Source organism: Pelodiscus sinensis, chromosome 2 (assembly GCF_049634645.1).
Source record: "Pelodiscus sinensis isolate JC-2024 chromosome 2, ASM4963464v1, whole genome shotgun sequence".
Lineage (NCBI taxonomy): Eukaryota > Metazoa > Chordata > Testudines > Trionychidae > Pelodiscus > Pelodiscus sinensis.
Genome location: NC_134712.1, coordinates 58,471,677 through 58,702,863, shown reverse-complemented (window position 1 = coordinate 58,702,863; position 231,187 = coordinate 58,471,677). Strand labels below are relative to the sequence as shown.

The 231,187-nt window shown below is 50.1% G+C and overlaps 3 protein-coding genes, 1 long non-coding RNA gene and 45 other non-coding genes across 52 annotated transcripts; 45 read left to right on the top strand and 4 right to left on the bottom strand.

Annotated features, from left to right (window-relative positions):
- Positions 1-8,936: 8,936 nt before the first annotated feature.
- DNAJC5B (DnaJ heat shock protein family (Hsp40) member C5 beta) lies at positions 8,937-59,405 on the top strand. 2 transcript variants are annotated; one of them, XM_025186891.2, is made up of 7 exons: positions 8,937-9,115; positions 9,822-9,949; positions 13,254-13,381; positions 42,330-42,543; positions 47,422-47,596; positions 56,788-56,893; positions 59,268-59,405. In XM_025186891.2, exons 3-6 carry the CDS (start codon positions 13,275-13,277, stop codon positions 56,880-56,882), a joined length of 591 nt encoding a protein of 196 aa, XP_025042676.1. In that variant the 5' UTR covers positions 8,937-9,115; positions 9,822-9,949; positions 13,254-13,274; the 3' UTR covers positions 56,883-56,893; positions 59,268-59,405. The 2 variants fall into 2 exon arrangements, with proteins under 2 accessions (XP_025042676.1, XP_025042679.1); XM_025186894.2 differs by lacking the exons at positions 8,937-9,115; positions 9,822-9,949 and adding an exon at positions 12,637-12,773.
- On the bottom strand, positions 12,767-61,849 carry LOC112546484 (uncharacterized). Its single transcript, XR_003090185.2, has 4 exons — positions 61,154-61,849; positions 56,155-56,257; positions 55,244-55,298; positions 12,767-13,337 (listed from the first exon to the last, which is right to left on the bottom strand). It is a non-coding gene; the product is annotated as an uncharacterized LOC112546484 (long non-coding RNA).
- TRNAY-GUA (transfer RNA tyrosine (anticodon GUA)) lies at positions 61,232-61,317 on the bottom strand. Its single transcript is given in 2 exon segments — positions 61,232-61,267; positions 61,281-61,317. It is a non-coding gene; the product is annotated as a tRNA-Tyr (tRNA).
- On the top strand, positions 61,777-61,849 carry TRNAR-ACG (transfer RNA arginine (anticodon ACG)). Its single transcript has one exon. It is a non-coding gene; the product is annotated as a tRNA-Arg (tRNA).
- Positions 61,850-65,613: 3,764 nt separating this feature from the next.
- TRNAR-ACG (transfer RNA arginine (anticodon ACG)) lies at positions 65,614-65,686 on the bottom strand. The gene has a single exon. It is a non-coding gene; the product is annotated as a tRNA-Arg (tRNA).
- Positions 65,687-66,851: 1,165 nt separating this feature from the next.
- Positions 66,852-66,941, top strand: TRNAY-GUA (transfer RNA tyrosine (anticodon GUA)). Its single transcript is given in 2 exon segments — positions 66,852-66,888; positions 66,906-66,941. It is a non-coding gene; the product is annotated as a tRNA-Tyr (tRNA).
- Positions 66,942-81,713: 14,772 nt separating this feature from the next.
- Positions 81,714-81,802, top strand: TRNAY-GUA (transfer RNA tyrosine (anticodon GUA)). Its single transcript is given in 2 exon segments — positions 81,714-81,750; positions 81,767-81,802. It is a non-coding gene; the product is annotated as a tRNA-Tyr (tRNA).
- Positions 81,803-83,658: 1,856 nt separating this feature from the next.
- TRNAY-GUA (transfer RNA tyrosine (anticodon GUA)) lies at positions 83,659-83,747 on the top strand. The gene is given in 2 exon segments: positions 83,659-83,695; positions 83,712-83,747. It is a non-coding gene; the product is annotated as a tRNA-Tyr (tRNA).
- Positions 83,748-85,603: 1,856 nt separating this feature from the next.
- On the top strand, positions 85,604-85,692 carry TRNAY-GUA (transfer RNA tyrosine (anticodon GUA)). The gene is given in 2 exon segments: positions 85,604-85,640; positions 85,657-85,692. It is a non-coding gene; the product is annotated as a tRNA-Tyr (tRNA).
- Positions 85,693-87,540: 1,848 nt separating this feature from the next.
- Positions 87,541-87,629, top strand: TRNAY-GUA (transfer RNA tyrosine (anticodon GUA)). The gene is given in 2 exon segments: positions 87,541-87,577; positions 87,594-87,629. It is a non-coding gene; the product is annotated as a tRNA-Tyr (tRNA).
- A 1,827-nt stretch (positions 87,630-89,456) lies between these two features.
- Positions 89,457-89,545, top strand: TRNAY-GUA (transfer RNA tyrosine (anticodon GUA)). The gene is given in 2 exon segments: positions 89,457-89,493; positions 89,510-89,545. It is a non-coding gene; the product is annotated as a tRNA-Tyr (tRNA).
- A 1,857-nt stretch (positions 89,546-91,402) lies between these two features.
- On the top strand, positions 91,403-91,491 carry TRNAY-GUA (transfer RNA tyrosine (anticodon GUA)). Its single transcript is given in 2 exon segments — positions 91,403-91,439; positions 91,456-91,491. It is a non-coding gene; the product is annotated as a tRNA-Tyr (tRNA).
- Positions 91,492-93,348: 1,857 nt separating this feature from the next.
- On the top strand, positions 93,349-93,437 carry TRNAY-GUA (transfer RNA tyrosine (anticodon GUA)). Its single transcript is given in 2 exon segments — positions 93,349-93,385; positions 93,402-93,437. It is a non-coding gene; the product is annotated as a tRNA-Tyr (tRNA).
- A 1,848-nt stretch (positions 93,438-95,285) lies between these two features.
- On the top strand, positions 95,286-95,374 carry TRNAY-GUA (transfer RNA tyrosine (anticodon GUA)). Its single transcript is given in 2 exon segments — positions 95,286-95,322; positions 95,339-95,374. It is a non-coding gene; the product is annotated as a tRNA-Tyr (tRNA).
- Positions 95,375-97,201: 1,827 nt separating this feature from the next.
- On the top strand, positions 97,202-97,290 carry TRNAY-GUA (transfer RNA tyrosine (anticodon GUA)). Its single transcript is given in 2 exon segments — positions 97,202-97,238; positions 97,255-97,290. It is a non-coding gene; the product is annotated as a tRNA-Tyr (tRNA).
- Positions 97,291-99,147: 1,857 nt separating this feature from the next.
- On the top strand, positions 99,148-99,236 carry TRNAY-GUA (transfer RNA tyrosine (anticodon GUA)). Its single transcript is given in 2 exon segments — positions 99,148-99,184; positions 99,201-99,236. It is a non-coding gene; the product is annotated as a tRNA-Tyr (tRNA).
- A 1,857-nt stretch (positions 99,237-101,093) lies between these two features.
- TRNAY-GUA (transfer RNA tyrosine (anticodon GUA)) lies at positions 101,094-101,182 on the top strand. The gene is given in 2 exon segments: positions 101,094-101,130; positions 101,147-101,182. It is a non-coding gene; the product is annotated as a tRNA-Tyr (tRNA).
- A 1,857-nt stretch (positions 101,183-103,039) lies between these two features.
- TRNAY-GUA (transfer RNA tyrosine (anticodon GUA)) lies at positions 103,040-103,128 on the top strand. The gene is given in 2 exon segments: positions 103,040-103,076; positions 103,093-103,128. It is a non-coding gene; the product is annotated as a tRNA-Tyr (tRNA).
- A 1,857-nt stretch (positions 103,129-104,985) lies between these two features.
- On the top strand, positions 104,986-105,074 carry TRNAY-GUA (transfer RNA tyrosine (anticodon GUA)). Its single transcript is given in 2 exon segments — positions 104,986-105,022; positions 105,039-105,074. It is a non-coding gene; the product is annotated as a tRNA-Tyr (tRNA).
- A 1,849-nt stretch (positions 105,075-106,923) lies between these two features.
- Positions 106,924-107,012, top strand: TRNAY-GUA (transfer RNA tyrosine (anticodon GUA)). The gene is given in 2 exon segments: positions 106,924-106,960; positions 106,977-107,012. It is a non-coding gene; the product is annotated as a tRNA-Tyr (tRNA).
- A 1,857-nt stretch (positions 107,013-108,869) lies between these two features.
- TRNAY-GUA (transfer RNA tyrosine (anticodon GUA)) lies at positions 108,870-108,958 on the top strand. The gene is given in 2 exon segments: positions 108,870-108,906; positions 108,923-108,958. It is a non-coding gene; the product is annotated as a tRNA-Tyr (tRNA).
- A 1,857-nt stretch (positions 108,959-110,815) lies between these two features.
- On the top strand, positions 110,816-110,904 carry TRNAY-GUA (transfer RNA tyrosine (anticodon GUA)). Its single transcript is given in 2 exon segments — positions 110,816-110,852; positions 110,869-110,904. It is a non-coding gene; the product is annotated as a tRNA-Tyr (tRNA).
- Positions 110,905-112,744: 1,840 nt separating this feature from the next.
- Positions 112,745-112,833, top strand: TRNAY-GUA (transfer RNA tyrosine (anticodon GUA)). Its single transcript is given in 2 exon segments — positions 112,745-112,781; positions 112,798-112,833. It is a non-coding gene; the product is annotated as a tRNA-Tyr (tRNA).
- Positions 112,834-114,690: 1,857 nt separating this feature from the next.
- TRNAY-GUA (transfer RNA tyrosine (anticodon GUA)) lies at positions 114,691-114,779 on the top strand. Its single transcript is given in 2 exon segments — positions 114,691-114,727; positions 114,744-114,779. It is a non-coding gene; the product is annotated as a tRNA-Tyr (tRNA).
- Positions 114,780-116,628: 1,849 nt separating this feature from the next.
- On the top strand, positions 116,629-116,717 carry TRNAY-GUA (transfer RNA tyrosine (anticodon GUA)). Its single transcript is given in 2 exon segments — positions 116,629-116,665; positions 116,682-116,717. It is a non-coding gene; the product is annotated as a tRNA-Tyr (tRNA).
- Positions 116,718-118,574: 1,857 nt separating this feature from the next.
- TRNAY-GUA (transfer RNA tyrosine (anticodon GUA)) lies at positions 118,575-118,663 on the top strand. Its single transcript is given in 2 exon segments — positions 118,575-118,611; positions 118,628-118,663. It is a non-coding gene; the product is annotated as a tRNA-Tyr (tRNA).
- A 1,849-nt stretch (positions 118,664-120,512) lies between these two features.
- On the top strand, positions 120,513-120,601 carry TRNAY-GUA (transfer RNA tyrosine (anticodon GUA)). The gene is given in 2 exon segments: positions 120,513-120,549; positions 120,566-120,601. It is a non-coding gene; the product is annotated as a tRNA-Tyr (tRNA).
- A 1,857-nt stretch (positions 120,602-122,458) lies between these two features.
- Positions 122,459-122,547, top strand: TRNAY-GUA (transfer RNA tyrosine (anticodon GUA)). The gene is given in 2 exon segments: positions 122,459-122,495; positions 122,512-122,547. It is a non-coding gene; the product is annotated as a tRNA-Tyr (tRNA).
- Positions 122,548-124,404: 1,857 nt separating this feature from the next.
- Positions 124,405-124,493, top strand: TRNAY-GUA (transfer RNA tyrosine (anticodon GUA)). The gene is given in 2 exon segments: positions 124,405-124,441; positions 124,458-124,493. It is a non-coding gene; the product is annotated as a tRNA-Tyr (tRNA).
- Positions 124,494-126,350: 1,857 nt separating this feature from the next.
- On the top strand, positions 126,351-126,439 carry TRNAY-GUA (transfer RNA tyrosine (anticodon GUA)). The gene is given in 2 exon segments: positions 126,351-126,387; positions 126,404-126,439. It is a non-coding gene; the product is annotated as a tRNA-Tyr (tRNA).
- Positions 126,440-128,296: 1,857 nt separating this feature from the next.
- TRNAY-GUA (transfer RNA tyrosine (anticodon GUA)) lies at positions 128,297-128,385 on the top strand. The gene is given in 2 exon segments: positions 128,297-128,333; positions 128,350-128,385. It is a non-coding gene; the product is annotated as a tRNA-Tyr (tRNA).
- A 1,857-nt stretch (positions 128,386-130,242) lies between these two features.
- On the top strand, positions 130,243-130,331 carry TRNAY-GUA (transfer RNA tyrosine (anticodon GUA)). Its single transcript is given in 2 exon segments — positions 130,243-130,279; positions 130,296-130,331. It is a non-coding gene; the product is annotated as a tRNA-Tyr (tRNA).
- Positions 130,332-132,182: 1,851 nt separating this feature from the next.
- Positions 132,183-132,271, top strand: TRNAY-GUA (transfer RNA tyrosine (anticodon GUA)). Its single transcript is given in 2 exon segments — positions 132,183-132,219; positions 132,236-132,271. It is a non-coding gene; the product is annotated as a tRNA-Tyr (tRNA).
- Positions 132,272-134,128: 1,857 nt separating this feature from the next.
- Positions 134,129-134,217, top strand: TRNAY-GUA (transfer RNA tyrosine (anticodon GUA)). The gene is given in 2 exon segments: positions 134,129-134,165; positions 134,182-134,217. It is a non-coding gene; the product is annotated as a tRNA-Tyr (tRNA).
- Positions 134,218-136,074: 1,857 nt separating this feature from the next.
- TRNAY-GUA (transfer RNA tyrosine (anticodon GUA)) lies at positions 136,075-136,163 on the top strand. Its single transcript is given in 2 exon segments — positions 136,075-136,111; positions 136,128-136,163. It is a non-coding gene; the product is annotated as a tRNA-Tyr (tRNA).
- Positions 136,164-138,020: 1,857 nt separating this feature from the next.
- Positions 138,021-138,109, top strand: TRNAY-GUA (transfer RNA tyrosine (anticodon GUA)). Its single transcript is given in 2 exon segments — positions 138,021-138,057; positions 138,074-138,109. It is a non-coding gene; the product is annotated as a tRNA-Tyr (tRNA).
- A 1,849-nt stretch (positions 138,110-139,958) lies between these two features.
- Positions 139,959-140,047, top strand: TRNAY-GUA (transfer RNA tyrosine (anticodon GUA)). The gene is given in 2 exon segments: positions 139,959-139,995; positions 140,012-140,047. It is a non-coding gene; the product is annotated as a tRNA-Tyr (tRNA).
- Positions 140,048-141,896: 1,849 nt separating this feature from the next.
- Positions 141,897-141,985, top strand: TRNAY-GUA (transfer RNA tyrosine (anticodon GUA)). Its single transcript is given in 2 exon segments — positions 141,897-141,933; positions 141,950-141,985. It is a non-coding gene; the product is annotated as a tRNA-Tyr (tRNA).
- Positions 141,986-143,842: 1,857 nt separating this feature from the next.
- Positions 143,843-143,931, top strand: TRNAY-GUA (transfer RNA tyrosine (anticodon GUA)). The gene is given in 2 exon segments: positions 143,843-143,879; positions 143,896-143,931. It is a non-coding gene; the product is annotated as a tRNA-Tyr (tRNA).
- A 1,849-nt stretch (positions 143,932-145,780) lies between these two features.
- On the top strand, positions 145,781-145,869 carry TRNAY-GUA (transfer RNA tyrosine (anticodon GUA)). Its single transcript is given in 2 exon segments — positions 145,781-145,817; positions 145,834-145,869. It is a non-coding gene; the product is annotated as a tRNA-Tyr (tRNA).
- Positions 145,870-147,718: 1,849 nt separating this feature from the next.
- Positions 147,719-147,807, top strand: TRNAY-GUA (transfer RNA tyrosine (anticodon GUA)). Its single transcript is given in 2 exon segments — positions 147,719-147,755; positions 147,772-147,807. It is a non-coding gene; the product is annotated as a tRNA-Tyr (tRNA).
- Positions 147,808-149,656: 1,849 nt separating this feature from the next.
- On the top strand, positions 149,657-149,745 carry TRNAY-GUA (transfer RNA tyrosine (anticodon GUA)). The gene is given in 2 exon segments: positions 149,657-149,693; positions 149,710-149,745. It is a non-coding gene; the product is annotated as a tRNA-Tyr (tRNA).
- Positions 149,746-151,594: 1,849 nt separating this feature from the next.
- On the top strand, positions 151,595-151,683 carry TRNAY-GUA (transfer RNA tyrosine (anticodon GUA)). The gene is given in 2 exon segments: positions 151,595-151,631; positions 151,648-151,683. It is a non-coding gene; the product is annotated as a tRNA-Tyr (tRNA).
- Positions 151,684-153,532: 1,849 nt separating this feature from the next.
- TRNAY-GUA (transfer RNA tyrosine (anticodon GUA)) lies at positions 153,533-153,621 on the top strand. The gene is given in 2 exon segments: positions 153,533-153,569; positions 153,586-153,621. It is a non-coding gene; the product is annotated as a tRNA-Tyr (tRNA).
- A 1,857-nt stretch (positions 153,622-155,478) lies between these two features.
- TRNAY-GUA (transfer RNA tyrosine (anticodon GUA)) lies at positions 155,479-155,567 on the top strand. Its single transcript is given in 2 exon segments — positions 155,479-155,515; positions 155,532-155,567. It is a non-coding gene; the product is annotated as a tRNA-Tyr (tRNA).
- Positions 155,568-157,424: 1,857 nt separating this feature from the next.
- Positions 157,425-157,513, top strand: TRNAY-GUA (transfer RNA tyrosine (anticodon GUA)). Its single transcript is given in 2 exon segments — positions 157,425-157,461; positions 157,478-157,513. It is a non-coding gene; the product is annotated as a tRNA-Tyr (tRNA).
- Positions 157,514-159,371: 1,858 nt separating this feature from the next.
- TRNAY-GUA (transfer RNA tyrosine (anticodon GUA)) lies at positions 159,372-159,460 on the top strand. The gene is given in 2 exon segments: positions 159,372-159,408; positions 159,425-159,460. It is a non-coding gene; the product is annotated as a tRNA-Tyr (tRNA).
- Positions 159,461-164,275: 4,815 nt separating this feature from the next.
- Positions 164,276-220,029, top strand: TRIM55 (tripartite motif containing 55). Of its 3 annotated transcripts, XM_006131462.4 has the most exons (11): positions 164,276-164,654; positions 165,885-166,057; positions 170,843-171,008; positions 174,163-174,258; positions 182,849-183,082; positions 184,380-184,402; positions 184,508-184,632; positions 190,982-191,184; positions 193,309-193,596; positions 195,894-195,984; positions 219,703-220,029. In XM_006131462.4, the coding sequence occupies exons 1-11, from the start codon at positions 164,487-164,489 to the stop codon at positions 219,711-219,713; spliced, it is 1,578 nt and encodes a 525-aa protein (XP_006131524.1). In that variant the 5' UTR covers positions 164,276-164,486; the 3' UTR covers positions 219,714-220,029. The 3 variants fall into 3 exon arrangements, with proteins under 3 accessions (XP_006131524.1, XP_006131523.1, XP_006131525.1); XM_006131461.4 differs by lacking the exon at positions 195,894-195,984 and having other exon boundaries at positions 164,282-164,654; XM_006131463.4 differs by lacking the exons at positions 193,309-193,596; positions 195,894-195,984 and having other exon boundaries at positions 164,288-164,654.
- Positions 220,030-223,265: 3,236 nt separating this feature from the next.
- CRH (corticotropin releasing hormone) lies at positions 223,266-225,791 on the bottom strand. Its single transcript, XM_006131466.4, has 3 exons — positions 225,395-225,791; positions 223,668-224,217; positions 223,266-223,468 (listed from the first exon to the last, which is right to left on the bottom strand). Exon 2 carries the CDS (start codon positions 224,200-224,202, stop codon positions 223,699-223,701), a length of 504 nt encoding a protein of 167 aa, XP_006131528.2. The 5' UTR covers positions 224,203-224,217; positions 225,395-225,791; the 3' UTR covers positions 223,266-223,468; positions 223,668-223,698.
- Between the last annotated feature and the right edge of the window lie 5,396 nt (positions 225,792-231,187).

The following is a 231,187-nucleotide window of genomic DNA, read 5'->3' as shown; positions in this document are numbered from 1 at the left end:
GACGTCCCTCCTGCGGGCCAGAACAAAAGGGCGACATAGCCCTGGGGGGAGACCCCTTCCTCCCCAGGGCGGGTAAAAGGGGTATCCTCAGTGTGCCTCCCAACACTCCCACTCTGCATCACCCAGTGAATGCCATTAATGGATTATTATGATCCCCAAGATTGGCATGTGCCTTGTGGTCAGAAGAAAGGTTGCTGGTCTGGTGCCTACTGGCCTTCCTGGTGCTTTCCATTACATATAGGTTTTACAGTTTGGTTCAAAGGCTCATAGCACCCCCTCTATAAAAGGCTCTTAGACCCCCCACTACTGGTCCAGCACCCCTGCCACCAGATCTGCAGGTATGTCCACAGATCAGCCACAGGCTGACACAGGCTGCGTCTAGACTGGCAAATTTTTCCGCAAAAGCAGCTGCTTTTGTGGAAAAACTTGCCAGCTGTCTACACTGGACGCTTGAATTTCCGCAAGAACACTGACTTCCTACTGTCTGAAATCAGTGCTTCTTGCAGAAATGCTATGCTGCTCCCATTTGGGCAAAAGCTTTTGTGCAAAAGGGCCAGTGTAGACAGCTCAGATTTGTTTTGTGCAAAAAAGCCCCGATCGCGAAAATGGTGATCGGGGCTTTTTTGCACAAAAGCGCGTCTAGATTGGCAAGGACAATTTTCCGCAAAAAGTGCTTTTGCGGAAAAGCGTCCATGTCAATCTAGACGCTCTTTTCCGCAAATGCTTTTAATGGAAAACTTTTCCGTTAAAAGCATTTGCGGAAAATCATGCCAGTCTAGACGTAGCCTAGCTGTTTTTCTTCCCATGATGTTTCAAGAGATTCAAGGATGGTGATGCTAAACAGTTGGATCTTATTGGATGGAAAGTCGACATATCCTTATCCCTGCAGATGTGAATAACTCACTTACCAACAGACCTTAGCTGTGAATTAAGGAAAATACATTTGGATGGACAGTATGTACAAGTTTGCAGATCAGCTACCTGAGGCTTCACAGAAGGAGTTTCAGGGTTTTCTCAAGGAAAGCTGCTTGGTGGCCAAAATATCCTTGTAATCAATCCTTCACACTGTGGACATTTTGGCCAGGGTGATGGCCTCTGCAATCACCACGAGGAAGAGTTTTAGTTTAAAATTTTTATCTCTGGATTCTGTTCTAAGAAGATTGTGGAGAGCTAACAGTATCCCTTCAGAGGCTCCATCTTAAGCCCATCTGTTCAAGCTAACCCAGAAAATCAGAGACCACTTACAGATGTAACTTGAAACTGACAGCTCTTTATTTACTGGAGGTGGGAGGGAGGGGAAGATTAAGGATACTGGACAATAATTATCTTATCACCCCCACACTGTCACACCAGGGATACAGAAAGAATGATGGGTTGTTCTCTAGCTTTTCTGGGCACTGCAGATGAGACCAGGATTGCTGATGGATCAGGATCACTAGAGCTGAGGAGGATAAGGATCCACTCACATGAGTATCCTAACTACCTCCAACCTTAATCCTTTTGTGATGCCCTGCCTGAAAGTTAGTCCTACCTACTTTGGGTAAATGAGTGTGGTTATGCTTCACTTACAATAAAATCCCCAGCCTGTTAGAGCTAACCTGTCATGAAGGGCAATGACTGGTGTCCAGGCTTCTTCTCAGAGTTGCTGTTCTTAGCACACTGTAAGACAAAAAGCTCCTCCTGCTGTTTTCTGATGCCCTTTATTGCCATCTGTTGCCTAGTAACTAGCTGAGATTTCTCCAGCTTCTGTTTTTACTTCTCTTTTCTTTTTCTCCCACAGTGAAAAAGTCACCCAATACGGAGCTACCTTGTCCTCTAACACAACCAAAAATAATGACTAAATAAAATAACATTTTAAAACTGTAAACAATAGCATTATTTGGCTCAGCAGAATTCACACTGGCTGCTAAATTCCAGCATTGTGCCTGACATTCCACCAGCTATCAAGGGCTTCTGTTTTGATGGAACAACCCTGTTAACAGACAAGACCAATTATATGCTTCACTCCTTCAAGGATTTTAGGACTACCCTGAGATCCTCGGAGGGGTATACGGTATATCCTGCAGATGCAGATGCACCATTACAATGCTTAATAACAGTTTCATCACCAGCATACTTTTGTCCAGCCCTCTCCCCCACACAGTTCAAAGAACTAAATGGGTATGATTACGTGCCTCTTTCTAATGTTAATGGAGGTGGAGTTGTTTCTTCTACCCTGCTTCCTAAGATTTGAAATCACTGAGGGTATGTCTACACTACCCTCCTAGTTCGAACTAGGAGGGTAATGTAGGCATACCGCACTTGCAAATGAAGCCCGGGATTTGAATTTCCCGGGCTTCATTTGCATAAGCGGGGAGCCGCCATTTTTAAATCCCCGCTGCTTCGAACCCCGTGCAGCGCGGCTACACGGGGCTCGAACTAGGTAGTTCGGACTAGGTTCCTATTCCGAACTACCGTTACTCCTCGTGAAATGAGGTGTACCGGTAGTTCGGAATAGGCACTCACATACAGTGAGCCCACTGACACCTGGGCAAAGGCCTCCCTGATAATAGGCAGAGGCTGCAGGGACACCTTGCTGGGTCCCCATGATCCCTTACGCTTCTGACACAACTCACAGCTTCAGCAATATTCCCGCACTGACCTGAACATGCGAGGCCAGAAGTTCTGCTCCAGCCTGTCACAAGTCTTGCTTATGCCCAGATGCCCTGAAAATGGACTGTCATGGGCCAACTTCAACAATTCCTCACTATATGCCTCAGGCACCACCAGCTGCCTGTGAGTCACTGCCTAGGAGCCCTGCGAGTCACTGCCTAGGTGGCGGGGGGGAAGGGGCTCCCTGTATAACAGCCTCTCTTGTATGAGAAACTTGCCTCTCTCTTCACTAGCGGGGTCCTGATTCCATGTGTCATCCCTGGTTCTCTCCAGGGATGCATCACTCTGCTGTGCCTTAATGAACTCCTGCTGTGTGCCCCTCGGCTCCAGTGCTATGTCCGACTCTTCGGACAACCGCTCTCCATCTCCCGCCGGGGACACACTCTGGGCCCGTTCGCCTTCCCCCCTGCTGCTACTCGCTGGGGTGTCTGCCTCACCCCCATATTCCTTCCATGATCTGGTCACCACATTAACCTGGCTAGGCACGGCCACTATGTTGTTCCCCACCAAGACATCAGTGGGAATCAAGTCCCGGACAGCCACCAAGACCTGCCCCCTAAAGCCTCCCCACTCAAGATGGACTTTAGCCATGGGCAGGCGCACTGAGTACTCAGACAATGCCATTATTGTCACACATTCCCTGGACAACATGTCTTCCGGTTTCACCAGGTGACCCTTAACTATCATGATATCGGAGCCAGTGTCTCGCCAGCCCCTACATTCGACCCCATTGACTTTTGCCTCCCTCATAAACTTTTTGCTGCCCTTCCACACCTCAGTCTGACATACCGGGTGAGCTCACTGCCTTCCCTCATCCCACCACAGGTAAATGGGTTAACGTTAGCCACTGCAGTGCTCGCATCTGAACTCAGGGTGGCATCAGAGGCCTCGCTGTGGTCTGTGTGACCTGCTTGTGTGCACACTGAGACAGAGTTGGTGCTTATGGAGCGACCAGGAGCTGCTGGCCTCGGGCTGCTCTTTAGGTCTGGACAGTCATGCCTCATATGGCTGGGTCTGCCACAGTGGTAGCATTTGCCCTGCTCATCCTTGGGGTGAACACTCCTGCCCTCAGGGCGTCTCTGGGCTCCCTTGTTAGATTCAGGGCTGAATCTGCTCCTGAATGCCTCCCTCCGTCTGTATTGTGGGGAAAGGTGCTGAGTCTTCCCCAGGGGTCTGTGCCCGTCCCGCACCCTTTTTTGGGTATTGAGCGCTGCCAACTCCATAGCCTGTAGGACCGACTCGGGCTCCCGATCACACACAGCTGCCCTGACCTGGTCAGGCACAATATTCAGAAACTGCTCCAAGATGATCAAATCCAGTAATTTCTCATAACTCCCATTTGCTTTTGCCCCCATGACCCACTTTTTATCAAAGCCCATCACCTTGTGAGCAAATTCCACATATGTACAATCAATCACTGGACATTTTAAAGCTTCTAAATTTCACTCAGTGAGATTCAGGGGTAACCGTGAACCATTTCAGTGCATAGTCTTTAAACTGTCCATAGTCTAAAGCTTTCTCCTCCCCCAGGTCATTAAACACCTCCCTGGCCTTGCCAGTCAGTCTTGTCATCAGGACAGGCATGTGCTAGTCATCTGGGATCCGGTTCACATGGCAAATACGTTCAAAGGTGGCCAAAAACTCCTCAATATCCTCATTATCATTGTAGATGAGACAGATCCTTTCCCAACTTTTGTTGGCAGGTGGGGGTGGGCTCTCTGGTTGCGGTATCTTTTGTTGCTCTTCCTGTATTCAGAGTTGGAGTCGCTTGGAACTCTCTTCTGCTGATGTCTCATTCTCCTTTTGACGTATCTCGGCCAGGGCCCTCTCATGTTCCAGCTCCATTTTCTTCAATGCCTGCTGCTTTCTAATTTCTTCTGCAACAGCATCTGTGGCATCGGGTGGGAGCTGCTCTCTTGTCCGCTGATCCTTCTGCAGTAGCAAAGATGTCAGCTGCTGCTTAGTAGCTTTCTTCCTAAAGTCAATGCCTCTCTCTGAGCACAAATCCTTCAGAGCCTCTCTGTTCAGACTTTCATACTGTTGCTGACTCATTGCAGCTGCTCTTTAACTAACCAAACTTTCAACACCAAAAATCAAATTTAGCCGCTATGGTGGTCTGGTGCTGAAAGGAGCATAAATGGAAGAGACCACACACACCTAGCAGATCCTTAAATCCTTTCTGTGGCACAAAACTCTGAGATGATGGAATATTCTGCTTGGGTGGGAAAAAACAGTTCTGGCTGGTGAGAGTCAGCACAGCTCAAAGCCCTCTACTGCTGACAGGCATTTTGACCAAAATGGAGTCCTTAGGTCAAAAGTTCACTGCCTCCATTTTAATGGTTTTACATGAACTCCTTTAGTCCCAAAATATCCCCTCCTTGATCGATGGTATTGTGGACTACTGGACACATTAACCATCACACTACACATTTAATTACCTAACAATTATACAAATTAGTAATCAAGCCTTTACAGCAAAGTATTCAAGGCCAAAATTTTAAAAGAAACATACCTTTCATTGGACCTCTTAAACTTACACAGATATAAAGTTAAACCAATTACATAAACAACCAATACAAATTGTATAATCAAAATCACAATGGGATGGAGTAATATGAATCATATGGCATGTCATTCCACTAGGAGTAACGGTAGTTCGAATTAGGATCTTTAATTCGAACTACCTACTCTGTGCCACATGTAGCCACGGGCATGGAGTTCGGACTAAGGGGGATTTAAAAATGGTGGCGCCCTGGAACATGCAAATGAAGCCCAGGATATTGAAATCCCGGGCTTCATTTGCAACTCTGCTTTCAGATACCCTCTGACAGGTATCTGAAAACTTCTTGTTTAAATGTCTAAGTGCTTTCATTTCCAGGGGAAATAAATATTGTATAGAATATATGCCAAGCAGTCCAATAGTTTTTGAAGTAAAATGTATATGGATTATCTAGGAAGATGCACTGTGAATAAATTTGTCATGATTTACTCAAAAAGTCAAACACATAGCAGGTCGTTCATGCAAAGTTCACATTTCTTCATTTTACCAAATTTTATACAATTTATTTGTTCTGAGAGATTATTCAAAACTTGCTGCTCATGCAAATTGAAACATTCTGCATGGATAGTAGCACAAGTACGTCACAATATGTTCAGAGGAGTCAAAGGCCTGAATGGTCCTTTATCCATAATTACTGCTTTTGCATGGATATGATTGCAGATGGGTTATCAGACAGAATGCCCTCTTGCTAATGACATACAACACAGCAGTTATATATAGCTGCTTTAAAATTAGCCATTCATTAAATTGTGGAATTGTTTTTGAAGACATAATATAGTAAGTAACTATTCTTTATATAAAAAAAGGTTTGGTAATAAAAGCCTCATTTCTAGTATAATTACAGAATTTGCCAAGATGACATGGGGGCTAAAGAAGCTCCGAGATAAATGCCTTAAGATAATTCCACATTTTCTGAGGATTTTTAGATAATCTCCTAAATAACTTGCAATATAATTTAGTAAGGGCACAAACACTCAAATAAATTTTAGGCAGAACTCATCTGAAGAGAGGAAATTAAAAAGGGGGGAGCAGCGAGTCATAGCTACTATGAACTTCCTTGCTTTGCAAACCCATTATTGTCTGTAAAGCCAAACATTGTTTCCAGGCCATGGTCAGGGTTTAGTGGGCTTCAGACAAAAGTCAGATCCTCGTTCAATTTTTTCGTCAGTCTCTGCCATTTGCCATCTTCTCCTTACTTATTTTTAACAAAATTGTTTAATAAAAATTGCCAAATTGAGGTTTTTAATGCTTGTAATATTTCTATAACCATCATAATAAATTTTAATCATTTTCTTTTATGTTCAAATATATCTTCCAGAAGATCCAAGGCAAAGTAACCAAAGTAGGGATAACAATGAGGGCAAATGAGTTACTGAGGCTATGCCTAGACTGCAGGATTCTTTTGGAAGAACTTTTTTTGGAAGAGATCTTCTGAAAAAACTTCTTCTGAAAGAGAGCATCCACACACAAAAGTGCATCAAAAAAGCAATCTGCTTTTCTGAAAGATAGCGTCCTCACTGAATGGATGCTAGCTCACATTTCAGCTGTGATTACTATGGATGGAATGGCACAGGACACCTGTGCTTTTTTCTCTTTCTTCTTCTTTCAAAAGAGCTCCCTCTTCCCCATCCACCCATGCCTTTTTGTGAAAGTGCTCTTTCACAAAAAGGCTTCTTCCTCATAGAAAGAGGGTTACCAACGCCAGAAAAACCCCTCTGTTCTTTCGATTTACTTTCAGAAGAACGTGATTGCAGTGTAGACGCAACTCAGGTTTTGTTGGAAAAATGGCAGTTTTTCTGACAAAACTCTGTAATGTAGACATACCCTGAGTTGGGATGAGGTGGCAGACCAGACCAGTAGGAAGCTGTAAAAGTGTGCCATCCATTTTAACTTACAATCTAGAAATTAATACACAGGATCAGTGTATATTCCACTCCCCGCATTTTCACTCTGCTAGCAGTCAACCTTGTCATCACTTAGGATATGTCTACACTACCCTCCTAGTTCGAACTAGGAGGGTAGTGTAGACATACCCTCACTTAGCCACTCAACCTTTTCCACAGAAACCATTGTTTATCAGCTTCAAAAATACACCTACAATCACCCACTCACTTTCCCAGTTCTGCCCCTTTCCAATCCCCCCCATGCAGATAATTTCCCTGCATACATACTACCATTATCACCTCTTATCTCACTCTTCAGATTCCTATCTCTATAACACCAATGATATCACCTCTCCTTTTATCTTAGGACTGGGGAGAAGAAACTAGGGGTAGGAAGGTCTGGGATTGTTTATCAAACATTCTGAGAAAACTGATGTAAAGGCTGTCCTTTCTTCTATCCTTGCCATGGAGGAGAAAGCCAACCGGTTCGACCAGGCAGTGAGCATGCAATACATGATTCCAGTGTCTTTGTGTGTGTGCCTATCTCTCTTACTAGGTCCAGGCTCAGACTAGGGATGTAAAATCCCCTTTAATTAATTAACCAGTTAAATGTTAAGTTTAATCAGTTAACTGATTAAACAGAGGTTGCTATGGGCGCTCCAAGCTGCTTCTGGCTCCATGCTAGGTTGCCAGCTCCCAGCTCACACAGATTGGGAGTCAGCAGCCTCAAGCGAGGCCAAAAGTGGCAACCACCACCCTTTCCAGCTGCCACGTCCAGCCATGTGCAAGGCCGCTGACTCCTGCCCCACATGGGTTGGAGCTGGCAGCTCCGCGTGGCTGAAGCTGCCCTCCGCCAGCGGCAGGCCACAGTTTGAGAACTGCTCCTGCATAACGGTTAACTGTTACCCAGTAAGGGTGATATTTACCAGGTAATTGGTTACCTGTTCACACACCTAGCTTACACCCTATTAGTCTGTTGCAAACCAAGGAAAATGTAGGGAAAATGGAAGGTACAGGCAGATCAGGATTCAGCTTAATTCACTGTGATTCAGCTTGTGTGCTACTATACTGGTCAGGCACTAGCCACAGCCCGTTTGGGCCACATTTCCAACCTGTCAGAAAGTAATATGCAAATGAGTCTCCTGTTATGTTTAATTTGGAATACAAGCAAGATCGTAGACTAAATGTCTTACACTTCAAAGTGGTGTGTGTTATCAGGAACTAAAGAGCTTTGATAGATTATGAAATGCTGAGTAATCCAAAGATTGAGACAGTGATTGGGATAAACAACATTTCCAATGGGAAAACCCTAGACTTGTATAAGGGCTAGGTTTTTTCTGAAAGGTCCATCACAAAACAAAATAAAAAGCACCAAAGAGGACACTTAAAAATTATTAAAGTTTACAAAAGTAGTTGTGAACACTAGAGGGAGCTGTAATCACACAGAATAATGTGTCTACCTTTTATCCCAGGATAGTGATAATATTTTTCTTGATAACAGACTCACAGGATATCAAAGATTTCTGGCAAAAATTATTTATATAATGAGGCATGTTATTCTGACAGGAGCAGTGATAACCATTTTGTTAAATTTTCTTTCTTTCATGCTTTCTAAAATATATTCGGTCTATAATAATTGCCTTTAAACAAAATCATTTGAAACTTGAGAACAAGCACACTGAATGGACAAGTTACTTTCATGTGTATATGCAAAATAACAGGAATGGCACCATATACCATAGTTGAGGTTTTTAGAAAAAATCATTCCAACCCTATTTTCAGTCTTCCATATCTATCTGAAACTTTAATCTTTCAGGTTGAAATTTTCGAAGTTCATCCAAGGACAAATTTCAGTGGACTGTTTGAAGAAAAATAATACTGCTGAGTGCAAGAGGAATATAAAATTATTGTAACTGTCTTTTGAACAGTTCTCGCCATTTTGTTTCCTTTTAAAAAAGAAACATACGTTCTAATAATTACAGTCAAGATGGAAGACATCACCACTATGCCAACAGATATGGTATATCTTTATTGTAAATTATTATATTTTATTTTTGAAAACTATATAGACTATAGCTTTATTCCTTAAGTTGGACGCAGGTAGATAAATAGATCTTTGTCTGCATTGACTTTACTGGCCTATGACCTCAGTGGGGTCCATGAATTTGATTGCAGAACTATAACCTACATTTCATATAGTTCAGTCTAAATGACCTATATGAGGGGTGTTCAAAGATGTGCTCCTCTGGGAATTTTTTTTTTTTTTTTTGTACCTGACATTTGGTGCAATCTGCTCCATTCCTAAGACAAATTAATAGCTCTTCAGACTTTTTTGATGTTTGCCAGAGATACCTTTTATCCTGGAGCTCAAGAGGTGAGCCCCAATGAAGGCAGTGGAGATACCCCAAACTTCCTTTCTGCTTGATGGTGGAATTTTAATGAGGAGCGCCCCATGTAATACCTCACGAGTACTGTGTTGTTTTGGAAGTGAACAGGTGTTGAAATTATATAACCTTGAAGTCTTAAAGTGAGGGGGTCAGTGTTGTTAGACAACTTGCAACCACTGATGGGAGGAAATCCAACAAACTCAGTATATCTGTTAGAGCTTGACAGCAGAACAAGGGATGAAGCATAATCAAACATGAATATAGTATATTTTTGGTATCATAGGCTGTCATGTAATAGCAACCTTTATGTTCATGAATTTTTTATTCATTCTTTTATAGGTCTTCCAAAGAGAGAACCAATTGGATACCAGACTAACAAAAAATAGTAACCAAACTCCAATGACCTGTTTAACCCTGAATGTGAAGGATGAAAAGCAGCAGCCTTCTTGTATGGGACAGTGCTTCAGGTATGGAAACACTTTCTTCTGTTGCTTTCTTTCCTTTTGAGTTAATAGATCACTAACAAAAATTATCAAGACACTGAGTAATCATGTTGTAAGTTCACACAAAAGACTTTGTAACAGCAATTTTAGAAACATATGTTATTAGAACCACAATACCTTATTTTTCTCATAAATAGCATAAATCTAAATGAGCTGAAAATATAGTAAATTAAGTCATGCTATTTTAAATGGGAATGAGATGTAATTGTTTAACAATATCTCACTTGTCTTTTTAAAATATTTGTCAGTTTTAATGGAAATAAACAATATTCTCATTTCTTTATTCCACTAACACAAAATATTACATTAGGATCATATTACATTAGAATCCATGCAGTATAGGATCTGGAACTGAAACAGGTACTGTACCTATCTTTATTGTTGTTAATAAAGAAACTTTAACTTGCTTTAGAAAACTGGGATTGACAGATTTTATCTGAATCTTTTTTTTTTCATATTTTTATAGAACAACTAAAAATGAGTAATCCAAACTCTCTCTGATTACAATGGAAGGATGATCAGGATGACTTTGTTAGTGTCTTGAAGTTTGCATGGCAGATTAAGTTCCTGAAAATTTTAGTGATTCAGTAACAAAATATTAAAAAGTGCTTTGTGAGAAAGTACAAATTAGGCTAGTTTGCTGTCCTTTAAAGTAAGATTAATCTTAATTTACCTTTTTGGGTTTTGCCTTTGCTGTGATGCAACACATTTTTAAATTGTGTTGTAGTTCAGTAACTTTATATTGTTGCCTAATTTTATCTGGTTGTGAGAGGTTTGGTAATGTTTTTGGGACAGATATTTCTTCCATTGACTCAAACATTAGCAGGATAGGTTCCAATGCTAATGTCATGTTAAACATGTTATAATCATGTCATTCTTATCATAATGCAGCTGGTCAATTAATATTTAAGGCCTGAATATTTAAAGGCCATTTCTAAATGGTCATTTATTTATTATGTTCTGTTATTTAATAGGTAGTTTTGCACTATGACATTTATTTTAGCTGGATATACGAACTTCAGTAATTCACAGTATCCTTCTACTTTGCATTTATTTATTTGAATAAGAATTCACAAAAAAGAAATCCTCAATGTAAATAAGGTTTCCTTAAGGAAATAGATTTTGCCAAAGTTACATAGGAAGTTCACTTTTTTATGTAATTTTGTGTAATCTTTTGACCAGCAGTTTTGTTTAGTTTTGTTTTTAATAGCATGCTTGCTCCTGTTTTGCAACTGAATACAGATAAGGAAGTTGAATTTGTTACAAAGCTGTATCTGAACCAAAATGTGTCTATAAATAATATATGAATAAAGGCAGGATAATGTTTCCAGCTCAGCAGTGAGAAGAGAGAAATGGCAGAGTAGTAGTTTTGAAATGCTAGTTAATCTTTCAGTTCTCAGAAATGTCTGTCTCCAAAACAAGCCTGCAACTCACTGTAGATTTTTCCTTTGGTTATATTCGGTTATGATCAGAGCTTTGTTGTGGTTGTTCAGTTGTCAAAAAAGTAGATGTTTCCCTCAACCCCAAATCCAAGTGTAGGTGCTAACAGAATACAGTATAAAGAAATTCTGCAGGGATCAAAAATGCTCCTCCTCATATGCTGCAAAGTGGTAGCCGAGCCACTCTGTGGATGGTAGTTCTGCTGCTAATTCCACCTGCAGGAGGCATGAGGTAATGGCTGATTGATATGCATAGGAGTAGATCCACTGACGAATCTACATTTAACCTTCATTCTTGCCATGCAGTAAGGAGGCCAATGGCAAATTTGTCACAGACTTCTTAGGAATTTTGCTGGAATGATTGCACTGTAGGACACAACCATGACCTCTGAACATGAGACCCAACTTCACTTCAACTTTTCCCACACATAAGATTATTATGGAAGGTCAATTCTATAATAGTACATTGGGCTCAATCCTTGGCCTCTAATCTAGTCACTTTGTGCTGCTCAGAAAGGAAAAAATGATCAGAAATCTGCTCTAAAAGGGTGACTGGGGTGAGATAAAGCTGACATCCTACTGAAATAAGCCAATGGTCTTAGTGAGAGGCAGAAGTGAAAGTAAGGCGGTGTGCCCCTAAACGCTGCTCTAGTAAGAGCTGGTTGGGGTCCATTGAAGAAGGAGGTGGGGCTCCAAGTCAGGCTCCTGTGGAGGTCAACTGCAGGCTGCTGCACTAAGCAGTAGCTAGGTAAAAGGGTCTGACTCAGAGTGCACCAGTCCCAAACCACCCTAGGGCATCTTTTAGAGAAGGCAGGGGGGTGAAGCCTCCCCTCTCTCCGCATTCCTACTGCCACGACTTATTGCCTGCTGTTCCCTTTCAGTCACTGTAAAGGAGCAAGAGGACAGCACACAGTGTCCCTGAATTCCTCTCCCTCCTGTCAGGGAGGGGGCAGAAGAGTGAGTGACCCATGCTGTGAGCTTTCCTCTTGCTCCCTGACAGTAATGGAAGGGAAGTGCAAACAACAAGCAGCGTCAGTAGGAATTGGGGGTGGTTCAGCCTTCTTGCCCTTCCTAAAGGGCCCCTTTGTCCCTCCCCTGTACTCCACCACACACCCCAACCTTCTGCCCAAAGGCCCTCCCAATCCCTTGTCTTGATTCCTGCATCCCCCCCTCACTCCAAAGCTCTCCCCTAGTCCCTCCTCACACCCTCAATCCTGACTCCTGTACTACCCCCAGCATCCTGCCCTGAGCTCTTCCTCACATCCCCAGCCCTGACTCTTGCATTCCCCATATCCCCACTCCCTGCCCTGAGCCCGCTGCACTCCACCCCACACTTAAATTTCTTACAGGTACTGTCATATTGCACCTCCCTAATCCTCTGCCCTGAGCCATCTGTTAGAAATTTAATTCATTTTTACCCTTGGTGAGAGGTTGAATTTTGTTTGTAGTACTTGAAAGTGAAGGAGAAAACCAAAATTATCAATTATGCTGACATGGCCTTTTATTATTTTCAGGCCTGATTCTGCATTCATTGAAGTTTAATGGGAAATTTGCTATTAATTTCACTGAGAGCAGGATCTAACCTTTTATTTGGGACCTTTGGCTCCTAATCCAAGCACTTTTTTTCTTTTGAAAATCATTGTAAAATAATGTATTTGGGGCAAGAAAGGGTCTGTGGCTTCTTTGGAAGGGTTTATGCTTTTACAGATTTACTTACTTATAAAATAGTTTAGAAAGTAACTTTACAAATGAAAACTTATTAAAATTAACAGTAAGAAATATGATCCCTACATATGCAATCCCAGTTGTTCTTTTTTCCTCCTCGGTAGACTTGGTAATGCACAGATAAGATGGCTGAACAAAGGCAACGGACTTTATCCACATCAGGAGAAGCATTATATGGAATTCTGGCTCTGGAGAAGGGGGCAACACATGAAGAAATTAAGAAATCTTACAGGTATTTAAGAAAAGTCTAGAACACAGGCAACATTTTTTATGTCATAGCAACATAGATTTTATTGTACTGAGATATTCTATGTACTGTCTAATCAACAGCTTCTACAGAGATCAGCTGTTTGAGGAAGCATAAATCAGGAGTAACTTCATTGAAGTCCATTATTACATGTTTGAATTTAACAATGATTTGAGATCATCAAATAACAGGCTCAAATGTAATTATTTCATCAAAGATAATACAGTACTTATAAAATACAGAAAGAATAGATATATTACTAACTATGTTGTAAGGTAAACAGCTTTTCTCTGTCTCTCTCTTCTCTGGTGGGATGCTAGGAACGTAGTCTGTAATTCCCAAATTAACTTCCAAACCCTCTATGCTTTTATAGGGTGTGAGACAAAATCCATTTTAGAGGGGAAATACTTTCCCATAATTAATTTTACCATTATTCTGTTTTCCTAATTAATAATGTAATCTCATTTATGGTTCACCGTTTTAGCTGACTGATGAGCAAAATGAAATCTCTAATCTGGTCATAAGTACTAACTGCTCTGGCAATTGGTTATTCTTAAAAAGGTAAACATTTCCTTCAAAGAGGTAATTATTTCATCCATTATAGATCCAATCTGTAGTAAGAATTATTCCTAATCAATCACCCAGTTTTGTTTATAGCACTTTTGTACAGACATTTTTCATTAGTTTGAGTGGTCTCTTCCCTGAATACTAGGTCTACATTAAAATCAGGTAAACAACCGGGTTAAAAGATTACACACATTCCATTATGTCTACACAGCAACATTATTTCAAAATAACTAGAATTATTTCATAATGACTTAGTCCACATCTACACAGCAACATTATTTTGAAATAATGTCAAAATACTGTCAATCTGGGGGACTTCTTACTCCGACTCCTGTAACTCTCATTTTACAAGGAGTAAGAGAAGTCAGAGGAAGAGTGCTCTATTTCAAAATAAGTGCCGTGTAGATCCCAATTTCGAAATAAGCTATTTTGAAATAAGCTATGCAATTGTTGTAACTCAATTTTCATAGCTTATTTTGAGTTAAGTCCTGCTATGTAGATGCACCCTTACTGAGTAGTCCTGTGGCACCTTAGAGTGCATCTACACAGTGGGGCTTAACTCGAAATAAGTTACGTAAATTGAGCTACGTCAATTGTGTAACTTATTTAGAAATAGCTTATTTTGAAATTGGGATCATCTACACAGCACTTAGTTTGAAATGGAGCACTCTTCCTTCGACTTCCCTTACTCATACAATGAAGGTTACAGAAGTCGGAGTAAGAAGACCTCCAGCTTGACAGTATTCGACATTATTTCAAAATAATGTTTCTGTGTAGATGTACCCGTAGAGACTAACAAAAACCGATTTCATCAGGTGATGAGCTGAAGTAGAAATAACAGAAACCAAGTTATTTATAACAAGAAAAAAAGTTACCTGTCAAATGTAGGACCAGTGCTAATGAGGTTAATTAAGTGGGCTGTCACCCATTAGATTTAATTGAAAGACACTGAACTTTTTAGTTTAAATAGATGTAGGACTGTAAACATGTCAATATACAATATAAAAAGTATTCTGGTTAGCACATAAAAGAATTACAAAAGCTTATCATATAAAAATAATCAAAAGTTAATATTAAGTATAACCATAGAGTTACATAGTGTAAATTAGAGTATAAAAGAGAGAATAAAATCAGACTCTCTGACATCAATAACTTTCTGTATGGCCTAAATGTTCAAAAATAGTCTTTTATTGAACCAGCTTCTGTGGGTGAGAGACAAGCATTTGAGCTATACAGAGGTCTTCCTGAAGTCTGGGAAAGGTACTTAGAATCATAGCTAAATACAAGATCAAACAGAAAGTATATGTACTAATTACTTATTCTTAAACTAACAGACCATTCAAGGTGAAGTGGCCTGTTAATGTTGCTACAAGTATAGGACAAAAACTGGGGTTAGTAGGTTAAAGGTTCTTGTAATAAGTCATAAATAAGACTGTGGTCTTAATAAATGCAGTGGATTCAGCTGGGAACCCATACTGGCAAGGTGCTTCCTGGACTCGTCTGCCAAGAGGGGATTGCCACCTCCAGAGCTTGTGCCAGGTCTGTTGAGGCTGTCCCCTGAAAAACTTTTGGTGAAATGGTACTGCTCCCAACCACTCCAGAGGCATACAGAGCCAAATGAGACCTGTTTAGTCTCCTGGTAGTGGCATCACCAGCAGAAGGTCTGTAGCTGGTATTGATGCTCACAGCTCATATTTCAACACATCAGGATTCTGCACTACTGCAGTTTCCAGGTACTGCCATCCTTGGATCTGGGTTATCTTTCCCGAGTCCCAACTGAATTTGCCTCTCCATTGTCAAAAGTATCTGGCTCTTCTTCAGACTTGGAGGTGAGGCCACTTGTATCCCATTCAGAACACAGAGCACCCTACCTCTCATCAAAGGCTTTGGCAGCACAGGCCTTCTTCTAAGGGTCAGTGGGTTTCTGGCCCATACCAGTGGCATTCTGGATATGGATTCTCATGGATTCTCCCTCCTGCCAGCTACGACCTCCCTTCCACCATCCTGCTTGCTGTCATGGGGTATGTCTACACTAGCCCCCTAGTTTGAACTAGGGTGGCTAGTGTAGGCATTCGAACTTGCAAAAGAATCCCGGGATTTAAATATCCCGGGCTTCATTTGCATGTTCCCGGGCGGGCACCATTTTTAAATCCCCTTAGTTCGAACACGCGGCAGTCAGAAATTAATCCAAACTAAGTTCTTAGTTTGGATTAACTGTTACTCCTCCTGCAATGAGGTGTAACAGTTAATCCAAACTAAGGACTTAGTTCGGATTAACTTCTGACTGCCGTGTGTAGCCGCGGGTAGTCAGTTCAAACTAAGGGGATTTAAAAATGGCGCCCGCCCGGGAACATGCAAATGAAGTCCAAGATATTTAAATCCCGGCCTTCATTTGCAAGTTCGAATGCTTACATTAGCCACCCTAGTTCAAACTAGGGGGATAGTGTAGACATACCCATGGAGAGCACACTGGTATCAAGTGCATCATTCTCTGATACCGAGATCAAACAGTCGGAAGTCACTTGGGCAACTTTCCCAACACAAGTTGTACACCAGCTATCACTTCAGCTGCCTGTTGTGTCCTTGTCCTTGTCACCAGATGAAGCTATTGACCTGTCAAGTGACTCACCACTGTTAGAGGACCATAGGCTCCTGATGCTCTTTTGAGAAGGGTGGCCTCTGTACTTAACATTCAGGCAGAAGAGATGTATGAAAGCTCTCACAAGTAGCTGGACATTCTGATATCAGCAACCCCTGGCCAGGTTATTCAAATTAATCAAGCCATCATAGAGTCAGTCAAGGATCTTGCCCCCTCCTTGCCCCTGAGAGTAAAATGATCTGAGAGGAGGTACTTTGTCTTCTGAACAATTTTAATCTTATCGTCCAACCTCCCACCCCATCCCAAGTTCTCTTATAGTGGCAGCTGCCACTGAATGGGAAACATGTGGGCAAAAAGCATCAACACTGAAGGCAAAGACTCAAAGAATCTGGATCTGTTTGGTTGTAGACTTTATTCCTCAAGGAGTGTTTACCTCAGAATTGCAAACCAACAGACATTCCTGAATCACTATGATTTCACTCATTGGGAAAACCTGATAAAATTTAAGGAAAGTTACCAGACTGTAGACAGGAGTTTGCAGTAATTGCTGAAGAACATATGGTCATAAGCTGGTCACCAGGATTGTTCTCCAAAATGGTATAGGTAGTGCAGACAGGGCTGCTTGAATCATGGCATCAGCTATTCCTATGAGAAGGTATTCATGGTTGGACTGGACTACCATTAAAAGTCCAACAAACTCTCCAGGACCTCCCTTTTTAAGGTCCCTTGCTTCTTTTTGGTAAAAAAACGGATGGCAGGCTTAGCCTTAGGAATTCCAGGGTGACACTGACAATTCTTGGAATGTATACCTTGGGCACAAAAAGAAAGTGGTTTCATCCACAGCAGCTATACAGTCACCAAGTCAATGCTCCCTGATGTCAAGATTGGACAAGAAAAAAGGACAAAGATTATGACAGGCACCTTCCATTGCCCTTTTCTTCAGTATCTGTGGGCTCATTCTGTCCAGTTATCTCATACATACAGACATTGAACGGGATTGGTCAAAGGCAATGTGCTAATTCCTGTAATTCCATCAGTTCCCCAGTTTGATTTCCAATCACTTGTCCCACTTCCTAGGTGTTTGGGTCTACATAGTATCAGGGAAAAGGTCTTAAGCATGGTGGAATTGGAATATGACATCTAGTTCCTTGTCAGGGGCCACACTCACAAGATTGCCCTTCAGTGGGAGATCTATCCTCTTCTTCAGGAAGAAGTTCTGTGATATCTCAGGGGAAAGGTTTCTATTTCTGCTATTTCCTCGTTTCTGAGGCAGAAAAGGGCCTCAGGCCTATTTTAGATGTAAGCAAGTTGAACAAATTGCCAAAGAAAATAAAATTCAGCATGATTACCCTAGCTTCAATTTATTCTTTCCCTGGAACAGAAGAACTAGCATGCTCCCCTCAATTTAAAAGACACTTATTTCCATGTCACAATACACCACCACAATTGGAGTTTTCCCAGGTTTGAATGGTAGCCACTATCAGTTCACCATGTTTCTGTTTGGTCTGCCAGCTGCTCCTTGGCTGTTCACAAAGTGCATGGTAGTGGTGGCAGCACATCTACAAAAATTAGGTGTTCATGTATTCCTGCACCTGGACAACCTTGGGATCACAAGTCAGACTAAGGCTCCAGTCCTATCCAGCATATCCACTGTCCTGTCCACAGAACAGGCTGAGGCTCCTAGGTTATTGGGACAAATTACTCCTGAACCAGCATTAAGACAACAGAATACAGACAATAGAGTTCACTGGGGCTGTCTCAGACTCCTCAAAGCTCAAGGTTTTCCTACTGCAATCTAGGCTCAAAACATTATGGGACCTACGTCTGCAGCCAAAAGCATACCCCCTGACTACGGCATACAGTTGCATCAGTCTCCTGAGCCACAGGACAGCTATGTAGTTCAGCATGCAGACTGTATCTCAAAGCTGCAGGTATGGCTAGCATAAGCGTGTGCCCCGAGTCATTGCCATATGAAGGAAGAATGTATTAATTCTAACAGACAATTTGAGAACCAAGTTTTACAATGAGGGGCAGGGTCAACTTAGCTGAGCCAGGAGGCAATTTGCCTCTGGGACTTTCTTACAAACAATTCAATTAATTTCAAGGCTGCTAACCTTCCAGAGAAACTGAACCCTTCTCTGATGGTTGAGTGACCCAGACAAGGCCAGGTCCATCTTTCAGCTCTGGAGAACTCCCCAATGGATCTGTCTGCAACCAGAACAAGTGAAAAAGCCATCAGTTCTGTTCCTGGGAGGAGATCCACTCAGACAGATTCTTTTCACATATGAATATATGAACAGCCATACTGGGTCAGATCAAAGGTCCATTTACAGCCCAGTGTCCTGTCTTCTGACAGGGGACAATGCCAGATACCCCAGAGGGAATGAACAGAATAGGTAAGTGATTAAGTGATCCATCGAGTGAACCATCCCCTCTGACCCATTCCCAGCTTCTGGCAAATATCCTGCCTGTGCCTGTGATTATGTTTTCCAATGTCCATTACTTTGCATTTATCAGCATTGAATTTCATCTACCATTTTGTTGTCCTGTCACCCAGTTTTATGATTTCCTTCTGTAGCTCTTCACAGTCTGCTTCAGACTTAAATATCTTGAATAGTTTTGTATCAGCTGCAGATTTTGCCACCTCACTGTTTACCCCTTTTTCCAGACCATTTATTAATATGATGAATAAGACTGGTTCCAGTAGGAACCCCGGGGGACACCTCTCTCCATTCTGTCAACTAATCATTTATTCCTACCTTTTATTTCCTATCTTCTAACCAGTTACCAGTCCATGAACAGACCTTCCCTCTTATCCCATCACAACTTAGTTTGCTTAGAATCTTTGGTAAAGGACCTTATCAAAAACTTTCTGAAAATCTAAATACACTGTATCCACTGGATCCTTCTTGTCCACATGCTTGTTGACCCTCTCAGAGAATTCTAGTAGTTTGGTAATATATGATTTCCTTTTACAAAAGCCACATTGACTCTCCCCCAACAAACTATGTTCATCTATGTGTCTGACATTTTTATTGTTTACTATAGTTTCAACCAGCTTGCTTAGTACTGAAATCAGGCTTACTGTTCTGTAATTGTTGGGAACACCTCTGGAGCTCTTTTAAAAAACTGGCATCATATTATCTATCCTCTAATCCAAGGGACAGCAACCTTTATGAAGTGGCGTGCCAAGATTTAACTTATTCACTTCTATTTTGGATCTGCATGCCACTGATACTTTTTAAAGTCAATAATAGACTTACTTACATTTTAGCAGCTTCATTAATCTTTCTCGGTAGCCTCAAGTGTATGCCACATTCTCCTTCATCACTTTCATGCCCCCACATCCCTGTAGGGGAGTCTGTAGCAGGGGGAAGGAGGCGTTAACCCCTTTTCTCCTGGGAGCTGCATGCCCTTACTGGGCAGAGGCAGCCCCACGGATGTTGAGCCCGTGCAGGGTCATGCCACCCGCTCCGTTTTCCTGGTCCCTCCACCATGCTGTGTGACAACCATGAGGCTCAAGATCCAGTGCCGGCTCCACACTGTGTACAGGAGGGGTGGCTGCGCTCAAGCCACAGACCGCCTGGGAAGTGACCATGTGCCACACAAAATCATCTTGTGTGCCACTTATGGCACGCATGCTGTATGTTGCCAACCCCTGCCCTAGTCATTTGGTACAGAAGCTAATTTAAATGATAGGTTACAAACTGTAATTAGTAGTTCTGCAGTTTCACATTTGAGTTCCATCAGCGCTCTGGTATGAATATTGTCTGGTCCTGGTGACTGATTGCTATTTACTCCTACCTATTACTCCTATCCTGGAAGAATTTTCTCCTATTTACTTGCCTTCTGACTCCTTTGCATTCCAGGATAAAAAAGAGACCATGGTCACCACTTCCTTATAGCACCAGCATGGCCTCCTCAATTTACAGGGAAGAACTGAAGCTTCAGCTCATTCCCAAGTTCAATTCTCACACCTCTGGATTAAACAAAGATACTGGATGGTTAGGTCATTACCTACCTATCAAACAATGGTTCTTTGTCTTTGAAGAATCTCATGATACCATCTATGTTTCATCAGTCTTTAAGACTACGTCTACACAACAAGTTTTCTTGGCAAAAAATATGCTAATAAGGGACTCATTTGCATGAGTCGTGATCTTATTTGCATATTTTCTGCCGAACTGTTTTTGTGCTAGGGTTTTTGCACAAAAACAAGCAGTGTGGACATTTTCTTTTTGCGTAAAACCCCCTTTTCCCTCAAGATTGGTACCCTAGTGAAAAAAGGGATCGGCAGAAAATATGTAAATGAGATTGCAACTCATGCAAATGAGTCCCTCGTTAGCATATATTTTGCCAAGAAAACTCATACTGTAGATGTAGCCTAAGTGCTTCCTGACTCTTTGTTGTTTGCTAATTAATGGTTCTTATCTGCCCCCTTTGACTATCTAGTTTTTAGGTGTTTATAGACTCGACTTTCCCTTGATATATTTTTTACCAACTGCCTTTTCTTGTTCCCCACCCCCTCAATTTTCCCTTCTTCCACCCTCTCCTGTCTCCCCTATTTATTTTGGTCCTAGACATCCAACACTCCGGTCATCTGGAGAAGTGGGCTGTGCCCACAAAAGCTCATGATACTATCTATATGTTTTGTTAGTCTATAACCGTGGTCACCAATCGGTCGATCGTGATCGACTGGTCAATTGTGAGGCCTTGACCAGTCGATCACGAGGTGTTTGGGTCCCCCATTTTCCCCACACCCCTGAGAAGCCCCACTACCTATCTCCAGTTACAATGGAGGTAGTTCTGGCTGCCTGTGGGGTGGACGGAAGTCCTGCAGCTTCACGCGACTTCTGGGGGTTCTGGAAGTATGCTGGCTGCTCCCCTCCCTCAGGGCTGTGGCATGTCAGGTGCGCTTTGGGAAGGGACATCGGCCCTGGAGGAGGAGCATGGGGTTTTCCCTACGCCACGCGAGGAGGGGTTGGCCCCGGGGGAGATGCTCGTGGGGGTTTCCCTACTCTGCGGGAGGGGGGAGTAGGGCCCGGAGGAGGCATGCGCTGGTTTCCCTTGGGGGGGGGGGGCAGAATCCTGGGAGGAGGCGGGTGCAGGGGACTCTCTGCCCCCACTGGCACCCTGTTTCCTGCCCTCCCCGCACCATGTTCCCTCTCTCCTGCCCCCTGTTCCTTCACCCCACTCCCCAGCCACAGAACTCTGTCCCCACTCCTGTCCCCAGCCACAGAACTCTGTCCCCACTGGCACCCTGTCCCCTGCCGAAGCACCCACTAGCACCCTTCCCCAGTACAATGTCCCCTGCTCCCACCAACACTGTTGGGGCCACATTAGTGAAGCTTGGGGCAGGGTGTTGGAGGAGGGTTTTTTTGCATCTCACTTGTGTGGCCCCAACTGACTTCTCTGTGGGTCAGTGACCCCTGACTCAAAACAGGTTCCCTGCCCTTCTCAGAAATAAAGACAATGCAGAAACTTTTTGTGTTTGACATAGTATTTTATTTAAAAATGAAGCCTGGCCAACAAACCCCCAAGTGGGGCCTAGCCCCAATCTGGCCACAGCATCATAACACTTCCGCATGCTCCTTTCCCCCAGACCCTACATCTGAGCCTATCATACACTGGAACCCCCTGCCCTGAGCCCCTCAAATACACCACCCCAAATTCCTGAACCCTCATATCCAGAAGTCTGTGGCTTGCTTAGTACCCTAATCCTACATCTGACCCCAACACTGCCTGGCCAGGAGCCCCCTCCCCGAGCCAGCATTCCCTTATCCACCTCCCCCTGCATCTCTCATCCCTTCCCACACCCAAATCCCTCATTCCCACCCCAGAGCCTACACATCCTGTTTCAACCCAGCGAGGGTACGTCTAGACTGCAGGTGTTTTTCAGGATTCCAGAGATATTCCAGAAAAACACTTCTGCATCCAGGGATGTGTTTGTTCTTCCGCTTCTGTTAGTGGAAGAGCAAATATGATCTTTCTGTCACCCCTATATTCCTCTTTCCACGAGGAATAAGGGGGCTTCCAAAAGAAGGGGTTTTCTGACATTTGGTCCAGTCTAGACAGGCCAAATGTTGGAAAAACCTCTTCCGACAGAAGAATTAGGAAAAAAAGCAGCACTATAAGGGTTGGGTCTAGCAAGTGATGGAGAGGAGGAGAATAGAGGGTGGGGCTTCAAGGAAGGGGCGGGGCGGTAGATCTTGGCTTGTTCTGTCATTTAAAAAGTGATCTTGGGTGTAAAAAGGTTGGAGACCACTGCTCTATAAAGTGCTACCAGACTATTTACTGTTTTTTCAGTTCCTCAGTATTGGTACAGGAGCCTATTAACCATGTCAATCAAGCCTCAACTGTCTCTCCCATTGGATCCAGACACAATTTTCCAGGACCATGGGCACCAGCTTCATCCCAATTCCAAGCCCTTCATCTGATAGCATGGATGATTCATGATTGACACCCTGTGAATGGTCGTGTTTGAAGGTTGTTTGGAAAGTGCTTTTGAATAGCAGAAATCCTTCCATTAGGATCATTTAAGGTTTGATCCTAGGCAAGTCATGCCTGACCAACCTGATTGCCTTCTATGACAAGGTAACTGGATTTGTGGATATGGGGAAGGCAATGAACATGATATATCTTGTCTTTAGCAAAGTTTTTGATATGGTCTCCCATAGTATTCTTGCCAGCAAGTTAAGGAATCTGCTGGCAATACTCCTCCTAATGCGCCCTAATATGCCAGCAAGTTAAGGAAGTATGGATTGGATAAATGGACTGTAAGGTGGCTAGAAAGCTGGCTAGTTTATTGGGTCTCAGTGGAACAATCAATGGCTTGATGTCTGGTTGGCAGTCAGTGTCAAGAGAAGTGCCCCAGGTGTTGGTTCCGGGGCCAGTTTTGTTCAACATTTTTATTCATGACCTGGATGAGGGGATGGATTGCACCCTCAGCAAGTGAACAGATGGGAGGGGTATTGAAGGGTAGGTATAGGGTCCATAGTGAAGTCTGATGAGATTGAACAAGGAAAAGTGCAGAGTCTTGCACTTGGGACGGAAGAATCCCAAGCATTGTTACAGGATGGGGACCGACTGGCTAAGCAGCAGTTCTGCAGAAAAGGACCAAGTGTTTACAGTGGATGAGAAGCTGGATATATTAGTCAACAGTGTGTCCTTGTAGCCAAGAAAGCTAATGACATATTAGGTTGCATTAGGAGGAGCATTGCCAGCAGATCTAGAGAAGTGATTATTCTCCTTTATTTGGAACTGGTGAGGCCACAATTGCATCCAATTCTGGTCCCCCCATTACAGAAAGGATTTAGACACATTTGTTCAGTACCATGGGGTATGTCTACACTACAGCGCTAATTCGAACTAACTTAGTTCGAATTAGTTAATTCGAACTAAGCTAATTCGAACTAGCGCATCTAGAACTAAAAACTAGTTCTAATTAGCGTTTTGCTAATTCGAACTAGCGCGTCCACACTGATTGGATGCAGAGGCGCATTTAAGGGCGGCTGAAACCGGTTCCGGCAGGGCATCAGGTCAGTAGTTGCTTTGTATGGCTGCTGTCTGAGGCTATCTGAGGCTTGTGCTTAAAGGGACCCCCCTGGACAGCCGGTTCTCAGTTTTTCCACTTGCTTGCCTACCTCGCTGAGGGACAGCAAAGCGTTTTTCTCTGTGCCCGTCTGTGTCGGTGCTTCCCTTCGGGGACGCCGCCGCAGGTGGCAACATGGAGCCAGAGCTCACCCTGCACTTTCTGGTGCAGTTTATGGACTTGTTGCTGCAAGCCTGCCAGCAATGGCTGGAGGCTGCCTGGTTCCACCTGGTGCACGTCAGCCCCCTGCCTCTCCGCCTGGCCACCCTGGTCTGGACACCAGCAGCGACTGGTGGGACCGCATCGTCCTGGAGCGCTGGGGAGACCAACAGTGGACCCAGAACTTCAGGATGAAGAGGGACACCTTCCTGGAGCTCTGCGAGTGGCTCGCCCCTGCTCTGCGCAGAAGGGACACTCGCATGAGGCCCGCCATCCCCCTCCAGAAGCGTGTGGCCATCGCCCTCTGGAAGCTCTCCACGCTGGACAGCTATCGATCCGTTGGGAACCAGTTCAGCGTCGGGAACCAGTCCACTGTCGGAGCAGTGCTCATGCAGGTACGGCACTCGCCGGCCACTGGGCCGGAGGCGAGGGGGGCTGCAAGGAGGGGATGGGCCGCCCCAGGGAAAACAGGGATTCGGGGGGGGGAGGAGGCAAAAGTGCCCCGCACCGGAGGTGCCGGTCTCTCCCGGCCATACTACACGCCGCCTGGGGGGGTTGCTCCCGGGAGTGGGGCACGGGGCACTGCCAGGGCACGAGCACTCCCAGCCACCCGGGCACCCCACTGATTCGCGCTTTGCTGTGTCTCTCCGCAGGTGGTCAAGGCCATCAACCGGGTGCTGCTCCGCAGAGTGGTCTGCCTCGCCGACCCGGGGGTTCAGCGCCCTTGGTTTCCCCAACTGCAGGGGGGCCATCGACGGGACGCACATACCCATCCGTGCCCCGGAACACCAGGCCTCCCGGTACGTGAACCGCAAGGGGTACTTCTCCGTCCTCCTGCAGGCCGTGTGTGACCACCGGGGACAGTTCACGGACATTAATGTGGGCTGGTCCGGCAAGGCACACGACGCCAGGGTGTACCGCAACTCCTCCGTGTGCCAGAGGCTGCACGCCGGGACCTTCTTCCCCGACTGCCACATCAGGGTTGGGGACGTGGACATGCTCGTCTGCCTGTTAGGGGATGCGGCCTACCCCCTACAGCCCTTGCTCATGAAGCCCTACATGGGGCACCTCAACCCCTCCCGCCAGACCTTCAATGCGAGGCTGACCAGGGCCCGCATCATCATTGAGGGGGCCTTCGGGTGACTGAAAGCCCGATTTAGGTGCCTCCTCACCTGCCTTGACCTTGCCGAGCACAACATCCCTCCCGTGGTGGCAGCATGTTCTGTGCTGCACAATTTGTGCGAGAGGAAGGGGGAGGCTTTCCTGCCAGCCTGGATGGCTGAGGCTGACTGCATGGCTGGCCAGTATGCTCAGCCCCGCACCGCCGCCATCCGGGAAGCCCAGCGAGGGGCCGTCCGGATCCGGGAAGCCCTGCGGGAGAGCTTCCAGGTGGAGGAGGAGGACTGAACTCTCCCTGCATGCCTCACTTGGGCCTTCTTCCACCCTCCCCACCTTCCCCTTTCCCCTCCCTAAGGGTATGTCTACACTACCCCGCTAGTTTGAACTAGCGGGGGTAATGTAGTCATCCGCAGTTGCAAATGAAGCCCGGGATGTACAGCTACTTCGGATTAGAAGCCTAATCCGAACTAGCTAGTCCGTGCCGCGTGTAGCCGCGCGGCACGGGGTCCGAACTAGCCGGCATTTAAAAATGGCGCCGGCCGGCTTCATGCAAATGAAGTCTGGGAAATTCAAATCCCAGGCTTCATTTGCAACTGCGGATGACTACATTACCCCCGCTAGTTTGAACTAGCGGGGTAGTGTAGACATACCCTAACCTCCCTTCCTAATGTCAAATAAAGACACTTGTTTTGGCAAAAAAACCCTCTCTTTATTTTACATAACTGGGGTGGCGGAGGGAGGAGTGAGGGTGGGAGAGGGGAGGGGAAACCTGGGAGGAGGGATCTGGAAGGGGGTGGAAGGAGAGGAAGGGAAGGGAAGGGAAAGCTCAGGCTTGGGGGTCTGGCTGGCTCTCCCGTCTCGCAACACTTTGGGTGCGGGGACCTTGGGGGGAGCGGCTGTGGAGGGTGGGGCAGGAGGGATGGGGGGTGCGGAGAAAGTGGGAGAGGGAGCAGGGGCAGCAGAGGGAGCAGGGGCAGCAGGGGTGGGAGGAGGAGTGAGAGCTGCGGCAGCCGCAGGAGCTGGAGCAGGAGGAGGCAGGAACCGGTCCACCAGGGTCTGGAGGTGGCCTCTGAGGCCACGGCCCTGCTCCTCCAGCGCATCCACATTCCGCTGATGCAGCTGAAGGTCCTCTCGGACCCAGTGCTCATGGTTGCGGAGCAGCTGCTCCATGAACCGGAGGTGCCGCCGCTGGTACTCCTCCTGGTTTCTGGCACGCCAGCTGGCCCGGGCGCGGGTGGCTGTTGCAGGCAGGGTGGTGCGCCCTGCAGTCCTAGGTGCTGCGGCTGTGGTGAAACAAGAGCAGCGGTCAGTTCTCCCTGGGGACAAGGTGGGTGAAACCCAGTCCCCCTCTGCAAGGCCAAGGCCCCTGCATGACACCCAGCTGCTGCTCCACGGTGGGCAAGGCCCAGGCGCATGGTCCCTGGGCTCCCTCTCCCACCCCATCCCCCCGTACACATAAGGGGAGCATGATGGTACTCACAGGTGGAGACCTCCCCGGCCTCGGACGACACAGGAGATGTTGTCTGTGGGGTTCCTTGGGGATCCTGGGTCCTGGGCAGGCTCCTGGCTCACGGCGTCCTCCGTCTCTTCCTCCTCGGTGTCCAGGACCGGTCCCTCTGCCCCGGGGTCAATGACCACCCGGGGGCATGGACGGCGTGAGCCCCCAGGATGCGGTCCAGGGCCTGAAAGTGGGGGCAGGCCTCCGGGTCGGCCCCTAGCAGGCAGGCCCAGAAGTAGGACTGCCGCAGGTCCTTTATTTTGCAGTGGACCTGCTCCTGGATCCGCTGGTGGCCTCTGGCGGCCAGGCTGTCAGCCATGCAGCCGTAGACAGCCGCGTTCCTGTGGCTAGTGCGGAGATCGTGGACATTGGAGGCTTCCCCCCAAACCTTGATGAGGTCCACGATCTCCACACTAGACCAAGCGGGTGCCCGCCTCTTGCGGCCCCAGGCAGGCTCCTGGGAGCCACCAGGCTCGTCCCAGGAAGAGCCCTTAATTCGAACTAGCTAATTTGAACTAGGCGTTAGTCGTCGTAGAATGAGGTTTACCTAGTTCGAATTAAGCGCTCCGCTAGTTCGAATTAAGTTCGAACTAACGGAGCGCTAGTATAGCGCCTATCAAAGTTAATTCAAACTAACATCTGTTAGTTCGAATTAACTTTGTAGTGTAGACATACCCTTATTGTCTCACTCAACCTCATGAATTTGTGTAGCTTTTTCCGAAAAAAGGCTATAGTGTAGACTTAGCCTGACTTCTTTGGGGCCAGGATTTCACTCAGGGTGTGTCTAAACTACATGGCTCCATCGATGGAGCCATGTAGATTAGGCTGATCGGCAAAGGGAAATAAAGCTGCGATTTAAATAATCGCAGCTTCATTTAAATTTAAATAGCTGCCACGCTGAGCCGACAAACAGCTGATCAGTTATGCCTCATAGGATGAGGTTTACCGGGGAGGTCGATAAAGGGCTTTCATGTCGTCAGGGGAGCGTCCAGACTGCCCGATCTGCTTACAAACAGCTGATCGGTAGAGCGGGGCAGCCATTTAAATTTAAATGAAGCCGCGATTATTTAAATCGCGGCTTCATTTCCCTTTGCCAAACAAACAAATCTACATGGCTCCATTGGAGCCATGTAGTTTAGACATACCCCCAGAGTCCCTACATGGATGACTCTGGCCTTGACAAATCTGAGATCTGTGTGGTTTAGAGAGCCAAAAACTGTGTTAATTCCAAAGGTGAAGGAAAATCTTTCCCTCTTTCCCGCCAACGTACAAAGCTAAATAAACTTCTTGGGTAGGAACTCCTGTCTCCTAAGCTGTTGGGGGCTTTCTTGTTTTTGTTTTTGTTTTAAAGCAAGGAATGATTCACATATGATAGATAAGGATATTGGTTTAATTACAGGCTCCAGACCATAATACATAATACGTAATGAATATCTGTGAAACTAGAAAAAACTAGGGGGAAATTGCATGGCAGTTACCCATCTGGTGTGCAAAAATCAAAACCCTTCTGCAAGTCCCTTCTACTGACATCTATCAAAACTATAATTACAATGCCATTTGCAATTTATGTTCAATTGTATGAATGAAATATAATTTGGTGTAATTGTTTCATTATCTGGGATTTGTTTTAGTAACAGAAAAATACAATATCTTCTGGCATAGGCTGTATAAAATTCATTTAAACACAAAATCTAAAGCATTTTCACACAACAATCAGTATGTTACACATAGTTTTTATTAATATTCCCTACATTTTTTCTCTGCTGATTAGGGTAATAGAATGTTGCAGAAGGCATTCAGATCCAGCTATCTGACACATTTGTATTCTATTAGTTATTCAAAAATTCAGTCTGAAAGCTCACAGAAAATACCATTCTTGTACTCAGGGATGTGGAATAAAGCCATCACAGCATTCTTAAATTAAAAACCCGAGAAATGTAATGAAACTGCAAGGCGCTTTACTCACAGTTTCAGACCACTTCACTACAGTTTGTGTAAGTATTGTCACTGTATGTCAGATGCCTCATAAAAACAAATTGTTTCATAAACACTTTACACCTTCTTTGTGCTTTGAAAAGAGGAAACTGGCTCATGCTACTATGACTCAGATACCACAATAATGCAAATTTTGGTTTCATAAGAACCATTAAAATTGTATTGTATTAGAGTTATAGCTTTGTCATTGTACATGAGGGGGAAAGTCAAGAATGAAGAAAACTCATCTCAGGCTGTTCTGGGTCAATAAACCTGTGATGAGTTTTAATTTAATATTAAGAAATAATAAGCCATATTCATTGAGAATAGTATGTATAATGTCAGTGATAGCATATCATCACTCATATAGTACAGGATGGACTTCCCTGGTCCAGCACCTGACCGGTCCCAAATCAGGGAATTTGCAGGACTAGGGAAGGTCCCCTGCCATAGCCCCATAGCCCTTGACCCTCAGCGCTGACAGCTCTGGGAGGCCCCCCACGACCCGAAGTCCTGGCTGGCCCTGCTGTCCTGCCCTGGCTGGAGGTTGCCCATGGACCCCAGCAGCTCACACTATCGTGGACTGCCACAGGCTCCAGCCCCAGCCCCACCCTGTGTTACTGTGGGTCCGACCCCGGCCCCACTGCCATGGGCTACTAGGGGCTTCTGCCGGCTCTACCCTGGTCCTGCTGCTGTGGGCTGGTGGGAGCTGGCTCTGGTCCTGGTCCCGCTGCCACAGCCGCAGGCTCCCAGGAACTGTCAAAGGTTCTGGCCCCAGCCCTGGGCTGACACAGACTGCTGGGAACTGCCACCAACTCTAGCCTCGCACTACCGCAAGCTGTCAACTGCCTGGTCCTGCGCTGTGGGTGCAGCCCCAGACCCAATCTCAGTGCTGCAGGGGGCTGCTGATGGCTCCGGCCCCACTACTGTGGGCTGTTCAGGGTTCCCACCAGCCCCATCCCCATCCTGCTGCTTCAACCCAGTTCCACTTTTGGATAGCCCTCCTGCCACTAGGCCACCAGACTCTCTGATCCAGGAACATTCATGGTCATGCCGGACCATGGATATTGCCGGACCAGAGATTGCCAGTTTGGGGAGGTGCAACCTGTACAACTTTTACTGAACAACAATGTGCATGACAATATCTTGTTTTGGTTTTACAATTACTTTTTAAGGCATTTGACTTAATGCTGCATGACATTCTCAGTAAAAATTTAGCCCTAAAAGTATCAATGAAACAATCAGTATCAATATCAATAAATGGATTAAGAGCAGCTTAACTGACAAATTTCAAAACATAGTTATAAATAGGAAAGCATTTCTGCAGGGATCAGTTCTAAATCTGATCAGTGATCTGGAAATCAAACATTTTATTTTTCTAGTAAAATGTGCAGATGACACAAAGTTTGGCAAAGTGGTAAATAATGTTGAGGATAGGGCAGTCATCTGGACCCATTCAAACAAAATGTGTTTTAATATTACAGAGTACATGGTCATACCAATAGGAACAAAGAAGACAGGCCCTACCTACATGCTGGAAAGCAGTGACTCTGAAAAGAATTATAAAGTCAGAGTGGACAAACAACTCTATATTGTTCTATGATGCTGTGCTAAAAAGAGCTAATGGGTTCCTTGGATGTACTGTATAAACAAGGGAATAGTGAGTAGGAGCAGGAAGTTGATTTTATTCCTGAGAATAGCTCTAGTATTAGAATACTGAATCCACATGTGGCTTCCATATTTTCAAAAGGGTTTTGAAAAATTGGAGAGGATGCAGAAAACAGCCACAAACATTATCTGAAGGATGGAGAAAATGTCTTTAAGTGAAAGACTTTTAAAGAGCTCAATCTGGTTAGCTTTTCAAAAGAAGACTTGAAAGGTTACTTGATTCCATTTTATAAGTACCTTCATCAGGAAAAAATACCAGATACTAAAGGGCTCTTTAATTTTGTGGAGAAAGGCATAAAATATATCAATGACTGGAAGCTGAAGAAGACAAATTGATATTAAAATTAAGGAACAAAGTTTAATAGGGAAGGTGACTAATCATTGGAATAAACTATCAAGGGGAATGTTGGATTCTCCATACCTTGATGTCTACAACTCAGAATTGGCTGTTTTTTTCTGGTAGTTATGCTTTAGCCAGACACAAATTATTGGTCTCTATTCAGGGATAAATGGGGTAAATATAATGGCCTGTAATATACAGGAGTTCAGACTAGCTGATCAAGTGGTCCTTTCTGGCATTAAAATGTATGAATCTGTTACGTTTTAATTTAAACAAGAAAGAGTGTTAAATGCTCAGTGTTAAAAAAACTGTTACTGAAATATGACTATGCCAACCATAAAAACAGTCAAACTTTGTTACAGCATTACTCAGGGTATAGGACTCAGGATGGGAGTGTTGTAAGAAAAAAGTCAGACATCTGTTGGTAAATTGTAGAGTCAACTGGTCAACCACATTTTGTCTCATTGTAAAATATATTCAAGAGACAAGAGAACCAGTGTCAGCAAGGTTTATTAATATGGTACTGGGGGAAGGTTCTATATAATACCAATCTCTGAAGAGTAGTCCTGAACAGTAATATTACATTTGCCTGATGCAGAAAGTGTGCTCCCTGAGTCACACATTTCAGCTGGTATTATTTATTTGATTTCAGAAATTACATGTTTCTTTGTACATCACTAAATGACAACCCATCAGTTTGTTCCAGTTCCCTAACTTGTCATTCTTTTCCTTTCATATCTTTGCTTTCAATACTAGCATTTGAGAGATTGATCCAAGAAGATATTTCCCTTGCTTGTACTAAGACATAGAACAAATGTATCTTGATTTTGACAGGTTTCCTATCTGCCAAGTGCTTACTACAGCAAATGCAAGGAGTTGTGGAATACTCAGCATAAGTGAACAAGATTATAGCATAGGCCAGTTTAGACCATATCACAGTTACAATTTTTGTACTTAATGTTTTCGGTGCTTGATGCATATACACACATTATATAATAGATAATCCATATTATTTATATAACATATATATACTAGCCAGTGTATATGAGTTAACACATCATACGTGTAGACAGCTACTTTTAGTCACTCACATATGACAATATGGCTAAATTTGAAGAACAAGTTAAGAAATATATCCCCTTGCATCATTGAGTCTCATTTTTGCATCTCCTTATGCCAAGTATCCAATCACTGGTCTATCATGTGATATTTAACACTTGCATGTACTCTTGCTCCTCAGACAGGTGAAAATTTTTGGAAAGATCTGCAAGCAAAAAACTTGAAGTGAGGTCCCTGTGTAATTTCTCACCATCCCATGATACAGGCAGTACCCGGGTTACGTACAAGATAGGGACTATAGGTTTGTTCTTAAGTTGAATTTGTATGTAACTCGGAACTGGTACATATTGTAGGGGAAACTCTAGCCAAACATTTCTCCAGAGCTCAGTTTTATTCTCCCACACCTCACTTCCCTCAGTCCTTTATTCTAAAGCTGAGGTGTCTGCTGAGAAAAGCCGCTCCGCGTCTCCCTAGTCTGCTGGGGGAGGGGGCGCTAGCTTCGTGTCTCCCTGGTCTGCTGGGGGGAAGCAGCTAGTGCGGGGTTGCCTCACCCCGTTTTGTAAGTAGGGATCCGATGTAAGTCGGATCCATGTAACCCGGGGACTGCCTGTACTCTATTTGTTTCCACTATTCTTCCAGGATGTCTACACCATAGGCATATTTGCAGATTCCACTCAAACCCCACTGCCAGTACATGCACCTGCACACCAATCCAACATCCTCACTGTTAGCAGTAACACACAACCCTACACCTTTAGCATCTATACCAGCTTCTATATGTAAATGTCCACCATAGAGTTAGCTGCACTTCCTTTATTTTAAAAAATTAGAGCCCAATCCTGCAATTAACTCCATCTGAGCAGACACTTGTATGCATGCAGAATCAATTGCTAGATCAGTGTTTAGATGTGGTAGCCTTCAGCTGGAGAAATAAAGATGCCACTTTGCATGAATGAAGTCTCTACCCCGTTTTTTATTCTTCCAAAATATTCACTGGGGGAGGGAGAATGCCCACAGCTTCCAAAGAAATAAAGCTATACCTTTGATGTTCTCTGGGCAAGCAGATCCATAAGGTCAAATTCAGTGCTGATTTATAACCCATGTATTCCCATTTAAGTTATAACGGTTTATGTGATTAATGTAATTTATCATATATATTTGACATAATACATTTTGGCTCCAGAGGACATCAAATGACTTGTATATCAAACCTCATGTTGTTGTTGCTTTTACATTTAACTTTCTGGAAAGGAAACATTCTTTAGTCCCAGAAGGGGAGAGTTGTCATGGAAGAATGCAAAGTGAGGTGGATTTTATTTTTAACTGAACATAAATAAGGATGGTAAAACTGACAGTGGTGCTTTACCCATCTTTATTAGTAATTACAGGAAAACAGAGACTGCTTCTGAATAAAGTGGAAATGTCAGAGGGATTCACATTTAATAGAATAGTTGTAAATACTTGCAAGATAAAATGATGAGTCAGGCTCTTAGATTTGTTTTAATTAAACTTTTATCTTATGCTAATTTGTTTCATGAGTCCAAAAACCTGCTGTTGAACTAGTCTTCAATGCAGTGTAAAAAACCAGCAATACCTGATTATAAGTTTCTTGCCATTATTAATTAAGTTGATACTCACCATAATGACACCGCCTAGGGGAAAATTTAGTTTTAATAAACATGACATAGGTACCGCACGGTGATTTTCTATGCAATTTAGCATCAGCTAATTTACCAAGGAAATAAAAATTTAGCAAGATTTCTAATTAAGAAGAACTTGTTTGTATTTCTGGGGTTGAAGGTAGACCATAAACAACTATTTTTTAAACAATTCATGGGCTCGTTCCTTTAAAACAAACATTGAGGCTTGGCTTCCACAGTGGCAATGAAATGACTTTGTGTTTACCTTATCTTCCAGGGTGTTTTCTTTTTAATTATGAAGAAATATTGGTGAAAGGAGCCAGATTGATAGCCCTGCATATTGAGATCTCCTCATTATTTATGGGACAGATGCAGCACAGACATTGGCTGGCAAAGCTTCTTCAGGCGGTCCTGCCAATATCATTCTATACTGACCTACAGTTAGGGATGAGAAGATAGATTCATCCCGGTGCCTACTCATACTCCTGAGCTATGCTACACTGCAGGCTTCTTGTGCAAGAAGCCTTTTGAGCAAGAGTTTTTGCACAAAAACTTCTTGCGCAAGAGCATGTCCACACCTCAAAGCACATCGCAAAAATGATATGCTTTTGCACAAGAGAGTGTCCACACTGCATGGACACTCTTGCACAAGAAAGCTCTGATGGTCATTCCCAGAATGGCTATCAGAGCACCTGTGCTTTTTCCTGTAGGGGTCTCTTGTGCAAGAAACCCCTCTGGAGCGTCCACACTTGCCTTTTTGCACAATAGGGGCTCGTCTACACTGGCCCCTTTTCCGGAAGGGGCATGTAAATTTCACCTATCGTAGTAGGGAAATCCGCGGGGGATTTAAATATCCCCCGCGGCATTTAAATAAAAATGTCCGCCGCTTTTTTCCGGCTTTTAAAAAAGCCGGAAAAGAGCGTCTACACTGGCCCCGATCCTCCGGAAAAAGCGCCCTTTTCCGGAGGCTCTTATTCCTACTTCGAAGTGAGTGTCCCCTGAATTGAGTGAAGTTTGCAAATATCCATTTTCAAAGCTATACAAAAATGTTGAGCAAAAGCAAATAGTTCCTCTAAGCTAGAATTGAAACAGCAACCAGGATTGCTCTCAAAAGTAAATCTGTAGTCTATTGCACAACCAGCTAAAATACTGGATAAAGATGGCCAACTTAGTCTGAAAGGGTACACTACAAAGTTACTACACTACACTACAAAGTATCTACACTACAAAGTTAGTTCGAACTAACGGACGTTAGTTCGAACTAACTTTAATAGGCGCTACACTAGCGCTCCGCTAGTTCGAATTTAATTTGAACTAGCGGAGCGCTTAGTTCGAACTAGGTAAACCTCATTTTACGAGGATTAAGCCTAGTTCGAACTAGCTAGTTCGAAATAAGGGCTGTGTAGACCCTTAATTCGAACTAGTGGGAGGCTAGCCCTCCCCAGGTTTCCCTGGTGGCCACTCTGGCCAACACCAGGGAAACTCTATGTCCCCCTCCCGGCCCTGGACCCCTTAAAGGGGCACGGGCTGGCTACGGTGCCAGCAGGGTCTGCTAGTTTTTAGTTCTAGATGCGTTAGTTCGAATTAGCGCTGTAGTGTAGACATACCCAAAGTGATTTGTTCTGAATCATAGGTAAGAACTGCAATACTGGGTCAGATCAAAGATCCATCGAGCCCAGTAGCCTGTCTTCTGAAAGTGGCCAATGCCAGGCACTCCAGAGGGAATGAACAGAACAGATAATCCTCAAGTGATCCATCCCCTGTCCCCCATTCCCAGTTTCTGACAAACCGAGGCTAACGACACCATCCCTTCCCATCCTGGCTGATAGCCATTGAGCCCTGGTTGAAATAACAAGCGGAACATCCACACTACCAAGCCCATTTTTTTAAAATAATGGGCTGGTTATTTAGAAATAATGACTCCTACTTTTCATGAGGAATAATGCTTATTTTGAAATAGTTATTCAGAAACAGTGTAGTATGGATGCTCCACTGCTGCTATTTTGAAATAACTACTCCCTAGAGTCATTCAAAGTTATTACTCCCCAGTGCTTCCTGGGGTTCCAAGGTAATGCATCCACGTTAAGGGAGTCTGCCTCAGATTAATTTCAGGGCTTCCCTGTAATGTGGACACACTATTTCAAAATAGTTATTTCGGGAGTTATTTCAAAATAAGTTATTTTGAAATAATTTCCTACTGTAGATATGCCCTGAGAGACCTATCTTTCATAAATGTATCTAGCTCTGTTTTGCATCCTGTTATAATCTTGAACGTCACAACATCCTCTGGCAAGGAATTCCACAGATTGGCTGTGTGTTGTGTGAAGAAGTACTTTCTTTTGTTTGTTTTAAACCTACTGCCTATTAATTTCATTTAGTAACCCTTAGTTCTTGTGTTATGGGAAAGAGTAAATAACTTTTCTTTATTCACTTTTTCCACACTAGTTATGATTTTGTAGACCTCTGTCATATTCTCCCCTTAGTCATCTCTTTTCTAAGCTAAAAAGTCTCAGTCTTATTAATCTCTCCTCATATGAAAGCCATTATATACCCCTAATCATTTTTATGCCTTTTTCTGAACTTTTTTCCAACGCTAAAACATATTTTTTGAGATGAGGCAATCACATCTGCACACGGTATTCAAGATGTGGGCGTACCATGGTTTTATATAGAGGAAATAAGATATTCTCTGTCTTATTCTTTATCCCGTTCTTAATGATTCCTAACATTCTATTTGCGTTTTTGACTGTTGCTTCACACTGAGTGGATGTTTTCAGAGAGGTATCCGCAATGACTCCAAGATCTCTCTCTTGAGTGGTAACAACTAATTTAGTCCCCATGGAAGGCAGAGGAGATGGTGAAAGAAAAATCCTTCATCCCTCTGAAGTCAGACAAAAATGTATCCAAATAAGAAATTTTTTCGGAAGATCTCTTCCGGAAAACCTTCTTCTGAAAGAAGGCTGAAGTCTAGACATAGCCTGAGAAAGGAGTGCTGCTTGCATTCTAATAATGGCTATGTCTAGACTGCAGGCCTTTTTCAGAAGAACCTTTTTTCAGAAGAATTCTTCCGAAAAAACTTCTTCCAAAAGAGAGTGTCCACACACAAAAGTGCATCGAAAAAGTGATCTGCTTTTTCGAAAGATAGCATCCTCACTGAATGGACGCTAGCTCACATTTAAGATGTGATTACTATGGACAGAGTGGCCACCAGGGCACCTGTGCTTTTTCCTCTTTCCTCTTCTTTCGAAATAATTCCCTCTTCCCCATCCACACACGCCTTTTTCCGAAAGAGCTCTTTCAAAAAAAGGCTTCTTCCTTATACAAAGAGGATTACCAATGCTGGAAAATCCCCTCTGTTCTTTTTATTTACTTTTGGAAGAATGTGATTGCACTGTGAATGTAACTCAGGATTTTTTCAGAAAAAAGTCCGTTTTTTCTGACAAAACTCTATAGTGTAGACATACCCAAAGAGAGATTTCTCCTTCGGTGGTTAGAGTGACCAGATATCTTGATATTAGGGGCTTTGTCTTATATACACAATTATACCCCCTCCAAAAAAGTGTTTCAATTTTTCACACTTGCTATCTGGTCACTAGGTTCAGTGAGCTTTCTAAGTTCATAGGATACCATGAGAGCATATTTTATGGCTCTCTACACCAGCCTTGCTGAGCTTGGTTTGCAGATTAGAACCATGTAATTTAACAAGACATAAATCACTTTTATTGCCACAAGAGGGCACCTCCTGTCATTTAATAATTAAAGTCTTGTCCCTCAAAAGGGAGTAAGTCTTCCAAAATACAAAGCAGATATAACATGAGCAAACCAAAAATACTGTGTCTGAACCCTCTCCCTCCTACTTGAGTCATGAATGGGACCCAGTTATCTAGCCAACAGACTTATAATTTTGATACTACTATGGTGTGTCTTGGGTAGGGCTGGACATGAGCTCTGCAGCACTATGATCTAGGTGTGGGGAGAGTTCACTTCTTTCCCCACCAATTTCCTAAAATCTCTGCTGCATCTCAGAAACTGCTGTACCATACATATATAACCAGCTCATAATAACTTTTAGAAATGCAGCTCTAGAAAGTCACAGTTTCAGGGTTGACTGCTCCTTCGACAGCCCCCGGGCTCCAAATCTTCTTTAAGGGTACCCACTTCAAGGTTTCTGGCTCCCTAGCAATCACATATCTCCTGTGGAGACTAATGTCTCCCTCCCTCCAAGCAAAGGGTTTAGGTTTTCAGTCCCTCTGCAACTCACCATAACATCATTTCCCCAACAAATCTGTCCGCCAGCTGTGATTAAACTTTCTCCAGGGACTACACCAGTACATACCAGTTACCAGCCAGCCTTCACAAAGCAAAATACATTTATTGTTAGGGCAAAGGCTATAACCCTTCTGCCAGGTGAAGCCAGCAGCAACCAGGGTCAGGTTCAATATCTAGGGATTCCTTTTCAACAGTAGTTCATAGAACCATCTTGAGGCCCCACCTAGCAAAGTGGGAAGTTTCCTCACCACCCCTGTGCACCTTTGAGATGCAATACTTCCCCACTCATAAGCACAGAGTCTGAGCGAAGCTTTTAATAAAAAGAGGAAAGGAACCTGACATTAATTTGGGAAAACACTGCAAACATAAACCATACACTTAAACCAGAACCATGATTTTTTCCCCTCAAGTTCTTAAGTCCAGCAACCTAAAGTCCCCTCCATGTGCTTAATCCTTCTGTGCACCCCACTCACAGTTCCTGCCCTTGGTCAATGCAGACCCAGAGTTTGGAAGAGCATACAGAGTTCACTTCCCAAACGGGGGCATAAAGAGGCATCTTATTCGCTCCTTTGGCCACCTCTCCATCACTGTCCTGCTGCCTGCCAGTCACCATCTGCTGCCATCCACCTCTCAGCTAGAGCCTCTGCACATCAGTCTCACAGTAATTTTCAGCTCTTTGCAGGCTGGACAGAAACATTGCTCCATCTCAAGTGATTTTAACTCTTAGCAGGCAGAGCAGAAACACAGCTTTACCACAATTAAAATAAGAAAGAGTCTCCTTGTTCCTTGCATTGAGGCTACTCTGGCCATTCCGCCTGCCTAGCACTGGGCTGGCAGCTTGGCAAAGTAGAACATTCTGTCCAGTGTTTGGATCGGGCCAGGGGGTGCAACCCAAGGAGGCTGGGAATGCACTGCCTGGCTCTCCATTGCTCCGAGGCTGGGGCCATGCTGCCCCGCTCACTCTCTGGAGAGGAGGCTTGGGCAGTGCCACCCACCTGGCCAGCTTTCCTGGACCACACTGCCTAGCTAGCTTGCTGTCTGGGGGCAGGAGAGGGGGCTAGGGGCTCTAGTGGACACAGTATGTGTGAGAAGGGTAGCTGAATGTGCTGGGCAGGGGCCAGTAGCCACAGTGAGGGCTGGGCTCCAGTGGGCACAGAAAGGGCAGGGCTTTGGGTGGAAAGGGCAGGGCTGGGGGTTAGCCTCCCAAAGCAGGGATTCACACAGTATCCATGAATATTGCATAAAGAAGATAGGTAGCTACTCAGCAATTGGCTCACACAGTTGGGCAGAGTAGAAAGTTGTAAAAGTACTTCCTGTAAAAAGCCTTATATTGGTGATTAGATTCTAGCTCAAAGGAAAATTGAGGATTTTTTGCATTCAGATCCTAGTAACAGATACAATAACAGGAACAATGTAAGAACCTGAACAGAATTGTTAGAAACATAGAAAATTACATGTGCATGCATTTTCCATTGAGAGACCTTCGAAGGTACTAGCTAGTCCTACCGTGAAACAGAAGGAAAAATTAGGACTAAAACTGCCTTCATTATTCTAATAAAGTTCCTTCTTCCGTATTAGAGGATGGACATTCTTTCTGTAATTCAGCCTGAAATAATGAGTAGATGACAAAGCTGTAAAAAAAAGCCCACATCCCATCTATGTTACCATTGTAGTCAATGGAATTTCTCCTCACAGGTGTAAAGGAAATCAGAATCTGACCCACTATGTGCACATTGAGAAAGATGTAGAACACACCAGTTACCCTATTACCACATCAATCACTCACTAGCCAGATTAGTGTTTGCAATATTATAAATATACCATCAGCTACACAGTAACATGGGGAACATCTACACAGCAGGGCTAAAGCCAAAATAAGCTACACAACTTGAGCTACATCAGTTGTGTAGCTTAAGTCGAAATACCTTATTTCGGCTTTTTACGATGTCTACACAGTAGGAAGTCCAAGTTAGAGCAGTCTTCCTCTGACTTCCCTTACTCCTTGTAAAATGAGGGTTACAGGAGTCAGAGTAAGAAGTCCTCCAGCTTGACATTATGTCGAAATAAGTGCTCGTAGTGTAGACACGGACTAGGTGATTTCACAATAACATCAGTTATTCTGAAATAACACTGCTGTGTAGATGTATCCATGGTGTCCAGTACTTGCACTTATCTAATTTCATTTGGTATTGACATCAGCGACTTTAGATGTACACTTTAGATCCGTGGTCCCCAACACGGTGCCCGCGGGGGCATTTCCATGCGCCCGCCAGGTGCTCGGGGCTGGCCTGGCACTGGGCGCATGGCGGGGGGAGCGCCGGCCCCGGGTGCATGGCGCTGGTGGAGGGAGCGCCGGCCCCGGGCGCGCGGTGCTGGCGGGGGGAGCGCCGGCCCCGGGCGCGCGGCGCTGGGCGGGGGGAGCGCCGGCCCCGGGCATGCAGCTATGGGGGGGGGCCGCCCCCAGGCATGCGGCTATGGGGGGGGCCGCCCCCGGGGCGCAAGTGTCCCCGCCCCCTGGCGCCCGGCGGGCGAACGGCCACGCCCCCTGGCGCCTGGTGGGCGAATGGCCACGCCCCCTGGCGCCCGACAACCTCCAAAGTTTGGGGACCACTGCTTTAGATGTACACTCATTTCCCATGAGACCATAGTAATAGTATTACATCTATTTCAAGGGAATAGGAAAATTTAACACTGTAAAAGTGTATATAAAGAAAAATAGCTGAAGCATAGAACCATCAACTACTTGACAGCAGTTCTGTAAATGGGTCAAAAAGAGAGTGTTTTTATTCAAAGCATTAAATAAGATCAATCCACTTTTATGACCACTCCCCTGCTAGTCCGTTGTTTTAAAAACAGGAGGCCCAATTCACAATTGCTGTACATTTTGTGTAGTCATTTACATCAGAGCAAAATGAATGTAAAACGCTACCAGATCCAAACAGTATACCCAATTTGCACTGATGTAAAATATTGTATATGGTGTAGGCAATGGTGAATCAGATTTAAAGATTGATTTTGCCTGGCGATTGGCAAGGGACATTTGAAACTGAATCTGTTCTAAACCAGTATAGTTTCCCCACTCTGTACTTCAGAAAGATGCTTGCATTCTATTGGCGCTCCCAATATATTTTACTTTACTATTGTTTGGATTTTTGAAAGCCTAGCTGTTTTATAATGCCTTAAGGTATCTATTGATCCATGCCATCATCCAAAGATGTATAAGATTTCCCTTCCTTCAAGGATGATAATTTTGACCGAATAAACAAGTTGATACATTTGCTTTAAAACTGACTTCTTAAAATCATTTTTAGAAAGAATAACAATCTGTGTTATAAGGTGTATCAATGTTCTGCTGAGAGGGTTTTGTAAATGACAAGCTATCAATTTCTATACATATTACATATAATAAAAGCTTTGAGTCAACCTTAACTATAGCAATGCCATGTTAGGGGTAGACTTCTTGTTTTTCTCACATTAGAGCCATACTAAGGGCCTCACAAAACTTCCTCTGCCTTCAGTGGAAGCACAACTGTTCTTTTAATCCCAGTAAAAATTATGCCCTTTTTCCTCAGATGGAAAGTCAGAGGCTATGTCTACACTGCAGGCTTCTTGCACAAGAACTTTTTGCACAAGAGTTCTTGCGCAAGAGCACATTCACACTGCCATGTGCTTTAGTGCAAGAGATGTGCTTTTGCACAAGAGCATCCACGGAAGTGTGGACACTCTCTTGCACAAGAAAGCTCTGATGGCCATTTTAGCCATAGGGATTTCTTGCGTAAGAAACACCTTTTCTCATCCACACTAGCCTTTTTGCTCAAGAGCTCTTGCACAAAAAGGCTTATTCCTCGTGGGAAGAGGAATAACACTTGTGCAAAAAGCCCTGTCTTTTGACAATCTACTGTAAACTTTCTAGCGCAAGAACGGGCTTATAGTGTGGACGCGCCGCAAGTTTTTGCGCAAGAACAATTGTTCTTGCGCAAGAAGCCTGCAGTGTAGACATAGCCAGAGAGTCTGAGAGGTAAGAAGTCCTTATCATTTTGAAGTGTAAGGAGTGTTTTAAGGGTGACATCCTGGTCCTATTTAATACATTGTACAAGTGTTATAAATGTCAATACAGCTATGTGAATTAGCTCTACTGAGGACAGGATGTTTATTTAGTTTTTATCCCTATTTAAGAGAATATTTGTCTTTTTTTTTTCAAAAACTCTCCTATTCACTTTGCTGCTCTCTTTCAGATTTGTCTTAGCAACCCTCCTCTTTCTGTCATTTTTGCACCATTAAACATTATCAATTGCTACAAAGTCTCAACTGGCATCCTCTCAGTTAGCAAAGCTGTAACTAAAAAGACTCAGGCCTGAGTTCTGCTCAGAACAAACATGAATCAACTAAAATAGTCTGTAAACATTTATAGAAAAAACACTGTTTTCCTTCTCTTTCTTTCATGCTTAAGAAAATTGGCTCTGAAATATCATCCAGACAAGAATCCTGACAATCCAGAGGCTGTTGAAAAATTTAAAGAAATCAACAATGCTCATGCGATACTGACTGACCTGTCCAAGAGAAACATATACGATAAGTATGGATCATTAGGGCTTTATGTGGCAGAACAGTTTGGAGAAGAAAATGTTAATGCATACTTCATGCTTTCAAGCTGGTGGGCAAAGGTGAGTGAGTAATATAAAATGCTTTATTCTCTTATTTAAAAATCTACTGAGCAAGCTAGGAAATCATGCAGTCTTCTAATGTAGTCTGGCCCTGGTCCTGCAAAGTGTTCTATGTGAGTGGGCCTTTAAACTCATGTGGAGTCCATGGAGCTCTGCACAGAAATAGGGGTCCCCTAGTTCAGAGTAAGTTTGAAGATTAGGGCCTTAAGTCACAGCAGATTCATTAAACAATGGCATGTCTTGAATGATTAGAAACTGGCAAAAACATAATTAAGTACCTCTCTTGAAAAGTGCTAATGAAGGATTTTTCTTTTTCCTTTAATTTACTAAATAATTAAATACACTGCATGTCTTGTAACACTTAGAGACATTAATTATATTTGAAACTGGAGCTCCAGGTTAATGTTGATTTTCTTTTCAGTAATGACTAAATAAAAATGACTCATTGCTCAAAAATGAGAAGTCCTACTTGTGTGACAACCAGCTAATAAGTTACCGTACAAATTTAGCCATGTTCTTTGCTATATATAGCACACAGCATACGTAAGCAATAATAATACATAACACAGTGTGCAATTATGGTGTCATATACGTGCGCCTTGGGTACATTGTGAGGGGGAAGGAGGAAGGAAGTGGAAGAAGAGGCGAGAACTGTGGAGTGGAGGAAGAGAGCAGTCTGAGGAGAAGAGCATGATACCTCAAATCAACAAATTGAATGAGGAAAATCTCATGGTGGGGGTTCTGATGACATAAGAGCTCAGTTCATTTGGCTTATTATGTAATAGTAATCCTTTGATATTTAGGTATATATTGCAAATCCTAGCATTTTAATCCATGTAGCAGTGAATGTAGTAAGCCTAGGGCATCACAAATGTGAAAAATCCCACACTTTAAATGTTATTCTTACTGCTATTTCCAGCAACAAAATGTTGAGGCAGCAAAAAGTCCATTGGAATAAATAGAAAAATAATCTTTGTGTGAACTAAATACACTGTGCAGAGAGGAGAAATGATTGCTTTGATTTAGGAAACATGGGAAACAGTATCCTGTCTCCACCAGTGGCCAGGGCAGGCCAGCTTTATGTGTCTGGGAAAACATCCTTTATAGATTACTTCAGGTGAGAATAGAAGCAGCTCAAATACAAATTAATGGACCCTCATTTTCAAAACTGGGAGCTACATTATATTGGCAAAATTTGTATCTACACCAGCAAATACTGAAGATAGGCCTGGTCCACATCTCCACTTTGAATGCCCGAGACATTACAGCTGGCCCCTGTATCTCTGGCAGCAAATTTACACTGGCTGTGGTTGTTGACTCCTGCAGCATCATGGACTCTTCATTACTGATTGCTTCTACTACTGCTACCTGCTGTGTCCATCTTTTCTCTCAGTTATCTTCTCCTCAGCCTTCTTGCCCCCATCTCTGAGCACAGGAAGTCACTAGCTAAGAAGGGAGAGAACAGATACTGAAAGATTCTCTAGCAGCAGCATCAGATGAGCCATTCCCTGGACTCCGATTATGTGACTATGGATGTGGAATAGATGTGGATATAAGAATAGGAACAGAAACAACAGCAGCAGCAGCCTTGATCATCACCCAGAAAAGCAGAGGAAAGTGTAGAGAGCAGCCCAAGTCCTAGAGGGTGTATGGGAGTAAGGAGAGCAATTGGTGGGTTTGAGTTGATTTGATTGGTGGGTGCTGTGTTCTGGAGGTATGGAAGGATTTGTAATGGAGCCTGTGTAAATTCCTTACATTGCATATTGAAGAATCTCCTACGAAAAAAATAAAAAATCTGAGGCACTTATGTACAAGACCTCCCAGATCGTCACATCTCCATCGCCACTAAACAAAACAAAGTTTTCCAATTTTCAGAGTATAAACAAAGAGGTCAACAAAGAATCCTCTCTGGTTGAATCTAGCCATCTACCTACATGCCTATCCACACTTTTCCTCTTCCACCTCTTTTACCAATAAGCTCTGGGCTTAGTGATTGCATTTGCCTTATGGCCTTATGCTGCCATTCCACACTGTGGCGTCTGAGTCCCAGTGGCATACTCCTATAAAGCCAACAGGAAAACACTGCAGTGGGCTGCAGTTCTTGCTGGTTACACTCCTCCTTCACTTCTCAGTATGCTGATAGGCAGTATATCCTGTCACACTCACACACTCAGAAGACAAAACAACAATGAGTCTGATGGCACTAAGTGGTGATCCAAGCCACTAAAAGTAAGGAAATAAAAATTAAAAGTGAAGCACAAAGCAAATAGGACTGTTAAATTAAGCCAGATTTCTCTAGAGGCTTAACCAAGCTGAGACAGTGGGTTCATTTACACAGAAAAAAGCTTTAACTAAAATGTCACAGATTCTTTTCCCCCCTTAAGGGCTTGTCTGTGCACAGTGATTGTGAATATGTCTATACACAGGTTGAACCTCTCTAGTGCGGCACCCTTGGGACCTGACTGGTGAGGAACCAGAGAATTTGCCAAACCACAGTTGGTCAATATTGTTTAGCAATGCTACCAACACTTCCGCTGCTTATTGGACTGTTAGATATTTAGGGGTGAAATAGAGCTAAATAACAGCACAGAACATTGAGAGACAGGACTGGTGGCAGTAAACAAACTTTATGGGACCATGGAAAGTATGGGCATACCCATGATAAGTGGACATCTGGCTAACTAAAATCATGCTGGACCATAAATGTAGCTGGACCAGTAATGTCGACTAGAGAGGTTCAAACTGTACCACTTCAGCTATATCAGGTTGAAATCAGTATAGTTAAACTTGTACAATTCCCTAGTGCAGACACAATTATACTAGTATAAAGGTGCTAATACCGGCATATCTTATTCCCATAAATGTAGGGAAATAATCTAAACCATTTTAAGGAATCTTTATATGGTATAATTGCATTTACATGGGGGAGGTTGTATACCTATTTATCTATTTTAGTGAAAAGTCACATCCTAACCCAAATAGTTAAACCAGTACAAAATCTAGGTCTACTGTAAGAGAAGAGGAAGCATTTTGAAATAATTTCAGCTCAACATAACTTCAGCCAGGCTTTTGAAAACAGCTGGAGGTATTTGTGTGCTTACCCAGGTACAGGTTAAACCTCTCTGGTCTGGGACTCTGGTCCAGTAACATCCATGGTCCAGCTGGACCACGGATGTTGCTGGATCAGAAAGCCACTGGACCTGAGAGCCCTCGTTTAGGGCACTGGAGTCCTGGTGCCCTAGGACACCCTCAGGGCTGTGGAGTGCTGGTGGCCCACAGCTAGCTATGGAGCTCCACTGGGCCCACACCATCAGAGCCCCAGAGCAGTAGAGCCCTGAAGCAGCAGAGCCCCGGAGCAGTGGAGCCTCAGAGCAATGGAGCCCTGGCGGCCCTGGGACAGTGGAGCCTCCACAGCCCAGAGCAGCTGAGCCTGGCAGCCTTGAGGCAGTGGAGCTTCAGCAGCCCTGGGACTGGTTGAGGAGCTGGGAGCCCAGTGGCCCTGGAGCAGGGGAGCCTGGCAATTTGCTGACAGATCTCAGGAGAGCCCAGAGTTTATCAGCAAAGGGGCCGACCTCCCTTGGTCCAGCAAATTCCCTTCTTCGGGACTCGTCAGGTCCCAAGGGTGCCTGCCCAGGAAGGTCCAGCCTGTATTACCATTAGCCTTGAGTCATTACAGGTCCCAGTCCTGCAGTGGGTTTGGTGTGATGATGATAGAGGGGAGATTGTTTTATTATTAATTAATTACTATTATCAGGCAATTTATTCTATTGTGAATACATTAAATGATTGGTGAGAGCACTTTTTCTGAGTTAAGGTGCATGTGTTAAATCATTCTCGACAGTGGCTTTTAACTATAAGAGCTAAATTGAGCCTTTTTGATGGAAGCAAATTTGTGTCTTAAAACCTTAGGATTTGCAGAGACCAAGGAGGCCTGATTCTCCTCTACGTACACCTATGTGACTTCATTTTATCCCAGCGTGTGTGAGAGAAAAATTAAATGTTTCCTCTTTGCCACTCCAGCCTTTGGACGCCTTATTTTATTTCTTTTTTTTTTTCTTATATGCTTGCTATTATCATCAGTCTAGTAGTGAATACGAATTTGCATGGAGACCAACTGTAATGTGTCATTTTTAAGGGTGGTGGGGTGGGAGTTTTGCGACATGAATGAAATTTCTGGAAAGCCTCACTCAGCACTCACAGCTAGAGCCAGATTTGCAAGAGCCCAGTATACTGGGGGTATGTTGGATGCTGAACCTTTGAAAATCTGACTACAAATGTCACAATGACAGATGGGTGGTGAGTGCTCTGGAAATCTGGCCCATATTTGGGGTTTTGAATGGTAGCTAAACTCTTAACAATCTGGTTGCAGCACTTGTAAATCTGGCCTGAGCATTTTTTAAAATCTGACATTATGGCTACGTCTAGACTGCAAGCCTTTTTCGAAAGAGGCTTTTTCGAAAGATACTTTCAAAAAAGCCTCTTTCAAAAAAGTGTGTCTAGACTACACCCAGTACTTTTGAAAAAGCAAGCTGCTTTTTCGAAAGAGAGCACCCAGGCAGTCTGGATGCTCTATTTCAAAAAAGCACAGTTTGTATTACATAGTGCCTTTTTTTCGAAAGAGCACTTTCGAAGAAAGGCGTTATTCCTCATAAAATGAGGTGTTCCGTGTCAAAAAAACTGCTGTGTTCGTTTGATTTACTTTCGAAAGAACGCAGCAGCAGTCTAGACACAGGGGAAGTTTTTTCGAAAAAAGGCCACTTTAAAAAAAAAAAAACCCTGTAGTCTAGACACACTCTATATGCCTTATGTCTGTTACAAACTGCCACTGATTAAAGGAAGTCCATGTGGTAATAGGGGTTTCCTCCCTGTTTAATCCAGGCCCTGTTTGCCGTTTGTGGCCTCTTGACAGGCTGCTACTTTTGCTGCTGCTTGTGCTGCTGTTTCAATTGCTGTTGTGGGCAGTGTAAACCCAAACCACCAGGGGGAGAAGAGCATGAGTTCTGTATGTCTCCTGAGGATTTGGAGGAGCAGATTAAGACAGACATGGAACAAGGTACTGATTATAGAAACTTACTATATAGTGCAAATATACAAAACCATTAAAAAAAACTATCAGGTCCTTTGCTGGTATATTATGTCAATGGAGATATGCTGATTTTTTACAGGAGCAGAGAATATAGCCCTACAAATATTTATTTATTTATTTATTTATTTATTTATTTATAGTGTGTGTCTTTCTGTCTGCGAATCTGTTTGTGCAAGTGCTTCCTAAATGGTAAGATCTAGGGCCACCAAATTTGGCATGCAGCTTCCTTTTACCCTAACTTAAAAGCAAAGTCAGGGTTTGGTTGTGCCAGGAGAACTGGAAGCTCTAGGAAAAGGACAGTTTTCCGTAACATGCAAAGGGAGGGGCTGCTGTTCAGAGGGACATGATACGAGAGTGGCCATTGGGGGCAGAGAGCCCACAGGGGAGAGCTATCCTGCAGAGTGTCCGCTGGCAAGCAGCCATAAAACCAAGGGAATAGCCAGGAGGGCTGGAACTCTGCCATCTTGCCTGCCAGCACACTAAGGGTGTGTCTAGACTACATGCCTCCTTCGACGGAGGCATGTAGATTAGCCAGATCGGAAGAGGGAAATGAAGCCGCGATTAAAATAATCGCGGCTTCATTTAAATTTAAATGGCTGCCCCGATCTGCCGATCAGCTGTTTGTCGGCAGATTGGGGGAGTCTGGACGCGATGCCCCGACAAAGAAGCCTTTCTTCATCGACACAGGTAAGCCTGGTTTCACGAGGCTTACCTGTGTCGATGAAGAAAGGCTTCTTTGTCGGGGCATCGCGTCCAGACTCCCCCGATCTGCCGACAAACAGCTGATCGGCAGATCGGGGCAGCCATTTAAATTTAAATGAAGCCGCGATTATTTTAATCGCGGCTTCATTTCCCTCTTCCGATCTGGCTAATCTACATGCCTCCGTCGAAGGAGGCATGTAGTCTAGACACACCCTAAGTAGGTCCCCTGTCCCAAGTCCTTTCCCCCTATCCCGGTGCTTGGCTGCAAGCACTGGAGAGTGGAAAGAAAAGGCTCTAGGCAGCTGAGGAGGGAGGGGCGAACTGGAGGGAGAAAAAAGTCTCCCCCTCCCCCCCCCCGATGTTCAGGGGGATGGGTCGAGTCGGGGAAGTCCTCTGGAGGCTTAGGGGGTGGGGAAAGAAAACACTCCTAGTGGCTGGGGTTGCTGGGGGAAGAGACGAAGCCCATGCGGGATGGGATCCACCCACCCTGAGCCCCTCCTCATCCCGCAAACCTCACTCTTGCAGCCCCCTGTCTCCAACCTCCTACATTCCCCCCCTTCCCCAAAGCCCTGTCCTAAATCCAGCACTCTGCCTCCCCATGCCCACTGCCCTGACGGACCCAGGAAGCACCGGGTAAGTCTGCTAGTCTTCTATATGGCAACTAAATCAGAAGCAAGTACAATAAACCTCAGAGTTATGCATGCGTAAGTTATGAACTGATTGGTCAACCACATACATCATTTGGAACAAGAAGTATGCAATCAAGCAGCTGCAGAGACAAAAGCAAAACAAATACAGTACAATACTGCGTAAAATGGGTGAAGTCATATCTTTTACTGGACCAGCTTCTGTTAGAGCAGCAAACTCCTGAGCTTCCATAGCACATTGTGCGTACCTTTTTCTGACAAAAACGTGTAGTCTAGCCGTATCCTGTGTGCCATGCCTGATCTGCTGCCTTCACTGAATGCCAGTGGTAATCTTTATTTATGCAAACAGTCCCAATGACTCCAATCAGCCTACTTGAGAAAGGGCTGCAAGATAAGGCTTATTCTTTTAAAGTGCTTTGGATCGTTTCTGATACGGGATATAAAAGTATTTTTTATTATATCTAGAACCAGCATGTCAAAGAGTACTCTTATCCCTGTAGTACCCCACCCTAACCAGCTGTGTTCTGCAGTAGCTCTGCCTTCATTTCTTCCTTTAAAAAATCCCTACTGGCCAGATAATCAAAAAATCCAATTTCTGGGGTCTTCTTATGTACAGCACAGTCTTTCCAAAGAAAACTCAAACTTTAAAAATCCCAGATTGGGGCCCATCCCCTTCCCAAAGAGGGGCTTTCTGTGCTTTAACTATTTATTTCTTTTGCTCCATCATGCTGATGCCTGACTTTACTGAGATACCCATTGCCCATTTATTCAGAATGTTCACCAATTTGACAGTTTTAGAAATGAATAAAGCTTAGATTTGGAATTTATGAGTCCAGGTTTCAAAAGGGGGGCCTGAAATAAACTAGAAGTGTTTAGGTCTCATTTCTTTTGTCACTTTTGTTACATTTTTTTCATAAATCAAAAGCATCTCTATAATTTGAGTGAGAACTGTATTTTATTTTATATTAAACAAAGCAACAACAACAACAAAAAATCAAGAACAAAAGCAAGGTCTGAACGTGACAGGACAACAAATGCATTTCCTCTGCATCTGAACACAAAATAGCAGCTTCCTCTTCCTTTAAATTTGCACTTCAAAGAAAACAAGTGATAACAGACACAAGCTGCACACGCAATAAGTTTATGGGTGCTGGCTGAAAAGATGTAACTGAGTGAAAATGGCATAGGTTGGTCCTAGCTTTGGCTCTTAAGCAGCAAGTAATTCAAACTTGATTGTCCTAGATAGGCAGGTTCAGACTTTTCTGCATGCCCATAATTTCCTTTATGTAAGATTTCTTCTAGACAAAGGCTCCACCAAGAAATTCAGAAAACAACAGTAAGGCTGCAGCAAGCTGCTTTGGAAGAGAAATTCACATTTTGAGCCAAATTCCTTATAGGTTTTCTGCACATTGTGGGTATGTCTACACTACCCCGCTAGTTCGAACTAGCGGGATAATGTAGGCATACCGCACTTGCAAATGAAGCCCGGGATTTGAATTTCCCGGGCTTCATTTGCATAAGCGGGGCGCCGCCATTTTTAAATCCCCGCTCGTTCGAACCCCTTGCCGCGTGGCTACACGTGGCACGAACTAGGTAGTTCGAACTAGGCTTCCTAGTTCAAACTATCGTTACTCCTCGTGGAATGAGCGGGGATTTAAAAATGGCGTTGAAGCCAAGGGGGTGAAGCTCTGCAGCGTCCCGCGGGCTCGTCCGGCCCTGGGGTTCCAGCAACCGTCGGGGTTCCAGACGGTCCACCGGTTCGGGCCAGTCCTCTGGGTCCACGGGGAGTTCTGCTGGCCGGCTTGGCCAGCCCTCTGTAGCCCTGGCAGGGAAGCCTCGGCTGGCCTTCGGGGAGCCAGCTGAGGGAGGCCTAAGCCGGGTCTCAGCCTCCCCAGGCAGGAGCTCTGGACAGGCCTCCGTCTCCTTCAGAGGCTCGGCCCCGACTGAGCTCCCCGGCGGCCTTCTTATACTCCTAGCCCCACCCTTTGGCTTCCAATCAGGTGAGGGGGCGGGGCTAGGTTGGGCCCAAAATGGCTCCCAGAGGGGTTCCTCCGCCTCCGGCTCAGTGGGTGGCCATTCCACCCCACTACACGAAGTCATTTATTTTCCAAAGAGATCAAGATGCAAAAAAGTATACCATTTGTCGTTTACTTCATAATATCCTGTGCATGTTATCAGCCAGATTATCACCACATTCAGCAATTCCTATCGGTCTCAATGGGTGCGTCTACACTGCACCATTTTTCTGGAATAATGGCCATTATTCCAGAAAAACAATACTAGTGCCCACACTGCAATTGTGGTATTTCGACAGAAAGTTGAAATAGTGGAGGGCTTTCTCCAACAGTGGTAAGCCTTCTTCCATGAAGAATAAGCCTTTTTCCGAAAAAGCTTTTTCAGAAAAATGTGTGTGTGGACACTCTATTTTGAAATAAGCTTTTCCGGAAGATCTCTTCTGGAAAAGCTTATTCCGAAAGAAGCTTGGGAGCAGCTAGGAGTCCTGAGTTGAACAGTGTGAGACCTGGAATTTGTGTATCGCAAGTAATTCCATGCTTTTGAAAACTATTTCTGTTCCAAAAATATCGAATTTTAAAATCCCCCACATTTAGTTATGATAAAATAAAAATGATTTGTTTGTTTGTTAGGAACAACTATTTCACCAGGAGGGTGGTGAAGCACTGGAATGGGTTGCCTAGGGAGGTGGTGGAATCTCTGTCCCTAGATGTTTTTAAGTCCCAGCTTGACAAAGCCCTGGCAGGGATGATTTAGTTGGGGTTGGCCCTGCTCCTGAGGTCTCTTCCAACCCTATGATTCTATGATGGAAAAACATCCATTTGGAAAATTTTCAAACAGCTCTATTGCTGAGCTACTTTGAACACCTGGCCTATTCATAGCTTTAGCAACTAAAAAACTAAAGAAGCTCATCCGTGAATAAGGTTTGCAGGACCTGTCCTGTATTCTTATTATGGTCAAGATTTATTTCTGCTACCAGAAGTTCTAATAACTAGGGTTACATCTATACAGAAGTGTTATTTTGGAATAAATTATGTTACAATAAAACTCCAATTGTTTGGCATCCAGTGGTCCGGCACTCCCAATAGTCCAGCATCAACTGGAACCCGGAAGTGCTCCAGCCAGCTGGACAATTGGAGCTGCTCCGCGCCGCTTCCCCAAGTCCGCCACTGCAACTGCTGAAACTGACGAGCGGTGGACTTGGGGAAGCTGCGGAGCAGAGCAGCTGGGGTGTTGCTGGGTGCCGAGCAGGGGGGTGAGGGGTGGTTCTGCGGGACCAACCCGGCAGCACCCCAGCTGCTCTGCTCTGCAGCTTCCCCAAGTCTGCTGCTCATCAGTTTCAGCAGCGGCAGCGGCGGACTTGGGGAAGCGGCGGACTTGGGGAAGCGGCGGAGCAGAGCAGCTGGGGTGCTGCCGGGTTGGTCCCGCAGCGCCGCCCTCATCCCCCTGCTCAGCACCCAGCAGCACCCCAGCTGCTCTGCTCCACGCCGCTTTCCCAAGTCCGCCGCTGAAGCTGCTGAAACTGACAAGCGGCAGACTTGGGGAAGCTGTGGAGCAGAGCAGCTGGGGTGCTCCCGGTTGGTCCTGCAGCACCGCCCCTCACCCCACTGCTCAGTGATAACTACTGCAGTCTGGGGGGTGGGGAGCCCGCTCCTCTTCCCTCCCAGAAACTCTCGGCAGCGGCGGCGTGGGGTTTCCCCCACCTTCCTGCAAAACAGCAAAGGGTTCCCCCCTCACCATGCCGTTCCCCACCCACCCCCCGGACGCAGCGCGGATCCCAGCAGAACTGTCACAGCTCCCCCGCCGGATTACCTCCTGATACTCCGGCATATCCAATAATCCGGCACCACCTAGGTCCCAAAGGTGCCGGATTATCGGAAGTCTACTGTATTTTGAAATAACATGGTGCATGTCTACACAGCAAGCTCTCATTTCAAAATAATGTCGAGCTGGAAGATTTCTTACTCCTGTAACCTTCATTTCATGAGGAATAAGGGAAGTCTAAAGAAGTGTGTTCTTCCTTCAGCTTCCTGCTGTCTAGACAGCGCCAAAAGCCGAATTAAGCTATTTCGACACTGATGTAGCATAAGTTGTATATCTTAATTCAACTTTTGCCCTGCAGTGTAGACATATACTAGGAGACTCAATCCTGCTTCCCCTAAAATCAATGATAGTTTTGCTATTGATATCAATGGGAAAAAGATGGGGACCTAGATTATTATGACATTAGACCAGTTTCTAAATGAATTTTTTTATGTAACCATTAGCCCTAAAACCAACATTTGTTGAGTCAGAATCTGACATGAAATAAAGTGTGTATTGTAATGCATGCAATAACCACAATGTTTCAAATGCCTTGAGAACATGCACAGCAGAAGAGAAGGAAGTAATTATTTCCAAACAGCTGGGATCTATTCTCCTTCTTTGGAGTCCAGTCACTCAATGTTCTTACTCACTTAACCTGTTTAATTTAATTCTGCTCCCACCGAAGACAGTGACAAACCTACCACGGACTCTAGTGTGGCTGAATGAGACACTATTTGAGTTTAGACTGATCATTTGAGTAAGGTGTCGGGCACTTGGTACGTCATATTGTAGTGATATTCTCTAACAGTTTGTCTATGGGTTTTTTTCCTCTTTGGTTCTCATCATAAGAACAAAATTATACATTTCCAAACAATGTTCAATTTTACAGCAAATGACATCAGAAAAAAAGGGAAAAAAGAACTGGAATGAGCTGAACTACTTTCCAGATTCATAAGCAATAAGTATTTAGCACATCATTGTCTCCTCCGCACTCCATATGATATCAACGTAGGCGAAGAGTGAACATGAGCTATCTATAGAAAATAATTTCAGCTGTGAATTCTGCTGTACCTCCATTCTGCAGCTCTCTGTTAAAAGATTATATTTGTATAGCTTATTATGCCTTGGGTACCCACTCTGATGAACCCCATAATAAATCCTAGAAGTGTGTAGACATCGAAGTATTTGATGAGCTGCCAGCCTTGGGAAGTGTTTGCATTTCTAAGAGACCCCCCCTCTCTTTTACTCATTAAGTTCTAGCCTTGAAGTGTTCTGTTTCTGGTTGCAAATGACTGCCCATAAAATTAAAAACTCTCTCTCACACAAAACCCTACAAACATACATGAAAATCCAGAAAATATTTAGATTTTTTTTAAAAGGCCTTAAAAATGAATTTGAAGTCCCAATCTAATCCGAACCAGAGTCTTGTTTTAACAAGTAATTCCTTGTAAACTTTGTATAAGTGCAAAAAATGGAAAACTGTGCCTGTCTTTGACCTTGTGTCGAAATATGGAATTTTCCTTACAGAGAAGCTGTTTGCAGTCTAATCACTCTTGCCTTTCACCTTGACAAAATCAAACTTGTTCCATTACCACTGAGGTGATGCCATCTGGCATGCAATTAGATGCCTGCTCTTGGCCAAGTTATTCCTGTATGTTATGGTCTGTGCCCATAATTCATCCCATTTTACTGCCCAGAAAAAAAATCACAATAGTATTCAAAACTTGGTTTTATTTACAAGTTTGAAACCTGTAATCAAGGTTTGAACAAAGACCCGACCTGCATGTGCCACTCCATTCCACACCCTAATGACATAAAAAGCTAAGCACCGGGTTCTTTTAGCCCACTCCATTAGCCTCATTTACACAGACGTTCAAATTCACAATATTTTTCCCCTATTTTTTCCTTCTCTTTCCTTCCCCATCCCCTCTCTTTCTCTGCTATTTATTTGTACCCTGGACCCCTTACTCCACTCATCTGAAGAAGTGAGTTGTGCCCACGAAAGCTCATGATACCAATTACATTTTTTGTTAGTCTCTAAGGGTATGTCTACACACTTGCACCCTATTTCCAAACTAGGGATGCAAATGTAGGCATTCGAAATAGTCAGTGAAGCAGGGATTTAAATATCCTGTGCTTCCTTAGCAGGATCTCTCCGGCGCATTACTCCAATCAACAGCTGTTTTGAAAGTGAAAGTGTACGCCAGGATGTGTTAGTTCGAACCAAGCCCCTTGGTTCGAACTAATATTACTCCTCATTTTTTGACTATTTTGAATGCCTACATTTGCATCCCTAGTTTAAACTAGGGTGCAAGTGTAGACATACCCTAAGATGCTGCAGAGCTAACTATTCATGTTTTTTAAAGTTTTTTCAATTACAGACTGACATGGCTACCCTTCTGAGACTTTTAAAGTTACTCCCAATTGCAAAAGGCCAGTCACTTACTCCAAGTCAGTTGCACTGGAGATCTTGCACTGAAGATGATGTTTGTAGCCAGTCCCTGTAATAAATTAACTAAATATTTATTGACTAAGAAAAAGAAATGAGAATTATTTACAAGGTTAAATCTGGTAAATACACATGCACACGCGAGTTACAGTCTTAGGTTCCAGAAAATAATAGAAGCAGCCTTAATATGCAAGCTCCATACATTGTTTAAGGATAACCCAGACTAAGCAGCTAGAATCTCTTATTTTATACTTTGAAATGTTGCCCTCCCAAAGTCCAAAGAGCATAGAGATAAAAATTTCTAACAAGAAGAAATTGAATCTCTCTCTCCCCAGAGTTCAAGTTGATGATTATAAGTTCTGAGGATGTTAAGGACTAGTCGACTATTCAATAAGCAAATGCTTATAGGATAGTCAGTCAACTAGTCGATCCACCCATAGATCCCCTCCACCTTGCTGCCTTTATCAGGTAGAGGTGGTGTTTCAACACCCAAGGCGGTGTTTCAAAGGGGCAGCTGCTGCATAGCTGATCCGCAGCTCAGCTGTGTGGCGGCTGCCCCTTTGAAATGCTGCCTCAGCATTTCAAAGGGGCAGCACCATGGAGCCCGGGGTCAGCTGGGGAGTCGATAATGAGTTGGCCACATGAGTGGCCCTCCTTCATCTCAATGGGCTGCAAGATTGTTCTAACCAAGATGGTCTCTTATGATAGGGTAGTTTTACTAACTGCCCCTTGCTCACATAGAATTTGCAGGGTGTGCCTGTTGAATCATAGCAGTGCTTTGATTGGATGCGGAGTGCATGGCTCTTATAGTTCTTGTGGTGTGTAATCAGCACACACTTCACGTGTCCTTGCTTTACATGCGTGTTACTTTAGTAATATCAGTAGGAAAAAAAAAAAACCATGCGTACTTCTTACTCTGACTCCTGCTCTCTTCTTTGCATTTTAATCCTCATTTTTTTTCTTTCTTTACCATTGTCTTCATATTCTTGAGATCTAATTCAAGGCCCAGACCTGCAAACATCACCAGGGTAGCATTTACTAAATAGTCAGCCTAAAGAACTCACGGTAGTAATCATTGCATCCTATTACAGAGGCAGGCACTTAAATTGTAAATGTTAGGGGCAGCACTCATGTCTTTAATTTTTGAAAAGTACTGGTTAAAATGATGGTTTATTATTATTATTAATAATAATAAATAATTAATAGGCAAACTGAAAAAAGATTATGTGACACGCTGGTTTATGTAACAACATAACTTCCTATGTGACCATACAGGCAAAAGTGTATGTTGGCTTAGTGTATTATATTAAGGATAAACATAGACTCACTGTGTATACAACCATTTACAGCTCTAACTTTCAGCCCTTACTCATCCAGGATTAGACCCTAAAGAGTTGCTGATGAAAGCTTGCTTGAAAGATCATTCAATAGTATTTTAGATCTTACTATTTTTGCTAAGTCACGCCATCAAGAAAAGCAACTTGACTTTTGTATCAAATCAACTCTGCTTGAAGGGTGTTTTCCCCCCCTCTTTGATTTAGATGGAGAAACTCCAATCATACTTCAGCCGACAAATGCAAATGAGAAAACTCAACTAATCGGAGATGGGCATCGCAGCTATCACACAGACTCATAAAGCAAGAGCAAGTACGGTCTGATTGCAGTATGTTCTCTAAGTAGGAATGTCACAAAGAGCGTTCAGAAAAAATAATTGGAAAGCACTGTAATTTTTTCCCCGTATTGGTATTTGATTTTTAAGTTAGACAAAGGAAGTTTGAAAGTAATTTCCTCTGGATGCAGACTCTTTAACTCATGGGGCCTTCAAAATGAACAGGCCCAGTCTCTGTGTTCTTCGCTGAGTGCAGACAAAGCCTAAGATACTTAGTATTCTAGTTTACTTCTATAAGGCCCTATGTTGCCTGCACATAGGCAGCACATAATTACTTCTCTTACGCTATTGGGTCAAGTTCTATCCCCAGGTGTGCACATTCAACTGCAACTGATTTTTAGTGGGAGATGTATGTGCATATGGATAGAGCGCAGCCCACTGTATCTATATATGTTCACACACCAGTGTGTGCACGCATATGCACACATATATCTTTAGGTGTTATGTTCTACTCCTTTACACTGGTTTTATGCTGGTATAACACCAATAAAGCCAATATAAACCCACTGTTGGGGAATGAAGAGTCTGGTTCTATAAGGATATATATTACACATGCTACATAAATTATTTCCTAAATACACTTTTTCAAATTTAATTCAAGAATTTACTGTGAAAGGTGAAAATGCTAGTGACTGTTTCCTGTCTAGAATTAAATGTGAAAATGAACCTAGTTAAAAGTCAAGGTAAAAATTACACGTGGTATATAAAAATCATCTTAGAGGTCCTGCTTCTATGGAAATCAATGAGAATTTTACCACTGATTACTCTGTTAACAGCAAATCAGACCCAAAGGTAATAAACAAGGACTAAAGCCCAGTTTGGGTACGTGTACACTTCACACTTATTTCGAAACAAGCTATTCTGGAATACTTGTTCTGAAATAGCTTATTTCGAAACAGCACATCTATACTGCAGGGAAGCCTCAAAATTAGGCTAAGGCAGGCTTCCCTAATGTAGACATGCTATCTCAATTTAGAGCCCCAGGAGGGACTGGGGAGGAATAACTTAGAATGGCCCTGGTGAAGGGCTATTTTGTAATACCAATAGTGGAGCATCTACACATGCCTTATTTCGAAATAGCTATTTCAGAATAGGTCTTATTCCTCGTAGAATGAAGTTTACAGATTTCAGAATAAGCTGTCTGTTATTTTGAAATTATTTCAAAATAATAGAATGGCTGTGTAGGCGCTTGCATTGTTATTTTGAAATAATGCTAGTTATCTTGAAATAACTGTGCAGTATAGACGCACCCTTTGGGAGTTAGGCTCCTAATATGGAAGATCTAGGCCAATGCACCTGATCCAAAGTCCACTGAAATCAGTGAAAGATTCCCAATGACTTCAATGGGTTTTAGCTCTTGGCTTAAATCCTGTAATGTTTAGTTAATTCTTAATGGGAAAAGGATGCCTGAGAAAGTATTTAGGCCCCAATCATGCACTGTGATCAACACAGACAACTGCTGCAAATGCAGGAAGCCCTACTGTCCTCATTGGGACTCTGTCTACAAGGATCACTATGCATATTTACATAATCAGAAGAGAAAAAAAAACCCACCCCAGTAACCATAAATATGGTCAATGGGATTTATCTCTGAAAGAATGAGGCTTTGCTAAAAGGACACTATGGCTATGTCTACATAACTGGGTTATTTTGAAATAAGTTATTTCGAAATAATAACTCCCAAAATAACTATTTTGGGATAAGTTTATTTCTCTTGAGTACATCTACACATCACCCTACACTTGAAATAAGATATGCAATTTGCACTATGCAAATTGCACATCTTATTTCGATTGTATTTCAAAATAGCTTATTTCGAAATATGGCATGTCTACACAGTGCCAAATTTTGAAATAACGCACTATTTTAAGACATCTCTTATCCCTCATGGAACGAGCGTAACAGGGATGCTGGAATAGTCTACCCGTTATTTTGAAAAATATTTTGAAATAATGGGTGCGTTTAAAAGACATGGGGAAGCTATTTTGGGATACCGCCAGTGTCCCAAAATCGCCCTGCTGTCTAGACGTACCCCTTCACAAGCAGGAGTTATTATTTTGAAATAACAAGCGCATTTATTTCAAAATAACGGGTTTGGTAGTGTGGACACTCGCCTTGTTATTTTGAAATAAGGGGAGTTACTTAAAAATAACACCCCAATGTAGACATGCCCTATTAGACTGATAAAAACAATGGTCAGCCATTGCCGAGGCAGATTTTCAGAGGTGTTGAGCATTTGCAGATCCTGTGAAGTCAGAAAGTCTGTTTATCTGAGAACATAATAAAAACTGAATTAAGATTTCCTGATTTGGTCCATAAATATGATTTTTTTTTCTTTTGTTTGCTTTCTAGAAGGTGCACTAAGGTGGAAACAATGATGCCTATATGATTTGCTTCCATGTCAAGTCCAGTTGAATTACAATTAATTTTTGAAAGCATGCAGTTGCAAATATTTTTCTTTATGGTGTTGCATTTATTTGTATGAAAAATACTATGTATTTGAAATCTACCTTTGCTGTCAAACACTTGGAATAATAAAGACTCCTTATGTGTAAGAATTATAGCACTACCTTTATGTTTCTACCCTAAGAAAACATTGTTCTAAGTAACAGCCAAAATAACCAAGAAGATCTTGATCCACCCGAAATGTCTATGGTAGCTTTCCAAGCGGGCAAGTTCTAGAAGAACTTTGTTTTCCTTAGGGGAATGTCTATACTGCGGTGCTACTTTGGGATACTTCTGGTATCCTGAAATAGCTATTCCGCATCTTGACTGTAAATGATATTTTAAAATAACGGGTGCAAATGATATTTTGAAATAACAGGCACACTATTCCGATGTCCCTGTAAACCTCGTGCCATGTAGATTAAGGGACGTTTGGCGGTTTATTTTGAAATTTGGCACTGTGTTTTCTCATGAGCTATTATGCCTGGTCTACACCTAAAACTTTGGTGAACCTGGCTATGTTGCTCAGGGATGTGAAAAACATACATCCTTGGGAGACAGTTAGGAACATCTAAGCCCCAGTGTAGCTACATCTAGATTGATGGAAGAATCCTAGCTACTGCCTCTTGACGGGATGAATTTACTACAGTGACAGAAAATCCTTTCTGTTGCTGCAGCAAGTGTAGTTGCAACACTGTAGCTATGCCACTTTACTTAGTTCAGATTACAATATACTCTTTCACTTTGGAAGATGAACCAGAAACTCAGTTCACAAGCTCCTCAGAACAAGACTGACAGCCACTGAACATCTTAAAGGAATGAACCAAAGAAATGGTTATCTGCAGAACTCTTAGTTTTTATGGTTAGGCATAACAAAAGGAGACTCCATCAGTATTAACAGAGAGAAGAAAACAGGGTGCATTATTATTTGTATTATGATAGCACAGTGTTGCATACCCAGACCATGTCCTGAAGAAAGCCTCAACCCTGCAAGCTATTTTGTGTAGTCAGACTGCTGCCTCTGCTGAAAGCTGTTACCTGACATATTAATTAACATATGTTGGCTAACTCCATGTTCAGAGACTAGTGCTGGTTACATTAGACTGTTAACATATTAGGGTAAAGTAATACTTTTGTTAACAACTTCTGAATCCTAATCTAGATACAAAAAAGTTTCCATCTAAGTATAGGAATTTGCCTGAAGCAATTTGCCTCATCGAGGATTATGATAACATTGCACAAAAACACTATGCCTTTTTTTCTTATCAACAAATTATTATATTTTACTTTTCACATAGAGAATTAAGCACAAAATCAATTTTTTCATCACCCCCACCACCATTTCTTTTTTGAAGTAAATCCTATTGAAAGCAGAGTGGGACCCAAACAACTCACAGAATCCAAACTTCTGCACATCTTACAAAAGTCTGTATTGGGACTCAAGTATCAGAGGGGTAGCTGTGTTAGTCTGAATCTGCAAAAGCGACGAGGAGTCCTGTGGCACTTATTTATTCCTGCCTCTGGAAATTTCCACTACATGCATCTGACGAAGTGGGTCTTTGCCCACGAAAGCTTATGCTCCTACACTTCAGTTAGTCTATAAGGTGCCACAGGACTCCTCGTTGCTTTTGTATTGGGACTGAAGTTTGCAGTGGAAGGCCATTTGTAATTACAACAAATGAAAAACTCTCTCATTTTGATAAAATACTTTAAATTATTATCTATTTCCTATAACTTTGCACAAGCATTAGATATTTCATATTGTGGTACATGCAGTGCTCATTCCAACTTACTTGAGCCAGTGTTGTAAGACCACCATCGTAAATAAATCAATGTCCAAATAAAAATTGACAGGAAAGAAAAAGAGCGTCTCCTTCGAGCCGGAATCGAACCAGCGACCTAAGGATTCCCGCAGTTCCTCTACAGTCCTCCGCTCTACCAGCTGAGCTATCGAAGGGACCTTATGCTGCAGCTCCCCAGTAACATATTAGAATTGAGAGAGTTCCCGGATATTAGCGCATGCGCACATTCTTTTTGCCCGTGCTATGTTGCGCATGCGCCTGGTAGCCGCGGACACTGGCCGATGCGCCTGCTGAGTCTATCTGGGCCCCACCACAGAGCTGTTACCGCCCTGCTCTGCCGGCTCGGGACTCCCGCCCCGCGGCCCCGTGCTGGGCGGGCGAGGCAGTCAGTCCAGTGCTGCGGAGCTGACCCCGTGGGGCGGGGAGGCCGTTGCTTGGTTCTGTAGGGGGTAGAGGCCAGAGGATGCTGCGGGGGGGGGAATCCCGCGAATCCCGCCTCTCCCTTGTGCGTCCCGAGCCTGGCCCCGCAGCGCGTGCGAGACTCTTTCTTGTTCTGCGCGAGCACGCGGGGGGGGGAATCTGTGCCTGTTTCTTCATAGTTTGCTATTAGTTGGGGGCCAGTGGCGCAATGGATAACGCGTCTGACTACGGATCAGAAGATTGTAGGTTCGACTCCTGCCTGGCTCGAACGTGTACGCTTTTGTTTGCTTTGGTTTAAAAGAGCTAATCTGCCCTACACATGAAGGCATACTTATAGCCAGACATACGTAATGCCTCAACAGAGCAGCTGTCACCGTTCTGCCTGCATGCCCCAACACTGCTGACAATTTAACACTGGCCTAATCTAGAAGATGGAATTATAAGAAAACTAAATTATGCAAATATTTTAACCCCATTTATAGTTAACCTTCTCAAACAATTACAAAAGTGCATTCTTTCAAACAGTTAAATTCAGGGATCCCATAATAAGCTGTAAAAGGTTAAAAATGTTAAAACCATATGAAATCCACCAAAAACAATCAGCTGCCTCTATGTGATTTATTTCTGTGAAATGTAAGAGAAAACTGGGCTTCTTTTAAGTAGTAGTTAAATATTAACAGAGAAACTCAGCCTAACAGGATGAAAATTCAGAAGATGTATTGTTAAAAATAGAAGTCTCCATTTTCAAGGAGCAATGACATATTAAAGTTCATTCATTTACAAGAGGTGAGTTCAGGATTTCATTCTTTTTCAGCTAATTATGATATTTTTTTTAGGCCAGAGCCTCAGCCAAATACATTTAGTATAGATCCATTAATTGAATGACCTTTGATCTGACCTGTCATCTTCGATTAAACTATATCCTGAAATAATTAGATCTGGGAACCTAGAAACTGACATTCATGTGATAAATTATTTTCCATGAAGATGATTTGTTATTCGTTAGAAATACCAGAATATAATATTGTGAAGTTACTGGATTGTAAAGGGAGAAGCCAGATCATTGTTGCACCCATGGGGGGAGGGGGCAGTGCCCCGAAAGTCTGTACAAAGCGAGCCATGTGAGGTGTCACATGAAAGCTTATGTTCTACTGATTCTGTATATGCTATTCATGTACTTGTATAATATCTGCATGTGGAGTTATAATTATGTACTCTATGTTGATGCTGGAAGGTCCTCTGTCTGAGGCAGAACAATGGGCAAAGAATGCTTAGCCAATGGCTATGCTAATTAGCAGGGAGACAATGAAGCTCTAGGTGCCAATACGCACCTCAGGAATGTGACTGATACCTGCAAACCAGCCAGGACCGAAGAGCTGCCAGCATGGGACACTGGGTTAGGTTGTTGTACCATGTGACCTTCTCTGGCCAGGAAGATGCCAGGGGAGGTATATAAGTGCCATGTGGCACCCTCCATCTTGTCTTCAGTTTTGCTCCGAATCCCAGATGCAGCCTTGCAGGGAACGACGAGTTGGAAAGAACTGTGGACCCGTCCTGACATAGGATTTACACTAGAGACTTTTAAGCCAGCAGTTATAACATCTCTGCTATGAGCCTGCATCCAGAACTGGGTGATTCGATGCCTGTAACATATTATACTTTAACAACCTTACTCTCATGCTTTTCTTTCTTGTAGTAATAAACCTTTAAATTTTAGATTCTAAAGGATTGGCTCAGTATGGTCTTGTGGGTAAGATCCAGAGTGTAAATTGACCTGGGAACTGTGGCTGGTTTCTTGGGACTGGAAAAACCCGTTCGGAGTAGGTGAGATTGGGTTCTATAACCCTTCCCCTGTTTGCAGGCTCGGGGCTGATTGAGACCTGCACACAGGAAGAGCTGGGGTATCTGAGGGTTTTTGCTTGTGAGGCTTCTGGCTGGCCAGGCTGGCAGCTGAAGTGCTCTGTGTGACTGGTTTGTGGCCTATTTGGGAAAGGCCTCCAGTCAGGGGTTGTAAGGAGCCCCGAGTGAGCAATTCGCCCTATGCGGACGCCCTTAGCTGTGCCCAGACCCAGCCCGGTCCGTCACAAATATATATTTACTAACCTGCAATTTGGATTTTCACTTCTAGACCTCCCCATTTATTATCTGTTCTTTGTTTTATGTTATGAAAACTACTGTAAGAGGTCTAGTTTATATACATTTATTTTGCAAATTATAAGTAAGGCTAAGATTTTGTCATAGTTATTTTTAGTAAAAGTCAGCGCTAGGTTATGGATTTCCGTGAATATTTTTTATTGTCTAGTGCCTCTGACCTGTCCCTGACTTTTATGCAAAATAACCATCACAAAATGCAGAGGGAGAAGCATTGCTAGGGCTCCCCAGCTCTGGGATACCCTATCACCAGAGAGCTGTAGGCACACTCATTGCCCATGGTGGCGGAGAACTCCAGGGTCCCCTCTGCCAACAGTGGCTGAGAGCTATGGGACCCCACTGCGGCCTGTTGAGAGCCCCAAAGCTGGAGGAGAAAATGTCAGAGTTTCCTGTAACTCATGGATTCCATGACCTGTGGCAAAATCTTAGCCACATTTATAAGATATGTTTAAGGCAGGGATGGGCAATAACTTTAGATGGGGCCACTTCACAAATTTTTGAAGTAGCCCCAGGCCACCCAGATGGGGCAGGACCTCAGGTGGAGGGTGCGGGACCAAGACACTTCCCGTGCTCCCCTGTCCACAGACCCTGATTTTAGCCTGGGACCAGGGGAGTGTGTGAAGTCTTTGCCCACCCCCCAGAGAACTGCAAGCCACACACCCCTTGAGGGTGGGAGAAAACCAATCAGGGCCTTGCAGCGCAGGCGCGTTCGAAGTCTTTGCCCTCTGCCCCCACCTTGCAAGGGGAGCACAGCTCCTAGACTGAACAGCCAGCTCTTCTGAACAGCTGGCAATTCACTCTAAGCGCTGAGTGCCCCTTGCAGGGCGGGAGGCGACTTTGCTCGCCCCCAGGCCAATCAGGGGCTCCAGGCATGGGAGTCTCTCACCCCTTGCCCCTACCCTGCAAGGGGTACGTGGCACCTAGAGTGAACCGCTAGCTGTTCTGAACAAACAAGAGTTCACTCTAGGCACCCGGCACCCCTTGCGGGGTGGGAAGAGACTTTGTTTGCTTCCCCCGTCCCCAGGTCTTGATTGGGCTGGGAGCAGGAGAGCAGCAAGGCCTGAGGGCTGGATCAACCAGCTTGGCAGGACAGATTCAGCCTGCGGAGGCTCTCTTGCCCACCCCTGGTTTAAGGTATATGTGATATTTTAAGTAAGTTTACAAAAGAATGATTTTTGTTCAAGACACTAACATAATTTAAATGATAAGAAATACTCAAAATACCACATATTTGTAGATTTAATAAATTTTTCCATACATTTTTACAATGAACAAGCCCCATTATTACTGATAAATGTTGCAGTTAAAGCTAGCACTCTACCATCTTTACATCAAGAATCAAGTCTTTTGTTTCTTCTACAAGTTTAATAAATTTCCTTTACAGAATTCTCACTCCAGAGTAAGCCTTGCTGAGATGGAAGAGAAGTCCACTTCATAGTTTGAAATGGCAGGCTTGCTATAGATTTGTGATTTACTGCATGTGCACACAATACCCATACATTCAGTTTATAATTTCTTAAATATTTTTTTTTATCAAATGTGCATGCTTTATTCACTCGGAACTTATTCTGCTTATATTTGAATATGCAATATGAAAATGTAACTGGCAAGTGCAAAAATACCAAATTTAAGTTAAAAAATGTGGGGGTTTTACAACAGGGCAATTAAAAGCAGAAAATATTTTACAGAAACAGAAACTTCAGGTCAAACGCCAAGTTCAGATTTTTTAAGATTTTTATGGAAAGAAAATGGTAAAATACAATAAAAGTCAATTTTGCAAATTTAGCTATATCAGCATTTTCTCCAAAGCAAACTAATCAATGAATGAAATCTATGGACAAAAATAAATCAGAAGATTTTATTTAATAGAAAAGAACTCTCGAGCCAGGCAGGAGTCGAACCTACAATCTTCTGATCCGTAGTCAGACGCGTTATCCATTGCGCCACTGGCCCTAGACATAGCTCCTCTTTTTTGAATAGTAGGACATACAGTATAGTACCGCCTCAAATTATTCTTAATGTGATTTTGAGTAACAATATACAGAGGCCTAATCTACATTACAAACTTACATCGGTATTACTAGATCACTCCTGAGCAAATACAGTTATACCAGCCTAATTCCCAGCATAAACAGTGTTATGTCAATAGGCGAAGGCCTCCTGACAACATGCTAATGCTGAGGTGGATTATGTTACTTTATTCGGATCTTCACCGATGCATCCAACATTTTAACTTTAAATCTTTCTTGAGGGTGGGTAATGTAGCAGGAAGAAAGCAGGTTGAGAGAGAGGGAACCAGGAAGAGTTGGAAGTTATTTAGATAGTTCCAAAAGTTGTTTAAAAGCAAATATCAATGAGATCAGTTCTTTGTCCCAAAAGAGCTTGCAATCTAAACAGCTGATTGTACAGAAGGATTTGCAAAAGCAAACACTAGGGCTAAGTTAAACTACTAATTTAATTATACCGGTACCCCTAACGTGATCTGATCCCATGTGAGCACAGTTATTTGCTTTATCCAGGTATGGCTAATCCCATATGAAAAGGGGACTGACTATACCAAGCATAAACTTTTAGATCACTACTATACTGGGGCTGGTACTCAAGCAGCTAGTCGCCTCAACTAAAGCCCTGTGCAGGCCAGCCTTTACTCCCACCCAGCACTCTAGGGAATCCCGGAGGATCCCCCGGCGCGGGAGCGCGGGCTCTTCCCTCGAAGGCAGGGAAAAGCAAATGCTAAAACCTCGGCGTGCACGTGAGGAGTTGCGTCCATGACTTTAAACACGCCCAAACTAGCTCGGCAAACCTTTGTCTGCTCCGTGAGGGCAGGTGAACACCTGGCCCTGCAAACCTCCTGCCACGGGGGAGAAAAACAGAGCGGGGCTGTAGCGCGACAGGCAGCGCAAAGGAGTCCGCGGTGCAGAGGCTGGGTCTCTCTCCTTGAGGGCTCGCTAGCTCAACGCTGTATTCAGCGACACTCAGACCACGCGCCCAGCAGCCTCCCTCGTAAGCACCGGCTGCATCTGCTAAATCCCGAATGCAACATTCGTTTCTAGTGCGCATGCTCAGCCTCGTTCGTCTATGACTCTTGTGCATGTCCGGGAACGCTTCGTAGCATGTCCCTTCGATAGCTCAGCTGGTAGAGCGGAGGACTGTAGAGGAATTGCCTGCGGGAATCCTTAGGTCGCTGGTTCGATTCCGGCTCGAAGGAGACTCTATTTTTCCTCCCCTCTTCATATTTTGAATGTAGTTGTTTCAGAGGTTTAGTTACCCGTGGAGAGGGCGAAGGGTGGGAACAGCCCCGTGGGGTCTCGGCGCCTCGCGTGCGTTGAGAAACCAAGTTACACCTGTGCTTGGCCACAGCGACCAGCGGGCCCTGAGCCACGAACCATGTTGTTTTATGGAGCCACTTCCCTGAGCAGGCTGCAGCCTTTTGGGTGACCAATACTAACAGGTTTGAGCGTGTGGGTGTTTGCTGGTTGTTACTGTGATTTTAGTTTTGTTACAAAGCAGTAGGCAGCGCTAGAAATATACATCCTGCATAACCAAAATAGTATGTGACCTAGAAATCTAGCTAGAGTTACATCATCTTGCCTGGCTGTATCCTGCACTATAGTAAAGAAACCCCCCTCCATTGTCATTTATAATTTGTCCACTTCAAATTATACCCCCAAAATCATTGATTTGTTACCCTTTTCAATTCCCAAATAGGGTAATAACGTATCAGATGTCACCCAGCTAACAATAAGTGATTGCATGATGCTGCACAGCTTTTGTACCAGCACAATGATTTTCGCTAGTTTATGTTTACTGAAATAGTTATACTGTATAACCGCTAGTGTGGACACACATACAGCAATATAAAGGTGCCTTATACCAGTAAAACTTTCTCCTCTTGCCATACAGGAATAAACTCTACTGATATAAGCACCTTTATACTACGTTCACAACTTTTATATGTAGAACTATTTTTAATATGCTAGTTCACTCAGAACTAGCATGTCTATCTATGCTCAGGAAGTAAATTACACCAGCAGTAAATTTCCACCTAAACCAAAATGGAACCAGACTGCTGGCACTTAACATTTAAAAGGTTGTAGAGAAGTTTTTAAACTAAAGCTATGTCTACACTTGAGACCTTTCCCTGGATACCTCTGGTATCCTGGAACAGCTATGCCGCATCCAAGGAACGCATCTGCTTTTTCGGAAAAGTTTCCAAAAAAGTAGACACGTTCTTTTGGCATCCCTGTATTCCTCATTGTATTAGGAAGAAGGGATGTTCTGAAAGGGTACGTCTAGACTACATGCCTCTGTTGCTAGAGGCATGTAGATTATGCTACCAGACATACTAAAATGAAGCGGCGATTTAAATAATCGCTGCTTCATTTAAATTTACATGGCTGTTGCGCTGAACCGACAAACAGCTGATCAGCTGTTTGTCGGCTCAGCGCGATAGTCTGGACGCGCGGGTGTTGACATCAAAGGTATTTGTCGACCACCCAGGTAAACCTCATCCCAGATAAAAACTGAATAATAGTGGGGGATTTAAACTATCCCCATATTGACTAGGTACATGTCACCTCAGGATGGGATGCAGAGATAAAATGTCTCGATACCTTAAATGACTGCTTCTTGGAGCAGCTGGTTCTGGAACCCACAGGGGGAGAGGCAATTCTTAATTTAGTCCTAACTGGACCGCAGGATCTGGTCCAAGAAGTAAATATAACTGGACTGCTTGGAAATTGTGACCATAATGTAATAACATTTAACATCCCTATGGTGGGAAAAACACCTCAGCAGCCCAACACTGTGGCATTTAATTTTAGAAAGGGGAACTACACGAAAATGAGGAAAATAAACAGAAATTAAAAGGTACAGTGACAAAAGTAAAAATCTCTGCAAGCTGCATGGAAACTTTTCAAAGACACCATAATAGACCCTACTTAAATGTATACCCCAAATTAGCCAGGATGGGCAGGAATGGTGTCCCTAGCCTCAGTTTGTTTGGAAATGGATAACAGGGGAGTGATCATGTGATGTTTCCCTGTTGTAGTCCCTCCTTCTGGGGCATCTGGTATTAACCACTGTTGGCAGACAGGATACTGGGCCAGATGGACCTTTGGTCTGACCCAGTAAAGCCGTTCTTATGTAGTTCAAGAAAAGGCATATTCTCATTCCCTGTGATGAGAAGGATTCCAATCTGATTTTACTATTGACTGAAGCCCCAGGAAACCCCTAATGGCAGGTGGGAGGGAAAAATAGTTAAACTACCAACATGATTCACCTGGTTTCATTCTCAAGAAAGCCCAAGTTGTGAAAACGTGTGTACAGAGGATATTTCATCCTGAAATATGTGCAGAAGCCTGTGCCAAACCTGCTCACAGTTTCAAATATAAGGAGCCCTTATGGGTTAAGCATTAGCACAACACTCAGAAAATCTATGTTCAGTTCTGCCACGGAATTCTTGTATGACCACAGGGAAGACATTAAATCTCTAAGAACATAAGAATGGCCAAACTGGGTCAGACGAAAGGTCCATCCAGCCCAGTACCCTGTGTCACGTTATTGGATTTTGAGGGGAGCAGCCGGGTCACTGCTGTACTCATGGGGGGGTGTTCGCCCCAAAAGTCGGTACAAAGGGGGCTATGTGAGGTGTCAAATGGAAGCTTACTTTCTTCTGATTCCATATATACTATTATGTGGTTGTGTGGTGTCTGTGTGTGTGGTTGAACTGTGGGTAGAGCGGTTCAGCCTATGGACATGCTAATGAGCAAAGCTCTGGAACAATAGCCCTCTATAGGCCAAGGACACACCTCAAGAATGGTGACTCATACTTAGGGGCTACCAGCAGGAGACACAGGGATAGACCACGGGCCAGGTGACCTGCTGCAGCCAAGAAGAGAACAGGAAGGAAGTATAAATATAAATTCCCAGATGCGGCCTTGCAGGGAATCACGAGCTGGGAAGAACTGTGGACCCATCCTGCCATAGGATGTGCAACAAGGACTTTTAAGCCAGCAGCTATAACATCTCTGCTAGAGCCTGCATCAAGAACTGGGAGATTCTATGCATGTAATGTATGATACTTTAACAACCTTACTCTCATGCTTTTCTTTCTTGTAGTAATAAACCTTTAGATTGTAGATTCTAAAGGATTGGCTCAGCGTGGTTTGTGGGTAAGATCCAGAGAGTAAATTGGCCTGGGATCTGTGGCTGGTTTCTTGGAACCGGACAGAACTTGTTTGGGGTAGGTAGGATTGGGTTCTAAGACCCCCCACCTGTGTATGAGGCCCAGGGCCATCTGGGGCACGGATATTGCTGGGGTGTCGGAGGGGTTTTGTTTGTGAGGCTTCAGGCAGGCAGCTGAAGCGCTCTGTGGGACTGGTTTGTGGCCTATTTGGGAAGGTCTCCAGTCTGGGGCTGTAAGGAGCCCTGAAATTGAGCAATTCGCCCGGAGCAGATGCCCTCAGCTGTGCCCAGACCCGGCCCGGTCCGTCATACCATACATTTATAGACTGAAGTCCGGAGCTATCTCAGGTCTGTCTACATGTGCTACAATCACAGCTCACAGTTGCTGTCCAGACATACAGCTGTGGGGATAAATTCTTAGAATGATCGGACGTCCTGTTTAAAAGGGACAATTCCATATTTAAGTCCTCCAGCAGGTATTCTGACTTTTTCTTAAAACTGGGCAAATTGTCCCGTATTATCAGTCTCCTTTCTTCCACCAGTGTCAGTGGGTTCTACTGCTGGCTGGAAGTCCCCTTGGTGAGTGAGGTGGGTCCAATGGCTGATAATGGGAGTGGGTGTGTAAGCTGATGGTAAAGGAAAGATGCAGCATGTGGTGCTGGCCTCTCTTACTGCATGCCAGCTTCCAGCCAGCAGGGCTCCTGTTTCTGTCTGGCACAGACTGTGTTCTGCAGTGACTGGTGAGTGCAGGCAGGCTCCTGTTCTTCCGGTCCTACCCCCCCGGCCGCCCTCTGCCTCTGATAAGCTATGTCTACGCTACAGAGTTTTTTTGAAAAACGACTATTTTTCCGAAAAAACTTGAATTACATCCACGCTGCAGTCATGTTCTTTTGAAAGAAAATCAAAAGAAAGAGGGTTTTTTCCGACATCAGTAAACCTCTTTCTATGAAAAAGAAGCTTTTTTCCGAAAGAGCTCTTTCAGAAAAAGGCGTGTATGGATGAGGAAGAGGGAATTATTTTGAAAGAAGAGGAAAAAGCACAAGTGCCCTGGTGGCCACTCTGTCCATAGTAACCACAGCTTAAATGCGAGAAAGCGTCCATTCAGTGTGGATGCTATCTTTTGAAAAAGCAAATCGCTTTTTTGATGTGCTTTGGCAGTGTGGACGCTTTCTTTCAGAAGTAGTTTTTTTGGAAGATCTCTTCCAGAAAAGGTTTGTTACCCTAGAAAAGGGGGCTATATTATAGTTTGGTTCAGTGGGTTCCATTTTGAAAGAGACAGTTCCTTTTCTCCACATGATGGAGGTTTTCCCGCTCAAACTGTTAATTTGCACACGGTACTACCTTGTGCACCCCTCTCAAACAGGCTGTGCACCCGTTACTATCTGGTGCACTCAGCACCAAAACCGCTGCACACAGCCCCTAGGAAGCTGCACTCAACACCTAGGTTTATTAGCATACTTTTCCCGCCTTTGGGCCAATAAAAGCCCTGAGGTATCAAGCGCTCGGGTCCTTGGATATTCCCCAGCCTTGGATCTATTCATTTGTTGCTCCTCTGTATTGTTTGCCTGAAGCTTGGATACCATCTATGTAATCAGAGGCCTGGACTTTTGAACTGTGCTACCCTTGTGTGGTAAATACCCACAAGGTTTTCCTGTTTGCTTTGGTCACTGGAACCGGGACTCTCTTTTCCTATCATCTTCATTGGATTACCCGCCTACTGGATCAGACGGTGTTGTCAAAGGACGGATCAGACTGTGTCCAGAGGGGATCCCTTTCCAGATCGAGGATCCATATCGGGGTCGTCTCTTCACAGAGGACTCACTACCGTGGGATCTCCCTGCTTGTCCTCCCCAGAGGCTTACAAATAGCCTGAGGGTTGAAGGTTGCAGGCATCGATCGCCTCAGGCTTTGTATATACCTTATGTATCTAGGGAACTGTTCTATCTCCTTTCTTCGGGTTAGGGAGGGTTTGTTTGTTGAAACTTGCTGTTAACTGTATGTCTGTTCCACTATTCTACTCAAATACATGGTTTGGCCCTAAATTGTGTATGCCTGATTTGTGGCTAGAGATCCACTGGTGATTAGATACGGCTCTCAGGTCGAATCTTTCTTCTGTATAGGGACTCCTTCTCCCCGTTTTATATCCACACCATTGGCCGCTTTTATTCTAAATTGCTTGTCCACGTCCCTAGGGCAACAGGTTCTTCTGACAGAAGCCTGCAATCTAGATGTAACCATAGAGGCAGAATCGGGAGTGGGGGAGGGGAGAGCAACTAGTTTAGGGACTAGTTGCTTACATCCCTACTCCAGTGGAGTGCATGCTCCCTCTCATTGCTCTGTGAAGAACCTGCCCTTGGTCAGAGTACTCATCTCACCAACAGCTTGGCTGGCAGGCTCCTTCCTTCCCCCACTGCACCAGCTGAGCTAGCTCCCCTGGACATCCCAAGACCCTCTGACCCAATACATTGGACAGGAGGAGTTGAGCCCTTCATATGCCAAAGGCTTGACAAAACATGGGGAAGCCTCTCAGCTCATAGCTAAGCTCTGGAGTGGTGGCAAGGGGGAGAGTCATTTCCAGCCTGTTTCTGCCCCAAACTTGTTGGCTCCAGGCTCAGCACTCTCTTCCCCTCTCCCTCCCATCCTCAGTCCCACCCCTAGGAGGATGACCTGGGTCAGGTCATCACACACCTCACCCTCTCTGGCAGCTAGAAGCAGCTCCGTCCCTTCCATCCTGTGAAATGTGGAAAGGCTGCTGGCGGCTACACGCGGCATGGAGTCTGAACTAGTGGACATTTAAAAATGGCGGCGACGGCAAGATGCAAATGAAGCCCGGGAAATTCAAATCCCGGGCTTCATTTGCAACTCCGGTTGCCTACATTACCACCCTAGTTCGAACTAGGGTGGTAGTGTAGACATACCCCTAGAGATCTCCAATGATGGAGTCTACAACATCCCTAGACAATTTATTGCATTGTTTACCTACCCTGACATCTCGTAATATCCAACCTAAACATCCTTTTCTGCAATTTAAACCCATTGCTTCTTGTCCTACCTTTACACTACGTCTACACTGGCCAGTCTTGTGCAAGAACATATGCAAATGAGGTGTGGCGATGAATATTGCCACGCATCATTTGGATATGTTCTTGCGCAAGACTGGCCAGTGTAGACGTAGCTTTAAGGTATGTCTACACAGTAGCATGTACCTTAAAATAAGCTAATAATTTGATCTACGCAAATTGTGTCACTTATTTCGAAATAGCTTATTTTGAAATTTGGCACTGTCTACACAGTGCTAATTTTGAAATAAATCGCTAGTCCTGTGTCTTCCTTAATCCTTGTGCAATGAGGTTTACAGGAAGCCAGAATAAGAAGCCCATTATTTCAAAAGTATTTAAAAATAACGGACATGCTGTTAAGATGTGCAGAATGCTATTTTGGGACAATGGACAATATCCCGAAATTTCACCGCTGTGTAGCCAGCCCCTTAGGCTATGTCTATACTACAAGTTTTTTTGGCAGAAAATATGCTAATGAGGGACTCATTAGCAGGAGTTGTGACATCATTAGCATATTTTCTGCCGCTTCTTTTTGTGCAAGGGGTTTTTGCGCAAAAAGAAGCAGTATGGACGTTTTCTTTTTGCGCAAAAACCCCGTTTTGCGCAAGATCCTTATGCCTGCTACTTGCTGTTATTATGACCCCTCTCAGTCTCCTTTTTTCTAGGCTAAACAAACCCAGTTCTTTCAATCTTCTCTCATAGTTCATGTTTTCTAGATCTTTAATCAATTTTGTTGCTCTTCTCTGGACCGTCTCTAATTTATCCACTTTTTTCCTGAAATGTGGCATCCAGAATGGGATCAGTATTCCAGATGAGGCCTAATCCATGCAGAGTAGAATAGAAAAATTACTTCCTGTGTTACTATATCCCAGAAAGATGTTTGCTTTTTTTGTAACAATATCACACTGTTGACTCATACTTGGCTTGTAGTCCTCTATGATTCCTAGATCCCTTCCTATTGTACTCCTTCCTAGGCAGGCTGCCTATGTAAAATGAAGTTGAGATCTTCTGCAAAAACTTCTTGCATAAAGGTGTGTCCACACCTCAAAAGTGCATTACAAAAGCGATGTGCTTTTGCTCAAGAGAGCATCCACACTGCATGGACACTCGTGTGCAAGAAAGCTGTGATTGCCGTTAACAGAATGGCCATCAGAGAACCTGTGCTTTTTCTGATAGGCTCTTTTTGTGCAAGAGCTGTAATGCAAAAAGGAGTTATTCCTCATGGGGAGAGGAATAACTCTACCGGCAAAAGCCCTCTGTCCTGTCGATTTACTGGGGGGGGAGGGAGGAGGGGATTTGCACAAAAACATGCTTGAGGTGTGGTCGCTCCACCAGTTTTTGCAAAAAAAGGCTGTTTTTGTGGAAAAACCTTGTAGTGTAGACATAGCCTATAAAGATGAAATTTCTGGAGATTTGTGGAGTTATGGTAAGGTAGGGTGAAATTGGCTCAAGTGACCAAGGGATCCCTTAGTATATAAATAATAACAGGATTGATGCCTGCATTCTCTAAGATGTAGGTTGACTTTTTCCTCTCTGCTCTTTTTTGTCTTCTGCCGTCTATCTTTTCAGTTGCTGGTTTGACTTGAAAGAAATTTTTGCCTTCACTGCACACTCTTCTCTCAAAATTAGATTGTGACCATTACCATATTTTACTCATTTCATGGGCCAGTGGCCATTGGAAGTGGACTTGATTTACAACATGATTTACAACTACTTTAATCTGCCACACCTGTTTCTGAGTACCTCAGACACATTTTATAGGCAAAGTTCCTTCTTCTTTGCTCTCTCACACCCTAGTACAAGCAGTATCAATATTAAGGCTTAGAAGCTCCATTCATCATCTTCTACATCTTGGGGCACATGTGAGAGAAAATAGACTGGCCGTACTAATTACTGTGAGGGTATATCTACACAGCAGCATTATTCCACAATAACGTAGTCCGCTTCTACACACAAACAGTTTGAAATGTCCAGCCGGAGGACTTCTTACTCCATCTCCTGTAACCCTCATTTTACTAAGGGTAAGGAATGTCAGAGGAAGAGCGCTCTTTTCAGCCAAAAGCCGAAATAAGCTACTTTGTAGTTCAAGTTGCGTAGCTTATTTCAGATATAGCCCTGCCGTGTAGACATACCCTAACAGACTTCATGCAGACTTCAGTCTCTAGCTCCTCTCCATTGTTGGCTTAGATAAAAGCTGTTAGTTTATTTTTGTTTTTCTCACACTTCTTTTATTTGTTTATTTTTCCTGAGTGGGCAGTAGAGGTGCAGGGTAGTGAGGTTTTCCTGCTTGAGAAGAAGAGGAACGTGCGGGGAACAAAACACCTGCTCCTGTGTGCTATTATAAAAATTGTGCAATATGTGTGTTTTCAAGCATGTTTCAAACATTAGATTCCATTTTGTCTACTTTTCACCAGTGAGCTCTGTTAATCAAGTACTGACAGGAAGCAATTCCATTTCCCTCAGTCTTAGGCTTTTGTCCATAACATTGGTAGAGTGCGCATTTATTTTTACAACAGACATCACTCAATGTACGTAAAACCGTTCTGACTGAGAATTGTTACAAGCCCCAGCTCAAGGATTTTCCTGTAATGAGCTACTGGACTATCCCATACGTAACCCAGCCTTGTTCTGTGCAATGAATACACAGGAAGGCAGGCAGCTTGTCCAATTTAATTTGGAATTTTTTCTCTTTTTCTCATTTAACTGAGGCACTAAGTATAGTCAAGGCTGAGACCAGCTTTCTATTTAAAGTACATGTCTCCTAAGTCCTGCAAAAATGACACGCTTACTAGATTTCTGTGACATTTTTTGTGTTTCAGGGGGTGCCTGGCTTTGTTAATGATCCAAATTTTGGGGCTTTGACCAAGGGGTCCTTGTTAAACATTACCCCACTCCAGAAAACCTTTTCTACAACCTGAAAGATTTTAGCTGTCACAACCAGGACCCAGACAGTCAGTTCTAAGGCTACGTCTACACTGCCATGCTATTTCGTTATACCCAGATATCCTGAAATAGCTATTCCATGTCTTTTGAGTGCACCTGTTATTACAAAATATAATGGGCTCGCTCTTCCAATGTCCCTGTAAACTTCATTCCACGAGAAGTAATAGTTTCAGAATAGAGATTTATTTCGAAATAAGTGCTTTGTAGACAGTGCAAATTTCGATATAAGCTATTCCAAAGTTCAAATGAAATAAGGTATGCAATTTGTGTAGTTCAAATTGCATAGATTATTTCAAGCTAAGGGTGCAGTGTAGATGCACCCTAAGGGCTAAAACAGAAGTCAAGCCTATTGGGTGGGATAGAAAACTTGCCTAGTAGATAGAGAAGGATACTGAACAATAAGCCAGAGCTGAAGTCAGGAAAATGGAGTTAAAAGCATGCATAGTAGAAGGGAGAGCAAAACTGGAAAGGAGTCACCTATAACTGTAGCTACAAACATGTATATTGAGCTGAGCTGTTGACTATGGATATGTCCACACAGCAAAGTTATTTCAAAATAACAGTTGTTATTTCAAAATAACTTCGCTAGCGTCTACACAGACAATAATAATTTTGAAATAGCGGAGGGCTTATTTTGAAATATGTAAACCTCATTCTATGAGGAGTAGCACCTATTCTGAAATAGCTATTTTGGAATAGGCACTGTGTAGACAGGGAAGAGGGGCTATTTCAAAATAGGGGGCCTCCAGTCCTTCCCAGGGTGCCCTGCTGGCCACTCTGGCACACACCAGGAAAACTCTTTTCCTCCTCCCCCGCCCCCTGGAGCTCTTAAAGGTCTAGAGTCTGCCCACAGCCTTTGTAGCTAGCACCAGGCCTGAACCACTCTGCTGCTGCCCATGACCCAGTGGTCCCCAAATGAGCCAGCCAGCCAGTACCAGCCAGCCCTCCACCGCTCCCTGGGAGCAGTGCTCCAGCTCCCAAGAGCCTGCCAGGGGCGGGAAGAGACAGGCGCCTTTCTGGTCTTGTGCAGAGGCCATGGACCTTATTGAAGTTTGGGGGGATGCCACCAACCTCCAAGATCTCTGCTCTATATGCAGGAATGCAGCAGTCTATGGCCAGCATGGCTGACAGAGGTCACATCTGAACCCAGGATCAGGTGTGGATGAAGATTAAAGAACTGTGGCAGGCCTATGTTAGAGCCAAAGAGGGCAGCTCCCGACCCGGGGCAGAGTCAGACAGCTGCCCCTACTTTGAGGCCTTGAACCGCATCCTGGGGGGCAGGACAGTCCGTTCCCCCCAGGTGGTCATCACCTCTGGGGCAGAGCTGGCTGATGTCCTCGCTGGGGGCCCTGATGACAGCATGGAGAAGGAGGGGAAGGGCCAAAAGCCAGAGGAGGCCAGTGTCACCATCCAGCTGAGCCAGGACCTCCGAGCCATCCCTGCGGACCTGTCCCAGGCATCATCCGAGGCTGGGGATAGAACATCATGTGAGTGCCAGCACTGTCCCCTTATGCAGGAGGGTAGGTGGGTAGGGGAGACCGGGGACTGCATGCCTGGGCCTTGCTGGCCACGTATCATGTAGCACATGCCGTGCCACTCCTGGGCACATGGCCCCAGCTGGCTGCCACACAGGGGCCTTGTCCTGCTGGCCACAAGGGTGTGGGGAGAGACATGACATTCTCCTGACCCCAGGGTGGGACATGGCAGAACACCCTTCCTCCCCAAGCCCCCCAACACCCACACTGATATACAGAATGGGCATGAGTGCACTCTCGGGGCAGCTCCCACTCCCGGGGATAGCAAGGCTCCCTGGACATCTTGAACACCCTCTGCACCCTCGACCAGTGAGTGGAGGAAGACCTGCAGTTCCGGCGGGAGAGCTAGCAGGAGCAGCTTGCCCAGGGCCATGCCATCTGTGCCCATCTCTGAAGACCCTGGTGCAGGGCATGCTGCCTCCTCCCACTCCAGCCTCTGTTGCCTCCTCAGCAATTGCTCCTTCTCCCGCTCCCTCTCCCCCTCCTGCTTCTCCCTCCACATACCCCCAGGCACACTGAAGCCCCTGCACCCATGGTGCTGGGAGTCAGTGGCCCTGATGCCACTCCGACCTTGAACCCTGAGCCTCTCTTCTCCCTTCCTCCCCCTTCCAGCTCCCTCCTCCCCTCTCCCATCCCCTCTCTTCCCCTCTCCTGCCTTCTTTTCCTAGTCTCACTCAAGTTTCATTCCGCCCCCCCCCCCAGTTTTGTTGAATAAACAGAGTTTGGTTTAATCAACACACATGTCTTTATTTTCTATCAGGAAGGGGGGTTAGGGAGGGGTAAGTGGAGGGGACGTGAGGGAGGAATGAGGCACAAGCCCCCAGTGGGGCGGACCAGGGACCACTGTTAGTGCTCCTCCAGGTAGAAGCTCTCCCTGAGGGCCTCCTGGATGCGGACAGACCCCCGATAGGCCTCCCAGATGGCAGCTGTGCAGGGCTGCGTGTACAAGCTGGCCAAGCACTCCACCTCCGCCACCCAGCCTGGCAGGAAGGCCTCCCCCTTCCGGTCATACACATTGTACAGCACACAGCATGCTTCCACCACGTGCAAATATTCTGCTGTGCGAGGTCCAGGTGAGTGAGGAGGCACCTAAACTGTGCCTTCAGCTGCCCAAAGGCACCCTCAACCATGATCCGGGCCCTCTTGAGCCTGGCATTGAAAGCCTGTTGGGAAGGGTTGAGGTGTCCCATGTAGAGCTTCATGAGCTAGGGCTATAGGGGATAGGCCACATCCCCCCTCAGGCAGACTGGCATGTCCACATCCCCGACACTGAAGTGGCTGTCAGGAAAGAAGATCCCAGTGTTCAGCCTCTGGCACACGGAGGAGTTGCAGTACATGCATGTGTCGTGTGCTTTGCCTGACCAGCCAACATTAATGGCAAGAAAGTGGCCCTGGTGGTCAGTCATGGCCTTCGAGATGACCAAGAAGTATCCCTTCTGGTTTATAAACATGGAGGCCTGATTGTCTGAGGCATGGATCGGGATGTGTATCCCATTGATGGTCCCCCCGCAGTTGGGGAAGCCCAGGGTGCAAAACCCCTCGATGACTGCATCAACATCGGCGAGACGGATAACTCTGCGGAGCAGGACTCTGTTGATGGCCCTGACTACCTGAAGAGGGACACACAAAACCGACAGTCACTAGGGTGCTAGGGAGTCTGAGAGTGCCCTCCTCCTCCCCACTGCCTTGCTCCCCCATGCCTCAGGAGCAACCCCTCCTGCAATCCTGACCACCGCAGGCAGTCCTTAGTGCGGGCAGGACAGAACAAGCCTTCCCAGGGAGGGGACTTGCACTACGTCCACGCACACCCCTTTCCCTAGGGCAGCCTATTCACTCCTGCCATCCCCGGAACAGTTGCCGGAGATTGTCATAACTGCATGAGCACAGCAGCGATGGTGGGTCTCCCCATGCTGAAAAGGTTCCTCACGGATCGGTAGCTGTTTGGCATAGAGAGCTTCCAGAGGGCAATGGCAATGCGCTTGTGGACAGGAATGACAGGCCTCATGTGCATGTCCTGTCCCCTCAAAGCCCGGGCAAGCCACTCACAGAGCTCCAGAAAGGTGTCCTTCTTCATACTAAAGTTCTGGATCCATTGTTGATCTCCCCAGCACTCCAGAACTCTGTGGTTCCACCAGTCAGTGCAGGTGTCCAGACACCAGATGCGGTGGGGCATGCCAGTGTCCAGATGTTACAGCTGCTCCATCACATACCTCAGGAGGGTTTGGAAGCTGGCCTGGGGATTGGATTGCTGCAGAGTCTGTGAGGCAGCCTGCAGAAAGTGCTACCAGACTTGCAGCAACATATCCAAGAGCTGCAGAGTGCCCAGAGGAAGCTCCGGCTCCATGTGGGAGAGTGCTGTGCTGTCCTGAATGAGGGCAACCAGAGCATTCAGAGAAAAAATGCTTCACTGTCCCTCAGCGAGGTAAGCAAGCAAGCAGGAAAACCTGAGAACCGGCTGTCCAGCGGCGTCCCTTTAAGCACAAGCCTCAGCTAGTCTCAGGCAGCAGCCACACAAGATAACTACTGACCTGAGAGGCTGCCAGAACCAGTTCCGAGTGGCCTTAAATGGGATTAATCATCTAATCAGTGTGGATGCACTATTTCTAAATAGCAAAACACTATTTCGAAATGCATTTCATATGTAGACAAAAATATCTTATTTAGAAATATCTTATGATATTTCAAAATATCTTATTTAGAAATATCTTATGATATTTCAAAATATCTTTTGAAATATCTTATTTCGAAATAACACAGTACTGTAGTCATAGCCTATATGTACTTGAAGGGGTGGGGGATTACTTCAAAGTGAAGAGTGCCGGCTTTGCAAGAGAAAAGAAGAAGGATACATCCTCCAAGCTGCAACATTTACCTTCCAGCCTCTATCATCATCCATTTTTTCATCGACAGAAAGCAGCATTCCTGGTTTGGGATGAAAGCGTGACAGAAAGAATGTGATGTCTTAGAGGAAGGCGAAGGGAAAAAGACTGGTTCCCTTTGTCTTCCTTCTTCGCACCCTCTTAACACACCTGTGACGGACTGGGCCGTGTCTGGGCACTGCTGAGGGCATCCGCTCAGGGAGAATTGCTCAAATCCGGGGCTCCTTACAGTCCCCGGACTGGTGACCTTCCCAAACCAGCCACAACCCAGTCCCACAGAGCGCTTCAGCAGCCTGCCTGAAGCCTCATAAGCAAAACCCCTCCGACACCCCAGCAATATCTGTGCCCCAGATGGCTCCGGGCCTCATACACAGGTGGGGGGGTCCTAGCACCCAATCCCACCTACCCCGAACAAGTTCTGTCTGGTCCCAAGAAACCAGCCACAGATCCCTGGTCAATTTACCCTTTGGACCTTACCCACAAATCACGCTAGGCCAATCCTTTAGCATCTAACAACTAAAGGTTTATTACCACGAGAAAGAAAAGCATGAGAGTAAGGTTGTTAAAGGAATAGTACATTACATGCATTGAATCTTCCAGTTCTCGATGCAGGCTCTAGCAGAGATGTTACAGCTGCTGGCTAAAAGTCTTTGTGGCGCATCCTAGGATCAGGATGGGTCCACAGTTCTTCCGGGCTCTTCGATCCCTGCACTGCTGCCTCTGGGATGAAGTGCTGAGCTGAAGACCAAAATGGAGTCCCTCACATGGCCTCTTTATACTTCCTTCCTGGCCTCTTCTTAGCTGCAGCCAGTCACCTGGCCGTCAGCCTCTCTCTGCTGACAGCTCTTAGGTCTCCGCCCTCATGCTTTAGGTGTGTCCTTGGCCCATCGAGTGCCATTGTCCCACAGGGCTTCGCTAATTAGCATATCCATAGGCCAGGCGCAGCCCAATGCTCAACCACATTCAGAGAAATATTCAGCTTCCACACAGATTAAAGATTCCTACCTACACACACAGACATTATAAACTCACATAAATAGCGTACACAGTATCAGCAGACAGTGAGCTTCTACCCAACACCCAACATGGCCCCCATTTTATACCATTTTCTGGGGCTAACACACCCACCTATGGGTGCAGCAGTGATCTGGCTGCTCCCCTCAAAATTTAGTAATGTGACAACAACCATTTCTACAGGAGGGACAGAAGTGCGCTGCGGGATGTGGAGACAAGCCGGGGTTCTTTGCGAGTGAGCGGGAGGCTGAGGCTCGAAGCTTTGGGGGGAGCACCGGCAAGCCTGTACTTGGCAGTTAGTGCCAGTGACGCATCTGCCTCCCCGATCCCTTGAGTCACTCAGGCGGCCCATCCTGCCTGCTTTCCTTCAATAGCTCAGCTGGTAGAGCAGAGGACTGTAGGCTTCCTTTCCTGGCTATCCTTAGGTCGCTGGTTCAACTCCGGCTCGAAGGAGCGGGCTTTTGTTGCCTTCCTTCCATGCTCTTCTTTACAGCTCCCACTCTGGCCACGGCCGGGTTTTACTCCATTCGTGCCTCCGCGGCCGTGAAAGCACCACTTGCCGCCGCTTTCACCTACCACGCCGGCTTACTTTCTCGCCAGAGTTCCTTTTTCTTCATCCTCCCGCCCACGCTGCGCAGGCACCTAGCTATGGGTCTCAGGCTCCACGGGCAGCATTTAGCACCCTGGCGGCGGGGCGCCTTCGCCGTAAAATAGCCTGTCCGTGGCGAAGTCGCCAAGCTGTCTTTGGGGCTTTTCGCCATGGGGCAGACGTGCCGGGGAGGACGTAGTTTCCGGTGGCAAAGGAGGAGGGCGAGGTAGAGGGGAGAAGAAAAGGCCCTGCGGTCGCTGAGAGTCCCTTGTCCCTTGGGGTGAACCTACTGCGTGCGCCGCTGGCGGCGGGCTGTTCCGCTCCAGGTTGGAGCAGCGGGTGGCTTTCCCTCTCTCGGTCCGTCCTCCCTCCCTCGGAGCTGGGTCAGTGGAGTAGCAGGAGGGAGCGGGGCCATTCCTTTCGCTTTTGGGGCTTTTGTCCATCACGTTTGTGGAGCTGGCCTTTCTTTAGGCGAGCGTGATCGCACAGGGCGTGTAAAAGCCTTCAGGCGGAGGAGAGCCAGAAGCCCGACCTGGCGGAATTCCTGAAAAGGAGCTGCCGGGCCCTCGGTAGAGTCCGCGAAACTTCGGAGTCGTCGTCCCGTGCGCCGAATTGGCGGGCAGGGAGGCGGCTCGTCCCCTTCGCTTTGCCGCTTTCGCTCTTTCTCTGGTCATGGGCTGAGGCGTGAGGCATGCGCGGGCGATCAGGGCAGAGGCGTGCGTGAGTTTGTGTGCTGGTCTCTGGAAAGGCGTATTTTGTTTAAAGTCTACAGAGAGTGGAGTTGCGTAGTTTCCTGTGTCCCGCTTCCTTGCGGAGTGGAGGTCCTTCGCGAGGTGCTGTGGCAGCGTAAGGGTAATTTTTTTTAGTGGAGTCAAGAACGCCCCGGAGGGTTTTCGCGGTGTGTTGGGATGAGGGGGCGTGGGAGAGGGCCCCTCCGGGCACGGGGGATTAGCTCAAAGGGTAGAGCGCTCGCTTCGCATGCGAGAGGCAGCGGGATCGACGCCCGCATCCTCCAAGCGGCCCTGGCTCGCCCGCGCCCCGTCCGTTTGCGCCCGGGCAGAAAGGAGCGCTCGCGGCTTCGGGGGGAGCCTTTTGTCCCGAGGGAGCGAAAGCTGCAGCTTCCCGCGCAGGAATTCTTAACTTTGCGAGGCTCTTGGCGTGTGTTCTTCCTGAGGTGGACGGGGGAGGCCGAGTCAGGCGGAATGTGTCAGTCCTAGAGGAAGGCGAAGGGAAATGGACTGCGCAAAGGTCATGGCTGAAAAGGCCCCTTTCTAGCCAGGCAGGAGGCTCCGGCGTGGGGCGTTGTTTTCCGTTGCCCCTTCGTCCGTATCGTGGGTGGGAATCGGGGCCGGGCTGCCAGCGGTGCGCTGCGGGGTATGGAGACGAGCCGGGCTCCCTTGCAGGTGAGCGGGAGGCTGAGGCTCCCAGCTAGCAGGCAGGGGTAACGTCGTGGGCCCGGCGTTGCGTTCTTCCCTTGCGGCGTTGTCCGCGTGCGGTGGCTGTTGGGGAGGCTTGGAGGGGCACGCGCGTGTGGGCTTCCCGTAGGCTCTTTGAAGGGTGGGTAAAGGAGGGAGCTTGGCCAGCAAGCCGGGCAGCTGCGTGCGTCTTCCTGCTGTGAGGGGGCGGGGCACCGGCAAGCCTGTACTTAGCAGTTAGTGCCAGTGGCGCGTCTGCCTCCCCGATCCCTTGAGTCACTCGGGCGGCCCATCCCCCCTGCTTTCCTTCGATAGCTCAGCTGGTAGAGCGGAGGACTGTAGGCTTCCTTTCCTGGCTATCCTTAGGTCGCTGGTTCAACTCCGGCTCGAAGGAGCGGGCTTTTGTTGCCTTCCTTCCATGCTCTTCTTTACAGCTCCCACTCTGGCCACGGCCGGGTTTTACTCCATTCGTGCCTCCGCGGCCGTGAAAGCACCACTTGCCGCCGCTTTCACCTACCACGCCGGCTTACTTTCTCGCCAGAGTTCCTTTTTCTTCATCCTCCCGCCCACGCTGCGCAGGCACCTAGCTATGGGTCTCAGGCTCCACGGGCAGCATTTAGCACCCTGGCGGCGGGGCGCCTTCGCCGTAAAATAGCCTGTCCGTGGCGAAGTCGCCAAGCTGTCTTTGGGGCTTTTCGCCATGGGGCAGACGTGCCGGGGAGGACGTAGTTTCCGGTGGCAAAGGAGGAGGGCGAGGTAGAGGGGAGAAGAAAAGGCCCTGCGGTCGCTGAGAGTCCCTTGTCCCTTGGGGTGAACCTACTGCGTGCGCCGCTGGCGGCGGGCTGTTCCGCTCCAGGTTGGAGCAGCGGGTGGCTTTCCCTCTCTCGGTCCGTCCTCCCTCCCTCGGAGCTGGGTCAGTGGAGTAGCAGGAGGGAGCGGGGCCATTCCTTTCGCTTTTGGGGCTTTTGTCCATCACGTTTGTGGAGCTGGCCTTTCTTTAGGCGAGCGTGATCGCACAGGGCGTGTAAAAGCCTTCAGGCGGAGGAGAGCCAGAAGCCCGACCTGACGGAATTCCTGAAAAGGAGCTGCCGGGCCCTCGGTAGAGTCCGCGAAACTTCGGAGTCGTCGTCCCGTGCGCCGAATTGGCGGGCAGGGAGGCGGCTCGTCCCCTTCGCTTTGCCGCTTTCGCTCTTTCTCTGGTCATGGGCTGAGGCGTGAGGCATGCGCGGGCGATCAGGGCAGAGGCGTGCGTGAGTTTGTGTCCTGGTCTCTGGAAAGGCGTATTTTGTTTAAAGTCTACAGAGAGTGGAGTTGCGTAGTTTCCTGTGTCCCGCTTCCTTGCGGAGTGGAGGTCCTTCGCGAGGTGCTGTGGCAGCGTAAGGGTAATTTTTTTTAGTGGAGTCAAGAACGCCCCGGAGGGTTTTCGCGGTGTGTTGGGATGAGGGGGCGTGGGAGAGGGCCCCTCCGGGCACGGGGGATTAGCTCAAAGGGTAGAGCGCTCGCTTCGCATGCGAGAGGCAGCGGGATCGACGCCCGCATCCTCCAAGCGGCCCTGGCTCGCCCGCGCCCCGTCCGTTTGCGCCCGGGCAGAAAGGAGCGCTCGCGGCTTCGGGGGGAGCCTTTTGTCCCGAGGGAGCGAAAGCTGCAGCTTCCCGCGCAGGAATTCTTAACTTTGCGAGGCTCTTGGCGTGTGTTCTTCCTGAGGTGGACGGGGGAGGCCGAGTCAGGCGGAATGTGTCAGTCCTAGAGGAAGGCGAAGGGAAATGGACTGCGCAAAGGTCATGGCTGAAAAGGCCCCTTTCTAGCCAGGCAGGAGGCTCCGGCGTGGGGCGTTGTTTTCCGTTGCCCCTTCGTCCGTATCGTGGGTGGGAATCGGGGCCGGGCTGCCAGCGGTGCGCTGCGGGGTGTGGAGACGAGCCGGGCTCCCTTGCGGGTGAGCGGGAGGCTGAGGCTCCCGGCTAGCAGGCAGGGGTAACGTCGTGGGCCCGGCGTTGCGTTCTTCCCTTGCGGCGTTGTCCGCGTGCGGTGGCTGTTGGGGAGGCTTGGAGGGGCACGCGCGTGCGGGCTTCCCGTAGGCTCTTTGAAGGGTGGGTAGAGGAGGGAGCTTGGCCAGCAAGCCGGGCAGCTGCGTGCGTCTTCCTGCTGTGAGGGGGCGGGGCACCGGCAAGCCTGTACTTAGCAGTTAGTGCCAGTGGCGCGTCTGCCTCCCCGATCCCTTGAGTCACTCGGGCGGCCCGTCCCGCCTGCTTTCCTTCGATAGCTCAGCTGGTAGAGCGGAGGACTGTAGGCTTCCTTTCCTGGCTATCCTTAGGTCGCTGGTTCAACTCCGGCTCGAAGGAGCGGGCTTTTGTTGCCTTCCTTCCGTGCTCTTCTTTACAGCTCCCACTCTGGCCACGGCCGGGTTTTACTCCATTCGTGCCTCCGCGGCCGTGAAAGCACCACTTGCCGCCGCTTTCACCTACCACGCCGGCTTACTTTCTCGCCAGAGTTCCTTTTTCTTCATCCTCCCGCCCACGCTGCGCAGGCACCTAGCTATGGGTCTCAGGCTCCACGGGCAGCATTTAGCACCCTGGCGGCGGGGCGCCTTCGCCGTAAAATAGCCTGTCCGTGGCGAAGTCGCCAAGCTGTCTTTGGGGCTTTTCGCCATGGGGCAGACGTGCCGGGGAGGACGTAGTTTCCGGTGGCAAAGGAGGAGGGCGAGGTAGAGGGGAGAAGAAAAGGCCCTGCGGTCGCTGAGAGTCCCTTGTCCCTTGGGGTGAACCTACTGCGTGCGCCGCTGGCGGCGGGCTGTTCCGCTCCAGGTTGGAGCAGCGGGTGGCTTTCCCTCTCTCGGTCCGTCCTCCCTCCCTCGGAGCTGGGTCAGTGGAGTAGCAGGAGGGAGCGGGGCCATTCCTTTCGCTTTTGGGGCTTTTGTCCATCACGTTTGTGGAGCTGGCCTTTCTTTAGGCGAGCGTGATCGCACAGGGCGTGTAAAAGCCTTCAGGCGGAGGAGAGCCAGAAGCCCGACCTGGCGGAATTCCTGAAAAGGAGCTGCCGGGCCCTCGGTAGAGTCCGCGAAACTTCGGAGTCGTCGTCCCGTGCGCCGAATTGGCGGGCAGGGAGGCGGCTCGTCCCCTTCGCTTTGCCGCTTTCGCTCTTTCTCTGGTCATGGGCTGAGGCGTGAGGCATGCGCGGGCGATCAGGGCAGAGGCGTGCGTGAGTTTGTGTGCTGGTCTCTGGAAAGGCGTATTTTGTTTAAAGTCTACAGAGAGTGGAGTTGCGTAGTTTCCTGTGTCCCGCTTCCTTGCGGAGTGGAGGTCCTTCGCGAGGTGCTGTGGCAGCGTAAGGGTAATTTTTTTTTAGTGGAGTCAAGAACGCCCCGGAGGGTTTTCGCGGTGTGTTGGGATGAGGGGGCGTGGGAGAGGGCCCCTCCGGGCACGGGGGATTAGCTCAAAGGGTAGAGCGCTCGCTTCGCATGCGAGAGGCAGCGGGATCGACGCCCGCATCCTCCAAGCGGCCCTGGCTCGCCCGCGCCCCGTCCGTTTGCGCCCGGGCAGAAAGGAGCGCTCGCGGCTTCGGGGGGAGCCTTTTGTCCCGAGGGAGCGAAAGCTGCAGCTTCCCGCGCAGGAATTCTTAACTTTGCGAGGCTCTTGGCGTGTGTTCTTCCTGAGGTGGACGGGGGAGGCCGAGTCAGGCGGAATGTGTCAGTCCTAGAGGAAGGCGAAGGGAAATGGACTGCGCAAAGGTCATGGCTGAAAAGGCCCCTTTCTAGCCAGGCAGGAGGCTCCGGCGTGGGGCGTTGTTTTCCGTTGCCCCTTCGTCCGTATCGTGGGTGGGAATCGGGGCCGGGCTGCCAGCGGTGCGCTGCGGGGTGTGGAGACGAGCCGGGCTCCCTTGCGGGTGAGCGGGAGGCTGAGGCTCCCGGCTAGCAGGCAGGGGTAACGTCGTGGGCCCGGCGTTGCGTTCTTCCCTTGCGGCGTGCGGTGGCTGTTGGGGAAGCTTGGAGGGGCACGCGCGTGCGGGCTTCCCGTAGGCTCTTTGAAGGGTGGGTAGAGGAGGGAGCTTGGCCAGCAAGCCGGGCAGCTGCGTGCGTCTTCCTGCTGTGAGGGGGCGGGGCACCGGCAAGCCTGTACTTAGCAGTTAGTGCCAGTGGCGCGTCTGCCTCCCCGATCCCTTGAGTCACTCGGGCGGCCAGTCCCGCCTGCTTTCCTTCGATAGCTCAGCTGGTAGAGCGGAGGACTGTAGGCTTCCTTTCCTGGCTATCCTTAGGTCGCTGGTTCAACTCCGGCTCGAAGGAGTGGGCTTTTGTTGCCTTCCTTCCGTGCTCTTCTTTACAGCTCCCACTCTGGCCACGGCCGGGTTTTACTCCATTCGTGCCTCCGCGGCCGTGAAAGCACCACTTGCCGCCGCTTTCACCTACCACGCCGGCTTACTTTCTCGCCAGAGTTCCTTTTTCTTCATCCTCCCGCCCACGCTGCGCAGGCACCTAGCTATGGGTCTCAGGCTCCACGGGCAGCATTTAGCACCCTGGCGGCGGGGCGCCTTCGCCGTAAAATAGCCTGTCCGTGGCGAAGTCGCCAAGCTGTCTTTGGGGCTTTTCGCCATGGGGCAGACGTGCCGGGGAGGACGTAGTTTCCGGTGGCAAAGGAGGAGGGCGAGGTAGAGGGGAGAAGAAAAGGCCCTGCGGTCGCTGAGAGTCCCTTGTCCCTTGGGGTGAACCTACTGCGTGCGCCGCTGGCGGCGGGCTGTTCCGCTCCAGGTTGGAGCAGCGGGTGGCTTTCCCTCTCTCGGTCCGTCCTCCCTCCCTCGGAGCTGGGTCAGTGGAGTAGCAGGAGGGAGCGGGGCCATTCCTTTCGCTTTTGGGGCTTTTGTCCATCACGTTTGTGGAGCTGGCCTTTCTTTAGGCGAGCGTGATCGCACAGGGCGTGTAAAAGCCTTCAGGCGGAGGAGAGCCAGAAGCCCGACCTGGCGGAATTCCTGAAAAGGAGCTGCCGGGCCCTCGGTAGAGTCCGCGAAACTTCGGAGTCGTCGTCCCGTGCGCCGAATTGGCGGGCAGGGAGGCGGCTCGTCCCCTTCGCTTTGCCGCTTTCGCTCTTTCTCTGGTCATGGGCTGAGGCGTGAGGCATGCGCGGGCGATCAGGGCAGAGGCGTGCGTGAGTTTGTGTGCTGGTCTCTGGAAAGGCGTATTTTGTTTAAAGTCTACAGAGAGTGGAGTTGCGTAGTTTCCTGTGTCCCGCTTCCTTGCGGAGTGGAGGTCCTTCGCGAGGTGCTGTGGCAGCGTAAGGGTAATTTTTTTTTAGTGGAGTCAAGAACGCCCCGGAGGGTTTTCGCGGTGTGTTGGGATGAGGGGGCGTGGGAGAGGGCCCCTCCGGGCACGGGGGATTAGCTCAAAGGGTAGAGCGCTCGCTTCGCATGCGAGAGGCAGCGGGATCGACGCCCGCATCCTCCAAGCGGCCCTGGCTCGCCTGGGCAGAAAGGAGCGCTCGCGGCTTCGGGGGGAGCCTTTTGTCCCGAGGGAGCGAAAGCTGCAGCTTCCCGCGCAGGAATTCTTAACTTTGCGAGGCTCTTGGCGTGTGTTCTTCCTGAGGTGGACGGGGGAGGCCGAGTCAGGCGGAATGTGTCAGTCCTAGAGGAAGGCGAAGGGAAATGGACTGCGCAAAGGTCATGGCTGAAAAGGCCCCTTTCTAGCCAGGCAGGAGGCTCCGGCGTGGGGCGTTGTTTTCCGTTGCCCCTTCGTCCGTATCGTGGGTGGGAATCGGGGCCGGGCTGCCAGCGGTGCGCTGCGGGGTGTGGAGACGAGCCGGGCTCCCTTGCGGGTGAGCGGGAGGCTGAGGCTCCCGGCTAGCAGGCAGGGGTAACGTCGTGGGCCCGGCGTTGCGTTCTTCCCTTGCGGCGTGCGGTGGCTGTTGGGGAGGCTTGGAGGGGCACGCGCGTGCGGGCTTCCCGTAGGCTCTTTGAAGGGTGGGTAGAGGAGGGAGCTTGGCCAGCAAGCCGGGCAGCTGCGTGCGTCTTCCTGCTGTGAGGGGGCGGGGCACCGGCAAGCCTGTACTTAGCAGTTAGTGCCAGTGGCGCGTCTGCCTCCCCGATCCCTTGAGTCACTCGGGCGGCCCGTCCCGCCTGCTTTCCTTCGATAGCTCAGCTGGTAGAGCGGAGGACTGTAGGCTTCCTTTCCTGGCTATCCTTAGGTCGCTGGTTCAACTCCGGCTCGAAGGAGTGGGCTTTTGTTGCCTTCCTTCCGTGCTCTTCTTTACAGCTCCCACTCTGGCCACGGCCGGGTTTTACTCCATTCGTGCCTCCGCGGCCGTGAAAGCACCACTTGCCGCCGCTTTCACCTACCACGCCGGCTTACTTTCTCGCCAGAGTTCCTTTTTCTTCATCCTCCCGCCCACGCTGCGCAGGCACCTAGCTATGGGTCTCAGGCTCCACGGGCAGCATTTAGCACCCTGGCGGCGGGGCGCCTTCGCCGTAAAATAGCCTGTCCGTGGCGAAGTCGCCAAGCTGTCTTTGGGGCTTTTCGCCATGGGGCAGACGTGCCGGGGAGGACGTAGTTTCCGGTGGCAAAGGAGGAGGGCGAGGTAGAGGGGAGAAGAAAAGGCCCTGCGGTCGCTGAGAGTCCCTTGTCCCTTGGGGTGAACCTACTGCGTGCGCCGCTGGCGGCGGGCTGTTCCGCTCCAGGTTGGAGCAGCGGGTGGCTTTCCCTCTCTCGGTCCGTCCTCCCTCCCTCGGAGCTGGGTCAGTGGAGTAGCAGGAGGGAGCGGGGCCATTCCTTTCGCTTTTGGGGCTTTTGTCCATCACGTTTGTGGAGCTGGCCTTTCTTTAGGCGAGCGTGATCGCACAGGGCGTGTAAAAGCCTTCAGGCGGAGGAGAGCCAGAAGCCCGACCTGGCGGAATTCCTGAAAAGGAGCTGCCGGGCCCTCGGTAGAGTCCGCGAAACTTCGGAGTCGTCGTCCCGTGCGCCGAATTGGCGGGCAGGGAGGCGGCTCGTCCCCTTCGCTTTGCCGCTTTCGCTCTTTCTCTGGTCATGGGCTGAGGCGTGAGGCATGCGCGGGCGATCAGGGCAGAGGCGTGCGTGAGTTTGTGTGCTGGTCTCTGGAAAGGCGTATTTTGTTTAAAGTCTACAGAGAGTGGAGTTGCGTAGTTTCCTGTGTCCCGCTTCCTTGCGGAGTGGAGGTCCTTCGCGAGGTGCTGTGGCAGCGTAAGGGTAATTTTTTTTTAGTGGAGTCAAGAACGCCCCGGAGGGTTTTCGCGGTGTGTTGGGATGAGGGGGCGTGGGAGAGGGCCCCTCCGGGCACGGGGGATTAGCTCAAAGGGTAGAGCGCTCGCTTCGCATGCGAGAGGCAGCGGGATCGACGCCCGCATCCTCCAAGCGGCCCTGGCTCGCCCGCGCCCGGTCCGTTTGCGCCCGGGCAGAAAGGAGCGCTCGCGGCTTCGGGGGGAGCCTTTTGTCCCGAGGGAGCGAAAGCTGCAGCTTCCCGCGCAGGAATTCTTAACTTTGCGAGGCTCTTGGCGTGTGTTCTTCCTGAGGTGGACGGGGGAGGCCGAGTCAGGCGGAATGTGTCAGTCCTAGAGGAAGGCGAAGGGAAATGGACTGCGCAAAGGTCATGGCTGAAAAGGCCCCTTTCTAGCCAGGCAGGAGGCTCCGGCGTGGGGCGTTGTTTTCCGTTGCCCCTTCGTCCGTATCGTGGGTGGGAATCGGGGCCGGGCTGCCAGCGGTGCGCTGCGGGGTGTGGAGACGAGCCGGGCTCCCTTGCGGGTGAGCGGGAGGCTGAGGCTCCCGGCTAGCAGGCAGGGGTAACGTCGTGGGCCCGGCGTTGCGTTCTTCCCTTGCGGCGTTGTCCGCGTGCGGTGGCTGTTGGGGAGGCTTGGAGGGGCACGCGCGTGCGGGCTTCCCGTAGGCTCTTTGAAGGGTGGGTAGAGGAGGGAGCTTGGCCAGCAAGCCGGGCAGCTGCGTGCGTCTTCCTGCTGTGAGGGGGCGGGGCACCGGCAAGCCTGTACTTAGCAGTTAGTGCCAGTGGCGCGTCTGCCTCCCCGATCCCTTGAGTCACTCGGGCGGCCCGTCCCGCCTGCTTTCCTTCGATAGCTCAGCTGGTAGAGCGGAGGACTGTAGGCTTCCTTTCCTGGCTATCCTTAGGTCGCTGGTTCAACTCCGGCTCGAAGGAGCGGGCTTTTGTTGCCTTCCTTCCGTGCTCTTCTTTACAGCTCCCACTCTGGCCACGGCCGGGTTTTACTCCATTCGTGCCTCCGCGGCCGTGAAAGCACCACTTGCCGCCGCTTTCACCTACCACGCCGGCTTACTTTCTCGCCAGAGTTCCTTTTTCTTCATCCTCCCGCCCACGCTGCGCAGGCACCTAGCTATGGGTCTCAGGCTCCACGGGCAGCATTTAGCACCCTGGCGGCGGGGCGCCTTCGCCGTAAAATAGCCTGTCCGTGGCGAAGTCGCCAAGCTGTCTTTGGGGCTTTTCGCCATGGGGCAGACGTGCCGGGGAGGACGTAGTTTCCGGTGGCAAAGGAGGAGGGCGAGGTAGAGGGGAGAAGAAAAGGCCCTGCGGTCGCTGAGAGTCCCTTGTCCCTTGGGGTGAACCTACTGCGTGCGCCGCTGGCGGCGGGCTATTCCGCTCCAGGTTGGAGCAGCGGGTGGCTTTCCCTCTCTCGGTCCGTCCTCCCTCCCTCGGAGCTGGGTCAGTGGAGTAGCAGGAGGGAGCGGGGCCATTCCTTTCGCTTTTGGGGCTTTTGTCCATCACGTTTGTGGAGCTGGCCTTTCTTTAGGCGAGCGTGATCGCACAGGGCGTGTAAAAGGCTTCAGGCGGAGGAGAGCCAGATGCCCGACCTGGCGGAATTCCTGAAAAGGAGCTGCCGGGCCCTCGGTAGAGTCCGCGAAACTTCGGAGTCGTCGTCCCGTGCGCCGAATTGGCGGGCAGGGAGGCGGCTCGTCCCCTTCGCTTTGCCGCTTTCGCTCTTTCTCTGGTCATGGGCTGAGGCGTGAGGCATGCGCGGGCGATCAGGGCAGAGGCGTGCGTGAGTTTGTGTGCTGGTCTCTGGAAAGGCGTATTTTGTTTAAAGTCTACAGAGAGTGGAGTTGCGTAGTTTCCTGTGTCCCGCTTCCTTGCGGAGTGGAGGTCCTTCGCGAGGTGCTGTGGCAGCGTAAGGGTAATTTTTTTTTAGTGGAGTCAAGAACGCCCCGGAGGGTTTTCGCGGTGTGTTGGGATGAGGGGGCGTGGGAGAGGGCCCCTCCGGGCACGGGGGATTAGCTCAAAGGGTAGAGCGCTCGCTTCGCATGCGAGAGGCAGCGGGATCGACGCCCGCATCCTCCAAGCTGCCCTGGCTTGCCCGCGCCCCGTCCGTTTGCGCCCGGGCAGAAAGGAGCGCTTGCGGCTTCGGGGGGAGCCTTTTGTCCCGAGGGAGCGAAAGCTGCAGCTTCCCGCGCAGGAATTCTTAACTTTGCGAGGCTCTTGGCGTGTGTTCTTCCTGAGGTGGACGGGGGAGGCCGAGTCAGGCGGAATGTGTCAGTCCTAGAGGAAGGCGAAGGGAAATGGACTGCGCAAAGGTCATGGCTGAAAAGGCCCCTTTCTAGCCAGGCAGGAGGCTCCGGCGTGGGGCGTTGTTTTCCGTTGCCCCTTCGTCCGTATCGTGGGTGGGAATCGGGGCCGGGCTGCCAGCGGTGCGCTGCGGGGTGTGGAGACGAGCCGGGCTCCCTTGCGGGTGAGCGGGAGGCTGAGGCTCCCGGCTAGCAGGCAGGGGTAACGTCGTGGGCCCGGCGTTGCGTTCTTCCCTTGCGGCGTTGTCCGCGTGCGGTGGCTGTTGGGGAGGCTTGGAGGGGCACGCGCGTGCGGGCTTCCCGTAGGCTCTTTGAAGGGTGGGTAGAGGAGGGAGCTTGGCCAGCAAGCCGGGCAGCTGCGTGCGTCTTCCTGCTGTGAGGGGGCGGGGCACCGGCAAGCCTGTACTTAGCAGTTAGTGCCAGTGGCGCGTCTGCCTCCCCGATCCCTTGAGTCACTCGGGCGGCCCGTCCCGCCTGCTTTCCTTCGATAGCTCAGCTGGTAGAGCGGAGGACTGTAGGCTTCCTTTCCTGGCTATCCTTAGGTCGCTGGTTCAACTCCGGCTCGAAGGAGCGGGCTTTTGTTGCCTTCCTTCCGTGCTCTTCTTTACAGCTCCCACTCTGGCCACGGCCGGGTTTTACTCCATTCGTGCCTCCGCGGCCGTGAAAGCACCACTTGCCGCCGCTTTCACCTACCACGCCGGCTTACTTTCTCGCCAGAGTTCCTTTTTCTTCATCCTCCCGCCCACGCTGCGCAGGCACCTAGCTATGGGTCTCAGGCTCCACGGGCAGCATTTAGCACCCTGGCGGCGGGGCGCCTTCGCCGTAAAATAGCCTGTCCGTGGCGAAGTCGCCAAGCTGTCTTTGGGGCTTTTCGCCATGGGGCAGACGTGCCGGGGAGGACGTAGTTTCCGGTGGCAAAGGAGGAGGGCGAGGTAGAGGGGAGAAGAAAAGGCCCTGCGGTCGCTGAGAGTCCCTTGTCCCTTGGGGTGAACCTACTGCGTGCGCCGCTGGCGGCGGGCTGTTCCGCTCCAGGTTGGAGCAGCGGGTGGCTTTCCCTCTCTCGGTCCGTCCTCCCTCCCTCGGAGCTGGGTCAGTGGAGTAGCAGGAGGGAGCGGGGCCATTCCTTTCGCTTTTGGGGCTTTTGTCCATCACGTTTGTGGAGCTGGCCTTTCTTTAGGCGAGCGTGATCGCACAGGGCGTGTAAAAGGCTTCAGGCGGAGGAGAGCCAGAAGCCCGACCTGGCGGAATTCCTGAAAAGGAGCTGCCGGGCCCTCGGTAGAGTCCGCGAAACTTCGGAGTCGTCGTCCCGTGCGCCGAATTGGCGGGCAGGGAGGCGGCTCGTCCCCTTCGCTTTGCCGCTTTCGCTCTTTCTCTGGTCATGGGCTGAGGCGTGAGGCATGCGCGGGCGATCAGGGCAGAGGCGTGCGTGAGTTTGTGTGCTGGTCTCTGGAAAGGCGTATTTTGTTTAAAGTCTACAGAGAGTGGAGTTGCGTAGTTTCCTGTGTCCCGCTTCCTTGCGGAGTGGAGGTCCTTCGCGAGGTGCTGTGGCAGCGTAAGGGTAATTTTTTTTTAGTGGAGTCAAGAACGCCCCGGAGGGTTTTCGCGGTGTGTTGGGATGAGGGGGCGTGGGAGAGGGCCCCTCCGGGCACGGGGGATTAGCTCAAAGGGTAGAGCGCTCGCTTCGCATGCGAGAGGCAGCGGGATCGACGCCCGCATCCTCCAAGCGGCCCTGGCTCGCCCGCGCCCCGTCCGTTTGCGCCCGGGCAGAAAGGAGCGCTCGCGGCTTCGGGGGGAGCCTTTTGTCCCGAGGGAGCGAAAGCTGCAGCTTCCCGCGCAGGAATTCTTAACTTTGCGAGGCTCTTGGCGTGTGTTCTTCCTGAGGTGGACGGGGGAGGCCGAGTCAGGCGGAATGTGTCAGTCCTAGAGGAAGGCGAAGGGAAATGGACTGCGCAAAGGTCATGGCTGAAAAGGCCCCTTTCTAGCCAGGCAGGAGGCTCCGGCGTGGGGCGTTGTTTTCCGTTGCCCCTTCGTCCGTATCGTGGGTGGGAATCGGGGCCGGGCTGCCAGCGGTGCGCTGCGGGGTGTGGAGACGAGCCGGGCTCCCTTGCGGGTGAGCGGGAGGCTGAGGCTCCCGGCTAGCAGGCAGGGGTAACGTCGTGGGCCCGGCGTTGCGTTCTTCCCTTGCGGCGTGCGGTGGCTGTTGGGGAAGCTTGGAGGGGCACGCGCGTGCGGGCTTCCCGTAGGCTCTTTGAAGGGTGGGTAGAGGACGGAGCTTGGCCAGCAAGCCGGGCAGCTGCGTGCGTCTTCCTGCTGTGAGGGGGCGGGGCACCGGCAAGCCTGTACTTAGCAGTTAGTGCCAGTGGCGCGTCTGCCTCCCCGATCCCTTGAGTCACTCGGGCGGCCAGTCCCGCCTGCTTTCCTTCGATAGCTCAGCTGGTAGAGCGGAGGACTGTAGGCTTCCTTTCCTGGCTATCCTTAGGTCGCTGGTTCAACTCCGGCTCGAAGGAGTGGGCTTTTGTTGCCTTCCTTCCGTGCTCTTCTTTACAGCTCCCACTCTGGCCACGGCCGGGTTTTACTCCATTCGTGCCTCCGCGGCCGTGAAAGCACCACTTGCCGCCGCTTTCACCTACCACGCCGGCTTACTTTCTCGCCAGAGTTCCTTTTTCTTCATCCTCCCGCCCACGCTGCGCAGGCACCTAGCTATGGGTCTCAGGCTCCACGGGCAGCATTTAGCACCCTGGCGGCGGGGCGCCTTCGCCGTAAAATAGCCTGTCCGTGGCGAAGTCGCCAAGCTGTCTTTGGGGCTTTTCGCCATGGGGCAGACGTGCCGGGGAGGACGTAGTTTCCGGTGGCAAAGGAGGAGGGCGAGGTAGAGGGGAGAAGAAAAGGCCCTGCGGTCGCTGAGAGTCCCTTGTCCCTTGGGGTGAACCTACTGCGTGCGCCGCTGGCGGCGGGCTGTTCCGCTCCAGGTTGGAGCAGCGGGTGGCTTTCCCTCTCTCGGTCCGTCCTCCCTCCCTCGGAGCTGGGTCAGTGGAGTAGCAGGAGGGAGCGGGGCCATTCCTTTCGCTTTTGGGGCTTTTGTCCATCACGTTTGTGGAGCTGGCCTTTCTTTAGGCGAGCGTGATCGCACAGGGCGTGTAAAAGCCTTCAGGCGGAGGAGAGCCAGAAGCCCGACCTGGCGGAATTCCTGAAAAGGAGCTGCCGGGCCCTCGGTAGAGTCCGCGAAACTTCGGAGTCGTCGTCCCGTGCGCCGAATTGGCGGGCAGGGAGGCGGCTCGTCCCCTTCGCTTTGCCGCTTTCGCTCTTTCTCTGGTCATGGGCTGAGGCGTGAGGCATGCGCGGGCGATCAGGGCAGAGGCGTGCGTGAGTTTGTGTGCTGGTCTCTGGAAAGGCGTATTTTGTTTAAAGTCTACAGAGAGTGGAGTTGCGTAGTTTCCTGTGTCCCGCTTCCTTGCGGAGTGGAGGTCCTTCGCGAGGTGCTGTGGCAGCGTAAGGGTAATTTTTTTTTAGTGGAGTCAAGAACGCCCCGGAGGGTTTTCGCGGTGTGTTGGGATGAGGGGGCGTGGGAGAGGGCCCCTCCGGGCACGGGGGATTAGCTCAAAGGGTAGAGCGCTCGCTTCGCATGCGAGAGGCAGCGGGATCGACGCCCGCATCCTCCAAGCGGCCCTGGCTCGCCTGGGCAGAAAGGAGCGCTCGCGGCTTCGGGGGGAGCCTTTTGTCCCGAGGGAGCGAAAGCTGCAGCTTCCCGCGCAGGAATTCTTAACTTTGCGAGGCTCTTGGCGTGTGTTCTTCCTGAGGTGGACGGGGGAGGCCGAGTCAGGCGGAATGTGTCAGTCCTAGAGGAAGGCGAAGGGAAATGGACTGCGCAAAGGTCATGGCTGAAAAGGCCCCTTTCTAGCCAGGCAGGAGGCTCCGGCGTGGGGCGTTGTTTTCCGTTGCCCCTTCGTCCGTATCGTGGGTGGGAATCGGGGCCGGGCTGCCAGCGGTGCGCTGCGGGGTGTGGAGACGAGCCGGGCTCCCTTGCGGGTGAGCGGGAGGCTGAGGCTCCCGGCTAGCAGGCAGGGGTAACGTCGTGGGCCCGGCGTTGCGTTCTTCCCTTGCGGCGTGCGGTGGCTGTTGGGGAGGCTTGGAGGGGCACGCGCGTGCGGGCTTCCCGTAGGCTCTTTGAAGGGTGGGTAGAGGAGGGAGCTTGGCCAGCAAGCCGGGCAGCTGCGTGCGTCTTCCTGCTGTGAGGGGGCGGGGCACCGGCAAGCCTGTACTTAGCAGTTAGTGCCAGTGGCGCGTCTGCCTCCCCGATCCCTTGAGTCACTCGGGCGGCCCGTCCCGCCTGCTTTCCTTCGATAGCTCAGCTGGTAGAGCGGAGGACTGTAGGCTTCCTTTCCTGGCTATCCTTAGGTCGCTGGTTCAACTCCGGCTCGAAGGAGTGGGCTTTTGTTGCCTTCCTTCCGTGCTCTTCTTTACAGCTCCCACTCTGGCCACGGCCGGGTTTTACTCCATTCGTGCCTCCGCGGCCGTGAAAGCACCACTTGCCGCCGCTTTCACCTACCACGCCGGCTTACTTTCTCGCCAGAGTTCCTTTTTCTTCATCCTCCCGCCCACGCTGCGCAGGCACCTAGCTATGGGTCTCAGGCTCCACGGGCAGCATTTAGCACCCTGGCGGCGGGGCGCCTTCGCCGTAAAATAGCCTGTCCGTGGCGAAGTCGCCAAGCTGTCTTTGGGGCTTTTCGCCATGGGGCAGACGTGCCGGGGAGGACGTAGTTTCCGGTGGCAAAGGAGGAGGGCGAGGTAGAGGGGAGAAGAAAAGGCCCTGCGGTCGCTGAGAGTCCCTTGTCCCTTGGGGTGAACCTACTGCGTGCGCCGCTGGCGGCGGGCTGTTCCGCTCCAGGTTGGAGCAGCGGGTGGCTTTCCCTCTCTCGGTCCGTCCTCCCTCCCTCGGAGCTGGGTCAGTGGAGTAGCAGGAGGGAGCGGGGCCATTCCTTTCGCTTTTGGGGCTTTTGTCCATCACGTTTGTGGAGCTGGCCTTTCTTTAGGCGAGCGTGATCGCACAGGGCGTGTAAAAGCCTTCAGGCGGAGGAGAGCCAGAAGCCCGACCTGGCGGAATTCCTGAAAAGGAGCTGCCGGGCCCTCGGTAGAGTCCGCGAAACTTCGGAGTCGTCGTCCCGTGCGCCGAATTGGCGGGCAGGGAGGCGGCTCGTCCCCTTCGCTTTGCCGCTTTCGCTCTTTCTCTGGTCATGGGCTGAGGCGTGAGGCATGCGCGGGCGATCAGGGCAGAGGCGTGCGTGAGTTTGTGTGCTGGTCTCTGGAAAGGCGTATTTTGTTTAAAGTCTACAGAGAGTGGAGTTGCGTAGTTTCCTGTGTCCCGCTTCCTTGCGGAGTGGAGGTCCTTCGCCAGGTGCTGTGGCAGCGTAAGGGTAATTTTTTTTTAGTGGAGTCAAGAACGCCCCGGAGGGTTTTCGCGGTGTGTTGGGATGAGGGGGCGTGGGAGAGGGCCCCTCCGGGCACGGGGGATTAGCTCAAAGGGTAGAGCGCTCGCTTCGCATGCGAGAGGCAGCGGGATCGACGCCCGCATCCTCCAAGCGGCCCTGGCTCGCCCGCGCCCCGTCCGTTTGCGCCCGGGCAGAAAGGAGCGCTCGCGGCTTCGGGGGGAGCCTTTTGTCCCGAGGGAGCGAAAGCTGCAGCTTCCCGCGCAGGAATTCTTAACTTTGCGAGGCTCTTGGCGTGTGTTCTTCCTGAGGTGGACGGGGGAGGCCGAGTCAGGCGGAATGTGTCAGTCCTAGAGGAAGGCGAAGGGAAATGGACTGCGCAAAGGTCATGGCTGAAAAGGCCCCTTTCTAGCCAGGCAGGAGGCTCCGGCGTGGGGCGTTGTTTTCCGTTGCCCCTTCGTCCGTATTGTGGGTGGGAATCGGGGCCGGGCTGCCAGCGGTGCGCTGCGGGGTGTGGAGACGAGCCGGGCTCCCTTGCGGGTGAGCGGGAGGCTGAGGCTCCCGGCTAGCAGGCAGGGGTAACGTCGTGGGCCCGGCGTTGCGTTCTTCCCTTGCGGCGTTGTCCGCGTGCGGTGGCTGTTGGGGAGGCTTGGAGGGGCACGCGCGTGCGGGCTTCCCGTAGGCTCTTTGAAGGGTGGGTAGAGGAGGGAGCTTGGCCAGCAAGCCGGGCAGCTGCGTGCGTCTTCCTGCTGTGAGGGGGCGGGGCACCGGCAAGCCTGTACTTAGCAGTTAGTGCCAGTGGCGCGTCTGCCTCCCCGATCCCTTGAGTCACTCGGGCGGCCCGTCCCGCCTGCTTTCCTTCGATAGCTCAGCTGGTAGAGCGGAGGACTGTAGGCTTCCTTTCCTGGCTATCCTTAGGTCGCTGGTTCAACTCCGGCTCGAAGGAGCGGGCTTTTGTTGCCTTCCTTCCGTGCTCTTCTTTACAGCTCCCACTCTGGCCACGGCCGGGTTTTACTCCATTCGTGCCTCCGCGGCCGTGAAAGCACCACTTGCCGCCGCTTTCACCTACCACGCCGGCTTACTTTCTCGCCAGAGTTCCTTTTTCTTCATCCTCCCGCCCACGCTGCGCAGGCACCTAGCTATGGGTCTCAGGCTCCACGGGCAGCATTTAGCACCCTGGCGGCGGGGCGCCTTCGCCGTAAAATAGCCTGTCCGTGGCGAAGTCGCCAAGCTGTCTTTGGGGCTTTTCGCCATGGGGCAGACGTGCCGGGGAGGACGTAGTTTCCGGTGGCAAAGGAGGAGGGCGAGGTAGAGGGGAGAAGAAAAGGCCCTGCGGTCGCTGAGAGTCCCTTGTCCCTTGGGGTGAACCTACTGCGTGCGCCGCTGGCGGCGGGCTATTCCGCTCCAGGTTGGAGCAGCGGGTGGCTTTCCCTCTCTCGGTCCGTCCTCCCTCCCTCGGAGCTGGGTCAGTGGAGTAGCAGGAGGGAGCGGGGCCATTCCTTTCGCTTTTGGGGCTTTTGTCCATCACGTTTGTGGAGCTGGCCTTTCTTTAGGCGAGCGTGATCGCACAGGGCGTGTAAAAGGCTTCAGGCGGAGGAGAGCCAGATGCCCGACCTGGCGGAATTCCTGAAAAGGAGCTGCCGGGCCCTCGGTAGAGTCCGCGAAACTTCGGAGTCGTCGTCCCGTGCGCCGAATTGGCGGGCAGGGAGGCGGCTCGTCCCCTTCGCTTTGCCGCTTTCGCTCTTTCTCTGGTCATGGGCTGAGGCGTGAGGCATGCGCGGGCGATCAGGGCAGAGGCGTGCGTGAGTTTGTGTGCTGGTCTCTGGAAAGGCGTATTTTGTTTAAAGTCTACAGAGAGTGGAGTTGCGTAGTTTCCTGTGTCCCGCTTCCTTGCGGAGTGGAGGTCCTTCGCGAGGTGCTGTGGCAGCGTAAGGGTAATTTTTTTTTAGTGGAGTCAAGAACGCCCCGGAGGGTTTTCGCGGTGTGTTGGGATGAGGGGGCGTGGGAGAGGGCCCCTCCGGGCACGGGGGATTAGCTCAAAGGGTAGAGCGCTCGCTTCGCATGCGAGAGGCAGCGGGATCGACGCCCGCATCCTCCAAGCTGCCCTGGCTTGCCCGCGCCCCGTCCGTTTGCGCCCGGGCAGAAAGGAGCGCTTGCGGCTTCGGGGGGAGCCTTTTGTCCCGAGGGAGCGAAAGCTGCAGCTTCCCGCGCAGGAATTCTTAACTTTGCGAGGCTCTTGGCGTGTGTTCTTCCTGAGGTGGACGGGGGAGGCCGAGTCAGGCGGAATGTGTCAGTCCTAGAGGAAGGCGAAGGGAAATGGACTGCGCAAAGGTCATGGCTGAAAAGGCCCCTTTCTAGCCAGGCAGGAGGCTCCGGCGTGGGGCGTTGTTTTCCGTTGCCCCTTCGTCCGTATCGTGGGTGGGAATCGGGGCCGGGCTGCCAGCGGTGCGCTGCGGGGTGTGGAGACGAGCCGGGCTCCCTTGCGGGTGAGCGGGAGGCTGAGGCTCCCGGCTAGCAGGCAGGGGTAACGTCGTGGGCCCGGCGTTGCGTTCTTCCCTTGCGGCGTTGTCCGCGTGCGGTGGCTGTTGGGGAGGCTTGGAGGGGCACGCGCGTGCGGGCTTCCCGTAGGCTCTTTGAAGGGTGGGTAGAGGAGGGAGCTTGGCCAGCAAGCCGGGCAGCTGCGTGCGTCTTCCTGCTGTGAGGGGGCGGGGCACCGGCAAGCCTGTACTTAGCAGTTAGTGCCAGTGGCGCGTCTGCCTCCCCGATCCCTTGAGTCACTCGGGCGGCCCGTCCCGCCTGCTTTCCTTCGATAGCTCAGCTGGTAGAGCGGAGGACTGTAGGCTTCCTTTCCTGGCTATCCTTAGGTCGCTGGTTCAACTCCGGCTCGAAGGAGCGGGCTTTTGTTGCCTTCCTTCCGTGCTCTTCTTTACAGCTCCCACTCTGGCCACGGCCGGGTTTTACTCCATTCGTGCCTCCGCGGCCGTGAAAGCACCACTTGCCGCCGCTTTCACCTACCACGCCGGCTTACTTTCTCGCCAGAGTTCCTTTTTCTTCATCCTCCCGCCCACGCTGCGCAGGCACCTAGCTATGGGTCTCAGGCTCCACGGGCAGCATTTAGCACCCTGGCGGCGGGGCGCCTTCGCCGTAAAATAGCCTGTCCGTGGCGAAGTCGCCAAGCTGTCTTTGGGGCTTTTCGCCATGGGGCAGACGTGCCGGGGAGGACGTAGTTTCCGGTGGCAAAGGAGGAGGGCGAGGTAGAGGGGAGAAGAAAAGGCCCTGCGGTCGCTGAGAGTCCCTTGTCCCTTGGGGTGAACCTACTGCGTGCGCCGCTGGCGGCGGGCTGTTCCGCTCCAGGTTGGAGCAGCGGGTGGCTTTCCCTCTCTCGGTCCGTCCTCCCTCCCTCGGAGCTGGGTCAGTGGAGTAGCAGGAGGGAGCGGGGCCATTCCTTTCGCTTTTGGGGCTTTTGTCCATCACGTTTGTGGAGCTGGCCTTTCTTTAGGCGAGCGTGATCGCACAGGGCGTGTAAAAGGCTTCAGGCGGAGGAGAGCCAGAAGCCCGACCTGGCGGAATTCCTGAAAAGGAGCTGCCGGGCCCTCGGTAGAGTCCGCGAAACTTCGGAGTCGTCGTCCCGTGCGCCGAATTGGCGGGCAGGGAGGCGGCTCGTCCCCTTCGCTTTGCCGCTTTCGCTCTTTCTCTGGTCATGGGCTGAGGCGTGAGGCATGCGCGGGCGATCAGGGCAGAGGCGTGCGTGAGTTTGTGTGCTGGTCTCTGGAAAGGCGTATTTTGTTTAAAGTCTACAGAGAGTGGAGTTGCGTAGTTTCCTGTGTCCCGCTTCCTTGCGGAGTGGAGGTCCTTCGCGAGGTGCTGTGGCAGCGTAAGGGTAATTTTTTTTTAGTGGAGTCAAGAACGCCCCGGAGGGTTTTCGCGGTGTGTTGGGATGAGGGGGCGTGGGAGAGGGCCCCTCCGGGCACGGGGGATTAGCTCAAAGGGTAGAGCGCTCGCTTCGCATGCGAGAGGCAGCGGGATCGACGCCCGCATCCTCCAAGCGGCCCTGGCTCGCCCGCGCCCCGTCCGTTTGCGCCCGGGCAGAAAGGAGCGCTCGCGGCTTCGGGGGGAGCCTTTTGTCCCGAGGGAGCGAAAGCTGCAGCTTCCCGCGCAGGAATTCTTAACTTTGCGAGGCTCTTGGCGTGTGTTCTTCCTGAGGTGGACGGGGGAGGCCGAGTCAGGCGGAATGTGTCAGTCCTAGAGGAAGGCGAAGGGAAATGGACTGCGCAAAGGTCATGGCTGAAAAGGCCCCTTTCTAGCCAGGCAGGAGGCTCCGGCGTGGGGCGTTGTTTTCCGTTGCCCCTTCGTCCGTATCGTGGGTGGGAATCGGGGCCGGGCTGCCAGCGGTGCGCTGCGGGGTGTGGAGACGAGCCGGGCTCCCTTGCGGGTGAGCGGGAGGCTGAGGCTCCCGGCTAGCAGGCAGGGGTAACGTCGTGGGCCCGGCGTTGCGTTCTTCCCTTGCGGCGTTGTCCGCGTGCGGTGGCTGTTGGGGAGGCTTGGAGGGGCACGCGCGTGCGGGCTTCCCGTAGGCTCTTTGAATGGTGGGTAGAGGAGGGAGCTTGGCCAGCAAGCCGGGCAGCTGCGTGCGTCTTCCTGCTGTGAGGGGGCGGGGCACCGGCAAGCCTGTACTTAGCAGTTAGTGCCAGTGGCGCGTCTGCCTCCCCGATCCCTTGAGTCACTCGGGCGGCCCATCCCGCCTGCTTTCCTTCGATAGCTCAGCTGGTAGAGCGGAGGACTGTAGGCTTCCTTTCCTGGCTATCCTTAGGTCGCTGGTTCAACTCCGGCTCGAAGGAGCGGGCTTTTGTTGCCTTCCTTCCGTGCTCTTCTTTACAGCTCCCACTCTGGCCACGGCCGGGTTTTACTCCATTCGTGCCTCCGCGGCCGTGAAAGCACCACTTGCCGCCGCTTTCACCTACCACGCCGGCTTACTTTCTCGCCAGAGTTCCTTTTTCTTCATCCTCCCGCCCACGCTGCGCAGGCACCTAGCTATGGGTCTCAGGCTCCACGGGCAGCATTTAGCACCCTGGCGGCGGGGCGCCTTCGCCGTAAAATAGCCTGTCCGTGGCGAAGTCGCCAAGCTGTCTTTGGGGCTTTTCGCCATGGGGCAGACGTGCCGGGGAGGACGTAGTTTCCGGTGGCAAAGGAGGAGGGCGAGGTAGAGGGGAGAAGAAAAGGCCCTGCGGTCGCTGAGAGTCCCTTGTCCCTTGGGGTGAACCTACTGCGTGCGCCGCTGGCGGCGGGCTATTCCGCTCCAGGTTGGAGCAGCGGGTGGCTTTCCCTCTCTCGGTCCGTCCTCCCTCCCTCGGAGCTGGGTCAGTGGAGTAGCAGGAGGGAGCGGGGCCATTCCTTTCGCTTTTGGGGCTTTTGTCCATCACGTTTGTGGAGCTGGCCTTTCTTTAGGCGAGCGTGATCGCACAGGGCGTGTAAAAGGCTTCAGGCGGAGGAGAGCCAGAAGCCCGACCTGGCGGAATTCCTGAAAAGGAGCTGCCGGGCCCTCGGTAGAGTCCGCGAAACTTCGGAGTCGTCGTCCCGTGCGCCGAATTGGCGGGCAGGGAGGCGGCTCGTCCCCTTCGCTTTGCCGCTTTCGCTCTTTCTCTGGTCATGGGCTGAGGCGTGAGGCATGCGCGGGCGATCAGGGCAGAGGCGTGCGTGAGTTTGTGTGCTGGTCTCTGGAAAGGCGTATTTTGTTTAAAGTCTACAGAGAGTGGAGTTGCGTAGTTTCCTGTGTCCCGCTTCCTTGCGGAGTGGAGGTCCTTCGCGAGGTGCTGTGGCAGCGTAAGGGTAATTTTTTTTTAGTGGAGTCAAGAACGCCCCGGAGGGTTTTCGCGGTGTGTTGGGATGAGGGGGCGTGGGAGAGGGCCCCTCCGGGCACGGGGGATTAGCTCAAAGGGTAGAGCGCTCGCTTCGCATGCGAGAGGCAGCGGGATCGACGCCCGCATCCTCCAAGCGGCCCTGGCTCGCCCGCGCCCCGTCCGTTTGCGCCCGGGCAGAAAGGAGCGCTCGCGGCTTCGGGGGGAGCCTTTTGTCCCGAGGGAGCGAAAGCTGCAGCTTCCCGCGCAGGAATTCTTAACTTTGCGAGGCTCTTGGCGTGTGTTCTTCCTGAGGTGGACGGGGGAGGCCGAGTCAGGCGGAATGTGTCAGTCCTAGAGGAAGGCGAAGGGAAATGGACTGCGCAAAGGTCATGGCTGAAAAGGCCCCTTTCTAGCCAGGCAGGAGGCTCCGGCGTGGGGCGTTGTTTTCCGTTGCCCCTTCGTCCGTATCGTGGGTGGGAATCGGGGCCGGGCTGCCAGCGGTGCGCTGCGGGGTGTGGAGACGAGCCGGGCTCCCTTGCGGGTGAGCGGGAGGCTGAGGCTCCCGGCTAGCAGGCAGGGGTAACGTCGTGGGCCCGGCGTTGCGTTCTTCCCTTGCGGCGTTGTCCGCGTGCGGTGGCTGTTGGGGAGGCTTGGAGGGGCACGCGCGTGCGGGCTTCCCGTAGGCTCTTTGAAGGGTGGGTAGAGGAGGGAGCTTGGCCAGCAAGCCGGGCAGCTGCGTGCGTCTTCCTGCTGTGAGGGGGCGGGGCACCGGCAAGCCTGTACTTAGCAGTTAGTGCCAGTGGCGCGTCTGCCTCCCCGATCCCTTGAGTCACTCGGGCGGCCCGTCCCGCCTGCTTTCCTTCGATAGCTCAGCTGGTAGAGCGGAGGACTGTAGGCTTCCTTTCCTGGCTATCCTTAGGTCGCTGGTTCAACTCCGGCTCGAAGGAGCGGGCTTTTGTTGCCTTCCTTCCGTGCTCTTCTTTACAGCTCCCACTCTGGCCACGGCCGGGTTTTACTCCATTCGTGCCTCCGCGGCCGTGAAAGCACCACTTGCCGCCGCTTTCACCTACCACGCCGGCTTACTTTCTCGCCAGAGTTCCTTTTTCTTCATCCTCCCGCCCACGCTGCGCAGGCACCTAGCTATGGGTCTCAGGCTCCACGGGCAGCATTTAGCACCCTGGCGGCGGGGCGCCTTCGCCGTAAAATAGCCTGTCCGTGGCGAAGTCGCCAAGCTGTCTTTGGGGCTTTTCGCCATGGGGCAGACGTGCCGGGGAGGACGTAGTTTCCGGTGGCAAAGGAGGAGGGCGAGGTAGAGGGGAGAAGAAAAGGCCCTGCGGTCGCTGAGAGTCCCTTGTCCCTTGGGGTGAACCTACTGCGTGCGCCGCTGGCGGCGGGCTGTTCCGCTCCAGGTTGGAGCAGCGGGTGGCTTTCCCTCTCTCGGTCCGTCCTCCCTCCCTCGGAGCTGGGTCAGTGGAGTAGCAGGAGGGAGCGGGGCCATTCCTTTCGCTTTTGGGGCTTTTGTCCATCACGTTTGTGGAGCTGGCCTTTCTTTAGGCGAGCGTGATCGCACAGGGCGTGTAAAAGCCTTCAGGCGGAGGAGAGCCAGAAGCCCGACCTGGCGGAATTCCTGAAAAGGAGCTGCCGGGCCCTCGGTAGAGTCCGCGAAACTTCGGAGTCGTCGTCCCGTGCGCCGAATTGGCGGGCAGGGAGGCGGCTCGTCCCCTTCGCTTTGCCGCTTTCGCTCTTTCTCTGGTCATGGGCTGAGGCGTGAGGCATGCGCGGGCGATCAGGGCAGAGGCGTGCGTGAGTTTGTGTGCTGGTCTCTGGAAAGGCGTATTTTGTTTAAAGTCTACAGAGAGTGGAGTTGCGTAGTTTCCTGTGTCCCGCTTCCTTGCGGAGTGGAGGTCCTTCGCGAGGTGCTGTGGCAGCGTAAGGGTAATTTTTTTTTAGTGGAGTCAAGAACGCCCCGGAGGGTTTTCGCGGTGTGTTGGGATGAGGGGGCGTGGGAGAGGGCCCCTCCGGGCACGGGGGATTAGCTCAAAGGGTAGAGCGCTCGCTTCGCATGCGAGAGGCAGCGGGATCGACGCCCGCATCCTCCAAGCGGCCCTGGCTCGCCCGCGCCCCGTCCGTTTGCGCCTGGGCAGAAAGGAGCGCTCGGGGGGAGCCTTTTGTCCCGAGGGAGCGAAAGCTGCAGCTTCCCGCGCAGGAATTCTTAACTTTGCGAGGCTCTTGGCGTGTGTTCTTCCTGAGGTGGACGGGGGAGGCCGAGTCAGGCGGAATGTGTCAGTCCTAGAGGAAGGCGAAGGGAAATGGACTGCGCAAAGGTCATGGCTGAAAAGGCCCCTTTCTAGCCAGGCAGGAGGCTCCGGCGTGGGGCGTTGTTTTCCGTTGCCCCTTCGTCCGTATCGTGGGTGGGAATCGGGGCCGGGCTGCCAGCGGTGCGCTGCGGGGTGTGGAGACGAGCCGGGCTCCCTTGCGGGTGAGCGGGAGGCTGAGGCTCCCGGCTAGCAGGCAGGGGTAACGTCGTGGGCCCGGCGTTGCGTTCTTCCCTTGCGGCGTTGTCCGCGTGCGGTGGCTGTTGGGGAGGCTTGGAGGGGCACGCGCGTGCGGGCTTCCCGTAGGCTCTTTGAAGGGTGGGTAGAGGAGGGAGCTTGGCCAGCAAGCCGGGCAGCTGCGTGCGTCTTCCTGCTGTGAGGGGGCGGGGCACCGGCAAGCCTGTACTTAGCAGTTAGTGCCAGTGGCGCGTCTGCCTCCCCGATCCCTTGAGTCACTCGGGCGGCCCGTCCTGCCTGCTTTCCTTCGATAGCTCAGCTGGTAGAGCGGAGGACTGTAGGCTTCCTTTCCTGGCTATCCTTAGGTCGCTGGTTCAACTCCGGCTCGAAGGAGCGGGCTTTTGTTGCCTTCCTTCCGTGCTCTTCTTTACAGCTCCCACTCTGGCCACGGCCGGGTTTTACTCCATTCGTGCCTCCGCGGCCGTGAAAGCACCACTTGCCGCCGCTTTCACCTACCACGCCGGCTTACTTTCTCGCCAGAGTTCCTTTTTCTTCATCCTCCCGCCCACGCTGCGCAGGCACCTAGCTATGGGTCTCAGGCTCCACGGGCAGCATTTAGCACCCTGGCGGCGGGGCGCCTTCGCCGTAAAATAGCCTGTCCGTGGCGAAGTCGCCAAGCTGTCTTTGGGGCTTTTCGCCATGGGGCAGACGTGCCGGGGAGGACGTAGTTTCCGGTGGCAAAGGAGGAGGGCGAGGTAGAGGGGAGAAGAAAAGGCCCTGCGGTCGCTGAGAGTCCCTTGTCCCTTGGGGTGAACCTACTGCGTGCGCCGCTGGCGGCGGGCTGTTCCGCTCCAGGTTGGAGCAGCGGGTGGCTTTCCCTCTCTCGGTCCGTCCTCCCTCCCTCGGAGCTGGGTCAGTGGAGTAGCAGGAGGGAGCGGGGCCATTCCTTTCGCTTTTGGGGCTTTTGTCCATCACGTTTGTGGAGCTGGCCTTTCTTTAGGCGAGCGTGATCGCACAGGGCGTGTAAAAGCCTTCAGGCGGAGGAGAGCCAGAAGCCCGACCTGGCGGAATTCCTGAAAAGGAGCTGCCGGGCCCTCGGTAGAGTCCGCGAAACTTCGGAGTCGTCGTCCCGTGCGCCGAATTGGCGGGCAGGGAGGCGGCTCGTCCCCTTCGCTTTGCCGCTTTCGCTCTTTCTCTGGTCATGGGCTGAGGCGTGAGGCATGCGCGGGCGATCAGGGCAGAGGCGTGCGTGAGTTTGTGTGCTGGTCTCTGGAAAGGCGTATTTTGTTTAAAGTCTACAGAGAGTGGAGTTGCGTAGTTTCCTGTGTCCCGCTTCCTTGCGGAGTGGAGGTCCTTCGCGAGGTGCTGTGGCAGCGTAAGGGTAATTTTTTTTTAGTGGAGTCAAGAACGCCCCGGAGGGTTTTCGTGGTGTGTTGGGATGAGGGGGCGTGGGAGAGGGCCCCTCCGGGCACGGGGGATTAGCTCAAAGGGTAGAGCGCTCGCTTCGCATGCGAGAGGCAGCGGGATCGACGCCCGCATCCTCCAAGCGGCCCTGGCTCGCCCGCGCCCCGTCCGTTTGCGCCCGGGCAGAAAGGAGCGCTCGCGGCTTCGGGGGGAGCCTTTTGTCCCGAGGGAGCGAAAGCTGCAGCTTCCCGCGCAGGAATTCTTAACTTTGCGAGGCTCTTGGCGTGTGTTCTTCCTGAGGTGGACGGGGGAGGCCGAGTCAGGCGGAATGTGTCAGTCCTAGAGGAAGGCGAAGGGAAATGGACTGCGCAAAGGTCATGGCTGAAAAGGCCCCTTTCTAGCCAGGCAGGAGGCTCCGGCGTGGGGCGTTGTTTTCCGTTGCCCCTTCGTCCGTATCGTGGGTGGGAATCGGGGCCGGGCTGCCAGCGGTGCGCTGCGGGGTGTGGAGACGAGCCGGGCTCCCTTGCGGGTGAGCGGGAGGCTGAGGCTCCCGGCTAGCAGGCAGGGGTAACGTCGTGGGCCCGGCGTTGCGTTCTTCCCTTGCGGCGTTGTCCGCGTGCGGTGGCTGTTGGGGAGGCTTGGAGGGGCACGCGCGTGCGGGCTTCCCGTAGGCTCTTTGAAGGGTGGGTAGAGGAGGGAGCTTGGCCAGCAAGCCGGGCAGCTGCGTGCGTCTTCCTGCTGTGAGGGGGCGGGGCACCGGCAAGCCTGTACTTAGCAGTTAGTGCCAGTGGCGCGTCTGCCTCCCCGATCCCTTGAGTCACTCGGGCGGCCCGTCCCGCCTGCTTTCCTTCGATAGCTCAGCTGGTAGAGCGGAGGACTGTAGGCTTCCTTTCCTGGCTATCCTTAGGTCGCTGGTTCAACTCCGGCTCGAAGGAGCGGGCTTTTGTTGCCTTCCTTCCGTGCTCTTCTTTACAGCTCCCACTCTGGCCACGGCCGGGTTTTACTCCATTCGTGCCTCCGCGGCCGTGAAAGCACCACTTGCCGCCGCTTTCACCTACCACGCCGGCTTACTTTCTCGCCAGAGTTCCTTTTTCTTCATCCTCCCGCCCACGCTGCGCAGGCACCTAGCTATGGGTCTCAGGCTCCACGGGCAGCATTTAGCACCCTGGCGGCGGGGCGCCTTCGCCGTAAAATAGCCTGTCCGTGGCGAAGTCGCCAAGCTGTCTTTGGGGCTTTTCGCCATGGGGCAGACGTGCCGGGGAGGACGTAGTTTCCGGTGGCAAAGGAGGAGGGCGAGGTAGAGGGGAGAAGAAAAGGCCCTGCGGTCGCTGAGAGTCCCTTGTCCCTTGGGGTGAACCTACTGCGTGCGCCGCTGGCGGCGGGCTGTTCCGCTCCAGGTTGGAGCAGCGGGTGGCTTTCCCTCTCTCGGTCCGTCCTCCCTCCCTCGGAGCTGGGTCAGTGGAGTAGCAGGAGGGAGCGGGGCCATTCCTTTCGCTTTTGGGGCTTTTGTCCATCACGTTTGTGGAGCTGGCCTTTCTTTAGGCGAGCGTGATCGCACAGGGCGTGTAAAAGCCTTCAGGCGGAGGAGAGCCAGAAGCCCGACCTGGCGGAATTCCTGAAAAGGAGCTGCCGGGCCCTCGGTAGAGTCCGCGAAACTTCGGAGTCGTCGTCCCGTGCGCCGAATTGGCGGGCAGGGAGGCGGCTCGTCCCCTTCGCTTTGCCGCTTTCGCTCTTTCTCTGGTCATGGGCTGAGGCGTGAGGCATGCGCGGGCGATCAGGGCAGAGGCGTGCGTGAGTTTGTGTGCTGGTCTCTGGAAAGGCGTATTTTGTTTAAAGTCTACAGAGAGTGGAGTTGCGTAGTTTCCTGTGTCCCGCTTCCTTGCGGAGTGGAGGTCCTTCGCGAGGTGCTGTGGCAGCGTAAGGGTAATTTTTTTTTAGTGGAGTCAAGAACGCCCCGGAGGGTTTTCGCGGTGTGTTGGGATGAGGGGGCGTGGGAGAGGGCCCCTCCGGGCACGGGGGATTAGCTCAAAGGGTAGAGCGCTCGCTTCGCATGCGAGAGGCAGCGGGATCGACGCCCGCATCCTCCAAGCGGCCCTGGCTCGCCCGCGCCCCGTCCGTTTGCGCCCGGGCAGAAAGGAGCGCTCGCGGCTTCGGGGGGAGCCTTTTGTCCCGAGGGAGCGAAAGCTGCAGCTTCCCGCGCAGGAATTCTTAACTTTGCGAGGCTCTTGGCGTGTGTTCTTCCTGAGGTGGACGGGGGAGGCCGAGTCAGGCGGAATGTGTCAGTCCTAGAGGAAGGCGAAGGGAAATGGACTGCGCAAAGGTCATGGCTGAAAAGGCCCCTTTCTAGCCAGGCAGGAGGCTCCGGCGTGGGGCGTTGTTTTCCGTTGCCCCTTCGTCCGTATCGTGGGTGGGAATCGGGGCCGGGCTGCCAGCGGTGCGCTGCGGGGTGTGGAGACGAGCCGGGCTCCCTTGCGGGTGAGCGGGAGGCTGAGGCTCCCGGCTAGCAGGCAGGGGTAACGTCGTGGGCCCGGCGTTGCGTTCTTCCCTTGCGGCGTTGTCCGCGTGCGGTGGCTGTTGGGGAGGCTTGGAGGGGCACGCGCGTGCGGGCTTCCCGTAGGCTCTTTGAAGGGTGGGTAGAGGAGGGAGCTTGGCCAGCAAGCCGGGCAGCTGCGTGCGTCTTCCTGCTGTGAGGGGGCGGGGCACCGGCAAGCCTGTACTTAGCAGTTAGTGCCAGTGGCGCGTCTGCCTCCCCGATCCCTTGAGTCACTCGGGCGGCCCGTCCCGCCTGCTTTCCTTCGATAGCTCAGCTGGTAGAGCGGAGGACTGTAGGCTTCCTTTCCTGGCTATCCTTAGGTCGCTGGTTCAACTCCGGCTCGAAGGAGCGGGCTTTTGTTGCCTTCCTTCCGTGCTCTTCTTTACAGCTCCCACTCTGGCCACGGCCGGGTTTTACTCCATTCGTGCCTCCGCGGCCGTGAAAGCACCACTTGCCGCCGCTTTCACCTACCACGCCGGCTTACTTTCTCGCCAGAGTTCCTTTTTCTTCATCCTCCCGCCCACGCTGCGCAGGCACCTAGCTATGGGTCTCAGGCTCCACGGGCAGCATTTAGCACCCTGGCGGCGGGGCGCCTTCGCCGTAAAATAGCCTGTCCGTGGCGAAGTCGCCAAGCTGTCTTTGGGGCTTTTCGCCATGGGGCAGACGTGCCGGGGAGGACGTAGTTTCCGGTGGCAAAGGAGGAGGGCGAGGTAGAGGGGAGAAGAAAAGGCCCTGCGGTCGCTGAGAGTCCCTTGTCCCTTGGGGTGAACCTACTGCGTGCGCCGCTGGCGGCGGGCTGTTCCGCTCCAGGTTGGAGCAGCGGGTGGCTTTCCCTCTCTCGGTCCGTCCTCCCTCCCTCGGAGCTGGGTCAGTGGAGTAGCAGGAGGGAGCGGGGCCATTCCTTTCGCTTTTGGGGCTTTTGTCCATCACGTTTGTGGAGCTGGCCTTTCTTTAGGCGAGCGTGATCGCACAGGGCGTGTAAAAGCCTTCAGGCGGAGGAGAGCCAGAAGCCCGACCTGGCGGAATTCCTGAAAAGGAGCTGCCGGGCCCTCGGTAGAGTCCGCGAAACTTCGGAGTCGTCGTCCCGTGCGCCGAATTGGCGGGCAGGGAGGCGGCTCGTCCCCTTCGCTTTGCCGCTTTCGCTCTTTCTCTGGTCATGGGCTGAGGCGTGAGGCATGCGCGGGCGATCAGGGCAGAGGCGTGCGTGAGTTTGTGTGCTGGTCTCTGGAAAGGCGTATTTTGTTTAAAGTCTACAGAGAGTGGAGTTGCGTAGTTTCCTGTGTCCCGCTTCCTTGCGGAGTGGAGGTCCTTCGCGAGGTGCTGTGGCAGCGTAAGGGTAATTTTTTTTTAGTGGAGTCAAGAACGCCCCGGAGGGTTTTCGCGGTGTGTTGGGATGAGGGGGCGTGGGAGAGGGCCCCTCCGGGCACGGGGGATTAGCTCAAAGGGTAGAGCGCTCGCTTCGCATGCGAGAGGCAGCGGGATCGACGCCCGCATCCTCCAAGCGGCCCTGGCTCGCCCGCGCCCCGTCCGTTTGCGCCTGGGCAGAAAGGAGCGCTCGGGGGGAGCCTTTTGTCCCGAGGGAGCGAAAGCTGCAGCTTCCCGCGCAGGAATTCTTAACTTTGCGAGGCTCTTGGCGTGTGTTCTTCCTGAGGTGGACGGGGGAGGCCGAGTCAGGCGGAATGTGTCAGTCCTAGAGGAAGGCGAAGGGAAATGGACTGCGCAAAGGTCATGGCTGAAAAGGCCCCTTTCTAGCCAGGCAGGAGGCTCCGGCGTGGGGCGTTGTTTTCCGTTGCCCCTTCGTCCGTATCGTGGGTGGGAATCGGGGCCGGGCTGCCAGCGGTGCGCTGCGGGGTGTGGAGACGAGCCGGGCTCCCTTGCGGGTGAGCGGGAGGCTGAGGCTCCCGGCTAGCAGGCAGGGGTAACGTCGTGGGCCCGGCGTTGCGTTCTTCCCTTGCGGCGTGCGGTGGCTGTTGGGGAGGCTTGGAGGGGCACGCGCGTGCGGGCTTCCCGTAGGCTCTTTGAAGGGTGGGTAGAGGAGGGAGCTTGGCCAGCAAGCCGGGCAGCTGCGTGCGTCTTCCTGCTGTGAGGGGGCGGGGCACCGGCAAGCCTGTACTTAGCAGTTAGTGCCAGTGGCGCGTCTGCCTCCCCGATCCCTTGAGTCACTCGGGCGGCCCGTCCTGCCTGCTTTCCTTCGATAGCTCAGCTGGTAGAGCGGAGGACTGTAGGCTTCCTTTCCTGGCTATCCTTAGGTCGCTGGTTCAACTCCGGCTCGAAGGAGCGGGCTTTTGTTGCCTTCCTTCCGTGCTCTTCTTTACAGCTCCCACTCTGGCCACGGCCGGGTTTTACTCCATTCGTGCCTCCGCGGCCGTGAAAGCACCACTTGCCGCCGCTTTCACCTACCACGCCGGCTTACTTTCTCGCCAGAGTTCCTTTTTCTTCATCCTCCCGCCCACGCTGCGCAGGCACCTAGCTATGGGTCTCAGGCTCCACGGGCAGCATTTAGCACCCTGGCGGCGGGGCGCCTTCGCCGTAAAATAGCCTGTCCGTGGCGAAGTCGCCAAGCTGTCTTTGGGGCTTTTCGCCATGGGGCAGACGTGCCGGGGAGGACGTAGTTTCCGGTGGCAAAGGAGGAGGGCGAGGTAGAGGGGAGAAGAAAAGGCCCTGCGGTCGCTGAGAGTCCCTTGTCCCTTGGGGTGAACCTACTGCGTGCGCCGCTGGCGGCGGGCTGTTCCGCTCCAGGTTGGAGCAGCGGGTGGCTTTCCCTCTCTCGGTCCGTCCTCCCTCCCTCGGAGCTGGGTCAGTGGAGTAGCAGGAGGGAGCGGGGCCATTCCTTTCGCTTTTGGGGCTTTTGTCCATCACGTTTGTGGAGCTGGCCTTTCTTTAGGCGAGCGTGATCGCACAGGGCGTGTAAAAGCCTTCAGGCGGAGGAGAGCCAGAAGCCCGACCTGGCAGAATTCCTGAAAAGGAGCTGCCGGGCCCTCGGTAGAGTCCGCGAAACTTCGGAGTCGTCGTCCCGTGCGCCGAATTGGCGGGCAGGGAGGCGGCTCGTCCCCTTCGCTTTGCCGCTTTCGCTCTTTCTCTGGTCATGGGCTGAGGCGTGAGGCATGCGCGGGCGATCAGGGCAGAGGCGTGCGTGAGTTTGTGTGCTGGTCTCTGGAAAGGCGTATTTTGTTTAAAGTCTACAGAGAGTGGAGTTGCGTAGTTTCCTGTGTCCCGCTTCCTTGCGGAGTGGAGGTCCTTCGCGAGGTGCTGTGGCAGCGTAAGGGTAATTTTTTTTTAGTGGAGTCAAGAACGCCCCGGAGGGTTTTCGCGGTGTGTTGGGATGAGGGGGCGTGGGAGAGGGCCCCTCCGGGCACGGGGGATTAGCTCAAAGGGTAGAGCGCTCGCTTCGCATGCGAGAGGCAGCGGGATCGACGCCCGCATCCTCCAAGCGGCCCTGGCTCGCCCGCGCCCCGTCCGTTTGCGCCCGGGCAGAAAGGAGCGCTCGCGGCTTCGGGGGGAGCCTTTTGTCCCGAGGGAGCGAAAGCTGCAGCTTCCCGCGCAGGAATTCTTAACTTTGCGAGGCTCTTGGCGTGTGTTCTTCCTGAGGTGGACGGGGGAGGCCGAGTCAGGCGGAATGTGTCAGTCCTAGAGGAAGGCGAAGGGAAATGGACTGCGCAAAGGTCATGGCTGAAAAGGCCCCTTTCTAGCCAGGCAGGAGGCTCCGGCGTGGGGCGTTGTTTTCCGTTGCCCCTTCGTCCGTATTGTGGGTGGGAATCGGGGCCGGGCTGCCAGCGGTGCGCTGCGGGGTGTGGAGACGAGCCGGGCTCCCTTGCGGGTGAGCGGGAGGCTGAGGCTCCCGGCTAGCAGGCAGGGGTAACGTCGTGGGCCCGGCGTTGCGTTCTTCCCTTGCGGCGTTGTCCGCGTGCGGTGGCTGTTGGGGAGGCTTGGAGGGGCACGCGCGTGCGGGCTTCCCGTAGGCTCTTTGAAGGGTGGGTAGAGGAGGGAGCTTGGCCAGCAAGCCGGGCAGCTGCGTGCGTCTTCCTGCTGTGAGGGGGCGGGGCACCGGCAAGCCTGTACTTAGCAGTTAGTGCCAGTGGCGCGTCTGCCTCCCCGATCCCTTGAGTCACTCGGGCGGCCCGTCCCGCCTGCTTTCCTTCGATAGCTCAGCTGGTAGAGCGGAGGACTGTAGGCTTCCTTTCCTGGCTATCCTTAGGTCGCTGGTTCAACTCCGGCTCGAAGGAGCGGGCTTTTGTTGCCTTCCTTCCGTGCTCTTCTTTACAGCTCCCACTCTGGCCACGGCCGGGTTTTACTCCATTCGTGCCTCTGCGGCCGTGAAAGCACCACTTGCCGCCGCTTTCACCTACCACGCCGGCTTACTTTCTCGCCAGAGTTCCTTTTTCTTCATCCTCCCGCCCACGCTGCGCAGGCACCTAGCTATGGGTCTCAGGCTCCACGGGCAGCATTTAGCACCCTGGCGGCGGGGCGCCTTCGCCGTAAAATAGCCTGTCCGTGGCGAAGTCGCCAAGCTGTCTTTGGGGCTTTTCGCCATGGGGCAGACGTGCTGGGGAGGACGTAGTTTCCGGTGGCAAAGGAGGAGGGCGAGGTAGAGGGGAGAAGAAAAGGCCCTGCGGTCGCTGAGAGTCCCTTGTCCCTTGGGGTGAACCTACTGCGTGCGCCGCTGGCGGCGGGCTGTTCCGCTCCAGGTTGGAGCAGCGGGTGGCTTTCCCTCTCTCGGTCCGTCCTCCCTCCCTCGGAGCTGGGTCAGTGGAGTAGCAGGAGGGAGCGGGGCCATTCCTTTCGCTTTTGGGGCTTTTGTCCATCACGTTTGTGGAGCTGGCCTTTCTTTAGGCGAGCGTGATCGCACAGGGCGTGTAAAAGCCTTCAGGCGGAGGAGAGCCAGAAGCCCGACCTGGCGGAATTCCTGAAAAGGAGCTGCCGGGCCCTCGGTAGAGTCCGCGAAACTTCGGAGTCGTCGTCCCGTGCGCCGAATTGGCGGGCAGGGAGGCGGCTCGTCCCCTTCGCTTTGCCGCTTTCGCTCTTTCTCTGGTCATGGGCTGAGGCGTGAGGCATGCGCGGGCGATCAGGGCAGAGGCGTGCGTGAGTTTGTGTGCTGGTCTCTGGAAAGGCGTATTTTGTTTAAAGTCTACAGAGAGTGGAGTTGCGTAGTTTCCTGTGTCCCGCTTCCTTGCGGAGTGGAGGTCCTTCGCGAGGTGCTGTGGCAGCGTAAGGGTAATTTTTTTTTAGTGGAGTCAAGAACGCCCCGGAGGGTTTTCGCGGTGTGTTGGGATGAGGGGGCGTGGGAGAGGGCCCCTCCGGGCACGGGGGATTAGCTCAAAGGGTAGAGCGCTCGCTTCGCATGCGAGAGGCAGCGGGATCGACGCCCGCATCCTCCAAGCGGCCCTGGCTCGCCCGCACCCCGTCCGTTTGCGCCCGGGCAGAAAGGAGCGCTCGGGGGGAGCCTTTTGTCCCGAGGGAGCGAAAGCTGCAGCTTCCCGCGCAGGAATTCTTAACTTTGCGAGGCTCTTGGCGTGTGTTCTTCCTGAGGTGGACGGGGGAGGCCGAGTCAGGCGGAATGTGTCAGTCCTAGAGGAAGGCGAAGGGAAATGGACTGCGCAAAGGTCATGGCTGAAAAGGCCCCTTTCTAGCCAGGCAGGAGGCTCCGGCGTGGGGCGTTGTTTTCCGTTGCCCCTTCGTCCGTATCGTGGGTGGGAATCGGGGCCGGGCTGCCAGCGGTGCGCTGCGGGGTGTGGAGACGAGCCGGGCTCCCTTGCGGGTGAGCGGGAGGCTGAGGCTCCCGGCTAGCAGGCAGGGGTAACGTCGTGGGCCCGGCGTTGCGTTCTTCCCTTGCGGCGTTGTCCGCGTGCGGTGGCTGTTGGGGAGGCTTGGAGGGGCACGCGCGTGCGGGCTTCCCGTAGGCTCTTTGAAGGGTGGGTAGAGGAGGGAGCTTGGCCAGCAAGCCGGGCAGCTGCGTGCGTCTTCCTGCTGTGAGGGGGCGGGGCACCGGCAAGCCTGTACTTAGCAGTTAGTGCCAGTGGCGCGTCTGCCTCCCCGATCCCTTGAGTCACTCGGGCGGCCCGTCCCGCCTGCTTTCCTTCGATAGCTCAGCTGGTAGAGCGGAGGACTGTAGGCTTCCTTTCCTGGCTATCCTTAGGTCGCTGGTTCAACTCCGGCTCGAAGGAGCGGGCTTTTGTTGCCTTCCTTCCGTGCTCTTCTTTACAGCTCCCACTCTGGCCACGGCCGGGTTTTACTCCATTCGTGCCTCCGCGGCCGTGAAAGCACCACTTGCCGCCGCTTTCACCTACCACGCCGGCTTACTTTCTCGCCAGAGTTCCTTTTTCTTCATCCTCCCGCCCACGCTGCGCAGGCACCTAGCTATGGGTCTCAGGCTCCACGGGCAGCATTTAGCACCCTGGCGGCGGGGCGCCTTCGCCGTAAAATAGCCTGTCCGTGGCGAAGTCGCCAAGCTGTCTTTGGGGCTTTTCGCCATGGGGCAGACGTGCCGGGGAGGACGTAGTTTCCGGTGGCAAAGGAGGAGGGCGAGGTAGAGGGGAGAAGAAAAGGCCCTGCGGTCGCTGAGAGTCCCTTGTCCCTTGGGGTGAACCTACTGCGTGCGCCGCTGGCGGCGGGCTGTTCCGCTCCAGGTTGGAGCAGCGGGTGGCTTTCCCTCTCTCGGTCCGTCCTCCCTCCCTCGGAGCTGGGTCAGTGGAGTAGCAGGAGGGAGCGGGGCCATTCCTTTCGCTTTTGGGGCTTTTGTCCATCACGTTTGTGGAGCTGGCCTTTCTTTAGGCGAGCGTGATCGCACAGGGCGTGTAAAAGCCTTCAGGCGGAGGAGAGCCAGAAGCCCGACCTGGCGGAATTCCTGAAAAGGAGCTGCCGGGCCCTCGGTAGAGTCCGCGAAACTTCGGAGTCGTCGTCCCGTGCGCCGAATTGGCGGGCAGGGAGGCGGCTCGTCCCCTTCGCTTTGCCGCTTTCGCTCTTTCTCTGGTCATGGGCTGAGGCGTGAGGCATGCGCGGGCGATCAGGGCAGAGGCGTGCGTGAGTTTGTGTGCTGGTCTCTGGAAAGGCGTATTTTGTTTAAAGTCTACAGAGAGTGGAGTTGCGTAGTTTCCTGTGTCCCGCTTCCTTGCGGAGTGGAGGTCCTTCGCGAGGTGCTGTGGCAGCGTAAGGGTAATTTTTTTTTAGTGGAGTCAAGAACGCCCCGGAGGGTTTTCGCGGTGTGTTGGGATGAGGGGGCGTGGGAGAGGGCCCCTCCGGGCACGGGGGATTAGCTCAAAGGGTAGAGCGCTCGCTTTGCATGCGAGAGGCAGCGGGATCGACGCCCGCATCCTCCAAGCGGCCCTGGCTCGCCCGCGCCCCGTCCGTTTGCGCCCGGGGAGAAAGGAGCGCTCGCGGCTTCGGGGGGAGCCTTTTGTCCCGAGGGAGCGAAAGCTGCAGCTTCCCGCGCAGGAATTCTTAACTTTGCGAGGCTCTTGGCGTGTGTTCTTCCTGAGGTGGACGGGGGAGGCCGAGTCAGGCGGAATGTGTCAGTCCTAGAGGAAGGCGAAGGGAAATGGACTGCGCAAAGGTCATGGCTGAAAAGGCCCCTTTCTAGCCAGGCAGGAGGCTCCGGCGTGGGGCGTTGTTTTCCGTTGCCCCTTCGTCCGTATCGTGGGTGGGAATCGGGGCCGGGCTGCCAGCGGTGCGCTGCGGGGTGTGGAGACGAGCCGGGCTCCCTTGCGGGTGAGCGGGAGGCTGAGGCTCCCGGCTAGCAGGCAGGGGTAACGTCGTGGGCCCGGCGTTGCGTTCTTCCCTTGCGGCGTTGTCCGCGTGCGGTGGCTGTTGGGGAGGCTTGGAGGGGCACGCGCGTGCGGGCTTCCCGTAGGCTCTTTGAAGGGTGGGTAGAGGAGGGAGCTTGGCCAGCAAGCCGGGCAGCTGCGTGCGTCTTCCTGCTGTGAGGGGGCGGGGCACCGGCAAGCCTGTACTTAGCAGTTAGTGCCAGTGGCGCGTCTGCCTCCCCGATCCCTTGAGTCACTCGGGCGGCCCGTCCCGCCTGCTTTCCTTCGATAGCTCAGCTGGTAGAGCGGAGGACTGTAGGCTTCCTTTCCTGGCTATCCTTAGGTCGCTGGTTCAACTCCGGCTCGAAGGAGCGGGCTTTTGTTGCCTTCCTTCCGTGCTCTTCTTTACAGCTCCCACTCTGGCCACGGCCGGGTTTTACTCCATTCGTGCCTCCGCGGCCGTGAAAGCACCACTTGCCGCCGCTTTCACCTACCACGCCGGCTTACTTTCTCGCCAGAGTTCCTTTTTCTTCATCCTCCCGCCCACGCTGCGCAGGCACCTAGCTATGGGTCTCAGGCTCCACGGGCAGCATTTAGCACCCTGGCGGCGGGGCGCCTTCGCCGTAAAATAGCCTGTCCGTGGCGAAGTCGCCAAGCTGTCTTTGGGGCTTTTCGCCATGGGGCAGACGTGCCGGGGAGGACGTAGTTTCCGGTGGCAAAGGAGGAGGGCGAGGTAGAGGGGAGAAGAAAAGGCCCTGCGGTCGCTGAGAGTCCCTTGTCCCTTGGGGTGAACCTACTGCGTGCGCCGCTGGCGGCGGGCTGTTCCGCTCCAGGTTGGAGCAGCGGGTGGCTTTCCCTCTCTCGGTCCGTCCTCCCTCCCTCGGAGCTGGGTCAGTGGAGTAGCAGGAGGGAGCGGGGCCATTCCTTTCGCTTTTGGGGCTTTTGTCCATCACGTTTGTGGAGCTGGCCTTTCTTTAGGCGAGCGTGATCGCACAGGGCGTGTAAAAGCCTTCAGGCGGAGGAGAGCCAGAAGCCCGACCTGGCGGAATTCCTGAAAAGGAGCTGCCGGGCCCTCGGTAGAGTCCGCGAAACTTCGGAGTCGTCGTCCCGTGCGCCGAATTGGCGGGCAGGGAGGCGGCTCGTCCCCTTCGCTTTGCCGCTTTCGCTCTTTCTCTGGTCATGGGCTGAGGCGTGAGGCATGCGCGGGCGATCAGGGCAGAGGCGTGCGTGAGTTTGTGTGCTGGTCTCTGGAAAGGCGTATTTTGTTTAAAGTCTACAGAGAGTGGAGTTGCGTAGTTTCCTGTGTCCCGCTTCCTTGCGGAGTGGAGGTCCTTCGCGAGGTGCTGTGGCAGCGTAAGGGTAATTTTTTTTTAGTGGAGTCAAGAACGCCCCGGAGGGTTTTCGCGGTGTGTTGGGATGAGGGGGCGTGGGAGAGGGCCCCTCCGGGCACGGGGGATTAGCTCAAAGGGTAGAGCGCTCGCTTCGCATGCGAGAGGCAGCGGGATCGACGCCCGCATCCTCCAAGCGGCCCTGGCTCGCCCGCGCCCCGTCCGTTTGCGCCCGGGCAGAAAGGAGCGCTCGGGGGGAGCCTTTTGTCCCGAGGGAGCGAAAGCTGCAGCTTCCCGCGCAGGAATTCTTAACTTTGCGAGGCTCTTGGCGTGTGTTCTTCCTGAGGTGGACGGGGGAGGCCGAGTCAGGCGGAATGTGTCAGTCCTAGAGGAAGGCGAAGGGAAATGGACTGCGCAAAGGTCATGGCTGAAAAGGCCCCTTTCTAGCCAGGCAGGAGGCTCCGGCGTGGGGCGTTGTTTTCCGTTGCCCCTTCGTCCGTATCGTGGGTGGGAATCGGGGCCGGGCTGCCAGCGGTGCGCTGCGGGGTGTGGAGACGAGCCGGGCTCCCTTGCGGGTGAGCGGGAGGCTGAGGCTCCCGGCTAGCAGGCAGGGGTAACGTCGTGGGCCCGGCGTTGCGTTCTTCCCTTGCGGCGTTGTCCGCGTGCGGTGGCTGTTGGGGAGGCTTGGAGGGGCACGCGCGTGCGGGCTTCCCGTAGGCTCTTTGAAGGGTGGGTAGAGGAGGGAGCTTGGCCAGCAAGCCGGGCAGCTGCGTGCGTCTTCCTGCTGTGAGGGGGCGGGGCACCGGCAAGCCTGTACTTAGCAGTTAGTGCCAGTGGCGCGTCTGCCTCCCCGATCCCTTGAGTCACTCGGGCGGCCCGTCCCACCTGCTTTCCTTCGATAGCTCAGCTGGTAGAGCGGAGGACTGTAGGCTTCCTTTCCTGGCTATCCTTAGGTCGCTGGTTCAACTCCGGCTCGAAGGAGCGGGCTTTTGTTGCCTTCCTTCCGTGCTCTTCTTTACAGCTCCCACTCTGGCCACGGCCGGGTTTTACTCCATTCGTGCCTCCGCGGCCGTGAAAGCACCACTTGCCGCCGCTTTCACCTACCACGCCGGCTTACTTTCTCGCCAGAGTTCCTTTTTCTTCATCCTCCCGCCCACGCTGCGCAGGCACCTAGCTATGGGTCTCAGGCTCCACGGGCAGCATTTAGCACCCTGGCGGCGGGGCGCCTTCGCCGTAAAATAGCCTGTCCGTGGCGAAGTCGCCAAGCTGTCTTTGGGGCTTTTCGCCATGGGGCAGACGTGCCGGGGAGGACGTAGTTTCCGGTGGCAAAGGAGGAGGGCGAGGTAGAGGGGAGAAGAAAAGGCCCTGCGGTCGCTGAGAGTCCCTTGTCCCTTGGGGTGAACCTACTGCGTGCGCCGCTGGCGGCGGGCTGTTCCGCTCCAGGTTGGAGCAGCGGGTGGCTTTCCCTCTCTCGGTCCGTCCTCCCTCCCTCGGAGCTGGGTCAGTGGAGTAGCAGGAGGGAGCGGGGCCATTCCTTTCGCTTTTGGGGCTTTTGTCCATCACGTTTGTGGAGCTGGCCTTTCTTTAGGCGAGCGTGATCGCACAGGGCGTGTAAAAGCCTTCAGGCGGAGGAGAGCCAGAAGCCCGACCTGGCGGAATTCCTGAAAAGGAGCTGCCGGGCCCTCGGTAGAGTCCGCGAAACTTCGGAGTCGTCGTCCCGTGCGCCGAATTGGCGGGCAGGGAGGCGGCTCGTCCCCTTCGCTTTGCCGCTTTCGCTCTTTCTCTGGTCATGGGCTGAGGCGTGAGGCATGCGCGGGCGATCAGGGCAGAGGCGTGCGTGAGTTTGTGTGCTGGTCTCTGGAAAGGAGTATTTTGTTTAAAGTCTACAGAGAGTGGAGTTGCGTAGTTTCCTGTGTCCCGCTTCCTTGCGGAGTGGAGGTCCTTCGCGAGGTGCTGTGGCAGCGTAAGGGTAATTTTTTTTTAGTGGAGTCAAGAACGCCCCGGAGGGTTTTCGCGGTGTGTTGGGATGAGGGGGCGTGGGAGAGGGCCCCTCCGGGCACGGGGGATTAGCTCAAAGGGTAGAGCGCTCGCTTCGCATGCGAGAGGCAGCGGGATCGACGCCCGCATCCTCCAAGCGGCCCTGGCTCGCCCGCGCCCCGTCCGTTTGCGCCCGGGCAGAAAGGAGCGCTCGCGGCTTCGGGGGGAGCCTTTTGTCCCGAGGGAGCGAAAGCTGCAGCTTCCCGCGCAGGAATTCTTAACTTTGCGAGGCTCTTGGCGTGTGTTCTTCCTGAGGTGGACGGGGGAGGCCGAGTCAGGCGGAATGTGTCAGTCCTAGAGGAAGGCGAAGGGAAATGGACTGCGCAAAGGTCGTGGCTGAAAAGGCCCCTTTCTAGCCAGGCAGGAGGCTCCGGCGTGGGGCGTTGTTTTCCGTTGCCCCTTCGTCCGTATCGTGGGTGGGAATCGGGGCCGGGCTGCCAGCGGTGCGCTGCGGGGTGTGGAGACGAGCCGGGCTCCCTTGCGGGTGAGCGGGAGGCTGAGGCTCCCGGCTAGCAGGCAGGGGTAACGTCGTGGGCCCGGCGTTGCGTTCTTCCCTTGCGGCGTTGTCCGCGTGCGGTGGCTGTTGGGGAGGCTTGGAGGGGCACGCGCGTGCGGGCTTCCCGTAGGCTCTTTGAAGGGTGGGTAGAGGAGGGAGCTTGGCCAGCAAGCCGGGCAGCTGCGTGCGTCTTCCTGCTGTGAGGGGGCGGGGCACCGGCAAGCCTGTACTTAGCAGTTAGTGCCAGTGGCGCGTCTGCCTCCCCGATCCCTTGAGTCACTCGGGCGGCCCGTCCCGCCTGCTTTCCTTCGATAGCTCAGCTGGTAGAGCGGAGGACTGTAGGCTTCCTTTCCTGGCTATCCTTAGGTCGCTGGTTCAACTCCGGCTCGAAGGAGCGGGCTTTTGTTGCCTTCCTTCCGTGCTCTTCTTTACAGCTCCCACTCTGGCCACGGCCGGGTTTTACTCCATTCGTGCCTCCGCGGCCGTGAAAGCACCACTTGCCGCCGCTTTCACCTACCACGCCGGCTTACTTTCTCGCCAGAGTTCCTTTTTCTTCATCCTCCCGCCCACGCTGCGCAGGCACCTAGCTATGGGTCTCAGGCTCCACGGGCAGCATTTAGCACCCTGGCGGCGGGGCGCCTTCGCCGTAAAATAGCCTGTCCGTGGCGAAGTCGCCAAGCTGTCTTTGGGGCTTTTCGCCATGGGGCAGACGTGCCGGGGAGGACGTAGTTTCCGGTGGCAAAGGAGGAGGGCGAGGTAGAGGGGAGAAGAAAAGGCCCTGCGGTCGCTGAGAGTCCCTTGTCCCTTGGGGTGAACCTACTGCGTGCGCCGCTGGCGGCGGGCTGTTCCGCTCCAGGTTGGAGCAGCGGGTGGCTTTCCCTCTCTCGGTCCGTCCTCCCTCCCTCGGAGCTGGGTCAGTGGAGTAGCAGGAGGGAGCGGGGCCATTCCTTTCGCTTTTGGGGCTTTTGTCCATCACGTTTGTGGAGCTGGCCTTTCTTTAGGCGAGCGTGATCGCACAGGGCGTGTAAAAGCCTTCAGGCGGAGGAGAGCCAGAAGCCCGACCTGGCGGAATTCCTGAAAAGGAGCTGCCGGGCCCTCGGTAGAGTCCGCGAAACTTCGGAGTCGTCGTCCCGTGCGCCGAATTGGCGGGCAGGGAGGCGGCTCGTCCCCTTCGCTTTGCCGCTTTCGCTCTTTCTCTGGTCATGGGCTGAGGCGTGAGGCATGCGCGGGCGATCAGGGCAGAGGCGTGCGTGAGTTTGTGTGCTGGTCTCTGGAAAGGCGTATTTTGTTTAAAGTCTACAGAGAGTGGAGTTGCGTAGTTTCCTGTGTCCCGCTTCCTTGCGGAGTGGAGGTCCTTCGCAAGGTGCTGTGGCAGCGTAAGGGTAATTTTTTTTTAGTGGAGTCAAGAACGCCCCGGAGGGTTTTCGCGGTGTGTTGGGATGAGGGGGCGTGGGAGAGGGCCCCTCCGGGCACGGGGGATTAGCTCAAAGGGTAGAGCGCTCGCTTCGCATGCGAGAGGCAGCGGGATCGACGCCCGCATCCTCCAAGCGGCCCTGGCTCGCCCGCGCCCCGTCCGTTTGCGCCGGGGCAGAAAGGAGCGCTCGCAGCTTCGGGGGGAGCCTTTTGTCCCGAGGGAGCGAAAGCTGCAGCTTCCCGCGCAGGAATTCTTAACTTTGCGAGGCTCTTGGCGTGTGTTCTTCCTGAGGTGGACGGGGGAGGCCGAGTCAGGCGGAATGTGTCAGTCCTAGAGGAAGGCGAAGGGAAATGGACTGCGCAAAGGTCATGGCTGAAAAGGCCCCTTTCTAGCCAGGCAGGAGGCTCCGGCGTGGGGCGTTGTTTTCCGTTGCCCCTTCGTCCGTATCGTGGGTGGGAATCGGGGCCGGGCTGCCAGCGGTGCGCTGCGGGGTGTGGAGACGAGCCGGGCTCCCTTGCGGGTGAGCGGGAGGCTGAGGCTCCCGGCTAGCAGGCAGGGGTAACGTCGTGGGCCCGGCGTTGCGTTCTTCCCTTGCGGCGTTGTCCGCGTGCGGTGGCTGTTGGGGAGGCTTGGAGGGGCACGCGCGTGCGGGCTTCCCGTAGGCTCTTTGAAGGGTGGGTAGAGGAGGGAGCTTGGCCAGCAAGCCGGGCAGCTGCGTGCGTCTTCCTGCTGTGAGGGGGCGGGGCACCGGCAAGCCTGTACTTAGCAGTTAGTGCCAGTGGCGCGTCTGCCTCCCCGATCCCTTGAGTCACTCGGGCGGCCCGTCCCGCCTGCTTTCCTTCGATAGCTCAGCTGGTAGAGCGGAGGACTGTAGGCTTCCTTTCCTGGCTATCCTTAGGTCGCTGGTTCAACTCCGGCTCGAAGGAGCGGGCTTTTGTTGCCTTCCTTCCGTGCTCTTCTTTACAGCTCCCACTCTGGCCACGGCCGGGTTTTACTCCATTCGTGCCTCCGCGGCCGTGAAAGCACCACTTGCCGCCGCTTTCACCTACCACGCCGGCTTACTTTCTCGCCAGAGTTCCTTTTTCTTCATCCTCCCGCCCACGCTGCGCAGGCACCTAGCTATGGGTCTCAGGCTCCACGGGCAGCATTTAGCACCCTGGCGGCGGGGCGCCTTCGCCGTAAAATAGCCTGTCCGTGGCGAAGTCGCCAAGCTGTCTTTGGGGCTTTTCGCCATGGGGCAGACGTGCCGGGGAGGACGTAGTTTCCGGTGGCAAAGGAGGAGGGCGAGGTAGAGGGGAGAAGAAAAGGCCCTGCGGTCGCTGAGAGTCCCTTGTCCCTTGGGGTGAACCTACTGCGTGCGCCGCTGGCGGCGGGCTGTTCCGCTCCAGGTTGGAGCAGCGGGTGGCTTTCCCTCTCTCGGTCCGTCCTCCCTCCCTCGGAGCTGGGTCAGTGGAGTAGCAGGAGGGAGCGGGGCCATTCCTTTCGCTTTTGGGGCTTTTGTCCATCACGTTTGTGGAGCTGGCCTTTCTTTAGGCGAGCGTGATCGCACAGGGCGTGTAAAAGCCTTCAGGCGGAGGAGAGCCAGAAGCCCGACCTGGCGGAATTCCTGAAAAGGAGCTGCCGGGCCCTCGGTAGAGTCCGCGAAACTTCGGAGTCGTCGTCCCGTGCGCCGAATTGGCGGGCAGGGAGGCGGCTCGTCCCCTTCGCTTTGCCGCTTTCGCTCTTTCTCTGGTCATGGGCTGAGGCGTGAGGCATGCGCGGGCGATCAGGGCAGAGGCGTGCGTGAGTTTGTGTGCTGGTCTCTGGAAAGGCGTATTTTGTTTAAAGTCTACAGAGAGTGGAGTTGCGTAGTTTCCTGTGTCCCGCTTCCTTGCGGAGTGGAGGTCCTTCGCGAGGTGCTGTGGCAGCGTAAGGGTAATTTTTTTTTAGTGGAGTCAAGAACGCCCCGGAGGGTTTTCGCGGTGTGTTGGGATGAGGGGGCGTGGGAGAGGGCCCCTCCGGGCACGGGGGATTAGCTCAAAGGGTAGAGCGCTCGCTTCGCATGCGAGAGGCAGCGGGATCGACGCCCGCATCCTCCAAGCGGCCCTGGCTCGCCCGCGCCCCGTCCGTTTGCGCCCGGGCAGAAAGGAGCGCTCGCGGCTTCGGGGGGAGCCTTTTGTCCCGAGGGAGCGAAAGCTGCAGCTTCCCGCGCAGGAATTCTTAACTTTGCGAGGCTCTTGGCGTGTGTTCTTCCTGAGGTGGACGGGGGAGGCCGAGTCAGGCGGAATGTGTCAGTCCTAGAGGAAGGCGAAGGGAAATGGACTGCGCAAAGGTCATGGCTGAAAAGGCCCCTTTCTAGCCAGGCAGGAGGCTCCGGCGTGGGGCGTTGTTTTCCGTTGCCCCTTCGTCCGTATCGTGGGTGGGAATCGGGGCCGGGCTGCCAGCGGTGCGCTGCGGGGTGTGGAGACGAGCCGGGCTCCCTTGCGGGTGAGCGGGAGGCTGAGGCTCCCGGCTAGCAGGCAGGGGTAACGTCGTGGGCCCGGCGTTGCGTTCTTCCCTTGCGGCGTTGTCCGCGTGCGGTGGCTGTTGGGGAGGCTTGGAGGGGCACGCGCGTGCGGGCTTCCCGTAGGCTCTTTGAAGGGTGGGTAGAGGAGGGAGCTTGGCCAGCAAGCCGGGCAGCTGCGTGCGTCTTCCTGCTGTGAGGGGGCGGGGCACCGGCAAGCCTGTACTTAGCAGTTAGTGCCAGTGGCGCGTCTGCCTCCCCGATCCCTTGAGTCACTCGGGCGGCCCGTCCCGCCTGCTTTCCTTCGATAGCTCAGCTGGTAGAGCGGAGGACTGTAGGCTTCCTTTCCTGGCTATCCTTAGGTCGCTGGTTCAACTCCGGCTCGAAGGAGCGGGCTTTTGTTGCCTTCCTTCCGTGCTCTTCTTTACAGCTCCCACTCTGGCCACGGCCGGGTTTTACTCCATTCGTGCCTCCGCGGCCGTGAAAGCACCACTTGCCGCCGCTTTCACCTACCACGCCGGCTTACTTTCTCGCCAGAGTTCCTTTTTCTTCATCCTCCCGCCCACGCTGCGCAGGCACCTAGCTATGGGTCTCAGGCTCCACGGGCAGCATTTAGCACCCTGGCGGCGGGGCGCCTTCGCCGTAAAATAGCCTGTCCGTGGCGAAGTCGCCAAGCTGTCTTTGGGGCTTTTCGCCATGGGGCAGACGTGCCGGGGAGGACGTAGTTTCCGGTGGCAAAGGAGGAGGGCGAGGTAGAGGGGAGAAGAAAAGGCCCTGCGGTCGCTGAGAGTCCCTTGTCCCTTGGGGTGAACCTACTGCGTGCGCCGCTGGCGGCGGGCTATTCCGCTCCAGGTTGGAGCAGCGGGTGGCTTTCCCTCTCTCGGTCCGTCCTCCCTCCCTCGGAGCTGGGTCAGTGGAGTAGCAGGAGGGAGCGGGGCCATTCCTTTCGCTTTTGGGGCTTTTGTCCATCACGTTTGTGGAGCTGGCCTTTCTTTAGGCGAGCGTGATCGCACAGGGCGTGTAAAAGCCTTCAGGCGGAGGAGAGCCAGAAGCCCGACCTGGCGGAATTCCTGAAAAGGAGCTGCCGGGCCCTCGGTAGAGTCCGCGAAACTTCGGAGTCGTCGTCCCGTGCGCCGAATTGGCGGGCAGGGAGGCGGCTCGTCCCCTTCGCTTTGCCGCTTTCGCTCTTTCTCTGGTCATGGGCTGAGGCGTGAGGCATGCGCGGGCGATCAGGGCAGAGGCGTGCGTGAGTTTGTGTGCTGGTCTCTGGAAAGGCGTATTTTGTTTAAAGTCTACAGAGAGTGGAGTTGCGTAGTTTCCTGTGTCCCGCTTCCTTGCGGAGTGGAGGTCCTTCGCGAGGTGCTGTGGCAGTGTAAGGGTAATTTTTTTTTAGTGGAGTCAAGAACGCCCCGGAGGGTTTTCGCGGTGTGTTGGGATGAGGGGGCGTGGGAGAGGGCCCCTCCGGGCACGGGGGATTAGCTCAAAGGGTAGAGCGCTCGCTTCGCATGCGAGAGGCAGCGGGATCGACGCCCGCATCCTCCAAGCGGCCCTGGCTCGCCCGCGCCCCGTCCGTTTGCGCCGGGGCAGAAAGGAGCGCTCGCAGCTTCGGGGGGAGCCTTTTGTCCCGAGGGAGCGAAAGCTGCAGCTTCCCGCGCAGGAATTCTTAACTTTGCGAGGCTCTTGGCGTGTGTTCTTCCTGAGGTGGACGGGGGAGGCCGAGTCAGGCGGAATGTGTCAGTCCTAGAGGAAGGCGAAGGGAAATGGACTGCGCAAAGGTCATGGCTGAAAAGGCCCCTTTCTAGCCAGGCAGGAGGCTCCGGCGTGGGGCGTTGTTTTCCGTTGCCCCTTCGTCCGTATCGTGGGTGGGAATCGGGGCCGGGCTGCCAGCGGTGCGCTGCGGGGTGTGGAGACGAGCCGGGCTCCCTTGCGGGTGAGCGGGAGGCTGAGGCTCCCGGCTAGCAGGCAGGGGTAACGTCGTGGGCCCGGCGTTGCGTTCTTCCCTTGCGGCGTTGTCCGCGTGCGGTGGCTGTTGGGGAGGCTTGGAGGGGCACGCGCGTGCGGGCTTCCCGTAGGCTCTTTGAAGGGTGGGTAGAGGAGGGAGCTTGGCCAGCAAGCCGGGCAGCTGCGTGCGTCTTCCTGCTGTGAGGGGGCGGGGCACCGGCAAGCCTGTACTTAGCAGTTAGTGCCAGTGGCGCGTCTGCCTCCCCGATCCCTTGAGTCACTCGGGCGGCCCGTCCCGCCTGCTTTCCTTCGATAGCTCAGCTGGTAGAGCGGAGGACTGTAGGCTTCCTTTCCTGGCTATCCTTAGGTCGCTGGTTCAACTCCGGCTCGAAGGAGCGGGCTTTTGTTGCCTTCCTTCCGTGCTCTTCTTTACAGCTCCCACTCTGGCCACGGCCGGGTTTTACTCCATTCGTGCCTCCGCGGCCGTGAAAGCACCACTTGCCGCCGCTTTCACCTACCACGCCGGCTTACTTTCTCGCCAGAGTTCCTTTTTCTTCATCCTCCCGCCCACGCTGCGCAGGCACCTAGGTATGGGTCTCAGGCTCCACGGGCAGCATTTAGCACCCTGGCGGCGGGGCGCCTTCGCCGTAAAATAGCCTGTCCGTGGCGAAGTCGCCAAGCTGTCTTTGGGGCTTTTCGCCATGGGGCAGACGTGCCGGGGAGGACGTAGTTTCCGGTGGCAAAGGAGGAGGGCGAGGTAGAGGGGAGAAGAAAAGGCCCTGCGGTCGCTGAGAGTCCCTTGTCCCTTGGGGTGAACCTACTGCGTGCGCCGCTGGTGGCGGGCTGTTCCGCTCCAGGTTGGAGCAGCGGGTGGCTTTCCCTCTCTCGGTCCGTCCTCCCTCCCTCGGAGCTGGGTCAGTGGAGTAGCAGGAGGTAGCGGGGCCATTCCTTTCGCTTTTGGGGCTTTTGTCCATCACGTTTGTGGAGCTGGCCTTTCTTTAGGCGAGCGTGATCGCACAGGGCGTGTAAAAGCCTTCAGGCGGAGGAGAGCCAGAAGCCCGACCTGGCGGAATTCCTGAAAAGGAGCTGCCGGGCCCTCGGTAGAGTCCGCGAAACTTCGGAGTCGTCGTCCCGTGCGCCGAATTGGCGGGCAGGGAGGCGGCTCGTCCCCTTCGCTTTGCCGCTTTCGCTCTTTCTCTGGTCATGGGCTGAGGCGTGAGGCATGCGCGGGCGATCAGGGCAGAGGCGTGCGTGAGTTTGTGTGCTGGTCTCTGGAAAGGCGTATTTTGTTTAAAGTCTACAGAGAGTGGAGTTGCGTAGTTTCCTGTGTCCCGCTTCCTTGCGGAGTGGAGGTCCTTCGCGAGGTGCTGTGGCAGCGTAAGGGTAATTTTTTTTTAGTGGAGTCAAGAACGCCCCGGAGGGTTTTCGCGGTGTGTTGGGATGAGGGGGCGTGGGAGAGGGCCCCTCCGGGCACGGGGGATTAGCTCAAAGGGTAGAGCGCTCGCTTCGCATGCGAGAGGCAGCGGGATCGACGCCCGCATCCTCCAAGCGGCCCTGGCTCGCCCGCGCCCCGTCCGTTTGCGCCCGGGCAGAAAGGAGCGCTCGCGGCTTCGGGGGGAGCCTTTTGTCCCGAGGGAGCGAAAGCTGCAGCTTCCCGCGCAGGAATTCTTAACTTTGCGAGGCTCTTGGCGTGTGTTCTTCCTGAGGTGGATGGGGGAGGCCGAGTCAGGCGGAATGTGTCAGTCCTAGAGGAAGGCGAAGGGAAATGGACTGCGCAAAGGTCATGGCTGAAAAGGCCCCTTTCTAGCCAGGCAGGAGGCTCCGGCGTGGGGCGTTGTTTTCCGTTGCCCCTTCGTCCGTATCGTGGGTGGGAATCGGGGCCGGGCTGCCAGCGGTGCGCTGCAGGGTGTGGAGACGAGCCGGGCTCCCTTGCGGGTGAGCGGGAGGCTGAGGCTCCCGGCTAGCAGGCAGGGGTAACGTCGTGGGCCCGGCGTTGCGTTCTTCCCTTGCGGCGTTGTCCGCATGCGGTGGCTGTTGGGGAGGCTTGGAGGGGCACGCGCGTGCGGGCTTCCCGTAGGCTCTTTGAAGGGTGGGTAGAGGAGGGAGCTTGGCCAGCAAGCCGGGCAGCTGCGTGCGTCTTCCTGCTGTGAGGGGGCGGGGCACCGGCAAGCCTGTACTTAGCAGTTAGTGCCAGTGGCGCGTCTGCCTCCCCGATCCCTTGAGTCACTCGGGCGGCCCGTCCTGCCTGCTTTCCTTCGATAGCTCAGCTGGTAGAGCGGAGGACTGTAGGCTTCCTTTCCTGGCTATCCTTAGGTCGCTGGTTCAACTCCGGCTCGAAGGAGCGGGCTTTTGTTGCCTTCCTTCCGTGCTCTTCTTTACAGCTCCCACTCTGGCCACGGCCGGGTTTTACTCCATTCGTGCCTCCGCGGCCGTGAAAGCACCACTTGCCGCCGCTTTCACCTACCACGCCGGCTTACTTTCTCGCCAGAGTTCCTTTTTCTTCATCCTCCCGCCCACGCTGCGCAGGCACCTAGCTATGGGTCTCAGGCTCCACGGGCAGCATTTAGCACCCTGGCGGCGGGGCGCCTTCGCCGTAAAATAGCCTGTCCGTGGCGAAGTCGCCAAGCTGTCTTTGGGGCTTTTCGCCATGGGGCAGACGTGCCGGGGAGGACGTAGTTTCCGGTGGCAAAGGAGGAGGGCGAGGTAGAGGGGAGAAGAAAAGGCCCTGCGGTCGCTGAGAGTCCCTTGTCCCTTGGGGTGAACCTACTGCGTGCGCCGCTGGCGGCGGGCTGTTCCGCTCCAGGTTGGAGCAGCGGGTGGCTTTCCCTCTCTCGGTCCGTCCTCCCTCCCTCGGAGCTGGGTCAGTGGAGTAGCAGGAGGGAGCGGGGCCATTCCTTTCGCTTTTGGGGCTTTTGTCCATCACGTTTGTGGAGCTGGCCTTTCTTTAGGCGAGCGTGATCGCACAGGGCGTGTAAAAGCCTTCAGGCGGAGGAGAGCCAGAAGCCCGACCTGGCGGAATTCCTGAAAAGGAGCTGCCGGGCCCTCGGTAGAGTCCGCGAAACTTCGGAGTCGTCGTCCCGTGCGCCGAATTGGCGGGCAGGGAGGCGGCTCGTCCCCTTCGCTTTGCCGCTTTCGCTCTTTCTCTGGTCATGGGCTGAGGCGTGAGGCATGCGCGGGCGATCAGGGCAGAGGCGTGCGTGAGTTTGTGTGCTGGTCTCTGGAAAGGCGTATTTTGTTTAAAGTCTACAGAGAGTGGAGTTGCGTAGTTTCCTGTGTCCCGCTTCCTTGCGGAGTGGAGGTCCTTCGCGAGGTGCTGTGGCAGCGTAAGGGTAATTTTTTTTTAGTGGAGTCAAGAACGCCCCGGAGGGTTTTCGCGGTGTGTTGGGATGAGGGGGCGTGGGAGAGGGCCCCTCCGGGCACGGGGGATTAGCTCAAAGGGTAGAGCGCTCGCTTCGCATGCGAGAGGCAGCGGGATCGACGCCCGCATCCTCCAAGCGGCCCTGGCTCGCCCGCGCCCCGTCCGTTTGCGCCCGGGCAGAAAGGAGCGGCTTCGGGGGGAGCCTTTTGTCCCGAGGGAGCGAAAGCTGCAGCTTCCCGCGCAGGAATTCTTAACTTTGCGAGGCTCTTGGCGTGTGTTCTTCCTGAGGTGGACGGGGGAGGCCGAGTCAGGCGGAATGTGTCAGTCCTAGAGGAAGGCGAAGGGAAATGGACTGCGCAAAGGTCATGGCTGAAAAGGCCCCTTTCTAGCCAGGCAGGAGGCTCCGGCGTGGGGCGTTGTTTTCCGTTGCCCCTTCGTCCGTATCGTGGGTGGGAATCGGGGCCGGGCTGCCAGCGGTGCGCTGCGGGGTGTGGAGACGAGCCGGGCTCCCTTGCGGGTGAGCGGGAGGCTGAGGCTCCCGGCTAGCAGGCAGGGGTAACGTCGTGGGCCCGGCGTTGCGTTCTTCCCTTGCGGCGTTGTCCGCGTGCGGTGGCTGTTGGGGAGGCTTGGAGGGGCACGCGCGTGCGGGCTTCCCGTAGGCTCTTTGAAGGGTGGGTAGAGGAGGGAGCTTGGCCAGCAAGCCGGGCAGCTGCGTGCGTCTTCCTGCTGTGAGGGGGCGGGGCACCGGCAAGCCTGTACTTAGCAGTTAGTGCCAGTGGCGCGTCTGCCTCCCCGATCCCTTGAGTCACTCGGGCGGCCCGTCCCGCCTGCTTTCCTTCGATAGCTCAGCTGGTAGAGCGGAGGACTGTAGGCTTCCTTTCCTGGCTATCCTTAGGTCGCTGGTTCAACTCCGGCTCGAAGGAGCGGGCTTTTGTTGCCTTCCTTCCGTGCTCTTCTTTACAGCTCCCACTCTGGCCACGGCCGGGTTTTACTCCATTCGTGCCTCCGCGGCCGTGAAAGCACCACTTGCCGCCGCTTTCACCTACCACGCCGGCTTACTTTCTCGCCAGAGTTCCTTTTTCTTCATCCTCCCGCCCACGCTGCGCAGGCACCTAGCTATGGGTCTCAGGCTCCACGGGCAGCATTTAGCACCCTGGCGGCGGGGCGCCTTCGCCGTAAAATAGCCTGTCCGTGGCGAAGTCGCCAAGCTGTCTTTGGGGCTTTTCGCCATGGGGCAGACGTGCCGGGGAGGACGTAGTTTCCGGTGGCAAAGGAGGAGGGCGAGGTAGAGGGGAGAAGAAAAGGCCCTGCGGTCGCTGAGAGTCCCTTGTCCCTTGGGGTGAACCTACTGCGTGCGCCGCTGGCGGCGGGCTGTTCCGCTCCAGGTTGGAGCAGCGGGTGGCTTTCCCTCTCTCGGTCCGTCCTCCCTCCCTCGGAGCTGGGTCAGTGGAGTAGCAGGAGGGAGCGGGGCCATTCCTTTCGCTTTTGGGGCTTTTGTCCATCACGTTTGTGGAGCTGGCCTTTCTTTAGGCGAGCGTGATCGCACAGGGCGTGTAAAAGCCTTCAGGCGGAGGAGAGCCAGAAGCCCGACCTGGCGGAATTCCTGAAAAGGAGCTGCCGGGCCCTCGGTAGAGTCCGCGAAACTTCGGAGTCGTCGTCCCGTGCGCCGAATTGGCGGGCAGGGAGGCGGCTCGTCCCCTTCGCTTTGCCGCTTTCGCTCTTTCTCTGGTCATGGGCTGAGGCGTGAGGCATGCGCGGGCGATCAGGGCAGAGGCGTGCGTGAGTTTGTGTGCTGGTCTCTGGAAAGGCGTATTTTGTTTAAAGTCTACAGAGAGTGGAGTTGCGTAGTTTCCTGTGTCCCGCTTCCTTGCGGAGTGGAGGTCCTTCGCGAGGTGCTGTGGCAGCGTAAGGGTAATTTTTTTTTAGTGGAGTCAAGAACGCCCCGGAGGGTTTTCGCGGTGTGTTGGGATGAGGGGGCGTGGGAGAGGGCCCCTCCGGGCACGGGGGATTAGCTCAAAGGGTAGAGCGCTCGCTTCGCATGCGAGAGGCAGCGGGATCGACGCCCGCATCCTCCAAGCGGCCCTGGCTCGCCCGCGCCCCGTCCGTTTGCGCCCGGGCAGAAAGGAGCGCTCGCGGCTTCGGGGGGAGCCTTTTGTCCCGAGGGAGCGAAAGCTGCAGCTTCCCGCGCAGGAATTCTTAACTTTGCGAGGCTCTTGGCGTGTGTTCTTCCTGAGGTGGACGGGGGAGGCCGAGTCAGGCGGAATGTGTCAGTCCTAGAGGAAGGCGAAGGGAAATGGACTGCGCAAAGGTCATGGCTGAAAAGGCCCCTTTCTAGCCAGGCAGGAGGCTCCGGCGTGGGGCGTTGTTTTCCGTTGCCCCTTCGTCCGTATCGTGGGTGGGAATCGGGGCCGGGCTGCCAGCGGTGCGCTGCGGGGTGTGGAGACGAGCCGGGCTCCCTTGCGGGTGAGCGGGAGGCTGAGGCTCCCGGCTAGCAGGCAGGGGTAACGTCGTGGGCCCGGCGTTGCGTTCTTCCCTTGCGGCGTTGTCCGCGTGCGGTGGCTGTTGGGGAGGCTTGGAGGGGCACGCGCGTGCGGGCTTCCCGTAGGCTCTTTGAAGGGTGGGTAGAGGAGGGAGCTTGGCCAGCAAGCCGGGCAGCTGCGTGCGTCTTCCTGCTGTGAGGGGGCGGGGCACCGGCAAGCCTGTACTTAGCAGTTAGTGCCAGTGGCGCGTCTGCCTCCCCGATCCCTTGAGTCACTCGGGCGGCCCGTCCCGCCTGCTTTCCTTCGATAGCTCAGCTGGTAGAGCGGAGGACTGTAGGCTTCCTTTCCTGGCTATCCTTAGGTCGCTGGTTCAACTCCGGCTCGAAGGAGCGGGCTTTTGTTGCCTTCCTTCCGTGCTCTTCTTTACAGCTCCCACTCTGGCCACGGCCGGGTTTTACTCCATTCGTGCCTCCGCGGCCGTGAAAGCACCACTTGCCGCCGCTTTCACCTACCACGCCGGCTTACTTTCTCGCCAGAGTTCCTTTTTCTTCATCCTCCCGCCCACGCTGCGCAGGCACCTAGCTATGGGTCTCAGGCTCCACGGGCAGCATTTAGCACCCTGGCGGCGGGGCGCCTTCGCCGTAAAATAGCCTGTCCGTGGCGAAGTCGCCAAGCTGTCTTTGGGGCTTTTCGCCATGGGGCAGACGTGCCGGGGAGGACGTAGTTTCCGGTGGCAAAGGAGGAGGGCGAGGTAGAGGGGAGAAGAAAAGGCCCTGCGGTCGCTGAGAGTCCCTTGTCCCTTGGGGTGAACCTACTGCGTGCGCCGCTGGCGGCGGGCTGTTCCGCTCCAGGTTGGAGCAGCGGGTGGCTTTCCCTCTCTCGGTCCGTCCTCCCTCCCTCGGAGCTGGGTCAGTGGAGTAGCAGGAGGGAGCGGGGCCATTCCTTTCGCTTTTGGGGCTTTTGTCCATCACGTTTGTGGAGCTGGCCTTTCTTTAGGCGAGCGTGATCGCACAGGGCGTGTAAAAGCCTTCAGGCGGAGGAGAGCCAGAAGCCCGACCTGGCGGAATTCCTGAAAAGGAGCTGCCGGGCCCTCGGTAGAGTCCGCGAAACTTCGGAGTCGTCGTCCCGTGCGCCGAATTGGCGGGCAGGGAGGCGGCTCGTCCCCTTCGCTTTGCCGCTTTCGCTCTTTCTCTGGTCATGGGCTGAGGCGTGAGGCATGCGCGGGCGATCAGGGCAGAGGCGTGCGTGAGTTTGTGTGCTGGTCTCTGGAAAGGCGTATTTTGTTTAAAGTCTACAGAGAGTGGAGTTGCGTAGTTTCCTGTGTCCCGCTTCCTTGCGGAGTGGAGGTCCTTCGCGAGGTGCTGTGGCAGCGTAAGGGTAATTTTTTTTTAGTGGAGTCAAGAACGCCCCGGAGGGTTTTCGCGGTGTGTTGGGATGAGGGGGCGTGGGAGAGGGCCCCTCCGGGCACGGGGGATTAGCTCAAAGGGTAGAGCGCTCGCTTCGCATGCGAGAAGCAGCGGGATCGACTCCCGCATCCTCCAAGCGGCCCTGGCTCGCCCGCGCCCCGTCCGTTTGCGCCCGGGCAGAAAGGAGCGCTCGCGGCTTCGGGGGGAGCCTTTTGTCCCGAGGGAGCGAAAGCTGCAGCTTCCCGCGCAGGAATTCTTAACTTTGCGAGGCTCTTGGCGTGTGTTCTTCCTGAGGTGGACGGGGGAGGCCGAGTCAGGCGGAATGTGTCAGTCCTAGAGGAAGGCGAAGGGAAATGGACTGCGCAAAGGTCATGGCTGAAAAGGCCCCTTTCTAGCCAGGCAGGAGGCTCCGGCGTGGGGCGTTGTTTTCCGTTGCCCCTTCGTCCGTATCGTGGGTGGGAATCGGGGCCGGGCTGCCAGCGGTGCGCTGCGGGGTGTGGAGACGAGCCGGGCTCCCTTGCGGGTGAGCGGGAGGCTGAGGCTCCCGGCTAGCAGGCAGGGGTAACGTCGTGGGCCCGGCGTTGCGTTCTTCCCTTGCGGCGTTGTCCGCGTGCGGTGGCTGTTGGGGAGGCTTGGAGGGGCACGCGCGTGCGGGCTTCCCGTAGGCTCTTTGAAGGGTGGGTAGAGGAGGGAGCTTGGCCAGCAAGCCGGGCAGCTGCGTGCGTCTTCCTGCTGTGAGGGGGCGGGGCACCGGCAAGCCTGTACTTAGCAGTTAGTGCCAGTGGCGCGTCTGCCTCCCCGATCCCTTGAGTCACTCGGGCGGCCCGTCCCGCCTGCTTTCCTTCGATAGCTCAGCTGGTAGAGCGGAGGACTGTAGGCTTCCTTTCCTGGCTATCCTTAGGTCGCTGGTTCAACTCCGGCTCGAAGGAGCGGGCTTTTGTTGCCTTCCTTCCGTGCTCTTCTTTACAGCTCCCACTCTGGCCACGGCCGGGTTTTACTCCATTCGTGCCTCCGCGGCCGTGAAAGCACCACTTGCCGCCGCTTTCACCTACCACGCCGGCTTACTTTCTCGCCAGAGTTCCTTTTTCTTCATCCTCCCGCCCACGCTGCGCAGGCACCTAGCTATGGGTCTCAGGCTCCACGGGCAGCATTTAGCACCCTGGCGGCGGGGCGCCTTCGCCGTAAAATAGCCTGTCCGTGGCGAAGTCGCCAAGCTGTCTTTGGGGCTTTTCGCCATGGGGCAGACGTGCCGGGGAGGACGTAGTTTCCGGTGGCAAAGGAGGAGGGCGAGGTAGAGGGGAGAAGAAAAGGCCCTGCGGTCGCTGAGAGTCCCTTGTCCCTTGGGGTGAACCTACTGCGTGCGCCGCTGGCGGCGGGCTGTTCCGCTCCAGGTTGGAGCAGCGGGTGGCTTTCCCTCTCTCGGTCCGTCCTCCCTCCCTCGGAGCTGGGTCAGTGGAGTAGCAGGAGGGAGCGGGGCCATTCCTTTCGCTTTTGGGGCTTTTGTCCATCACGTTTGTGGAGCTGGCCTTTCTTTAGGCGAGCGTGATCGCACAGGGCGTGTAAAAGCCTTCAGGCGGAGGAGAGCCAGAAGCCCGACCTGGCGGAATTCCTGAAAAGGAGCTGCCGGGCCCTCGGTAGAGTCCGCGAAACTTCGGAGTCGTCGTCCCGTGCGCCGAATTGGCGGGCAGGGAGGCGGCTCGTCCCCTTCGCTTTGCCGCTTTCGCTCTTTCTCTGGTCATGGGCTGAGGCGTGAGGCATGCGCGGGCGATCAGGGCAGAGGCGTGCGTGAGTTTGTGTGCTGGTCTCTGGAAAGGCGTATTTTGTTTAAAGTCTACAGAGAGTGGAGTTGCGTAGTTTCCTGTGTCCCGCTTCCTTGCGGAGTGGAGGTCCTTCGCGAGGTGCTGTGGCAGCGTAAGGGTAATTTTTTTTTAGTGGAGTCAAGAACGCCCCGGAGGGTTTTCGCGGTGTGTTGGGATGAGGGGGCGTGGGAGAGGGCCCCTCCGGGCACGGGGGATTAGCTCAAAGGGTAGAGCGCTCGCTTCGCATGCGAGAGGCAGCGGGATCGACGCCCGCATCCTCCAAGCGGCCCTGGCTCGCCCGCGCCCCGTCCGTTTGCGCCCGGGCAGAAAGGAGCGCTTGCGGCTTCGGGGGGAGCCTTTTGTCCCGAGGGAGCGAAAGCTGCAGCTTCCCGCGCAGGAATTCTTAACTTTGCGAGGCTCTTGGCGTGTGTTCTTCCTGAGGTGGACGGGGGAGGCCGAGTCAGGCGGAATGTGTCAGTCCTAGAGGAAGGCGAAGGGAAATGGACTGCGCAAAGGTCATGGCTGAAAAGGCCCCTTTCTAGCCAGGCAGGAGGCTCCGGCGTGGGGCGTTGTTTTCCGTTGCCCCTTCGTCCGTATCGTGGGTGGGAATCGGGGCCGGGCTGCCAGCGGTGCGCTGCGGGGTGTGGAGACGAGCCGGGCTCCCTTGCGGGTGAGCGGGAGGCTGAGGCTCCCGGCTAGCAGGCAGGGGTAACGTCGTGGGCCCGGCGTTGCGTTCTTCCCTTGCGGCGTTGTCCGCGTGCGGTGGCTGTTGGGGAGGCTTGGAGGGGCACGCGCGTGCGGGCTTCCCGTAGGCTCTTTGAAGGGTGGGTAGAGGAGGGAGCTTGGCCAGCAAGCCGGGCAGCTGCGTGCGTCTTCCTGCTGTGAGGGGGCGGGGCACCGGCAAGCCTGTACTTAGCAGTTAGTGCCAGTGGCGCGTCTGCCTCCCCGATCCCTTGAGTCACTCGGGCGGCCCGTCCCGCCTGCTTTCCTTCGATAGCTCAGCTGGTAGAGCGGAGGACTGTAGGCTTCCTTTCCTGGCTATCCTTAGGTCGCTGGTTCAACTCCGGCTCGAAGGAGCGGGCTTTTGTTGCCTTCCTTCCGTGCTCTTCTTTACAGCTCCCACTCTGGCCACGGCCGGGTTTTACTCCATTCGTGCCTCCGCGGCCGTGAAAGCACCACTTGCCGCCGCTTTCACCTACCACGCCGGCTTACTTTCTCGCCAGAGTTCCTTTTTCTTCATCCTCCCGCCCACGCTGCGCAGGCACCTAGCTATGGGTCTCAGGCTCCACGGGCAGCATTTAGCACCCTGGCGGCGGGGCGCCTTCGCCGTAAAATAGCCTGTCCGTGGCGAAGTCGCCAAGCTGTCTTTGGGGCTTTTCGCCATGGGGCAGACGTGCCGGGGAGGACGTAGTTTCCGGTGGCAAAGGAGGAGGGCGAGGTAGAGGGGAGAAGAAAAGGCCCTGCGGTCGCTGAGAGTCCCTTGTCCCTTGGGGTGAACCTACTGCGTGCGCCGCTGGCGGCGGGCTGTTCCGCTCCAGGTTGGAGCAGCGGGTGGCTTTCCCTCTCTCGGTCCGTCCTCCCTCCCTCGGAGCTGGGTCAGTGGAGTAGCAGGAGGGAGCGGGGCCATTCCTTTCGCTTTTGGGGCTTTTGTCCATCACGTTTGTGGAGCTGGCCTTTCTTTAGGCGAGCGTGATCGCACAGGGCGTGTAAAAGCCTTCAGGCGGAGGAGAGCCAGAAGCCCGACCTGGCGGAATTCCTGAAAAGGAGCTGCCGGGCCCTCGGTAGAGTCCGCGAAACTTCGGAGTCGTCGTCCCGTGCGCCGAATTGGCGGGCAGGGAGGCGGCTCGTCCCCTTCGCTTTGCCGCTTTCGCTCTTTCTCTGGTCATGGGCTGAGGCGTGAGGCATGCGCGGGCGATCAGGGCAGAGGCGTGCGTGAGTTTGTGTGCTGGTCTCTGGAAAGGCGTATTTTGTTTAAAGTCTACAGAGAGTGGAGTTGCGTAGTTTCCTGTGTCCCGCTTCCTTGCGGAGTGGAGGTCCTTCGCGAGGTGCTGTGGCAGCGTAAGGGTAATTTTTTTTTAGTGGAGTCAAGAACGCCCCGGAGGGTTTTCGCGGTGTGTTGGGATGAGGGGGCGTGGGAGAGGGCCCCTCCGGGCACGGGGGATTAGCTCAAAGGGTAGAGCGCTCGCTTCGCATGCGAGAGGCAGCGGGATCGACGCCCGCATCCTCCAAGCGGCCCTGGCTCGCCCGCGCCCCGTCCGTTTGCGCCCGGGCAGAAAGGAGCGCTCGGGGGGAGCCTTTTGTCCCGAGGGAGCGAAAGCTGCAGCTTCCCGCGCAGGAATTCTTAACTTTGCGAGGCTCTTGGCGTGTGTTCTTCCTGAGGTGGACGGGGGAGGCCGAGTCAGGCGGAATGTGTCAGTCCTAGAGGAAGGCGAAGGGAAATGGACTGCGCAAAGGTCATGGCTGAAAAGGCCCCTTTCTAGCCAGGCAGGAGGCTCCGGCGTGGGGCGTTGTTTTCCGTTGCCCCTTCGTCCGTATCGTGGGTGGGAATCGGGGCCGGGCTGCCAGCGGTGCGCTGCGGGGTGTGGAGACGAGCCGGGCTCCCTTGCGGGTGAGCGGGAGGCTGAGGCTCCCGGCTAGCAGGCAGGGGTAACGTCGTGGGCCCGGCGTTGCGTTCTTCCCTTGCGGCGTTGTCCGCGTGCGGTGGCTGTTGGGGAGGCTTGGAGGGGCACGCGCGTGCGGGCTTCCCGTAGGCTCTTTGAAGGGTGGGTAGAGGAGGGAGCTTGGCCAGCAAGCCGGGCAGCTGCGTGCGTCTTCCTGCTGTGAGGGGGCGGGGCACCGGCAAGCCTGTACTTAGCAGTTAGTGCCAGTGGCGCGTCTGCCTCCCCGATCCCTTGAGTCACTCGGGCGGCCCGTCCCGCCTGCTTTCCTTCGATAGCTCAGCTGGTAGAGCGGAGGACTGTAGGCTTCCTTTCCTGGCTATCCTTAGGTCGCTGGTTCAACTCCGGCTCGAAGGAGCGGGCTTTTGTTGCCTTCCTTCCGTGCTCTTCTTTACAGCTCCCACTCTGGCCACGGCCGGGTTTTACTCCATTCGTGCCTCCGCGGCCGTGAAAGCACCACTTGCCGCCGCTTTCACCTACCACGCCGGCTTACTTTCTCGCCAGAGTTCCTTTTTCTTCATCCTCCCGCCCACGCTGCGCAGGCACCTAGCTATGGGTCTCAGGCTCCACGGGCAGCATTTAGCACCCTGGCGGCGGGGCGCCTTCGCCGTAAAATAGCCTGTCCGTGGCGAAGTCGCCAAGCTGTCTTTGGGGCTTTTCGCCATGGGGCAGACGTGCCGGGGAGGACGTAGTTTCCGGTGGCAAAGGAGGAGGGCGAGGTAGAGGGGAGAAGAAAAGGCCCTGCGGTCGCTGAGAGTCCCTTGTCCCTTGGGGTGAACCTACTGCGTGCGCCGCTGGCGGCGGGCTGTTCCGCTCCAGGTTGGAGCAGCGGGTGGCTTTCCCTCTCTCGGTCCGTCCTCCCTCCCTCGGAGCTGGGTCAGTGGAGTAGCAGGAGGGAGCGGGGCCATTCCTTTCGCTTTTGGGGCTTTTGTCCATCACGTTTGTGGAGCTGGCCTTTCTTTAGGCGAGCGTGATCGCACAGGGCGTGTAAAAGCCTTCAGGCGGAGGAGAGCCAGAAGCCCGACCTGGCGGAATTCCTGAAAAGGAGCTGCCGGGCCCTCGGTAGAGTCCGCGAAACTTCGGAGTCGTCGTCCCGTGCGCCGAATTGGCGGGCAGGGAGGCGGCTCGTCCCCTTCGCTTTGCCGCTTTCGCTCTTTCTCTGGTCATGGGCTGAGGCGTGAGGCATGCGCGGGCGATCAGGGCAGAGGCGTGCGTGAGTTTGTGTGCTGGTCTCTGGAAAGGCGTATTTTGTTTAAAGTCTACAGAGAGTGGAGTTGCGTAGTTTCCTGTGTCCCGCTTCCTTGCGGAGTGGAGGTCCTTCGCGAGGTGCTGTGGCAGCGTAAGGGTAATTTTTTTTTAGTGGAGTCAAGAACGCCCCGGAGGGTTTTCGCGGTGTGTTGGGATGAGGGGGCGTGGGAGAGGGCCCCTCCGGGCACGGGGGATTAGCTCAAAGGGTAGAGCGCTCGCTTCGCATGCGAGAGGCAGCGGGATCGACGCCCGCATCCTCCAAGCGGCCCTGGCTCGCCCGCGCCCCGTCCGTTTGCGCCCGGGCAGAAAGGAGCGCTCGGGGGGAGCCTTTTGTCCCGAGGGAGCGAAAGCTGCAGCTTCCCGCGCAGGAATTCTTAACTTTGCGAGGCTCTTGGCGTGTGTTCTTCCTGAGGTGGACGGGGGAGGCCGAGTCAGGCGGAATGTGTCAGTCCTAGAGGAAGGCGAAGGGAAATGGACTGCGCAAAGGTCATGGCTGAAAAGGCCCCTTTCTAGCCAGGCAGGAGGCTCCGGCGTGGGGCGTTGTTTTCCGTTGCCCCTTCGTCCGTATCGTGGGTGGGAATCGGGGCCGGGCTGCCAGCGGTGCGCTGCGGGGTGTGGAGACGAGCCGGGCTCCCTTGCGGGTGAGCGGGAGGCTGAGGCTCCCGGCTAGCAGGCAGGGGTAACGTCGTGGGCCCGGCGTTGCGTTCTTCCCTTGCGGCGTTGTCCGCGTGCGGTGGCTGTTGGGGAGGCTTGGAGGGGCACGCGCGTGCGGGCTTCCCGTAGGCTCTTTGAAGGGTGGGTAGAGGAGGGAGCTTGGCCAGCAAGCCGGGCAGCTGCGTGCGTCTTCCTGCTGTGAGGGGGCGGGGCACCGGCAAGCCTGTACTTAGCAGTTAGTGCCAGTGGCGCGTCTGCCTCCCCGATCCCTTGAGTCACTCGGGCGGCCCGTCCCGCCTGCTTTCCTTCGATAGCTCAGCTGGTAGAGCGGAGGACTGTAGGCTTCCTTTCCTGGCTATCCTTAGGTCGCTGGTTCAACTCCGGCTCGAAGGAGCGGGCTTTTGTTGCCTTCCTTCCGTGCTCTTCTTTACAGCTCCCACTCTGGCCACGGCCGGGTTTTACTCCATTCGTGCCTCCGCGGCCGTGAAAGCACCACTTGCCGCCGCTTTCACCTACCACGCCGGCTTACTTTCTCGCCAGAGTTCCTTTTTCTTCATCCTCCCGCCCACGCTGCGCAGGCACCTAGCTATGGGTCTCAGGCTCCACGGGCAGCATTTAGCACCCTGGCGGCGGGGCGCCTTCGCCGTAAAATAGCCTGTCCGTGGCGAAGTCGCCAAGCTGTCTTTGGGGCTTTTCGCCATGGGGCAGACGTGCCGGGGAGGACGTAGTTTCCGGTGGCAAAGGAGGAGGGCGAGGTAGAGGGGAGAAGAAAAGGCCCTGCGGTCGCTGAGAGTCCCTTGTCCCTTGGGGTGAACCTACTGCGTGCGCCGCTGGCGGCGGGCTGTTCCGCTCCAGGTTGGAGCAGCGGGTGGCTTTCCCTCTCTCGGTCCGTCCTCCCTCCCTCGGAGCTGGGTCAGTGGAGTAGCAGGAGGGAGCGGGGCCATTCCTTTCGCTTTTGGGGCTTTTGTCCATCACGTTTGTGGAGCTGGCCTTTCTTTAGGCGAGCGTGATCGCACAGGGCGTGTAAAAGCCTTCAGGCGGAGGAGAGCCAGAAGCCCGACCTGGCGGAATTCCTGAAAAGGAGCTGCCGGGCCCTCGGTAGAGTCCGCGAAACTTCGGAGTCGTCGTCCCGTGCGCCGAATTGGCGGGCAGGGAGGCGGCTCGTCCCCTTCGCTTTGCCGCTTTCGCTCTTTCTCTGGTCATGGGCTGAGGCGTGAGGCATGCGCGGGCGATCAGGGCAGAGGCGTGCGTGAGTTTGTGTGCTGGTCTCTGGAAAGGCGTATTTTGTTTAAAGTCTACAGAGAGTGGAGTTGCGTAGTTTCCTGTGTCCCGCTTCCTTGCGGAGTGGAGGTCCTTCGCCAGGTGCTGTGGCAGCGTAAGGGTAATTTTTTTTTAGTGGAGTCAAGAACGCCCCGGAGGGTTTTCGCGGTGTGTTGGGATGAGGGGGCGTGGGAGAGGGCCCCTCCGGGCACGGGGGATTAGCTCAAAGGGTAGAGCGCTCGCTTCGCATGCGAGAGGCAGCGGGATCGACGCCCGCATCCTCCAAGCGGCCCTGGCTCGCCCGCGCCCCGTCCGTTTGCGCCCGGGCAGAAAGGAGCGCTTGCGGCTTCGGGGGGAGCCTTTTGTCCCGAGGGAGCGAAAGCTGCAGCTTCCCGCGCAGGAATTCTTAACTTTGCGAGGCTCTTGGCGTGTGTTCTTCCTGAGGTGGACGGGGGAGGCCGAGTCAGGCGGAATGTGTCAGTCCTAGAGGAAGGCGAAGGGAAATGGACTGCGCAAAGGTCATGGCTGAAAAGGCCCCTTTCTAGCCAGGCAGGAGGCTCCGGCGTGGGGCGTTGTTTTCCGTTGCCCCTTCGTCCGTATCGTGGGTGGGAATCGGGGCCGGGCTGCCAGCGGTGCGCTGCGGGGTGTGGAGACGAGCCGGGCTCCCTTGCGGGTGAGCGGGAGGCTGAGGCTCCCGGCTAGCAGGCAGGGGTAACGTCGTGGGCCCGGCGTTGCGTTCTTCCCTTGCGGCGTTGTCCGCGTGCGGTGGCTGTTGGGGAGGCTTGGAGGGGCACGCGCGTGCGGGCTTCCCGTAGGCTCTTTGAAGGGTGGGTAGAGGAGGGAGCTTGGCCAGCAAGCCGGGCAGCTGCGTGCGTCTTCCTGCTGTGAGGGGGCGGGGCACCGGCAAGCCTGTACTTAGCAGTTAGTGCCAGTGGCGCGTCTGCCTCCCCGATCCCTTGAGTCACTCGGGCGGCCCGTCCCGCCTGCTTTCCTTCGATAGCTCAGCTGGTAGAGCGGAGGACTGTAGGCTTCCTTTCCTGGCTATCCTTAGGTCGCTGGTTCAACTCCGGCTCGAAGGAGCGGGCTTTTGTTGCCTTCCTTCCGTGCTCTTCTTTACAGCTCCCACTCTGGCCACGGCCGGGTTTTACTCCATTCGTGCCTCCGCGGCCGTGAAAGCACCACTTGCCGCCGCTTTCACCTACCACGCCGGCTTACTTTCTCGCCAGAGTTCCTTTTTCTTCATCCTCCCGCCCACGCTGCGCAGGCACCTAGCTATGGGTCTCAGGCTCCACGGGCAGCATTTAGCACCCTGGCGGCGGGGCGCCTTCGCCGTAAAATAGCCTGTCCGTGGCGAAGTCGCCAAGCTGTCTTTGGGGCTTTTCGCCATGGGGCAGACGTGCCGGGGAGGACGTAGTTTCCGGTGGCAAAGGAGGAGGGCGAGGTAGAGGGGAGAAGAAAAGGCCCTGCGGTCGCTGAGAGTCCCTTGTCCCTTGGGGTGAACCTACTGCGTGCGCCGCTGGCGGCGGGCTGTTCCGCTCCAGGTTGGAGCAGCGGGTGGCTTTCCCTCTCTCGGTCCGTCCTCCCTCCCTCGGAGCTGGGTCAGTGGAGTAGCAGGAGGGAGCGGGGCCATTCCTTTCGCTTTTGGGGCTTTTGTCCATCACGTTTGTGGAGCTGGCCTTTCTTTAGGCGAGCGTGATCGCACAGGGCGTGTAAAAGCCTTCAGGCGGAGGAGAGCCAGAAGCCCGACCTGGCGGAATTCCTGAAAAGGAGCTGCCGGGCCCTCGGTAGAGTCCGCGAAACTTCGGAGTCGTCGTCCCGTGCGCCGAATTGGCGGGCAGGGAGGCGGCTCGTCCCCTTCGCTTTGCCGCTTTCGCTCTTTCTCTGGTCATGGGCTGAGGCGTGAGGCATGCGCGGGCGATCAGGGCAGAGGCGTGCGTGAGTTTGTGTGCTGGTCTCTGGAAAGGCGTATTTTGTTTAAAGTCTACAGAGAGTGGAGTTGCGTAGTTTCCTGTGTCCCGCTTCCTTGCGGAGTGGAGGTCCTTCGCGAGGTGCTGTGGCAGCGTAAGGGTAATTTTTTTTTAGTGGAGTCAAGAACGCCCCGGAGGGTTTTCGCGGTGTGTTGGGATGAGGGGGCGTGGGAGAGGGCCCCTCCGGGCACGGGGGATTAGCTCAAAGGGTAGAGCGCTCGCTTCGCATGCGAGAGGCAGCGGGATCGACGCCCGCATCCTCCAAGCGGCCCTGGCTCGCCCGCGCCCCGTCCGTTTGCGCCCGGGCAGAAAGGAGCGCTCGGGGGGAGCCTTTTGTCCCGAGGGAGCGAAAGCTGCAGCTTCCCGCGCAGGAATTCTTAACTTTGCGAGGCTCTTGGCGTGTGTTCTTCCTGAGGTGGACGGGGGAGGCCGAGTCAGGCGGAATGTGTCAGTCCTAGAGGAAGGCGAAGGGAAATGGACTGCGCAAAGGTCATGGCTGAAAAGGCCCCTTTCTAGCCAGGCAGGAGGCTCCGGCGTGGGGCGTTGTTTTCCGTTGCCCCTTCGTCCGTATCGTGGGTGGGAATCGGGGCCGGGCTGCCAGCGGTGCGCTGCGGGGTGTGGAGACGAGCCGGGCTCCCTTGCGGGTGAGCGGGAGGCTGAGGCTCCCGGCTAGCAGGCAGGGGTAACGTCGTGGGCCCGGCGTTGCGTTCTTCCCTTGCGGCGTTGTCCGCGTGCGGTGGCTGTTGGGGAGGCTTGGAGGGGCACGCGCGTGCGGGCTTCCCGTAGGCTCTTTGAAGGGTGGGTAGAGGAGGGAGCTTGGCCAGCAAGCCGGGCAGCTGCGTGCGTCTTCCTGCTGTGAGGGGGCGGGGCACCGGCAAGCCTGTACTTAGCAGTTAGTGCCAGTGGCGCGTCTGCCTCCCCGATCCCTTGAGTCACTCGGGCGGCCCGTCCCGCCTGCTTTCCTTCGATAGCTCAGCTGGTAGAGCGGAGGACTGTAGGCTTCCTTTCCTGGCTATCCTTAGGTCGCTGGTTCAACTCCGGCTCGAAGGAGCGGGCTTTTGTTGCCTTCCTTCCGTGCTCTTCTTTACAGCTCCCACTCTGGCCACGGCCGGGTTTTACTCCATTCGTGCCTCCGCGGCCGTGAAAGCACCACTTGCCGCCGCTTTCACCTACCACGCCGGCTTACTTTCTCGCCAGAGTTCCTTTTTCTTCATCCTCCCGCCCACGCTGCGCAGGCACCTAGCTATGGGTCTCAGGCTCCACGGGCAGCATTTAGCACCCTGGCGGCGGGGCGCCTTCGCCGTAAAATAGCCTGTCCGTGGCGAAGTCGCCAAGCTGTCTTTGGGGCTTTTCGCCATGGGGCAGACGTGCCGGGGAGGACGTAGTTTCCGGTGGCAAAGGAGGAGGGCGAGGTAGAGGGGAGAAGAAAAGGCCCTGCGGTCGCTGAGAGTCCCTTGTCCCTTGGGGTGAACCTACTGCGTGCGCCGCTGGCGGCGGGCTGTTCCGCTCCAGGTTGGAGCAGCGGGTGGCTTTCCCTCTCTCGGTCCGTCCTCCCTCCCTCGGAGCTGGGTCAGTGGAGTAGCAGGAGGGAGCGGGGCCATTCCTTTCGCTTTTGGGGCTTTTGTCCATCACGTTTGTGGAGCTGGCCTTTCTTTAGGCGAGCGTGATCGCACAGGGCGTGTAAAAGCCTTCAGGCGGAGGAGAGCCAGAAGCCCGACCTGGCGGAATTCCTGAAAAGGAGCTGCCGGGCCCTCGGTAGAGTCCGCGAAACTTCGGAGTCGTCGTCCCGTGCGCCGAATTGGCGGGCAGGGAGGCGGCTCGTCCCCTTCGCTTTGCCGCTTTCGCTCTTTCTCTGGTCATGGGCTGAGGCGTGAGGCATGCGCGGGCGATCAGGGCAGAGGCGTGCGTGAGTTTGTGTGCTGGTCTCTGGAAAGGCGTATTTTGTTTAAAGTCTACAGAGAGTGGAGTTGCGTAGTTTCCTGTGTCCCGCTTCCTTGCGGAGTGGAGGTCCTTCGCGAGGTGCTGTGGCAGCGTAAGGGTAATTTTTTTTTAGTGGAGTCAAGAACGCCCCGGAGGGTTTTCGCGGTGTGTTGGGATGAGGGGGCGTGGGAGAGGGCCCCTCCGGGCACGGGGGATTAGCTCAAAGGGTAGAGCGCTCGCTTCGCATGCGAGAGGCAGCGGGATCGACGCCCGCATCCTCCAAGCGGCCCTGGCTCGCCCGCGCCCCGTCCGTTTGCGCCCGGGCAGAAAGGAGCGCTCGGGGGGAGCCTTTTGTCCCGAGGGAGCGAAAGCTGCAGCTTCCCGCGCAGGAATTCTTAACTTTGCGAGGCTCTTGGCGTGTGTTCTTCCTGAGGTGGACGGGGGAGGCCGAGTCAGGCGGAATGTGTCAGTCCTAGAGGAAGGCGAAGGGAAATGGACTGCGCAAAGGTCATGGCTGAAAAGGCCCCTTTCTAGCCAGGCAGGAGGCTCCGGCGTGGGGCGTTGTTTTCCGTTGCCCCTTCGTCCGTATCGTGGGTGGGAATCGGGGCCGGGCTGCCAGCGGTGCGCTGCGGGGTGTGGAGACGAGCCGGGCTCCCTTGCGGGTGAGCGGGAGGCTGAGGCTCCCGGCTAGCAGGCAGGGGTAACGTCGTGGGCCCGGCGTTGCGTTCTTCCCTTGCGGCGTTGTCCGCGTGCGGTGGCTGTTGGGGAGGCTTGGAGGGGCACGCGCGTGCGGGCTTCCCGTAGGCTCTTTGAAGGGTGGGTAGAGGAGGGAGCTTGGCCAGCAAGCCGGGCAGCTGCGTGCGTCTTCCTGCTGTGAGGGGGCGGGGCACCGGCAAGCCTGTACTTAGCAGTTAGTGCCAGTGGCGCGTCTGCCTCCCCGATCCCTTGAGTCACTCGGGCGGCCCGTCCCGCCTGCTTTCCTTCGATAGCTCAGCTGGTAGAGCGGAGGACTGTAGGCTTCCTTTCCTGGCTATCCTTAGGTCGCTGGTTCAACTCCGGCTCGAAGGAGCGGGCTTTTGTTGCCTTCCTTCCGTGCTCTTCTTTACAGCTCCCACTCTGGCCACGGCCGGGTTTTACTCCATTCGTGCCTCCGCGGCCGTGAAAGCACCACTTGCCGCCGCTTTCACCTACCACGCCGGCTTACTTTCTCGCCAGAGTTCCTTTTTCTTCATCCTCCCGCCCACGCTGCGCAGGCACCTAGCTATGGGTCTCAGGCTCCACGGGCAGCATTTAGCACCCTGGCGGCGGGGCGCCTTCGCCGTAAAATAGCCTGTCCGTGGCGAAGTCGCCAAGCTGTCTTTGGGGCTTTTCGCCATGGGGCAGACGTGCCGGGGAGGACGTAGTTTCCGGTGGCAAAGGAGGAGGGCGAGGTAGAGGGGAGAAGAAAAGGCCCTGCGGTCGCTGAGAGTCCCTTGTCCCTTGGGGTGAACCTACTGCGTGCGCCGCTGGCGGCGGGCTGTTCCGCTCCAGGTTGGAGCAGCGGGTGGCTTTCCCTCTCTCGGTCCGTCCTCCCTCCCTCGGAGCTGGGTCAGTGGAGTAGCAGGAGGGAGCGGGGCCATTCCTTTCGCTTTTGGGGCTTTTGTCCATCACGTTTGTGGAGCTGGCCTTTCTTTAGGCGAGCGTGATCGCACAGGGCGTGTAAAAGCCTTCAGGCGGAGGAGAGCCAGAAGCCCGACCTGGCGGAATTCCTGAAAAGGAGCTGCCGGGCCCTCGGTAGAGTCCGCGAAACTTCGGAGTCGTCGTCCCGTGCGCCGAATTGGCGGGCAGGGAGGCGGCTCGTCCCCTTCGCTTTGCCGCTTTCGCTCTTTCTCTGGTCATGGGCTGAGGCGTGAGGCATGCGCGGGCGATCAGGGCAGAGGCGTGCGTGAGTTTGTGTGCTGGTCTCTGGAAAGGCGTATTTTGTTTAAAGTCTACAGAGAGTGGAGTTGCGTAGTTTCCTGTGTCCCGCTTCCTTGCGGAGTGGAGGTCCTTCGCCAGGTGCTGTGGCAGCGTAAGGGTAATTTTTTTTTAGTGGAGTCAAGAACGCCCCGGAGGGTTTTCGCGGTGTGTTGGGATGAGGGGGCGTGGGAGAGGGCCCCTCCGGGCACGGGGGATTAGCTCAAAGGGTAGAGCGCTCGCTTCGCATGCGAGAGGCAGCGGGATCGACGCCCGCATCCTCCAAGCGGCCCTGGCTCGCCCGCGCCCCGTCCGTTTGCGCCCGGGCAGAAAGGAGCGCTCGGGGGGAGCCTTTTGTCCCGAGGGAGCGAAAGCTGCAGCTTCCCGCGCAGGAATTCTTAACTTTGCGAGGCTCTTGGCGTGTGTTCTTCCTGAGGTGGACGGGGGAGGCCGAGTCAGGCGGAATGTGTCAGTCCTAGAGGAAGGCGAAGGGAAATGGACTGCGCAAAGGTCATGGCTGAAAAGGCCCCTTTCTAGCCAGGCAGGAGGCTCCGGCGTGGGGCGTTGTTTTCCGTTGCCCCTTCGTCCGTATCGTGGGTGGGAATCGGGGCCGGGCTGCCAGCGGTGCGCTGCGGGGTGTGGAGACGAGCCGGGCTCCCTTGCGGGTGAGCGGGAGGCTGAGGCTCCCGGCTAGCAGGCAGGGGTAACGTCGTGGGCCCGGCGTTGCGTTCTTCCCTTGCGGCGTTGTCCGCGTGCGGTGGCTGTTGGGGAGGCTTGGAGGGGCACGCGCGTGCGGGCTTCCCGTAGGCTCTTTGAAGGGTGGGTAGAGGAGGGAGCTTGGCCAGCAAGCCGGGCAGCTGCGTGCGTCTTCCTGCTGTGAGGGGGCGGGGCACCGGCAAGCCTGTACTTAGCAGTTAGTGCCAGTGGCGCGTCTGCCTCCCCGATCCCTTGAGTCACTCGGGCGGCCCGTCCCGCCTGCTTTCCTTCGATAGCTCAGCTGGTAGAGCGGAGGACTGTAGGCTTCCTTTCCTGGCTATCCTTAGGTCGCTGGTTCAACTCCGGCTCGAAGGAGCGGGCTTTTGTTGCCTTCCTTCCGTGCTCTTCTTTACAGCTCCCACTCTGGCCACGGCCGGGTTTTACTCCATTCGTGCCTCCGCGGCCGTGAAAGCACCACTTGCCGCCGCTTTCACCTACCACGCCGGCTTACTTTCTCGCCAGAGTTCCTTTTTCTTCATCCTCCCGCCCACGCTGCGCAGGCACCTAGCTATGGGTCTCAGGCTCCACGGGCAGCATTTAGCACCCTGGCGGCGGGGCGCCTTCGCCGTAAAATAGCCTGTCCGTGGCGAAGTCGCCAAGCTGTCTTTGGGGCTTTTCGCCATGGGGCAGACGTGCCGGGGAGGACGTAGTTTCCGGTGGCAAAGGAGGAGGGCGAGGTAGAGGGGAGAAGAAAAGGCCCTGCGGTCGCTGAGAGTCCCTTGTCCCTTGGGGTGAACCTACTGCGTGCGCCGCTGGCGGCGGGCTGTTCCGCTCCAGGTTGGAGCAGCGGGTGGCTTTCCCTCTCTCGGTCCGTCCTCCCTCCCTCGGAGCTGGGTCAGTGGAGTAGCAGGAGGGAGCGGGGCCATTCCTTTCGCTTTTGGGGCTTTTGTCCATCACGTTTGTGGAGCTGGCCTTTCTTTAGGCGAGCGTGATCGCACAGGGCGTGTAAAAGCCTTCAGGCGGAGGAGAGCCAGAAGCCCGACCTGGCGGAATTCCTGAAAAGGAGCTGCCGGGCCCTCGGTAGAGTCCGCGAAACTTCGGAGTCGTCGTCCCGTGCGCCGAATTGGCGGGCAGGGAGGCGGCTCGTCCCCTTCGCTTTGCCGCTTTCGCTCTTTCTCTGGTCATGGGCTGAGGCGTGAGGCATGCGCGGGCGATCAGGGCAGAGGCGTGCGTGAGTTTGTGTGCTGGTCTCTGGAAAGGCGTATTTTGTTTAAAGTCTACAGAGAGTGGAGTTGCGTAGTTTCCTGTGTCCCGCTTCCTTGCGGAGTGGAGGTCCTTCGCCAGGTGCTGTGGCAGCGTAAGGGTAATTTTTTTTTAGTGGAGTCAAGAACGCCCCGGAGGGTTTTCGCGGTGTGTTGGGATGAGGGGGCGTGGGAGAGGGCCCCTCCGGGCACGGGGGATTAGCTCAAAGGGTAGAGCGCTCGCTTCGCATGCGAGAGGCAGCGGGATCGACGCCCGCATCCTCCAAGCGGCCCTGGCTCGCCCGCGCCCCGTCCGTTTGCGCCCGGGCAGAAAGGAGCGCTCGGGGGGAGCCTTTTGTCCCGAGGGAGCGAAAGCTGCAGCTTCCCGCGCAGGAATTCTTAACTTTGCGAGGCTCTTGGCGTGTGTTCTTCCTGAGGTGGACGGGGGAGGCCGAGTCAGGCGGAATGTGTCAGTCCTAGAGGAAGGCGAAGGGAAATGGACTGCGCAAAGGTCATGGCTGAAAAGGCCCCTTTCTAGCCAGGCAGGAGGCTCCGGCGTGGGGCGTTGTTTTCCGTTGCCCCTTCGTCCGTATCGTGGGTGGGAATCGGGGCCGGGCTGCCAGCGGTGCGCTGCGGGGTGTGGAGACGAGCCGGGCTCCCTTGCGGGTGAGCGGGAGGCTGAGGCTCCCGGCTAGCAGGCAGGGGTAACGTCGTGGGCCCGGCGTTGCGTTCTTCCCTTGCGGCGTTGTCCGCGTGCGGTGGCTGTTGGGGAGGCTTGGAGGGGCACGCGCGTGCGGGCTTCCCGTAGGCTCTTTGAAGGGTGGGTAGAGGAGGGAGCTTGGCCAGCAAGCCGGGCAGCTGCGTGCGTCTTCCTGCTGTGAGGGGGCGGGGCACCGGCAAGCCTGTACTTAGCAGTTAGTGCCAGTGGCGCGTCTGCCTCCCCGATCCCTTGAGTCACTCGGGCGGCCCGTCCCGCCTGCTTTCCTTCGATAGCTCAGCTGGTAGAGCGGAGGACTGTAGGCTTCCTTTCCTGGCTATCCTTAGGTCGCTGGTTCAACTCCGGCTCGAAGGAGCGGGCTTTTGTTGCCTTCCTTCCGTGCTCTTCTTTACAGCTCCCACTCTGGCCACGGCCGGGTTTTACTCCATTCGTGCCTCCGCGGCCGTGAAAGCACCACTTGCCGCCGCTTTCACCTACCACGCCGGCTTACTTTCTCGCCAGAGTTCCTTTTTCTTCATCCTCCCGCCCACGCTGCGCAGGCACCTAGCTATGGGTCTCAGGCTCCACGGGCAGCATTTAGCACCCTGGCGGCGGGGCGCCTTCGCCGTAAAATAGCCTGTCCGTGGCGAAGTCGCCAAGCTGTCTTTGGGGCTTTTCGCCATGGGGCAGACGTGCCGGGGAGGACGTAGTTTCCGGTGGCAAAGGAGGAGGGCGAGGTAGAGGGGAGAAGAAAAGGCCCTGCGGTCGCTGAGAGTCCCTTGTCCCTTGGGGTGAACCTACTGCGTGCGCCGCTGGCGGCGGGCTGTTCCGCTCCAGGTTGGAGCAGCGGGTGGCTTTCCCTCTCTCGGTCCGTCCTCCCTCCCTCGGAGCTGGGTCAGTGGAGTAGCAGGAGGGAGCGGGGCCATTCCTTTCGCTTTTGGGGCTTTTGTCCATCACGTTTGTGGAGCTGGCCTTTCTTTAGGCGAGCGTGATCGCACAGGGCGTGTAAAAGCCTTCAGGCGGAGGAGAGCCAGAAGCCCGACCTGGCGGAATTCCTGAAAAGGAGCTGCCGGGCCCTCGGTAGAGTCCGCGAAACTTCGGAGTCGTCGTCCCGTGCGCCGAATTGGCGGGCAGGGAGGCGGCTCGTCCCCTTCGCTTTGCCGCTTTCGCTCTTTCTCTGGTCATGGGCTGAGGCGTGAGGCATGCGCGGGCGATCAGGGCAGAGGCGTGCGTGAGTTTGTGTGCTGGTCTCTGGAAAGGCGTATTTTGTTTAAAGTCTACAGAGAGTGGAGTTGCGTAGTTTCCTGTGTCCCGCTTCCTTGCGGAGTGGAGGTCCTTCGCGAGGTGCTGTGGCAGCGTAAGGGTAATTTTTTTTTAGTGGAGTCAAGAACGCCCCGGAGGGTTTTCGCGGTGTGTTGGGATGAGGGGGCGTGGGAGAGGGCCCCTCCGGGCACGGGGGATTAGCTCAAAGGGTAGAGCGCTCGCTTCGCATGCGAGAGGCAGCGGGATCGACGCCCGCATCCTCCAAGCGGCCCTGGCTCGCCCGCGCCCCGTCCGTTTGCGCCCGGGCAGAAAGGAGCGCTCGGGGGGAGCCTTTTGTCCCGAGGGAGCGAAAGCTGCAGCTTCCCGCGCAGGAATTCTTAACTTTGCGAGGCTCTTGGCGTGTGTTCTTCCTGAGGTGGACGGGGGAGGCCGAGTCAGGCGGAATGTGTCAGTCCTAGAGGAAGGCGAAGGGAAATGGACTGCGCAAAGGTCATGGCTGAAAAGGCCCCTTTCTAGCCAGGCAGGAGGCTCCGGCGTGGGGCGTTGTTTTCCGTTGCCCCTTCGTCCGTATCGTGGGTGGGAATCGGGGCCGGGCTGCCAGCGGTGCGCTGCGGGGTGTGGAGACGAGCCGGGCTCCCTTGCGGGTGAGCGGGAGGCTGAGGCTCCCGGCTAGCAGGCAGGGGTAACGTCGTGGGCCCGGCGTTGCGTTCTTCCCTTGCGGCGTTGTCCGCGTGCGGTGGCTGTTGGGGAGGCTTGGAGGGGCACGCGCGTGCGGGCTTCCCGTAGGCTCTTTGAAGGGTGGGTAGAGGAGGGAGCTTGGCCAGCAAGCCGGGCAGCTGCGTGCGTCTTCCTGCTGTGAGGGGGCGGGGCACCGGCAAGCCTGTACTTAGCAGTTAGTGCCAGTGGCGCGTCTGCCTCCCCGATCCCTTGAGTCACTCGGGCGGCCCGTCCCGCCTGCTTTCCTTCGATAGCTCAGCTGGTAGAGCGGAGGACTGTAGGCTTCCTTTCCTGGCTATCCTTAGGTCGCTGGTTCAACTCCGGCTCGAAGGAGCGGGCTTTTGTTGCCTTCCTTCCGTGCTCTTCTTTACAGCTCCCACTCTGGCCACGGCCGGGTTTTACTCCATTCGTGCCTCCGCGGCCGTGAAAGCACCACTTGCCGCCGCTTTCACCTACCACGCCGGCTTACTTTCTCGCCAGAGTTCCTTTTTCTTCATCCTCCCGCCCACGCTGCGCAGGCACCTAGCTATGGGTCTCAGGCTCCACGGGCAGCATTTAGCACCCTGGCGGCGGGGCGCCTTCGCCGTAAAATAGCCTGTCCGTGGCGAAGTCGCCAAGCTGTCTTTGGGGCTTTTCGCCATGGGGCAGACGTGCCGGGGAGGACGTAGTTTCCGGTGGCAAAGGAGGAGGGCGAGGTAGAGGGGAGAAGAAAAGGCCCTGCGGTCGCTGAGAGTCCCTTGTCCCTTGGGGTGAACCTACTGCGTGCGCCGCTGGCGGCGGGCTGTTCCGCTCCAGGTTGGAGCAGCGGGTGGCTTTCCCTCTCTCGGTCCGTCCTCCCTCCCTCGGAGCTGGGTCAGTGGAGTAGCAGGAGGGAGCGGGGCCATTCCTTTCGCTTTTGGGGCTTTTGTCCATCACGTTTGTGGAGCTGGCCTTTCTTTAGGCGAGCGTGATCGCACAGGGCGTGTAAAAGCCTTCAGGCGGAGGAGAGCCAGAAGCCCGACCTGGCGGAATTCCTGAAAAGGAGCTGCCGGGCCCTCGGTAGAGTCCGCGAAACTTCGGAGTCGTCGTCCCGTGCGCCGAATTGGCGGGCAGGGAGGCGGCTCGTCCCCTTCGCTTTGCCGCTTTCGCTCTTTCTCTGGTCATGGGCTGAGGCGTGAGGCATGCGCGGGCGATCAGGGCAGAGGCGTGCGTGAGTTTGTGTGCTGGTCTCTGGAAAGGCGTATTTTGTTTAAAGTCTACAGAGAGTGGAGTTGCGTAGTTTCCTGTGTCCCGCTTCCTTGCGGAGTGGAGGTCCTTCGCGAGGTGCTGTGGCAGCGTAAGGGTAATTTTTTTTTAGTGGAGTCAAGAACGCCCCGGAGGGTTTTCGCGGTGTGTTGGGATGAGGGGGCGTGGGAGAGGGCCCCTCCGGGCACGGGGGATTAGTTCAAAGGGTAGAGCGCTCGCTTCGCATGCGAGAGGCAGCGGGATCGACGCCCGCATCCTCCAAGCGGCCCTGGCTCGCCCGCGCCCTGTCCTTTTGCGCCCGGGCAGAAAGGAGCGCTCGCGGCTTCGGGGGGAGCCTTTTGTCCCGAGGGAGCGAAAGCTGCAGCTTCCCGCGCAGGAATTCTTAACTTTGCGAGGCTCTTGGCGTGTGTTCTTCCTGAGGTGGACGGGGGAGGCCGAGTCAGGCGGAATGTGTCAGTCCTAGAGGAAGGCGAAGGGAAATGGACTGCGCAAAGGTCATGGCTGAAAAGGCCCCTTTCTAGCCAGGCAGGAGGCTCCGGCGTGGGGCGTTGTTTTCCGTTGCCCCTTCGTCCGTATCGTGGGTGGGAATCGGGGCCGGGCTGCCAGCGGTGCGCTGCGGGGTGTGGAGACGAGCCGGGCTCCCTTGCGGGTGAGCGGGAGGCTGAGGCTCCCGGCTAGCAGGCAGGGGTAACGTCGTGGGCCCGGCGTTGCGTTCTTCCCTTGCGGCGTTGTCCGCGTGCGGTGGCTGTTGGGGAGGCTTGGAGGGGCACGCGCGTGCGGGCTTCCCGTAGGCTCTTTGAAGGGTGGGTAGAGGAGGGAGCTTGGCCAGCAAGCCGGGCAGCTGCGTGCGTCTTCCTGCTGTGAGGGGGCGGGGCACCGGCAAGCCTGTACTTAGCAGTTAGTGCCAGTGGCGCGTCTGCCTCCCCGATCCCTTGAGTCACTCGGGCGGCCCATCCTGCCTGCTTTCCTTCGATAGCTCAGCTGGTAGAGCGGAGGACTGTAGGCTTCCTTTCCTGGCTATTCTTAGGTCGCTGGTTCAACTCCGGCTCGAAGGAGCGGGCTTTTGTTGCCTTCCTTCCGTGCTCTTCTTTACAGCTCCCACTCTGGCCACGGCCGGGTTTTACTCCATTCGTGCCTCCGCGGCCGTGAAAGCACCACTTGCCGCCGCTTTCACCTACCACGCCGGCTTACTTTCTCGCCAGAGTTCCTTTTTCTTCATCCTCCCGCCCACGCTGCGCAGGCACCTAGCTATGGGTCTCAGGCTCCACGGGCAGCATTTAGCACCCTGGCGGCGGGGCGCCTTCGCCGTAAAATAGCCTGTCCGTGGCGAAGTCGCCAAGCTGTCTTTGGGGCTTTTCGCCATGGGGCAGACGTGCCGGGGAGGACGTAGTTTCCGGTGGCAAAGGAGGAGGGCGAGGTAGAGGGGAGAAGAAAAGGCCCTGCGGTCGCTGAGAGTCCCTTGTCCCTTGGGGTGAACCTACTGCGTGCGCCGCTGGCGGCGGGCTGTTCCGCTCCAGGTTGGAGCAGCGGGTGGCTTTCCCTCTCTCGGTCCGTCCTCCCTCCCTCGGAGCTGGGTCAGTGGAGTAGCAGGAGGGAGCGGGGCCATTCCTTTCGCTTTTGGGGCTTTTGTCCATCACGTTTGTGGAGCTGGCCTTTCTTTAGGCGAGCGTGATCGCACAGGGCGTGTAAAAGCCTTCAGGCGGAGGAGAGCCAGAAGCCCGACCTGGCGGAATTCCTGAAAAGGAGCTGCCGGGCCCTCGGTAGAGTCCGCGAAACTTCGGAGTCGTCGTCCCGTGCGCCGAATTGGCGGGCAGGGAGGCGGCTCGTCCCCTTCGCTTTGCCGCTTTCGCTCTTTCTCTGGTCATGGGCTGAGGCGTGAGGCATGCGCGGGCGATCAGGGCAGAGGCGTGCGTGAGTTTGTGTGCTGGTCTCTGGAAAGGCGTATTTTGTTTAAAGTCTACAGAGAGTGGAGTTGCGTAGTTTCCTGTGTCCCGCTTCCTTGCGGAGTGGAGGTCCTTCGCGAGGTGCTGTGGCAGCGTAAGGGTAATTTTTTTTTAGTGGAGTCAAGAACGCCCCGGAGGGTTTTCGCGGTGTGTTGGGATGAGGGGGCGTGGGAGAGGGCCCCTCCGGGCACGGGGGATTAGCTCAAAGGGTAGAGCGCTCGCTTCGCATGCGAGAGGCAGCAGGATCGACGCCCGCATCCTCCAAGCGGCCCTGGCTCGCCCGCGCCCCGTCCGTTTGCGCCCGGGCAGAAAGGAGCGCTCGCGGCTTCGGGGGGAGCCTTTTGTCCCGAGGGAGCGAAAGCTGCAGCTTCCCGCGCAGGAATTCTTAACTTTGCGAGGCTCTTGGCGTGTGTTCTTCCTGAGGTGGACGGGGGAGGCCGAGTCAGGCGGAATGTGTCAGTCCTAGAGGAAGGCGAAGGGAAATGGACTGCGCAAAGGTCATGGCTGAAAAGGCCCCTTTCTAGCCAGGCAGGAGGCTCCGGCGTGGGGCGTTGTTTTCCGTTGCCCCTTCGTCCGTATCGTGGGTGGGAATCGGGGCCGGGCTGCCAGCGGTGCGCTGCGGGGTGTGGAGACGAGCCGGGCTCCCTTGCGGGTGAGCGGGAGGCTGAGGCTCCCGGCTAGCAGGCAGGGGTAACGTCGTGGGCCCGGCGTTGCGTTCTTCCCTTGCGGCGTTGTCCGCGTGCGGTGGCTGTTGGGGAGGCTTGGAGGGGCACGCGCGTGCGGGCTTCCCGTAGGCTCTTTGAAGGGTGGGTAGAGGAGGGAGCTTGGCCAGCAAGCCGGGCAGCTGCGTGCGTCTTCCTGCTGTGAGGGGGCGGGGCACCGGCAAGCCTGTACTTAGCAGTTAGTGCCAGTGGCGCGTCTGCCTCCCCGATCCCTTGAGTCACTCGGGCGGCCCGTCCCGCCTGCTTTCCTTCGATAGCTCAGCTGGTAGAGCGGAGGACTGTAGGCTTCCTTTCCTGGCTATCCTTAGGTGGCTGGTTCAACTCCGGCTCGAAGGAGCGGGCTTTTGTTGCCTTCCTTCCGTGCTCTTCTTTACAGCTCCCACTCTGGCCACGGCCGGGTTTTACTCCATTCGTGCCTCCGCGGCCGTGAAAGCACCACTTGCCGCCGCTTTCACCTACCACGCCGGCTTACTTTCTCGCCAGAGTTCCTTTTTCTTCATCCTCCCGCCCACGCTGCGCAGGCACCTAGCTATGGGTCTCAGGCTCCACGGGCAGCATTTAGCACCCTGGCGGCGGGGCGCCTTCGCCGTAAAATAGCCTGTCCGTGGCGAAGTCGCCAAGCTGTCTTTGGGGCTTTTCGCCATGGGGCAGACGTGCCGGGGAGGACGTAGTTTCCGGTGGCAAAGGAGGAGGGCGAGGTAGAGGGGAGAAGAAAAGGCCCTGCGGTCGCTGAGAGTCCCTTGTCCCTTGGGGTGAACCTACTGCGTGCGCCGCTGGCGGCGGGCTGTTCCGCTCCAGGTTGGAGCAGCGGGTGGCTTTCCCTCTCTCGGTCCGTCCTCCCTCCCTCGGAGCTGGGTCAGTGGAGTAGCAGGAGGGAGCGGGGCCATTCCTTTCGCTTTTGGGGCTTTTGTCCATCACGTTTGTGGAGCTGGCCTTTCTTTAGGCGAGCGTGATCGCACAGGGCGTGTAAAAGCCTTCAGGCGGAGGAGAGCCAGAAGCCCGACCTGGCGGAATTCCTGAAAAGGAGCTGCCGGGCCCTCGGTAGAGTCCGCGAAACTTCGGAGTCGTCGTCCCGTGCGCCGAATTGGCGGGCAGGGAGGCGGCTCGTCCCCTTCGCTTTGCCGCTTTCGCTCTTTCTCTGGTCATGGGCTGAGGCGTGAGGCATGCGCGGGCGATCAGGGCAGAGGCGTGCGTGAGTTTGTGTGCTGGTCTCTGGAAAGGCGTATTTTGTTTAAAGTCTACAGAGAGTGGAGTTGCGTAGTTTCCTGTGTCCCGCTTCCTTGCGGAGTGGAGGTCCTTCGCGAGGTGCTGTGGCAGCGTAAGGGTAATTTTTTTTTAGTGGAGTCAAGAACGCCCCGGAGGGTTTTCGCGGTGTGTTGGGATGAGGGGGCGTGGGAGAGGGCCCCTCCGGGCACGGGGGATTAGCTCAAAGGGTAGAGCGCTCGCTTCGCATGCGAGAGGCAGCGGGATCGACGCCCGCATCCTCCAAGCGGCCCTGGCTCGCCCGCGCCCCGTCCGTTTGCGCCCCGGGCAGAAAGGAGCGCTCGCGGCTTTGGGGGGAGCCTTTTGTCCCGAGGGAGCGAAAGCTGCAGCTTCCCGCGCAGGAATTCTTAACTTTGCGAGGCTCTTGGCGTGTGTTCTTCCTGAGGTGGACGGGGGAGGCCGAGTCAGGCGGAATGTGTCAGTCCTAGAGGAAGGCGAAGGGAAATGGACTGCGCAAAGGTCATGGCTGAAAAGGCCCCTTTCTAGCCAGGCAGGAGGCTCCGGCGTGGGGCGTTGTTTTCCGTTGCCCCTTCGTCCGTATCGTGGGTGGGAATCGGGGCCGGGCTGCCAGCGGTGCGCTGCGGGGTGTGGAGACGAGCCGGGCTCCCTTGCGGGTGAGCGGGAGGCTGAGGCTCCCGGCTAGCAGGCAGGGGTAACGTCGTGGGCCCGGCGTTGCGTTCTTCCCTTGCGGCGTTGTCCGCGTGCGGTGGCTGTTGGGGAGGCTTGGAGGGGCACGCGCGTGCGGGCTTCCCGTAGGCTCTTTGAAGGGTGGGTAGAGGAGGGAGCTTGGCCAGCAAGCCGGGCAGCTGCGTGCGTCTTCCTGCTGTGAGGGGGCGGGGCACCGGCAAGCCTGTACTTAGCAGTTAGTGCCAGTGGCGCGTCTGCCTCCCCGATCCCTTGAGTCACTCGGGCGGCCCGTCCCACCTGCTTTCCTTCGATAGCTCAGCTGGTAGAGCGGAGGACTGTAGGCTTCCTTTCCTGGCTATCCTTAGGTCGCTGGTTCAACTCCGGCTCGAAGGAGCGGGCTTTTGTTGCCTTCCTTCCGTGCTCTTCTTTACAGCTCCCACTCTGGCCACGGCCGGGTTTTACTATATTTATGCTTCTGTGCTTTTTGAGTGGAGGTCCTTTGCAAGGTTTTTTGGCAGCGTAAGAGTAATTTGTTTAGTTAAGAATGCCTCTGAGGATATTTGTGCTGTATTTACTCTGTGTGGTAGAGGGCTACCCGTCTACTGTACTCACTGTTCACCCTATGGGAAGCCCTCATACTTTTTCCACTCAAAGTCTCCTCTCTGCTATAGTATTACTGACTCCAGCTAATTATTATCATACCATTGCACCATACTACAGTTGGTGTAGTGTGTGATATTTAGGTTCCCTCACACTTCTACTGCAGAAGAACAGCCCTGTTCTTCTTTCCGCCATTGCTGAAGGCTTCTCTTCACTACTGGGGAGACTGACTGCTGCCATCGAAGTGAAGACCCACTAAATGAGTGGCAGAGTGCTCTTTGGTCGACTCCCAGACTCTAGTTCCCTGGGATGAGTAAGGGAAGTTGACTAAAGATCATCTCCTATCTATGCACCACTGTGTACACACCACAGTATGTAAACCTAAGTCATGTTGACTTCAGTTATGTTATTCACATAGCAGTAGTAGTATAACTTAAGTTGAGTTATTCCTAGTGTAAACAAGGCCTGATAATCTCCTTATCATGATTCTAATGACTATTAACAAAAGGCTCCTATGACCCTCGTCTCCTTCTTCAGTGAGTTTCTACTTAAATAATTCCACCCCTACTCTCTTCTGCAGTTTATTGGCAGTATAAATGTTTCTACACAGAACACCTTTTCTTCCCTCTCAATCTTGGCTGCCTCCATTATACCCATCTATTCTGACATTCCACCAAATTCTGGTTATGGCCACTGCATCATAGTCTCCATCATTTTGTAGCCCTTCCAGTTTAGCTTGCGTGATTCTTGGCCTCTGTGTACAAACATTTTAGTATATCAATACTTTGCATTATTCAACTTCTGTCATCATCTTCTGCCTTCGTATACTAAAAGTGCATGCTGAGTCATTTGGGAAAAGTAAAAATTCCTTCTCTCCCCTTTCCTTACTGTGTTTAAAGCTAGCCTGCAGTGGTAGGGAGGGTTACAGAAGCAACTGCTGGTTGAGAGTTAAAAATCACTTAGGAAAGTTAAAAATGAACAAGTTAAAAATCACTTAGGAAAGTTAGATGTCAGCAAGTCACCAGGTCCTGATGAAATGCATCCCAGGATACTCAAGGAGCTGATAGAGGAGGTATCTGAGCCTTTAGCTATGATCTTTGAAAAATCATGGCAGACAGGGGAGATTCCAGAAGACTGGAAAAGGGCAAATATTGTGCCCATCTATAAAAAGGGGAATAAGAACAACCCAGGAAACTACAGACCGGTCAGTTTAACTTCTGTCCCAGGGAAGGTAATGGAGCAGGTAATTAAGGAAATCATATGCAAACACTTGGAAGTTAATAAAGTGATAGGTAATAGCCAGCATGGGTTTGTGAAGAACAAGTCATGCCAAACTAATCTGATAGCTTTCTTTGATAAGATAACGAGCCTTGTGGATAAGGGAGAAGCGGTGGATGTCATACACCTAGACTTTAGTAAGGCATTTGATACGGTCTCGCATGATATTCTTATTGATAAACTAGGCAAATATAACTTAGATAGGGCCACGATAAGGTGGGTGCATAATTGGCTGGATAACCGTAGTCAGAGAGTTGTTGTTAACGGTTCTAAATCCTGCTGGAAAGGGATAACAAGTGGAGTTCCTCAAGGGTCTGTTTTGGGACCCGTACTGTTCAATATCTTCATCAATGATGTAGATATTGGGATAGAGAGTACGCTTATTAAGTTTGCAGATGATACCAAACTGGGTGGGGTTGCGACTTCTTTGGAGGATAGGGACATAATTCAAAATGACCTTAGCAAGTTAGAGAAATGGTCAGAGGTAAACAGGATGAAGTTTAATAAAGAGAAATGCAAAGTGCTCCACTTAGGAAAGAACAATCAGTTCCATACATACAAGATGGGAAGTGACTGTTTAGGAAGGAGCATGGCGGAAAGGGATCTAGGGGTCATAGTGGACCACAAGTTGAATATGAGTCAACAGTGTGATGCTGTTGCAAAAAAAGAAAATATGATTCTAGGTTGTATCAACAGGTGTGTTGTAAACAAAACTCGTGAAGTCATTCTTCCGCTCTACTCTGCACTAGTTAGGCCTCAGCTGGAGTACTGTGTCCAGTTCTGGACGCCACATTTCAAGAAAGATGTGGAGAAATTGGAAAGGGTACAGAGAAGAGCGACAAGAATGATTAAAGGTTTAGAGAACATGACCTATGAAGCCAGGCTTCATGAACTGGGCTTGTTTAGTTTGGAAAAAAGAAGATTAAGGGGGGACATGATAGCGGTTTTCAAATATCTAAAAGGGTGTCAGAAGGAGGAAGGAGAAAATTTGTTCCTCTTGGTTTCTGAGGACAGGACAAGGAGTAATGGGCTTAAAGTGCAGCAGGGGAGGTTTAGATTGGACATTAGGAAAAAATTCCTAACTGTCAGGGTGGTCAAATATTGGAATAAATTGCCAAGGGAGATGGTGGAATCTCCCTCTCTGGAGATATTTAAGAACAGGTTAGATAGACATCTGTCAGGGATGGTGTAGACGGAGCTTGGTCCTGCCTTGAGGGCGGGGGGCTGGACTCGATGACCGCCTGAGGTCCCTTCCAGTCCTATTATTCTATGATTCTATGAGAGCTGGGGGAGAGGGAATGAGGTGTTCAAACTTCTATCGACACTAAGGCCTATTCTATACTGCGTCCCTCCCCCTTCTTTTGATCTAAGATATGCACCTTCAGCTATGGTAATGTCAGCAGGGGCTGTTCTCCTGTTGACTCCACCTACTTTTCACATCCTGGTGGAATACTGGAATCCACCAGAGAGTGTTCAGAGCTTGATTTATTGCATCTAAGCAGATGTGATAAATCAGCTTCTGATGGATCAATCACTGTCCTGTCACTCTATCATGTAGTGAAGAAAAGCCCTTATAGGAGGGATTCTCAAACTTGTGATACCATGACCCCCCTCTCAGTTGCTCACAACCCCTCTCTAAGTTGCTCGCGGCCCCCTGCGGGGTCGGGGCCCACAGTTTGAGAAATGCTGCCTTACAGTCATTTCTGCGCAAAAGAGATGCATCTCCTCCCTATTGCCAGAAACCTCCCTTTCCACTGTCCCCTGCCTGGTGCCAAAACTCTCAGCTGTCCCCAATTCAGCTGCCAAAACAACTTCTCCCTAACAACTTTTAAGGCACAAGAAAGTTGCACCAGTTTCATTAACGGTGTGATCTGAAAGTGATTTAATGAAACTGGTGTAACATTCTTTTGTGAATGAGGGCTCTGATTTAGTTATACATTTTGGATGTAATCCTGGCTTCATTGATTTCACCTTGAAAATCAACATCTGACTAAAATACATTGAATTTAATGTGATTCTTTTATTTTGCCTATAAAGTATATTACTCATTTGCATATGTATGTCAGCAAAAACCTCAATTTTTTTTTAATTCACCAGAATCTATTGCAGAATTTCCAGACTGTCGCATTGGTGTTTCATGAAAACTAAATGCTTCACTGTTGAATTTAGGTCCATCTTTTCACTGAATACACAGGCTTTTTTAATAGCATTGAGCATATGTATATCACTTTTCCTATTCAAAACGCTTTATGAACATTACCTGTTGTAAACAACAAGGCCATATATAAGGTACATTACTGATCAATTATTCTGTATAGCACTAATTAGTCTTGCAGTCAAATAACACTGAAGTCAAATTACATGTACAGTATGAAAGCAGACACTGCAATTCCTTACAGTATAATGTGAGGACTGGGCTTAGATTGGTAGATGGAATATGTATTGCTTGTATAGTTGTGTGATAAATTATTGGCAAATAGAAACACAGATGGCTTTGCCCTGAGATCAGGCACCACATGCCAGAAATTATCTGGGAAATTGTAATTTTAAAAATAACTATAGAACAAGTGCCAACTTCTGAAGGATCCATGTGTCTAATAAACAGGAACACAGCAATGTCCAAAGCTTTAATATATTTGGGTTATACTATAGGTATGGAAAGCATGCACAATTATCACAGATCCCCCGCTAATAAAAATGAAATATCTTCATATATCTTTTGTGCTTTTAATCCAGAACAGAAATTTTATAATTGCTATGAAAAGCATGAACCAAATTGTCACTCTAAATTAACTACAGAAGTGCAAGCAATTATAATGTCAGAAGAATTTTTATATTAGTTTTTTTTTTTATTATTACACTTTTAGGGCCTAATGATTTATAAGCTGATCCATAGCTCCTATTGACATTAGATTCATGAATACTCCACACTTCTGAAATTCAGGCTTTGAGTTTATTGGTACTTTTAGGTCATATTATTGGAGTTTATTAAAGTTGTAACTTTTCAGTTTATTAAAATTATATTTATTATATACAGTAACTAAACAATGGTGGTTGTATTACTATTCATGATAAAATTCTTTTATTTTTTTCACCAGAAAGCGACATTGGGTTATTCAAGGCCCTATAATTTTCACTGTGATGCAGAGATAAGAATGAACCAGATTGCATTCCCTGTTCAGTAACACTTGTGCTTCTCCAAGGGGGTGAGTGCTGCCATGTGTCAGTGACAACTGTCAACTCCTCCTTTCCCTTTCCTCTGCCTCCTCCTCTCCCTGAGACAGGAATGTTGATTTCTCATCACCTGTCTGAATCTGTCCTCATGTCACTTGCATATATGGACAAGTTAGAATGGCAACTTGTGACGTTGTGCTGCTAAAAACAGCTCCAGCTTCCTTCAGCTCTTTGTTTTAACTAATGTCCTTCAGTTAAAGAAATCCAAAGGACATTTGATCACACAAGCCGTGGAATTATTTCAAAGAAACTAACCGGGAAGCCGATCAACATATTCTGGACATATGTAACTTGGAACAGCTAGGAGATGAGCACTTCTTTGAATTATAAGTCCTTTTCCAAAGAGCAGCAAACCATGGATAACTTGGAGAAACAACTTATTTGCCCCATTTGTTTAGAGATGTTTACTAAACCTGTGGTCATCCTTCCCTGTCAGCATAACCTATGTAGAAAATGTGCCAGTGATATTTTCCAGGTAAGTTTATTTCAGTATGAAGATTTGAAGGTATATATATAATTTCCTCAAGGCAAAAGGGAGGGGAGAATTTACACAAACTGTTTATTTGCTATTTAGAATTTGCAACTTTTTTAAAAAGGCATAAATAAAAGCTCAGCTTAGACAGGAAACTTCTCTATTTGGCTCTCTCCACCTGGAGATTTGTGGGGGAAGATCCTCTGCTGCTCTACATTGTCATATGGTGTTTACATGTATGGTATCCAAATATAGAGACAACTTATATCAGCAGAGGATCTACCCCCTTGTCTTTTATATTTTGACCTGTTTCTTGCATTTATTTTTATTCAGACTGAATTTTTTATTCCAAGCATGTAGTGCTAGGAAGATCTATCTGAGGCAGGGCCACCTACAGCTGGGGGATGGGTAAACAGGAGAGTTTGCTGAAGTCCCCAGAATGATGGATGGGTGGCCAGGCCAAATCTGAGCATTGTAACCTGGTGCCCAGGGTGGCAGTGCCACTCAGGTGTGATGCCCACCACTGATAGTACAGGGAGCTATTTGCCTGGCCTGGCCACGTCCAGATGCCACCACTGCCATTGGACCCATTGCACCAGGCCTAAGGGAATCCAGCAGGCCTGGAGCCTGAAAACAGGAACAAGATCATGGATACAGCTCCCTTGGCAACAGAGCTCAGGGAGAGGTGGGATTTGGAGCAGATCCCCCCCATGCCTGGGCCTGATCCCATCCCATCTCATCCCATCTCCTTAAACTTTTGTTTCCCTGATAACTTTTTGGAAGGATGGGAGAGGGGGCATCACTTTCAGATTTTGATCAGGGGCCCCTAAATCTCTGTATGGTCCTGATCAGAGTGGGGAAATGTTTAAAAGCATCTGGTTTCAAATTCATTTTTGTTCCAGCACTCTAGAATGGTATGTTTATCTCTAGCACAGCTTGTTGCAATATTATTAGCTGGCAGGCACTAAGTGAAGTGGCTTTGGGCCATGACTTTCATCGGGGTTTCTTTTACATCAATGGAGAGTCCTGCTTTAAGAGACTGATCCCAAGATCATTGGAGTCCTGAAAGTATTCTCACTGACTTCAGTGAGCTTTGAGTCAGGTCTGAAATAGGGGGCCTGATATGTTCCTTGTGTGGTGAAAATTAAGGCCATTATTAGAATAACCATGGTATTTTTTTAAAAGTTATGCATGGCCCTATTCACCTGTAATTTTACTGCTTGGCAAGAACAGGCCTCTAACCCATATCTGCCAACAAGAGGAGGCACCACAGTGGCATCAGGTGGTCGATTTCGTTGTCCCTCCTGCAGACATGAAGTGGTTCTGGACAGACATGGTGTGTATGGACTCCAAAGAAACCTATTAGTGGAAAATATCATTGACATATATAAGCAGGAGTCCACCAGGTAACATATTAATTCATATCTTTAAAAGAAAATGTACCACGCTTATGACATTGTTGTGTTCTATCTTTCTTTCCTGTGCTTTCTGAGTTGTTAGTTCTGTTTATTTTATCTTTTGAAGGTGGTAGAAGTTTCCTGTAATGGGAGACTGGAATGATATTTGTGTTTGTTGTGGAATGACATCAACCCTCACTTATTATTCTGTATCACTTGACAGAATGTAATGTTAAAATAGGTGCTGATTTTTTGCTTTCTCCATATGGAGTCTGATTCTGCAGTCCTTATTCACATGTATCATGCAAGCAGAGTCTTTGAAGTCAATTGACTTAGTCATATAAGTAAGGAAAGAAGGGTCTTGCCCATTTACTCAGTCTTACAATTTTTTCAAACCTTGCATGTTCCACAATTTGTTTTTAGTCCATGTATTCCTGTCTTTAAAAGGTGCCAGTACTTTTTAAGAAAGATCTCAAGGACAAATAGAGTAAGAGCAAATATATCTGAATTATATTCAGAAGCCATCCTGCATCATAATACTGAATCAACAATCATTTTAAAAAGCACTTTTATAAGCTTGGGATGTGAACTCATGAAGTCAAGTCTCATTTAGGCCACACTTTCTGTACTGAAGAAATGAAAAGGCCAAAAATAACAGTTCAGTACTCATGGACTTTAAAGTCAGAAGGGACCATTATGATCATCTAGTCTGCCCCCTGCACAATGCAGGCCAGAGACTCTCACCCACCCTTTCCTAGAATAATCCTCTCACCTATACCTCAGATATTGAAGTCCTCAAACAGTTTAAGGACCCCAAGATGCAGAAAATCCTCCAGCAAGTGACCCGGGCCCCATGCTACAGAGGAAGGCGAAAAACCTCCAGGGCCTCTGCCAATCTACCCTGGAGGAAAATTCCTTCCCGACCCCAAATATGGCGATCAGCTGAATCCTGAGCATGTGGGCAAGACTCACCAGCCAGATACCCAGGAAAAAGTTCTCTAAGGACCCAAGGACAACGCAGTGTAGCTGTGCATAGGAAAACCAAAATCATGATGGGGAAGCAAGAGTTAACCCTAAAAAGTAAGACTAATACTAAGTCACAATCAGGGCCAGTCCTAACCAATTGGTGGCCCAGGGCAACCACCCGGCTCATCCATATGATTTCCAGACGATTTAAAAAAAAAAATACTGGACAAAAATTTGTCAAGCAAAAAAAAAAAAAAAACTGCCGGGAAAAATTTGTGTCGGGGAGTAACCAGGGAAACCTGAGGGGGAAGATTTGGGAGGTCAAGCCGAAGTGCAGTTGCGGCCCACCCCTAAGACCGGCTCTGTCAGCGGCCCCTTGGAAATGGCTGCCCCAGGCAACCGCCCAGCTCGCCCACCCCTGACACCAGCTCTGGTCACAACTACTGGATCCATCACTAAGCCAGCAGTAGAATGTTACTGTTTTCTTCCATACCAAATAAAAATCAGGAAAGGAAGTGGGGTCATGGTCTTGCATCCTCTTCTCCCAACACACACTGTTAACACTGAGTATATGGTACACTCGCTACAAGTGTGACACAGGAACTGTGCGACTCAATGTCTCCCAGTGCTCCAAGTGCAGCATTATGGTGTCTCCACACTTCCCCAAGTACCAAGCTATGGCTACAAAGCATAGTGGATCTCTGCATTCCCAATTCACAGCCCCACACCACCCATTTTGTACTATTCTGCTATAGCAAAGGGGCTATAAACTGGCTATATTCAGCTCTTAGAAAATACCCGTGAAGTAAAGGTGTTCTCCAGTTGGTGTGGAGGGAGGCATGTGTGGCTGGAGAACATCCCTCCGGGACTGCCCTAAACTAAGCTGGGGGCCAAACCAGAAAACCGGGGAACAGATAGTTGATTGGGAGCTGTGTTTTCCCTTCCCCCTAGTATGGTACCCTGAGCAGAGCTCAGCTGTGCCCATGAATCTTTTTCCCTGTGTGTGTCAGTGATATACAAATAGCTAGCAGGGAAAATTACAGCAGAAATGAATCAGCAAAGGTAGGGCACTGGCAGTAGCAGGCAACAGAACAAGCTGATCATATGTGGTTCTTTCACTTCTTTTTGTATTTTTCCATACAGTTTGAGGTTAACTTTAATACTATGGACATTGCTGTTTTTCCAAGAGTCCAAAGCTTTATTGTGCAGCCATTGTGCTCAGAATAGGCAAAAGATCATAAAAGATTTGGTAATTCTTCTTGGAGAACAAAAATATGTACATAAGTATATGTTGTCTCTGGTATTTGTCTGAATGCTTATTTTTAAGATATGAAGGCATTTTAACCTTCACTTATGTCCTTAGAGTTACACTAATTATCAGGTCTATCCTGGCAACAGTAATACAACAGCATTATCTAAGCTATTTGACACTTAGCATGCTGCCCTCAGCTGCTTAGCTCCTTCACCCTAATGTTTCTAAAGCCATCATGAGTATGTTGCCAGGAGACCCAGTGCTTTATTCTAGTTTTATGCTGGTATAGCCCCACTGAAATCAGTGGAGTTACTGTTCCAAATAGTTGGGCAAATTAGGCCTATTAGCTTTCCTACATATCTTTCGCCTTATTGAGTGATCTACAGCCATGGATCTCAAGCTGTGGTCCACAGACCACTAGTGGTCCATGGCCATCTTCCAGGTAATCCATGGCTTGAGCTCAGCCCCCCTCCTTCCTCCTGCAGTGGGATGCCTGCACTGGCACTCCAGCCTCACCCTCCCTTCTCCGCATCCCGCAAGGTTGGAGCGCCAGCATTGGCTTCCTGCTGACAGGGAAATGGGAGAGAAAACCCAGAGCCTCACTGCATGATCCAGGTCACAAGGAAGAAGCACTCCCCCAGCTGAAGGAACAGCAGTGCACAGGTTCACTGCCTGGAGGCTTCCCCCACTGCTCCCAATGGCCAGATTCCGGACAATGGGAGCAGCAGAAGGCTGTGCCTGGGAATGACATGGAGTGCAAAAGCAAGTAGAAGTAGGTGTTCCCCTATCCCCTCACGCCCAGCCCCCTCACATATAAATCCCACCAAGACTCCGTACTCCCCCACTGCTCCTGCACCCTTCCTCCTGCCCACACACTGCACCTTCCCTTGCTCTAGCCCCCTCCCCCGACAAGACACACTATTTCCAGCATGCTACTGTACCCTACCTCCCATCCAGACCTCACACCTTCACCGCCTTCTACATCTGACCTCCTGCCCAGATCCTGCACCCCCATCCATCTCACTGGCATTCCTGTCCTACACACTGAACCCCCCCCCCATTTTTGTCTCAACCCCACAGCCAAGGGATGAGAGGGTTTCACAAAATCCACTAACCCTGGAACCCAGGAAATAAATCTGGTCTATGGGAAGTCCTGCACCTCAGTCCTCCCTGTTCCTCCCCTTCCCCTAGTGGGGCTGGAGCACCAGAGGATCAGTGAGGGTTGGGGGTTTGGGAGGGTTTTTTTCTTTTGCTTCTCACTTATGTGGTCCCCAACTGATTTTTCTGTAGGTTGGTGGCCCTTGACCCAAAAAAGGTTCCCCACCCCAGCCACAAATACAGAAAACATGGGAATCTTTTGTGTTGGACGTAAATTAATATTTTACTTTATTTAAAATGAAATTTGATAAGATAACATGAGAAAGTTAATGTGCTTAATCTGTTTAATAATTTAAATTGATATTTTTTTCTTACCGGTTAAATCAAACCATTCTCCCTAGCTGCAGCACTAGCAAATTGGCTTGTGCGTAATTATGTAATTAACAGCGAGTTTCCATTAGCAATTGGTGGTCAATGGAAAGGTTTGCATTGAGCTAGATGGACCATAGGCCAAAAAAATTGAGAACCACTGCTTTAGATTCACAATGGTGTAATGGAGAGTAGAATCTGGCCCAGGAAGCGTACTAATACTATAAGGCAACATTTCTTAGAACAGCCATTCTTTATCGAGCTCAATCAGTCTCTCCTATGAATGACAGTGAGATGAAATATAAAATAGTACACAATGGTCCGTATCGTCACCTCATGAAAATTAACATAACTCTACTTCTGGCCCTAATTATACTAACTACATATTTGCTAATTTATTATTACACTTAATTAAACAGTGCATCTTCTCACACATTAGCTTTGGTTTGGTTTTTGGTTTTGTTTGTGTTAATTAGTTATCCAAAGTCCATGTTAGAAACTTGTTCAGCTAAGCTCATTTTAAATGTAATGCCAAACATAATTCTTTGATTTGGTTCCTAGCCTCGTATGGATGGTGTACAAAATCTCAGTCCTGCATGGTGCAACCACTGTGTTTGAATTCTTTAATTTGTAACAGGGATTAATTTGAAGTATATTAAGTTCCTTTGATTTCTTTAGGACTGTTTGTGTAAAAAAATTAAGACCCCGCTTAAGTAATTTACCAGATCAAGGCCAGACAGCTCAACTTTCTGTATGACTGAGCCCTGATTGAGCATGTAGGTGCTGACTCAGAAAGATGTTAAACATCATGCCTAACTTAAGTGCATGAGTAATTTCACTGACTTGAATGAGTTTACTTACACAGGCACCTTTCTGAATAAGGGTCATACTATGAAGTCATGCATCCCAACTTGTCATATTGTGTCAGGAAAAATTACAAGGATCTGCACTTGTTTATTCACTACTGATTGAAAGGTTTAAACTATTCTGTGGTTATGGACTGAAACCTTTTGTGCTGTTTTTATGTTGAAGAACAGAGGTGTTGATATCAAGATCAGTAAACCAAACAAGCAAATGACTTTTAATGTGTTTAATGATGACTTTCACAGACCTGAAAGAAAATCTGAGCAGCCAATGTGTGAAGAGCATGAGGATGAGAAAATTAATATCTATTGTTTAAACTGTGAAATACCCACATGTTCAATGTGCAAAGTTTTTGGTGCCCATAAAGACTGCCAGGTTGCTCCTCTAAAAAACGTTTACCAACGACAAAAGGTAAATATCTTTTTGCTTCTAATCATAATGACCCACTCAAATTAAAGGGACACCATCAATATGAAATTGGGTCAGTTAAAAAAAAGTTAAAAGTGAAACACCTTCCTCTTAGCTTCCCTTCCAATTTTGTGGTTTTATAATCTATATTTACATGATGTTGGTTTTTAGTTAGTTTTTTTAAATTGTTTTCTCCCCTCTTGCAATATGAGAGACACACACAAATATCCAGAGAAACTAACTCAGACTGAAATATTTTAGAAGAAATTGAGAACAAATATTTTTTTCCTGTCTGATTGCTTTCAGTTATAATTATTTACATTTTATCTGTAACAACAGAAGGGAGATGTTTTCAGACAGACGTGTGGTTTTTAAGTTGATCTTCCTCTACATTTCTCTGTTTTCAGACCTTTCAGACCATGAGCACAGGCAGGTTTTACAGTAGAAGTGAGGGAGAGAGCAAACCTACTCAGGTCTAAGGGTGCATCTACACTTTATCCTGAGCTCAAAATAAGCTACGCAAATTGCATAGCTTATTTTGAGTTAATTTCAAAATATCTTATTTTGAAATTAAATAGAGTACTATTTCGAAACATCCTTTACTCCTCGTGGAATGAGGTTTACAGGGACATCGGAATAGCGAGCCTGTTATATTTTGAAATAATGGGCTTGCTCAAAAGACATGGAATAGCTATTTCGGTATACTTCTGGTATCCCAAAATAGCTCTGCAGTGTAGACATAGCTTAATAGTTTTATACTGGATGCTTCTCTTGTTTTTGTTTTAAAAGGGATCTTTATCTTTAAGGTGGAAATGCTCTTCTGCTTTAGATATTAAATAGCTGGCAGCTCCTTGTGTGCCTAATACTCCCTGGCACTATTGTCACTTGTAAAAGACTTATTTTTAATATAAGAAACTCATTTAAAGTCTGACTCACTGGAATATCTTCATGAGATAAACAGTTCATTTTCTGGGGGCCCAGTGGGTTAGGCAACCAGAGGAGACCGAATTGCAATACTAACCAGTGTTTTCTGGGTTTGTTTTTTGTGGGGGAAGTTACATAGCTGCCCATGTATGTGTAAGCTAGAGCTGAGGAAATACATTGGAAAAGTATTTGCAAGAATTCTTTTGACTAAAAAAGGAGAAATCTCTTTGACATCTATACCCTCTGTTACTCTCCTTTCTGAGAACTTTCTTGCAAGAATGTTTGTGGAGAATCTCCCAAATGTTCTTATGGCTATATTTGCCCAAGTATTTATTACAGTAGGTTCTGGTAACTGTCTTGAGAGCTTCTTGTTAATTTGGAAGATATCCAGTTAGGGAACAGAAATAATGCCACGTGAATTAGTGTGACAAAGCACTATGCAAATACTGAAATAGTGAATATTTGAAGCAGCAGCCACAACAAATAGCTTCTGAGCAGGGCTAGAGTAAGGGGGGGGCTAGCCGGGCAGCTGCCCAGGGCACCAACCTATGGGGGGTGCCTGAGGGCAGCTCTAAGGGGCACTGTGCACCCGGGGCCAGGGGCTGCGTGGTGCCCCTTAAAGCTGCAATCAGGTGCTGCGCGCCCGATTGCAGCTGTAAGGTGCGCAGTGCGCTGGGGGGGCGGAGCTGCGCATGCATCACGCACCTGCTGCTCGGCACAGGAATGGCTCGAGCCAGACCTGCTTCTGAGCTCCTGAGCAATCTATAAGATGAAATATATTTGCATAAAATAGCTGTCAAATATTTGTACGTGTTATTGCATTTGTAACTAGAAGGGTATGCATTTTGTTGCTTCTGTAGGTGGAGTTTATAGCACATTCCTGAGGCTTCTTGTGTCCCCTTGTTCCCTTGTCCTCCCCCACAATCTTCCTGTGTGCCACCTTTCCATCCTTTTCTATTTCAGGGGTTCCATGCCCCCTGCCATTCTTTCCCTTATGCCAGAGGCTCTGTGTTCCCCTTATCCCACTATTCCCTGCAAGCCAAGGGTTCTGCGTGCTCTTCAATATCTGGGTCTCCCACTCACACCAGGCCAGTGGTTCAGTATAGTCTCCCATTCCCCACATGCCAGGGTCTCCCAATTTCCCCATCACAAAATCTTTGTATTCTCTCCCATTTCGCACATGTTAAGGTCCCCCAGTCTCTTCCATACTAAGGATTCTGCATGTGTGCCCTCTTTTCCCCGTGTCCCCCATATCAAGGACTCCCCCCCCCCCCCACAAACTAGCAATTCTATCTACCCCCTCATTTGCTGTCCTCCCCCATTCCAGGGGTTCTATGTGGGATGCCTTACCTCCTCCCTTCATGTCCCTCCATTCTTCCCTTGCCTTACACCATTCTTCTTTCTTCACATTCAGTGAGTCAATCTTTTTAAATTCTTTTGGGAGGATGGACAGAGCTAAACTGAGAGTTGATATATTAGGAGGTGTGATTGGCTAACATCAACCAACAATTACAGAGGTAACTGAACCTGGTAGCTGAGCTAATTGGATGCCAGGGGCTTCATCTATTTTGCATTTCCCTCCCTCCTTCCTGGGTTTTGACCATAATCAACTGGGTTCTGGCCACAGATGATTGGATGTGGCATTCAGAAGTTATTATGTTTCAGCCAAATGTTATCAAGTTGAGTGGTAAGGCCTTGCAAACTTGGCCAGTTAACAAATTCATACAAATTATAATTTATTCACAGATAACTCAGGAACAGAAAAAGGAGCTAAATTAATGAAATAATTTATTCACTGTGAATAGCTTGCCTGACTACTGCAAAATCAGATTTTTGTACATAGTTACCCCCATTGTCAGCTCAAAAGGTGCTTTTTTGCGTGTGCAAATGGATATGACTGAACATTTTTTCCAGTGCATTTTTGGAAGCGTTAAAGGTGTGTCACAATTTTTCATAAATTTTAATTCCAGAAAACATTTCAAATTTTCATTCTAGATCAGGATGAAAACAAAATGTCAAAATATCAGAATTTTCCGTAGGATGGATTTTTTTTTTTTATCAGCGCTAGTGCTGAGCAATTATATATCGTTGTGTAGCCCACTCATCCACTGTCTTCACATCTCAGGTTATATGTGTTATTTTGTGAAAAGTGCATGAGAAGAAAGCTTTTAAAGTAAAACTGCCGGCGGTGCATATTATTAACTCTGCCTATGCTCATTCTCCTGCTGTTTAGTCTGAACTCAGTGATGGCATTGCAGTGCTCGTGGGCACTAATGACAGAGTGCAAGGAATAGTAGGGCAGCTAGAGGAAACCTGCAGGACAGTAGAGGTAAGTTGAATGTGAAGCCCAGGGACATATTGGTTACACACCCGCTAATGGTGGGGACAGGGCAACGGGAGCAATTACCCTGGGCCCAGCCATTCAAAAGTACCCAGGGCTCCTGGCCATTGCCCCCATTACTGCCCCAGGCCCTTTAAATCGCCTATGGAGCTCTACATGGTGCACTCTGGGCAGCTCCGAGGGCTGCCTGGGAAGATGGGGATGTGGCATGGTGCACTCCAGCCAGTACTAAGGGCTGGAGGAGGCACCGCAGTCCAAATCACCAATGAAAATACTGAGTAATACCAGACCCAGGACTCATCCCTGTGGTATTCACTAAATAGATCTCCCAGCTTAGCAGTGAACAGAACCATTGATAACTGCGCTTTGAGACCCTCTTTGAACTCATGGAGAGATGCCTTCTTGTGTCATGTGAGCCAAAGGGCAGGCAGAGATCAAGCACATGTAATCAGGGAAGAGCACATATTTGATCATGGAACAATGGTTAGATACATGGGTAGGCTACTGCAAAAAGGATATGCCTTAGCAAAAGACCCATTTACTCTAACCTTAGATTAACTTCAACTCAGACGAGAGACTGCAATACAGTTGGTGTGAAAAGGAGAAGAAATGCAAGCATGCTAATGTTTAATGATAGTCGTGTATTACATTAGAATGAAGGGTGTCTTTGTAGAGTTAGTAGACACTGTGCTTTAATTTAGTAGCATACAGCAGTGCTTCTCAACCAGTGGTATGAGTACCTGTAGGGGTACTCGAGAGAAGTCTGGGGGTGGGTATGTCAACACAACTGAAATTTGGAGAAAACTGAATTTTTTAAAAAGTTTTACAGCGCTTTATTATTTTTGTACTTTTTACACCCCAAAATTTCACCACCCACCCAGCTACGATTAAGCTGTTTAAACAAATGTCTTGCAATGGTAGGGAAAAAAATTGTGTGTCTGAAAACTGTAGGTACTAAGGGTACTTATAATTTTTTTTTTTTAAAGGGTGTACTTTATAAAAAGAGGTTGAGATACACTGGCATACAGCCTAACTAAGGCATCAGGGTCCAATCCTGGAAAGTATTGTGTGCCATCAGCTCTAAATGAAATCAGCACCTAGGATCAGGAATACAGCATCTCTCAGGACTAGGGTGTAAGAGATCAATATTCATCTGGGTACTCATCCTGATCCATTGAAGCCAACAGGAGAAAAGGGCCTTATTCGCACCCGTAGTTTATCACCCCAGACATTTCAGTCATGTATTTATTTACGTTGTCTTAAATATACTGAAAGTAAACTACTTTTGCATGACTTATACTTTAAGGAGACCAATTTGGATTTTTTTGTTTTTTGAGGGTTTTTGTTTTGTTTTGTTTTGTTTTGTTTTGTTTTTTGGGTAAGGCTTTTTCTATGAGAGAGCTGGGATGGATTTCATTCTTTTGCTTGCATAAGTGCCTTTTTCCCAACATGTTTGTATCAATAGAGCAAATAAAGATAATTATTCTGATCATTTGGGGAGCAGCACATTTTGACAGGCTATGGAAGGAGCCTGTATGAATTCACTTTAAGCAGGGATTTCTTTAGGATTTATGGAGCTCTATGCAGTACTATTAAACTGATGTCACTATGCCCAATAGCAGCCCAGGAGAAGGGAGGGGATGATGATTTTTAGAGATGTGATTTTACAGTTTTCAGCAACACACTAATGAAATATTTTTAAAGTAAATTTTATACTAAGGTCCTGTAAACTAACAGGATAAATTAAGGAAAAACTTTAAAAACAATGAATAGTCTAGTAGCACCTTAAAGACAAACAAAGCATGGAGATGGTATCATGAGCTTTCGTGGGCACAATTCACTTCTTCAGATGACTCACGAACCAATCACACACCAAAAGAGCGGGCGGGGGGGGATTAAAAACCTACTGATTCTTCAAAATAGAAGCAATACATAGCAAGTGCAGTAAATAACATTTTAAAACAATATTTATAGGGTCTAATGGCAAGACAAATTGTTTCCACAGTCTAATGCACAGTTGCCAGGGGCACCTTTTTCACTCTGTAACCAGAGTAAGGAAGAACTGATAATGTCCAGAATTTGGTTCAAAGAATATGAAACTGTTAACCCACCGAAATGAGAGAGGACGTAAGCGGCAAAGTCAAAACTTTGTAGTCAAGAAGTCTTTGCTCTGCAAGGATGAAATTGGCTGCTATCAAGAGTTTGCAGACAGAAATAAGCCTTTCAAGTAAGTTAAGTGTAGAAATTAAAATAGTACAAAAGCTTAGGTTTCTTTCCCGTCACATTTTATTAGTTAATCCAAAAACAAGACTTCAAACATATAAACTGAAGTTTACAGAAAACACTCCATCAAAAATACATACATAAATACAGCAATATCTAAAATTAGCTTTCTCAAAGTCATTCAATCACATGTAATACCCACCTTTTTAACTACAAATCAGAAATTGAGGTTGATAGAACAAGAAGTTCAGAGCCTTTCTACCTTCACACACCTTAACAGGCTTTGCATCCATAAAATAAGAAATTACTGGAAACAGAGACTCCAATTTTACATAGTGCTTTCACTTCACATTGCAGACAAATCATCCTTCTTGCTATCACATAACCATCATTTGAATCTGACATCAGTTTGACCTTGAAGGTTCAGATGAACAGCTGGAACCAAGAGATGGTAGAATCAAGCCTGCTGTTTTTTCCTGTCCTCTACTTAAGTCAATACATTGCACTACATATACTATTTTAGAATGAGCAATACTGAAAGAATGTGGTCAGGTTGCTTTTAGCTCTTGTAAGCAGTAAGCCCACAGTTCTAAATTTAGCTACAGTTTCTATGCAAGGGTTTTTAAAAACAAGCTTACATATGTCAAAATTACAACAGACTAACCAAAAAGTAACACAAGTTCATATGTTCTATTGAGAACAGCAGTGAATTTTGAAAATCTATATGATGGAGAACCATAATGAAAAAAAATCAAATATTTAGGACTACAAAATGTGAGTCAAATACAAAATAAAGTAGGAACTTCCATATCCTGCATAAATATGTATAGTTAAGATACTTACCTTACTATACCATTCTCTGATGCTCAGCATTTTGTTAAATTAAGCCACTATTTTTCAAAACAAGCAATGGCACCAGTAATCAGTGATGAGTGTGCCTGTTCTCATCTTGTATCCCTTTTTTTGCTGTAGATTAGTTTTAAAAAAAATATTTTTTGAGAGTATACTTGTGTACCTCAAAAAAAAAATTTTGAGAGTATACTTGTGTAACTCAAAAACTGATGAGGTGGTTTGGTCAGATTTAAACAAAAAAAACTGCTCACAGATTAAATATGAAAATTTTCAAAACAAAAAGATTTTGGAAATCAGGACATTGTGGAGATATATGGAGTTTATCATCAGTGGCTTCTATAATAGATGCCGATTACAAATTGTAATGTAATAAAATTCCAGATTTTAGGGAATTGGATGAGGCCCTTCTCTCTCTCTCTCTCTCTCTCTCGCTCTCTCTCTGTATTTAAATATGTAGTTAGGTAATTATATAAGAAAGAAAGAAAGAAAGAAAGAAAGAAAGAAAGAAAGAAAGAAAGAAAGAAAGAAAGAAAGAAAGAAAGAAAGAAAGAAAGAAAGAAAGAAAGAAAGAAAGAAAGAAAGAAAGAAAGAAAGAAAAGGATGGATGTTAGGTCATCCAATTCCCTAACTCTTCCTATATAATATTGATGTGAAGAATGTGTAATGCACCCGTCTTGGAATTATGCTTGATGGTACAGTATTACCTGTGTGAAGGCTCAGGGAACATAGCTGTAGACAGTCAAAATGGAAGTTAAGGGTGGAGCAAGAGAAAAGAGAGGCACACTCAGGCTATGTCTAGACTGCAGGCTTCTTTTGGAAGAAGCTTTTCCGGAAGAGATCTTCTGAAAAAACTTAGAATCATAGAATCATAGAGCTGGAAGAGACCTCAGGAGATCATCAAGTCCAGCCCCCTGCCCAAGGCAGGACCAATCCCAACTAAATCAACCCAGCCAGGGCTTTGTCAAGCCGAGACTTCAACACCTCTAGGGATGGAGATTCCACCACTTCCCTAGATAACCCATTACAGTGCTTCACCACCCTCCTAGTGAAATAGTTTTTTCTAATATCCAACCTAGACCTCCCCAACTGTAACTTGAGACCATTGCTCCTTTTTTTGCCATCCGTCACTACTGTGAACAACCTTTCTCCATCCTCTTTGGAACCTCCCTTCAGGAAGTTGAAGGCTGCTATCAAATCCCTCCTCAGTCTTCTCTTCTGCAGACTAAACAAACCCTCAGTCTCTCCTCATAGGTCATGCGCTCCAGCCCCCTAATCATTTTGGTTGCCCTCCGCTGGACCCTCTCCAATGCGTCTATATCCTTTCTATAGTGGGGGGTCCAGAACTGGACACAATACTTCAGATGTGGCCTCACCAGAACCAAATAAAGAGGAATAATCCCTTCTCTAGATCTGCTGGCAATGCTCCTCCTAATACACCTTAATATGCCATTAGCCTTCTTGGCTACCAGGGCACACTGTTGACTCATATTCAGCTTCTAATCCACTGTAATCCACAGGTCCTTTTCTGCAGAACTGCTACTTAGCCATTCAGTCCCCAGCCTGTAACAATGCTTGGGATTCTTCCGTCCCATGTGCAGGACTCTGTAAATTGTCCTTGTTGAACCTCAGCAGATTTCTTTTGGCTCAATCTGAGGGCGGGGGGCTGGACTCGATGACCTCTCGAGATCCCTTCCAGTCCTATTATTCTATGATTCTATGATTCTATAATCCTCTAATCTGTCCAGGTCACTCTGGACCCTATACCTGCCCTCCAGTGTGTCTACCTCTCCCCTAGATTAGTGTCACCTGCAAACTTGCTGAGGGTGCAATCCATCTCCTCATCCAGGTCATTAATAAAGATGTTGAACAAAACCGGTCCAAGAACCGATCCTTGGGGCACTCCACTAGAAACCGACCGCTAACATGACATCAAGCCGTTGATCACTATCCGTTGGGCCCGACACTCTAGCCAGCTTTCTATCCATCTTACAGTCCATTTATCCAATCCATACTCCCTTAACTTGCTGGCAAGAATATTGTGGGAGACAGTATCAAAAGCTTTTCTGAAGTCAAGATATATCACATCCACTGACTTTCCCATATCCATAGAGCCAGTTACCTCATCATAGAAGCTAATCAGATTGGTCAGGCACGACTTGCCCTTTGTGAATCCATGTTGACTATTCCTGATCACTTTTCCCTCTTCCTAGTGCTTCAAAATGGATTCCTTGAGGATCCTCTCCATGATTTTTCCAGGGACTGAGGTAAGGCTGACTGGTCTATAGTTCCCTGGATTGTCCTTCTTCCCTTTTTTAAAGATGGGCACTACATTTGCCTTTTCCAGTCATCCAGGATCTCTCCCAATCTCCACGAGTTTTCAAAGATAATGGCGAAAGGCTCCACAATGACATTTGCCAACTCCCTCAGTACCCTCAGATGCATTAAATCGGGGCCCATGGATTTGTGTAAGTTTAGCTTTTCTAAATAGTTCCTAACTTGTTCTTTCCCCACCAAGGGCTGTCCAGCTCCTTCCCATACTGTGTTGCCTAGTGAATTTGTCTGGGAGCTGACCTTGTCCATGAAGACAGAGGCAAAGAAAGCATTGAGTGCTTCATCTTTTCCCACATCATCTGTCACTAGGTTACCTCCCTCATCCAGTAAGGGCCCCACAACCTCTCTGATAATCCTCTTATTGCTAACATGCCTTTCTTGTTGCCCTTCACATTCCTTACCAGCTGCAATTCCAATTGCACTTTTGCCTTTCTGATAACTCCCCTGCATTCTCAAGCAATATAATTATACTCCTCCTTAGTCATCTGTCCAAGTTTCCACTTCTTGAAAGCTTCCTTTTTGTGTTTAAGCTCACCATAGATGTACCTGGTAAGCCAATCCGGTCGCCTGCCATATTTGCTTTTCTTGCTGAACATCGGGATGGTTTCTTCCTGTGCCTTTAATAAGGCTTCTTTAAAATACTGCCAGCTCTCCTGGACTTCTTTCCCCTTCATGTAAGCATCCCAGGGAATCCTGCCCATCAGTTGTCTGAGGGAGTCAAAGTCTGCCTTTCTGAAGTCCAGGTTATGTATTTTGCTACTCTCCTTTCTTCCTCTGGTCAGGATCCTGAAATCTACCATCACATGATCACTGCTTCCCAGGTTGTCACCCACATCTACTTCCCCTACTAGTTCCACCCTGTTTGTGAGCAGCAGGTCAAGCTATACATGGCCCCTGGTCAGTTCCTTCAGCACTTGTACCAAGAAGTTATCCCCAACATTCTCCAAAAACTTCCTGGATTGTCTGTGTACTGCTGTACTGGTCTCCCAATAGATGTCAGGATGATTAAAGTCGCCCATGAGAACCAGGGCCTGCGATTTGAAAGCTTCTCTCAGTTGTCCAAAGAAAGCTTCATCTACCTCATCCACGTGATCCAGCAGCCTATAGCAGACCCCAATCACAACATCACCCCTGTTGCTTCCACCTCTAAATTTAACCCTCTCAACAGTCTTTTCTCCCTCTAAGTACTGGAGCTTTGAGCAATCGTACTGCTCTCTTACATACAATGCAACTCCTCCTCCTTTTCTCCCTCACCTGTTCTTCCTGAACAGTTTATACCCTTGCATGACAGTGCTCCAGTCATGTGAGTCATCCCACCAAGTCTCGGTTATTCCAATCAAATCATAGTTCTTTAATTGGGCCAGAGCTTCTAATTCTTCCTGTTTGTTTCTCAGGCTTCTCACATTGGTATACAAACACTTTAGATAACCAGTTCATCGCCCTGCCTTCTCCATCCGAATCAGGGGTCCTACTGTTTTGCTCGATCCTCCTTGTGTCCGACTTCCTCACTTACCTCAGGGCTTTGGTCACCATCCCTCAACAAACCTAATTTCAAGCCTTCCTCACTAGTTTTGAAAGCCTGTCCAAGAAGATGCTCTTTCCTCTCTTGGGGTATGTCTACACTACCACCCTAATTCAAACTAGGATGGTAATGTAGGCAACCGGAGTTGCAAATGAAGCCTGGGATTTGAATTTCCCGGGCTTCATTTGCATAAAGCCGGGCGCCGCCATTTTTAAATGTCCGCTAGTGCGGACTCCGTGCCGCGTGTAGCCTACTGAATGGGCGCTATCTTGCATTTAAGCTGTGATTACTATGGATGGAGTGGCCACCAGGGCACCTGTGCTTTTTCCTCTTTCCTCTTCTTTCAAAAGAACTCCCTCTTCCCCGTCCACACACACCTTTTTGAGAAAGACTCTTTCGGAAAAAGGCTTCTTCCTCATGGAAAAAGGTTTACCAACGTTGAAAAAAAACGCTCTGTTCTTTCGATTTTTTTCGAAAGAACACAATTGGACATAAATGAAGTTTTTTCGGAAAAATGGCTGTTTTCCCAAAAACACCTGTGTAGTATAGACATAACCAAAATGGGAAACAGAATGGGGGGAGGGAGTGTAAAAAAGGTAAAAGCGGAAGGAGGAATAGACTAAAAGAGAGGAAGAGAAAACAGAAGGATACCCAACAACTGTTTATTTAATTTTGGCCACATCTGTCACAAACCCCTAACTATTGCAAAGAGTCATGTGGGATCTTTAGCTATCAAAAGGGATCAGGAGCTAATCTTTATGTCTCATTTGACGGATGGCAACAATACAGTGGCTCCAAATGTCTTCCTGGGGAGCTGATTCAGTCCTTACTCCAACTAGGGAAGGACACCACATATAGATTCATCAATACTACTTCCCACACCATTCATCAATCCCACTCTTTTTTAAGTTTCTGTGATCTGCTAAAATGACAACATGAATAATGACAGGTACAAGAAAGGCACATTTATTACAGTAAAAATTACTACTCTAAAGAAATATTATTTAGGTTGCATAGTCAACTGTTTGAAAGTTAGGAAAAGCAAGAATTTAGGTTGGAATCTTAATTTTCTCCTTTGTGTTGTTATGATAGTCTTTAATTACCTGGCCACATACTATTTTTGCCATAGGACCCTTGCCAAATTCAGTGCACAGCAAATGTAGCATAATTGACACTCACTTTAAGGCCCCTTCATGCTACTCGAGTGGTCTAAAGGGGCCCAAAGGATAAATTGGAGCTCACAGACTCAGTAACATTTCAGGAGCTCTGGTGAGGATGGAATTTTCTCTAGAACTCATTTGAGCTCATCTGTCCTGTTCTGTTCATTTAGTTGTTAATATGGCAATTATTTTCCTGAGTTACCTACAAACTCTTAAGTATTACAGAATAACATAAATGTCTTTCACCTTTTTAAGCATGCTGGGAATGAAACAGTCTATTTGTTTTAAAAAAATATTCACAAGTATTCACAAAACTTTTTTTCAAACAGTTTTCACTTAGAAAATTACAAATGTCTCAGGGGTCTTTGAAAAAAAACCCTTGTATTGTTCAGAAAAGGATTTCTTTGACAAAAATATTTCCAAGCAATTGTAAAAATAGAAACACTTTTAAGCAACATAACACTTTTAACATAAACCAAATGATTCACAGGAAAGCTGCAGAAGACAGAAAGAGCAACTGTGTGAAAAATTTGATTATCTGTATGCAATACTGGAAGAAAGGAAAAATGAGATGACACAAATAATCACTAGAAACCAAGAGGAGAAACTGGAACACGTCCGCTCCCTGATGAAAAAGTATGCAGATCACTTGGAGACAGTGTCTAAGCTAGTTGAATCAGGAATCCAGTTCATGGAAGAACCAGAAATGGCAGTGTTTTTGCAGGTATATTTCAGAGGTTTCTAAACAGAGGTAGGAAAAGAGAGGGGGAAATTAATCACAAACAAATTGTGACTCTCTTTTCAAGTCAAGTACAATCCCTATTTGTTCACTTCCCAGTGAACATCCTCACAAATGAGTTTTCATTCATAGCAATGTTCAGAAATTATTGTTCTTCATTTGAATCATGTGCAAGAAAGGGGTGAGCATGAGAATGTAAGTAAATGAAAATGCTGTCTCGTTTATAAGTTTTCAGTCATCTAACCAGGAAGCAGAAACAATATTTTCACATATGTTAACATGATTCCCAACACTGTAGCATTTGAGTAAACCCCAATTCTGTATATGGATTTAGTGATTCCATCTCTGAGGGAGATCAGTATTATTATCCCTATTTTGCATATGCTGCACAGAGAGGTTAAATAACTTGCTTAAGAACACTCAGGTTACTACAGAGTCTAAAATCGAACCCAGATGTTATAGGTCACATTCCAATGCCTTAACTATGAAACTATTCTTCCTTCTTGGACCTGTTATCACTAAAATCTTCCCACTGATTTCAGTCAAGTAGGATTGGGTCTTATGTGACCTTCCATTCTGGAATCTTAAAATTTCATCGATCCCCCCAGCAGGGAGGATCCTTTTTACAGAAACAGTGTGCAGGAGCAAGAATTCATCCTGGATGACAGAAATCCCTGTGTAGATATGTGGAATTGTAAGGCTTCAGAACTAAAGATCACATGCTGTGAATAGTCAGACATTGTCCTAGAATGAAAAGTTCATGGAACAGTTCTGAATAATGATAAATTTGTAAAAATTGAGAAGTCTACTCTCCATCAATTTGCATATAGCAAAAAGGCACAATTCATTGGATAAATTAGTCTGTGAGAAAGTCTGCCCAGTCCAATTTTTAGGAAACAGAAGTCCCTGTCAAGGTGAGCACGAGTATGTGGGTAGTGTCAGGGAAGGAATATTAGTTGTGTGGGTCAAGTGTCTTGTTTCAGTTTTAGCCGTGTGTGTGCACTGCATATGAATATATCTGTCTCAATGAAAACAAATAGTAAGGGGTCTTAATATAAATAAGAATTGGGGAGGGGCCCTAAAACACCCTGTAGTTCACATATAAACTAGTTCCCACCTCAGTCTAATCTTATTTATAGGCCCCATAGATCTCCTTTATAATGAGAGCTCAAGCTAGCATCTTTAGAAACAGAACATGTAAGAATTAAGTATCAAAGTGTAAAACCTGTTTACTAAAAATGAACCTTTTAAGCACTCAGTCATTTCACTTTTGTTTTCACAGAATGCCAAAACATTGCTACAAAAGTAAGTACTTCCCACTTGAGAGGAAGTGATATTTATGATAAATTATCCATTTTGTATACATTATTTGTCAACCCAAATGCAAATGACAAAATATTTCTATTTTAGAATTACTGAAGCATCCAAAGCATTTCAGATGGAAAAAATAGAGCCTGGCTATGAAAATATGAGCCATTTCACAGTCAACCTCAATAGAGAAGAAAAGATAATAAGAGAAATTGACTTTTACAGAGGTATGTCACTGATGTGACCAAAACTTTTCTTTCTTTTCACTTCTGTGCAATTTACATGAAAGTACCATGTAAGGAAAATTCAAATCAGATATTCCTCTCCATCTACAAACCTAGCTAGATCAACATAAATAGATTCAACATAAATCATAATCAGAAGTAAAATCCACCATGTTTCAGAATCATGTAACATGTAGATGATTCTTATCTCTTTCTCTCTCTCTCTCTCTCTAAGGGTGTGTCTAGACTACATGCCTCCTTCGACGGAGGCATGTAGATTAGCCAGATCGGAAGAGGGAAATGAAGCCGCGATTAAAATAATCGCGGCTTCATTTAAATTTAAATGGCTGCCCCGATCTGCCGATCAGCTGTTTGTCGGCAGATCGGGGCAGTCTGGACGCGACGCGCCGACAAAGAAGCCTTTCTTCATCGGCACAGGTAAGCCTCGTGAAACCAGGTTTACCTGTGCCGATGAAGAAAGGCTTCTTTGTCGGCGCGTCGCGTCCAGACTGCCCCGATCTGCCGACAAACAGCTGATCGGCAGATCGGGGCAGCCATTTAAATTTAAATGAAGCCGCGATTATTTTAATCGCGGCTTCATTTCCCTCTTCCGATCTGGCTAATCTACATGCCTCCATCGAAGGAGGCATGTAGTCTAGACACACCCTTAGTTTCCTGTGGGGGGGTGGAGGGAAGGGAGACAAGAAAGGGCCCAGGCTGGTATTGCTGGTGGGGGAGGAGAAGTGGCCCGGGCTGACGCAGCTACAGCCCAGCCCCTGGTGACCGGGTGGAGAGCCGGGGTTGCTTACCCTGCACAGGAGTGGGGTTTGCGAGTATAGTGAGCTGGGGGCACAGCCCCCTAGTTTTCCTTTAATATAGTATAGATCCTTCAGTCCTTACTCATTGATTACTCATGTCAAAGAATTGTAGGATCGGGCCTGTATATATACTAGTCTCTCATTAAAATGAGAAACAGCTGATTTATTGACTGTCCAATATAGGAAATCATTAAAGAAACAGAATAATGAAAATTAATACAATTATGAATAATATATTTTCTTTTTAATTATATCAGAGAAATGTCAATGAAAATGTAAATGAAAGTCCGCCTCATACATTTATGGAGACAAACAAAGATACCATTATTTTTTATAAATCTAAAGATCTTCTCTGGTGTCATCTATATGCTTGATATGTCAGAATATATGAAACAGTATACACTTACTATTCTGTGCTGAACAAAATACCATGCAATCTGAGCACCTTTATGCTTCTGCTTACAAAGTGATGGGAAGGAATTATTGAAATAAATAGAATTTCTCTCTCAAAATTTTGAACATCTAAAAATAGAGAGAATCATAAGACTGGTCCTCTACTTTACCTACTGACCTGGGGATTTACTGTTACATTTATATTTCACATGCTCATAACACCATTAATAGGCTGTGTGTCAATATACAGTTTCAACATAAAAAGGTAAATCTTAATCCCTAGTACTAACACTCCCACCAAAGTCAACAGAGCCCCTGTTTTCAGGGCTTTCAAGATTAGGGTCAAGATGACTTCCTGTATAGGTTGACCTCTCTAGTATGGCACTCTCTGGTCGAGCAACATCTGTGGTCATACATGATTTTAGTTACCTGGATGTCCACTTTTATGGTTGTGGCCAAGTTTTCCACAGTCCCATAAATTTTGTTTACAGACACCAGTCCTGGTTCTCAGTGTTGTGAGCTGTTATTTAGCTCTAATTTACTCTGAGGCTATGTTTACACTATGAAATTTTTGCGAAAGAGGCAATGCAAATGAAGCACTCATTAGCATTTTCTCACACTTCATTTGCATAGTCTTTTCCGGTCCGTTTTGCGCAAGAGTTTTTTGCACAAAAATAAGCAATGTGGAAGTATCTGTTTTGCGCAGAAACCCCTTTTTGCGCAAGATCCTTATGCCTGTAAAATAGAGGCATAAGGAACTTGCGCAAAAAGGGGGTTTTGCGCAAACCGGACACGTCCACACTGCTTGTTTTTGCTCAGAAACCCCTTGCGCAAAACAGATTGGAAGAGACTATGCAAATGAAGTGTGAGAAAATGCTAATGAGCGCTTCATTTGCATTGCCTCTTCCTCAAAAAAACATAGTGTAGACATAACCTCAGTGACTTCTAAGAGCCCAGTTAGCAGTGGAAGTGTTGGTAATGCTGTTAGACAATATTGACCTCCTGTGGTCCGGCAAATTCTCTGGTTTGACACAGGTCAGGTCCCAAGGGTGCCGGACTAGAGAGCTATAACCTATATCAGTCTGTAAGAACATTCCTTTATCTAGTTTGCAATTCATTCTTGGTGTCTTCTATAGTGATACAAAACATGTAAGCCAATGAAAAGATTTAGCAAAATCTTCCTGGGTGAAAGATAAGATTATCCCTACCTTTGATAAATATATAGTCAGTTTGAAACTACAATTAATACATCAAAGGGTCATAGAAATGTATGGCAGGAAAGGACCTCAAAGTCATCTAGACCATCCTCTCATGCTATGGGAGGATTAAGTATACCTAGAACCATCCCCTCATGCTATGGGAGGATTAAGTATACCTAGAACCATCCCTGACAGATGTTTGTCTAATCTGTCCAGGATTATTTCTCTGACGTACTGTGATAGCTCTGACCAATGTTTGATGGTAGTAAGGAGGAATAATACAATTTTGTGAAACAAAATCTGTAGGTTTTTTTACCACACTGCAAATAGGTGATTGAATGAAATTCAGTAATGACTTAAGGCATTACAGATACCAAAAATGTAGAAGATGAATCCATTGAAGTAGCAGCAGCAAGCCAAGCTCTGATTTGGGAACAGTATCCTGAGAATATTTCAGAACAAATTCTGCTCTAATTTATACTCTTTGGAATGGTTTAATGTAGACCTAAATTAACTTAAAATTAGAGCTTTATCTGATTCTTTTAATCTTTCCTCGGAAGTCCATCCTGCCAAACCCTCATAATTTTGAATTGCTTTTCTTTGACTTTCTTCCAATTTGTCAATAACTGTCTTGCAATAAGTTGTCCAGAACTGAATAAAATGGGCCTGTTTCTGATCTTACCATTGTAAATCTACAGAAACTTGTAATCAAGAGAGATATTCCAAATGTACACCAATATAAATGGCATCAGAAAGTGGCCCCAATATGCCATGTGGCATCACATCAGAGCCATAGGGAGAGGTTCTGCTGCTTTGTTGTCCTGTTATGTCCTCCATATATGCATTCTAGCATTGCATTGGCCTTTTCTACAGCCACATTGTATTGAAAACTTTTTTTCTAATTTGCTTTCTGCTATCCCCTCCAGGTTTCTTCTGGCATTAGTGCTCGCCAGGTTTCATCTTCCCATTGAAAAGTTGTGCTTTGGATTATTTTTTCCCTCAGGGTACATCTAGACTGCAGCGCTATATCAGGATACCAGAGGTATCCCAAAACTGCATCTTTTGAACCAGCCCATTATTTCAAAATAGATTTCTAAATAATGGGCTTGTTATTCTGACGTCCCTGTAACCCTCGTTCCATGAGGGTTAAGGGACATTTTGGAATAGCAGTTTATTTCAAAATTAGATCAAAATAAGATACACAATGTGAGTAGCTCAATTGTGTATCTTATTTTGACCTATGGGAGTAGATGCACCCTAAATGTATTTATTACCTTGTGTTTTTCCTAGTAGAATATCATGCTGCTATTTGCTTCCCATGTTGTTGATTATTCTAGGCCCTTTATATTAATATGTATCTTCACTGATATTTACAGCCCCTCTCAATTTAGTATAGTCTGTGTTGATTTTATTAACTTTATATATATTCCTTCCTCTACAAAGATGTTATTGAGAGCAGGACTAAAACAAATGTCTGTGGTTTCCCACAAGACACATCCCTTCAAGTTAATATTCTGTCATCTATCATAAGCCTTTCTTTACAGTCCTTCTGACAATTTGCAGTCCATGCTGACAGTGTTCATATCCAAACTGATTTGAATTGATTCAGTGAGGAAGATTTCATGGGGCACTTTTGAAATGCTTTAATAAATCCAAATATAGTAAATCTACCCCTTTCCCTTCACCTGCTAATGTTATTTTCCTAGAATTTAAAAAGGTAGAGAGATATCCTGGCAAGATGTTATATTTATAAACCCATGCTAGTAATTGCTGCTACTGGCCCATAGAAACAAATAGGTTTTTGCCAAGAAGCAAGTTCTCTCAAATAGTATTGCCAATCACGTTTTTCTTTTATGCAATATTCTTGCTGTTCCATCTTGGTGCCACTTCTCAGCTGAAGTGTCACACTGTGGCTGCTAGTTTGTGATGTGGACAAATGCCCATTAGAGAATAGGTTGTGCTTAGTGGTGTCTTTCATGTTCTACTACTAATTTCACTAAAGGTAAATGCACATTTTTAGAGCAAGATTCAGGAAATCTGAAGGTAAATTTTCCTCTGCCTAAGTTATGCCTGCAAAATAAGTGTGCATATGCAATATACATAAAGAGTACACATTTGCTCATACTGAACAATAATTACAATGGACACAATTACCCCATTTTCATGTGTGACAGTGGCTTTCATATATGAATTGGTACCCAATGCATATGTACATTTTGCTTGTACAGCTTATATATCTCCATTTGAAAATATTGCTTTCATGAATATTAACACTAGAACATATTGAATGTGTTTGCTCCTATCTTTTGGGTTAAATCAGCTTGTAGTAAAGTTTGGGGAGGGGTCACACTCCCTATTAGGTTTGCTAGGCATCTAATTTTTTTACCAGAATGCCTGGTCCAAAAGGGATCCTGCTGGCCATGACCAGCACTGCTGAGTGAGCTATTAAAAGTCCAGTTGGCTGCCCACACAGAAGCAAGCAAGCTCTCTACCTGCTCTGCATGTCTCTCAGAAGCATCTGGCATGTCCCTCCTCTTGCTCCTTGGCACAGGAGCGGTCACCAGGGCACTGTGTATTGCCCCGTCTTGAATGCCAACTTCACAGCTCCAACTGGCCAAGAACTGCAGCCAGTGGGAGCTGTGGCTCCTGCAGGCAGGGGCAGCATGTGGAGTCCAATCATCTAGCCACCCCTGTGTCTAGGAGCAGAGGGATATACTGGCTGCTCCTGGGAGCCCCTTGAGGTAACCACTGGCCACAGCCCAAACCCCACACACTTTCCTAAAAAAAAAGTTCCTAACTGTCAGGGTGGTTAAACACTGGAATAAATTGCCCAGAGAGGTTGTGGAATCCCCATCCGTGGAGCTATTTAAGAGTAGGTTAGATAAATGTCTATCAGGGATAAATGTCTACCAGGAGGGCAGGGGACTAGACTCGATGACCTCTCGAGGTCCCTTCCAGTACTAGTATTCTATGATTTTGTGATTCCCACAGCCCAACCCCTGTCCCAGCCCAGAGCTCCCTCCTCTTGCCCCCAAGTTAGAGCTCCCTCCTGTATCCCAAACCCTTCATCCCTAGCACCACACCAAAGCCCACCCTTCTAGCAGGAGCCCTCAGCCCCCTCCCACATCTAGCCTCCTGCCCCAGCTCAGAACTATATCCCATCCTTCACCTCAACCACATGCCTTATCTTGTAGCACCCACTCCAAACCCCTTGAACCCAGCCTAGAACACCCTCCTGCACCCCAAACCTTTCAACCACGACCCCACTCCAGAGCCTGCACTCCCTGCACCTCAGCTTGGTGAAAATGGGCAAGTAGGCGAGGGTGGGGGAAACCGAACAATGGAGGGAGTGGGTATAAAGTGAACAGAAAGTGGGCCAATGGAGAAGAGGTGGGGCAGAGGCAAGCCCTCGGGGAACGGATGAGAAAGTGACAGGACAGCAGTGTTTGTTTTTTAGCAAATGGAAAGTTGGCAACCGGATGCCCTTTGGAGCACTTGTGGAGGCTTTTTTACCTCAGTCCAGGGGATTGCAACAGTTGCAACACTGTGTGTCAGAATACAGTCTGTTTTCCCATCCCAACTACCTTTGGGGAGCCTATACTGTTGGTGGCACTGACCAGCTTGCCTAGTCTTTGTATTGAAGGCCTGCGGGCAGAGATGGCTCTTCCTGTGGTCTCTGTCTCTCTGTTGCATTGTCTTCCTTCCTGGCATATGAATCCAGGGCAGATTGCAGTCTTGCCCTTATGACCATCAGCTGGAATTAAAGCATGAGTTGTATTGTCCCTTGAGAAAACATTCACCTTGGGTCCCTTTCCCTATCAATAGACCTACTGTACAGTTACCATAGTAACATCATATTTCTAAATCTCTGCATTGTATAAAGAGTATAACCTACGTATTGTTGTGTTAACCTAATTCTGTGCCAATATGAATGTTTATTAGAGGAGGAGGGTGATGAGGAAGATGAGGATGTGATGGAGGGTGAAGAGTTTGATGAAGTCCGCACAGAGTCATCTGGTGAGGAGGAAGAGGTAACTGACAAAGTATCCCAGCAATCTCAGCTGGCCTCAGAAACCAAGAGCACAACAGGAGGCTCTCAGACTGAACCAGCCACATCATTACCACCAGATGCACCAGTTAGTCAGGTAATTACACCCAGCCATTCTCTATCTTATCAGCTATGCTGAATGTTTCCTCCATTCTAGAGCATTCTAGAATGATATAATATGATCCAATTGATGCTAAATTGTGTCAGAAATATGTCAAAAATATAGTCCATTCAGGGAAGAAAGCAATGGTTTTCCTGTCATTGCTTATATTCAAGCAGCGTATGTGTGAGTGTTCATTGACTTAAGAATATTGTAGTTTTGTTTGTATAAATCAAAGAATATTTGGTTATTAAGGTTTAATTTTGGAGCAAAACCCTTAAGAACTGACAACTTGATTTTCAGTTTTGTTTGGTTTTTTGCTTAGTAGAAATGAACAGTTGTAATAACTTTTTAGGTGAAAATTAAAAACATGTACTGTGTGCCAAAAGAACTTCACATTTAGTATGCCTTCTGAAGAGTTCATAAACTGTATTACCTGATCTCTCTAATCTTCTGCAACTCCACTGAAATCCTTACTCCTGCACTATACTGAAGTCATTGTACGCCACTGTCAAACAAGGAAGCAAATAAAGAGTCTGTGTTTATGACAAAGTTCTGATTTAACAGTAGGGAGAAAAATAAATGATGTGGATTTATATCTTCTTTGATCTATTTGAGGGTTTATGCGGGTTTGAGCTATTTCTCTGTGGATATTCTTAAATCAGTTTAGAAATGGCTTATATTGATTTAACCTGATTCTTTACCAACTTAATCTGAATCTAAATAAGCACAGTTAAAGTGATTTAAGAGTGTTCACATGCAGAATTGAACTAGTTTAACTAAACTATTTTAACTAAATTGGTACCACATCATATATAGACCAGGCTTAATTATAAAATGAACTGCCTTGTAATTTGTGAAATCCCACACCTCTAAAAAGAAAAAAGAGACATGCTGATCTAGCCCATTAGGAATTTTAAGAAGCCTTTATGCATTGGCCAGAATGGCATATGGGAGATGCAATATGTAGAATATTTGCAATTCAACTTTTTCTTGTTGGCCTAGCAAAAGCAGAGAAGAATGTAATATCTAGCTAGTCTGAAAAGAATTGACATTGGTAGAGAGGATGCAGTTCTGTCATCTGTTCCAGTCATTGATAAGGAATAATTACAGTCAACTATTATATATACACATTCATGTGGTGGGCAAGCATTTATCTCTATTGTCATTACAGGCTGCTTATTCCACCCACTCACATCAACAGAATCAGTGTTGAATGATACAATTCTTAATATTTATTTTAAAAAATAAATTACTGTCCCTATCCCAAATCCAATGAAGTTATTTAAAAGGCTCCAGTTGACTTAGTGGGCAGTAGGTCAGACCCCACATATGTCATCTTCAGCGTGTGAAGTCAGTACTGAACATTCTAATGCATTGTGTGGTATATTTTAGCACAGTAATTACCCAGAATTGGATGTTCACTTGAATATGAACTCTGAAAACTCTGAGTAAGAACATCCAGACTAGCAGTAAGACATTTCTGAATACTGGATCGTTATTTGGCAATATCTCTAAAAGAAAGGAACACTGAATAAAAAGGAGCATCTCCTTCAGTCTTTTCTCAAGCAAGATTCCCTTTGAAGCTACATTTTGCTGAGTTTGTATTGTCCATACATATTGTATCCAAATGCTAGACACTTAGGGCAGGTGTACACTTAACAGGAGATTGGCACTACTGTGATCAATCCCCCGGGGAATCAATTTAGTAGATCCAGTAAAGACCCATTAAACCAATCACTGATTGCTCTCTTGTCAACTCTGGTACTCCACCAGAATGAGAAGTGTAAGGGAAAGTAATGGGAATGTTTCTCCCATCGACCTCCTGCAATGGAGACCCTGCAGCGACTTGACCTAACGTATGTCGAATCCAACTGTACTAGTCACATAGCTGGAGTTGCGTATTTTAGGTCAACATTGCCCCATAGTGTAGACCTGTCCTTATGCTCTGTATTTCAGTTATAATTCTTTTGGACCTCAAACAATATATTCTTTGCAGTGAGATAAAAACAAACATGGCATGCAGAGAAATATAAGCTGAGCACAGGAAGGTAACATAGTACACTCTGCTTGTGTGTCTTTTTTTTTTTTTTTTTTTTTTTTTACTTTATCCTGATTAAGGGTGAGGTTGTGCCAAGTGGTGCTCAACAGACTGCAGAGTCTGACACTCAAATGCCGTCAACAGCAGAAACCTTCGATCCCTTGTTTTACCCTAGTTGGTATAAGGCCAAATCACAGCAAGCAAGCAGCTCAAGTCTGACCCAAATAAGTGATGGGTTGGGCCAAGTAGAGCCTTCTGTTTCTCTGGAAATGAATGTAAAGAAGGCAGAAACTACAGAAGCAGCAACAAGCAATGAGCGTGCACCTGGGAGTGGTAAAGAAACTAGCACAACTGCAGCTACTTCCCAGGTCAGTGTTAATGGTATCTCCAAGTATATTTGCATGCCACTGAGTCCAAATGCAACATAATATTAAAGGAAATTTTGGGTTTTTTTAAATGTAGAGGCAAACCATTAGCTCCGAAATATGGAAGTACAAGTCACTGGGATTTCAGTGTGGTCCACAGATTAATACGTTTGATTAAAAATCAAATCCACAGTGATGTGCATATATTTGCTTGTGTCTAACTTATGTACCAGTGCAACCAATATGTGGGAGCAAATATCTGAGGCACTCATGCACATCAGTTATTTACACGTTAGTAGCGAACAAAATCCACACAGTTACCTTGATATAATGTTAAAAACCTGAACCTATATATCAGAGGCAATTTTATAACCATTTATAGGCAGCTGTTTTACCCACTGTAGTTTTACTGCTGTATCTGTCACACATCTGGAATGTACGGTTGCTCTTGGTTAGCCTTTTCTCTACACACACTGGGGCTATGCAAGCATCAGGGCTCTTTTGTTTATTGACAACAATTTTAAAAGCATGGTGTGATTTCAGTTAATTTTGCATTTTAAATACCAGTTCCAAAAGCTTTCTTTCAAAAGCACTATGATCAAAGGTAGTATGAACATAAGAAATGTTGGCCTGATATTAGAATATCACTATTATGACATCAGTATTGATGACATAATGTTATGCAATGGTTCTTTGTTTATCTTTTTTTCTTAAAAGTATACAGTACTGTCATAGTTTGGCAGATCCTAAATTTAACTTTTTCCACAATGTTTGTTTGTAAAATCTATGTAATTTTTAATGGACTAAAGATTTATGGAGTGCAGAGGGACATATGAAAAATGTGCACAACTCACCTGTGACTGCATTTGTGTGTGGAAATTGGTTAAGGCCTACATTTAAAAAGCATCCACTAATTTGGAATGTCTCATTTCTGGGGGTCAAAGTCAAAAGAGGTAGGTTTTTGAAGATGTCAACATCCTGTTTTTGAAGATTACTTGTGTGCATGCTTGTGTGCATTGTACATGTGTGTGCCTGTGCATGCATGTAGCAAATATTTTAGTGCTATGTTTTTTCTTAAAATATATTTTAAAAAACAGCAGTTTGGCACTCCTGAGCAACCCTACAACAACAAACATGTGTGTGCAGGGGGGAAAAGATAAAGAAACAAGAGTAAATTCAGATGTGGCATTTGGGGCATAGCTCTAATGACTGAGAGTCAATACAATACAATAACCATTGAATTCAGTGGAAAGATTTTCATTAAGAGTCACAATGAAGTCTAAATTTGGCCTACATTACAGTTTTCAGAGTTAATCCCTCCAGGTCAGGATTTTATTTGTGAACAAGAGTAGAGTAAAATATTCTTTAAAAGTATGAAACCTACCTTGATAATATTGTCTTAAGTGTGTTCCAGACAAGATGGCAAAAGCAGACAATATTCAAAGTAAAATTTCTTGTTGCTGTTATTTCTACAGAACTATTACAAAGAATTAGGGCCCTATCCTCCACTGCACAGTCAGGTAAAATGCCCATTTATTTACCTTAGTGAGAGATTTGCCTGTATAAGAACTGTTGTTTGGAGCCCTTTTTATCAAGAACAGTAAAAAAGCAGAAACAAATGTTTGATGTGACATTTATTTTTTGGAAAACCTACTGGAGTGGCTTTCAAGCAAACCAAGGAAGCAAATTGAAGAAATCAATTAGAGAAAGTAGATATACAAGAGTAAACAAGAGGGAAAGAAATTTTTTAAGAGTTGTGACAATTCATGATGCTTATGAATAATTATGTACTGATTATGTTTCAATATTTGTTGGAAATAAGTATGATGTGTGTGTACATTGCTGGAGGAATAGCAGGTGAGAATATAATGGGGGCATGGTTCTGGGTCTGGCAAGTAGGTGGATAGTCATAGTATTGTACATCAGAAGGTTTGATAGGAATGAGTTTGTAGTGGAAGAGTGGTGAAGCAGTGTTGGGACAAATAGAAATGGCAAAGTCATATGTAAAATGGCCTCTGCCACATGGCAGTGATCATGTTAAGTATGCAAACATTAGTTTGTTTTCTGCCTATAGTTTAAGACTAATTTTTCACAGTTTCTAGAACCATTGACAAACCAGAGATTGGGCATATACCTCATGCCTCTGTTCCCCCCTTCCAATCTCCTAAATTAAATAGTAAGATGTAAAAGGACAACTGAAAAAAGTGTTCTGAAAACTGAGTATCTTCACCAAACCCATAGTCAGCCAGCCCAGTTTATTATGACAATATTAGTGAAGCATTCTTCTTATTTCCTCACAGGAGTTAGCATTCTGCATATCAGTTTTGGCCTTTCTTATCATACTACATCATCTGTGGAATCAGATTCAATACCTGATTTTTACATTAATGGGTAGGAAATGTTTTGTTTTACCATTAACTAACAGCACAAGTAGTTTCTCTGGTGATGTTTCTAGGAGGTTTTTGTAAAGATTTTTTCTCTTTCTGCCGTCCAAAAAGAACCATGCTAGTTTATAGTATCTGCTGCCTAAAGCTTTCCCCACCCTTCCTCACACTCCCAAAATGCCATCCTGGAGTATAATCCCGCATGGTTAAAAATTAAATATCCCTGATTTAAAAATGAGGGAAAACCTGTATAAAATGCATGGGCTTATATTTTCAGTTGTTGTTCAGCATTTGAACAGCTATTTGAAACTATAAATCAGTAGTAACAACAAACTATGACTATTTTTGTGATCTTTGTATTGCATAGTCATGCACATTTACCCAATGAGTGTAGTGAGATTTGTTAGTCTTAAAAGTATAATTTGTATGGGAAAGGGGTTTCTTTAGGCACTAAAATGCAGATGAAAGACTCTACTAATAGATTTAAAATTCTGCTCCTTACCTGCTCATGACAGCAAACTTTTTATTATATCAAAGAAACTATTGTCATTCATAAGGTCATAGATAATTTTGTCATAAATCTTTCTCCCTTTGTCCTAGAGGTTTTGGGAACTATTTTGGTTTAGGTTTAGTTTTTGAAGTCCTTGAGTCTGAGTACTTCTGTGCCAATTTCCCCCCCTCTATGCATGCAATACCTGTTTTCACTAATAACACAACTTGTGAGAACAGATCCATAGTAAAATATCAAGTAGTACATTTTACAGCACTATATGCTGTCCTGTTCTGAATCGCTACTAAATCTTTGGACTGAATAGTTTTTTTACTAGTATTATTTTTCACAGTTCTTAAGGAAGAAAAATTATCTCCTTTTATTATAACATGTAAGCCAGATTCAACCCTGCCAGCACAGAAGGTGTAATGTGTACTCTCTATAGTAGAGTGGGCCATTATTCACCTGAGGGATTCCACCTCTAATACCTCTCTGGGTTTTTAATGTGGGACGGTAACAAGAATTCACTGAAACTGCTCATTTCCTTTCTCCCCGATGTCCTTCCATAGCCAACCCTGTCTATTTCTTGGGTGTACTGGCTGCCTGCCTGCAGGTCTACCTACACCTTCAACAGAGGAGAGGTTGCAGCTACTTTCCTTCTTTGTTACCTCCCTCCCAGTCAACATTTTGCTTCTGTTGTTCTGTGCCTAAATTTATGCCAGAAGTTGGGGTAAACCTGGGAAATAATCTGATCCTGAAAATAACATGGAGCAAACTAAATTCCTACCTGAGGATGAAATACATCTATCCTGTTTGGATGAGAAACTTATTTTGATGGGATTGTCAATAGAACCTGAACATTTCTAGAAAGCTCTAGTGAACTAGTGAATATACTGGTTTGCTGACAGACCATAATATCAAAAACCAGGTGGGATTTTGCAAAACATGCTGTTTACACCATCAGTGGAATAACACCAAATGTCTTCTTTCCTGGCTTTCACTCTGAGGGAAACATGGCCTCCGCATGAGTTGCAACAAATAAAGCAAAATGGACGGTGGTAGAGCTTGAGCAGCTGACATTTTTGAAGCCTTATTCTCTTAGCTGCTGTTAAAAGCACAGGAAGTGTTCTGTGCCTCCATCACAGATTCAGTGAAACTTGAACAGCAGTCTTTTTCAGAGTCGCCTGTATGTATCTAGCAATCTGGACCGAGCAATCAGCTTTTGAGATTTCAGAGCAATCCACTCAGGGGGTCAAATGCAGCATCTTCTAGGTTTGTGTTTCAGCCAGCATAGCCTGATGCAAAGCTGAATTGTGTAGGAACACATCAAGTGTCTGGATCATGTCTGTTTTGTCTGGTTGCAGCCAGCAAGGAAACTTTGGGCTCTCTGTGAGAGTAAATTGCTTGGTGTGCTCAATGGGACACTAATTAAATCATATTCAATAAACTATAATTCAACACCAATAATCTTGTGATGGAGATTTTAATCTCCCGTGTTTAGGAATGATTTCTGAAATGGTTACAGCAAAGATAGTATCAGAGGGTTCATATCTTCTTAACTAGAGTTAGCCTAATTTCAGAGCTTGATATGCAAAACAAACATTTACTAGCACTGTTGATTATCTTCTCCTCGAAATGAATAAGCCATGTGGCCCTAGCAGTCACCTCTGATAGCATTTAGCCATAAGGTGTTTTTGACATAACTTCTACATACGACTGAAATAGACAGTCACCCTTGTAAATCATGTACTCCTTTGTGGATAAATGATCACAGAGGATGATGTTGGACAGTTTTCCCTTGTACTCCATATGCCTTTTTACAGAGTGTTGGAAGGGTCTGTATCAGGGGTGGGCAATAATTTGATAGGGGAGCCATTCCAAGGTTTTAGTAAGTAGTCAAGGTGAAAGGTGTAAAGTCTGGGATGGAGCTTGGGTGCAGAAGAGAGCTCAGGACGGGGCACTGGAATGCAGGAGAGGGTATGGAGTGTGAGAGGGCATTTAAGTGAAGGAGGGGATTGTGATCTGGGGCAGGAGAATCGAGTGCAGGGTCAAGGAAGGGTATAAGTGCAGGAGAGGATTCTGGCCTGAGAGAAGGGCTGGGGGAAGGGGTGCAGGGTCTGGAAGGGAGTTGCAACCTGGTGGAGGGGAATATAGAGGGTTTGAGCAGTGTCCTGGAGCAGGGAGTTAGGGTGGGGTGCCAGGGGCAGCCTCTGGCTAGGAGGCGTTTACCTAGGCAGCTCCAGGCCAGCAGTCCAATGGGACCCTCTGCCAGGCTCCCTGCCTGCCACAGCACCAGAGCTCAGAGCAGCTGCTTCATGTGCCTGTCAGCACCGCGTGGGTGTGGGGGGGGGGGGAGGGTTGCAACCAATGGGCGCTCAGTGATTGTGATGGAGAAAGGGGCAGCCAATAGGATCCAGTAAAACTTACTGGAGAGAGGCAGAATGAGCAGCTGCTCTGAGCCATGGGGATGCCTCAGGGTCCTGGTGGAGTGGCATCAGCCAGATTGAAAGACTTGGCAGGCCGCATCCAGCCTGCAGGCCATCTCTCTGCACTCCCTCCCTCCTTCCCCCACTCTATATTAAGTGTGGGCAATCATTCTTGATGAGGGCTACTGAAAGATTTTGGAAAGTGGTCAAGGGCTGCACTCCTCCATTATATTAATGGAGGAAGTGTGTGGTCTGGGATGGAGGCTGGGTGCAGAAGGCTGGGGTAAGGGATTAGGGTGCAGGAGAGAGAGTGAGGTCTGGGAGGGAGTTTGGATGAAGGAGGCTGTTCTGACCTGGGGCACTGGACTAACCAACTACTCATTAGATGATTTAAAGTAACTTTAATCAGTAAAGTGGCTTAGTGGACAAATAAGGGGTTACACGTTTCTGACCACTGAGAGCTCTTGCATGTGTGGATGCAGGAGGGGGACAGAGGGTTTAGGTATGTGGAATGGGGAGGCAGAGGAGTGGCTGGGGTACTAGAGGCAGGCTCTGGCCAGGAGCCTTACTTGTGAGACTCCCGACCAGCTTGTTTCTCAGGCAGGCAGTGATCCTGCCCTCGCGCTCACCCCCAGGCTACAGGGCCATGTGCATGTGTGAATAACTATGAGCCAGAAGGGAGGGGGGCATGGTGTTTCATGTGCTGCCTGTTATTCAAACTGGCAACTCCCATTGGCCAGTTTCTGGCCAGAAATTGGCCAATGGAACTGTGCTGGGAGCTGTGGGGGCAGTGCCTGAAGCGTTCCCCCCTCCCCACCAGGCTCACAGTTTTTAAAGAGGAACCACCTGGGAGCCGCTTTTCCGAGTGGGGCAAGGAAAGCAGGGAGCCTGATAGGGGCTCCCCACAGCATTCGCAGGCTGGATCCAGTGGCTTGGTGGGCCAGATTCAATCCATGGGCCTTATTTTTGTCCAGACCTGGTCTATATTATTCCTGCCACTGTGTCCTCCTCCAGTTATTAATAAATATATTATTTAATTCCCAAAGAAAAACTGGATTCCAATAGAGTTAATGTAACTCACTGGTTTTGCCCAGACTCTCCTCAATTGAATCTGTCCTTGATGGTTTCTCTCCACAGGGATTTTGCTTTATTTCACTATGTTCTTTTAATCATTTCACAATGTTTCTTTTTAAGCCTGGCTAGCTTTATTTCTAATAAGTGAAACCCCTACAGCCAGTGGTGCAAGTAAAGTTTAACTCTTATGATACATTACCAACCTCCTGCCCCTCTCTCACCAAAATGTGCAGATACAAGTTTATACCCACAGATAGAAATTGGTAATTCTGGACTGCAGGTCACTCCTGGGGACCACATTAACAAAAAGAGCAGAACATGGGGCTGCCACTTCTAGGAGCCAGCACTAGCAGCTCCTCTAGCATGTCTGTACCACCCCCAGCTCTGCCCTCCAGCAGTGCTATACAGAACCCACACTAGAGAGAGAGCTGTGTGGAAGGGCTAGGGGCGGAGTTGTGGGATAGTACTGCCACTCTGAAGAAGCTGCAGGCACAGGCTCTGTCCCTTTTGCCACTGTGGTTTGGAAATGTCTCTTTGCAGTATGGCATACTGGCATTATAAGTCTGAACAGTAACCGTGTACCAGACCATACCAGCTTGCTTGCACTACTACCTCCTTGCAAGTAACCACAACCCTTCCAACATCTGGAAGTATTTTTTTGATGTGTAGGTAATGCACATCCTGCTGTGCATCTTTTTGAAGAAAGAGATTCCCTCCAAGACTCATAACATTTTTCACTAATTGCTAAGAACGTTTGCCACAATCCTGACTACTGCACCTTGGGAAGAGACATGTGTCTCTGATCAGACACATCCCATTAAGATATACTTGAAGTAGTAAATTACACAGCTTCCTGTAGGCCACAAATCATATTTGGATTTTTTATTGTAATTAGTTTAGAATAATTTCTGTACTTCACTTGCAATGGTCACTAACAGTGCAGTCCAAAGAACAGCAACTGGATCTCCCATCTGAAAAATAAACAGATGCATAAAAAAAGCCAAGTAATTACATATGGTTGATAAAATAGTTTTTATGCAAATGACCTTAGAGACAAAAATGTCCCTATTCCTTATCCATTTCTGACAGCGTGATTACATAAATAGTCAAGGAGCCACAAGAGACCATGCACTTTGAGATCCCAAATGCTGGAAATGCTAATAGTTTTTTGCATTTAATTATTTTTAAATTTAAAAAGGAATTTTGAAAAAAAAAAACCATAAGAAAAAAAGAGCATAATGTTATTCTCATGCTTAATTTCCCATGAGCACAAATATGCTCTATGTATTGTTGTAATAGTATATTTAATTTTCAAAAACAAATACAACATTAAACTATGTTCTGTACATTTAATTGAGAGACTCCTAGTCTTAGATTCTATTCAAATTACAACATACATGGGCATCTTTTTTGCATTAATTATGCAGATAAATTACAAATACCAGCCTGCTTTGTGTATTGATATCTGCACTTCTCCCACAGTGCTGGAATTTCAGAATACAAAAGCCAAGTGATAATTCATCATTGCTCATGTTTGTCATATGTGCACAATATATATAATTTTACAGCATTTATTAATGCAGTAAAGATCATTCATGAACAGTTAAAAAGCTGGCATCTCTGTATTTTTAGATGATATACTAAAGTAGATATTTTTCTGTTTTGTTAGTAAAGCATACAGGCAAAGATGGGTATAGCTATGTTGTGTTTATGGTTGAGTCATTAATAAATAAGTTTTATTAGTCAGATCGTAAATTGCAGGTCTTCATATATAAGCTCTCATTCTTGACTGAGTAAAACCTTAGGGTATGTTACACAGATGTGTTATTTCAGAATAACTGATATTCCAAAATAACATAGTCCGCGTCTGTACTACAAGCAGTTATTTTGACTGTGTCAAAATAATGTTGAGCTGGAAGACTTCTTACTCTGACTCCTGTAACCTTCATTTTACGAGGAGTAAGGGTATGTCTACACTACCACCCTAGTTCGAACTAAGGTGGTAATGTAGGCAACCGGAGTTGCAAATGAAGCCCGGGATTTGAATTTCCTGGGCTTCATTTGCATAAAGCCAGGCACCGCCATTTTTAAATGTCCGCTAACGCGGACTCCATGCCGTGCGGCTACACGCGGCACGGACTAGGTAGTTCGGACTAGGAAGGCTACTAGCTTCCCTATGTAGAAAAGCCCTAAGGCACATCTATACAGCAGGGCTACGTCTACACTGGCCCCTTTTCCGGAAGGGGCATGTAAATTTCACGAGTCGTCGTAGGGAAATCCGCGGGGGATTTAAATATCCCCCGCGGCATTTAAATAAAAATGTCCGCCGCTTTTTTCCGGCTTTTAAAAAAGCCGGAAAAGAGCGTCTAGACTGGCCCCGATCCTCCGGAAAAAGCGCCCTTTTCCGGAGGCTCTTATTCCTACTTCAAAGGAATAAGAGCCTCCGGAAAAAGGCGCTTTTTCCGGAGGATCGGGGCCAGTCTAGACGCTCTTTTCCGGCTTTTTTAAAAGCCGGAAAAAAGCGGCGGACATTTTTATTTAAATGCCGCGGGGGATATTTAAATCCCCCGCGGATTTCCCTACGACGACTCGTGAAATTTACATGCCCCTTCCGGAAAAGGGGCCAGTGTAGACGTAGCCCAGGGCTAAAGCTTAAATAAGCTACACAACTTGAGCTATGTCAACTATGTAGCTTAAGTAGAAATAGCTTATTTTGGCTTTTGGCACTGTCTACACAGCAGGAAGTCTGAGGAAGAGCACTCTTCCTCCAACTTCACATAGGGTATGTCTACACTACCACCCTAGTTCGAACTCGGGTGGTAATGTAGGCAACCGGAGTTGCAAATGAAGCCCGGGATTTGAATTTCCCGGGCTTCATTTGCATAAAGCCGTGTGCCGCCATTTTTAAATGTCCGCTAACGCGGACTCCGTGCTGCGCGGCTACACGTGGCACGGACTAGGTAGTTCGGACTAGGAAGGGTAGGAAGTTATTCTCCCTCAACCAGGGAGACTAGGAAGTTATTCTCCCTCAACCAGCCCTTCAGCACTGCCCAGCCCACACCGCTTGGGGTTCTGGCCGTGGCAGAAGCTGGGAACCCCACCGAACTGGCTCTTTGCCCCCCATTCTTGTTGGCAGCCCCACAGCAACTTCAGTGGAAGTATTCATGTGCCAAAAGTTAAGCATAAGACAAAAGTACTCAAGTGCTTTGCTGGATGAGGCCCTAACTAAGATCTTCAGGATTTGGCCCTGGAGATGGGCAAAAAGAAAAAAATTGGATCCATACACCTCTGAAATTAAGAAAATTCCAAAGTCTGCACTTGGATCCAAATGTTGTGATCAGGCTCTCTATATCCAACATGCCAAACTAAAATCTGAGTGTGAACACTATCACACTTTTGGAGATGCAAAAACTGCACCCAGATACTAAGGGAATAAGCTTACCATCACTATTACTAAAGCCTAAGGCCAAACCTATTTCAAGGTGAGTGTCTAAAGTTAGGCACCTAAGTCACCATTTAGGCATCTATAAATGCTCCTTATTTTCAGTGGTGCTGAATACCTGCTGCTTCCACTAAAGTGAGTGCTAACTACTTCTACATACCAAGCGACTTGTTTATGTTACTAAATATGGATCTAGCTGGCTAACTTTAGACAATGATGCTTCACTTTTTGGCTCTAAATTCTCTCCCTTGATTTACTCATGCAGATATCTGATATAACTGGTCCAAACCATGCACTTTAGGATAAGCATCTGTCTGGGTCTCTGGTTTCTCTATTTTTTTCCTAAGACGAGGTATAGACTACAATATTTTTTAGTTCCTAGTGAGTTACTAGCAACATGCCAAAGCCAAGAGTCTAAAGAAATACCATAGTTCAAAGGGACTAAACCACACATATCTAGCTGAAAAGGAAATTCAAGTTAAATCATCCACAAACAGTACTCAATTCCATTTCCCTTTTCAGTCAGTATCTACAGAGCTGCAATTCTGCAAGGATATAAGCTATAATAAAGATTGAGCTGTTTGGGGAGAGAAATGCTAATTGAATGACCTATGTTATTCTTGTTTCGTGAGTTTTAAAATTTTCCATTACTTGGTTGTAACCTTACGCTATCTACTAGAATTACCATAGGGACATTTCTCTCTGTAGTCACACACTTGTTATATCTGCCCCGGTTGCTGAATACTTTTATTTCAGCTATGGATCTTCAATATATTTGCCTATGTGACAGTATTAAATCAAATGTCAGAAAGGTCTACAATTGACTAAGTTTCAGCTAACTGCTAGTCATATAAAAATATTTTAAATAAGCAATATAGAATAGAGTATGGACAAAATAGATGATTAAAAAGTGTGAGATCACCCACTTACTACCCTTATACATCTGGTTTTCAGTAGTATTTGTGCTCTAATGAAGGGGCATTTCTAATTTTCAGTGTAGTGATCCTTTAGAATTATTGTAGCCTGTTACTGAAGACATAAAACATTCCCCCTCCTCCCTAATATCAATCCTGCAAGCATTGCTCACCTTACAAATTCTTTTGAAGTCACAGGGATTCCTACTGTCATTAAGACTTGTTCATGAGAGTTTTGTAGGATTGTATCTTATGTAAAACACACCTCGAGGCAAAGTCTTTCTCTCAGCATCACATGAAAGCTCGACTCCAACATACTTTTTTCACAATAACGAACTTGTGGACCTATGACGGGACGAGCACTCACCCCCGCACTCACAGGATTTGTAAATCTGCACTTCATTTGAATTTTCGATCTGCTTTATTTGCATTCCTGTTTCGAGAGAGGAATGCAGTCTAGACGAGTTCTCAGAGAATCTGCTCCCTGTCTCAGAATGCCTTTTGCATCCCAGCCTCTGTTGCAGATCTTCTGCTGATTCAGCTCCATGTTCCTTCCTACCCACAGTGCCCTTTACTCCTCATATTACCCTATGACAGTGACCTTGATAAAACAAAGACAATGGTATTTGGACATAAGGAAATAGGAAGGAAGATCAGTGTAGATGGGATTGAACTAGAGAACATAGAGAAGTTCACGTATTTGGGGAGCAACATGATGTATGATCTAGACTGTAAGAAGGAAATAGCAACTAGAATAGCAAAAGCAAAAGCGAGCTTGAAGGTGATGGATAAGATCTGGAAAGTAAAGCAATTAACTTAGGGACAAAGCTGAGCTTCTTGAAAATATGTGTATTTAGCAGCATGTTGTACGGATGTGAGACATAGGTAGATTCGAAGAGAAGGATATTGGCGCTCGAGAGGAGTTGTTATAGAAAGAGCCTGAGACGAAGATGGATTCAGAAGGTTAACAATGAGGAATTATATAGGAAGATACAGCTGAAAGAGAACCTATTGCAGAAGGTTATACAATGGGGCTGCATCTAGACTGGCATGATTTTACGCAAATACTTTTAACAGAAAAGTTTTTCTGTTAAAAGTATTTGCGCAAGAGAGCATCTATACTGGCATGTGCCTTTGCGCAAAAGATTTGCTTTTGCGCAAAAGCATCCGTGCCAGTGTATACGCTCCTTTGCGCAAGAAAGCGCCGACGGCCATTTTAGCCATCGGGCTTTCTTGCGCAAGAAATTAACTAGTCTGTCTATACTGGCCCTCTTGCGCAAGAGGGCTTATCCCTGAGTGGGAGTGTCAGAGTATCTGCGCAAGAACCATTGATTTTGTACAGTACAAAGTCAGTGTTCTTGCGCAAATACTCACGGCCAGTCTAGATAGGCAGCAAGATTTTGCACAAAAGCAGCAGCCTGGAAGCAGTCTAGACGCAGCCTGGAAGTCACAGCTATACACGCATATCTGCAGAATGAACGACAAGCAAAAAGTTAAGACCTTGGTATTTGGCATAATGAATGGTCTGAATAGGAGAGGCAGACCCCACAGAGAATGGGTAGATGATATAGTAGATCGTTGCAGAGCTAGTCTACAGAAACTAAGCCACTCTACACTGGACAGGGAAAAGTGGAAGGAAATAGTGAGGAAGGCATTGGATACTGATGGGTGTTGAGCCCATGGCTGTTGATGAGTGCCCTTGAACTCTGGGATCCTTGCCTCCGCAGGAACCTCCAATTCCCCATACCCTCCTTGCCTCAGTGACCCACTACTAGTCATCTCAGGGGCAAACTACAGTCCAAAATGGCCACTCAGCATTGGTGAGAAGGTACAGACCTGCTGCCTCTCTACAGCTCTAGTACCCTCAGGCCTTAGTGCCCAAAGCTCCCCAGCATTACTCTGTCTCAATAAGCCCCTAGCAGCCAAGTCTCTTCTACTTCCCAGTAAAAGTGTCTATTCTCCTCCCTCTAGAAGCCCTATTTATATAGCTCCACTTGGGCCCTAATTGGGTGTATCTGCCTCAGCTGCAGAGCTGTGGGCTTCGCTCTCTCAGCCCTCTTCCAGGGCTGGGTTTTATCTCCACTATTCTGCATATAGCATTAGCATGAAAGATAGGCATTGAGGGAGAACAGAATATCAGACTTGAACTCTGTCCTGTGGATTTGATCATCCTTGTTTATGGCTTGACAATGGGACTGGCAGAAAGATGGATGGTTAGATGATATATGTCAAATGACTCAGCTGAACAACTAGAAGGATCAGTTCATTGTAAGTGATAATCACCCTTATGCAGAAGACCTGTGCACTGATTAAGTGTCAGTTAAACCCTGTTTTGAGGCTCCCCTCTACAAGGCTGAATTTCACTGATGCATTTCAAAACACAGCACAGCAAAACCAGAGGTAATATTAGGTGCAAAAAACTCTCCAAAAAAGTATGTTTCTCCTTCTTTCTAACTTTATTACAGAGATGGATCTTAGTTTTACGGTTTAGGTCAGTGGCCATTTGGTTTTGACATTTAGTTTAGGATGATTTCTTTTTGCCCCTGGGCTTTATACTTACTGCAAGATTTCATTTAATAAAACACATCCAAAAAAATCAGGAAAATCCTGACTGTTCTTCATTTAGCATCTCTGTTTCCATTGCTTCTGGGAGCAGTGTAATTCGGTAGTATTAGTGATGAGTTGTGGTGACAATACATTGAGAGCAGCTCTCAGACAATTGTGTTCTTGAGATTAATTTGAGTAGCAAATAACACACCTGAAGTTTTGCAATTTAATGGTTGGGTCTGTGAATTGTCTGATTAGTCATGAGCATCTTTTTGTTTGTGGGTATTTCAATTTTGGTCAATTATAAGAAATAATAAATCATAAGAATTAATGTGGACAAAATGATTTCTTCTGTTCAGATGGCTATAAATACCTAATCTAAAAGATGAACAGACTTGAATTCTGATCTCAGTTTAACTGCCTATTTCAGGGCATTTCTCATGTGGTTGTTTAATAAAAAATTCTGAAAGGAAAATTATCTCCTTCCAAAAAAAGCATTATTTTCTTCAGATGACTTGTTGCTGTTTTGCATCATATCACAGCAGATTTGCTTCACAGCAACACAGTCCACCTGTTTGAAAAATAATTGGGTAGATTTAATCTGAAGTCTGTGAAATATGTCAGCTTTTCTATTTAACAGTAAATGATTCTATGCTAAGTAGGGCTTGGTGATTTGTACCCATTACAGGTGGATGCACATAGAAATATTAGTCTACCTGGCTGCAAATATGTACCACTGAAATTTCATTTGACAGTAGGATAATTATAACTGTGAGCTTGTATTTACACACTGCTGTATTCTGCTGCTCCACCTTGACTGGTGGACAAGCAGGGTATAAGAATTAACAGTGTACTGGATATTTCAGTGCCTGTTTACTCACAAGAATAGCCCAGGACATTAGAATGGGGGGATTGGGTGGAAATGCACATGCAATTTCACAACCCCACACAAACAGGGCTGATTTTTAAGGATAGAGTGTCCCTTAAAATACTGGTGACACAGTAACTTTGTACACAAAGAGAGCAGCTATTATTCACTATGCAATAGTTCACACACAACTCTATGTATTACAAAATGGCTTATTGATAGATGTTGTTGTTTATCAATCTGATGGGGTATATTAATTAGACCCAGAGGCTCATGCTAGAGAGAAGGCGGGTGGCCCTGCCACACCCCATCCAAAAAAGAGCAGTAGAGGAGAGTTCTTCAAGCTGCTTAGAATAGCTGCATGAGATGCAGTTAATCAGAATGAGCTGCAGGAAGCAGCCAGTCAGAGCCTAGCAGGCTCATATAAAATGAACGGTAGGAGACAGTGGGTTTAATCTGCTGGTGGGGATTGGGGAAGCCTGGAAGGTTGTTCCTGGCTGGCTTCTGGGACTCAAAGAAGATATGTGCTATGAGGAGGTAGCCCAAGGAATCACAGTTGCAGGGACAGGGCATGTGGCTGCTACTTAGAAGGTCCCTGGGTTAGGGCCTGGAGAAGTGTGTGGGCTTGGGTCTTCAGCAGCCACTGAGGAAGCAGCAACGCCTGGAGAGAAGGAAGTTTGAACAGGCCTAGGGAAGGGACTCTCTGTGGAACTGCTACCCCCCAGAAGAGGGTGGGTGGGTGGGTGTGTGTGTGTGTGAACTGAAATTGACTCTGCAGAGAACTAAAGGATATGCAATGAGCCTCCAAGGAAGCAGGCCTGTGGCAACTGGTGCCAACTGTATGGGTGCTGTAGGGGCTGGAGCACTCATGGAAGGAAAAAATAGTGGATGCTTAGCATGCAGTAGGAGCCCTGCCAATTAGCCCCTCTCCAGCTCTCCCAGCACCTTCCACCCACCCTGATCAGCTGTTCAGTGATGTTCTAGGTGTGAGGGGGCAGACAGTGGGGTGCGCTTAGGAGAGGGGCTGGGAAGAGGTGGGGCCGAGGTGGGGCCTTGGAGAAAGTGATAGAGTAGAGGTGGGGCCTGAGGTGAATCAGGGACTGAGCACCCATGGGGAAATGAAGAAGCTGGCACCTGTGCCTGGGGCACTGCTCAGTTCTAGGGCAGAAACCTTGACACGTAAGCTGGCCAAAGAAGGCAGGAGTTTTCAGCCAGGAGTACATCAACTCAGCTAGTTATTTGCCTAGTTTTACAACAGCTACATAAAAAGCATTAGTCTAGTCAGTACAAACTAAAATTTCATACAGACAATGGCTTGTTTATACTGCCCTATATACTCTACACTATACTGAAGTGTATAATTATTTTATGCCACTTGCTTTTTAGAATTGTACAGTAACAGTGAGCTATGACATTTTTGTATTGTTATGTTTTATAACCAAGTAGTTTTTAAGTGAGCTGAAACTTGGAGGCATGCAAGACAAATCAGACTCCTGAAAGCAGTACAGTAGACCAGTGTTTCTCAACTGAACATGGGGAGGGCTGCAGGACATTACCAAGGATATGAAATAGGCCTGGTTAAATGGTATATCTCAGAAGAGAGTTGTTTGCTGTACACGTGGACTGTATATCACATGGATAGAGGGCAGAGTCACTGAAGACCAAACTGATGAGCACAGTGGCTGACCAGGGGCACCATGAGCAGAGAAGTTGGGAAAAATTGCAGGCATGCACACGCTCACAGGGGAGCAGATGTCTGAGGTGGGCCCCACCCCACTATAATCATGTATTCTTTTTTAATTATTACTTGAGTCAATGGGAGTTGCACCTGGTTCACCAAAAGGAGTATTTATCCCAGAATCCTTAACATTCCTCTCGAAAGCCAACCGGAAATGGGCAGAAGGATTCTTTATTTCCCATCTTACCTAAAGGGTGGCACTTCTCTCAGGTCAATGAAGTACTGCACTGTAATACCACCATTGCCCACAGCAGGGTGCAGATCAGATAGTGGGTCTTGATTCCACAATTAGCTTTCTGACAAGTGATAGGGGTGTTAGTTGAGTTCTATTATTGTTCTTAGGATGTAAATATCTTTTCGCTATTAGCATTCAGTAACACTGTCCTAGCAAGGAGGAAATTCCCACACTCTTATATCCAGACCAACAAGCCCCTACTGAAGATGATGTAAAACGCAAGAACAGGGAGAAGAAAAATGTTTAACTGTACCATGGACTGTCTCTTTCCATCACACAATAGCACCAAGAAATTAGAATTTGCTGCATCAGCTGCCATTTCAGAAAGCTGTTTTCTTCCTGGAGTCCCCTCAGTATGTTTCTGGCCTTTGCAGAATGTGCAACGTGTCTGCAGTTCTTACATGCCATCCCCAACATATCTACAGTAACATAGCTAAGTCATTCATTCATGTCTAAGTTCAAGTAGCATTCAAACCTTCAAAGCATGCTATGTCTGTAAACTCCATATATTATCCTGGCTCTGTTATCTGATACAATGAATCAAATTCTAGGGTGAGTCACAATCTGAATTGGTGGTGTGTTCCATTCATCGGGTTTACCACAGCATCCATGTATAAAATCTTTATTTTACAGCATAATGTATTTCCCAATGGACCAGCTAGGCAGTGTAGCCAAACTTGACTGATCCACTGTTAGGTTTTCTACTGATCTCTGCAGCAAAGTAGGAAAGATTTTTGGCTGGAATTTAATGGGCTGCATCCTGTTAGGTAGCACTTGCAGGTTTTGTATATTTTAATTCAGTTCTTGGTTGTTCCTCTCTGCTTATCAGCTGGGAGACAAAAGTGGAAGAAGATGAGGCAGATAGCAGTACTAGATTTCTCATTTTGGCAATCAGTACCCAGTCATTTCTGGCATTTTTTTCAGAGGATTTTTTTCTTTATTAGTCCAGTCTCTGGTGCAACTGGAAAAGGAACAGGACCAGAAATGATCAGGGATAGTTGATTAACCAGAGAAGCCTCCAGAGATTTTCTAGGGAGAATAAAAAAAATAAGTCCAGAAAAGACCTGTCAGCTAGAATATCTGTATCTTTGTAAAATCGTTTTCTTCACTTTCTCCCACTGACGAGTAGGGCCCAATAATTTATAATTTGGAGTTGTGACCTGCTTTTCCTTGTAATGTTTTCCTTTCTGTTTTCTCTGACAGCAAGACTAGGCTTTGGTCCAGATTGAAAGCTAATTGCTCTCAACACAGACAGTAAACTTCTGTGCTATACAAAAAAGAAGCTGGATGGAAAGTTAAAAGGTTGTGCTTTTGTTAGATTTTGGCCATGGCATTGAGATCGATTAGGAATATAGTGAAACTAAGTCTTTGCTAGTCCCAAAAGACCTTTCAGACAATATCAACACAAGGAAGATTTCTTTAAGATATTCTTGCCCAGAGCTGGTTTTAACATTTGTTCAAACTCCTTGACCTGTGGTTTACTTAATATTCTGCAGGAAACATATACAGCCTACACAAAAATAAGCAAACCTGGACTGTTTTGCCCAGAATTATATTTGGTATCATTAAGTTCATGAGTAAGTGACATTGCATTATCCATTTGCCACAAAGTACTAATTGTAAGTAATGAAAATCCATTCAAGTAAGACATTTAGTCCCAATAGACTTTTAAAGTACACTACTGGCCACCGTTCAAAGAATGACACAGCTAGTATTATAATTGATGGAGTCTGCCTGTGCATATGCTGTCTGTTACTGTATATAGCTGAACATTTTTTGTAGATATTATGCTTTTGCTTCCCACTGATTTTTTTAAGAGCCATTTAATAAAAACAATCTCTTGCCTTAAAGCAGTATTGTGATAAGGGTGACAGTTGCCAGACATTTTGCTGAAGCAGCTATGTTGCATAAACAGACATTCTTTAACTACAGTTTAAACTATTTAAAAACAACCTTGTGTTCCCTTTGTTTTCACTCTGGGAATATAGAACCTGACATTTGAGGCACAAACCAGAGCTTACAAATATGGGATGGATATGTGACCATTAAAATGCTTTTAAGAATGGCCATTTTTGTCAATGCTAGGTGCTAGCAGTGTTTAAAAATGTTAGCTAAAGCAAGTTAATTAACACATTAGCCATTTTTCCAGGCTAGACAAGCACCTAAAGGCAGATGAATGTATTTTTACTACTTGTTTTCCTGAACTTATTTTTCCCCAAACATACATCCTTGCAATATTCACCGCCCTGCAACAATCAAAAGAAGTCAGCAGAAGACACTTTGCTGTCAGTGAGGTTGCTCAAGTGTCACTGAGAGCACAAAGTGGCACAGTGACTTTAGTGAAAAAGCTATTTGCTATTTGCACCATTTTAAGAAATAAACATCTTTCTATGGTCAGATTTAGAACTTTTGGCTCAAATTTTTCTCTGCTGTATCAATGTAAATCCAGAACAATTGAGTCAATGAAACAGAGAGAAATTTGGCCTAAGATCATCTGAAGAGCCATAGGCTATATCTACACTGCAAAAAAATGCAGCAGAACCTGGGTTCATTGACTTGATCACATTGGGCTTAGGCCGCAGTGCTAAAAAGAGCAGTGTAGACATTTCTGCTTGGGTCCAACCAGATGGTCCAAGATTCTCTACCTTTCCCAGGTTTCAGGGTCCAGGCCCCTTCCTGGTGGGAATATCTACACTGCTATTTTTAGTTCTGAACCCCAGTCCAGGTGAGCCAGAGTCAATGGACCTAAGATCTGAGATTCAACATCATGGGTTTTTCTTTGCAGTGTAGTCATACCCTTCAGTTAATGGCAAATGGGTTAGTGGCAAATGGGTTAGTTAGGAGATTTTGTCTTAGTAACATCAGCAGCAATAAAAAATATTCAGATATTGAGGTTTCACTTGATCCTTACTCAAGCAAATGCCCTCTGAGTAAGGGCTAATGCGATTAAAAACTGAAGATATGTTATAATTTCAGATATAGTCTAAAATGTCAGTAAACTGTATTTCCTATGGAGCCACACTGCCATTATGGATGAAAATCACTCTTATGCAGAAGTGTAGTTCAAGGTCTATGCACCAATGAATCCCTCCAAACAGGGCATAACTGGGACTAGTTTGAGGTTTTAACTGAATTTAAGAGGCACAGAAATCTTGAGCTGACTCCTGCATAGGAAGAGTGTTACTCAGTATAAAGAAAACGTATATGAATAAAGCAAAAATCAGTAGAGGCCCTTGGCAAAAATAGTCTTTGGAGGGACATTAAATTGTCAGGTAACAGCCTACATAGAACAGCAGGGAGATGGTAGATTACAAACTGGCTGTCACATAGAAGCCCTGATGTCATAGGAATACTTTTTACTGAGAGTCAGGTATTACATAAAACAGCAGAAACGTAAAGGTAGGACATTCACAATAACAAATTCTACCCTGTATCTCGTGTGTTTCTATAGCCTTAAGGAGATCAAGCTATTTCACCCCCTCACTTTTCATTATGCTACGTCACTCTGTAAATAGCCTAATGTAATCTTGCACAATCCAGTGTCCATGTTTCAATACAGCAAAGGTCTATGTAAATGAGTAGGATTTTACACAATTAAGCAATATCAAAAATATGCACAGCTATCAAAAAAGATATTTACAGGTTGAATCTCTCTAGTCTGGCACCCTTGAGACCTGACTGGTGCTGAACCAGAAAATTTACTGGACCACGGGAGGTCAGTATTGTCTAGCAGTATTACCAGCACTTCCACTGCTTACTGAGCTCTTAAAAGACACACTTAAAAAACATTGAATAGTCTAGTAGCACCTTAAATACTAACAAAACATGTAGGTGGTATCATGAGCCTTTGTGAGCACAACCCACTTCTTCAAATGACTGGAGTATTAGAAGTCCAGATCCAAGAATAACTAAGGGCAGGGGGAAAGGGATAAAAAGAGAGAAAAAAGGAGGGGGAGGGGAAGAGAGACAGTGAATAGATGGTTCAAGTAGTTACAAGAAGTTGTCTTAAAAAATACTTAGAGGTACATTAGAGCTAAATAACAGCACAGACCACTGAGAGCCAGGACTGGTAGCTACAAACTTTATGGGACAGTGGGAAACTTGGCCACACCCACGAAAAGTGGACGGCCAGCTAACTCAAATCATGCCAGACCACAGATATTGCCAGATCAGAGTTCCAGACTAAAAAAATTCTACCTATATTGACTTGTAAAAAATGGTAAGACAAAGTTCTTAATTCAGGTTATGATATACTGTAGTTTTTGTATCAGAACGATATGGAGACTGGTCAGTGGCTATAAACAGAATGAAATATATAAATCTTTGAAATATTCCAGATGGCTAACATGCACTGTCTATCCACTTTCCACACCTTTCCCCCCAATATAAATCAAACAACTTTGGAATACTAGTAAACAGAGACAGGACTAGCAAAGTCAATTTTTCTGTGTTAATGTGAACTATGAAAGATTTAACTGGTTCTTATGTTTAGTGGTTAATTAACTAAATCCTAAGAGGTACTGAGTACCTATAACTCATCAAAGTAAATAAACCGTGCCGGTCCTTAGTTTTACTCAATCCTTACTCAGGCAAACTCTGAGCACCAGAGCCAGAATGCTGCTGAGCAGCTGCTGAATTCAGTAGGAGTTGTAGATGCTCAGCACTTCTCAGGCTATGACCTATTAACTTCAGCTATAGTTGTGCTTGAATAAAACCTGAATAAAGAACAGGAGCTCAGCTCTGATCATGATTTCTCCCAGTGGGAATTCCTGGGATTTATGGGCACAATCCAATGTCTCCTGAAGTCAAGGAGAAAAATCTGAATCATATCTTAGGTGTTTAGCACTCCTCCAGAATTGCCCTAATGTGATCAGTGTAAATGTTTTAGTTTTTTATTATTATTTTAGTAGAGGCCCCAGTAAAGGCATAGGACCCCATTATGCTTGGTACTGTATAAATACATAATCTCTGCCCCCAGCAAGGTCCCTAGTCTAGGAGGTAAATTTCAGATAACGGTTCATTACATAATAACATAAAAAAGACAAAGTGTTGGATCTAGAGGCATATTCTGTAGATTGCTACAACCTGGGGAAAGCTTCCTTTTCTCTGAGTAGCAGTACAATCTGTTAGGGGGAGTGTTTCAAAGGCAAAAGGGGAAGTTATTTGACCAGCTTCCACTGACTTTCAGTTGTGTGCCAGACTCCTCTTTCAGTCTTTGAAAGTGTCCCCTTCCCTCTCTATTTTTAAAAGCTTTTTTTCAATAAACATTGGTGATGAAACGTATACCCTGAAATATCTTAGTGAATGATTCTATATAGTTCTGTAGTACATAGTCAGGCTGCTGTTACAAAGGGAAGTAGGTTGAGTTATACAAGCAACAACTTTCTCTGGGAGTTGAAGAATTGAAGAATTTCCACTCTGATGATAAACAGTCTCCATCCTGTATGACTCAGTGAGAGTCAGTTCTTAACATGTTGCAGGTACGAAAATGCAAATTTGCAAGTAAGTGCAGAGCTGCATTCTCAGCATTGCTACTCCACCCAGAGCTAATTGTGGTATCCATTAACGACACTTGAATGACCCAGGGCTGTCCCAGCTCAGCTGACTCAGACTGAAAGGACTTGGGCTGTGGGGCTGTAAAATTCCAGTGCACATGTTCGTGAAGGGGGAGGGTACTAAAACCAGGGCAGGATTTTTACACTGCGGTTGTAAAGCCCCACGTGAGGCCCATGAACCTAAGTCAGCACCCAGGCCAGCTGCAGCTGTGTTGTGTATCTTGTACCACAGTGTAGATGTACTCTCTGAGGCCGTATCTACCCTACAGAGAAGATGGAAGCTGCTGCTGTCGATCTTCCAGAGTTCGAATTAGCGGGTCTCGTGAAGGCAGCTAATTCAAACTGAGGGGCACTCTGGTCAATGCCGGTAATCCTGCTTCTATGAGGAGTAAGGGAAGAGTGTGCTCCCTTCCACTTCCTGCAGGGTGGGCAGCACCAAAAGTCGAGTTAAGGTACTTCGACTTCAGCTACGCAATTAACATAGATGAAGTTGTGTATCTTAATTTGACCTTGTCCCGTACTGTAGACATACCCTGAGGTTTTCACGAAGCGGAGAGATAGCAGACTGAAGTTCTGCAGAGCATGGTGAAATGCTTGGAATAAACACTTAATACTTCCAAAGTGAAGGGGGTGTTGTAGAAGTTTTGACATTTGTGCCTACATTGGAAAATAGTGTTGTATTCTAACATGTATTAGCACAATGTTAGATATGAGTTAGTACTTGTTATAGAGGCATAGGGCTGACCTCTGACTGCAGTGCTTTCATGTGGCAGGCCTTAGCATAACAAGCATGCCTGCCTCAGTTTCCCTGCTTCCGAGCCCCCCGAGTGATCCCAGGTAGAAATATAGACCTGGCCTTATGGGACTTATTTATTACAGAGTCCCATGCACATAAGTCATAACCAAAGTCCCACGTGAATCGTCCAGACTTTCCCCAGCATACTCTAAACACTACAGGTAGCATCTACCCTCAGCATCCCTCTCCAGGCCCTGGCTCCTAGTGTGGGGAAGCTAAATGGAACAGTTTTCCAGCTTCACTATATCTCTGTGCCCTCCCTCCCCCTGCTGCCTGAGGACAGGAATATGGTATAATTTAGGATTACACCATGGCCTGGCTTTCCAACACAGCCCTGGGGTCTCTCATCATGTCCTAGCTATCCAGCATAGCCCAGTCCTGTCCTGGTACCAAGACAGCCATTCCAGTCCTTCCAACTGGAGTGTAACCCTTCTTTTCCTCTCAGCTGGGAGCACCCCTGCCAGGGCACTTTCCTTCATTCTTGGCCCTTTCAATCTGGGCTAAGCTCTCTGGCCCTGAGATGTCAGTTGAGACGTTCCTCTGCTGCTCCCCTGCCTTCAGCTCTCTGCAGCCCTGACTCTCTGGCTTGGAGACACTGCCAGCAAACCACTCTCACTGCTCTTCTGCCTTCAGTCTTCTTCCTGGTCCCAGACATAGTTTCCTACTTCATTCTTCCCTCTTCCCAGGGAGGGTTTGCAGAGATCTTTCTGCAGCTTTCCCTAGAGGCTCCTCCAGTTTCCAGAACAACTCTCATCAGGACTTTCCCTTGCTAGGTGTCTGCCTGACCTTTTATAGCCTCTAGGTGCTGCCTCACTATTACAGTTGGCCAAATGGGAGCACCAGATCTGGCACTGGGAAGCTGGACCTATTTCATTTACTGGGACCAGCCACCCTGTGCCATCTAGACAAAAGACTATTGGGTTTGAACTTGTGTCAGCAGGCAGGGTCTACCAGGTGTTAATTAATGTGTATCTCCCAATGTAGAGAAGCCCAAGTAATTATTATTCTCCCCAATTCTTTTAGGTTCCAATCCACCAAAGCACTTATGCATATGCTTAAATTTAAGCATGTGAGATGTCACATTGATTTAAAGTTACATATATGTTTACAGCCACAAAGTTGCTTAGAATCTTAATCTCTATTGTGTCGTTGGAGATTAGAAGTCTATGTACGTAGCCTTGTGGATCTGGGCCTAAGTGCTTTGCTGGATCAAGCCCATAGTCTGAAACCAAAATGAAACAGTTGTTGGAATATCAAGTGGAAGTGATCCATCTGGCTGATTCTGCACAGTAAGATAAATGCTGGGAGAATAAGGTGGTTTTAGAGAAGAAATTATAGGAGAGGCGGGTGCTAATATTGATTTGCCAGACATTTCAGCCTATATGCAGTAAGGGAGAACTTGGGTTAAGTGCCCTCCTGGGAACTGGAGTGCACTAAAATGTGCATGCATAATGGTAATTGTGTGTAGTTGTGCTAGGTATTTCAGAAGCACAATTGAAAGTAAAAAGCAAACTGTTTGAACATGGATTCCCTAAACTTAGGCATCTCAATCTACATAAGAAACCCAAACAAATGACTTTATTTGCAGAAGTGCTGAACACTTACCACATAGACGGAAATCAAGCAAAGGGGAGTGCTGGGTGCTCACCACTTATAAAAAAAATCAGGCCACTTATTTACTGTTATCTAATTTTAGAAACCTAAATTGAAAGTTTAGGCCAAAAGGTTTTACACACATTATTCTTCAGGTCTGTGGGCCTGATCTTCAATTGGTGTAAAGATTTGCAACAGCTAAGGATCTGACTGTTGTGTGTCCAGTTCCTTAAAAGGTGCAAATCTGACAGAGATTTGGTGGGTGAGGTAATACTTTCAAACTTCACAGAGCTTTTATTCCAGTCTGGGGAAGGAAACCAAAGTGTCTGAGCTAAATACAAGTGGTGTTTTTGCATTTGCTCTGGAAGTAGATGTTCAGTGTGGCTTCCTTCTTCATATTGTGAAGTTTCCAGAAATCGACCCAATAAAAGATATTACCTCACCTATGTTGTCTCTCTCATATTGTGGAATCAATATGGCTACAACTACCCTGCAGACAAACCTGTTCATTAAGTTTTGGAAACAAATTTTCACTCCAGCCTTGCTGAAAAGAAACTCTGGTGCTTAAATAGCTAGTTGTTCCTCCAGGTCTCACATCAAGTTTTGCAGTTTCATTCAAGGGCACAATGAGGTTACTCACTGGAAAGCATTATCCATTGAAAATTTACATGTGCATAAAATGACCATATTTGCTCACCACACTTTGAACCTGCAATAGAGTTATATTGTTTTAAAAATCTTGTCCCAATTAAAAGCCTAGATGAATTCATCTTTCAAGTTTTAGGGCCCATTTTGTAGCTGTTGTGAATTGAAAAACATCTATTGAAACACTGTTGGCAATGCCGATTTATATTAATTAAGAATGTGGGCATAAAAATAAGCTGAAAACTTCAATTACATACAGGAAAAGAAACAGGAAACTACTTGTTTGCATGTTCCCAAGACTTTAGGACTTGTTCTGTAGTGGTATGACATTGTCCAACTAGAGAGTAACTGGAATGAAGCCCATTAGCCAACTTACACATAACAGACCATCATTTCTCACTAATTACAGTATGGATTTTAACATTACATACTTACAAAAAGTGCTTGAAAAAATGCCAAATAAGCATCCATCCTATGCTGTAGTACTTCATAAGTATCTGTGATATGTTGTCAGTACATGTACATATGTTTGCACCATCATTTTGATAATTTTACATTATGCAATTGTGTTATAAATGTTTGAGTGTTATGATTGCAAATGTTGATGATTCTACTATCCTTGCTCATTTCAAATAATGCCTTACTTGCAAAGAGTCTCACTGAAATCAATATTTCCCGCAGTAGGATACTACACAATGTGGGTAAGGGAGCAGAACTGGACTCAAAGCTCTAACAAATTTGACTTTAAATATCCTAAATTAGTATACATTGTCTCATTTGTTGAAAAGGTATAGTTCTGCTTTTTGAAGACATTACATTTTACAGGCATGTGAGAACACCTCAAACAAATTATTTATGATATGGGTTTTTAAATGTGATTACTGATGACATGAAGTTGAATTTACTGCCTGCAAAGCGAATGCCAATATTCTTCAGCAAGTAAAAATTATTCTTGTGTATTCCAGTAACATGTTAAATATGTGGCTAATATGGCAGGTTTTTATTTCTCTTCATGATTGAAGTAGGTGTTGTAACTTCTAATCAAGGAGTTATGTCCTGCTCGCATTAGTTATGCAAGTTGTCCTACTAAAATTAATAGGATACCTGTGTAAGAATTGGAGGGTTTTTGAGCTATGCAAACACATAGGGTAAAATCCTAGCCCTTTTGAAGTCAATGGCAAAACTCCCATTGGCTTCAGTAGGCCAGGATTTCATCCATGGCCCCTGCTCCCAAACATTTTTCATGCTCACAATCTTTCCTCGTTTCTGCTTCCTGTCACCTGTCAAACTTTATTGTTAGAAAGAAGCTAGTATTGTTGTACTCTATTGCAAGCAAACATAATTCCAGCTTTAAAAGATGAGCTTTCCTTCTTCCCTTTGTAAACTTTTCCTTCTCATACAGACTGGGTCTGAACCAGCCCCTCAAGGACAAGTGGAAGATGTTCCAGTGAGCAGTGAAAGAGCTGATGAGCCGGCTCGTCATGTCTTCTCTTTCTCCTGGTTAAACTCACTGAATGAATGATGACTATCATTCCAGCTGGCTTATCTGAGTGAATCTATGAGGCACCAACTGATCTGGCTGGATCCAACAAAACATAGTGCAAATAATGAACATCTTGATCAGATTTAATTCCAAGGCCCTGATTTGAATTCCATTATACTGTATCTGATAGGTTTAGATTAGAGTGATGTTTGGAAGTAGCTGAATAAAGGGAGTGGGAAAGCTGGACTAATAGATGTCTTGATGAAATACTGTGCTAAAAATAACTATGTTCAAGTAAAACCTGTTTCAAAAAGAAGAATGTTGAACAGAAGCTTCTTGCTATAATTACAGTTTAAATGAGTGAGCACTGTGATTGTTGGTAGCCAGTCTGAATGTCCTGTTGTATTTTTGTAAGTGCTTGCCCAACACTGTTAGTTGAAATATGACTAATGGCATTTTGTCAATGAAACGATGACCCCCCCCCTAATTGTTGCTCAATACTCCAGGTGGAGTAATTCCATCTTTTCAACCTACTGCAAACTCTTGTGGCAAACCTTTGATGAAAGCCACAGCATTCAAAGGTAAGTCTAAAACTCCACTGGATGCACTCACTGTGCAGAATGAGTGCAACACTTGTGGTGCTACTACAGACTGATGTGCAATAGTTGAGCATAAATAGGGATAGCAAAAGAAGCATTTCACCCTTCGGTTTGTATTTTCCAGCTGTGGTTGATACATCACAATGAATAACACTCAAACATTATTTTCTGTTAAATTTTATATACCTGTAGATAATAAAGGCATAGCTATAGGATACAGTGTATTGGAACCCTTCCTGAATTATATGGGATATGGATCTCTGTGTGGTTTATTATCTGTACTTCCCCAAAGGGCAGGGAGAGGATTCTGAATGACTGTTTCAACTTGTGCCGATCCATATGCATATTTGATCTATACCTTCATCTTCTCATCTTCCTTTAATACATTAAATCAACATTCCCTTTTATCATTTTGAGCAATTTGACAGTAAAAGGGCAAGACCTTTCAAACCAGAAATGACCATTCTGGGCTGAACTGTGATGAGTTTATTGCAAATATCTGTTAAAGATTGCATTGAAATAGATTATAGGCTCATGAAAAAGGCTACCAAGTGTGGCCTGACCTGCACTCTGTGTACTACAGTTATTCAATTATTTAACAAATCTGATTACATACACTGACATGCCTTTTATAATGATGAGCAGATTGAAATTACTCTTCATTCTAAAGGTGAAATCCTGGGAGTTTTCCCGCTGACTTGCTTGGAGTCAGGATTTCACTCTCTAAGGACAGTTAGAAAAATGGTTACAGAATTGAATAGTGAGTATTTCCTAATGGGTGCTGGCTGGCATCATGGTGTAAAGGCTTTTCCAAAACCTGTTGAAGTTGAAGATTCCCATTGATTTCAATGGGCTTTGGATCAGGCTCTGAATACATAGCTATTGTAGTACCATGAAGACATGCAATTTTTGTCATGGTACAATAGTCCATAGTGTGAAACAGTTGATTAATGAAAGCTAGAAGGCAGGGTAGTCTAAGTTTTGATAACAGCTTGATATTTAGTCTTTGGGAAGCCACTTACCATCTATGTTGTTTCTGTTTTTTTCCTCATATAAAATGGGGCTGTTTAGGATGGGTTTAAGGATCAATTAGCTAATATTTGTACAGGGCTTTGAAATAACAAAGTGCATGTTAAGTGTTAACAAATATCTGCTCTGAACAGAAGTAACATTCATTACCACATCTAGTTGTGGTCCCCTCCCCAAGATTTTATTCTTCCTTTTTTTTCTTCAATAAATTCCTAATGAATATTTGCAGCCAGAATTCAGATTTGTCTTTGCTGGTTTTACAAAATCCTTCTGCAAAGGCTCCCCTCTCCCCAGACTCCCTCCCCCCCTCCCCGCCCCCCATGATTCATAAGAGAATAGGAGAAAGCTAATTTCATAAATGTGACAGATGTATTGAAGTCATGAGGAACTGCCCGTTTCACGTACCCATGCAAATGTGAGAATGTAAGTAGTTTTTAACAAAATCAGTAGCGCTTTAGTGGGTTCCTGAAACCCAGCATTTTAAAAGTCAGTTTCATGACACCAGAAAGCGCATTTGTCTGCTATCCGCCCGCCTGCGCACAGATGCATCCCCGAACTCAACGCTCATTCATGTTAATTACAAGCCCATCGGAGCCCGCAATCTCTCCCTTCCCAGAACGCCAGCTGCAGGCAGGGGGGGAAGCTCATATGTACAAGGACGGCAGCGCAGGGTCTGCGGAGAACAATACACTCCAGAGACCTCTATCTGGAGCAATTCCATTCTTTGTGGTTACATTCACACGGGGCCAGTCACACGCTGGGTGCCCTTCCCTTGGGCTAGGTCACAGCGTAGCCCATAATTAAAGACTTTCATACAAGTGCGTGCTCCACCCAAGAGTTGTAACATCTGCTTTGAAGTCCACACGCTCTTTTGCGCCCATGCTGGGAGCCCAGTTCTGCGTTCCCCGCGCCCCCAAACTGCCCCGGGATGAGTGAATAAGGGTTTGGCGTGCAGTATTGGGCGTCGGGCATTCCGTCTGCCCTAATGCCTCTTTCGAGCGACCCTGGGGTGGCATTAAAACGAGCATCAGAAGCGTGTAAACATGCAGGGGATGTTTGAGTTGCTGGACCTGCAGCAGCTCGCTCAACTCTAGATCGTCTGGCGAAGTACGCCAGGACAGTGCGTTTATGTCCCTGTAAAAGGGTTTTGTAGAAACGATTCTTCTCCTGAACAGAAATCGTCTTCCCATCTTTAAACTTTACCACTCTCTCTCTCTCTCTATCTCTCTCGCATTGTCAGCCGTGGGGTTTAATCCTGCAACGCTTCAGGCAAGATGGAGCGGTCTGGTTCTCAGGTGAAAAAATCTTTCAACTCCTTTTATTGTAATTGCCTTCCTTTCAAACCCAGAATAATCGTCCTAGTTTTATTCTAATGGGGGCCAAGAAAAGGGGGCGTGGGAGGGCCTCAGTGCCTTTTGCAACGACAGGTTTCAGCTTTGTTTTCTTTTAACAGAGCTGAGTTTGAATTTGGGAGCGGAAAGTGAAAATGCTGATCGGAGCTATTCTGGATGCATTTTTTAGCATGCGGTGCTACAGAACATAATCGGGAGAAAGCACAAATAAATACCCCAGGGATCCTTGAGCTGCAATAAAGTCCTAGCACAGACTCATCCCCTCAGCTGTGTCCTATAACTTAGGCACAGGCGAGCCCTCCGTTTCGTCTCAGCTTTGTGTGTGAGAGAGAGAGAGACACAGAGAGAGAAACAAGTCGCTCAGGTTTTTTTTTTAAATACATCTAGAAAGGAAAGCCCCTCTAAATCTAGGAGATCATAGGCAAGAAAGTCTATCAAACCATCGTTCCTTTGCAGCTTTTATTAAAAATATAAATATTAAACATTCTCTTACACAACAAAATTGACCGAGCGCTGAAAAGATGCTTTATTACGGAAATGGTACAGGAAAAAGTTGAGTCGCAGTAGCTTACAGAGATTCCCCCTTTCCTCCCTCCTCCCGCACACCTTTTCCCACAAGAGAAGACTCTCTCCTGGCCGACGGCTTCTTTGGGACCTTTCTTCCGAGCGGCGCCCATCCAAAGTAGCGATGTCACTAGAATAGCTCTGCCATGGGAAAATAAAGGTGGGTACGTTACACAGGACACTTTTCTCGTGACTGCACTGGAACACGGGGCTGTGCATGCTAACCTAGGGACACGGGCTCTGTGCAGTGTACACCCTCTATGGGTAAAGCTCTATAAAAATAAAGGGATGGCATCAGAGCAGCACTATGGTACATAACACGGTGTGATTTTGTGCTAACCGCAAAATCTCTTTGGCAAGGCGAGGCCGCTTCACTTCCCGATTATCTCCATCAGTTTCCTGTTGCTGTGAGCTTGCTGCGCTAACTGTTCGGCGCGGGCCATTTCCAAGACTTCTCGGAGGAGGTGGAAAGTCAGATCCAGGGAGATCGGGGGCTCCTCGGATCGCTTCTCCCTCTCCATCGCCTCCCGGGACAGGCTCTCGGCTTCCCCCTCCGCGGGACTCTCCAGCGAGCGCTCTGGGAGCTGCACAGCCGCTCGGAAAAAGTTGGTGGCGGAGGCGCCCGGCGGTAGGTGGCTGCTGCTGCTGGAGGCGAGGAAGGTGGGGGCGGGGGGCTTGTTGAGGTTGCCCAGCCGCAAGAAATACTCTTCCCCCATGCGGAGCAGCACGGGCAGGCTGGGCGGCGGCTGGAAGAAAGCTGGCGGCAGCGGAGCGCTGGAGGCTGCGGCGGGGCTCTTGCCGACGGCTCTGCATTCATGGCAGGGCAGGAGCGCGACCAGCAGGATCCCTGTGGAGACCAACAGCTGGAGCTTCATGTTCCACGCCCAGATCTGCAACAAGGACAGAAGGGGGGCGGGAGGGACGGGGCGGGGAGAGAAAGCCCGCGGCGCCGGAGTTAGACTTCAGGGCGGTGGAGCCCCCGGCCCTGGGGGTGCGGCTGGCTGCCGGCCCGCCCAACGGAGGGAGCCGTTCGCACCGCTGTCCCTGGTGCTGATCACCCACCCCATGGCTCCCCGGGACTCTAGCCCTTCCACACGCCCCAGCGCGGGGGGAGATGTGTCCTTCTCCGCTTTGCTTACGGCGCTGGGCGATGCCTCCCAAAGGCGCTGGAGCAACAATCCGCGGAGTGGCACCCGCTGGAGAGGAGAAAGCCCAGCCGAACCAAACCCGGCTAGCAACCAAGGCATGGCACCTACCTAAGGGTGGAATCCACCTAAGGGAGTCACCTACCTAGGGGTCGCAGCAACTTATGGGTGGTAGGTAGCTAGGGATGGCTGCTACCTAGGAATGGCAGCAAGCTAGGATGGCAGCTACCTAGGGGTGGGTAGCAACCTAGGGATGGCAGCTACCTAGCAATGGCAGCAAGCTAGGGATGGCAGCTACCTAGGGGTGGTAGCAAGCTAGGGATGGCAGCTACCTAGGGGTGGTAGCAAGCTAGGGATGGCAGCTACCTAGGGATGGTAGCAAGCTAGGGATGGCAGCTACCTAGCAATGGCAGCAAGCTAGGGATGGCAGCTACCTAGGGGTGGTAGCAAGCTAGGGATGGCAGCTACCTAGGGGTGGTAGCAAGCTAGGGATGGCAGCTACCTAGGGATGGTAGCAAGCTAGGGATGGCAGCTACCTAGGGGTGGTAGCAAGCTAGGGATGGCAGCTACCTAGGGATGGTAGCAAGCTAGGGATGGCAGCTACCTAGGGGTGGTAGCAAGCTAGGGATGGCAGCTACCTAGCAATGGCAGCAAGCTAGGGATGGCAGCTACCTAGGGGTGGTAGCAAGCTAGGGATGGCAGCTAGCCGAAGCTGGGCAGCGAGCAGGCATCTAAATACACCGTGACCCTCGGCCCTTCGGTCGCTGCTTCCTCCCCGAGGAGCCCCAATCCGCTAGCTTCCCAGGCTCCAGTCTGAAGCCTTCCCCACCACCTGGCCAAACCCGCGTTGGTCAAAGCGGCGCGCCTGCCCAGAGCCGGCAGAAGTTAGCTCCGCTGAGGCTCCCCCGAGGGCTCTGCCTACCTGGGAGCTGCCGCTGCCGGAGAGTAGGGCAGGGGGAGTCTGTCAGAACGGGGGGGCTCGGAGGTCCCGCTGTCACTCGGTCGGTGCCGTCTCCTCCCCACCTTGCGATCAGATTCCCTCCTAATCAGCGCCGGGGCGCGTGATTTTTATAGCTTAGACCCTCTTCTGGAATCACGCAGCACTTGCCTAATAAGCTGACGCTTTCTTGACAGCTCGCTTGCGTGCCCCGATCCACTGCTGAATAAATCATGGGGCCCTCGCCGAGCCGCGCGGGGCCGAGTTTTGCTATCACAACACAGCATCTCACATCCAATTATATCAACAGATACTTATCGCTGCGCTAGTGACGTCAGCCCCCGCCGGGTCCGGCTAGCGGAGCGGGGCGCTCGCCCATTGACAAAAATCCTTGAATGAGATTTCCCGACAGGAGCCGAAAGCAACAGCGCCCGGCTTCTTACTATGAGCGGCCGGGCGGGGGGAAACTTTCCACTCCATCCCCGCCTGAGAAGGACCCGCGCGCGGCCCGGATCCAGAGCCGGGCCAGGCTGCTACCCAGGGTCAGAGCTTGCAGCCTTGTCCATCTCTCAGTCATCCCCCTTCCCGAGCCAACTTAGAGAGGCAGAGTTATTTTTTCTCCTGCCGAGACCTCTCCTCTCCAAGCCCTCGCTCCCCCAGCACTAATGTATGGCGGAACGCGCAGGAACCAAAAGTAACACAGCCCTATGGAAAAGTCCTGCAATATTTCCCCAAGAAGTTTTCCCATCGCTGGCTGAACTTGGGAGGTCCGCGCTAGGGTTGCAGCTGACTCTCTAACAGGCTGTTCTGAACATTTACACATAGTAACACACGCTCGAGGTACATTTCCAGCAACATCCAGCCAGTGGGACTCACTCACTGAGCAAGGGGTGCGTTTGAAGGGGAAACTGCTCTTTGGAAACACGCAAACCGCCTCACACTCTCCAACACCAGATCTAGTGCTGGAGTTTCCGTTTTGCTGGGGGGACAGGGGGGAGTTCCAAACAGTGGGTCTAACCTTGCCGGGTCAGGGTGCCTACAAGGAAGGGCAATCAGTGCGTGCATAGAAAATTAACAGGATCAATAACACTAGGTAGGAAGTTTTATAACTAAGTCTGCTGAGGTGTCTCATAACTCCCCCCGCCCTGCAAACTGTACATTTCCCTTTAGATTGTGCATTCAGCATGTGATCTGAATTTCTGTATTAACAGTAAATCGACCCACGTGGAATAAGGGGGGTATTGGAAACGCCCTCTTTGTACCCCCTTTTCTGCTGCTTCGGTGAGCTGTAAGAAGCCCCGCAAATCCACCTACAGAGTCTCCTCCTGTGTGTACCATGCTGACATTTCCCTATTGAAAAAAAAACCGGTGCCAGTTTCATGAGACCCTGGGTTTTGCCGCCCGGAAAGTAACAGCACACGAGAGAACGGCTGTTAAACTGCATTCAATGGCATTGGAGGGCAGCTGTCTGGGTAAAAATGAAACTATTGTGTTTGATGATTCACTTGTTTCTTTCCTGCGCAGTCATCAAAATTGCTCTCCAAGCCTTCCTGACTCCGCGGCTCGGAACCCAGGCGGGCTAGAGGGAAGGGGTGCGAAGCGATGGGGCGGACGGCTCATCCCAGGCACAGCCCGGGGAGGCATGCTGGGGCGATGCCCCAAACAAACCAGAGCCCCACGAAGGTCTGTCAAGAACAAGACGCCTCGATGACCTCGTGCTTAAAAATGCCGCAGTTGATGAACTGTTGCTTGGGCAGAATTGGCTGCAACTAACATTTGCTCGGTGGAGGTTTCTCCCCCTTGCTTCATAACACAGGACAATAACGTGGTTTTAACGGGCTACGCCATCCATTTCTTTAGCTTGATCACCAAAAGGCGGGGATGTGCTCTAGGCATCGTTGTGAAACTCCACTCAGCGCGTAAAATGCAACCGGACGCTCCGTCTGGAAGCCAATTGCATGTGAGCGAAGCACGTCAAAACTGCGTGGTGTCAACTAGCACCCCACTGGGGAAACGCGATTTCGGTCCGTGAGTCAGGGAGCTCCTTCGGTCCCCTGGCGTATTCTTTTATTTTGTTGCGTGTGTTTCTGTCGCACTTAGGAGCCCGAATCACGAACCAGCACCCCGCGATGCGAGGCGCTGTACAAAAGCTGTAGGAAAGGAAGACTGGAAGGGTCAGCATTCTAATCGGAATACATCTGGTGAATGGCAACTGAGATTAAAGCGCACACCACACTATTCATATTATATCAAGGGAGAACTTACATACTGTAGCAATGTGGAGAAATGGATCACTGGCCCAAAAAGATACTGGCGAATATTTTCTTGTTGTTTCGTGTTGTTGGGGGTTCACCTACTTCCTCATAGACCGAATTCTCGTTTTGCACAATCCTTCAGCAACACAACTCCCTCTTATGGAAGCGTCTCCAATTCACTGGTGAAGTCATCGTGGGTTCAGTTCTGAGCTCATGTATATGAATTCAGTCCCCACTGACGGCACATTTTGGCCATATCACTTTATTTCAGAATCTCATTGGAGGTGAAGTAGGGCTGCAAGAGACCTAAACGCAAAAGACCAAAGGCAGCCCTCTAAACTGCGTGGAGAGCCCAGTTGGAATCAATGCATGAATGAGAGCAACACTTGCCCCAAATCACTTTATTGGGTTCCACACAGGAAAGCCCTTAAGCACATGCTTTCCTGAATCAGGCTATGTCTAGACTGCAGAGTTTTTATGGGGAAACTCTGCCATGTCCAGGGTATGCGTCCACTTTTTCAGAACAGTTTTATGAGGAGTAAGGAATGTTCCAAAAGAGGAGGTTTTTCCGACATTTGGCCCCATGTAGATGGGCCAAATGCCAGAAAAGTGTCTTCCAAAAAAATAAGCAGAAAAAGATAAGCAAATTGTGGTTTACAATTTTCATATCTTTTTCTGAAAAACCCCCTCGCAGTGTAGACATAGCCTTGGGGTCTTAATTAGCAATGGTGATGGAAACATTCTGAAAAACATCTGAATGGTACATGGATTTAAAGTCAACTCAATATATGAAAAAGCCCATGAGACATACACATAGAAGGCATATTCTGATGGTGTAAATTGGCATAGCTCTACTAACATCAGTTGCCTTGTGCTGATTTTCGCCAGCTGATTATTTAGCCCTCGGAGTTTAGAATTCCAGTCACTGCATCTTCAAACCCATTGCACCCTAGAGGAACATTCCTGAACTTTTCAGGTGTTTGAAATTCAAACTCAGACCTGAATCCAAATTTTACAAGTACCTTTCCAATGGGTAGGATCAAATCCCCACACTACATCCAAGAAATGGTTATCGGCTCAAACTGCTGATCAGGTCTTGGGCCTATCCATAATTATAATTCAGAATTGCAACGTGCCAGCCCTCTGTTTTTCTTTACCTTGTCTAGACTGTATTCTCTTTGAGGCAAGAACTACCTTTTCCTGTATGTTTGGCTGGCATCTAGCACAATCTGCACCCAATCTTAGTTGCCCTCCAGAGATATTACTATTAATAACTCATATAACCGTTTATCCAAATTTCATAACAATAGAAATATCATGTCCCCAAAGTTAGTCTGTAAAATAATAAGCAATGCATAGCAGGTTTATTATATGAGGTCTATCCACCAAGAAGTTGAATATCTGAGACCCACAATGCACCTCCAGCTCCCATTGTGCCTACTCACTTTGCTATTTTTCAAAATATGTATACAATAAATAACCAGAAAAACAGAAACAACAACATAGCACAAGCATGTCCATTAATGTGGGTTAACTCAGGCAGTCATGAACTGAAATACATATTATGACAAAAACAAAAAGGTTCACATCTTGTAAATAGAAGGAAAGCTACTTGGATGTTTTTAGGTGAAGATGGCACAACTTGCTCTGATGTTTACAAGTGGTTCACAGAAACAGGAGCTAAATTTGATCAAATGATAGCGGATGTAAGATGCACTCATTAAAATGGAACTCTAAATGCAGCCTGGGGTGTTGTCATAACATCACCATTTTCAGTCTGTGATATATTTGAAAAGGACACAGCCTACTGTAGAGTGATCACAGAACTAAAGAAACTGAAGTGATGATATGAATGACATTCCAAGTACAATGAATGAGCACTAATGGAACTATGCAAATTGAAATCAGCTCAAGATCTGAGCCAAGACATTTCATATTGGGTATCTTTTAAGATAGATATTGCAACCAAAGTTATACCCCTCTCCTGCCCTCCCCCCCCCCCAAGAATGTTAATGATAATGATAGTGAAAATAGCAGCTAGGTTTAGAAAGGATGCTCAATTTCTTGGCATAAACCTGCACCTTGCAAGAGCTCTCCACCTTGGCATGCTCTTTTGATGAATGTTTCTCAGTCAGGTTTTCTAAGGATTACATCAACTCATTCAGATATTTGCCGTGTGTTACACCAAGCTACATAAAATCACTAGTGAAATCAGTACAGACTAAAATGACATACACTGACTTGTTTAGTCCACTCTATATACTACAATATTTACATTCCAATTGATATATTTTATAATTATGTGATAAAATGAGAAAGTAAGCTATTTTGTAGTAGTACGGCGCTCCAGAAGTTTTGTAGTTTTGTGTCTGATGTTGTAAGCAATTTCTTTTAAGTGACGTGAAACCTGGGAGTACATAGGAAAATCAGACTCCAGAAAGGGGTACAGTAGTTTACAAAGGTGGTATTAGAAGACTCTTTCCTTTGTGTAAGGTTAATATTTTTACACATACTTGCTACTGAGTAAATATGATCACAGTACCACATCTACCTAATGTTGCTCGGGTTCTTAAGGAGGGGCTCAGGAAAGAGAGCTGGGAGCATGGGGGGTGAGGTGCAGAAGTGAAGGTTGGAAGTGAGGGGTGGCTCTGGACAGGGAACTCTGTGGGTACCTCTCCACTCCAGAGAAAATCAAAGCTGTCACTGTTGATCTTCTAGGGTTTGAATTAGTGGGTCTAGTTAAGACAGCTAATTGAAACTGAGAGGGACATTCTAGTCGATGCCAGTAGTCCTGCTTCTGTGAAGAATAAGGGAAGTCGAAGGGAGAGTGTTCTCTTTTTGACTTCCTGCAGTATGGGCAGCGCTAGAAGTCAAGTTAAGATATTTTTACTTCAGCTACGCAATTAACGTAGCTGAAATTGCATATGTTAATTAGACTTTGTCCCGTAGTGTAGACATACTCTCTCTGTGCATGTGTAGGGGGTGGGCAAGGAGGGCAAGGGGGCCAGAGCCCCATCCCCAAGATTCATACCAAGGCTGCTTATTCTTCCCCTTCCTGTCCCTGTCAACAAGTGAAAGCAAAGTGTACAGATCATCTCCCCTTTTGCTCCTCAGACAGAGTGAGGAATGCAGTAAACTTTTCTCTCACTCCATGATGAAGGGGAACAGCCGGCAACATTTCTGTACGAATCTGGGAGGGAGCTTTAGCCCCTCCCCACTCTCCTTAAAGGGCATAAGTGGTGAGGAGGAGGTAAGAGGCTCAGGGTTGGGCCGATCCTGAATGGGGGGTGCACCCCCAGCCAGCCCTTTTCTCTGGCCTGGTGATTCTGTCTCTTTTACTTATGGTTTTATAAGAAGCAATCCCATTCCACACACATCCCTTTTTCCTGGCACCACCGAACCCTGACCTTCTATAACCTTGTTATGATTAGAGGAAGCTGGGTACCAAATTTGGTTGTCATAGCTCTTACCATTTAGGAAGAGACCTTGAACAAACAGACAGACAAACTCTCTCAAATATATG

What these genes read in the sequence shown, in the direction of transcription:
- DNAJC5B (XM_025186891.2), top strand. Translation starts at nt 13,275, where the DNA reads ATGGCTGAACAAAGGCAACGGACTTTATCCACATCAGGAGAAGCATTA. An exon ending in GAAATTAAGAAATCTTACAG is followed by an intron (nt 13,382 to 42,329) that starts GTATTTAAGAAA and finishes TTCATGCTTAAG; the next exon opens with AAAATTGGCTCTGAAATATC. An exon ending in TTTCAAGCTGGTGGGCAAAG is followed by an intron (nt 42,544 to 47,421) that starts GTGAGTGAGTAA and finishes TGTTTAATCCAG; the next exon opens with GCCCTGTTTGCCGTTTGTGG.
- CRH (XM_006131466.4), bottom strand. Translation starts at nt 224,202, where the DNA reads ATGAAGCTCCAGCTGTTGGTCTCCACAGGGATCCTGCTGGTCGCGCTC.
- TRIM55 (XM_006131461.4), top strand. Translation starts at nt 164,487, where the DNA reads ATGAGCACTTCTTTGAATTATAAGTCCTTTTCCAAAGAGCAGCAAACC. An exon ending in GCCAAAACATTGCTACAAAA is followed by an intron (nt 184,403 to 184,507) that starts GTAAGTACTTCC and finishes TTTCTATTTTAG; the next exon opens with AATTACTGAAGCATCCAAAG. An exon ending in AGAAATTGACTTTTACAGAG is followed by an intron (nt 184,633 to 190,981) that starts GTATGTCACTGA and finishes AATGTTTATTAG; the next exon opens with AGGAGGAGGGTGATGAGGAA.